This window comes from Aulonocara stuartgranti, assembly GCF_965226115.1.
Source record: "Aulonocara stuartgranti genome assembly, chromosome: 14".
Taxonomy (NCBI): domain Eukaryota; kingdom Metazoa; phylum Chordata; class Actinopteri; order Cichliformes; family Cichlidae; genus Aulonocara; species Aulonocara stuartgranti.
Window position 1 is genome coordinate 6,598,735 of NC_138950.1, and position 271,216 is coordinate 6,869,950.

The window sequence follows — 271,216 nt, forward strand, 5'->3', positions numbered from 1 at the left end:
AACACCTTTGTTCTCTTGTGTTTAATTAGAAGCCAAAAAACAAACAACGGAAAAACGTCTCGAGGAGTTGGGGGGAGGACGCAAACAAATCAAAATCAGGTGGACTTCTTTTTATTCTTACTTTCTCGATAGGGTTTGCACTGACTTTTTACACCTGAGCGGAAGATAAAAAACATTTTAAAAAGTCAAACCGATAACAAATGAGTTGCATCTAAAGTGAAGAAAAATAATAACCCGATTACTGTAAAGCAAGAGAAAAATTCAAAATAGTTTCCAAGTGTCCTCGGGTATCGAAAACTAATCCGGAGCGCAAAACCTTATTTCGCGTTTCAACAGAAAGCGAGAAATGCCACAGGTGCAGCCTTCCCAAAGGTGGAAACCACGCCCACGATGCGCTATTGAGACAAGTTTATTTAAACGTTTGACAGGAAACATCACAAATTATTTAAGACTAATTGTTCACTGACAAAATCATCAGGGTACATGAGCACAGTGTACAAAGCTCTTTTTCTCCCCCCAATTATGTATTGCATCTCTGCAGGCGTTAAAAACTGTTTATTTTTTCAGCCTGGTTACTTAAGACAAGAAAACACAAATCAAAGATTAAGAAAGAAAAACAAAACAAAAAACACACACACTCTCTCTCTTACACTCCTACACAGGTGGAAAACAGCTGTTTTACATTTCTCATGTATTCCAAACCATGCAAATGTTCACAGAGGTGAAGGGCATCTATCACCTTTTATGGAATAAAAGCACTTTTAATGGAAGTGATGACAACAATTAGCAAATTAATTACTTGTGCTTATAAAAGCATGTTTTATAAATCTTCATCAAATCAAGTCCAAATCCTGAGAAATTTGCGTCATAAGGCAGAGGGGGTATATATTCAATGGAAAAACCTCAGATCGACACTCTTGGCCTCTGCAGCTGAGATCAACCACTATTTAATTAGAGGCGCTCTCCTTTGTCAAAATAGTACACATACGCATTCAAAATCACCAAAGCAAATTTGAGTGCCTTTATCAATATTGGCATTTTGGTTAGTTTATTCTAAAGCACATTTTAGAAATATATATATAGATATAGTTGCTTGAAGTGTTAGTGAGTTTGTGTCCTCTCATTTGTTCTCATTGAAATGAAGATAAAAATAAAACCTGTATTATACAATTGTGCTGGTATGAGTTTTTGGTATTGCAGCCCAATTATGAACAGCTGAACTATTTCTGGGCCAATACCTGATTAATAATAATATACAATTTACATACTGTGTGAAGCCTGCACTCAGAAGGGTAGTGTTCATACCTAAAAGGACCATCATTTTTGGAGTACTGTATTGAATTTGAGAGAATACTGCAGGAAAGAAATGGTATCTGTGAATACAAGGGCTAATGGTCAAACAATTAACAATGCTGCTAAATGGAAGTGAGAGGCTCAAGGCAAAAAAACAAGGATGCAAGTCATTTTTTTAGGACTTAAAGAATAACAGGAGAGGCAAGTCAGCGAAGGTCACTCTCCTCATCCTGTATGGTTTTCTTGATACGGAGAAGCATGGTGGTGAGCCACTGGTCCAACCGAGAAATGGTGTCAAATTCCTTCACCTGAGAAAGTAAGTATTAACACTTTTAATCCAGTTGCTATTAAACAATACTAAAATGAAGTATTTTTTTTCCAACTGCATAAATGTACCTATTGAGGCTTCAACAGTTTGGATTAAGAAAGCAATCTTTCAGATACAGACATCTGAAAAGTTTTCACAGCGTTTCACTTGTTCCACAATTCATCTAGTTTCAGCCCTACTGCAAATGGATTCAATTCATTTTTCACCTCCAATTCTATACAAAACAGCCCATAATAACAAAGAGGGGGAGGGGGGGGGGGGGGGGGGGGGGGAAGAGAAGCTAAGTAGAGCTACTACTCCTCAGAAAAGAACAAAACAGCCCATCTGGAATTTGTCAAAATCCACTGAAGGATTCTCAGATCTCAAGAAATTAAGCAAAGAATGTGAATACTTATGAACATGTTCTATTTTTGTTTTGCTTTTATTTTTAATGCATTTAAAAGAATTTTAATGAAACTTTTTCCCCACTTTGTCATTTTGGGAGATTTGTGTGTAGAATTGAGGTAAAAATTAATTTAATACATTTTGAAAAAAAATAAAAAGGCTTAAAAAAGGTAAGCTCTGTAAATATATTTCAGATGTCTGTACAAGAAAGAAGAAACTGACACAGCAACTATTTACTGTCAGAGGACTGTTCTAATAACACTTGATTTGATCACTATGTAGTGATATTGTAAGGTACTGATGCAAATCGATATTTCAGTCATGGGACACATACAGAAAAATCTGACCTACTATTCTCATTTCCATCGCTATAATATTACTGCTGGACTCCAGTAGATTTTTTGGGGGAAATGGCTTCAATGAATGCACAAACCACTCATTATGCAATCCAATTTCAACAATTTGGATCACAAAATCATGAACAGAAAAGCCTACACAATCTGTTGTCCACCATCTCAAGGTGGCATGTCTTTCAACCTGGAAACGGAAGCTACAGTCTGCAAACTCTTTCACTGAACTGGTGTCAAGGTAGAATTACAAAAAACAAGAAATAAAAGACAGAAGTAAATTCTACATTTTTGCTACTTCCTCTATTCTGCTAAAAAAAGCAACTGTTTACTCACTGCATCAGTATAGGCATCCACATTCTGCTCTTCCCAGGCATCTAGAAGTTTCTAATTTAGGAAAAAGGAAAAACAAACAAACAGACCAAAAAAAAAAAAAAAAAAGAATCAACCCACTTGAAAACACTTTTCAAGCACAGACACAGCTTACTTTACTTGCTCAACCCAGATGACTAAAAACAAGATTAAACTGAATTTAACCAAATAGGTTTCAATTAAATTTCAAGGTTATGGTCCAGTTATGTTTTCAACATTAGCATGTATATTAAACCCAGGTCAATCGCATGTGATTAACATGAGTTTAATAGAGAGAAAGAGAACAGGAAAACAAAAACAAGCACAATAGTGGAAATAGATGGAAAACAGTCTCTTATGTTAAATGGCACTCCAAGTCTTCATGATTACTGGATGTGTCTGGATGAGCGATTTAGTCCCAAAATTACATCAAAGCCTACCTTCAACAGCTTGCACTCTCTCGAGTCTGAAAAGGCGGGAAACATTTCTTCATACTTCTGCACAGCAAGCTGGGAAAAGGCAGGGAGATTATTAAAATCAAAGGCTTGCATTACAGTGTCTGCATATTATCAGCAGATAAGAGCTGTATGTAATGGCTTACTTTTGCATTAAGATGGTCTACGCAAAAGTGACAAAGCGCAGCTTTGAAAAAGTGATCCTTGGCACTGTATTTCAAGGCCGTACTGTCCATTGCATGGGTTCCAACCTAAAAATAAACAAATAAATCAAAAAGCACAATTTATCTTTACTCTCCAACTGAAGCTCCCGGAGGGATAAAACCTTGAAATAAAAGCTGCTGGGTGGCATTAACTCACCTGTTCGTAGATCTCAATAGCTTTTTGGTACTGCTCCAGCTGAGCTGCATAGGTTGCTACTTTCAGAAGGCACTTGTTTGCTGAACTTTAAAAGGAAAAATCCAGCAATATGTCAGACCACACATTAACTGAAATCGAGGGTCCTAAATTTAAAAGTAACGCTACAGCTGTAAAACAAGACATAATATTAATGTATCAGAAATTTTAGATAGCACCTCATGTGCTCATTTGCAGTTCCATACTTTAATTCTTTGACTCCATTAGAATAGCTTTACATGATTCATAGTTCATTCTTAATTATCTTATACTGGGCACTAGTCCTTTTTTTAAATCGTCTACAATGAGCAGTTTTAGACCAACTTCCTTTTGATGGATTGCCACTCCTGAACAGACAGTTTGACGAACGGGTGGGTGGATGGAGCTGTGTGTCAAATATGACCAGATTAAAAATGCTCTTGTTGTTTGCTCTTGTTGACGTCACACAGAGCCAAATATTAGAAAAAAACTAAAGTCTGAAACAGAGTATTTAGAGCAGTCTGATGCATGAGCTACTTGCTATATGAAAGTAATAGCGAATTTTAGTACAGATGCACATGAGCAGCCAGCATAGTGTCTTTACACATTTACATTCTTTACTTCCCCAAAGGCAAAAGATAACCGTGCTTATTTAAAATAGTTACCTGGTGGATTCTTCACCTCTGTAGTAATCTGCTGCCTGTTCATAATGAGCAATGGCCTGGAAAAGAAATTAGACAAACATATACATGAATTGTAAACAGAGCTTATTATACTGCTGTTTGACAATTAATAAAAAGTAAACATAATAAGGATTTAAATAAAAAGCAAGAAGAAACAGTTTTTGACCCAACCTTGTCAACGTCCACAAGCTCCGTTTCATATATTTCAGCAATGCTGATATGGTGTTTGGCTGCAATGGTGAAACGCCCCTAAAATATGATTTATTTTTTTTTTTTTTGGAAAAAGTAAAAAAAAAAAAAAAAAAGACAGTGAGAGAAAGCGAGAAATATGAGCTACCCTTTATGTTTTGCATCTGATTTCCTTAAAGATGCTCTTTAGAAATTAAACTGAAAAGAAACTCACCATATCCGTGTAAATCTCAATAGCTCGGTTTAGGCAGTTAATTGCCTCTGTTGAGAAATATATTCAAACAATTATTTTCAGAAAAAGTTTACAATTATTCAGTAAACCAATGTTAGCAAAAAAAAAACCCCAAAAATACATACTACATAATAAAATACAACAAAATTCAACAAATTAGAAGCTATATAAAGGTTCAAGGTGAGTAAATATAGAAGCACCCCACTGTAAAATGAAATTTTTTATTTGGACTCTTCTCCAGTGTATTTGTTCACATTCCCAATTAATAACTATAATATACAGGTTCATTACAAGGCCGATATACTTTAGTTTGTGGCCTTTACTAGGATCAATCAGGATGCCCTTAGTGGTCTTTGTTGAGTACCACAGAAAACATTTAGGGTTTTTTTTTTTGTCAGATCCTTATCCATCACCCAATACTATCAGGAAGTTGTCTGATTCTGCCAAAATTCATTCTACCCAATGACAACAATCCCACACAGGAACAAGATGGGCTATGAAATGTGTACTATGATGCAGGACCGAAACGATTCATCGGGTAATTCGAATAACTTGATTGAAAAAAAGAAAAAAAAAATCCTTAGTACAAATTCAACAATTTCAACGCCTCATTTAATGTACAGCTCTATTCGTCACCATGTAAACGTGAACACGAGTGTCTCACCCACATTTGCGACTAAAAACAGACCTGCAATACAAATGTATTTAGGGGCAGAGTGAATATGAAATTGAACACTAAACCTACGCAGTCCCCAGTTTTATGAAAAAAAGACTGACAACACAACAGCAGCACTGATGCTAGCACAGTTTAACGTGGAGCCGGACTCTGTTCACACACTGCGGAAAAAAAAAAAAGAGGCAGCATCATTACAGAGATGATGAGCGCTCAGGTGGAGTCAAAGAAAATGTGTTTCTAGTATCCAAAACAGAAGCACTGTTCCAGTAATCGACATTAAAACCTTTACTGGAAAATGCCTGGAAAGAGTCCTTAATGAGAGCACCTGATTAATAAACTGTGACATGAAGAAAAGCAAACTTTGTAGCTGCTCCATCCACTGCCGTTTGTTTTACATGGTGAAAAATCTGCAGTAACAGGGAGAGTCTAAACAGGGGAATGGGGTGTACTAGACCATATTTATTTCATGGCTTTTGTAACATTTTTCAGACTTAAAGTGAAATAATATACAATACTGTGTTAATGAAACTGCATTAATAGTTAAAAATAAACTTTTTTCATTAAACTCTTAGCCACTGCCCTGTGGGTTGTTAGATAGGACACTGAATTATTATTATTAATATTGATTAATGTCTGCACTTTCATAACGCCTTGTTTTCAGCAGTACAAAACTTTGCATCAAAGCACAAGGAAAACTTTAGAATGCAGATATTTAAGTCTCATTAAAAAGGCTTACAGACAAACTCACTACACTACTCACAACTATGAAGTATCGTACGTCAAGTTTTAATGCCACATGATGGCACTCTTTTAATATCTCTAAATCATAACAGATAAAATGAAATAATGAGATTACAATTAACTTTAAAAAAACAAAAAAAAAACAAGAAAATTTGTTTACTCCAATTCTTTTCCGCTTTTCTTTTATTGATGCAGAGCTTATGTGCAGCTGTCATGTGATAAATAAACAGCAGCTAGATGGGTGCTCATTAAATACTTAAATCAAATTAGGATTTATCAAAATTATCATTCTCCTGACATGATTACTAACTTATCTGCAGCCAGTCCTGCAGGTTTGTCAGGTGAAGCAGCTTAAGCTCAATGAGTAATATCATAATAATCAGACACCTCAGTTTATAAAAAGACACGTGGAGCAGAAGGAAAGAAACCTCAACAGCACTGAAGTACTCAAAGAGTACCTGAAACAGGGTCAACGCATGCTCTCATTAATCAGGAATTTGACTGTTTATAGCATTTGTATGAAGTTAAAGATTTAATAAAGTAAATAAAAGATTTAATAACATTTTTAAACCACTTTCACTTTTATTGCTGAAAGCTTTTATATGAAAAGATGTAAAACTTACAAGTGTACTTAATCGATATTATATACCCCAAAGTGATGTAACGTTTACCTTGTGGATCTGCTTTTTTGAAGGCATTTCCAGCATCTATGAAGTTGGTTGCTGCATCATGTTTGCTCTGCATCTGCAGGTGAAGGTGAGCAGCTTGGGAGAATGCATTTCCTGCAGCTATTAAGAAGATAAATTGTTGCATTTTAAAATCACTGAAAAAAAGAAAGAGGCATTCAATACATTTGTTGTGTTGAAATGCGACAATCATCTTACCACACCAATTCTTGGCCATTTTGTACATGTTAGCTGCCCTCACCAACATGTCACAGGCTTCTTCCAGCTTTGAGGAGCCACTGTGTGACAAAACATGTTTTTTCTCTTAATAAGACACCCATCCATTGCAGATTATCACAGGATGATATGAACACTTTACTCAGTAAAATCCCTTTGGAAAGATGTATAATAAGCAGATTTTTTTTCTGTTTAGTATACTTACATGCAAAATTTTAGCACCATAATAAGAACATTTTAAAAGCAATGGGATAAAACTTTATTAATTTTATTATTATTTTTTCCATTTTTTTCCTCATTACTTCACATGTGCAGAAGACTGCCTTCTGAAATTTTCAGGGCTGACAAACATATTTAAGCTCCGTTTCAAAACAGCGACCAAATCAATTTTGAAATCCACTCTCACACCCAAGTCTCACAATCTAAAGCCAAAATCTAATTTTTGCCCATAAGGATCATGGGATATGTTATAATTTAAATAGTACAATTGCACCAACTGAATGCCTATGACATAGAAGAAGAGGAGCAAGGATTGGCATGCGAAATATTTGATCTACCTTTTTTTTTCTTTTTTTTTTTATAAGTCACTGGTCGAAACAAGTTATAGCGGTCCTTTTCCCAGCCGGCACTCACTGATTTTTCATTCAGTGTGCAATCCTTTAAACTTTAAGTTACTATTTAATAGTGAGTAAAGGTTTGTAAAACCGTATACAAGTACAAATATAAAAGTGTTGACTTTGCTTGTGATTTCAGTCCCATTATCCACACACAACTATCTTGACAATTAAATTTTCGCCACAAACCTCTCGCGGATTGTACAGCCTCATACATAACACGTAGCCTTTAACCTTGCACGTGAGCTCCTGCTACAATAATTAAAAAAAAAAAATCCAACCTGAAAAATTAACCTGCATTTAGGTTGTTATATGCAAAGCCGGTTGTCCAGGTTAGTGAGAGCTAGTCTTACAGGAACATTCGCTACATCACAAGTGCGCTTTCTTCTTTTGCTGTAAACAAATGTGAATGACACGTGATTTGGACAGAGTGACCTTCCGAAAATTGCCCAACAGACGGCGCTATAGGGGAAGCGCTGCCTTTACAATTAAGTGAAATTATCTTGAATTGTTAAACAATTCAGCTTTGGATTCAACTGAAGCTATTTCTAGCATGAAAGCTGCCTTAAAGCAGAGTCTAAAATAAGCAACTACCGACTATTTCGAGCTATCTTTCACACTAAACGCTTTCCAGATATACGACGAGCCGAGATAAGCTAGATATGCTAAACGACAGCCTTGAAAATAACCGCTTAACACTAACAACTTATAAAAGCAACCGACAATTATTTAAAATCGTTTTGTCCTGGCTTTTAACCCTTGTGGTCAGCTTCCAACCTTCCGCATAGCTGTCTCCTCTAGCCGAACGTTAACGTTAGCTAGCTGACAGACTCACCCAAACAACGCTCCAAAAAATGACTGAGACGATTTCATTTTCTTTTCAGCCTCGGCCATCAAAGCATTTGCTTCCTTTTCTTTTCCGCTGTTATCCATTTTCAGGCAATCGGTCTGTTTCTGAGAGAGAACGAATAAATGTAAAAGTCAACAAACTCGCTAACCACTGCTAGTGGCTGCAGGCTTGCCTTGTCACATCACCAGCCGCAAAGTAACCGTCACCTCTGTCACGTGACACCGGAGAACCGACGCACTACTGTTTCTGCTGCTGGTGCATTCAAGTACTCTTTTGCTATCCAGTATACTAGTCATATCTGGTAACCGTTAAAAGTTAAAACAAAAAAGTTACATTTTAATCTTCGTATGGTTTTAGTGTAGTTATTGACTTTGTTTCAGTGAACTGAGCTGTCCTTTTTCTAACTTTGCTAATAAGTCATTCTAATTTTGTATTTAAACTTTTACGTGTCTTTGTGATTCGAGTCTATTTTTGTAGGGAGTTGTAGTTTTTGTGTCCGATATGGAACTCTTTGTACTTGATGTGTTTCTTTTTACAGTCATTATTGCTTCTGGTTTTTGTTTGTTTGTTTGTTTGTTTTTACCAATAGTGGTTCTGGAATATCTGTTTATTGTCTGGTATGAGCTGGTATGAAAATCTAGAACTGGGTTATCCCATAGTCTATCCAGCTAACCAGCTAACAACTACTTCTAGTATTTCTAATCACCAGTAATGTAAAGGAGAACACATCACAGCTGTACAGAGACTGCTGTAAAGTTAAGTGGTGTCATAACAGTAAATTTCTATTCATAAAACACAACCCTTAAAATGTATTAAATAGCCTCCTTCATTTTCTCTTTTGACTATAACTCAAACACAGTATGAATACAAAATATGCATATGTAATCACAAATAGTTACATCCACAAGCTATAATATCCAGCACAATGGTTCTTGGTTTTTGATCAGCCTAAGAATAAATCGATGGATGGATAGTCAGTTCATTAGAACTGCATGTAACGTTACATGTTAATGGGTATTAACACAGTAAAGTGTTAAAGTGATATCACGTGGTACTTCTCATAGTTTGCATATACCACTGATTTCTTAAATATGTTTTTAAAAATTTTAACAAAGAACAATCAAACAGTTCAACATACACAAAGCAACACCACCCTCTTCCCCCCACAAACACACATCCACACCCACACACCTGACAGTTTTACTACACAGCAAGACAATCAAGGCTTATTTAGAAAAATAAACAAATACATGAATAAAAAGAAACATAATTATAATGGTGTTAATGAGTAATTAAGTAAAACAAGGAAAAATAAAAACAGTTAACTGTTCCCCACAAATTCAAGTGCACTGCATGCATGTCTTTTCAGTGTAATCAGTCAGCAACTGCCATCAAGTTGTAACAGAGTTGAGGTTATTTTCCAAGTCTAGGGGCATACAATCTGAAAAGAAGTGACCACACACTCAGGAATAACTCTTCATTTCCTTTTATTTTCCTTCATTATTTTAAATTCAGGGAATTTAAAATAGAAAGTAGCTCGTCCACAGAAGGACTGGTAGCTCCCCTTACGATAAGGGTTCAGATCGCGCGAACAGGTGTGAAATGTGTGTGTTTAGTTAGTTTGTTGTTTGCTTGTTTTAATCAATTTTAAATCATTCTTTTTATTTGTTTTTGTTTCTAATGTCTCTGTAAAGCACTTTGAATCACCTTGTTGTTGAATTGTGCTATACAAATAAATTTGCCTTGCCTTGCCTTGCCTTCATTTCCATGCAAAATGGATGTTAAAAATAGTGATAGTTGTGATTTTATTTGTAGCAGCTTCTGACAAATCCTCCTGACATAATTACTCATGTGATTTGTGTCTTTTTGTGTTTTTGAAATTATTTTTGGCTCTGTTTAGCAGTGCTCAAACAATATTATTGATATGGACCATATAGAAACGTTTGCACATTATAATGCTGAACAGCATACTTCAGGGTCACCACATTGTCCAGGTGAGCAAACCTGATTATGTTTGTAACATTCAGCAGGTGTTGGCAGAACACTAAACATTTTTTGGAAAGTTAACATGGTCCAATATGGCCTATCGCTTTTCAGTATAACTGCAGTATCCTATATGTATATATGGATATTGATTATCAGACAAATAATTCATATCAGATTTGCTGTGTAAACTGGTACACTATTTCTGCTTGCTTTGTGAGCTGTACTAGGCTACTTTGACTGATAAACACTTTATAGCATAATCCGTGACTAAGGGTGTAATCCCCCTGTAGCAAAAATGTAATTTTAATGTATTTTATTTGAAATTATAATCCAATTATACTTACCCACAAATACCTAAATGGAGGAACATTAGAATAAGGGAGTTACAAGACTAAGTTTTATAGGACACAAATAATTAGTAGTTAAAAGTAGTGCATAACTTCAGTTACTTTATATTAAAGGATGCACAGATTAGTAATTTTTAGTAGTGCACTGCAACTGTATCAGGGATGTGCCTTATCAGGCCCAGACGTTTCCAGGTATGTGCTATTTACTTCGTTTTTAAACATCAAGGGTTAGCTTTTCGCGCGATATCAGCTGCAAATCTCCAGTCCTTTTTCCTAAATTTCAGACTTCAGCTTTACAAACAAAAACAGCCCCACAAATTTACTGAGAAATGTGTTTAATTGTACGAAAAAACTTTGCCAAGCACGTCGAAAGAAAAGTTCTGCCACGGTATACGCAGGAGGATAAGATTTCAATCAGGCAAACCGGAAGTCTCCTGTTTCCTGCCTTGTAGTTGGGTCCTGTACAGCAGCCCGTGCGAGGCTGTCCTGGAGACCCCGCGCTGCCTGCACCTCTATCGTCTCGGGTGAGTTTGTTACAATGTAGCAATTTCTCTATTAATCCAAAAAACTGTTACAAAGCTGCAATATTCGCGAACTGCACGCGAGCCACGAACTGCACAGCTACCGCAATCGAAGCGCCACGCTGCCGCACGAACCGGCGAACATGCTCATTTTCCACCGAATTCCCAAGCATACCCCCCTCATCCAAGAGTATTCCAACATTAACTCATATTTTGCTTACAAGGAGAGATAGCTAGCTACGCAATTGCGTTTACGCTTCAAATCAGACAATACTGCCTTGTCTTTGTCAAATCGAGGCATCGTTGTGCACTAGGGGTGTTAAAATTGTGTCACTCGCTGGTTTGTTTTGAATGTCAAAGCCTCAAGCTAGCTGTACGTCTCAATATTGTTGATAGCTTGTTGGCTTAGCTGGTTAGCTAGCTAGGCTAACGAAAGTCAACCCAGATGCGTTAAAATGACTGAAAATAGAGGCAAAACAGTGGTTTAAAATTAAACGTTTTGTTAAATTAGTGTTTTAAGTCAGCAGTGTGGCTACGAAATACTCCGTGTTGTGAGTAATAAGCGAAATATACATGCAAAGCTCTTTGAAAACACTAGCTAGCATGTAGCAAGCCTCTTGCAGTGACTCCATTCATATCCTGCGTACTAGCTGCGCTCTAACCGAGCAATGGCTACGATCTGCTGCTGCTTCAGAGCGGCAACTGGGTGTACGGTCGCTTTATAGGTCTCGGTAAACTCGTGGAAGCTGATTTGAGATGGTGTTTTCGTGTTGTTGGAAACGAAAGGCACAGCTGGTGTTTTGAGTTGTGGTAAATTCAGCGGGAGGCGAGAGCCCGTTCTCGAAATCTTTGCAGGCGGAGCGAAAACCGCGCGTTTTCAGTTTGTTGTCTATTGCCATCCGCTGTTTTTTCGGATTTTAACAAATATGAGTTCTGCTTGGTCTCTCGATGGGTTCGTTACCACATGGGGATTTCTGTTGTTGATAAGTGTAGGTGTTAAAAGACGTTGAATTTTTTGAAAATCAGTTTCTGTATTTAACTGTAAACTTTATTATTATTTTATAATTTAAGGACCTCATATTTTATTTATCACGTCATGCTTGCTTTATCCTAACAAGACACCGAAATATCTGACAGTGATAGGTGATGTAATGATTTAATGAGTCACACAGGGGAAAATCAAGGACTTTGAAATTAATGTGATGGACTTCATAAATGTTTATTAATATTGTTATTAACTAACTATGTAGCCCATACTACCTAAGAGTAATTAGAGTGAGTTTATGTTATTCGGAAACTATAAGAAAAACATTAACATTGAAATTTGTGTTGATAATGTATATCTAGAATGGGTTAATACCATAAAATTTCTTGGTGTGATCATTGATCATAAGGCCTGTTGGAAATCACATATCACTTATGTGAGGGGAAAGTTAGCACGGGGCATTGCTGTCTTGGGGAAAGTAAAACAATTTCTGGATAGGAAAACATTGTATATGTTATATTGTGCTTTACAATTACCATACATGAGTTATTGTGTAGAGGTTTGGGGCAATACATATAAAAGTAATATTCAGACTATAATCATAATGCAGAAAAGGGCTATTAGACTAATAAATCAGGAGGGGTATAGGGCTCACACAAACGCACTCTTCATTAAGACGCAAACTATAAAATTCCAGGATCTGGTGAAGTTTAAAACAGTGCAAATAATATATAAGGCAAGGAAAGGGATGCTCCCAATCGAAATAAGTAAATGGTTCTTAGAAAGAGAAGGGAGGTACAATTTTAGAGGGAAGTGGAATTTAAAATTACAAAGAGTAAGAACAACATTGAAAAGGATGTCTATTTCAATAGCGGGAGTTAAATTCTGGAATGAATTAAAAGAAGAAATAAAGGTCAGTAGTGATATAAACCAGTTTAAAATAAAACTCAAAAAAGAAATTTTAAATAAGTATAAGAATGAAGAAAATGCAATTAACCCAAGACAGCAGTTAAACTGATGTTTATTTTCTTCTGCAAATTAGCAAATCTAAATATAGTTTTAGTTGAACATGAGAAAATATATTTTTGTGATGTTATGTTCTAAGTTGAAGGCATTGTATACGTTTTTTGTTGTTCAAATTTAGATGATGATGATGTAAACCTGAGGGGGTAGGGCTAAATAAGTATATACTTCTGCCTACTTTTCAAACAACTACATGGAAAGATTTTATGAAATGTTGGTGAATGTATATGTTTGAAATAAAAATGAACTGAACTGAGTGTTTAAATATAACTTAGTCTTTTTGGATGCCAAATGACCATGATGGTTAGTCCAGCTTACTGGATAGCTTTGGAAGCAAGAAAAATGTTTAGATTTTTAATGCTTGTGATTTTTCAATAAAATGCATTTCTAGACCTGGTAGAGTTATGACATTTTTACATTACAGCTTAATCCATACCCTAAACTATGTTGGAATTGAAAGTATTTCTGTATCTTGACAAATTTTTAGTCATAAAGAGTAAAATAATACATTAGTTCAGTTTAAAAACAGAATTAGAAGGTTTTGTGCTTTTAGAGAGATACTGTAAGCTAGTATAGGCTGTTCTTCATCAGTGTTGCACATCGATAGGTAATTAAATGTTAAATGTTTAGTTGTACTCTAATAAATTAAAAGGAACGTATCTTATTGTGAAATTGTTTTACTGGTGTGGCTCACTAGAGATCAAATTCAGTTGTATGTGGCTCATTAACTGAATATAGTTTGAACCCCCTCTTTGTCTAAACTAACGATCTGAGAACATAATATTAAGATCTGTGGTTTCTTTTTGTAGTTCTTCTAAGGAGTGAGCAGCTAACTCAAATCTATGTTCAATTACAATTATGACTTCCAACAGTTATGAAAACAAGATAAATGAGGTAACAGAAATATTTTTGCTTTCTTTTTTTCTTTAGTTTCTTTTTGCAGCAGTACGCTAATTTTGCCTTTCGTTTTTTAATCCAGTGTACTTGTTTTCTTTACAGTGGTGTTTATTTGCCTCTCACTAAAAACCCCAAGTCACGCCCCCAGATGCTGTGACAGTTTAAATTTGGTTAACAAGCAAAACAAATTAATCTGTTTGGAAACCGACTGATAACCAGGAGTCCAACGGGGAGCAACAAATATATTATTTCATTATTTTTTTAAGTTAATTAGGAACAAAGTAATAGTGATTATGATATTTGCACCAATAGAATAATTTTGACGTTTTCTCATGATGACAAGCAGTGCTGAAAATATGTTTTATTGCTACTTTGCAGTGCTTTACAAAAAAAATTAACAAAAATTTGTTACTTCAAAGGATTAGTAATATTAAATAATCATATGAAATTAATTCCTGTCATGCTGAAGAAGCATAGGACTTGAAAAACATCACTGTTCTGTAGTTCACTATCAAGTGTGGCAAGCCATAAATCAGCTTCTGTGTAAACATTAGGGCTGCCACAAACGATTATTTTGATAGTCGACTAGTCACCGATTATTTTTGCGATTAGTCGACTAATCAGATCATCATCCATTGGACGTACAGCGTACAGCTTATTGCACCAGCAGCATCTGGTCTTATATAACTATCATTAGCTTACAGCTTGAAGTGTTTGTGCTAACTAAAAATAAAGACAAGATGGTAGTTTATTAATTTTTAATGAAATTTGCAGATTGTTTCGGTGAAGTTTAATAAACTCCTTGCTTTCTAAAATATAACAGGACACCGGAGTATATTCTCCAGCGTCTCACACTTCTGATAATCAGCTGTCTGCTTGACAGTTTTAGCTGTGCAAAAACTATAACTTTAATCTCAGCCAAACCGATTTACTCAGGAACAAATAAAATACTAAAGAAAGCCAAACAATAACATTTTTAAGTTATCTAAGTGACTTATATATATGTTTAACCTGACTAGCAAAAGACGGCGGTGGGTTTGAAAACGATTTGCCGGGAGTCCGGTGTTCTCACGGCTCTAGTTAGCCTTGCCCCCGCCTAGCTGACGAGCTAATGAGTAACAGACGTCTCCGAAAACATCGGAGCGCTTTTGAAAATATGTGGTGTCTTGATAAACTGAGCAGATATTTGAGGTTTACACAGCTACATTCTCGCCTGAAAATATGTTAAACGTTTATTTTGTGACCCAGAAAGAATAATAAGAGTAAAGTTAAAACTAACTAGCTGCCGCCATTGTTGACAACTGCGCTGGGCTGCGCTATGAATTCTGGGACACAGCTTCTTCTTCTTCGGGGTTTAACGGCAGCTGGCATCCTTGTACATGCAGTGCTGCCATCTTCTGTTTCAGTCCGTTATTTCAGAATCAGAATCAGAATACTTTATTGATCCCTGGGGGAAATTATTTTTTGTTACAGTGCTCCATTTTAAACCAACATTAAGACAAGACAGACAATACGCTAACTAAGAATAGTACAATATATACATATATATACATACATACATACATAAGTCACTTATAAATAAATATTTGGAAAAGAAACGTGTAGTTGTAGCAGCAAACAGTGTGTTAAGTGGATGCGTTGTACAGGGAGATGGCCACAGGCAGGAATGATTTCCTGTGTCGTTCAGTGGTGCTTTTCGGTAATCTCAGTCTCTCACTGAACGAGCTCCTGTGACTGACCAACATGTCATGGAGTGGGTGGGAGGTGTTATCCAACATTGTCTTTATCTTGGACAGCATCCGCCTCTCCGACACCACCTTGAGGGAGTCCAGCTCCATCCCCACAACATTGCTGGCCTTACGAATCAGTTTATTAAGTCTGTTGGCATCTGCGACCCTCAGCCTGCTCCCCCAGCATGCAACAGCATAGAGGATCGCACTGGCCACTCTTACACTCTTAAATCCTACTACTCATTCCTGCGTCCTTTGTGATCTTACAAAGCTTCAAACGATGCGTCGACTATTAAATTAGTCGTCGACGATTTTAATGGTCGACATAATCGTGACTAGTCGACTAATCGTGGCAGCCCTAGTAAACATGGAGACAAAAATGGCTGGGTTCGAGTCCACTCTGGACATTTCTTGTGTATCATTCCCCTCACTCTCACTGTTCTTTTGCATTGCTCCCTACTGCCCTATCAAAATAATAATAATAATTAAAGCGTGCACTGACAATGAAATAAATCAAGTTGTCATAAAAACAATTTCTCATCTTTAACAGTTGTCATGGATGATGAAGACGGCAGGTGCCTTCTAGATGTAATTTGGTAAGTTAATGATGACTCGATGAAAATCGGCTAAATCTCATCACAAACTGGTCAGCCATTTCTTCCCTTGTACTGTGAAGATTCACTTTGTTTTCTCTTGCAGTGACCCAGAAGCTCTCAATGACTTTCTTCATGGATCTGAGACCCATGTGAGTATGAGTGGGGGAGGGTTTTTTTTTTTTTTTAAAAAAGAAAAGAAAGAAAGATGTCTCCTTTTTTTTTTAAGTTTATGAATTCTATTTACAAAAAGTGAGTTTGTAATTGATGTGATGAGGAGTCATAATTATGCATATTTTTGTTAGTGCTGGCATCAGTTAGTGAAGTGTGACTCTGTACTTAAGTCACTTTAGATTACACGTTAATGCACTCTGAAACCTGCTTCCCTCACTGCTTTCATGTAATTTTCTTATTGCTGTATCTGCTTAATGGTTTTCTTTGCTTTTGATTTGCACTATTTGTAGTTCCAGCCTCCCTTCCCTTTTTATTTGGCATATTCACAAAATGAGAAACGATAATACTAACGCTTCCCAACTCTGTATTACACCTATCATTTTGCATTTTTGTCACTTATCCTTTTACTGGTTCTTTTACAATCTGGGTTTCCTGGACTGTATTCTGTCCTTTCCTTGCCCTTCCCCTGGCTGATGGTTTGTATATTTATCTGTCCTGGTGACTTTTGCCTGCTGGTTTGGGTGCCTTTGGTTTCCATCTTTCCTATCCTTTGTGGGTGTGTCTGTAGTTGGACACTGACGACCTTTTGGATGGTTCAAGTGACCCCTCCAGCTCATTCTTCTCTGCCACTGGGGTGAGTAAAATCCCCCAATGCTCTTCCTTCTGTTTTCTATTTATATATGTCGCATGCTTCACCTATTACTCCTCTCCCATCTACTAACAAATCTACACTTGACAGGCTTTGTTTTGCTGCATTCTGACAAGATATTTTTGTGGGGTTTTTATATTTGCATTACTTTGTTCATTTCCACCCCTTACCATCATATCTAGTGATAAAAATTTACGTGTTACCTGATTTCACTTATTTCCTCTTCGTTTTCCTCCGTTCCTTGAAGGGCCACGTTCCAGAGGTCCAGCCTACAGCCCAGCTGTCGGCCAATGAGTCAACAGGCCTTCCTAGAGTCAGTGTTGACTTGGACTTCTTGGAGGATGATGACATCTTGGGAGGGTCCCCAGGTGGAGAAGGTGGGAGCAATGGCATTGGGACAAATCATGAGCCATGTGACATCTTGCAGCAAAGTTTGGCTGAAGCCAACATCACAGAGCAAAGCTTACAGGAGGCAGAAGCTGAGCTGGACCTGGGCTCCTTTGGAATTCCAGGCCTTACACAGGTGGTTCAGACACTGCCTGATGCCAGCCTTGCTGGGGCTGGAAACAGTGCTGTTGGTGTAGGCATTGGTGTTGGGGGAGCAGCAACAATTTTTCCCGGGTCAGCCACGAGCACCACTGCTACTCCCCCCAACGCCACAACTGACATGCTAGGGTCAGTCCTTGCTCAACAGGGCCTTCAACTCCAATCCCAGGTCATGAACAAGGCAATCAGTGTTCAGCCATTTATGCAGCAAGTGGGCCTAGGAAATGTGACGCTTCAACCCATTTCAAGTCTTCAGGCTCTTTCTAATGGGAGTCAATCTGGACATTTGGGTATTGGACAGATTCAGGTTGTGGGTCAGCCTACCGTCATGACTATCAATCAGTCTGGCCAGCCAATCCTGGCTAAAGCCATGAGTGGTTACCAGTTGCACCAGTCTGGGCCAGAGGTATCAGGTGCTGGTCCTCAGCCAGGGCTTGGAGGCTCAGGAGGTGGACTTCTGATCCAAAGTAATAAAGCTACTCTCGGATCCCCAGCTTTAAATGGACCGGCTGTTTGTGTCAGCAGCACAAACAGCAGCAGTGGTGGTACAATGACTGCTCCTGCTGGGCTTGTGGGTTTTGGCAACACCCTTTTAAGTTCAGGAATAGGATCCCAGACACAACCTCAAGGCCAAATCATGCAGAACGTGATCATCCAGCGCACACCACCACCTATTCAGCCTAAACCCCCTCAGGGGGGAGCCATCCAACCGAAACTCTTCAAACAACAACAGCAGCAGCCACAGCCAGCACCCCAAGTCTTGCAAAATGATGCCCACAAGGCCCTAGGGCTGCAGCAACTTCCAGTTTCTGCTGCTCAGAATGTAGCCTTCCTGACAGGAAAGCCAGGCTCCAATGTTGTCCTGAGTACTCAAGCCACAACTCAAGGCGCTCAGTTTCAGCAAACCCTCTTCAAGCCACAAGCAGCACAACCATCTGGCAAGCCCCTGAGTGTACACTTGTTAAACCAATCTAGCAGCATTGTTATTCCTTCTCAGACAGTTCTGCAAGGTCAGAACCACCAGTTTCTCTTGCCACAGCTGCAAGCAGGTGGGCAGATCCTGACCCAGCACCCCGGGGGCCACATCATCACAAGCCAGGGTCCTGGTGGACAAATCATTGCAAACCAGATTTTAACTGCAAACCAGAATATCAACTTGGGTCAGGTGTTGACGTCGCAGAGCCATCCTGGGGCAGCCCACATCCTCTCTGCACCCATTCAGCTCCAGCCTGGCCAGATGGGCACGCCTACCCTCTTTCAGATGCCTGTCACATTGGCTCAGAGCCAAAATCAGACACAGACCCAGACTGTCTCAGGTCATGCCCAGACAGTCATACAGGGCATGCCAATTCAGAACCCCCTGACCATGCTGAGCCAGGTGGAAGGACTGAGCCCCGCTGTCAGCCTTCAGCCAGCCTTGCAGCCTCAGCCAGGTGGAGTCCCTAGCAGCACAGTAGCAGCAACTATGGCTCAAGGACAGCCTGGAGAGTGTGTAACTGTGCTGGGAAGCTCCACAGACCAGGCTACTCATCCCACTCAGCAGCTTGTACCACAGCCATCTATCCTTGCCATGCAGCCGGCTTCTACTGTGTCCACGGTTACCACTGCATCTTCCTCCTCTCCGTCCATGTCAGTTTCCACCTCTTCCTCTGTCACAGCAGTGGGGCTGGTCCCCCCTCAGGCTCAGCAAAGTCCAGGGAGGTTACTGTTCACCAACCAGGGCCCCAGCATGATCCTGAGCCAAGAGTCTCTGCAAATGTTTCTTCAACAGGTCAGTGTTCAAACTTAAAACTTTTGCTTACCTTGTGTTCAGTTAACATTGTCTAAAAAGATGAATAACATGCATGGAGTGATATCTTGGTTTGACCTCTTTGGTTTACTATTTTACTCCCCCTTCCCTCCAATCCCCTTCCTCCTTCCTTCCCTCCCTCATCCTGAAATGGTAAATGTACTCCAATCAGGAGCAGCACCACCAAACAGAGAATGAGTCAACCCCCTCTGTGGGCGTACCTGCATCTGTAATCGTCAGCAGCAACAGCATCACTACTCCGGCCCCTGCTGTCCATGACAGCCAATTAACTGACTCTTGGGTGGGCCAGAGCCACAGCCCTTCCCCTATGGTAAAGCAGGTAGAAATGCCCCTTTATGTTGAGCCCCACCCCCTTGTTGCTGCTGCTGCCTCCACAACAATGTTAGGATATCTTATCTTTTCTCCTTACTATTCTGTACCTCTCTTCTGCATTGGTCATTGCTTCTATGGCGCTCACCCTTGCTCTGCATTTCCAAAGAACAAATATGATTGTTGGCTTGCGGCTTCTGTGTGTTTCTTACGTTGCTTAATTACATGCAAAGGCATGATCATTCCAGTTGTCCATACCTATTGCGTGCTAACTACTCTGAATTTAGGACTGGCAAACAATATTCAAAGGAATATCTTTTTCTTTTTTTTAATTCATTTGATATTCTTAATCAGTTCTAACATCCTTGACTCAAAGCTGAAATGGGCAAAAGTTATGGTATAATTGGACTATATATTTTAGCATGCTGAAATATACGAGATCTAATCTTTTTTGGCCTTTTCTGGATTTCTGCCTACAGCAGCAAGGCTAGAATAATCTCTTCACTAACACTGCTTAGTCACAGTAAATGAACTCATCTTCATCTGCTGCATTACTGATTAAGGACTGATGAATTGATTCACTCCACACTATCTTCCACCTCTCACCCCTCTGTCCCCTAGTGTGAACAGGGTAATGAGCCCCCCCAAAACCAAAATGACATGTTCACCTATCCCTCGTCCCTCAAGTCTGCAGATCACCTCCTAATTTACCACCACAGACCCACAGATCTTGATTTCTTGCTTTTGTCTACAGTTTTTCTTTTTGGCTCGCTAAATAATCATTGCCCTCTTCTTATGTGTAAATGCTAGAAATAAAATCTGTGAGCTTCTACTACTTTTACTTTAAAATCTATTAGTTTTTAATTCTAACACTTTGCTTTTGTGTTTGTTTGGTCGTTATTTACTTGTGTTTGTGTACGTCGGGATTGGGTGATAAATCTGTATTATTATCTATTAGTTTATTTGATTGTTTCTTTTTTTCATTTTAAAGTGTGTGAGTGTATTATGATATTTGCAATTAGGATTTTTAACCTAGGTGTAAGTATTAAACTCAGTATTATGATGCATACATATAGTACATCATAATAAATATTGATGTCAAAAACGTGAAAAGCCATATCGCCCAACCCTACTTTGTGTCAAATCTCAGATTGTGTGCTGGACACTTATTCGCTATAGACTTTTTGTATGTGATTTTTCTTCTTTTTTTATGTGCTTAATATCCTGATTTCATTCTTCCTTAAACTGTTTGCTCCCTTGAATCAGATAAGCATACTGTATTTTGATTCCACTTCTTCAGGTACCCTCCAGTGGACATCAGCAGCCTCTGAAGATCCATAGAATGTCTCCTTGTCCACCTGCCACAGCACCACCAGTGGCAGAAAGTCCCCAGCCTTCCCAGTCTCCTCTTACTCTGAGCCAGCAGATCCAGTCACCACACCACCAACAGCAGTCACGCCCTCCCTCTCAGCCTCAGCCACAGTCGCAAACTCCTTCTCGCTCATGCACACCCTCATCTCACCCTCCACTCTTTATTGTCCATAACCAAATTGCAGAGTCCCCCAAACCAGCTCTACAGGGCCAGCCACAGCAAACGCCACCCCAACAGACACACATTCAAGTTCAACTTCAGCCTCAGCCGGCCTCTCAGTCTGCCCCTTACCAACAAGACATGCCTCCTATGTCACAGTCACCGAAGCCTCCACCTGCACAACATCAGTTCACTGCAGCTCCTGTCAGCGCTTGTGCCACCACTGTGGTTAAAACTCATGTTCCCATCCAGGGCCTGACATCAGATCAGCAACATAATCTGCAGTTAGTAGGAGCACAAATTCAGACTCTTTCAGCCATCTCTCAACCCTCACCTAAGCAGAAACAGCTGCTGGAAAGGCTTCACCAGGTATCATTACAATGTTACACATTTCTTCTTACTGAAAACTTGTAACGTAATTAGCATACAATTAGGGATCTTGACTGTAAAATCACTGTGTGTATTTTTGACTTATTCTTTTTTCTGAGGTTCAGCAGCATGCTAAGTTGCTTTCACTAGTACAGTTTGTATTGTCGTGGAAAAATAATATATGCGATTTCTGTATATATACTTAGTTGTTATTTTCCTTTTGTTCAGTTTAGTTCCATTTATGATTTTTTTTTCTGTTATCAGTTGGGTTAAATACATTGTGAACATTACCAATAAACCTACCAGTACAATATCAGCATAACTAAATTAGGAGCCTAAGCATGCTCCAAAATATTTTGAATGTAGGTACAAATATATCTGTCCTGATGGTATTTCCAGGTCCAGCAGAACATCATGCTACAAGCTAAGCAGCCTACTCAGCCTCAGCCTCAAATCACCACTCAGTTTAGTTCCCAGCAAGATGTGCCTCTTGATAAAGTGGTGATTGCATCATCATCAGCCAGCACTGGTACACCTGCTCAGCTACCCTCAATGCTGCAGCCGACATCAGTGCTTGTCAAAACTCCTACAGGTTAGACATTAATTATTGTCAGTGATGCAAAACAGACGTTGAAGTGTTTCCTTTTGTAATTATCTTTATTCTTTATTGCTAGCATCAAGTGACTTACAGGTATTCTCAGGAGCCCAAGGGCAAGCTGGAGCAATGGTGAATCAGACTGTCACTCCTGCCAGCCTTACCCAGCCTGCACAGGTATGTAATATAACCCAATTCCCAGTAAGAACATATGTGTGGTATTTGCCTGGCGTTATTTTGTGCTACTCTAACACCTTTGTCAGTGAATATAAAATTTAACAGGGATAGTATTTTCCCAATACATTCCTTTTGTATGTTTTGTCACTTTCTGCTTTTAAATTTCCCTCTTGTTTTCCTTTCTCAGGTTCAGCCAAAGCCAGGAGTGATAAGCTCTGTTGGAGGGGTGACTCTGGGGAAAGGTGGCATGCAGATACAGGTGTTGGGAGCTAGTCTGACTCAAATGCCTGCTCCACAGCCCCCAGCTTCAATACAAGCTCAGGTAAATGAGCGTTGCTACATGTTTGTACTGCCTCTGGTATTTAAGTTTTAGTATGAAGGGTTTTAACCCTTACACTTTATATTTGTTTGTTCCTGTTACAGACAACAACAATAATGAAAATGCCTTTCAGCGCAGAGCCCAGTAAAGAAGCCAGGTATGTTCCATGGTAATTTTCCAGGGCTTCTTTTAATTGATTCTTAAAAGCCATATTTGTGAACAGTATTAATTTTACACACTTCACTGCAGGATGCTAGAACAGCTAAGGAAACATCAGGGTTCAGTGCTTCACCCAAACTACAGTGCCCCTTTCTGCTCATTTGAGGACACACTGCACAGACTCCTGCCTTACCATCTCTACCAGGGAACTGCCAACTCTTCTCAAGATTATCAAAGAGGTAACAAATTGCCTCTTTTGTAAAGCTACCAATAGGGATGGGTATCGTTTAGGTTTTATCCGATACCAGTACCAAACCGGTACTTTTGAAACAGTGCCGGTGCTTAAACGGTGCTCAAACCGGTGCTTAAAGAATGGAGAACACAAAATTGGTCCAAAAACCTCTCATGTTCAGCTGTTTGTAAAAAGATAATAATGTTAGCCTTTTCTGCAGGTATGGGGCATATATGGTATCACTCTTGGCTGGAAGCAGTGCTTAAACAATGGAAAAAACACAAACCTTGTCCAAAAACCTCTCATGTTTAGCTGTTTTCCACTTTTTCTTTGGTCATTTTAGCCTTTTTGGCCAGGGTGACGGGAGTATCTGCCATCAAAAAAGAAGACAGCCGCATGTAACTACTACGGTGTTTGCTAGTTCACCTTACATGCATTAATGTAATAACGTGGTTAGCCTACTCAACGTAAATTACACACGAACAACATTAAGCTACTCACGCAGAGAAGAACGGCTGCTGCTGCCATCATCATCCGTCATCATTTCTGCTACACTGGCAGGGCTAGGGGCCAGGACTCTCCTCTTTGGGTTTTTGGGGGATGTTGCTAACTCCGGGTCCGATAACAGGCAACCCACCCGCAGTAGATGTGTGAGGTCTCGCAGCAAGCTATCAAATACGGTGCATTTCTCGGCTTTAAAAAAAAAACGCTATGCGTTGCCAGGTGTTTCATCGGATTTGAGGTGTTACCTCCTTTGACAGTATCACAGTATCAGCTTAAAGCACTTGTTGCAGGCTGCTGAGTTTGCATCTTTTGCTGTGAAGTACAGCCAGACTTTTGACCGCTTCGCCTTGGGCATTTTTAATCTGTAGCTCTGCTCTAAAAGAACTTACGTACCTGGACCCGCCTACTATCCTCAGAAACGTAAAATGATTGGCTAGAATCCAAAGTGTATGACATCTCAGAAAAAAAAGCACCGAAATGTGCGCTGCTTTTCGGTCTGGTTACTACCGTTTATGTCAGAACCGCTGCCATCGTGGCACCGGATATCGGTACCCATCCCTAGCTACCAATGTATTGCTTGATTTATAGTTGAGAATTTTCAACAATTTGGTTCTCTTTTACACAGTGGATGATGAATTTGAGAAGGTCTCCAGCCAGCTGCTGAAAAGAACTCAGGCCATGCTGGATAAATATCGTTACCTGCTCTTTGCAGAGTCAAAAGTAAGTTTATAAATCAGCATGTTCACTGCAAGCATTCTTAGTGCGTTTTTGTCCTGAATTGATTTTAAAAGTGATGCTGTTTGGCATATGAACATGAGCAGAGACTGGGCCCCTCGGCAGAGATGGTGATGATCGACCGGATGTTCATTCAAGAGGAGAAGGTTGCATTAAACCAGGACAAGATTTTGGCAAAGGAGAGGCCAGGTATTTTACCACTGTCTGTGGTTATTAAATTATTAATAAATAATTAAAAAAATTATTAATAAAATTTTGTAGGTATTCAAAAATAAAGAAGGTGTGTTTTAATTATACATTTGTTTATTTACTTGCAGAAGAGTTTGTGGCAAATGTGCGAATGTTGGAGAGTGTTTCATCCCAGCAGAAATTATCATCTGCTGAACCCACCCCAGTGAGCGGAGGGGTATCTGCTGCTGTCCCTGCTCCAGCGCCTGCTGTTGCTGTTGCTGCTGCTCCTGCTCCTGCTGCCATCCCATCCCCTGTTCCAATCATTGCCCCAAACCCTCCGCCTGCACCCACACCAGTTTCTGCTCCTGCTTCTTCTCCTGTCTCAGTTCCTTCTGCGGCCCCTTCTCTTTCCCCTTTCCCTCCTACCAAGCTCGTGATAAAGCAGGGTGGAGGCAGTGCATCTGTGTCCTGGTCCAGTAGCTGTCCTCCTCCTCCAGCTCCACCAGTCAAGCCAGTGGCTGAACCCACTAGCCAGATCTCTACAGTTCGTACTCCAGCATCGTCATCCTCATTTTCATCCTCGACATCAAACTCTCAAGCGGCTGATGATGATGATGCTCTTCCACAGCGAACGAGCAAACCGCCTATCAAGACCTATGAGGCTCGCAGGAGAATTGGTTTGAAGCTAAAGATCAAGCAGGATCAAACGGGGTTCAGTAAGGTGGTCCACAACACTGCCTTAGACCCAGTGCACACACCTCAACCTCAGCTGAGCAGCCAGTCTATGTCCCAGACTCAGCCGCAGTCTGAAGCTGCTGTATCACAAGCGAAGGTTCACCCTTTATCAACCCCTTCGGCCACGGTTATCAGAACTCAGTCCCCTGTATGCACTACTTCGTCTGGCTTGTCAGTCACAATATCAACCTCTCAGTGTAACCCATCACTGAGAGGAAGTGTTCCCCCCATTTCAGCCTCATCTTCCTCCACCTCTTCATCCCATACTTGGTCTTCATCCACCTCCTCATCTTCCATTCAAATGAATGGGACTTTGGATCACCACGACACAGGTGGGGTCAAACACAACCCTGCCTCTACTGCCACTTCCTCACAGACAACTTGCCGTCTTCCCCTTCGAAAAACTTACCGGGAAAACATTAGTCCTCGGGTCAGACCTGGTGTCCCAGGTGGAGGAGATGAAAATTTGTCCTACCCCAGAACCACACCATCACCCCCCAGACACGAGGCCTCAAATCCTCCCTCAGAGCGGACAGTGATAGCAAGTGTGAAAGTAGAGAAGAGAGACAGGGAGGCTTTACTCACTCACACAGATTCAAGCCACGAAACTGGCCGTTTGGGGAGTGCAGTGCAGGGGCTGGACGAAATGGATGTGTTTAGTCGTGGTATCAAAACCACGCAACACCATCATCTCCCACAGCTTCTAGACAGAGAAGGGGCAAAGGAGAAAGGGGAAGAGCACACAGACCAAGAGACAGATGTAAGTAAATATAAGAGGTTGAGTGGAAAAAATCGACATAAGGCAGGAGGAACATTCAGAATGGACCAGCATGCCCCTGGGCCCCCGTCGCCAGAGTCTTCCTTCACACGAGACTCTTTGCTTCCTGCCAAACGCTGCAAGTCAGACTCTCCTGACATGGATAACGCCAGCTTCTCCAGCGGCAGCCCTCCAGATGACTCACTGAATGAGCATCTGCAGTGCGCCATTGACAGCATCCTTAATCTGCAGCAGGAACCCTCTACCCGCGGACACCATATTAAAGGGGGCAACAGCAGACCCCACCAACACCAAAGTCAGCGCCCTGGGGGCTCAGCGCCCTCATCACACAGACCTTCAGTCCCATCCTCTTCCTCTGCTTCTTCATCCTCTTCCTTGGCCCAGCACCCTCAGGTTGGTGGCCGCGGCCACAACGGCAGCCTGGTGCCCCAGACTCAAAGTAGATAACAGCCCCTCAGCCTCGGACTCACAAGGGGAACTATGAAACAGTTTAACGAGGCAGGGGAAAGGGGCACTGTGAAAACAGTATCACTGTAGTACTCTGCCAGGCTGTGTTGGCTTTGTTTGTTTATTTGAATTGTCCAAACATTTCTTTGTCATTTACAGTCTAAAGTTGCCCCATGATGGAAATACAAACATAGTCAAAAATGGTGAATTGCAGACTTGAACATGCTCGACAGATGTGCTCCCTCAGCCAAATTCGAGTAACAAGATGAAATTGTCAGTGACTATTGTTCTCTAATTCTGTCTTTATTTTTCACTTTGGTCTTTTTTTCCCCCTCATTCACTTGTTCATACATTCCTTTCATGTGGTCTGAGCACCAGTCTCTGTCCACAGCGGTTCATCTTCTGGTTTAATCAGTGTCGTAATGAGCATCAGGCATCTTATTCAAACAGTTTAAAAGGTAACAGCTTTTCACTAAGAGAGCTGCAGAAGAAAGGCCAAAGAGGTTACAGCAGTGTAGTACTGTAAACAGTCATAATACATCCAGTGTGCTGCCGGACCTACCATATTTGATTCTCTTATCACAAAGATAGTGTTGCTCCAGAGATGCAAACAACAAATGCTAAAATGAAGCAGTCCAACTCTTTATCAAGACCACGCTTCTTTATGTAGTGTATTAACCCTAAATATCAGTTGCTTTGGTCTTAAGGTAAACTCCTCTTGAATTGAAAAAAGTGAGTACCATCAACCTCTGTGTGTCTCCATTTTAAACAGATATCATGTCTTTTTTTCTTTTCTTTTTTTAAGTAAATGTTGAGGGGAAAAAATTGAACGTTTGTAAAATTGGTTTGAAATTGACTGCTCAGATGCTGTTGTACTGTCAGGATGTAAATGAACTTGTAAGAAATGCATTTTTTTCTGCTTCTATTGTCAGATGATTTTCCAGTTTCTTGTTTTTAGACTGCACCTCCACTCACCCCCCTGTTGCCTGTGATGCCAGGTTAGGACTTTATGCATTTCAGTCAGCAGGGGTCAGGCAAGGTTTCTGTGTTTTCTGTCTTTTGGATCTTCCTGTCACTGTATGCCTGCCTCACTTGAGTTTTTGTTTTTCTTTTTGTTTGTTTGTTTGTTTTTATTTCCCCCCCTTTGTATAAGCCTGGTGGACAATTCAAACACAAACACAGCACAAGCATTGAAATTGAAAAAAAGGAACAATAATAATGTACAAAAAAGACCGTGAGAGAATTTGAAGTATAGTATTACAGATTAATTTTGTATTGTATTTATTGTGTATAATGACACTTTTTAAAAAGAAAATGTACATTTAGTAAAACTGTAAATTAAACCTTGCTTCTTTTATGAAATATTGCAGCGTCCTGTCCTCTGCTCTTTTATTCCTCAACTCTGTTCCACCACTCGAGGCTGCATTCCTTTCGTTTACTAACGCTGACCGAGGAGGACTGTATGATAGTCAGGAGGAGGAGATGGTGGTAATGGTTTCAGCACTGGGGTGTGTTCTCTATCAGACAGTCAGCAGGTGGTGCATAGAAGTGAAATCATAGAGCTGGTTTGTATGCGTCATTGCTTGGAGAATCCGCAGAATTTGGAAAGAATAAGTCATTTTTACATGGGGGGTGGGGGACTAGCATGTCTAAATCTAAGGCATGTGATTATACTGAAATACAACTATTGTAAAACAAGGAGTTTCCAAGGTATAGTCAAAAGATTGCAGAGTGAAGTTGTATATATTTAAAATGTGCATAAGGACTGTGGGAGATTTTGTCTTTTTTTTTTTTTTTTTTGTCTTTTTTTTTTTTAAAAAGCAACTCCACCCAAATTATTTATTCGCAACCCCCTCCTCCAGTCCACGCCCTCTAGCCACGACTTAGTTCATCCTTGCCCTGAGTAGAGTGTTAGTGCTGCCCACATATTGCCAGGCATCCCTGGAAGAGGAGGTGTATTAAACTTAGAGAAGCAAGCAAGGAGAGAGAGAAAAAAAAAATCCTCGGTGTGGTGCGCCTGTGTGTCTGAGTGTTTGCCTTGGGAGATTGGGAACCCTTTCCAGATGATCTGAAGCTCATCTGAAATACATTAAACCCAGGAGAAGAACGATCCTCTAATTCAGCTGCGTTGACGCTCCACTGAGGGTTCCTATTTGCTGTTAGAGGTACACCCATACATGTAGCTGCAGCTCCCCAAGAGACTGTTTTCATCTCCTTAAGCCAAAATATTTTCCAGGCTCCAGAGGGCAAGATTGGAGAGCTGGAGGGAACTCCCTGAAGAAGCCTGCATAATAACTTGGTAAATACTCCTTTTAAACTTTAAATGTGGCAGTAATGATTGGCTTGCATTTTAACTGAAAATATGTAGCTGTAATTGTAAAGTAGAGGGAAAACTAAGCTTTGATTTGGTATATAATGAGTGCAACAATTTATAAAGTAGCTAAATAACTTTCTGTATAGGCTTCTGATATTTTTCACTCCCCTGATACTTGCTGCTCTTGCACATTTCAATGTTACTTTCCATGTTCCAGGTCCAAAATTTTGTTGCAATTCCGGTGTGCAAACCCACGAGGCATTTTCCTTCATCCTTAAACATTATAAACGGATCCCAAAGCCTAAACCAGCTTTTTGATTTTCACAGTGAGACCATAAATCCACGTTTACTCGTACAGCTTGGCCGCAGCAGAACTTTTGTATATAATGGCTACATTTAATGCCTCTCCATTAGATCTCCAGGGTTCGCCATTTTGACAAGAGGGCTTTCCACACTGGTCTTATGACATGTCAGGACTGTGATTACTGTTTTCCTCGGGGGGAGATTTTTTAATATCCTAGTTTAAATTGGATTTGCAAGAGAAGCTCTTCACAGATGAGCTAACATCTGTTGACATGTGTCTTGCCTATCTTCCTTAATGTCAGTCTCTTTCTATAATGAGTTATGCCTTTGACTCTTAATCCAGGGTTTCTGTTTATATAGACTGCTGTAAAAAGATAATTACTCAAGGGTTACATTTGTTTTTCCATGAGAACACTATCTCCTGAGATGTCTCCTTGTATGAGCAGTCTGTGCACGAATTACATGTTCCACTTAGGGGAACTGCAGCGGATAAAAGAATGTCTTACTCATTTCACTGTAAAGGCATGAGCTGTGCCTGAGCAAATCCTGATGCAGGGCTGGGTTTGCAAGTTTTCCAACATGAACACCAACTTTTTCCAGGCATCCACTGAAAATGCTTGGCAGACTGAGGGTGGGCTGAAGTTTGCTTTAGATTCCACATTGTTTCTCTAGAATGTGGCAGACTTTGATCAAGCACACACAGGTTTCTTTTGGGATGTGGAGTTATCTCTTTTTTTCTGTTTGATTAAACCTCTACCTGCCTCATTTTCTCTCTGCGTTTCAGGATCTAAAGGTTTCAGTGTGTTGACTCAAAGGAGAAACTCCCAACTTTAAACTAAACACCAGCCCTATCGTTTCTCTAAGTGTGTGCAGAGAAGGGCTCAAGGACAAGTGAGCAGCATTCGTATAAATACAGGAAACACCTGAAGGTTTTTCCAAGGCTTGGCCACAGGAAATATAACTCCAAGCAACTGATATAACTCTGACACTGATTTTTGCAAGAAGCTCTCTATCCTCTTGTCAATCAATATGTCACGCTGGGGGAGAAAGAATGTGAAGAAGGCGCCCGAGGTGATCCACACTGTGACAGAGGGACTGAAGTCCCTGTACCGCGAGAAACTGCTGCCTCTGGAGCAGTACTATGGATTCCATGACTTCCATTCTCCTAGTTTGGAGGATGCAGATTTTGACAATAAGCCTATGGTGCTAGTTGTTGGACAGTACTCCACTGGAAAAACAACATTCATCAAGTAAGACACTACAATGCTATGGTATACGTTTGCCCATTCTTATATCTCCTGAGTATTTCTACTTTATTTAAGTGACAGCAAATATAAACAAACAAACAAAACAAAACAAACTACAAGCTTTTTGTCTGATTTACAGGTATCTGCTGGAGCAGGATATTCCTGGGAGCAGGATAGGTCCTGAACCCACCACTGACTGCTTCACTGCCATCATGCATGGGGACGTGGAGTCAGTCATCCCAGGGAATGCCCTTATTGTAGACCCTAACAAGCCTTTCCGCAAACTCAATCCATTTGGAAACACCTTTCTCAACAGGTGAGAATCTGGCTTTTATTCACAGTGCGTTGTGATTTTTTTCCCCACTAAGCGAGACAGTTACATTTTAGCATGAAATAGGCAGAACATGTGAGAGAACTCATGGAGGGAAAACAGAGAAGGAGATATTAAGATTACAGAGAGTGTTTTAGCTCTGGAATTTCAAGTGCTTGTGCCAAATTTCAGAGGAGGAGGCACTTGCCTTATTTGTGGAAAAATGGTGAAACAGAGCGATATCACCCAAGAGGGTGATGAAAGTTCATGTACTCAGGCAGGAACTGCAATGTATTAAAGTTGAAAACTGAGGTTAGTGGGGTCTACAGCCTCTTAGGGTAAAGAGAAACACAGAAGTCACAGACTGTGGAGGGACTGGAGAAACTGTAGGACAAACGTGACGTTTATTCCTGTCATGTTTACTGCCCAAGCTGATGTTTTTCCACTGTTGTTAGCCAAGGAAGAAGTTACGTCTTACAGTGAAGTGAGGTACTAGAGGCATAGCCACGCAGGCCAGAAGTGACAGGAACTTAGAGTGCTTCTGTTAATGGGCTCCATCATGACATTCTGGTGCAAGTTTTCCAAGCATGCGTTCCTGTCTCCCTCAGCAGGGTATGTTTGAGAATGTATTTGCGTCTCTCCTTTTGCGTTGACTTCCTGTTCTAGGAACCAGTGGGCTCGTTAAGCCCATAAGCTGCAGGAAGCAGTGGTGTTGTTCTAAGCCCCACATCGTTAGCAGGCCTTATTGTTTGATTCTGGCAGTAATGGTCATTTTCCTTCAGGAAGCCCAGAGCAAAAGAGGCCTGCTTGCACACAATGGCCTTCAGTGGGAGGGACAGGGTGTGTGGACAGAGTGGCTTTCAATCTGCTCCTGAGATCGCTCTGGCTTTTTTTGATAAGAATTGACTATTTCCACATAATTTAGACTCTTAAACAATCTTATGTCATTCTTTGTTTGCTGATGAATATGCTAGATTCCAGTGTGCCCAAATGCCTAACCAGGTTCTGGAGAGCATCAGCATTATTGACACACCAGGGATCCTGTCTGGTGCCAAACAGAGAGTGAGCCGAGGTGAGGGAAAAGGCAAAGGTGAGGAGAGGGCATGGGGGGCCTGCAGAGACACACGTCCTTGAACATCAGCTCACAAACTCATCTCCTTGGCACGCCTGGCTAACTCATGGGACCAGTATGCTCTGTTGCAATGACATTTGGCAGCAGAGATAAAAAAAACAAAAAAACATCTCTGCAGTACACAGCAGCCATAAAATCATAATAAGGAACAGAAACAGTGCAGTCAATTCTGCGAGCACATCTGGAAGAATGTACTGTTGAGCATTAACTATCACAATCACCTCACACCATTTTGTTTTTTTCTAATTTAATATTCACTCATGCTCCAAGCAAACCATTATTCCAATCAATCTGCATGAGCAACTAACAAGTTTAAAGTGTCAGTATACCCAAATTATGAAAACATATTTCCTTGCTTACCGCTGGTGGTATTTAGCCATGTAAACAGTTTTGGTTTGATCACTAGAATTTTTTAAAATATTCATCTGCAAGATTTGCTTCTATATCCTAAGAGGATGGAAGTAAATAAGATGTTAAAAGAGAAGTCTCAGTTTCTCACTCAACAACAAATGGACTGGATTATTCAGAGATACTGAGATGCTCTTTTAAAAGTAGGCTACTACTTTTTTTTTTTTATCAGTTCTTGTGCTGTGTGTACCACAGTTCAGTTATCAAAAATTTAGAGATGCTTTCTTAAAACCAAAAAAGATAAAAACCAAAACTATCTATGTGGCCATCCCACAAAAAGTATGTGGAATGTGTTTTCTTTGGGGGGATTTTGATGAACTTATGATTTAGTAGAATCATGTTGATACAGATCAACCAGTGCCTGAAAAAATATTAACTAATTTATTAGACTTTCACTTTCATACATTAAGTCAAAGAATTCTTTTTCATTATGTCTTGCACAAAAATGAAGCCTCTGTGACCAGAAATTCAGTCTTTGGGATTTTACAGATTATAATCTTTAGGGTTTGTGTCTGTGTCGACCTTCTTCCCTCTCCTGACCCTTGTTTGTTCAATGCATACTCCACATTTAGGTCTACGGATGAATCAGTGATTGCATCTTTTTTGTTTAAACAGGGTATGACTTCCCAGCTGTACTGCGCTGGTTTGCAGAACGTGTGGACCGCATCGTCCTGCTGTTTGATGCTCACAAGCTAGAGATATCCGATGAGTTCTCTGAGGCCATCGGTGCCCTGAAAGGCAACGAAGACAAACTGCGTGTGGTGCTAAACAAAGCAGACATGGTGGGCACCCAGCAGCTGATGCGAGTGTATGGTGCCCTGATGTGGTCCCTGGGGAAGGTATTTGGCACTCCAGAGGTTCTACGTGTCTATATCGGCTCCTTCTGGGCAGAGCCATTGCTGGTAAACGACAACCGTAAGTTGTTTGAGCTGGAGGAGGAGGATCTCTTTGCTGATATTCAAAACCTTCCTCGAAATGCAGCCATACGCAAACTCAATGATCTGGTCAAGAGAGCCCGTCTGGTTAGGGTGAGCGAGTTGCATATTTGTTCACGTCTCAGCATGTTTTCATTAAATGATTATTCAGAAAGTCATATTGGTGCACTCTGTGTGTTTTATTTCTCTAAATCCTAGGTCCACGCCCACATCATCAGCCACCTGAAGCAGGAGATGCGTTCTGTCTTCAGGAAGGATAATAAAAAGAAGAATCTGATCTATCAGCTACCAGTTATTTTCTCCAAGATCCAGCTTCAGCACAACATTTCTGCTGGAGACTTTCCAGACTGTGCTAAGATGCAGGTTTGTTTGAAACACTGGCTTTGTTTACAAGCAACTTCTGTTAACTTGTGGTTACAACAGGAAAGTTTATTCTAATGTAACTATTAATCTAAGGACTAACACATTATTCTCATTTTTAAAGGAACAACTGATGGTTCATGATTTCACCAAGTTCAAATCCTTGAAGCCTAATCTGATGGCATCCTTGGATGAGTTGCTCTCCAGTGACATTGCCAAACTGATGCCCCTCCTGAGGCAAGAGGAGCTGGAAGCAGGTGATCAACCAGGTGTGCAGGGTGGTGCCTTCTTGGGGACCCGTGCTGGACCTTTCTCAGAAGGTGACCCCTTTGTTGAGGAAAATGGAGAGGGTTGTGAGGAGGAGGAAGATTGGGTGGTGACCAAAGACAAGCCCAAATATGATGAAATCTTCTACAACCTTGCTCCCAACGAGGGGAAACTAAGCGGCACCAAGGCAAAGGACTGGATGGTGAGCTCCCGCCTGCCCAACTCTGTTCTGGGTCGCATCTGGAAGCTCTCAGATGTCGATCGTGATGGCATGTTGGATGATGAAGAATTTGCCCTGGCCAGCCACCTAATTGAGGTCAAGCTGGAGGGTCATGGTCTTCCCCCTGAGCTTCCCAACCGTCTGATCCCACCCTCCAAACGTAGGCAGAAAGGCTCTGATGCATAGACCATCTACTGGCTGTCACACCTATGCTACTGTTGTATTTGCTCTTATTTTCCTGCAGACCCAAATCTAAACGTTGCATGTTAGGTATGCAACGTTTCCTCTGAGAATGATTATAATCTTGCACAATGAACATGCTGTATTTAAATATAAGTTGACAAACAAGGGCTTTCAGAAAAGGATTGTGTATAAGTCAAAGGATCTGTTTGCTTCTTCCCTTTGACTCCTCAAAGTTGGCTTTTTTATGATGAATATATATTTGCTGAGCAGAAATGAAAGGCTGAGTCTAAGTGAGCAAAAATCTGCATGTACTTTTAAAAACTCCAGAGCAATTTTATTCTTAAAAAAAAAACACCTTTTTTGACATTTTAACATTCCTTCAGTGTCTAGATATTAGAGATTATTTGTAGGAATATGCCTTTTTTCACATGTGATCAGTCCAGTGAAGCATCATTTAGAAATTTATTTTCAACTTATTTTGTTGTGTTTTCAGCATTTTCTTCTCCATGTAACAGAACAATCATGTACAAATCTAAAAATCTGAATGCATTTCACTCTGATGCTTTACATGTCACATTTTTGTGCTGAATTTATACATTATTTTGTAAATTGTCGCTGTTTACGTTGTATGTGCAGGATCAGGATCTGCGTTGCATAAAAGAACATTACATTCTCAACTAGACTGAATGAATGCCATGTTACTGACTACTGTACACAGCTCTGCCAACTGTTCTTATGTTAACAACCATTGTAACCAAATAAAACTACCTGACTGTGTCTAGTGTCTTTGGTTATTCTTTCATACAAGCAAAAACTTTTGTACAACTTGAAAAGGTTTTTAAACTTAGTTATCAAAATGCCTACAATCTGAAAATAAATAACCTAAAATGGAAGTAATAGCTATGGGGGTTTGATTTGACTCTTTTTCAACAACATTTTGTGTTTTATCAAGCTCACTTGGTCTCTCAGTGACAGACCACATAAACAGTGACTCACAGTCTCCTCTGCCAAGTCCCCATACCACCATTTTCCGAGGCTCTTTCCCTTGTCGTTCCCACCATCTGAAGCCTTTTTTCTGCCCCTCGTTCTCTTGCACATACACATGCAGTCTATTTGTACCCCTTCATCCCAGTTTAGTTCTATGTTCGCATTCACATTAGCCTCCCAGCACACAGTGTTTGGTTTTGGTGTAAACTATGTGGTATGAGCGTGAATGTGTCCTGTGTAGAGCTGCGTATTTCACATAAGAGTTTCAGGCTTTCCTAAAGAAGGAGTGGCCTCCCCGCCTTCTTTTTCCACTCCTCCATGGAAAGAAACACAAATGAGAAACAGAGGCAATGCAGCCCTTTCCTCGCAGCTCTCCAGCTTACAGTGACTCACATGTGAAGAATGTGGTGGGCTGGACTGGGAGTTATTAATATCTCCTTTCCTAGGGTCTGCTAACTTTCCTCAGGATCTAAACATTGTACCTTTATGAAAGAACTTAAAATTCCCCTTTTGGACTGTTCCCGAGTGAGCCCTGCTGTTTACCACACCCTCTTCTATGTATCTGAGAGAAAAAGTGTGAGGTGATGTGTGTGGAAAAAACAGCTAAATCATCATAAAGACATGCAGTTTCTTGACTAAAAATGCTCTCCTTGTATATTATTAAGTCACAGCTATCAACACCTTCTTAGAGAGTAAAAATAAATAAATCCCAATAGCAGTTTGAACAGTGCTTGTCTGTTATGTAAATAGTTATTCTGGGTCATAAACCATCTCAAATATTTGGTATTCAAATCAAGCTACCACTGCAACCCTGCAAGCAGCCTAAATTACAGTTGATGACCCCAGCGACGACAAAGATCCCCAACAATGAAGCTTACTCAACAAAACTGGGGTCTCCTTATACGTCACTGATTGTTTATGTGGGGAATTCCTCACTAGGAAACCTGTGGTGGAAGAAAAACTGAGGCCGTCAGCTCTGGAGATGGGGTGACACCTGGTGGATACAGGATTCTTGGCAATCTTATGCTGAAATTGTTCACTGGAGTTCCCAGCTGTAGATGGCAGACTGGAGGCATGCAGCTGTGCACATTGAAGGACATGTTCAGACACGGGAGAAAAAGTGAATCCCTAGTGTGTAGGAAGCCCTACTTGAATTTTAACATTGTTTACAATTTTGGCTTGCAATGTTTATTAAGACAATAACCAAGACAAAACAAATAATTTCCTGCCTTCTGTTTAGGAGTTATGCTCTTGCTGTGTCTCTTACTGGGGGCATGCTATGTATTGCATCTATGCTAAACATCCATATCAAACCAAACACTCACATGATTTTAGCCTCCTTTAGAAGTTCAAACATCTTGCCAGGACGTGGAATATTTAGTTCAGTTCACATTTGTTTGTTTTTTCGCAGTTAAATTACTAACTGGGACTTTCGTTGTGATGTTTGCATCTTCCCCCTGTTTACACAGGTTTTCTCCAAGTACTCTGGCAAATACAGCAACCAGCAGCTGTGAACGTGTCAGTTAATGCATGTCAATATAAAACTGTTAACTTGGATTTGTCTCTTAATATTTCTGCTTTTTGTAGCTATCCTACATTGAGACACAAACAAGTTTAATAATTTCAAGTTCATTTATTTATTTTTATGCAAAAAGGTGAGCAAACAAAATTGAAAACAGCTGTATAAGGTTAGTTTAGCACAAATTACTTTTAATTTTTCCTGCCTATACACGGGACATTAAACTGAGTATGTTAGTGATTCAATCATTAACATGTCAAAAATATTGATGTAGAAATATACAACTTTTTGTAAGAGAAAATCCAACCTTTTGTATTTCTGTATTCTGTATTAAGGAAAAACATTTAGTATGAAAGGTAAAGTTACACTAGCACATATAAGATATAGCATATAAGAAGATAGCACAACCACTTAGAGCTCAAGAACTCATTACAGCTTCTTATCAAATGTCAGAAAAACGGAAATGTAATAACGGTGCATTCCATGGAAAATTTGAAATATTTTCCCAACTATACAGAAAAAAAACTAGCATTTTTCTGCAGTGCTTAGAAACTAAAATGATTTTTGATGTCTTTGATCTGCTTCATCATGTCACCAATTTGCTGTCCTTGTTCTTTGAGGACATCCTGAACAACCTTCTTCTGGGGAGCGTTGAGGGAAACTGTTGCCCTAGTTCCGGGCATATCCTTGCCCACTTGTGTCTTCTGGTACTCCATCTTCATGTTCACCTGTCTGATGCAGTTTTCCAGGTGTTTCAGTTGATCATTGATGGTCTGCAGCTCCTTCTTCATTTCCTTTTCACTGTTTGACAGTATGGGTAGCTGGCTTTGCAGGCTACACAACACTTTCTTAACCCTGTTCATAATGGTTTCTTGGCGATACTTTGCATCTTCGTATTTATCAGCCAACCTTTCTGCTGCTTCTCTCAAACTCTTCCTCTCCTCCCTGCACAGAGACAAATCCTCCAGCTGCTTGTTCTTCTGGCCTGTCAGGAGTTTCACCCTCCTCTGCATCTCTTCACGAGCCATGTCCTGCTTGAGAATGTACTCCTCGCGGAACACCTGTGTGGCTCTGCTGAGGAGCTCCAGACACTCTGGAGGTGGTGGTGATGTGTCCTTGTCTCCAGCTTTAAGTACAAGAGGATTGGTGGAGCTCCGTGCCAGGATGTTGCGAATGTGCTGCTCAAAGGAGTCTTCGGCCAGCCCACGCAGAGGGGAGCTGGCAGAGCCCAGACCTGGGTGGGAGCAAAGCAGGGGAGGGGAAGGAGGGCGAATGGAGCTCAGAAGGGGTAACAGAATGCACTCGTAAGTGCTGGTGATGCAGATCATGGTGGCGCCCAAGGCAAGGTCAGACACAATCAAAAAACCACGAATTGGAGCCGACTGACTGGTCAGGAGCGGTCTGGTGCAAAGAATGTGCTCTACAATGCAGCGCTTCTCAGCAGCCAGCTCCTGGAGACTGTCCTTATCCTCCTCATCTGATTTAAGGAACCTCTGCAGCTTGTTGACCCAGATTAGCCCCACGCTGTGCACTCCTGCTTCATGGGTGCAATGATACCGGTGCTGACAGAGAGGGTCTCTGTGCAGTTTGATTGGACAGGTGAAATCAAACTCTTGCGGCTCCTCGTCCTCTCCCGTTGCCACTTTAAGTATGAGCTCTAGCTCAACACACTCAAACACATAAAGAGCTGGCACTGTCTCTGTGCCTCGGATCCACTTTTCCACTGCCCCCGTGTCATCCTCTTCTTCAGACTCCAGCACGACACAGTGATACAGTGTGCCAGTTTCTGTGGCGATGACCAAGATACTCGGAACACATGGCAGGCACAGAATGGCACAAGCATCATAGCCATAGTTATCCTCTGCTGCTGGATACATGGGGAGAGGTCCAACGGGTTTACTCAGACTTATACCGTTTACCTGGCTCGTGTAGTTCACATAGGTCTCCCCATTTTCGTAAAGAATATAGAGAGGGTAGACCAGCTGGTCTTTGGAGACCTGTCCTGCCAGCTGCCGAGGAGGGGATGAAATCGGCCCAAAGTCAAACGCCACTGCTATCTCTCCCAGAGAAGCTGCGTACGAATGCACCGGAGGGTCGAGGCTGCTCTCGTCCTCTGACTGCGACACTGGCAGGATTTTGGCCGGTGTCTGCGGAGACTTCAAGCTGTAAAATCTGATCGTGTTGTCTGAAGTGAGCAGCACCATATGTGGCTCGTCAGTCTCGCTAGGGTACCAAGCAGCCTGTCGCAGACTGACCGACGGTGAGCTGGTGAAGAAGCGCTCCGCCACCGGGATGGTCTTGCAGTTGATTTTGCTGCGTCCGCCTTCAAACTCGGACCTCTTGCCCCACCGCAGAGGAAGCTCCAGGACCGAGACGCCTCGTTGACCGACCAGCGCGACATGGTGCTGTGTCGGGCTCACCAGCACCTGGCACACTTCAAAGAGCGGCGGGTTGATGCACAGCAAGGTCTGATACTTCCCGCTACCGGAGCTCTCCTCTGAGTTTAAGTGCCGCAGGTTGGTTGTGTAAAACACGCGGTCTGAATCGTCCCACACGAACAAATCCGCTCCCAAACAAAACGTGAGGTTCTTAGCGATCCCTCTTTCACTCGAGGTGCACTCCAAATCCAACTTCTCGCGTATTATTTTGAATATCGTGTGATTCGGTAAGTCATTGAGCCACCGTTCTGAATTGAGTGCCGCCATCTTGATCAACTGTCTGATTTCTGAAGGAAGCAGTAACGTGTTTTGGTTTTTTTTCACGACAGTCATTTAACGTGTTACGGTGGCCGGTGTCGTATATTTTGCAGAATCACCATGGCGCTGAAAGAGACCGCTGGGCTGTATGAGACACTTAAAGCGGAGTGGAACAAGAAAAATCCAAACCTAAACAAATGTGGAGACCTTCTGAGCAAGCTTAAGGTAAAGTCGCACATTTGCTTGTCCAGGGTTGATTGTAGGAAGGAAGTCTTTCTATTTGTAAACGTTAGCACTGTTAGCAAACAGATTGCTAACTTACGCTAGCCCAGCTAACGCTGTACGTTAACGTCAGTAACTGGATAAACACCGATAATTAAATTAATTTTGGTTGAATAGTGTAGAGTTTTCACTTGCTAACTACAAACCAATGTTTGGAGAGGGATCGAACAATATCATCATTTTAGGATAATGATGAAACAAATGATTAACTTAGTCAATGAAAGCTAACGTCACTGTACCTTTCGTTAGCTCAGTTTTCTGTTTGGCAAGTTTAAGCCGAGTTGAAAGAGGTATCACTAAAAAGAAGAACCTTTTTTTCTTTGCTTTTTTTTTTAAAGTGACTCGTGATAAGGACATCAGCAAAGATGTTTTTCGTATTCAAAAATTGTTCGTATATACAACCAGTTTTGCAAGGCAAAGTCAGTCAAATCTGTTATATTTCTATTAAGAAGCAACCATTATGAAAGTTATATTAGCCTATATATAAAATACACCTATTCAATTCAATCAATTCCACGTTTGGTACAGCCACTTGGAGATAAAGAGCTCATTGCAGCTTCTTGTTAAATGACAAAAAATACAAATGTAATAACCAAGTGCATTCCAAGGGGAATCTGAAACGTCCCCCCTAACTATACACAACTAGCATTCTCTTCAATGCTTAAAAACAAAAAGGGTTCTTGATATCTTTGGTTTGGTTCATCATGTCACCAGTTTGCTGTCCTTGTTTACTAAGGACATCCTATTGGACAACTGCCTTCTGGTGGGTATAAATGATAATGTTGGGGAAATTTCACATTCACAAAACAAGGTGGACCATCTCCAAGTCAAGCTTTATTCATTTTTTAAATTAGGAACTATTACTATTACAACACGGCACTATAGTTAAGATCTTGAAAAGGGAAAAAAACTGTTACAATAAAATATAACTTTGATAAATTAGATTGTTAATGCTTGTTACAGCTTTTTCCTCTGTATCTTGTGTTCTTCCTTGTTTCTTCCTTTTTTCTTGTGATATAACCCTGGCATTGAGATGCTCTGTATATGTAATTGTTATTTTTTTAAAACAGAGTTTGACTGAGAAACGAAGGAAAAAAGTTTCAACAGGAGTCTGACATCAAAATAAATGTTTTATAAGGTTGTCTAGGTTGTTAGAACTCAATGAAAACCAACTTTGGGGTTTGTTCTGTTACAAATGATGTGTTGTAATTTAGATTTACATTGTTACATTTATCTTTTCTTTTTAAACAGATTTCATTGTTGGATCTGAACTTTTTACCTACCAGTGGATCCTCTCTCACCAAGCAGCAGCTCATTTTAGCTCGTGAGTACCTGCAAATCAAGCTGCCACAAGTTAACACAACAGCTTTTTAAGTTACTTGCAAAATAATTTCTAAGTACAATTTATGTTTGTATTTTAGGTGATGTACTTGAAATAGGAGCCTTATGGAGCATCCTCAAGAAGGACATCCCATCCTTTGAGCGATACATGGCCCAGCTAAAATGTTACTACTTTGATTACAAGTAAATGCCACTTTCTCTTAGAGAATTTGTTGCCCAAGATTGAGGTCTTTTTGTAACTGAAGTAATTATTTACATCTTTTTCTTTTTTAGGGAAGAGCTGCCTGAAGCTGCTTACATGCATCAGTTACTTGGACTGAACCTGCTCTTCCTGCTTTCGCAGAATCGCGTGTCTGAGTTTCACACAGAACTCGAAAGATTGAGTGCTAGAGATATTCAGACCAACGTGTACATCAGACACCCAGTGTCTCTAGAGCAGGTGCTATAGCTTACTTATGGACAATGCCTGATTTTGATTTGGATGATTTTTATTGTGTAATATCAGGTGTTAAAGAAAAAAAAAATTTGTGTGTCCAATTGGAAATTTGTACCCGTAAATTGCTCAAAATTAGTGATATATATATGCATGCATGCTAGCATTAGTGTTAACTTGAAATTATAGAAGCTACATTTGTAAAATAGTTTTGATCCTACAATAGATGTTGCATCAGAGGGTTATGTTTGACTGCTATTTGCAGTAATTCCTTTATATGCTTCACTAAGATTTAATAGATTGCTTTTGGCCTGAGGTAGATTGATGTGTGCTCTGATATTTTATACCCATTATGTATTTAAAGGTATATATATTAATTTACACAAACTAAATATTTATTTGGACAAATGCTTGGCTTATTGGAGTTTTACTTATACACAATAATTTAAGTCCTGTTATAGTAACTTTGATGTAAATGCAATCTTAATATTTTATTCTCTCTCTGCTAATTTCAGTACTTGATGGAGGGAAGCTACAACAAAGTATTCCTAGCCAAAGGCAACATCCCTGCTGAGAGCTACACCTTTTTTATAGATATTCTTCTGGACACAATTCGGTAAGGACCATAATGATTTCTATGCCTTTTACACATTCTGCATTCATTGTGAATTTTAAAATATTTATCAGTAGCCTACAACCACATAACAACAGTTAGGTGTGCAAAAGCTATTTTAATCCATTTTACATAGTTGCAGTGAATAGTGTAAAGACAACTCAACACAACAAACACAATGATTTATTTTACTCTCATAGTTGTACCAATACTTTAACCTGAGCAAATGTGAAATAGATGGCAGTTTAAACACCTTTTTAAACAATATCTTTCCTGTCTTTGTCTAATTTTTAATGTTTTCTTGATTTGTACTGTGAACTCTGGGGGGAAAAACAACTTCATTTCACTGTGTTGTGCCATAATAATGTAGAAATGTATAAAACGTCATTAAAAATACAACTCTGTCCTTTGAAGATGACTTTAACTAAAGCTGACCTTTTCAATTGCAGCGACGAGATTGCAGGTTGCATAGAGAAGGCGTATGAGCAGATCCAGTTCAGTGAAGCTACCCGTGTGCTTTTCTTCAGTTCTCCCAAAAAGATGACAGATTATGCCAAGAAGGTAAGTCTGTTTTCATTTGGGAATCAAGCCTGTAGTCAAATCCAGATATTATGAGGAGGAGACATTAGATTCCTGCTGTGATAACATGATTTAAAGAAATTAAGTTCCTGCTTAACTCTGTTGCTTCTGCTTATGCAAATGCTTATTAAGATTTATTAGGTAAACACTGGCTGTCAGGTGGCCTTGGTGCCTGAAATATTTATGTAAAGTCTAAGTTGGTTCTTAATCAACGTGTTATGTTGTAGATGTCATTATGATTGGATATAGGAAGGGGAGTTGTCAGAAACTGGCTTGTTAATATACAGGAAAATGTCCCTCCAGATGTTAGATAAAATTTGTGCATAGGCAGAACCTGAAAAATAAGTAATATTCATAACATCAGATGGAAAAGATACATTTTACTGTTTGTTTTCAGATGTTCCTTAACAAGTTGTCTATAATTAAAATAAAAATCCTTCCTAGATTATTGCATGTAATAAGTCAAATAACTACATAAGCAATCTGTAACTGTTGATTTTCATTTTATTTTTTATTTGTTTAAATGAATACATTTTCCCCCATTTCAGAGAGGATGGAATTTGAGTGCAGATGGCTATTACTCTTTCACCAATCAGCAACAGCGGACAGAAGAGGTGAACATCCCTTCTACTGAGCTGGCACAACAGGTCATCGAATACGCACGACAGCTGGAAATGATTGTGTAATCCGCCCCCAGGAACACACTCAACCATGTACAGATGCACTCAGACAAACACGCCACTGGTCCAGTATACATCCAGTCAGCTCAAACACAGTTTCACTAAGGGATATGACTTCCTTTATTGCCAGAGTGGTTTATTTGTTTCCTATGCCTCACAAATCAACTGGCATCCATTATTCCTGTTTTCCCAAATCTACCTGGAAGTCTGACAGATTGGTTTTTATTTTAATACAAAACCCCCCACTGAAAATATCACCTTTGGTCTAATTAGCAGTTGCTATATAAATATCTATATTGCAGACATGTGAGAGTCTGAGTGTTTAAAGCCGGTTCTTTTATTCAAAATACCATCTGTCCAACGTTAAACTTTAGTTTTCTTTAGTCATTCCCAGATATTTCTTTTAAACACTGGGTCTCTTCTTTTTCAACTGTAAGAAAATTTAAAGTCATCACCCTAATTTTGGTATTCAGTGTCAAACAACTGTCAATAAACTCACCATTTTTTTCCCCTGAACTTCAAATTCTTTTTGTATCAAAGTTTTCTCTCCTGGGTAGAACAAAAATAAATGTATTGCCCTTGCCTTGTATCTAAAATTGCCACTGAAGTTTGTGTTTGACTCTTCCTCACTAGACATTTTGTAAACACATTGATCTACAATAAATGATTCATAAAACAAACTTTTTGCATGTTAGTGTTGTGTTCTTTATACATTTCTAACTTTCCCCAGAATTAAGCCACTGATAGCAGCTCAATAGTAATGCCTTCTTTCATTGGTCAGTGTCTTTTCTAGTCTCTTTCAATGTTGAGTAAGCTGGATGCAGCTGGTGCATTTGGAAGTGGAATCAAAAATAGAATTACTGATTATTAACCAATGGTACAAAGGAAAATATAAGGAAGGGTAAAATGCTTGAACTTTCATCTTAAGGGTAAGATTGGGTCCTAGTTACGATCACATAGTTATTCAGATTTTATTAATGATAGCCAGATTCCTTATGTTGAACGTATACTATACCATACCATACCACATGTCTCCTGTGCACTTCTTTTTCTTTGGGTGCTAAGCATGTTTTGGTTATTCTGACATGCCAGAGGTGGTGTTGGATATCTGACTTCAGAGCACCCAGCAACTGGTGATGATGCAATTGAAATAAATATCCATTCAGTTATTCATTATCCCTTTCTGCAATTATGAAAAAAGATTTAAAACAGACTATTTTTCTTTTATTTGTGGTATGTTGTTTTAGTTTCATTGTACAACTCCTTTAATCCACGATTGTTGGGTTTTTTTTGGTTGCTTGTTTTTAAGAGATGTGAATTGCACTTGGAGCTGATGCAGCTTGTGGGATTTGTGTTACTGGGTCACAGTCTTGTGAATCTTTTCATTGCTTCAGAGGGGCAAACTAAATGGTAAATGGCCTGTATTTGTATAGCGCTTTACACAACCAGTCATCCACCCATACATTCACACGCTGGTGATGGCAAGCTACATTGTAGCCACAGCCACTCTGGGGCGCACTGACAGAGGCGAGGCTGCCGGACACTGGCACCACCGGGCCCTCTGACCACCACCAGTAGGCAACGGGTGAAATGTCTTGCCCAAGGACACAACGACCGAGACTGTCCAAGCCGGGACTCAAACCGGCAACCTTCTGATAACAAGGCAAACTCCCAACTCTTGAGCCACAATCGCTCAGGAATTGAGTCCATCAATCTGTGTATTGTTTCACTGCCATTGCTGGGTTTCATTTGATTTATACTTATTTTCCTGATTGTATTAATTTGTAGGCCATTTAAGCAAATTAAGGTGTTATGTGGCCAGGTAGAGGTTTGTAAGAGCATTGTGAATAAGATATGTAAGTTTTGAATCATTAGTAATATTTTGTGTATTCAAATAACCTTAAAATGACAGATTAACCAAAAAACAAAACAAAAATAAACTGGTTTCACGGTGGAAGTTTAGTTTTTTGAGTACTTGGATGTGTAATGACGCTGCCATGTTTTGTCATTGCCTTACACTTACCGGCCACTTTTTAAGTTACACCGGTTTGAATGATTCGACATTTGTATTAACAATCAATCTGTTCAATCCTTTAGGCATGGTTAAGATGACTTGCTGAAGTTCAAAATGAGCATCAGTATGGGGAGGAAAGGTGATTTAACTCACCTTTAATTAACTTGAGTGGTTAGGTATGGTTCTTGCTGTTGGTGAGTGTCTTAGAAACTGCTGATCTACTGGGAAATTCTCACATCCATCTCCTGGTCACAGGAAAATGGCAAGACTCCTTCAAACTGTGAAGAAAGGAAACATTTTTTTAAGGAAGGAAACAGTAACTAAAATAACCAGTTGCAACCAAGGTATGCGAAACAGCAAATGGGCTACAGCAGTAGAAGACCACACAGGGTACCACTTTGGTCAGCTAAGAACGAAACGGTTCTAATTCCACAAGTCGCCAATAGGATAATCCAAGAGTCAAAAAATATTTTGTGGTCTGATGAGTCTCAATTTCTGCTGCAACATTTGGGGTCAGAATTTAGCATAAAGGACATGAAGTGTGGATTCATCCTGCATTGAATCAGTAGCTTAGACTGCTTCTAGTGGTTTAATAGCGTGGGTGATATCTTCTTGACACACCTTGGCCCCTTTAGTACCAACTGAACATCTTTCAAACACTATAGTCGGTCTTAATATTGTTGCTGTCCACCTCTTTGTTACTAAAGTGTGCCCATCTTAGCTGCTTTCACGAGCTTAAAATATATCACATTGGTTTGCTGACCATATCAATGTCAGGTTCACTGTGTTGAAATGAACTCCACAGTCACCTGACCTCAATCCAACAGAGAATCTTTGAGAAGTGGTGGAAAAGGGAGATCTACATGATGCATATTGCATCTGATAAAACTGCAATGCTATTCCATGAATGAATTAAAGTGAAATTGTGGTGTGCCTCCAAACACATAGAGATCATGACATGGTGCTGGACGTAGTTTGGAAAAATGCAGTATGTGATATAGCATATAGTTAGGGCTGGATCAGGTGACCCTGAATCCTCCCTTAGTTATGCTGCAATAGACGTAGGCTGCCAGGGGATTCCCATGATGCATTGAGTTTTTCCTTTCCAGTCACCTTTCTCACTCACTATGTGTTAATAGACCTCTCTGCATTGAATTGTACCTGCTATTAATCTCTGTCTCTCTTCCACAGCATGTATTTATCCTGTTTTCCTTCTCTCAGCCCAACCGGTTGCAGCAGATGGCCCCGCCCCTCCCTGAGCCTGGTTCTGCCGGAAGTTTCTTCCTGTTAAAATGGAGTTTTTCCTCCCCACTGTCGCCATAGTGCTCGCTCATAGGAGGTCATATGATTGTTGGTTTTTTCTCTGTATCTATTATTGTAGGATCTACTTTACAATATAAAGCGCCTTGAGGCGACTGTTGTTGTGATTTGGCGCTGTATAAATTAAATTGAATTGAATTGATCCACCCCCCCCAAAATTATAATATCTTAAATACCTGTCTCTGCACTGTTAATACCTGACATTTTGGCGAATAACGAGCTCATATTGTTGTTGTTGTTAGTAGTAGGTTATTGTTACTAAAATTAGTAAATTATGTCAAGGTTTAACATTAAATATGTTTTGGGTTAGCCTTCATGAAATATTTTTTCTAAACTAACTTAAAAGTGATGAAGACACATAAAACATAGATTCGTTTGTGATTGCGTCTGAGCCGTTTATTAAGGGACTGTCCGTGGTGCTGAAAACTAACCTTGGGTATTTAAACAAAACATCTTCTACAGAACTACAAGAGCGAGACAGACCACTATCACCAAGAGAGTTGGCTTAAAGGGATTAGTTTGGTTACTCTAATAGTGTAAGTCCTTTATCTTGTAAAGTGCCGTGAGATTATGTTTTTTGCATTTAAAAGAATTGTACATGTTAAAGTTGTGAGAACCTGTGTGTTTAAATCAGGTTATTTTTCTGATGTAACATAACTGAGCTTCAGGGATGAATGAAAAAGTAATCTCTTTCTCAACTTAAGAAAAAATTTCTTTTCACGCTTGATTTCCAAGAATCTCCATTGTCTGGTATGTTGTTGTTAATTCACACTTACTTTTTTTCTTTTAAATTAAAATGCTAAATGGATTAGAGGGACTGAACGGACAGTAGAAAGTTAATTTATAATAAGTGAATTTGATGGACATGGAATAGGCTCACGCTATAATTTTCATTAAAGAGACATTAAAAACACGTGGCAGCAATGCCTATCATTGCCGCTTTACATTACAGTTCTCATTGTGGTATTTCTGCTTTAACTCAAAGCAGTCCAAGGACATTGTGAAGAATTGCAGGAATTTTAACGGAAAGAGACAAAACATAGCTGGGCTACTTTTCTCAAACGTCGTGAGAAAGCAGTCTTTATGAATAGCTACAGTGCAGCATAATTTTTACAAGTGCATTTGGTGTATTTATGGCCTTAGAGTTGAAAACTAAAATGATTAGTGGCCAGAGTGTCATCTATTCACATGGGGTAAATTGTACATTAAAAAATATGGATATTATGTAACTTATAGGAACATCCATAGTGATATATATTTTTTTCCAAGTTCAAACAGTAGGCTGGTATATTTATGGCAGAAGAAAGTAATAAATTACCACAAAATAAAAGGTTGTCACAGTGCCATTGATACACAGTGTTATGTGCCAGTAGCAAACTTTTTTTCCCTGTAGTAAACAGTGACATATATATATATATGTATATATATATATACACTGGCTTATACTAAAATAGTAAATATGCATTCTAATTTTATTTTACCTGCATTTATTTCTCTTAGAAAACACTAGCGGTAAATATACGGCCTATATGAATAGCCGCAGTGAGGTAGTATACAGTATATTCGTTGTTTAAAAAGTAACAAAAATGGTCATAAAGTAAAAAGTCACCAGAGTGTATTGAAACACAGCGTTTAACCCCAAATGCCTTCACATTGGGGATGTACCATTTCATTACGCTAAGGTGAATTGCTGTCCATGGTGCTGAAACCTTTGTGGATTCGCCCAAACTATGGACCTTGTAGTGGACTAAATAGTATTTTTGCCCTGCTTTTGGTTGCATATAAACTGTATATATAAACAGTTAAAATGTAATTAATACAGACGCATATTACTGTGCCGGGCTTATACTTTAAAGGAACTATGCAGTCGGATTTTATTTTACCTGCATTTCATAGAATTTCATAGAATTTAGTTTTCTCCACAGTTATCACGGATCAACCAGAGGTCATTGATGGTTTTACCGAGCTTTTCATTCACCACCCACGTCACTGCATGTATCAGCAACTCGGTATCATTATCAGCCATTTAAAATCACATGGTGAAAAACCCTATAGGCTAGCTAAAGCCGCGATGCTGTCAATGATTAGTGTGGATGTGCTGGCACAGGGCAGGTAGAGTGAGAAAAGGAATAAGAGAGGGAGTGATTTGGAGCGAGAGAGAGAGAGAGAGAGAGAATGAGGGAGGGAGGGAGAGAGAGAAAGAGAGAGAGGGAGGATGCTGCCAGCGGAAAATGGCTGCTGCAACCTCAAGCCTATCCTGATACACCGAAACGACATCAAGGTGGAGAGAGAGAGCGAGAGCAAGAGAGAGAAAGATTAGGAAAATGAGAGCAGATGGAGAGAGAATGTGAGCGAGCCTGAGTGTTTCCTGAAAGGAGGATAAAAAGAGAGAGAGAGGGAGAGAGAGAGAGAGAGAGAGAGGAGACCCTGGGGTGGGCTGCTGCAAGCGGCGGGCAACACCGAGCCATGGAGGGCGAGTAAGTCCTTACATTTTCATTTTTAACATTGCACATATATATTCAATCGTCCGCCAAAAAAAAAAAAAAAAAAAAAACCGGATAGGAAAGAACGCCACCACCCTCAGTGTTACACCAGTATCATGCACTGTTATCACATTCGGTGCTCTACAGTTTAGCAGGCTGCCGAGAATAAAAACACCATTACGTAGTTTTGAATCAACAGCATACACCCCATTTCCGATATATCCACGCCAAATTGTGATAAATGTCAAGCCACCTACATGTGGACCTGTGCTTTTTGGATGACTGGCACACGGCATGCACGCACAAAATTAACGAAATAACAACAATTATTGTACTGAGCAAACATCGGGTGCTATGCAGCAATTCAAAAACGAAATGCGTGGTTAGTGATTGGTAAAAACAAGCACGAAATCAGTCAGTGTGTAAAATGTATGGAGGGGGGAGGCGAAATATGGCGAGTTTGGGGCCAGCATCGCGTCATTCAAGACATGGCTACAGTAAAACGAGGGAGGGATGGAGGCGTTGTGATTTTTATCAACGTGTCTCGGGGTTTCATTATGATTTTTTAAAGCCAAACTTTATGAATGAAATGTGATTTTTCTCTCTCCCTCGCTCTCCCTCATTCTCACCCCTCCTCTCCTTCTTCCCTTTTCTAATCGGGCCCCCTCCCCCCATCTCTCGTTTCCTCTCCATCCTCTCACCCACTCGTTCGTTTTTTCCTTCTTCTTCTTCTTCTTCTTCTTCTTCTTCTTCTTCTTCTTCTTCTTCTCCTCCATTCTTCCCTTTTCACACGCGATTGCATTGTATTTGGGCCTAAAACGTTTTTTGCGGCGAAATGTATAACGCGCAGTGCAGTGTCAAATCCAGTCTCGCTCCATCCCATTCATAAAAAAATATAACATAATATCGGGGTGTGTTAATGAGTGCGTGCAGCAGGGGCGGAATGGAGACAGGGAGCGTCTTAAGAAAAATAATTGCAACAATTAAAATTCAGTGTGCTTTGAAAAATGACAAAAAGATGCAGCTGTGCATGCATTACAAACACATGTCGAACTGCAGTGCTGAATTATTCAGCCGATTTGGCGAGAGCAGCTTCTTCTTCTTCTTCTTTTTGTAAGAATGCCGGGCCTCTGATGGCGATGGGTGCGTTCATTGATACGTCTATCTTGGAAACACTCATTCTTCCTCCCTCCTCCCATTTGGCCATTTCTCTCCTCCTCAACCTTGGCGTTCTTTCTATCAATTTGCTCCATAGCCCCTTAATTTTGAGCCCATATAGCTCACACTATAGCTTAACATTCTAGCTTTCAAACACTAGCAGCAGAAATGCTTAGGAAATGCTAACACCAAGCCAGACTGATACTTAAAATTAGATTTACCGGTCACATGAGTAATTGCCTTAGCTATGAGTTACTGTATGATATACCTTTGAGTGGTCATGTTGCATAGCCACGACTCATAGTCCAACTAAGCTGTCAGTTTTGTGGTTTTTGTGTGAATTTCTTTATGGAAACATGTGTGCTGGCATCAATCCTGACCCTGAAATCCTCACACTGTACTGAATTTTTGTGTTCTGAAAGTTGATCTGGCTTTACCTGTTTTCACTTGAATGACTGTGCATATCAGTTGCTGCAGGTATTTGTGCACATGTGTGTGCCAGTGTGTGTTTATTATTATAGTGCATACCAATAAGTTTATTCTGTTCATCTGGACTTAGAGCTTTTTAGTCTCAGGGTGAAGAGAAAAAGTCACTTGGATGAGTGACAAAGTCTTTCTCCCACTGAAAAGGCTACAGCCAGATGAAGAGAATAGACATTTTGGGATTTCCTAACCTGGATGATTGAGCATGCATCAAGACATTAGGATACACTGGTTAATCAGCCATGGCCTCGGCTCACTCTTGGTTTCCCTGACAGTGTGCGTGTTCGTGCGGTGGTGATGACACGTGATGACTCCAGTGGCGGTTGGGTGCCCCTTGGAGGTGGTGGCCTCAGTCATGTGGTCATATGTAAGGGGCGGAGTCATGATGGCAGGGGACGGAGGGAGTACATCATACGTGGAGAACGGCTGCGAGATCGAGCAGTGAGTGTGTGCGTGTGTTATGCCTGTCTTTGGTGACACGTTGCTTGTCAACACCATCCAAAGACTGTAGATATATGCTGTCTTAAAACTTAAGGAAGGACTAGATCTTAATTGGTTAACTAACTTCTTAAATTGTCTGGAATGATGTTTCTGTCTAGCCGGTGCTGGAGTGTGCAGTGCAAAAAGGGTTAGTGTACAACAAGGTGAACCCCATCTTCCATCACTGGCGAGTAGAGGATCGAAAGTTTGGCCTTACATTCCAGAGCCCTGCCGATGCCATCTCCTTTGAGAAAGGGCTTCAGACTGTCATAGACAAGCTCGACAGAGGTAGACATGAGCTGCGTATAAAATATGATTCATAGAAAATATGCAGGAAAACCTAAGTCATCTCTTTTTACGTTTACAAGGCTCTGACTCGCCCTCATCCTCCACGCCAGAAGAGGCCGACACTGAGGATGACGGACAAGCTGTGAGTAACCGAACAGGTCATTGTTTGACCACATATTGAATAAAATGGGTTTGTGTATTCTGTCACCTGACCCAAATGCAGTCATTGTTGATTTTTGATTTGCGGGGTGGCATGCAACCTCTATCAGTCTCATACAGGAAGTGAGTCGTCATCCAACAGCAGAAAGGAGATGCTTCCCAAACCCATCACCATAGTGACAAGCGAGTCATCGTCTACTTGCTTCGTGCGGTCGGAAGAGTTTAGTTTTGGATCCAGCCATGCTGTAACCACGCAAACACCTGCTCAGGTAGCACACCACCTCCTGCTCTAGCTGTAGTTTACTGACTAGACCATACCACTGCACTGAGAATAATGTGCACATCTTGATATGTGCATTTGTAACTGATTTTTCAGTTATTTGCACTTATTTGCAGTTATTTCTCGTCAATAAACACTTTAAAAGCTGAGTAATGATTTCTGCAGACAACCTAGAAAGAGGTTTGTGAGCTGTTTTAGATCCCCCCCCCCCCAAAAAAAAAAACCCATCAACTGTTTTGGTTGATTTTCCCCCCCTCTGTCCCCACTGTTAAGTCCATGCAAGTTTATTTGTTCTACATTGAGAATGCATAAAGTGAGATTTTAACAGGTGTGGCCTTTTCTATTTCTTGTGTATGGATGTGGGATATCTGAGAAATGAAAACCTTCTAGAACCACTGCCATAGTACACAATGTTCCTGACTCACTCTGTAATCCTACACCCTCTCCACAGATCCACACCAGGTCGGGCCAGCACCAACTCTCACAAATGACGGCTGTGTTGAATCCCCCGGCGCCCCCGCCCCCACCTCCTGCTCCACCTACTCCTCCTGTAGGTCCCCCAGCCTCATCTCCCCTGTCCCCCCTCTCACCCACTATTTCATTGCTGGAGGAGGGAGACCTGCACAGTGTGGACCCTTGCAAAGACCTGTGGGGTTCTCGAGGTTATGAGGATTACAGACGGGCAGGGGCCACAAGGACTATGGTTGGGGGGCTGACTGGCGGTGTGGTTGTTGGTGGTGGAGGAAGCCTGCAGGACAAGTCAGAGCTGTGCGTGGTTCGCTTTGAGAAGGAGCTGGCGGGAGTGGGTTCGGCGGGCTGTGATGTGACTGTGAGCCTGGACAGTAAAGCCTCCCAGCGTTTATCCTCATCGTCACCCATCTGTATGTCCATGCCCAATGCTGTATCCGGCGTGTCCTCAGGTGCCGGTTCACCCCAGGAGACGGGTAAAGGCTCGCCGTCGCCCTGCTGCATCCACACATCGCTGGCCACTCCCCGGTCGCGGACTCGTAAGAGAGGAGGAGGGGCCAGTAGTAGTGGTGACCCAGGAGCAATCTCTCCCGATGATGACAGCCCGTGCCCTCAGGCTTCATCGTCATGCTCGTCTCGCTGTGTGTACTGCCGCTCTGTTTTCAGTGCTTCAGAGAATGGGCGGGGCCGATGCAGAGATGCCCCAGACCCGGCCCTGCACTGCCTGCGCCAGTGGACCTGTGTGTGGTGCGCAGAGAGTCTGCTCTACCACTGCATGTCGGACTCTGAGGGAGAGTTCTGGGAGCCTTGTTCATGTGATGACTCAATGGGGGGCCACCCGCATCCCCTCTGCTGTGCCCGCTGGTTGGCCCTCCTGGCCCTGTCTCTCTTTGTGCCCTGCATGTGCTGCTACCTGCCTTTGCGCGCCTGCCTGCGATGTGGGGAGAGGTGTGGCTGCTGTGGGGGAAAGCACAAGGCAGTCCGATGAAACCAGGCTTTTGGGAGGGAGGGGTTTCCTGGACCGAGGGGGTTTGGGTATTGAGAGAAGAGAGCATCCGTTAGGACGCAGAAGGTTGGCCCTAAATAGGAACAGTGCTCTCAGTAGACCCAGACCTCTGGCCCGCCAAAGCCCCACAGCCTTCCGCTGCATTCGGCTCTTTCTCTTTTCAACCTGGGGCCTTCCTCACTGGTCCATGCCTGCTGTAGGTGCATTGCACTCAGACCAGGCTCTGTGGGAGTTATAGTGGATTTATTGAGGAGTGGCTGATCTAGAGTTAGCTGTCAGTGACTTTATCACAGAAAGAAGGTGGCAGAGGCAACAGTGAAGTGTACACTGTTTCAAATGTCCGTTTTTTTTTTAATTTAGAAAGGAAAAAAAACTCAAAAAACAAAAGATGTTTATATATATGATTGTTATAATTTTAATTGGTATATTTTATTAAATGTAAAACATATTGACAGAATCCCCAAATGGCACACACATTCACGTACTCACAAACATGAGATCTTGGGGAAGTTATTTGTTCCATGTTGGCCTGTTTATCAGTCAGATGAACAGATGTCACCCTTTACCTCTAATTTTACCTCAGATGTTACTAAAAACAAGGAAAGAAAAAAAGGAGAGATGTTTGGTGTGAATGAGCACATGGTGCATGCAGTCTTCAAGAGAGTACAAGCATCTGAGACCACTAGTGTTGTCCTTTGATTATACCGCATTATACCACAATGGGAGAAAGGTTATCAAATGCAAAGAGACAATTATTGTTAAGGGAAGTTGCAATGATGACCACCAAGACTTAAAAGTCATAACATGATTCATAATGATCCTTTGTAACCAAACACATGGTTACTTTTTTGTTTCCAAAAAGAAAAAAGGAGAATATGTGTCTAGCATTCAGCACCCTCACATTTGCACATACATGTATTTTTCCCATATTCCCAAGTATTTTCAATATATATCATAGAAATCCTCATATCCCACCACTGTACTTGTTGAATCAGTCAAGGTGCTTACAACTGAGGCCTCTGAGCGAGTCTATTCTACCTAATGTACACAGTGACTGCACTGTCCCCAAAGAAAAACAAAACAGGACCCCATGGTAACCAATCTGTTGATGTGTCTCGGCCTCTGTGTGAGACACCACCAAAAATTTAAGTGCAATGAACAATGTTTCAAAATTTATTTTTGTACTGGTTAGTCATGTTAGTATACACTAAGCAGTAATGGAAAAGTGTTGAAACTGAATACTGTAGTGTGTTGCTGTGCTCGACATCAAGCATAACAGAAAAACAGGAACACAAAGTTGTCTTTGAGCAGCAGCACGTAGCTCGCAGGTGCGACATTCGAACGCGTCTGCTGCAGACTGTTGACGCTGTGATTAGAAAAAGACACATTAACTTGAAAACACTGAACGAAACAGGCGATGCGGTTTTTATATTGCTTTAAGTGGAAGGTCAAAAAAGCTGCTATTTTTACGCTATTCTATTCAAACGTTCCCACTGCCTGTTGTCAACTGGAGTGGTTGCGTGATTTAGAAACAAAGCTCCAAGTTTCTGTTCCACCCAGGGTGCGGAAGATTTTGTAAATTTAAAGCTGGCATTAAAGATGAATTTGCCCTGAGACATTTTTAAAAATGTTGCTGGTGATGTACCTTGCATTTCTATGTTTTATTTTGCTGATTGGCAGGATACATTTCTACTTCCAGTTAATAACCAGTTAAAGGTGCATTAATAGTTCATTTAGACCAAGAAATGGACAAAAAAAATCCTTTCATTTTTGTAGGAATTCCTTAGAATACAGGTACAGGGATATTTGTTTACAGTATGTCTTTTTGTTTCACCTTACAAATTGCCACATTGCATAAAAGCACACCAGTTCCACTATAGAAAGGTGCGTCACTTCCAAAATTAAATACAACAAGAAAATTTGGGCTTTTTCTGTTAAGTGAAAAAACTTAAATAAGGCCATAATGGTTATATAATATGTATTAAATGCAATAAGCTTTAAGTCATTAAAAAAAATCATCACAAAGTAAAAAAAGTTGATTGTTGTTGATTTTGCAGCTTTAAAAAAAACAAAAGTCAACAAATTTAAATAACACATGGAATGTACTGAGAATCCCAGAAAGGTAATACAAGTGTAAGTGATGGATATACCTTTTTTTGTATAAGGAAACCAGTGCTGACCGAGTTTCGTTGTCTCAAATGCAGCATCACCTGGGTGGACTTTAAATTATGGCAGAATGAACCTTTCAGAAGCTTCACCATGTTATTTACATTTTAAGTTTAGCCAAGAATTTTTATCCAAAGTGACTTAAAGTGAGTGAAGAGACAGTAGGGTTCAGAGTCAGGACATGCAACTGCTGATGAACACAAGCCTCGATCTCTTGGTTATGGGACATTGTCTTTACTACTAGGCCAGCCTGCCAACATTGTTGGTCCTCTTAATTTTTTAATTTTTTTAAAGACGCCCTGTCACAATGGCAGGAAATCCAAACCCAGTCACAAGACTGCCATCCCCTGATTCAAAACCTTTGTCTTTCTCTCTCACACACACACACTCACACACACTCTCTCCACAAATCTGATAGATCCTCACACACAGACACACGTGTTCACTCGATGGTGCAGAACTAGTAAAGCCATTGCACACAGTTTGCTGCTTCTGGTTCAGAAATGGTGTTAGAGTACAGTACTGACAGTCATGCGATCACAATTGCAGGCCCCATTCTTACATCTTAATAAATGTGCCTTTTGATTTGAGTAATCAATAACTTATGATTTCTAAGTAACTCTGTATTAAGTACTATTTCCTTTTTTGATTATTAATTTCTGCCAATGTGCATATTTTCAAATGTACGTATTTATTAGTTTCAAAGTAATTAATGAGATATTACCTGTTTATTTATTTATTGAGATATTTATTCTGATTCTTTATTTTTTTGAGACAGGTTTTTATCTTCTGTGCTGTCTTACTTCTGACTTTGTGCCAATGTGCTGCTTTGAGGTGTTACATATCGTGGGTTTGTATCATTATTAAACCCTCACTCTATATTTTAAAAGCGTTTTCTTCTTTCTCATGTGTGCATGTATAAAACTCACTGTGCCGTTTCCCAAACACTGGTTCAAATTGCTTTATAACTGTTCCATAGAGCTGTGGAAGGAATCTTTTTTTTTTTTTAAAGAAAAAAGCCTATAAATGTATTCTTTTGTTAAACACACATTTATTTCTTGCCTTTGATTATTACTCAAATATTTATATTATATTTTGTAAAAAAAAAAAAAAATTAAGGAGACTAGTTTTCTAAATCTGCATCTCTCCTACAGGAACAGGACTTTACAGTAAGCTACAACAGAATATAACAAGTGACCACTAGAGGGCAGGAACATTGCCTTAAAAAAAGATCCACAAGTATTAAAAAGGGAGGAAGAAGACACAAATTTTCCATTAAAATAAAAACAAAACAACACCCCCCACAACCACCACCAAAACTGTGATTAGCTGTTATCCTTTGGATGCTGGGGTCCATTACTTTGCAGAATACATGTGCTGCCTTTTATGTTTGAGGATCTCAGTGGAGGTGAGGGTCAGGTCTTGATTGCACACATCACAGTGATAAACTCTGGTAAGGCTTGATGAAGAGCTTGCTTTTCCACCCTCTGGCTCTGAAATAAAATACAAAATAAAAACACACACAGTTGGCAAACGCACGCACACTTCGTATCAAATTCTTTAGCTCTTCTAAAATAAAGTATGTGGCCTAACGCTTAATGTGTTAAACCAATCAGAGTACAAAAGAAATTCCTGACCTTCCTCAGGCTTCTGCTGTTCTCCAGCCGGCCTGCAGGAAGCTTCATGATGCATTCTTTCCAGTGGAGTTAGAGGCATGTACAGGTCACAGTTGGGACAGCTCCAGAAAGTACGTAAGCACTCACTGTAGAGGTCTTTTGAATCCTGCGAATCATAATTTAGAAATACTAAAATAATGCGTAGATTTAATAAGACAAGCTGCGCGGTTTCATTCCAAAATGATCTGTTTTCATGCATGAACAAAATACTCGAGACATTAAACCTAGAACTGACCATCTATTGTTTTAATTTTTAATTGTATTTTTTCATTATAACTTGGTTGAGGAAATGGCACGTTATAATCCATATACAGCCAAACTGCAGGTCTTTAACTATTTTTTGTCTGATGTCTCTGTTGATGCAGTTAGGTTAAAATCCTGGTTCTGACGTACACTCTGCATCTATATGAATAACATTGAGAGGGACAGTCTAGTATATAACAGTAATTTTGAGGGTCATTGTCTAAAAAGTTATGGATTCCACGTACAAGGTAAAAGTATTTCAAAAAAATGCATTTTGTCACTTGTATTACTTTGGAAGAGATTAAATTTCTGGCATAGCTTTTGATTTTGGAGGTTGATAAGTGAAACAATATATAAAGAACTCTCAAATAACTTTTTAAAAACCCCAGACAAACTTACAGTCATGAAAAAGAAATTTCCAATGTCTTTCATTTCTGTGGTTTCAAATATCAGGACATATTAAAAAAAAAAAAATCACCTGGTCCTAACTATATTCTTTCTCATGAGAGGTTTAAGCATAGCCCCTTAAGGTCCTGCCAGCATTTCAAGTGGGCTGAGGTCTGAACTTTGGCAGGGCTATTCCAGCACCTTGATTCTTTTCTTATTCAGCCAGTCTGCTGTAGATGATCAGTTAGCCAAGCTTTAGCTGTCAGATAGATGGCGTCACATCTGACTCCAGTATACTTTGTTATACACAGGAAGACTCCAGACCAGCAAACATCCAAACCTACTTTAACACAGGTGGTCACACTTGCAGATGTTCAATTAATCAAGTGCATTTGATTAACAACTGGCTGCTACTTTCCATCTTAATTCACATGAAAGCAATTTGGGTAATTATTACTTTTATTATATTTATATATATATGTTTCATTTTCTTAATTTTGGGATGTTTTTAGGATGTTTTAGAGACCAGATGATTTTTTAAATTATGTTCTGATATGTAAAACTCTAGAATTGTCCTTCTTTCAACTTCCATTGCTATATAGGGAATGTAATATGTAAATACAGCCCTAAGAGCTGAAACAATAATTTCTTTGAAACTTTAACTCAATGCATTTCTGAATTGCTGCTGTTTTTAGACAAACTCACAGCCAGACAGTTGTAGGTGAAAAAGTTGGTGACACGTAGGCCTCCTTTAATGGGGTCTGGCTTGGCCTCGGCTCCTGGAAACAGCGGGTTTAAATCTCCAGCTTTAGTGTTCGACGACACAGACTCAGACTGAGGACCAATGTACAGGTTCTGGGTCTGGAAAGCTGAGAGTCGCCGAAGGCTATAAGTGACCTGTCAGGGAAAGTAAAAAATACACAAAAAAACATTTTGACTATTAACGTATTGGTCTTATGTACATTGTTTACATTTTATCAGCTGTTTAGTGATGTGTTAAATTGTTTCTGGAACAAATGGGCGATTCTTCTAACTTTATCGTTCTGCTTCTCTGTGTTCTAGGATCATCAAGTGATGGCCATTATACAGTAACAACCAAGCTGGCACATCAGTACCTCAGTGTAGAGCAGAAAGCGGACCAGGCTTTCACTCAGCTTTTGCACAACTCTGCGGGACACCCCCTGCCCGACTGCTGCTCCCCCTGTTGAGTTCTGTCCCAGCTGGGCCTGCAGCAGGCGCTCCCACTCAGCCCTGAGAGTAAGCGCTGTGGACAGCACCTTCAGAGCCTCCTCTGGCTCCTTCAGCTCCAACTCCAGCCAGCCGTCCACCACTAGTCGAGCACAGTCAGCGTTAGTGTCCACTGAGTTTGCTACCAGCAGCAGCGCCTGGTGAACAAATTAGAAATGATTAATACATCATATATGAACTGGCAAAAACTGGAAGTAATGGAAGAGACGATGAAATAAAACCATAACCTGACACAGAATCCCCCAAAAAGTTTTCTTTCCCACAGCCATTATTCATCCGTATATTCTGATGTTCCTCTCTTTATTAAACCTGCACACTGACAACATTGTGCCACAGTTCTTGCTACTTAATATGTTACTAAGTGAAAAAAATAAACTAAACTGGAAGAAAGGAATACACCGTCCAGTTTAATTTACTGTCCCATGTGTGGTGCGTACCCAAATAGCACATCGTAATACAAAGAGAATTCCATGTAATCCAGGTTAGTTTAATTTAAAGCATGCAACTTGGTGCAACACTGGAGCGAGTGCATTAATGGATTTCAAGAAAATATTACTATGTTAAGTATTTGTCCTACTCTGAATCGGTAATAGCATCGAACTGGATTCGTTTTGTTTACATTCACAATATCAGGTGTCTTTAAGATAATACAGAGCATTATTATCCAACATGTTTTTTTGTTTAAATGTAGTGGTTTGTGGAGGAAATAGGGATATCCCACATCAGGTACTAACTTGTAGCGCTGGAACCCGCACACAGTTTGACAAATAGGGTTTGTTGGTCTCCAACAGAGTGACGAAGGCTAACAGCTGGTGTTTGGTGCTGTCTCTCCTATCAGGCCCTGCAGGCAGGAAACACAGATGACATGTGAGATATTCAATAGAAGATCAAAGGTAAACTCAGTGATCAGAGGGCGGAAAAAGAGAGATTTTGTTTAACTGGAAACAAATGAAAGCACTGCTGACCCTTTATTGCCTTGAGCAGGTTACGGTTTCTCTTTGTCATATAAAGTTGGACTTTATATGACAGGAAATGTGGTTTCATATAATAAATCAGATTAGTGAAGATGTTGTTTTTGCTAGTTTTAAAGTAACCTTGAAAAAGAAATGCTCCTCCTTGGTATCTGATTGAGAATTTAGGCTGTGAAATGTAAAATTGTTTAGGAAAATCTGTGAAATGCTGTGTTTAAATATCTTAAAATATAATTCTGACCAGATTAACCCACCAATGTAAAAGCATTATCTAATTACAAGCCAAATTTGTACAAATATCAAAAATACTTTTATTTACAATCCAATCTAATTTGTCAGAGAAAAATTCAAAATATCAGAATCAACCAAGCATCTAAGCGTGAACTGATGGTCAAAGAGAATCAAACAAATACAAATACAGTGACTCTTTTTATGAGGGACAGATTAAGATTTTTACAAATTAGACATCACATAGAGGTGATAACTCTTTGGATAAGACGTAGTCTGTTGTTCCGAGGATCTTTATAAAAGCTTATAAATCAATGCCAAGGTTTAGATGTTTTCCTAAATGATACAGTGGATTAACAGAATGAAAGAAGAAGGCATAATACGCATAAAGGAAAATTAGAAAAAGAGGGACTTTCATACTGTAGCTGAAAACATGGGGAAAATTAAATACATAACAATGAAAAAGTATATTAACTCTGTCTTGGAGAGAGTTTCGATGAAAGAACGCGATGAGATTCTTCACCTGCACAAAGCAGTTTTTGAAATTTCTCGAGGAAATTGTTGCTGGAGGGGTTTTATTCCCCCATTTTTTTGGTGTTGTACACTACTACAGCAATACTGGTGTAAGGTGTAAGACGAGCATGGAATAAATATCCAATGTAAAAGTGCCCCTTTCTGTTAAGGTTTGAGACTAGATATATTAGAAGAATGAAATAAAAATAAATATTTGTTCAGTATTTTCTGATAGCCAGTAAGAAAGCTCTTATAAGAAAAAGGTTAGCATCAGTCTCAACAGAGAAAGGAAGGTGAAAGTTTGTACACTGTTGGGAACTTTGGACAAGAGGTATCATCAGATCAACTGTGTAACGGCTTTTATTTTACATCTTCTGTACAAAAAATAAAATAAAAAATAAGAATGTGAAGGTAGGTTGTACCCATTTCTCCAGTGTCACCCTCAGGCACCTGTAACACTTCTGGGTCACTGGCAAACACACTGGTTGGGTGAATCACCACTCCTTGCTTATTCCTTGTGTGAAACACCTACACAACATAAGATCACAAAATGGAAGTTTCATTTTTCTCCTTATTTAATTTTTTTCAGTCACCATAGAAATAATCAGATTACTGTATATTCATACGTTATAAAAGGAAATTCAGTGTAGAAGGAAGCCTGACCTGGTCAGAGTCTTTGCGGGTGGAGTTGTGTTCATCGGGCAGTGCCAGCTGAGGGTACAGGCCTCTGCAAAGCAGGAGCTTGAGCAAAGCCTGCTGGTGTGAGGACAAGTCCTGACTGACAGCCTCCTGCAGCTCTGACACATTATGCCGTAACTTGAACTTCACCTCCTATTGCAAACCAAACAGCACCATGGGAAAAAAAAAAATTAATAATAACAAAACTGACTTCAGCTTTTCACCAGAGCCTGCTATACTTGCTGCTTTATTTGAAAGTTGAACTTACTAGTTTGAAAAACAGGAATAGATCATATTTTTTAATAAAAACTAGGCAAAACAAAACTTGGGATGGGATGTGATAAAATTAAGAACAAGTTTATAGTGATATTTTTTTCTGTTACATCTTCTAAGATACCTGTATGTCCAAGTTCTGTCCAGACCCCTCCTTGTTCCTCTTAGACCTTCCTGTTTCCTCTGTGTCTGATCCTGAAGAGTCTCCTTCCTGACCCTCCTCCAGCCTCAGGACTTTACGTTTGCTTCCCTCCTGCTGTTCATGATCTCTCTTCAGCTGATGCAGCTTTCTCCTCTCAGTTAGCCTCTCCCTGCGTTGCACACGGTCACCACCAGAGGGAGTGCTATCTTCTGATTCCAGCAGGCTGTGGCTCCTCAGCAAGTCCTAATAATGAGAGGGATTTCAATACTCGTTGTCAATCGCTAAAAAGCCTGAAAATGTTTTATGAATGTATGAAATGCTTTGTGAGGAGCCTGCCTTGAACTGTCTGCGTAGGTTCACCATCTCATACAGCCGCTGCTCCTCCAAGCCTCTCCTTCTGCACCATTTTCTTGATCCACCACCTCTCTCCCCTTTTACCTGTTTTCGAAATCAGTTTTGCGTCCAGTGAAGACCATTTTATGACCTAACTGCTCCAGTGTTGATTCTCATAATATTAAACATCCAACACAACATGATGCTTGTTTTACTGACCTCCACCCAGGCATTGAAAGTGTTGAGGAGGGTAAAGGGGTCTCCTTGGTTGCTATGCAGGGGCTGCCGGGCAGTGGCACAATCTGGATTGTGCTGTGAACTACGGAGGAAAGGTGACTGAACGCTGAGGGCTGCTGCCACCGTCAGCACGGGCTCCACCAAGTTAAACAAACAGCCCAGCACCAGCATCTTCCCTAAACAGACACAAACATGCTTAACCTGAATCCAGCTGATGGATGATCACAAGACCACCACTGTGTCACTGTCAATCCATGTGAAACTTTGTATAATTACTTTTTAATGAAAGAAAAGCCTTAAATTATGTATATTACGTATTTTAACGTTTTAAAAACGTTCTTGTTATTTCTTCCACTTTATTTCACTCTCTTGCAAGCATCCTAAAAGTGACTTAGGAAAAAACAAAAACAAACAAACAAACTCCAACATGGTTCTGCTGTATGAAATCTTACCTATGACCACATCAACGGGAAGCTGTGCCAGCAAACTACCAATAGACGTCAGTTCACCACGACTGTCTAGCGCCCCCTGTTCCTTTAGATAAAAAACAGCATTCTGGATACTTGCAGCCGGGGGTGGATCAATAAAAACAAAGGAGAGTGGATCTCCAAGAGACATGCTCTTCATCTGCAAGAACAGAAATGAATAGATGAAGTTAAAACTTATGCAGAAGAGTTTAAAAAAAATCTATTACTATTCTACTAACCTGCTATTCACAGAATCTTATTACCTGAAGAATGAGGGAGTCCAGAGCAACTCTGTGGATTTCAGGCACAGGATAAGGTGCGAAAGCATTGTAGTCAGACTCTGAGTAGAGCCGGTAGCAAACGCCCGGACCCGTACGACCAGCTCGACCTTTTCTCTGCTCAGAGCTGGCTCGGCTGATCCAGAACTCTTGTAGGCGTTGCATCTTGGCTTTAGGGTCAAAACTCATTTCTTTCACCTTTCCTATAAAGCAAGTTAAAAAAAACAACAACAATTTTTATAGTTGCCATTCTACTTTTAAGTAGTGCATTATTTTGCTGTCGTTAACACTATAGCATTCTCTATTTTAAAAGCTAAACAAGAAAATGTAGCTTTGCACATTCAACTTCTCTGAAGCCTTTTACAGTGGGGCAAAAAAGTATTTAGTCAGCCACCGATTGTGCAAGTTCCCCCACTTAAAATGATGACAGAGGTCAGTAATTTGCACCAGAGGTACACTTCAACTGTGAGAGACAGAATGTGAAAGAAAAATCCATGAATTCACATGGTAGGATTTGTAAAGAATTTATTCGTAAATCAGGGTGGAAAATAAGTATTTGGTCAATAACAAAAATACAACTCAATACTTTGTAACATAACCTTTGTTGGCAATAACAGAGGTCAAACGTTTACTATAGGTCTTTACCAGGTTTGCACACACAGTAGCTGGTATTTTGGCCCATTCCTCCATGCAGATCTTCTCGAGAGCAGTGATGTTTTGGGGCTGTCGCCGAGCAACACGGACTTTCAACTCCCACCACAGATTTTCTATGGGGTTGAGGTCTGGAGACTGGCTAGGCCACTCCAGGACTTTCAAATGCTTCTTACGGAGCCACTCCTTTGTTGCCCGGGCGGTGTGTTTTGGATCATTGTCATGTTGGAAGACCCAGCCTCGTTTCATCTTCAAAGTTCTCACTGATGGAAGGAGGTTTTGGCTCAAAATCTCACGATACATGGCCCCATTCATTCTGTCCTTAACACGGATCAGTCGTCCTGTCCCCTTGGCAGAAAAACAGCCCCATAGCATGATGTTTCCACCCCCATGCTTCACAGTAGGTATGGTGTTCTTGGGATGCAACTCAGTATTCTTCTTCCTCCAAACACGACGAGTTGAGTTTATACCAAAAAGTTCTACTTTGGTTTCATCTGACCACATGACATTCTCCCAATCCTCTGCTGTATCATCCATGTGCTCTCTGGCAAACTTCAGACGGGCCTGGACATGCACTGGCTTCAGCAGCGGAACACGTCTGGCACTGCGGGATTGGATTCCCTGCCGTTGTAGTGTGTTACTGATGGTGACCTTTGTTACTTTGGTCCCAGCTCTCTGCAGGTCATTCACCAGGTCCCCCGTGTGGTTCTGGGATCTTTGCTCACCGTTCTCATGATCATTTTGACCCCACGGGATGAGATCTTGCGTGGAGCCCCAGATCGAGGGAGATTATCAGTGGTCTTGTATGTCTTCCATTTTCTGATGATTGCTCCCACAGTTGATTTTTTCACATCAAGCTGCTTGCCTATTGTAGATTCACTCTTCCCAGTCTGGTGCAGGTCTACAATACTTTTCCTGGTGTCCTTCGAAAGCTCTTTGGTCTTGGCCATGGTGGAGTTTGGAGTCTGACTGTTTGAGGCTGTGGACAGGTGTCTTTTATACAGATGATGAGTTCAAACAGGTGCCATTCATACAGGTAACGAGTGGGGGACAGAAAAGCTTCTTACAGAAGACGTTACAGGTCTGTGAGAGCCAGAGATTTTCCTTGTTTGAGGTGACCAAATACTTATTTTCCACCCTGATTTACGAATAAATTCTTTACAAATCCTACCATGTGGATTCATGGATTTTTTTTTCACATTCTGTCTCTCACAGTTGAAGTGTACCTCTGGTGCAAATTACTGACCTCTGTCATCATTTTAAGTGGGGGAACTTGCACAATCGGTGGCTGACCAAATACTTTTTTGCCCCACTGTACGTCCTCATTTAATTACGTTTTGTCATTTAAAACAAAGCTTTGCTGCAAAATTTAAATTTCAAGGATGGACCATCAAACTCTAGGGGGTGAGAATAAATGTACCACTCGTTCCATACCTGAATCAACAACAAAGCGCACTCCATCTATTGTGACTGATGTCTCTGCAATATTGGTAGAGATGATGCACTTTCTCACCCCAGGAGGAGCAATATCAAACACCTGAAGAGTAACACAGTAACAGAGGCACAATTAGAATTAGAAAATCGTAACTCTAAATAACAGCTTAAAAGCTGACTGTACCTTATCCTGCTGAGCAATTGAGAGGGTGCTGTGCAGTGTTAAGATTATCCAGCGACGTGTGTGTGTGGCATAAATCTGACAGGCCTCCTGGATGGTGGAGATCTCTGCCACACCGCTAAGAAAGAGCAGCAGGTCACCACGCTCCTCTGGGGGGTAACGCTGATCGATGCCCTGCAGGATGCGCAGATACGGTCTAGGATCCAGTTTCTCAGACTTTGAGGACTGCTCCTCAGGAGGAATGGGCTGGTAAATAACCTAAGTACCATGCCAGAGGGGAAAAACAGGACATTAAACAAAAACAACTCTCAGACATGTCTGCTACTTTGATACAAAATTTTACCATTTAAATTTGTAAATAGAAACCAACACCTAGACTACCAAAATTTGCATTGTGCACTTAAAACAAATACAGCAAGTACAATCATTTTTTAAAAAGTGGCTTTCTTAAAACTTCAATCATTTGACTCGTTGTTTGCATTTTATCCTAAATTAAAAATATATATATAAAGAATGAAAATGTTTTGGGACAGTATCTTTCCAGTGCATGTTTTTTGCCTACTAGATGCAAGAGGCAAAGTTTTAAAAATCACATCATCTTGAGTAAAATGCATATTTACACCTGTGTTTAGGGTTTGCCTCTGGTTACCTGAATAGGAAACAGCCTGCCTGGGACCTGCAGTACAGGAGCACCGCTGAAATAGTTAGAGAACAGTTTGATGTTGATGGTGGCTGACATGAGGATGAGACGTAGGTCTGGGCGGTCAGCCAGCAGAGAACGCAGGACCCCGAGAAGAAAGTCACAATGGAGGTGTCTCTCATGGACCTCGTCAACAATCACAACCTGGTACCGAGCCAGCGTACTGTCCTGCTGGATCTGTCGAAGCAGCAGCCCCTCTGTAAGGAACAGCAGCTTGGTTGCTGCGGTTCGACTTGTCTCAAAGCGGATCTGGTACCCCACCTGAAAAAGACCAATAACATTTGTGAGCTCCAAGAAACTGAAAAATATCATATATTTAATGCAGTTATAATGAAGTCAGTGTTTTAAGCAAATTTCTATAATATATTTCACTAAATTAAATATGGATTTTATTCTACTTGCTGTAGTTATCCTCATCTAGACGGAAAATAATACAGTTGGGTGAATAAGTATTTGATCCTCATCTGAATTAGTCAGTTTGCTCACTTATAAAGAAGCAAACAGCCTCTAACTTTTATGGTAGTTTCATTTTAATAGAGCAAGACAGAATATCAACCAATAATCAGGAACAAAAAACAGTCCATAAAAATTTTAAATTCATTTGCATGTTACCGAGTGAAATAACGATTTGATTCCCTACAAAGCCGGCAGAATTCTGGCTTCCACAGATTGGCTGTGTATCCATGTAACAAACAATTTACAATCAATAAATCAATTACAGATACTTCTGCTTTCTGAGTTATGTATATAAAGCATACCTGTCCACAGAATCAGTTTCTTTCATTTCAACCTCTATCAAAGGATGTCAGGGAATCAGTTTTGAGATGCCAAGCAGCAGCCAAGAAACTTAAAGAATTTAGAGATTTATGTAAAGACAAGAGGGCCAAAATCCCCCCTGAGATGTGTGCAAACCTGGTGACCAACTACAATGTCTTACCATCATGCGTGCCCACAAAGGTCAGGGTACTAAGTCATGTTTTACTTGGGGATCAAACACTTATTTCACTCAGTGGCATACAAATCAATTTATAACTTTTATCTAAAATGGTGGAGTTTTTTTTTTTAGTCTGTTTTTAAGATTTTTGGTTAATATTATGTGTATCTCCATTAAAATAAAACTAGCGGTAGTATAAAAATGAGAGACCATTCATTTCTTTGGACGTAGGCAAACTTACAAACTCAGCAAGGGATCAAATAACTATTTACTCCACCATATGTTAAAATTGTATTTATTCTGCTCAAATATTGATTATATTCTTTTTCTATTTCCTTTTTCCCCTCCTTTTAGTTAACCGATGAGCAAAATTCCAGCTGATATTTTTTCGGTCAACAGATGGACCCGAATTATAAAGTAAGTTTTTAGAGTTTCCTAAAGTTTCCATAAAGTCATTTTACTTTGTACTTTTAACTGTTTTGGATGAAAGGTTGGGATTGAATTCAACAAATGTAACAATCTGTCCTGACAAACCTTTGATCCATACTGATTGAGGCTCTCAAAGCTGACTCTCTTTGCGAGGGATATACAGGCAATGCGCCGAGGCTGGGTGCAGGCGATGTTATTGAAGCCAGCAGAGAGAAGGTACTGAGGGACTTGGGTTGATTTTCCACAGCCCGTGTCCCCTGCCACTACAACCACTGGGTGAAGTCGCACCAGCTCCACTATCCGATCCCGGTACTGGAAGATGGGCAGGTTCTTCTGCTCCCGGCGAAGTTTGGCAATTTTTCCAAAACTCTGTTTCTGGCTAAAATCCAGGAAATGCAGGAGCGCTAGGCGGCAGTCGGAGACCTGTTGAGCCCCTGGTCCGGAGGACCTCTGTCTGCTTCTATGCTCTGATTTTCCCATGCGCTCCTCGATGTCCCTGGTGCACACAGATACGTTAATCCGGTAGCGAGCATCGTACTCTTTGGGAAGGCCAAGATCCACCTTGCCCCTGTCCCTCCCTTTGTCTTTGTCCTCCTTTCTGATTTCCGCGCCTGACATGTCTCTCTTCGTTTTAAACCTCTGGAAGCGCTCAAAGAAAGCCCAGAACTCTTTATGTTCAGAGCTGCCAACCTGGATGTAGTCATGCTCCCGGAAAAAGATTTCGTCCAGCTGGGCTCGGCATTGCGAGCTGCCCCAGTCCCAACTCCTCTTCTCTGAAGCCATAGCGTTACTAGCAAAAAACAGCGTTACTTACCTCCACCAGAATTAAGCAGGAGGCGGGTTAACCCCCCATATAATACACAACTTCCACATGTATTCGCCTTTCCAGGCTCGTAGCAGCCTTATGTTACATCTATACTAGATAAACTAGAGAGCGCATTTCAAACCCTAAAGGTTTACATTTGCCTGAATGACACGAATCTTTAATACTGCTTTAAAATGCTAAATACAGACAACTGTATATTAAAAAATAAAAGCCGGTGGGAAAACTGGAAAGTCTAAATAGGGGACAATAATACGGGTGGACAACTTCCGTTCCATCCTTTAAAATCTTCCGATCTTCCGGTGAAAGCCAGCGTTTAAAAAAGAAATGGTGATTTGAAGAGATGTCACGCCCTAAACCTGCTCCTCACATGATTAATTTGAATTTGCCTTTGTCCATGGTAGAATGATCGTAAAGTATATCTTTAATTACTAAAAAAAAAGAAAAAAAAAAGGGGGGGACAAGAATTGGGTGGACAATTATTTGAGATTTCCGCAAATCCACAAAGGGTCAAATATATACTTACACCCCCACTATTAGTTGTAAACATGTTCCTTTGCAAGTTGCACCTCAACCAGATCATTTTGGTACCCATCAACAAACTTCTAGTATCATTCTGGCACCCTTATGCTACAAAATTTGGTGTTCTTATGTTTGAAAGCTTCACCTTTACTCCACCTCTTGTCAATGCGGCTTAATAATTCAGTCTTTGAATTAGGAGCTTCTTTCTTGGTTGGAACCCTCTCAGTCCATGGCAAAGTAAAACTCGCTCCACTGTGAACAGTGACACTGATGTTCTTTAAATTTCCAGTTCATGCCAGGCTTTAGTCTTGGTGGTTCCTGAACATCTTAAACATTTTTCTCTTTCCTGAGGGCGACAGTTGAGGTCCTCCTTCAGACCTTGGTAAACTGGTGATGTAACCAAACAACATGTACTTGCATACAGTTGTTTTAACCAATGATACTGAAAACTTTCATCCACTCTCGTTTGAAGATTAGAATGGAATAGAGCTTTATTGTCATTGTACATGTACAATAAAAGTATGGGTGCTCCACACCAACTGTGCCAGAGGGAAAAAAAAAAAAGAAAAGAAAAAAAAAAAAATCGGGCATGTATGTTGAGGGTCAAGCTCGATGCAATACATAAGCATCCTGAAACAAAGAGTAGGTGAATGACTGTGCAGGAGATAAGAAATATTTTTATTTAAAAATATCTGCAATAAAACACACATTTACAAATATTTGGAAACAATTTAACTTTGCAGCTAGTACTAATATTGTGGAGAATTGAAGCGTGGTGACATGTTACAGCAGAAGAGAAAATTTAAACTAAACCTGTGTTTGACCATTTTGTGTTTAGAAAAGGGAAATGAGTTTTTTTTCCAGAGATTTCAGCTGAACTTGTGAACTGATCCATAGGAGGTAAGCTGCAATGAGCTTGCTGCCTCAGAGCTTTTAATTCAGAAGTCAGGGAGGAAAAATATAAAAAAACAAAAAACAAAACAAACAAAAACAGTGTTGGGAATTTCTTAAGATATAGAGTTACATGTATGAAATAGGTAACAATCACACTGGAATCTACTGTGCAGGAAATAACATTATTCTCCATTAAAACATGATAAAAATACACAAAAATAAAACATTTATTTACATTCAAAAATATTTCATCAAGCCCCAAATCACAGTGCACCTAAATTGTGTTGTAACTGCTCTTAAAGCATGTTCCTCACTGCAGCTACTATTGAGAGTAAAAGCCACTTCATGGATAATCAGAGTGTTTTGTTTTTTGTTTTTTGTTTTTTAAACTGTGGCACTCCTCCTCAGTCCTCATTTATGTCCATGCCTTTGGCCTTATTTGACAATACAAACTAAACTCCTGTCTTTTCTTTGATCCAGCCACGGAATTTGGTAACTGTTGTATAGATGCCTGGTTTGTTTCTGCGAGCACAGCCATCACCCCAACTGACCACTCCAGCCAGGAACATACGATTGCCGGAAGGACAGGACAAAGGACCCCCAGAGTCTCCCTAAAGCAGAAAAATGCACAGGAACACAGGTAGACATGTTAGCATAGAGGCAATACATGGGGATGGTGTGGGGATATTATGAATATCCAATTATCCTCTTGACTTCTGCAGCGGGCCAAAAATGAAAATCAAAACAAACACATTAATTCTACTTTCTAAGGTGAAATTCCTCTGCTTACCCCATTGTATGAATGCATGTCACATTCTATTCATATACTATTCATCAATATATCCAAGACGACCTAAAACTGTACATGTTCTCTCATGACATTTACAGATTTAGTTCAATCAATTAATTCCTCCATCTACATCATGCCACTGTCTGCAGCACAAGCAGGGTTTTTTGTGTTTTTCCCCAAAAAAACAAGAAAGAAGAAAAAAAGAATATCAAAGTACCTGACAAGCATCAACTCCTCCACTTAGAACACCAGCACAAAACATCCGAGATGTGATCTGGCCCCCCATCAAATCGTCACACACAGCTTGGTTTATGATTCTGACTGAAGCCTTTTGGAGCACCACTGCAGCAGATCCTGAAACAAACACACACACACACACACAAAGAGGAAGTCACATCACTGGGCATCTTTAAAAAGTTGAAAATGCTTGTATTACAAGTGGTGTTTATATAAAGACATATAGTAGTTTACATTGGCTGATTTACAAGGTGTGTACAAACCCAAAGAATAATTACTAAAACTAAATCTAAAACACAGAAAAACAAGAGAAATTATTTCATTTTATGCTGATTTAATGTGTAATGTTGAGCTCAAGTTCAGGCTTTTATATTTTTAGTTTTGGTGGCTACAAATATTTGTTAAAGTGACAAATCATTTACTCACCTCCTTCTCGTGTGGCACCCCACCCAGTGATCCACACATCCTGGCCAGGTGGAAACTCATGTTGCGCAGCTGGCAAGCAGATGGGTTTTATGTAGTCACTGTAGGTGACAGGACTGTCCAGCTCCATCAGGGCGATGTCACTGTCAAAGGTGTAGTGGTTGTAGTTAGGGTGAGGTATGACCTGCTTCAGATTCCTCTTTTGAACTGGACTTTCTAACATTTTCTGTGTATGAACGCCGAGGTAAATTTCCCAAGAGCCAGGCTGGGAGAGTCTGAGGAAGTAAGCAACAAAACAGATGAAGGATTTTATTCACGGTCTCAATTATTAATGAACTTATAATAATTAGCATATTATGTGGCACTATATATAATTCCCATTATATGGCATTTTTAAAATATACTTTAAGTCTGATTTCTCAGTGCTTGTTGAATATAATAAGATGCAAGTCTGGCTGTGATAACTGCTTGCAAAATGGCAAGGGCCGAATTATTTTTCACCACATTCAAGGATTTTGTTGCAATTTAAAAAACGTTCAATTTACATCTTTCAAGTGAAACTATTAAATTCATGATTTGCTTATTTTAGCTTTATTATTTAAATAATTTAAGCAGTACCTGAGGCTTTTCTTAGTTTTATTAAAGTGTATAACAGAGTTGTTGTTATACTGACTGCGTACCATACTCTACTCTATGTAAAGATATTTAAAGTCTTGAAAAAAGGATAAATTAACTGAAGTCACACAGAATTTGTAAACAACTTTGATTTTTCTAAAGTAGACTTAAAAATAATGTACTGAGGACAAATATTAAATCTGTTATACGCCAATGGTACTCATTTTCATTCATCTGGATTATAAGATCTTCTAAATATGTAAAATAGGAACAACAAGCAGAGACAAATAGCTCTCATTTTACACAGAGAGAATATAAGATCGTATTTTTCACAAAAATCAATGTACTGTGTCAAAGAGAGACAAAGAATAGGATAAGAAGTTACTTTAAAGAGTTTTCATCTTGCACACAATGGGCAGCAGTGACCAGCCATTTCGGACTGATGAGGGATGCGCCACAGACGTGACCGTATTTTTTGGCATGGAGGCTGACCTGCCAAGGAAACTCCCCTTGTTCTGCATTCTGACCACCTACAATACGTTGGGCCCTCCCACGTGTCCCACAGTCTGCAAAGTAAACAACAAATCAGTCAAAGGGCTGGTGCGCTGCAGCTTATTGTGAACTGGGTGGAGCTCCACACCTGTTTGGATAAGACAACCTAAACTGCACAGGTGAAGGATGAATGATTAATTTAAATGTGATTTTTTTGTGACATACTGCAGTTCTCCTCATCAGATCCATCACCACAGTCCGGCGTCCCGTCGCATTCTGGATTCACTTTACTGATGCATTTATTGTCTTTACATTTGTATGTAAAATCTGTGCAGCCTACAGTTAAACCTAAGGAGAGAAGAAAAGGAGAAAAATCAATCCAAAGCTAATTCAATCCATCTCTAGCCATTTCTCTCTCGCTCTCTCCCACCATCTATCTATATGTATAGCAAAGTTGGGCTTATCTGTTGTACCTCCTGTGGCTTTTGTACAGTCTTGTTCATCTGTTCCATCCCCACAGTCGTCCGTTCCATCACATTTCAGCTTCTCAGAAACACATTTGCCATTCTTACATGTTATTTGCCCAGATTCACACCCACCTAATACAAAAAGTAACAGGCATGTTTAAGCATTTCCAGTGCTGATATGAAACATATTCCATCAATGTTAGAAGGCCTTACAATCCATCTCATCTGTGTTGTCTCCACAGTCATTCACGCCATCACATTTCCAGAACATGGGCTTACAGAATCCATTTCTACAAGTAATATCAGTTGAATTGCAGCCTGAGAAGGGGGGATAATGAACATTAAACATTAAAATGATTCTCAGGATGTGACAAATCCTCTCATAAGAATAAAGAGAGCAATTAAAAAAAAATGTGTAGTCTTAGCATCACGACTAAATGGTACTTACTGCATTGCACCTCATCACTCATGTCTCCACAATCATTCCAACCATCACATCTTAGTGCCGGCTTAATGCAGTTGTTATTTGTGCACTGGAACTTGTCTGGACAAGCTGTGAATGGCATGGTTAACATGAGAAACACTGTCCTAATGTCAAGGAATACTCATTATTTGAAAAACTAAATTGCTTACGATTTTGGATGTCAATGGCCTCATATTGTGCCAAAAAGCCCTGGTCCACACGAGACTCATCAGAATAAAACACCACAGTCATTTTGTTGGTGCTGCTGGTTTCTGTCACTGACCCATCAGGTTTTTCTCCACACCATCTGAAAAAAATGAAATGTACAAGCAATGACACACCTGCTTTGTTCTGGCATTCCCGTTTTTTTAAAGCACAACAAGGACTCACTTCTTTCCGTTGACCTCCACATAGTCTTTGTCACAGTTTGTGTTTTTCTTTCCCAGCTGGGACAAGAGTAACCTTTTGAATACGAGCTTCACTACCTTTCCAGTAGGGACCTTAATGACAATAAAAAAAGATTAAAACTACATCCCACAATGGGATGTGATCTTCAGGGGTGGTACAGAGCAGAAATATGCATGAAACATGTCATATTGTTGAGTAGTACGCCATTTAAGGGACTGACCACTCACCTCTATTAACCACTCACATGTAGTTTTAGGAGGGTAGTAATTTGGGTAGTTGGGAGAAGTAAAGTTGCCTTTTGAACCTATCAGCCTCTCACCACATGCTATAGCTGTTCAAAAAAAAGAAAAAAGAAAAGAAAAAGATGCATCAGCACAAATGTCAAACACTTAAGTTGTTCCTTAAAAAACTGCAGGTAAACTTTAACTCCTACCTCTATTTCCTGTTTGAACTTGTGAGACTTGTGCTCTAAAACCTGGGAAGGACTGGTCATGAGTGGCCATTGTCACCAACATTACATTGCCAGAGGACAGAAAGCTCAAACGTTTACTAGGTAAATATTTGCCACACAACCTGTAGAAAGCAAAGAGAAAACAATAACGCTCTGAACACACTGCTAACAGACTGATACACAAGGAAGATTTGGTCCTTTAAAAAGCACATATTTCACTCTTTCGTGACATGGATTCATCCCCTGCCTTCCTTCACGTGTGGTTAAATTACTTTTCACTATCGTTCAATGTTATGTATAAAACGCTTAAAAATCAGCTTCTTGGCAGAATTTCTTTTCACATAATAAGAAAATGTAACAGTGCATTACCTCTGAAAGTGACTCATTTTTCAGCAGAGGTTATATTTAGCTTCTCTACAGAAAAATGTTTACAGAAAAGTGTTTTGCTATTGCACTTATCTCATCAGGGCAGAAAAACCACTACCCACACACTCGTAAGTCCTTCCTGCGGAAAGCTTTCTGTTTTCTGATTACATGTAGTCTTGGTTATAACTAACAGTTACATTTACAGCTTCAGTCAAAGTGCTCAACAAATTCTGAACAAATTATTTGCAAGTGCTATTAATCTAAAATGAGGTTTAACCAACATAACCGCACCATTATGTACAGTTCGACGAGAGTTTCTTAATAAGTAACTCCTCCAAACTTAAAAGCAAAATATGCACCACTTAATATTGTACCATAAAAACTAAACATGTTTTCAGCAAACAGGGAACTGAGTGAAAAGTGTCTGCTGCTACAGATTGTGATAAAGGGGTTGCTTGATCTCACAACAGTGAACAGTAACCATATACTGTGTTCACTGCACATATGGAGAACAGGAAGGGCAGTTAGGAGATTTAATACCTAAGAAAAACAGCACATCAGTAATTTGTGAGTATTTTGTGTTTGAGACTGGAGACGTGCACCAGAAACAGGTACTGCAAAACCTGTTGCACTAAAGTTGTAACATCTAGCAGAAACGCAACCAACTTATACCGGCACTTGAAAAATCACCACAGGCTTTTGCATGAAGAGTGCATGACAAAAAAAGTCTGGCGAAGAGTCAAGTGAAAGTGGTGCTCAGGCTCATGGTCACAAACAGCCTGCAATTACTGCATCTTTTGCCAGTTTAACTCCGTTAGACAAGAGCAGCAAAAGACATTGGGAGATGACTAATGCCATAAAACACTACTTTCGAACTGGTTTCTGATGAGTGATGGACTCCGCCAGAGCCGACCTTTGTCACCGATTCTGTTCAGAATTTTATGGACAGAATTTCTAGGTGTAGCCAAGTGGCTTTTACTCGGGTGGTCTCAGAATCTCTGCTTTTCGCAGATGAGGTTTCTGTTGGCTTCATCTTTATTTCATTAAGTTTAATTTTGTTACCGTTACTTTTCAATTTTACTTAAAAAGATGATTATGTCATTTTCTATCATCTTTATAAATATTACTGTACATTTTGAATTTTTTCCTGAAGCTTAATTTGAAGAAACTCATGAATCGAATTGGAAACGAAATATCGGCCAGAAAAATAACAATTAGATAATTTCCTAAAATTTTTAAGCTGCACTCCAGAGTTTACTAGCAGATTGTTAGCAGTCAAAAAGTACCAAATTTACACTTTAGTAAAAGAAATGTCAATGCAAAAGCATCAGCAGGTACATGCTTTCATATTTTACTGTAATCCTTCAGTGAGATCAGTAGTATTTCACTGTTTTACAGAAAAAAAATGAGCTCAATGAAGCGCAATAAAAATAAAAACATGTAAAAAATTGGTGTGATGATCACGATGATAAATATTAACATAATAATAATAATAAAAATTATAATAATAATACCAGATGTAGCAATGTTTTTTTATCTGAAGGAATCTTGAAACTGATGTTTTAAAGGGCTAACTCACTCTTGCATAACCAGACTCTCGATGGGCACCAGGGAATCGTAGATTTTGATAAAATCATTCTCGCAGCTCTCTTCCAGTTCAAATGTTTCAAATACCAGCTTGACTACATAGCCGTGATCAGCTCTCAGCTGCCACTGGATGAAGGTGTTAGGAGGATACGGACTGTTGGGAAAACCCGGTGACTCGATCTGTCCTACATAATCAACCTTGGCATGCTCTGCAAACTGCAGATTATCTGAAAGAGAAACATTAAGATTTAGAATTTAAGCTTGTGAATCACTGTCACACATTTTAAGACAGATATATTAATATTACTAAAAGTATGCAAATGAAATGTAGTTTCGTTAGTGGTCATGACCATTCTGCAGTAAGCTTTTTCCATTTTTTGATGTAAGTGAAACTGAATAAAAAAAATGGTTATTTATTAAAAAAAAACAAAAAACATTTGGTATGGAAAAAAGAAGTAAACAAGCGCCCTTTTGGTTTCTACTCAACTCCATGGCAGAAAAATGTTCTACTCTAAAAAGAGACTAACAATAGTGAAGAAAGGTGTCGTCCCTGGTAACATGTTCTATAGTGTAAGGTATATGTGGTTTACTATTTTCGGTCTATGTAGAGGATTTGTTAGTAGCACTTCTACTGAAATGTTAAAAACAAAAAAACAAAACTTGAACACTTACCCTTAAAGGATCTTAAAAACATGCGATCATCCAGAGCTGTAAAGTTGAAAAAAAAAAAAAAGAGAAGTAAAAAGACACAAGGTTAGGACTGACTGAAAAACAATCACAACCAGATAGAACGTGACAACTGACAATATAACAAACAAAAGTGTATGTTTGATATAGAATGACAAGCAGTTGCTTTCACTGTACCTGAAGTGACCACATTTTCAAAAGTCAATTCACTGATAGACATGCGCATTTTTTTCACTAGCTTATCTACTGAAGTCATTTCGTTGTCGACTGCTCTTTCTTGCCCCACGGGGATGTTGAACTCAGACAGGTAGTAGGCAATGACGCTGCCCTCACTAAGAGCAATGACAGCAGGGTTAGAAACAACAAACACATGACCATTACACACACATATACATACATACATGGCAAGTGTGAAGGATTTATTCCTTCACACTTCATGAGCTTACCTGAAGGCCTGAACTGTAGACTCGCGGTAGTATTTTGACAATAGAGGACTTTTGGAATAGACGACTTTAAGCTGAAAAGAGATTGAAGCAAAATCATAAAAAATGAAATGAAATGAAAAATGAAAATAGTGTTGACACACAGAAGTTGGTGGCATTCTTACCTGTGAAATCACCTGCTTTGCTAAAGCCTTAAACTCTGGAGTGTTGGAGTTCTCATAGTCGTTGATAAATGCCTGGTTGGTGATCCGCATGGACCCGCTGTACATCCTCTTGACCCGCTGGTGTTTACGGACTATAGGATAACAAAAGACTCAATGTGAACCACGGCACAAGAAACATGCTTAGTATTCACTACTGCTTCTTCTCCTATGCCAAGTGTTACTGCTGTTACTTCTTGTGGCTTTCAAATGTTTCTTTCTCTCATTGAGATTTAACTATCCCTTCAGTAAACCCTCGATTCTAGCTCTTTTAAATCACGAGCTTTAAAACTGTCTAAACTTGTGTAGGTTTCCATGTGCAAACATACAAGCAGAATAAAAAGTTATTTTTGAACTTTTGAAAACCACGTATGCTTATATATTTTTACACATTTATAGAAATAAACTTGGGACTGCATTTGTTTCTTGAAGCTTGTCAGATTTCGGTGAAATTTGATGCAACAGATTGAAACTGTTAGAGAATTACAGATGGGTAGAGATGACTCATGCATGCCACAAATATAGGAATGATTTAGTTACTTAATCTTTAGCAATAAGCTTTCAACCTTGTGTTTTTTACTGTAAATTTAATTTTGTTTTTATGACATTTTTTCATTGTTTATCTGTAGCAGAGTGTGTACCATTTGTTCAACGCTGCAGGTTTTGAACAAAATGTACGTGCAGTACATTTGCCTATTAAACAGAGATGTACTTACAGTGGAAATGCCAGACTAGTATTCCAGCCATAAGAGCTACAAGAGCGGCCAAGATCACCACGCCAATCACAACCCCAATTTTCCCTGGGTGCTTTTTCTTCTCAAGCCTTTTGATGTCCGATGCTTGTAAGTGGAAATCATTATCCCAGTCTTTCTCCTTGATGAAAGACAGACAGTTGAACAGATGAGAGAAAGATCAACATGTAAAACTCAGGTGCATTAATATCAGCCAGCTCTAAATATTAATCAAAATTACAAAGGTTTAGACTTGTGCAGATAAAGGTGCAAAGGAGAGCAAAGCAAAGCATCTCACGCCCTCATGAAAATATGATCATAAAGATAAGCAACAGCAGCAGACAGCAAGCCAACACTTGCGTATTTAAGGAATGTCCCTGCTATTGGTGACCTACATGACTGTTCTCAGATACAAGAAGTGTGACACATTGAAGCTTGAAATGTTATAATAGTTTTCTTTTGAAATAATTTTCCAACTGAAAGAGACATTAAAAAAATCTGTGAGCAAAAAATTGGCTCGTGAGCAACAGAAAAGAGAGATTCACTGTCTTGTGCTGTTAATGAATGAAACGAGAACTTCATGCCATGACTCATGCTCTGCTGTTACCTTTCAGAGGTGAGACTGGGGGGGAGGGAGTACAAAGGTTTCAGCATGTAAAATCCTGTCAAACCTGCTTGGCGGCAACTACTCACAAACAACATGTTTCTGTAAGTGCTTTGTGTAGCGTAACATTAATAAAAGAAATAAAAGACTACGACATGCTTTAGCCTTTTTTTTGCTTTATAAACCACTGGAAAGGCTTTCTTTCTGCCCGTTTAAACTTGAAGCTCATTATATAATTAAATAATATATTATTTTCCATTGATGAGGTCATGACTCAAGCATATAAATGTGCTGCTTTGGCAGAATAGTTATTTGTAAAGAGCAAGCTTTATATTTGTCACAATTAATCATAATGTTAAATGCTAACTGAAGAGTTTATGCAATCTATATCCACTTCATTGTTCTCATGTGCGGATTCACTGATCAAGTTGCAACGTAAAGGGTCTAGGTTAATAAAAGGAAGAATATATCTCATAGAGCCCCATCTACCTACTACTACTGTGGTTGCCTTTGCAACAAAGATATAGTACTAAGATCCATTCATATATGTAAAAACAGTGTATTTAAACTCTTCGTGAAGCTCAAAATGTAAGTCTTAGTGTTAGGTTAAACTGTTAGAGAAAATTTCTTTAAATGGCCCAACATCTAAAATGTCAGGTTTTAACAGAAAATTGCTAATTATACTTGAAGAACACATACAATCAGCCCCAGCCTCTCTATCAACAACCACGACATGCACGGTACAGCAGAGCAACGTAGAAGTCAAATACCATTCACACCTGCTCCACTGTGCAAAATCTTGACACTATAAGGGACTAGAGCTGGGCGATATAAGATTTTTTCATATCACGATATGTTTTTTTCATTTCAGGTGATAACGATATCTATCACGATATAAGCCAAATAACTATATTTGTAAGATTTAAATGTGCCGTTGCTCACAAGTAAAATGTGAAATAATCAGCAGCTTGTTTTTATTTAAATATTTATTTCCCATAATAAGTTCAACAGGGTAGATGTACTTAAGGAACATGAGACTTTTTCAGATAAATAAAGGCAAATATTGCAAAATACACAAAAGGCAGCCGCTAAAGCGTTTAAGTTTCAAAATAGAACAAACGAAACAGACGACTAAATTGTCAATTCCACTTAGAAACAAAATATTAATTCTAAAAATAAATCTTAGTTTGTTTTACAGAAGAACAGACAAAACTGACTAACTTTTGTCAATATCAAATAAACTGAGAACTAAAAGGAAATTCTCAATCTCTCCTTGTTGTATAGCTTAGCTTTTCAAACAGTTTAGTCTGACAAAAGCCGAATGACGAATTAGCGCTTCCAGTCAGAGACTGAGGCTACGTCCACACGTACACGGGTATTTTTGAAAACGGAGATTTTCTGTTTTCGTTTTAAAAAATAATCCCGTCCACACATAAAGGCAGAAATGAAGGAAAACGCTGCTATGAACATGCCAAAGCAGCAGGTGGCGCTAGATTCCTAACCGTGCAGAAATGTTGGCCAATCAGAAGTCTAGAAGCCTTGGTGGGAAAAAGTAAACAAAGCTGGGGCATAGAAGCAGAACCGAGTCGTATGTGTGGAGGGACAGTAACTGTGTGTATATGTAAGCATTTAAACACTGCAGAGAGTAGAATTAACAGTATTGTAGAAATTCATTTCACCGAAACAATAACGTGGCGCACAGTGTGACGTCAAAAAATGCGCACACCTTTGACACTGCGTTTTCTCAGTTTTTCTAGTCCACATGTAAATGCAAAAACGGAGTTTTCAAAAATATCCACCCTGGCCGGAGTTTTTAAAAATCTTCGTTTTCAGTGACCAAAAACGCGTGTGGACGAAAGGTGCAAACGCATAGAAAAATCTGCATTTTCAAAAATACCGGGTACCTGTGGACGTAGCGCACGCACCAGTTTATTGTATTTCCAGACTTGCTTTCGGCACAATTTACTACAAAATTTACTACTACCACTCTTTTTGTCAGACTTGAAATAGCCGAAATACCTTCACACTACGGAACTTCTATGGCTCTTCCGTTTGACAATCTCTTCGGCATTGGAACCATCATCTGTTTTCTCTTCGGTCACGCTCGGTTGATTTTTCTAGTCGGCACACTCATTTCCTCCATTACCCGGGCGGTACGGTGGCTGGCTGCTTCCCAAACAAATACACATGTGCGGCTTGGCACTTGTGCTGTACGTAACAAGTCACGTGACGTGACGCTGCGGCTGTGATTGGTTCGGCTCTGCGCTACTTAATTTGGATTGGCTGTTTTTTTGTTTTTGTTTTGTTTTTTTAATCAGAATCAGAATACTTTATTGATCCCTGGGGGAAATTATTTTTTGTTACAGTGCTCCATTTTAAACCAACATTAAGACAAGACAGACAATACGCTAACTAAGAATAGTACAATATATACATATATATACATACATACATACATAAGTCACTTATAAATAAATATTTGGAAAAGAAACATGTGTAGTTGTAAGAGGACAAGAGCGGCGAGGTCTATCGCGATAGGTAAATTTTTCTATCGAGAAAAAGTTATATCGCGATACATATCGTTATCGTTCTATCGCCCAGCTCTATAAGGGACTAATCACACAATAACACGTTTTATTTATCGACACAATGTTACGACGTAGAGTATTCTTGGATAGATAATAATCTACAAAGGAGAATGACTAGAGTGAACAAGTTGAAACAAGGTGGAGGAATTCAGACAGCAACCTTGGGAGGGCCAGCTGCTCTGGGAACTGTGAAGGTTCCTGGATGTTTTTATGTCCAAACCCCTCAAAAATATATGCCGAAGTTACTTGATGAAAAGAAGGTTATCTAGAGTTTTGAGTACTTTTTGTCGACAGGTTCTGAAACAATAATTTCTGGCATTTTGCAGATTGGAAGATTCCATAGCTCATTTTGTTGAGTGTAATTAATGAGCTTTGGGAATGCAACCACATAAGCAGAATTATTAGAGTTTTCCATACATCCACCCATCCGCTTCCACTTATTTAATTCCTGGGTTGCAGGGGGGCTGGACCCTATCCCAGCAGCTGCCATAAGGCGAGAGGTGGGGTACGCCCTGAGAGACAGACACTGTCACATTCACCCCTACGGGCTATTTAGAATCACTAATTAACCTAATCCCGCAAAGTGCCATTCTTTGGATCACGGGAAGAAGCCGGAGTACCTGGAACAAACCCACACAGACCCAGTGAGAACATGCAAACTTCACACAGAAAGTCCCTGACCAGACGAACTCAGGATCTTCTTGCTGTTAGGGAGCAGTGCAAACCACCACCAGCTTTTATTAATTTCCTTGTAAAGGTTTGTTTTTGGCCATTATGATACGATATTATGATATACTGATTACATTTGTAAGATTTTAGAAGTATAGCACATGCATGTTACTATATTAGAATACAATTTACACAAATACTGAGTAACTTGTTATTGAGTCTCAATAAACAGATGCACAAATAACTGTGTGGCTATGTGGCACTGATTGTCTCAGTGTGTGCATTAATCGATGTCTAGATGCTCATTAAATACTCTTTAGCTATTAATTACTAATTTTGGTGATTTAAAAAGGTGAAAAGCTGAATAGGGAGTGTGGGTTGCTCAATCAACTGCTCTCGTCTGTACATGAAACTGAAAACTGTTTCTGAGTATTGAAGTTCTTTTCCACTCACTAACTTGTTTGTCTGTAGGCAAACCAGTTTTTGCTGAGTGAGTCAGTCAAGATAGCACAGCTTAATACACTGACATCAAGTAAGTGTGTGTGTGTGTGTGTGTGTGTGTGTGTAACACAAACACAAGTAGCCTTATACTTTAAGTCCGAAAAATTTGCTGAGTGGAGATGTTTCTACCCACACGTCTTTCACTGTATTTCTACGGCAATTTGGTTGACTTCGTCTATGCATGAGTATCAGGAAATAAGTAAAAACAATGTGAAGCCCCATCACTGAACAAAAAGAAGCAAGTGACTTACCGACGCTGGGGTGTATCGCGGCCCACTGCTTAAGTGATCCATCTTGGGGTCACTAATCAAATGGAAAACGACTTCAAACGTCTGAATTTCTCCTCCTCCTCTTCGCCCTACCACTCCTTCTAAAAGCCAATTTCCGAGGTGAACCTGCAGGCCTTGTTTTTTTTTCTTTTTCTTTGTTTTTAAATGTGTTAATTCGACAAATAAAAACAAAAAAACAAAAGAAAAATGTGTTTTTGTCCTTAAAAAAAAGGCTCCTCTCAGTCGAGGGGTTCGCAAATGTCTCCCTGACGAGAACGCGTCCCCTACCTTCGTGACAACAGGTGACTACCAGACCAAACAACCTAGGGAAAAAAACTTTTTCCGGCAGCTTCAGGTTTCTGTCTCCACCCCACACACCTGTAACGACTTCCTGTTTACTTGACACGGGCGAAACATATGAAATAAAATAATGGGAAATCTATTAGATTAGATATAGATAGCGCGAGAACTGTCTTTTCTTTAATGGTGGCTGTTTTAGGTTTCACTGTAAAGGAGAGGATACACCTGTTTACGAGGTGGGGCTAGAGTTCAGGTATTCATTCAGGTGAACTGCGCTTCCAGTTCTTGGAAAAACGCTTTATTGTGATCTTATATTTGGGATTTCTACAAATATCAGCATAATTAAAGTAGGACAATGATTTAATTGTGTGATTTTTATAATTATGTTAAAGCTTCACTTATAGTTAGTATCAGTCATGTGATTGCGTGGGCTTATTCGTGAAACAGTGATGAATCACTTCTGAATCACCTGCGTTTTTTTTTTCTTATAGTGAAACGGTTTTGTTATGCCGCCAAACAGAAACAAGTCCGCGAGACGTATTTCATTCAACCAGAGTATCAAACCGCAGAACATGGCGGATTGATATAAGCTGATGAATCCGTCTGAAACAGAAAATGAATGAGAACTCTTTGAACTAGTTGAAGTACGGAAGAGGATTAGGGCCACGGGGGGGGGGAAGTGGACACGTCTTTTTTTTCTTCTTTTCTTGAATTCTGAAGATTTTTTTTCCAGTGGCCCTAACGCTCTTCCGTATTGAAGTGATTATTTTAGTGCAATGAAAAATAAATTTATATTTTCTGGTTTTCATTAAACTAAACATGATTACATTTTGGACAGCCGATCAAACAGAAATTAGTGTTATTATTATTTCTACCTTGAGTTTTTATGTGTAGATTACTTTGACAGTCCAATTAAAGCACTTCTTAAGTATTAACTTTTGCTCCCACTACAAAAAAAAGCTATTTATGAAAAAAAAAAACAACACACCCATATGTAAGTTGTGAGTTTATTGATGTGTATCCCCCTTGTAACCATAAATCTGTTTCCACTGGTGTCAATCAAAATGTTTTAAATCACTAATATGCATAATATATTAGTTCCCAGTCCCCTCCACAATCAAGCAGGCTATTACAAGATTGAAGCCGTTTGGGTGCATAGTGAGACAGTCACATACAGAGATACTGTCACAGGAAGAGAAAGAAAAATAGAAAACAAGAAAAAAACTCAAATATATATATATATTTTTTTCATATAAGAACAATGCACACCACATGGAATCCTCTGGAAAAAAGCCATGATTGCAACATCAACTATACAGGCATACAAAGACAATACTAAGATAAAGAGAGAGAGAAAAGAGGATCCTAGGATTCAGTTTACTTGTTTGTGTCGATCTCTAAGCTGTAAAATTACACAAGTTTGCTTTTTTAAAATCTTTCTTCCAGAAACCAGTTCTCCAAGCTTCAACTTTCTGTGTGTCTCTGTCTGCCTGCACAGCCCTCCAGCTCCAAACTGTTTTCAGGTGGCTTTGATGTATGGCCGGCCCAAGCATGTCCCAGTGCCAAAATCCTAAAATCAACACTGCAAAATTTGTTACACATCCCAATAAAAAAAGCAAAATTTTATTACCAGCCAAAATTCATACTTTTTTTTTTTTCCACAAAAAGGTAGACTGAGTCATTTCCTAGATTTCTTGTTCCATACTACGCATATTGTTTTATTTGTGCCTCTGGACTAGCACTGCTATAAGTTTCCATACTATTCTTTACTTTATGACCAGCAAAGCTAGCTAGAATATGAATGCACATCATTCCTAAATTTGTATTCAGAGTAGCCTCACTTATACTGTGTTTTTACTTCAACACTTAAGAACCCCCTTTAAAAACAAAGCATTGTCTGTTTGTGGTATGTCTTTGCACACCTCAGTCTATGTGACACTACACTGAAATTAAAACCTAAAGGGCGTCTGTGAAATACATAGCATGGAAATGGCTTCCATAATACATTCAACTATGTAACACATATCAGTAAGTCTTTTTATTTACTGAACTTCCCTAATGATAAAATATTTGTGTGGGCAGAAGGTAATACATCATCACATTCACTTAGTAAGGGGTTTGGAGCAGGGTTTGTGAGATGTATTTGAGCTGGGGGCCTGTGCACACCTTTCCTGAAGCTTTCTTATTGTGTGCCTGCAAACATTCACGACGACAAAGCTAAGAACCCTAAGCCAACTCATAACATCTCCCCTGGGGGAAAAAAGGTGGAATAAAAACATCTATTCTTATATATATTTCAGTTGTATATGTATACAGCATTTTGTTATCATAACAAAGAACAGAAAGTAAATAATTCATGATTTCACTTTTTTCTCAGTTGTTGTTTCACTAAACGTTTTAATTGGTACAAAGAACCTTCATATACAAGCAATCTATCGAGAGGAAAAAGAACAAAACGTCAATTAGTTTTGAGAATACCATCAGAAACTGCATGAATGACACTTTGCATGATGGGGAAACAAAAGCATAGTGTCTAGTAAGCGGGTTTATTGATGGCTGCTCAAAAATAATAAAATTTAATATGATTCGCCTTTCAAAAAAAAAAAAAAAAAAAAAAAAAAAGAAATGTCCGGAAAAAAAAAAGTTATACATCTTGATCTGAGATAGCTGTATGATAATTACAGATAAATCTGCAGAATCACATTTTCCATTATGCAAACTGGCAAATACATCACCTTTTAAAAAGAAACATGATCAAAAAGAGCACTATAGTACAATAGTAGCAGTAGTAGAAGTAGTAGCATTACTTAAGGATTGTTTTGAACAAACCAGTAAATGGAGTTTGGATGTATGCAAATGATTTTAACAATAGCATCATGTTGGTCAGTAGTATGCTCCCCTCGGTTGCCATCCTCTTATCACACTCTACAGCACCCCATGTAGGCTCTGGTTAGATTTGCATCTGCTCTAGGTATTTGTAGGTGGGGTTTTCATAGCCGTGGTTCTGCATCTTGTTCAGGTGTCGTTCCTCTGGTGTCAGCATGGGGTCAACCTGCAAGATAGAGAGATAGATAGACAGATGCACTTTTTAAAAAATAAGACCACTACAAAGGCCTACATATGACAACTCTTCCTGCTGTGGCATACATAAATGCTGCAGGGGGACAATAATCTAATTTGCATTTCCATATCCAGCTCTATTCTGATAATTTAATAGCTAGCTGATACTTGGAATAAGAAGAGCCACAGTTCATTAGAGAGCTCTGCTGTGTGGTTATGCGCCCTCCAAATAACAGGTGGCTTACCTCCACAATGCCATGACTGATTGTGCCATATTGCCTTTTCCTCAAAAGCACCAGGCTGGTCACAATCACAGTTGCTATGGCCACTGCGATCACCAGCAAGCCAATCAGTGCACTGCTACCGAAGCTGAAGTCTTCTCCCAGAGGGCGGTAGGACTCCTAACAGGAAGAATGAGTCAGGGAAAGACAGGGAGAGCAGTCAGGAGACAACAAATGCAAACACAGCAGACCACTGAAGCAATGAAAAGAAACAGCGAAGTTGTTTTTCTGCAATAATGAAGACACTGCATGTACGTACTAGCTACCTCATCCTACCTCGTTCTATTTAGCCATTCTGAACACAAGATTCCCCTGGACCTTTTTATGTTTAGGGTACAGAGGAATCTTGTAGTAGCTGCTACTTCTGTGATATGCATATAATGAGTGGAAACATGAATATGAACGTATCATTTGAAAGTAGATCTGCTATGCTGTGCAGTTTGCCTCCAAAGCTGCACAGATTCCCAAGGCACTACTGCCTTTGCTTACTCTCTGTCCCTTTAAAGAGAACTGTTGGCAGTGATCGTTTTTTGGGGAAGTTTTGTAGGTGGTTCACTGCTAAATCAATAAAATCAGATCAATTGCAACTGTGACATGAGGTGTAATTTGTTATCACGATCAATAGTCATAATGTAATTCATGTAAGAATTTCCCTTTAAAACCCGAGACAGTAAATTATTAACAAGAGTGAACTGAAATGAGATTTCAGCCATCCTTCAAAGTTGCTTTAAAATTAGAAAATAAATTAAGTGGAAAAGAGCAGACTCTTTAAGCTACGTTACGAAACCATAGAGACAAATCAGTTTTTTTGTTCTTTGGGACACGATTGACTCGTGAATAGTGTGTGCACATGCATGCCAGGTATCTTTGTGGAGGATTGTGTAGTATCTTGGCTAGTTCGATATATGCACACAATCGCAGTCACCTCCGCTCATCTTCACAATCTAACCTGACACATATGACACAAACTAATCATATGTGGACAGCCACTGGGGTAAGGGGGGGGAGGGGATTTCACCGCTCGGTCTCACACATAAGCTGAGCACGCCCAGTTTGTGTGGATTCACATCCATCATATGAACTGAGATTTTCAATGTGTACATTCAAATACAGTCACATAACAAGCATGCACCCATGCAGAAATAACCAAAACAAGTTAGCCTCAACAAAATATGGTGATAAAAGTGAGGGGTTCAGGGGTCTGTTTCAGTGCAGTTGTTGTTTTTAAAAAAATAAATTCTGTTCTTTTTATTTACACAACCATCAGCTGCAGAACTGGTGTCTTTGCACACTCCCACACTCCCTCCTTCTTTCATCTTCTCCCACTACTGATAACTACAGTTCCCCAGAGAGCCCTTTGGAGGGTGCTGCTGTACTCACCAGCTCATCATCATGCATAACGCTGACTCTCTCTGCACTGTAAACCACTTCTTTAACATCCAGTGACTCATCAATCACCTGTCAACACAGACAGGGGAGCCCAGGTTACACTCACCACAACGTGTGTGTGAGATCGTGCATGTACGACAGAGAGAAATAGGAAGAGAGAGGCGGGGGAGAGTGAGAGGGTGTGAATGTGCAACGCAGTAAACTGTTAAGGATTATCTGTGTTTGGGTGATGATACATTTGGAGCTGTCTTGTTCAAACTGGAAGGAGAGAGGGAAGGGGGTTGCAAGCATCAACAACAGACTTTCTTCTAGGAACACAGTTAACAAGTCTTTCTAAGCAGACTGTCAGCCTCTCATTACTGAGAGCCCCGGTCTGAAGAATAAGCACGATGAGTGGAGTGGGTGTGTTCAGGAGGCAGAAACTAAATCTGCTGTTTGTAGAGACAGAGCACTCCAGAGTCTGTTTGTCACAGAACATAACCACGACGAACATTTTAGCTGTCACCACCATTTTTACATTTTTTTCCAGTTTGCTTCGCTTTCAAAAAAACAAAAAAAACAAAAACCCACTAGCATTTCCAAAAAAATACATGCATGCACTCAAAAAACTTGCACAACTCACATTAACACAGACACGTAAAAGTACACGCAGCTTTACAGTTGATGTTGGATTAGCATGCGAAACAGCAAACATAACACTCGCGCACACAGCTGCCAAGCATAATTTGAAATCCATGAAGAAGACTGCTGCGCTTGGCAAAGGAAAGTAACATGCAATGACTGCTGAACAAAGTGTGGAGTTGATCTGAATGAGGGTCGGTTGGCAGAAGCCAAACGCCGACACGCAAATAGCTCAGTGTTAGTTAGCTGTAACTATGACAACATAGTTACTGGAATAATCTGTCTCGTTAAATGCTGAACTTAAGAGCTATGTGAAAGCACAGTGTACTCATTAATCTGTCTCATCAGCACAACTGTATCAAATTGGGGTTGCTGGAATGATATCTAACTGTTCGTGTCCTGTGTTTTGCTTTAACAATGCTTCTCTCAAGTCAGAAAGAAAAATATGTTTTGAGGCACGAACACAATCACAAACTGACAATAGAGCTCTTACCACATTCTCGCTGACCTTTGGTTTGCTGTTGATGATTCTCTCCTCAGCACCAATTAAACCATCTAAGCCAGACATGGCAGACCCTGGAGGAGGTAAAGGAGCACAGTCAATAACAGTAAGTTAGCACAAGCAAACAACCAAACTGGGATGGCGGTATCGGTGGTGGATAGCTGCACATAGATATCCAGCTACTGTCCTTGCACCCGTTGCATCAGTCTCCTTAGTTCACTGGTAACAACAAAGACCTTTCTTCCCTTCAGCACAGAGCGAGCACTGTGAGCATGACACTGACCTTCTACAAAGGCCCCCTCGAAGTGGTGCTTTGCATTTATCTGCAATTTCTCTGTAAACATGCAGTGAGTCACTGAACGAGACCCCACTAAACGACTGTGAATATCCTGGTATTTTGTATCCCTCACATAACCGTATCACTGTAGTTCAACTCATACAAATTTTCAAAAATATATGCCACACTTACAGTTTCATACCAGGGACAAACACATCAGAAAAGGTAACGAGAGTAACATTCAGTATCAGCTTATTGCCTTCGGCGGGTGCTCCAATCTAGTCAGTACCAAACAATTAAGAATAATAAAACTGTCTTCTGATTCAGTGTGGGACAAGTATGCACGTTTGCAAGCCTCGTTGAGCAGTGGTGCCAATCACTCTGGCAGGGCAGGTTATCAGATTGTACTGCAGGCTGCGCATAATCTTATATCCAGCTATAACAGTCACAGCAGCATGGGAACAATGGGACCACTCATGTATATAGATTCGATAAGTCCTGAAGCAGTTTTCCTATTTTGCTAAAAAAAAAAAAAGAATTTAAGTCATTTATCAACAGATTAAACAGAGTATTTCAGGCTGTGGGTCAGCAGAGGAAACACTGAGCCTCAAACAGGGACACTAAATCTACCAACTTCTATCAGGAAGTAGGAAACTGAGGAGGAAAATGAGTTTGTGGGAGGTGAAATAATTACGGTATTTTGACAAATGCACTGAGAACAGGATGACAACGAACACACAACAGTGTCTCTGACGCGGGGCTCATTGTGACCTAGCTCTACCTGATTTCAAAGCCACTGAATGTGTTATTTACCATGAAGTGATAATCCTAGTATGACAAAAAGCACAAAACATAGCTGGGGGCCAACAGAAAAAAAAAGTAGAAAACAACCAGACGGCTTCTGATAAAACAGAAACAGTAAGAATACCGAAAGGAAGAGGAGAAGGAGCAGAGTGAAACAAAATAGTAGATGGGAATGGCTTGGGGAGATGAGTGGGGGCAGAAAAACAAGATGCAACAGAGGCACCAACCTTTCTTGAAGGCACGTGGGGAGTCTGATAGATCGCCTTGGCATTTGAAATGAGCAACAGAAAAAAAGAAGGTCAGAAAAGGGAAAGGAGAGAAGAGAAAAGAACTCAGGTAAGAAGAGAAAAGGCAGGATTATCAAGCTGTGTTAATTGATTAGGAAGAGTTCAGCAGGGAAGAATCCAAAAATAAATGATAAAGATAACTAAACTCCAGAAAGGGAGCCATTTTAGAATTGGCTAGCTCTGTCTCTGGGCTGTTGGTTTGGATACTAAATGCTGCTTGGGGCTTTACTAGTAATTTGCCTTCCTTCTCGCTGGAAGCGTTCCATCCATCATTTTTTCTCTCCTTGAGGATTCAATCTTTTGATTGGCGCAGATGTAAAAAAGAATAGAACCATAACTGCTTGTTTCTTTCCCTCTTGCTTTTGGCTCAAGCTTAGTAGCAGACCCTGAGGCTTTGTGACTTTAAAAAAAAAAAATCTTAGCAGTTCTGTGTTGAAGGCTAAGCCAGTGGGAAATATGCAGGCGCAGATAAGTCTCAACCGTGGACTACAGTGCACATTTGCTTGGCTCAAAACACAATGTAAACCTATTCTCTTTCACTGTGCAACATGCTTCGTCACCACTGCCCTTCAGAAAGACTTATGCGTAAGGCCTATTGTTCTCCTCACAGCCACAGCGTTGTTCACGATCTTGCTCGTGACTGTGTCTGCTCACCCTCTGGATCTGGACGGGACCCCAAGGATGTGACCTGGATGGGCCGGTAGGGTTTGCCCTCAGACAAAGGAACTTCCACGCTCTCCTCTGATGAGACGGTGACATCTGGCTGTGATTCTGAGATGGATGACAGGAACTGGTCCATGTCAGCTTTCTGCTCTTGGAGTAGCTCATCTGCAGAAAAGGGCAAATGACAGAGTATAAACCTGGGGCATGCCGACACCTGTAAACTGGGGACATGGCAGCAGCAGCGGTTTCTAAAATAAGCTTCATTGATTACTGTTAGCATATTTTTCCCCAGCAGTCAGAACTGCTGCAAGAAACGTCTGTTCCCATTTCTGCTAACTACCAATTATTATTTTTCTGAGAGCTATTTTCCGTGTAAATCTGCACAACTCCCAACAGAACACTGCACGGCGAAAGCTGTGACCCAGTTCTGTCACTGCACCCACTCCACTTTAACGTGTGCTGCATCACTATATTATGGTTCCTTTAACGGAGCAAAGGAAACAAAAGAAAAAATATTTTAATGAGTGGACACTGTCTGCTTTAAATTGCACCACTACGTCCCAACAGGTCTAATTGGAAAAATGAGGGGTTGTGAGCAGAGGCGCCTTAAAAACACAGTAATAGCTGTATGTACAGCTGCATAGCTGTATTCAATTTTCCACAACTCAGCCTTTTCTCTGTTTTTAATAATTGGAGTGCTAAAACCTTCCATCTGGTTTCTTTTAGTGTTTGTATTTCCTTCTGCACAAAGAAACTAATGGCAAAGGATACAAATGAGTCCCAAATGAGCCAGAGAAAATGTGACGTACTGACTTCTTTCTGGCACATTTCCATTGCTGTTTTTAATCTGATTTCATCAAGTTGCCCAGGGATCTTTCATTGAACAGGACTCACCAATTTCATCCTGAATCTCTTCGGCCACATATGGCACTTTGTAGAGCAGTGACAGACTCTGGTTCATCCTCTCCTCGATCACTCGCAGGTGAGTCATCACCTGAATTAAAAAAAATAAACAGGGTATCACGTGACAAAAGAAATTAGCACATGATTCTATTTAGTTTAATTAAAACCAATCCACCAATTGGAGACAAGCGCTTTGATAATTCAAATTCAGCATCAGTTCCCAAAGACCCCCAAAAGAGTTTCCCCATTTAAGACACATAATTGAATTCAATTTATAATTTTATAGGAAACCTAAAAATCCTTAATAATGATCAAGAAGGATTATGTTTCTGGATCATGAAACATTAGTTTAAATGGCCAATTTTATGGTATTTAACACATTTCAATTACTGTAACATTAAACCAGTGAATATACACCAGTGAAAAAAACAAACAAAACAAACAAACAAAAAAAAACCCAAACATGATTATCCCAGAAAATCCCTCTTTGTTGCCACTGGTTACCTTTTGTCACCTAATAATATCTCAGATCACAGCATTGACTTTTCATGTTTGGAAATTTGCACAGAGAAGCTGTTCACAGTGACACGAGGTCACTGTGTGTGAAACGATTAAAATTAATCTTCAGATATTGGTGTCAGCAGGAAAAGGAGGTCGAATCTAACTGAAATCTGAAGGAAAATAATGACAAAAAAGAAAAGGGAAAAGTTGGAAACTGACTTAAAATTTTCCCCAAATGTAATGAATCACTATACAGTACAAACTTGAGGGCAGACAGCTCTCTGTTCTCCAACTAGCATATTTATGTACTAAACTAAAGAGAGCTTTTCATGACCACACATTTAAACAGAGCCGCCTCAGAGAAGAATTGCGCTTTCAGGAAGTGTGCATATTCCCTGAGATGAATCCAGACTCGCTCACAGCCAGCTGACTTCCAAACATAAAACAAGTTGCTGCGTGTAATATTCAAATTAGTCTTGAAGCTCCGAGCCGCTCTGACAGGATCTGCAGCCTGTCGGCCCCAATGATCGCCACCATATCACAGTGTTGCAAAAATAAAAGCAACTCGTTTGATGGAAAAGATTTTTTAAAAAATGTGGCATGTCCAAAAACATTTCCAGTCACTACCACTATTTCTATAAACAACATGTTTGAAGAGGAGAAATATTTCAGTATTCTTGCTGCCAAAATGGTTGGCAGGAAATAAAAAGCCCCTACAGACAAAGCTGACCAGCTTTTGGCAGGTAACCGGTGTTTATTTCCAACTATGATGATTGACTGCTTTAATCTCCCAGCACATGGCTGCAGTGCACCAGCGCCAGCAACAGATGGCAATGATGCACCTTTCCCTATTAAAGGTGCTCTGCAGCCCGCTGGCACCTTCCTGTCTGTGTCTAAGAAGCATTTCTGATTAAGGAAACTACATTGTCCCCATGTTGGAAAAAGCAATTTTGATGCATCAAGCAACCTTACTAAAGTCAGACAGGTGAGGGTAAAACTGAAAATAAGTCTAGGAAGACAGAGGCTCTAGGCTTGGCAAAAAAAAAAAAAAAATACATAAATTGTCAGGGCACAACAGCATAGATTGTTTTTTCTTCACCATTTCCCAGATCCAACTATTTATCTTAAAAGAAAGTCTCTTCCGTTCCTCTGTTCTCTGTGTTTTTCATCCATCTGCTGCATGATCAGTCATGGTGGAGGATAAATGGTGTCGAAGGGCACTGACACACACACACAAACACACACAGAGACGAGTACATCTAATAGAGGAGCTTCTAGCCAAATCCCCGTGCAGCCGCTCAGAGTCCAGCATTACACAAGACCTGCGCAATGTTAATCTTCGGCTGAGGCTTAAGTGAATGAAGCACTCGCCCTCCCTCCATCAGGCAAGTCTACTCACTCCTCCTGGGCTTCAGCTAAGAGCAACAGACACTCTTTCTACCTCCTACACACTTACAAACAGGGCAGAAATGAGCAGGAGACATCATTATCCCTGCCTTGTCTGAGCAGGAATAGGAGTATATGATCTTAGATTGGCTCGGCATGAGGTTTCAGATTTATTGAGACGGTGTCCAATACATTACATCTTCATTGTCAAAACCAGCTGCAGGGACCAATTAAGAAAATTGAACTGTACAAATGCAAAATATTACGCATTGATAAATGATTAGCTGTTTTAATCTAATTAATTCTAACAAAAAAAGATAAACATTTCCTGAATCACACGTTCATAATGTGGGGATTTTATGTCATTACCTCTGGGCCCTGACAATTCTTAACCTAAATCAAATGAGGTATTAGTGATAATTATCAGGAACAAACCCACTGACCTGTGACTTCATCTGAGCAGCCTTCTCAGGATCAACAGCCAGAACATGCTGGTAGTGGCGGATGGTGTGCTGGCGGTCCTTGTTTTCAGCACGGACGTACCTTCTCAGGGCTTGCAGGATGCGGTGGGGCTGCGGAAAAATGGGGCAGGGTGATCAGTTGGGTCAAATAGTACAATATGGCCTTGGAAACATTTCTGTATAACACTGGCTGTTGCATGATTGAATATTCCTGTTTCGTGAGAGTATAATTGACATGCATTGTAATGCATTTCCCTTTTCATTTTTAATTATCAACCAAAAAGTGATATTCATTGTTTTCATTCAGCCAAATGTTTCATTCATAGGATTCAAATTTAATCAGATTTAAGTTTATTTAAGAAACCAATCCTCAAAATGACAAGCCCTTTTGTTGTTATGTGCCTCTCATTAAAAAGTCTGTGAAGGTTCTCAGTCATCCAGGTCATCGTAGTCTAAGGAGCTAGTCCAAACGCTTTTCTTTCCAAGCTCCTTAGACTCTCATTAAAAATGACCCATTTAGCTTTATGTTAGACATAAAATAAGTGAAAATTATTTTTCTCTTGCTCGTCATATATCCGAGGAGAAGAACAATGAGAATGCTGGCTTGAAATGCAAAATGATTAACTTCACATAAAACATAACATAAAATCTTCTGCAGCACTTACAGAAATAGCATCAGACTACAGATGACGCAATTAACAGTTTTGGAGGTGTAACGAAAGCTGTGCTCTTAAATCTGGCAACGTCATTAAACTTGAAATGAGAACAAATGAAGGCATTAAATCAATTCCCTTTTTGCTGATAAACCCAACATTAGTGGTATTGGAAAGGTGACCAGCACCTTCTAACAGAGTGCCAAACTGTGTGCTGGCAAAAAGCATCAAAAGTCTATTAGATAAAAGGAATTAAAAATAACTTGACACAAGGATTATAGCTGTAGGGTGAAATGTGATTGACTTTGTGCTTTGGGGGATTTGGGGATATGTGTTTTTATGGGTGCAGTAATCCATTCTCTTCATGATAGACTGCAAGTTGTCAGAGGCTCTTTTTAGCAGGATATGAGATTAGCTGCAATTGGTGGTAAATGTGGCCTGACAGAAATATATGCGTAGATTTATTTTCAAATTGACTACGGAAAGGAAAAAGAAACATCCAGATGGAGAAAGGTAAGGATGACAAAGTTGCTCTGAGAAGCAGGTGTGTGCCATTTACCCTGGGGGGGTCAGCCTGCAGGGCAGCCAGGTAGTTCTCCAAGGCCAGACGGCGTCGGTCATTCAGCATGGCCTCTACCCGGGCGAGGTGAGTCTCCACCAGCTGTTGCTTCTCGCTGGCTGCTTCCTCCTCCAGGGACTCCACCATAGCTTGGAAGTGCTGTAAACCAGTTCAAAATCTTACATATGCACACTAAACTGCATAGCACTCTTTCAGTTTCTACTAACAGAAAAACACAAGTCTCAATTTCATTCATGTCGCCTTCCAGGCTTGTTAAGGGACTTGGGGACTCATTTAGAAGGTTTCCCGTTCAAACAATGTCCTCATTTAGCCTTAGAGTGATAAAGATGGAACAGCCAGGGAAACGGGATCTTTAATGGTACAGGGAGTGAGGGACCCAAGCCATCATCCCTCATTCAAACAAAGGGACAAACCGAGGGGAGGGGCGACTCCCATGGGAAAGGATCAGTGTCTTACCTGGATCAATGTCTGCCGTTCAGCCTTGGGCAGGTTCTTAGCCTGGCGATCAGCTTCTTCCCACTCTTTTCTTACCTGGAGAGAGAAGTGCATAGAGAGGGAAGGAAGTGAAATGGAGATAAAAGGCAGTCCTACGATGACTCAGAAAACTGCTATTTTGTTGGGAAAACAATACCAGGTAGGTAAGAAACTGATAAAGTACGACTTTGTTTCTTGTTGTTATCTCAAATTCAAATGATTTATGTGACTTCTAACTTATTTTTTTTAAAAACAACATAGATAATACACTTGCTCCTTTTCCTCCTACAAATATCTATTTGACTGCCAATGATGCAACAAAAAAGCTACCAGCTTTACTGAAATAAATCTCTTCAAAGCATCTGCGATCATGTACAATGTGGTCACACAGTGCAGCTGAGTGGAAAGATCCTTAGATATTGCCTCTCAGGAATCAGCGTCCTGATTCTTGCTGGTAAACTCACCCTCTCCATGCGGTTACGGTGTCTGATCTCCAGCTGCTCCTTGGCTCTCTGGAAACGACTGTGCTCCTTGTCGTCGGCGGGGGTTTCAAAGTAGATGTCGACATCATCGGTGGGCTGAGGAGTCGGGGGCATGGCTGCAAAGTCAGACACAGATGGCGAGAGGTCAGGGCAGCAAACTGACAACCGGACAGACTGACACACATAGAGAGACGGGCTAGCAGACCAGCCGATCCTGGCAGAAACAGGTAGGCAGCAAGACAGACACACAGGCAGACAACTGGGCACAGAGAGAAAGAGCTGAAAGGCGAAAGGAGATTGACGCCGGACCTAAATCCTCACAGATGCACTCCTCTCATTGGCATTCTTCCACCCTCAGTAAGTCTGATAAATTTAAGAGAATCTGACAGTCTTTCCATTTCAGTTCTTTTCATCTTCCAATCGGCTTTCTGCTGACAGGTCGCATCTCCGACACTAATAGAAATATCTCCGTATTTGACAACTGGGTCACAGGGGGTGAAGCCAGAGGGCTCTGTTCTATACAGTCACGCACCGCTCCCTCCTCATATCCCTGCAACTTGCAAAAACAGTCCTGCTTCAGGCTGGCAAATAGAAAGACACCTCAAGCACTTTGGCCCCGTCATCTTAAAAAAGAGGAATGGGTTAAAAATAAGGACCTTTATTTTCTAATTCCTAAATTTAGCAGCTTCAGTCCTTAAAAATGAAGAAAAAATTCAGTTGGTTACAACTGTGAACTATGTCTAACCTGATGGGAAGTAAATCACTGCAGGTGCAAAAAAAGGGGCTACTGACTGACATATGCTGGTGGTTTCTAACAAAAATAGTTGCAGTGCTCTGTGATCAGAAGAGACAGGTTGCTGATAGACAGACAGAAACAAACTCATGCCGGGAGCAAACATTGACCGTCAAAGAAGAAGAAAGAGGAACACTACTGAGGGGAAAGTATGAGTGTTTTTTTTTTTAATTGAAATTTAGTTTAAATTTTAAATGCGTTTTACAGTTTTCTCTTTTACTGCTACAGAGAACTCCGATTTGACAGTCAGGCAGAAGACTGGAAAAAAATAACATTTCCAGTATTTAATCTTTTATTCAAATAATTTTATATTCAAATGAAACCTAATGAAAATGTGATTTCTTTCTACTAGATAATACTAATATGGAAAATGTCTGCAGTTCAAAATTAGTAGAGCGTTTCACTAAAGTAATGAACCTGCTATATCTTGTCTTTACAAATAAACTATTTCATAAAAAAAGTAAATGAAAAATGTCATTATGTGTAGTGATGCAAGGATGAAATCTGACGGATTAAGAAGTAGCAAATAAATGGTAATTTGAAGAATTGGTTTACATCATCATTTAAATATCAAACAAAATCTGACTCACATTTAAACAGATTTCAACTAATTTAACTGATGATAAAAAAAATACCTTCTTTGCACCAAGAAGATTCTGTCACTTTTGATATGATTTTTTAAACTGAAATAATTAATAAAAATAATTGTTTGGAAAAATAAAGCAAAAGAAAACAGCTTAGAGTATATTCAGGAGGACGTGGCTGTGAAATAACGTGGAAAGAACGACTGCAGAACAGGTGTTCTGTTTACTACATCTATAATTTCCTTGAAGGCTTTCAGTGGGAAGTTTGCAGCAAAGACACAAACAGATAAAGAGAGCGGAGGGTTTGTTAAAGCGGCCTCTGTCACGTGAGACTTACTCAGACGTTTGCACACGGCCATGCAGTACTCCTCTGAGTCGAAATTGTTGCGGTTGCCGGCACAGCCACCGTAAATGAAGCGCACACACTTCCTCTGGCTCATGTCGAAGTGCCAGCGGGGCATGGAGGCACGACAGGGGCCGGTCTCAGCCTCCAGGGTGCACACCGCTGCCAGAGTACAGCTTGTTAGATCAACCAGCCATTTTGGGCAGCAGTCTCAATTACAAACACTCAGAAAACTACAGAAACTAGATAATAACATGTTCATAACCTCCTTTCTGTTCAGCCTGAGCTGGACTTATCTAAGAATGAGAAAGGGTGATATGTCCCTTCAGTCTGATACAAGAAGAACAGTTCATCACAGTATCTGGTGTGAGCTCAGCTTATCTAATTACAGACCGGTGGGGATTTAGGTATAACTGGATCTAGCTGAAAGGTTGAAAAGGTTTGATTATATTTAAGATGTAGGTAGTGGCAAGTGCATATAAAGGGAGAGTTAGAGGGAGGGGGTTGAGTGGATGATATGACAGCATCTAACAGCACATTACAAACCTTTCACTTCTTGTAGAATCTTGTCCTCATCCTGGTTGTCAGACATTTTGCTTTCTTTCTTCTCATCCTCATCCTCCTTGTCAGCCTCCTCGTCCTCATAGACATAGTGGTACTCCTCCTCGTCCTCCACCTCCTCATCTTCATCCTCATCTACCAATTCCTCCTTCTGTGTGGGCTGCTCGTCAGCTGGTGTCTCGCTGATGAGGGAAAGAGTCGGTTAAGTGAAGAGGTGTAAGCCATTGAAAGGAGTGATTTATCAAGAGAGACAGAGCAGCTGCCATGGATCAATGTCACAAAACTTTAATTCATCCAGATGGCCAGTTACATCCGCCCTTCCCAACGCAGCGCTTATTTTGCTTGCAATATTTCATGAACACATCCAGATGCAGTCTGCCCTCCACCTTCGCAATTGCTCACCTGTCCTCGACAGCCTCCTCTTCATCCAGGTCCATCTCGTCAATCTCCTCATCCTCTACCTCTTCATCTTCGTCATCCTCCTGGGAGGGGAGGGAAGGTTGGGTGGACTCTGTGCGAGAGGCGGGGCAGCACACGTATTCTGTGCCTTGGAACTTATCAATGCCACAGGGCAGCAGCATGCCATAGCTGTGCAGCACCATGGAGCTCTTGCCGCAGGCCTGGGGGGTGAAAGAAAAGGGCACGTGGCACGGGGTCGGTCACTCTCCAATTTACCAGCTTTAACTTTGACAAAGTGATATTTGTTGAACTTTTATTAATCGAGACAATTTTAAAAGACCTCAGCATCAACGAAAGCCTGGCCTGATAAAGGAGTATGTGAGTTATGGAAGAAGCAATCATCTTAAGAGCCTCAGGACACAACCACCAGGACTTCCAGTGTAGAATGCCAAGGACAAGACTTCCTGTTTCTTTCACTGATCTTTGATAACAAGGTTATTTGCTATTCCAAGTGACTGTTTACAAAGGTGCAACCAAGCCCATTCAATCAAGATTAGTCAATATTGGTGAATCTCAACAATAAGTAAGAGACTAGGCAACAATGGCATTCATAGGAGAGCTCCAATGTAAACATCACTGCTGACTAAGAAGAACAAAAAGGCTGCTCTCACATTTGCTAAATATGTCTGAAGAATCTGAAATATACAAGTGTAGCAAATATGCAAACGAGAAAGCAATTCAGAAAAGGGGAAATACTTTTTCCCAGCACTGTAAGAACATTTATATGTAAGCTGAATTTCATTGTTTATTCTAACTTCAAGAATAGTGCTGCGCAGAGGAGGTTTCTCCACCAGCAGGATAGAGCTCATTCTTCAGCCACATACTGACTGGAATGATAAAAAGTCATGTAGTCCTTCAACTGCCAAGCTATTTTTCAACAATGCTGATGCAAGCACTGAGTGCAAGCTCGCTCTAATTGATGGCGGCTGAGAAACTCCACTGAATTTGCTGCCCTGCTTAAGAACATCCCAGTGGCAGGTGGTGAGGGAGAGATTGTTTTTGAAGCATTTTTCTTACTCACTTATTCCCTCTGCCAAGATTTATCCGTGCTTAGGTGTAACATATTTGTTATCGACTACAGGTTGTTTTGGATGCCCCACAAACTAAGGCTGAAGATGATACTCAGTCTTTGGCCTATTTTTTTTTGGACTGTAGGACTGAGGGAGCATGAGGCAGGGAGTGACATGATTGGCTCTGTGAGCCGTGGTCATACTGGCCCCAAAGGGGTGGCTCTGGAGCCGCCCTGTGGGATTAGCTGCATTACAGCCACAACACTAATCTGATTAACAGCTGAAATGTGAGGACTCCCCATCCGTCTATGATCAGAGGACCTCAGAGACTCTCAGAGACAGGTGGAAAGACATTAGAGTGGAAATACGGGCAAGTAATATAAGAACGATCCGTATGACAGGAAGAAGAGACTTGTTTAATCTGCGAGTTAAAGCTAACAACGTCTTCCCACAGGATACACAGCCTCCCACCATTTCCTGTGAGGTGATTCCTTCCTTACCTCTTTGGCCACACTGTGCCATTGCTGGTGGCTGACGCACATGTCCATACGCTCCTTGTGAAAGAACTTGCACTTTTCAGGAACCAGAAGGACGTCACTCACAAACTCGCCCACTGTAACAGCAAAACAGAAAATGGACCAATATGCCTGTTATTCACACCACCAATCTGTCCAAAAAAAGCCTAATCACTGCCTAACAGCACTGCCAGGGTTTATAAAAATATCTCATAGTCGGACTAAAAAGGAATAGATGAAGAGCAAAAAAGGGGGCCAAGATTCAATAATTCATAGCTGCCTGGTCCTAGATACTTCATTCCAGCGGTATAACAGAGAGGGCATTTGGCACTTTAACACTTGTAGCTGCCTCAGAACCTGAGAGGGATTCATCTCCCTTCTATAGCTGCATCTGTTACCCATCTGCAGTCAAAATGGCAGTGGAGAAAATCAGGTTTCACACTGTGACTCTTTTAAGGTAGTCCAGGCTCTTCCTGCAAGAAAATGACATCATTTGCTTGATGAATTCAATTCAGCGATGTTTTATTCATAGAGCGAGCTGACAGAAAGAGGATCTGGAAGAAATAAATGGCTTGAAAGGTTTCTTGTGAGTTCCTATGAATAGATTTAAGATGAAAAAAGAAAAACATGCACGTCTGAGAAAATGGTGCAGGGGTCATAAGAAAGATTAAAAAGGACAGTGACTGCTCACATGCTGGCAGTGTGACAAGTTGCTCAGGTAGAGCCATGGCCACCAGAAACAGATGGAAAGCCAGGCAGCCAGGCAGGGAAAGAAAAAGAGGGCCCAATGAATAGAAGGTTTAGAGCGCGGGCTGAAAGCACACAAATCAGGGTCTAGAGGTTTCACGATGAGGGCTGGGAGCTGTCCTATAACTGCTCATTTAGTGGTTCGCCCTAAACTCGGCCTCAGGCAGGGCTGCTGGAGCACAGGCGAGGCGAGGCAGGCGGGTAGAGGGCGAAAAAGCAGTGTTTTGGAAAATGAGAGGGTAGGATAGGAAGAGAAGAGAGCCTGAAATAGTAGAGGACTCAGCAGCTGCTTCTCACCACCCCCCCTTCAGACCCCCGTCTGCTTTATACCCACCAATGGTTAAGGTTAGCCACATTAAGCAGATTTATCCAGGTTCTCTACTTAGACACATCAATTGCATCTAAGTAATTGTGCAATTGCTGGTTGGCACAAAATTATTCAACAGAATACTGAATGCATCTGATTTAACATTTTATCTGTCTTCTGGCTTTCAATGAAGATATGATTCATGGCTTTGTTTGACACTTCTGTCACTGTGAACATTTTACACCCTTTATTCTCATTACTTGTTCTTGCACTACTTCTATTTCACCACATTTTATAGCTCAATTTCTGTCCCATATATCTGCAATTCTATATATTGTTAACGGGTAAAAATTAGCTCTGTCATGACTCCACAGGGCATTACAGTAGAATAATAGAACAGCCAAGCCCAATAATATAACAAAATTATTATAAAATAAACACTTGAAGTGGCCATTCTGCATGATTACTCCCTTCATTTTTATGGATTTGCTGCTGATATTTCTGTCCTCCACTTTTAAGCAAGTAGAGCTCTAACAATGACATTTGCTCACTTTGTAGGAGAACAACTTTTATTTTATTTCATTGCTGCTAATGATTTAAATTGCCTTCCGCTTTACTAACTCTGGCCTCCTTTCCAGAGAAACTGAGAAGCTCAAGGACGAATATGACTCCCTGTAACCCTCAGCTCCATATATTCTCCACCGGATGCTAAGCGATTCATTTACTTATGCTTTCATTTCGTCCACTCACTCTCAGAGGCTTCTCTGGTTGTGAGGTGGAGTGGGTTTCAAGCAGATGCCGTATGCAGTCACACTGCAGTGGGTGATGGATGATGGTGTTCGGTGAGCAGCTGTGCCTTGCTCACTGCAAGAAACCCAGCACCGTGTGTTTTCTGTGCATTATCAGTTTGTGTAGTTGCAAGTGTGAGCATACTCTTCTATTTCGGTGACCTCCTCTCCACATACTCTATTCATCCACTTTTCCTTTAACCTGCCATCTATCAGATGCCCTTGCTAACACTGTCAAATTCCTGGTCTGGCTGCACCGAATGCATATAAGGCATGTACTGAAGATCCTCTCACTGCTGCAAGGTGCTAAATCATAGCGCATAGCTTTTGTGTTTCAAGGACTCTCAAGGTGAAACCTGCTGTCATTAATTTCAGTGATAATTTCTACACCCTAAATTCAAATATAAATATGGATGGAAAAAATGAGTGTTTCCTGGACAAAAATAGTTTGAAATACATAATTTTAAAATAAATTAGAGGAATATTATTAATACATGCATGCACCTGTTGCTTTGTCTGATTTTAAGCCATATAGCTCGTTTAATGTGAAGTTATTTTTGATTTCTTGGCTAACCTGTCATTTACATTTGGATTGTGCTTTTTTGGGGAGGGAACCAGACATTTCTAAAATCAGGAAGTAGCTGGAGTTCGATGACACATAATGGAAAGAACACTTCATTTAACTACTGGTTTTAGACCCTAGAAAATGTTTTGTGATGGCCTGAAGACTTATTTCTGACTCTGCAAAACATTTTTCAAGCCATAATGGAATACTAACAGATAGCGCACCAAGCTTTTTTTGTACACATTTTCAGTGTATTCACAATAGCACAACTCAGCATCTGTTACGACAACTGAACTTGTCACTGTGTATCCTGCCCTTTGTTCCACCAATAGACTTAGTCAACAGGAAAAGCAAAGAATGTGCCATGTGCATAAATGTTATGCAATTATGTACATTTCCCACCCACCTAAACATCGCTTTAAAATGCCTCCTGAAAAGTCTACAAAGTATCTTAAAAAGGCTTTAATATGCCTCAAATAAATGATGCCATATTGGAGACAGCTACCAGGGGCAGCAGAATTTAAGCCCCTAGTTCTATAAAACCAAAATGCAAATGTAAAGTTGTCTCAATAAAGCAGTGTTTGCAAATACAAAGAGTGCACCTATATTTTTCTCCAATAACATGCAGTCTGCAGTCAATTTAATCACTATGTAACAGACACGCCAACAAACACCAGAGTCACACATGTGCAATAACCGTTTTTACCATTCTAGACATAATAATAAAAAAGTCTCTAAAATAATCCTGACTCGTCTGACAAAGACATCATGCTGCAGGGATTAAAGCGCCATGGAACAAAAATCGCATTCATTTGCAGAGCCATTGTTTGAGGACAGGAAACATGGAGGGATTGTGGCTCTGAGCCTTTGCATGGAGAGAGATGGACTACAGCACAACCCATCTCTCTCCTTTTACACTGAGCTTCTTCCTTAGCACTTGCATTATTCATATAAACCTATTAATTTGACATGGGTGCAGGTCTAGCCCTTTTAATCAAATCCTTCCAGCTAAAGCCCAGCTCCCTTTGGAGCATTTCATTTCTTTTTGAATCTAGTATAATTAAAGTACACTGACAAACAAAAGGCGGAACCTCTGATGTCCATTTCTCTGAAACATTATGCAGACATTGCAAACAATGAATAATTTAAAAGCACTTGTTACTGCATTTGATATGATAGAGAGGCCTGACAAGTAATGGACTGCAGAGAGGAGCTACGGTGAAGTGGCAGAAGCATGGCATGTCATGAAGCGTATGATCAGAGCCCTCCAACTAATCCCCCTAAAATGCTCCATTACATAATTAAGCAGTAACCCTCTGAACAGCCTTCTTCTCACCAACACCTTATGTTTATCTCTCCTTCTCCATCTGTCCTCTGCTTTCTCAGTTGAGGCTCCTCATTTGGAGCTTAGCAGAGCAGCAGAGAGGGCTCTGTAAATTGATAGGGCATGAGTGTCACCCCTTTAACAATGATGACGAAAAATGTGCAAGAGTGAATCCTTAATTATTCTAGAAGAGGTAATGAAATTGGCCTAATCAAATGGAAGTCGTTTCACTGCTGTTGAACTATGCTTAAAGAGTTCAGGTGCAACAGTCAGCTGTAGTGAAAGTACAGTCCTATTAAGTATTGTAGCCTCTGGATGTCAGATGAGAGGAAGCCATAGTGAAATTTTGGAAAATGATTCCGCCTCTAAATCTCTCATCTGTATTCACGTCTCAGCCACCAAGTAGCCGCTCTGGATGTGTGTTTGCTGTCCCATGGAGTACCCCAAAACCACCTCTCTGCATTTGCCAAAAATGCTCTTGAATGGTAGCCTATTTCACAGTCCAGTGCAAGTGCTAATGGCTTTTTCATCCTGGAAAGCGGCACAACTCAATCAGCAAGAGGCCTTTGGACAGAGGAAGAATGTCGGAAAGTGTTAGCAGCATGAAGGAAGATGTTTTTTCTTCCTGACATGGCTGGACAAATACAGGGAGGAGTTTCAAGACTCCATTTCTATCTTATTGCAATCCTCAGCGGTAGCAGGAGTGTACTGTGTTTTTGTAAGTCAGGGGCCACAGAGGCATGTGGCCTGCATAGTCTGGGGCTATATCTGACATTTAATAAACCAGAATATAGCCATGTTTCCACTGCTGATTACAGAGATTCTGCAGGAGACAGAGGAGAGAGAGCATTGTCTATGACAGTGCAGGCGAATGGCGAAATGGGGAGTAATAAAGTAGGCCTCCTCACAGACCCCTCTCTTGCTGACCCTGTGTGTCTGTGTGAGTTTATGGCCACTGTCTGAGGAAGGGGGGATAAGATTGCAGTTTATTGCTCAACAAGCCTCCTCAGCAATAAAAGGCTCATGGCCCTAAGCCATCCATTCTGAAACACATTAGCTCCCATCCAGCCTGGATCTGCTCAATCTGCAGCTCAAGGCCAGAATTAGTCAACTGAATCAGAATCCAATATTGCTCTATGTCACCTCTGCCTGTGGCTAAGATGTATCATACTCTAATCTTTCTCCACCCTGATGGATAATACAGACAAAGGGGGAAAATGAAGAACATCTAGATTTGAAGGGTTATTTACCACCTAAGTGATTTCTCCCGACCCTTGAACCACTCATAAGTGCACAAGCTTACCTAAGCATTTGTAAGGCACTACAACATGGGCGTGCCCTTTGCACACTTTCTTCTCTTTCTTGCACCAGTTCTCAATGCGAATGGGCTGGTTGGCTTCCACCACATTTGTAATCTGGAGTTCTGGATACATCTGCAGGAAGAAGAAGACCCAAATTAATATTAAGCACTGAGAGAACGTACATTTGTGTACGTGTGTGTCCGTGTGTAGATGTGTGTGAAAGAGAGAGAGAAGGTGAGATAAGTGGAGCTTCAGTAGGATCCTTTAATCCACACTTTATACTCTCTAGATGCCATCTGTTCATCCGTGAAAGAGCATATGATTTACACTTTCCCCAAATGCCAACAAAATGTCATTGGTAAATGCAACTGAAGGTTTTGAGATAGGCTGCTTGAAAATGTACAGCCCTGCTTTTTTTTTCTTCCCTTGGATGGCTGCATAATAAACCATGACACCATTTCCAGAAGCCTCCTGGGTTAGCAGGTATAGTAGGAGTACTGAGTAAATAAGAGTGAGGATATCCATGTTGTGTAAAACTTCGTTTTAGAGGCAGCTTGAGAAAATGACAGTCACAAGATCTGGGAATTTAAAAGCCACCCACCATAGTGTAAATAACACCTTATAGCCTCTCTAGTGACAAATCACAGAAAAATGAAAATTGGCTTTTCCCCTCACCACAGTAGCTAATTTCCCTCAGTACACATCAATTTAGTCTTCAATGCCACCCACCTAACCTAAAATGTCCTCAACAAATAATTTATACTTAATAATCTAAAGTTGTGCAAAAGTTTGTTATTTCATTGTGAACCTACTGTGAAGCAAACCCAGCTGTTTTGAACAGACACCATTTTCATTTGCCACGAGCAGGTTATCTTAGTTTAGCAAGAAGGCTGAAAAAAGAAAATAGCCTGGCTCTGTCCAAAAATCTGCCTGAAAGCAGCTCTAAAGTTCACTTATTAAACCGGATATCTTGTTTTTTTTTCCAATTCACTGCTTTTTTATTTTTGTACAGACATGAGATCGGTTTGATCCTCTCATCTAACTCCCCACCAGACAGAAAACAGGCGTGTATCCAAAAATGTCAAAGTATTCTTCTCAGTTAACTCTCAGTAAATGACATTTAATATATTTCCTGACAGCAGCACCAATAAGCTGCTAAATGGAACAAGAAAAATGAATAAAAGCACACAGTAGACTGCAGGTTTAGCCATCACACATGTGCCACCCGAAAACTCTTAAAATCAACCAGACATGATGAAATTATTATTTTATTATTTAGGTATAAAAAGTATAAAGAAAATGTGACAAAATATATGTTCAAAAATACATGAATTTAAGAAAATTTCCTTGTTTCTATGGCACAAATGGGGGATAAATGGCAACGTAATGTCATGCTCAGTTATCACAAAAGTCATCATCACAGTTGTTTTGGTCAGTGTTGAGACCAGGATTGTTTAACACAACTACTCAAAGACTTTACTTAACAGGCAAAGCTTAATTTGTTAAAACTTCTCTGAACTTTAATTATAATTCAAATTAAACAACTAAATAACTGCTAGAAATAAATAAAGAAACCAAATATGCCACGGTCTGGCACATTCATTGAGAGGTAAATGGAAAGGAAAGCAAAACAATTACTGCAAAACAGAACGCAGCAAAATAATTGCTTTATCTCGATTATCTAGCTTTAATAATCATTCAAAGCCGAAAGTGGTTCTGAAATTAAATTTGATTAATTGCAGTCATACAAAAACAACTATCCAAAAAAATAAAAATAAAATAAAAATCCTTGCAATTGTTACTTCAAACACGTTTCTTGCACTTTCACACAGTTGCATCCCTAGCCATCTAATTTAATGAACTGACAACTCATGAAGCTACTGAGCGTTCTAAGTAGTAAATGAGTTTCATCAAGTCTGTGAGACTGACAGGATAAAGACGTGTCTGTGTCACAATGTCTTACCTCCTGGCAGTACTGCAGTATACCTTCTTTGGTTCTTACACAGCTCTTAGTCCCAGATGGGTCTGGTTCCCAGCGGCCGGTTTGAATGTTGATGTGCATGTTGAGCTTTCCACAGAACATCGCCACCTGTGGCTCGGCCACGGCAAACCCTGTGCCTGCGTTTGCTGCCAGTGCCTGCAGAAGGACAAGAGCAAAGAGAGAAATAAGGGTTAAAACACTCAGTCATCATAAAGCCCATAAAAGCTGGGGAATAAGCTGGTTGACAGACTTGAGAAGCTGTCTGCCCCACTCCCATCTCTCATAAACACCATTCTGCATTATGGAGTCTGATCGGATAAACCAGATTCGGATTATGTGCTGTAATACAGAACTTATAAGACATGAAGTATTGCATGTCTTGGCTGCTGCCAACTCTCTGCTGCAGTGCTGAGAGAGCAGAGGGATTCAGACAGGAGACAAATTAATTGCACCTGGGGAATATTTGGCAGGGTGGATGGTTAAACAAGTGGAGGTTTGATTGGATTTGTGCACAACATTTTTAGCTCTGATGTGCACTGAGTAACTAAGAGGCTTCACACAGAGAGCAGGAGATCAGACGGGGAAAAAAACTGCAGTCCGTCACGCCTCACAAACCAGGACATTCCTAGTTGAAGGCAGAGCTTTGATTGTCTAGACCTCCCGGGACCAAAGTCTTTCTACAAAGTAGAGATCATTTATTCTTCAGAGTAAACAATCCACACACTCTGCATCATCAGGTCAGCTGTGCAGACATATTAGAACAAGATAAGCAGGTTTTTCAAGATATTCTGGAAATATATCCATAATATTTCTTTCTTCTAACGCCATTCCCCATCTTTGTTTACTTGCACACCCTTTGATCTTAACTGTTAGCTTCTGCTATCTTTGTATACTCTTCTCTGTTATGATTTCCTAAACAATATACTGTAGTTCCTTTTTAAGCAAGCAGGAAGCACAAACACCCAGATGCATGTCCTTCATTTGATAACTAAACAGCTCTTATGATATCAAATGGACACATTCAAAGCTACTGTGCAGTCATCTGTTGCACAATTGGCTTTCATGTGGCTCGGTGTGTGTTTAGCATGGGTCGTGTCATCGGCTCCTCATTGAAACAATAAGTCACATCCTGCTAATGTTCACGTGATGCTAGTGGTGCTACTGCACAGGTATCTCATATTAATCAGTGAAGCGATGTAGGTCTGCATGCCAAACTGTCCCAAAGCAGACACTAGGGAGTCTCCAGACAGGGAGTGGAACAGAACTGATGCCCACTTGATTGTCATAATATCATCAGACTGAGTAAACACGCTTCAGCCCCAGAGGGAGATCAAGGCAATGAGTGGCGACACATTTCTGACCATTTGCTGGGTTCTCAACACAGAGAAGATGTGGGCAGAGGTGTCGCCGCTGTAGCACTGAGCCAAGGACAAAACAGCTGAAGAGCAACGCTTGAGTAACAGCGTGTTAGACAAAGCTCTCTGTTTAATTCTGTGCAGGCTCCCAGGCTGACAATGGATGCAGAACAGAGTAGAGTGAGGACAAAACAAGTGCTGTGTAATCAGCAGTTGGCTGTGCTGCGTGATGAGCTGCAGAGTTAACCAGAGCTCAGTCTGCTTGCACACAGACAAACACACATCAACTGAATAAAGCTCCAGCCCAACACATACCTACATAAGTATACACGTGCACATTTAGCAACAAGCACATCCTCAAAACATGTCCGTCCACACAGACTACCTGATTATGCCTTTACCCTGCTCCAATTCTCCCTCTCTGAACTAAAATAGGCAATCAAACAAGGAATAAAATGGCAGCAAATCTCAAACGGTTAAAAACTGAACACTAAGATTTAGGTTATTATTACAGTTATTGAACTGTAGCTAGATAGAGGCTTACAAAAACAAATACAGTACTGTATACTATATACATTTTCTTTTCTTTGAATTTACTTCCACTTTGTTTACTTATACACACATATAATAATGTTTTACCTGCTGGCCTAACAAATTCTTCTATTTGAAAAATTTTGTAGACTTTGCATGGTGAACTATGTATATTTTTACGCTGTTAAATCCAACAAACTGTTAATTGTTGAAAAGACAGCAACTAGCGAGGATTGACCTGAACAAAAAATTTAAGCCTGTTTGCTCTCCACCTGCTTTCTCAGGTATTCTCAGAGTGCCTCAGGAGCAGAGAGGTGTAGAGGGGATAGTGACAGCCTGACTACAACTACAAGGTTGCCGTTGAAAAACAAGTGGTGGGTGTGTCTCGACACCCCTTTGACTCCCGCTTTATATTTAATTCTTCAAAGACAACAATAGCACTGTAGGAAGAGTGGAGGCAGTTAATACCACTGTGGTAAATCTGCAGTCACATGCCAGTTTAGGAGCCAGACCTGCACAAAGAGCAGTGCAATGGAGGGCGTCTGAGAGCGCGAGAAGTGACACACAGAAAACTAGCTCCTTTGTGGTTCCTGTCTTTTCCGTGTCACCTTTAGAAAACACACGGCGAAATGCACACTGCTACAGGAGACGTAGATTCCTTTGTTCTTGATTCAACATGTCGCACATTTTGGTCCAACTTTGAAACAGACAATTTTTGTTTGGTTGCGACTCAGCCTTGGACAGTCGCTCATCTGAATGTCATTTCCAGAGCAGTCAAGCACACAACTGGAGTGTCATTGTTCCAGTTCTTTATGTCATTCAAGAACGATGTGCTCTGTCAACCCACGAGGGCCAGCGAAATGGAGGTTATATGCAATAATATTTAATTATGTTCTTCAATCTCGATGTGATTCAACATGAAATAGAAGATCAGGCCACTATTTCATTTTTTAATTTTTACAGTACAGCAGCCCTTTGACTGTCAATTATTTTTGCTGATATTTATGATCAGGGTGTAAAAAAATCCTCATGTAATGTTATTGCTAATTCAGCTCACTAGACCTGAAGGCTTTATACAAACAGAAAAAACTGATTAGATTGCCTGGAGACATGAAATAATAGATTAATAAGTGGGATTAAAAAAAGATGAGCCTTCAGCATATTTTGAAGAGCAAACGGGAGCGTTGGATTGCACTGAAAATCATGCTGTCTTTTGAGATTTTGTTGGCATACAGAAATATGCTTCGATACAAAATATTTTCTTTGTCATGCGTTACCACCATTGTGTGTGTGTGTGTGTGTGTGTGTGTGTGTGTGTGTGTGTGTGTGTGTGTGTATCTCTATGCTGCTAAAATACAAAAACAATCTGAATGTAATTTTAACTGCTGAGGCACACACCTCACGGACAAATAAGCCACCGCGCCTAAAAAGTCATCGAGCCCTCTCATCTCTCATTACTGACTCACCGTGAGATGTTATATCGTGTAAGTGTGAACACCTGCTCCTGTGCGTAAGCTCAGCAAGAGGGGAGACAAAAGACGGCGAGAGGGAGTGGAAGCTGGAAAAAGGGAGAGGCGGTGAGACAGAGGAAAGCTCAGGCAAATTGGGTAAACAGCAGCAGGAAACATGCGCCGATTGGCTTATATCCCAGCTTCAAATATTATTCTCAAGTCAATGCAGACTGTAATGCAATAAAGAAGGTGGCGTGAACGCAGGAGAGACAGGCGCTTGTCAAAAGCTGTGTGGGTTGAGGATCATTCAGCTCGTTTTCACTCTTTACTCCAAACACACACCAGTGTGTGTGCCACCGCTTTCCCAGTCCGCCTCCTACACACAAACATGTTTTATTGGTCTGCTCTGAGAGCAGAGCCAAGTTCCACATAAAACAAGCTAAGACATGGCAGGGCATGTTGTGCTGTAACGCATGAAACACTGAATGAACACACAAACAATGCTCCTTTTTATTCCCGTAACAGATAAATATACCACAGATATTAGAGCCTGGCCCTCTAAGAACCAAGCTACACAAACAGAGTGTTTGTCGTTTGAAGGGTAAAACATGAGCGAGTTAAAGCATCTATATCTAGTCTACATTAAACCACTGTTTGCTATACATTGTGTACACATTTGACTTATTTATTGCTGTATTGTTACATAAATATAAAGAAACAGAGAAACACTTCTAATTCTCTTTTTACTTCAAAATAATATATTTACAAGATAAATGCTGAACCTAAGTGCAGTGAAATCTCTGTAAAAGATGAATCAACATAAATTTGCAAGGGACAAGATTTTGGGACCAGAAGCATGCTCTCTACGGGGACTGTGGAGAAGAAAATAAGGATGATCGGGTGTTTTCTGATAATGATGCATGATGTAGCATTTTAAAATGTATCTGAATTCATAAGCACTTACTTGTGGCATATGGGAAAAGACATAAAGACATCCACTGTCTTTGCTGAAAGCCCTGAAAAACTGTCCTCCAGAGGATAAGTCATTAGAAGATAATTGATGGTGATTTTCTTTGCTCTGTGTCATTTCCCTTCTCTTTTTACCAACATTTCCTGTTTCGCCCCACTATTTCTATCATGTAATGACAAGAAATGCTGAAAATAATCGACATGACATGAAATGAAATAACAACAAGTCACAGAAACGGTCTAAATGGATTAACGCTTTACATTTACTGAGATGGATTATTTAAGTTCAGGCCATTATCAAGTCTGTGGAAGACATTTTCCCACTGTTTGATATGAAAGGGAGAAAATGATTTTCCATGCAAGCTCTGAAAAGGACTAAATAAAGCCCGATACCGGTAACAATGCAGATTGTGTGCAGAAATAAGAGAATAAGGAAGGTGTAGCTAAGACAGCTGGCACAAAAACATCCCCCCAAAAAAGAAAAGAGAAAGAAACATTCCTTAATGAGGCTTCAGTAAGCCCCTGCAGGACCAGTGCGGGTCAATTATTACATGACCTACCACACAGCATCTGGGCAAAATCCAGAAGAAGCTAATCCAATCTGTGTGTATGTGTATGTGTGTGGTTGTGTGGTCTCAGGTTGACCTGTCAGGCCAGTATGCATGAAAAGCGTGTGAGCTTGGGACACACACTGAGAGAACAGTGGGAAAGGGGAGATGAATACATAAGAGTCATAATCTTCAAAACAGCAGGGTTCGCACCTCAGAGGTGATCCACCAAAGCAGTCACAGAGGTGCAAACTCTGAACGTGCCAAAACAAACTGTACACAAATTTCCTCCGTGACCAGACAGTCGAATAAACGGTGGAGCCTGGCTTCTCTCATAAACAGTTTCTGGTAATCTGCCCATGTTGTGCATAAAAACAGCTACACTGCAGTCAGCTCCAGTGTCAACTGTTCTATAAACTTTTCAGGCCTCACTGAGCGGTGGCAACCGGTCTAATTTTGGCAGAGGTATGGTGAAGCCATTCTCACAGTCTGGCCCCCTTTTAAAAGCAGCTCCAGTACGAGGCACCAGTCAGGATTTCTCATGTTCACAGAATGCTTAGCGTCCATGTGACTCTGCAGAGAAATGCCTGGCATCGTTAATCCACATAATCCTTCCCTCTGGTGACTTAATACTTAAACAAGATATGCAGTAGTGAGAAAGCTGCACTCACATGTACAGGAGGAAAACCTACATGGACAATATACAGGAACATAATAAATGTAATATTGATTTGAGATGTCTTATTGCTTGCAGTAAAATGTGTGACTGAGCAGCCATTGTTTCATTGTGCTAATGTGTGTGGGGGAGCAATTAAAGCACGTTTCTGTATTAGTTTCTATAACAGCCGTTAGTATGGCTTGTTTATTGTTTCTTTAGTTTGTTGCTTCTGTAACTGCATTTTCTTTGAAAGGCAAACATAATTCATTTCCCTTTAAACAATATGCAGTGGTTTGAGTCACTGATCAATAAATACTTTGCTCGGTGTCCAGATTTAGACATGAAAACACCCCCATGAACACGACTAATGAAAAGAAAACATTTTCAGAGAATTTCACTCGTACAGACGGATCTGTGGATAATGTTAGCTCGAAGAAAAGAGGAAGGAGACAGACTTTGGCATTTTTATCTCGTTTAAGTATCGACGGAGCAACTTATGCTGCACAGATCGAAATTTCAGCGGTGACATAAACGCAGATATTTTTCCAAACAAAGCGCTTCATTCGATTCACTTTGGGTGCCGCTGTGGACCGAGACAAGAATCAATGTAACGGACACAGACGTGTTCATGCCGACAGTGATTTGAAGTATGGAGGAGCATTCAGCCTGCTTACGTTTTGCCTATTTAGATTATGAGCTTAATGTGTGCAAAGAAAAGGGGGGTTAAGCTGTTTACCTGAGCCCACTGTGTTGGAGTAAGGTGACTATCACAATAAAAAAGAAATAATGACATGTGTTATAGGAATTACTGTTGGCAGCTTAGAGGAAACTGAATACATGAGGAGTAAGTCTGAGATTAGGAAAACATTATTAAAATGGATATGACAACTTAACAGGAAGTGGGTGACAGTTCAGGGATTAAAAACAAATGACAAAACTTTGATTTATTATCTGGAATTTACTGATTATTTATACCGAAAAGCTGGCAACTATTTCCCCTCGGTCTTATGGTCATGTTTTGCCAAAAGTTTAATTCAATAAGAAACACAGGAAATAGTTTTTTATGAGAAGTGTAAACCACGGAATCAAAATCAATATATATATATATAAGCTAACTTCTTTCAGTAAGAACGTAACATTTATATTACACACACACACACACACACACACACACACACACACACACACACACAGCTGTGATTCCTGCCAGTCGTGAAGCCCATGGGAAGGCTGGGCGTGAGCCACTGGCACCATCACTACACAAACAACAGATAACAGACGAGAGGTGGGGGAGAGACTTTCAGCAGCACTGTGACAGTGACATTTTCCTACTGACCAAACACCTCTGCCACCTCCCACCCTCAAAGGGTAGACAGTAAAAGCTGAATAACAAAAGGAAAAAGGTGTCATGTTTGTAGAATTGGAATCCAAAGGGCAAACCCTCACTGCAATGCAAATTGGCTCCTCTGTCTGAGCAAAATGGCCTTTTGTCTTCACCATCTAAAGTGTCCTGAGACTACCCTAGAAGGAAATGCCCTATGAGTCACTGCCCCAAACCAACAGTGCAAAAAATGCATTTGCATTTCAGGGAACAGTTGATTCCAGTTAATGACATTCTCCCCTCTAAAGTCAAAACCTAAACATGTGAAAGTTGCACTTCTGCTTCCTCCTCCTTACACAGAAACATTACTCACTGTGATCTTCCTCTATGAGTGTCCTTTTGTCCAACTACAAAGTCTGCATGTGTTTGAGCGAGTGAAAAAAAAAAGTTCTTCTTCAACATTGAAAAAGTCAAAAAATACTTTGAAAACAAAAAAACTAAAGTACAATTGTTTTCAATGAAAGTTTTTTTGCTCTTGAGTGTGTCTTTCGGTGTTTGTTAGAGTTTAAGGTGACAGGGAGATGCTTCACAGAGGACCGAACATAATGCTTCGAATCACTAGCGGTCACCTCTGTATGGTTCATTAACCTCCCATCATTCACAGCCAGACTGAACCGGACGTGAGAGAAAAGTCTCTTCCTTCTCCTTCAAACTGTCACATGGGAGCGGAAAAATACTCTTACCACACCCTTGAATTATCCATGACACACCAACCCCAACCCCAGCCTCAGATAAGACAGTCAGCTTATTAGTAATTCTCTATGCTCCACCTGTGCTTGATTGAACATGCCATTGATAATGAGACTGTGTGGGACTGCTTCAAAGTGTGAAAGAGTAAAAATACAGTCGTGTAACCATATGGATTTCATTTCTCGAGCCAGGAAAATGATTCAAATTTGACAATGAGTTGATCAATTAAGGAGAGTTCAAAGGATGATTGATCTCAGTGAGATGTAATAAGGAAATTTTTACCTTTCTGACTCAAGATGTATCATCAATCCAATTTTCTAACAGCTTGTCCAACTATGACTGAGCCTTTCCGCCCGGATATGTTCAGCACAAGGTTAAGACAGAGACAGACTCACATCTACAGTCAGTTTAAAATCACTACTTAACCCAGTATTTTTTTTAAAACTGTGAGACAGGAGTAAAAGTAGGTTGAAGAAATGTGGTTCATGTGCGTTGAGATTTAAAAAAAAAAAAAAAAAAAAAAAAGAGGGGGAAAAAAAGGCCTAGAAGACAGTTTTGTGCTTGCTGACCTTTATCTTGCTGAAATTCGAATTGGATCCTTTATAAAAAAAAAAAAAGAAAGAAGAAAAACAAACAAAAAAAAACAACTTGGTTATTCCCACAAAAAGCCACCGAATACCATAACATTCATGTCTTTGGACTGTGGGAGGAAAGTGGAACACAGGAAAAAACCCACAACAACATGCAAACTCTACACAAAAACCCCAGGTGATCAGCACGTTCAAACTCAGAACCTTCTGGTAGTTGTTAGGTTGTTAACAAAATCAGTTGTTAGGTTCTGATTTTGAGCAGTCTGACTGGCTGCTAGCTTTGCATCTGGGATGTGTATGTTTTCATGTTTGAGTGTGCATGTGTGGATCTTCTGAGAACTCTGGTTTAGTCCCACAGACCAAAGACATCCATGCTAGGTTTACTGGAGGTTCTAAATTGGCCTTTAGCTCTGCAATGGACTGAGGACCAAAGTGTACCCTTCTCTTTGACCAACATGAGTGATTTTGTTCAGAGTGCGATACTCTCCAAAACATGAAATATTAGCAAAAATAGGGGGTTACTACACATTTGTTACATTAATAAACAGAAAATAAATATGGGTGTGAAAACCACATTGATATAGTAGAGCCGTTTTCCTTCTGCAACACTGCTCTACTATATCAACGTTATTTTTAGTCTATTGGTAGGTGGCTCCTCCTCCTTGAATCGCTACCTTATCGTGGTGGAGGGGTTTGTGTGTCCCAGGGATCCCAGGGGCTATGTTGTCTGGGGGCTTTTGCCCCCTGGTAGGGTCTCCCATGGCAAACTGGTCCTGGGTGAGGGACCAGACAAAGAGCGATTCAGAAGACCCCCATGAAAAGAATATCGAGGGAACAGTTTACCCTGCCCGGGATAGGGTTACCGGGGCCCCGCCCTGGAGCCAGGCCCGGGGAGGGTGCCCGAGGGCGAGCGTCTGGTGGCCGGGCCTTAGTCCATGGGGCCCGGCCGGGCACAGCCCGAAGAGGAGACATGGGCCCATCCTCCCGCAGGCCCACCACCCGCAGGAGGCGCCATAGGGGTCGGGTGCATTGTGAGCCGGGTGGCGGCCAGGAGCGGAGGCCCTGGCGGACCGACCCCCGGCTGCCAAGACTGGCAATAGGGACATGGAATGTCACCTCTCTGGTGGGGAAGGAGCCTGAGTTGGTGCGTGAGGTTGAGAGGTACCGGCTAGATATAGTTGGGCTCACCTCTACGCATTGTCTGGGCTCTGGAACCAGTCTCCTGGAGAGGGGCTGGACTCTGTCTCAGTCTGGAGTTGCCCCTGGTGAGAGGCGGCGGGCTGGGGTGGGTATTCTTATATCCCCTCGGCTTGCTGCCGGTACGTTGGGGTTTTTCCCGGTGGACGAGAGGGTTTGTTCCCTGCGCCTTAGGGTCGGGGAACGGGTCCTGACTGTCATCTGCGCTTATGCGCCGAGTGGCAGTTCGGAGTACCCAGCCTTCTTAGAGTCCCTGGGGGGGGTGCTGGAAGGTGCTCCACCTGGAGACTCTGTTGTCCTGCTGGGAGACTTCAATGCTCACGTGGGTAACGACAGCGAGACCTGGAGGGGCGTGATTGGGAGGAACGGCCTCCCTGATCTGAACCCGAGCGGTGCTTTGTTATTGGACTTCTGTGCTAATCACAGTTTGGCCATAACGAACACCCTGTTCGAACATAAGAGTGTCCATAAGTGCACGTGGCACCAGGATGCTCTAGGCCGTAGGTCGATGATCGATTTTGTAATCGTATCACCAGACCTGCGACCATATGTTCTGGACACTCGGGTAAAGAGAGGGGCTGAGCTGTCAACTGATCACCACCTGGTGGTGAGTTGGATCAGGTGGCGGGGGAGGACGCTGGACAGACCTGGTGCACCTAAACGCGTAGTGAGGGTGTGCTGGGAACGTCTAGCAGAGGCCCCAGTCCGCGAGATCTTCAACGCACACCTCCGGCAGAGCTTCAACAGCATTCCGAGGGAGACTGGGGACATTGAGTCCGAATGGACCATGTTCAGCGTCTCCATTGCCGAAGCTGCTGCATTGAGCTGCGGCCGCAAGGTGGTTGGTGCCTGCCGTGGTGGTAATCCCCGAACCAAATGGTGGACACCAGAGGTGAAGGGAGCCACCAGGCTGAAGAAGGAGGCCTATCGGGCTTGGTTAGCCTGTGGGACTCCGGAGGCAGCCGACAGGTATCGACAGGCCAAGCGGAATGCGGCTCGGGCAGTGGCTGAAGCAAAAACTCGGGTGTGGGAGGAGTTCGGAGAGGCCATGGAAAAAGACTTTCGGACTGCCTCGAAGAGATTCTGGCAAACCGTCAGGCGTCTCAGGAGGGGAAAGCGGTGCTCTACCTGCACTGTGTATAGTGCTGGCGGAGCGCTGTTGACGTCGACTGAGAAAATTGTCGGGCGGTGGAAGGAATACTTCGAGGACCTCCTTAATCCCACTGACACGTCTTCCGGGGAGGAAGCAGAGTCTGGGGATGAGGGGTGTGACCCACCGATTTCCGGGGGCGAGGTCACTGAGGCAGTTAAACAACTCCTTGGTGGCAGAGCCCCTGGTGTCGATGAGGTCCGCCCCGAGTTCCTGAAGGCTCTGGACGTTGTAGGGCTGTCTTGGTTGACACGTCTCTGCAATGTTGCGTGGAGATCAGGGGCAGTACCTGTGGACTGGCAGACCGGGGTGGTGGTCCCCATCTTCAAGAAGGGGGACCGGAGGGTGTGTTCCAACTACAGGGGGATCACACTCCTCAGCCTCCCCGGGAAAGTCTATGCCAGGGTGCTGGAGAGGAGGGTTCGTCCGCTAGTCGAACCTCGGATACAGGAGGAACAATGCGGTTTTCGTCCTGGTCGCGGAACACTGGACCAGCTCTTTGTCCTCTCGAGGATACTTGAGGGTGCATGGGAGTTTGCCCAACCAGTCTACATGTGTTTTGTGGACCTGGAGAAGGCATTCGACCGTGTCCCTCGGGGCGTCCTGTGGGAGGTGTTGCGCGAGTATGGGGTGTCTGGCCCATTGCTACGGGCCATTCAATCCCTATACAACCGTTGCAAGAGCTTGGTTCGCATTGCCGGCAATAAGTCGGACTCGTTCCCGGTGGGTGATGGGCTCCGCCAGGGCTGCCCTTTGTCTCCGGTTCTGTTCATAATTTTTATGGACAGGATTTCTAGGCGCAGCCAAGTGGCGGAGGGCTTTCGCTTTGGTGGCCTCAGAATCTCATCTCTGATTTTTGCGGATGATGTGGTTCTGTTGGCTTCATCGGGTGAGGGCCTCCAGCTCGCACTGGAGCGGTTCGCAGCCGAGTGTAACGCAGCGGGAATGAGGATCAGCACCTCCAAATCTGAGGCCATGGTTCTCAGCCGGAAAAGGGTGGAGTGCCCACTCCGGGTCGGGGATGAGTTCCTGCCCCAAGTGGAGGAGTTCAAGTATCTCGGGGTCTTGTTCGCGAGTGATGGGAGAAGGGAGCTGGAGATCGACAGACGGATTGGGGCTGCGGCTGCAGTAATGCGGACGCTGCACCGGTCAGTCGTGGTGAAGAGGGAGCTGAGTGTAAAAGCGAAGCTCTCAATTTACCGGTCGATCTACGTCCCTACCCTCACCTATGGCCACGAGCTGTGGGTAGTGACCGAAAGAACGAGATCGCGGATACAAGCGGCGGAAATGAGCTTCCTCCGAAGGGTGGCTGGCCTCTCCCTTAGAGATAGGGTGAGAAGTTCGGCCATCCGGGAGGGGCTTAGAGTAGAGCAGCTGCTGCTCCACATCGAAAGGAGCCAGCTGAGGTGGTTCGGGCATCTGGCAAGGATGCCCCCTGGGCGCCTCCTGGGCGAGGTGTTCCAGGCATGTCCCACCGGGAGGAGGCCCCGGGGCAGACCCAGGACACGCTGGAGAGATTATATCTCTCGGCTGGCCTGGGAACGCCTTGGTATTCCCCCGGACAAGCTGGAGGAGGTGGCTGGGGAGAGGGAGGTCTGGACCTCTTTGCTTAGGCTGCTACCCCCGCGACCCGACCTCGGATAAGCGGATGAAGATGGATGGATGGATGGATGGTAGGTGGCTACCAGGCATCATGATCATAATATATCCTGTCATAATATTCACGTTTTCTGGATATAAATTTTTTTATTGGGAAATTAAAATAATATGTTGCTACAAATGTGTCATTTTAATGGCTCATTGGTGAGTGTTTTCTTGGAAACATGATGACATCATATTTTATACTGATAAGAACTTTGAGGGGTCTAAGATGTACTCAACTTCCAAGATTTTGTGGACTATAGCAAAACACTTTAAAGTTATTTTTTAACTGCAAAGTAGTGTTCACTGGTGTTAATCTTCCACATGTTCTATGTTAAAACAAAGTTAACAGTTCCTGAAACGAGCCAGATTTTAGCTGAAACTCGGATCTCTTGCTCTGTAAGGCTGATATGCTTGATTAACGGAGATAAACATCAATGAGACTCTTTTGTAATTAAACTCTAGCTAAAGCACGCGCACTTCGCTGGTTACAGGCTAACAGTTGTGGTGATTGAGCTGCGCGGGTCTGCCTGTATGCCAGGGGGAGATAACATGGCCTCTCTCCAGCTTACAGCAAACGGACGTGAATAACGACTTGTTCAAATGTCTCGTCACTATGGAAACGATCTACAAAAGCATCCCAGCTATTCACACAGACGAACATTGGGTCTGCAAGAGGAAAGAGAGAAGAAAAGAAGGAGAAAGAGAAAGAGGGGAGAAAATGATGGGGTGAAAGATTGAAGAAGTGGAGCAGGGGAGAGCGAGGAGAAGAAAGCAGGGAGACAGATCATTAGAAGCGACAGAACGACAGGACAGAGACAAAAGAGGGTGGTTCAGAAGAAAAAAAAAGAGAAAAAAAAATGGATAAAGAGGGAATGAGGCCACAGTTACAAGAGACTGGCATATGAGCCAGTGTGGCAGAGAGGGAGAAGAGCTGCGAAGGCTGAGTGAGTGGCACTGGGGATAACACAACAATAACAGCTGCTCTGCCCCGTTTGGTGCATTCAGCAACACTCTGTCCTTGTGTGCAAACATGAAAATGACCCTCAGCTCTATAGGATTTTGCACATTTTCCCTGGCGTTCACACATATACAGAGCAGACGTACAGTAAACAAAGCTATATCTGTGCTCGGGACTCTCCTGAACAAAACAAAAAAAAAAGTGCACTCATTGCCATGGCAGTGTGCGTCAGTCTGTTCAGCAATGCCACATCAACTGCTGCTGGTTCCTTCTAAAATACTTACCAGACAGTGAGTCACGGCTTGACTTATGGGAGGAATCCTGATCAGGGGAGGTAAATACTAAACAGTGCTAGAGTTTCAGGACAACTGCATGCCACATACACTGTGACTTCAAGAGGTAAAAAAAAACAAACATATGAAGTGATTGATCTTAGCTGAGTTATTAGTTATTATTAGTAATGGTCAAGTGGCAACATCGGGGGCTTAAAAAAAGCCAGGGTGGAAGTGCAAAAAACTCCAAGCCTTAAAAACAATTGGTGATGTCATAGTAACCACATCAATCTTCTACATTTAGTATAAGGTAGCGCTAGAGGGACAAAGATCAATTTGTCAAGACAAATGAATCCCAAACTATCCTGACTCGAATAAAAGCAGTTTATAAATTAGAGATGTCACAGTATGTTGCCCATGATAGCACTGTTACAAGATACAGTGATGCTGCAACAACAGATAAATTACTAAACACTCATATCAACACCATCTGGGTAACTGAAGAAGAATAAATCTCCCAAAACAGGCAAAAGGTAGGAATTTAGTTTTTTTTTTTTTTTTGTGTTTTCAATGTTTTTATTATAGTTCTAGCATGAGAGGTCATGATGTTGAGATACTGCAAGTCAAACTGTGAGGAGAGCCCATTTAGAGCACAAGTAGGTGTAAATACAAATGGATTTGATAATTCAAATACTTCAAAATGAAGCGATGCAACAGCTGTATAGGATTGTGTCAGGTGCTGAATATACTGCACTGCTATTTATCATATAAAAAGAAATTTCTAGGTAAAACTGCAGCATCAGTGGGAAAGTCAGTGTTTATCCAAGTTTACAGTGTGGTTATACTATTTCTGCAATATGTGAAACGATTTAGAGGTGAAGGATTATGGGAAATAAGGTTGCAAAACAGGGCTGAGTTTGACTACATTCACATACATTAGCAAACATCCACCCACCTTTTGCTTATCCAATTCAGGATCGTGGGGGGACTGGGGGTGTATTTTAAATTAAATGGCTGTTGCAAATACAAATAAGGAAGAATAACTAGCTCATTAACTTTACTAAAAACATCATTACCACCACCTGTCAAACCTCCAAGCTGCCCACAAATGTGGTGATTTAACTGGAAAAAGATATTTGGATGCACATAAAGATCTGACTTTTACCAGATGTTCATTCCAGTTGAGAATGTTTTTAAATCTTTCCATGCTGATGTACGATTCCCTGACAGGAATGAAACTAAATTAGTCTGGACGAACATGTGTGAAAATGGAGGACCTGCAAGTCAGAGTATTTGTCTGTTGGCTTTTTGTGGTGAAAAGCCGATGACTGCAAAATCGCTTCAGCCATCAAAGTGAGAGCAAATTCAAATTCACATTGTGTCTGAATGCAGTCTGCTTTAAACTTTTCACAGAGTTAAAAAGATCCCAGGCGGGCTGACTTTCACAAAAGCATCACCACATTGCTTCACCCAGACTCTGTATGCTTAGCAGCCAATTTTAAGATTTAGCTGGTACTCTGACCATTTTTGCAGCTTCCTAATATATACAGTCACTCAATATCATTTCCAAATGTAGCACTGTCAAGCAGCTGGGACCCTATTAGTAGGCCTTCATAGTCACTTCACATTTTCAGTCAAAGCCTGAAAATGCATCTCTTCAAGATGAACTTCATGGCAGCCTCTCACTGCTCAATCATACAAATGCCATCTCTCTTTTTCCCCTCCTTTGCTTGCTATAAACTGCTCTAACAAAAAAAGAAGGCTGACATCTACTTCACTCATGTTTGTTTTCCTCTCCTCTCTTAAAGGATCACCGTATTGTCACAAGAATATTGCCTGCGTGCTGTCACTCTCATCTCTGTACTCCTAACTGTATGCTCCTTGTTATCATTACCTTGTAATTATGCTACGTCTCATTTTAAGAGGTTGTGGACACAAGAGCCGACTAAAAGGCTAAAAGTGGAGAGATACTAGGCCAAGAGGAAAGAAAAAAAAAAACACTGTTAATTAGAGCAAAGTACTTTTTTCCTTCCAGTCTTTTCACTGGGGAGAAGGTGCGTCTGGGCTATTTATATGCAGCTCCAGTTGGTGGGCCAGTGGGGTCTTGTCTTGCAGGCTCGCCCTGACCAATGGAGCTCATTCAGAGAAAAAAAAATAAACACTCACAAACTTGATGAGAGTCTGTTGTTTTGTCAAGAGAAACGATCCTCATTAGGACTGCATTTCATTCGATGAAGTGTTACAACAGTGAGCTCAGAGTGGGATTACAACGGTGAAATAGATTTAAAGGTTCATTCGCTTGATAAAGAATTCTACCAGAAAGCTGATTAAAACAGGTAAAAACCTGCTTCTGTGACATTTACATTGCAAATAAGGTATTCAAAGTGATTCCAGTCTGCAATGGCATGTTTACAGGACAAGCAGGTAACGTGGGTTTATATAGTGAGTTACCTGATGTTATTGTAGGTAGTGTAAGAGCCGTGTGATATTTACATCATCATTTCATCAATAAATATAGGGAGTAGGCAGCATGGTGGCATAGTGGTTAGCCTCACAGCAAGAAGGTCCTGGGTTTGAATGCACCAACTGGTTGGGTGAAGGATTGTGGGAAATAAGGTTGCAAAACAGTCAGGGTTTTCCCCGTTTCTGTGTCCATTTTCCTCAGGTCTATGGCAGCTGGGGTAAGCTCCACCCTCCTGTAACCCTTAAGTGGATATGGGGAGGTGGATGGATGGAAATATAAGCAGCGTTAAACTCTGTGGTGTTATCCTGCCAGCTATCTAAAGCTAATCATGTGGTTCAAGAAGACATGATGTGTGTTGCCTCCTGCACGCTCTTTCCAGGGAGCCCTCTCAACTAAATCAAAGTAATTGCAGTAGTGAAAATCTATTTGCAGCGATCTATCTTCTGCTCTGTGCTACAGGTGAGAAAGGACAACTTCAGACAAAGTGCTGACTTCATTCTCCTGATATTGTCTGTGTTCATGTGGGAAAATGGCTAAAGAAACAGATCTAAGACTTTGAGTGCCTCTGAGATTAGAAAATACTGCCAAGGGTTTGTAGAAGTTCTCACAGCTGTGATGATTTTATCCTATCACTGCATTCATTTGGGAATCCGTGGTGAAAGGCCTTCTGAATGCAGAATGAATTTTTGTGGGTTTTTTTAATTTTTATCGCCAACGCCCACAGTGTTAGTACCCCCAGCTGTGCTGGCAAACTGAAATCGATAACAGGGCTGCATTGTGCATTGCTGCAAATCAACCTGTTTCTTTACTGTACACATGAACATGATCGATACATTCATGGAAATGCTGAGTCTGACTCTCTACACCATACATGAGTTGATAACTAATAACTAATACAAAGGTAGAATTTGCCTTTAGACAGTATGGTTAGATGGTCCAAGTGTATCAGAGACAAAAACACGAGTCCATGCAAAGTGTGCATCATGTATCCATAACCTGAGTCCAACAGGTTAACCAAAGGGACAAAAAAAAAGAAAAAAAAAAGGCCACGGATACGATTAACGTGTCCACTCTGTGACATCACAGGAAAAAGGTTTTCACTCCTCTCCATTTAAATCTTCACGCAGGCTTCCCCTGTAATACATTTTCTCACATGAATGCTGTCAGTGCTGTGTGGTCACACCATCTTTCTCTCAGCTGTTATCTGTGGCACGTCAGACACACTGAGCTGCTGTTCAGATGCCCGTTTGTTCAGTTACTGATGGCTGACATGAGGATGCCTGCTGCATCCTGTGTTTTATTATTCTTTCATTGTGAGGGCAGGAGCTGCTGCTGAAGCGAGGCGAGCAGAGCAGAGCAGGAGGGAAATGAAGAGCCATTTCCACCACAGCCCCTCTTGACATAGATTTCAGACGGCATTCATCTCCCTGGAATATTTCTCCAACCCGTTCACCTCTCCAGCCCTATCAAACATTGCCTGAGGACCATCCACAACCATCATAATATTGCATTTGGTCTTCCCTCCTACCTGGTTAGATTAGCTACATACAGAGCAGATTGGTTTTTCTCTGGTGGATGAGCGGGAGGCAGCGAGCACAGTGAATGGAGCAGTAGATGGAGGAAGGAAGCAAATTTCTTTTGATTCTGCTTGGGGAGTAGAATTTGCAGTGCATGCTGCAAATTTGGGAAGAAACACGTCAAGTGATTGCAAGGGGCTGACTAAAGCTTCCTTGTTAGTCCAATCACTGTCAAGAGAAGTCGGGGAGGGAATACAGCAACAAAGAGGTGCTGAAGGCCAGAGGCAGGGCTGAAGAATGCTACTATTAGAGAATAAAACAGAGTCTGCCATCTATCGCAAAACCATTTCAATAATTATCCATCATGAAAAATTGATCTGCGTCTCTCCTGGGCTGGCTCGTAAAGCACAGCAATGAGCTGTCACAATAGCTTTAAAATGGGAAATAAAGAGACTATAAATTGGTGATTGCTACTTAAGAGTCACAATTCTTACTTTGAGTTTTTTTTAAATAGGTAATTGAATTTAAGAATTTATCATTTTGTGAAAAACAGCAAAACATGCTGAAAATTCAGAGTCTAAGATCCTTGATGTTTTGTGCACAGAAGGTTGGCATATGGATTAAAATAAGTTAGAGAAATTACTGGAAATAAGTCTGGTGCTGCAACGATCAAGTGATAATTACACCGAGGGCTTTACCCACAGCTTGTTGCTTAGCTGCGAGCTAAACAGGTGCATGATTGCATAAGTAATGTACCGGAGTTTAAACCATTTCTTCCAGGAAGAAGATAATTGCTTTTCATTTTTGCACTAATGACTCAAGGACTGTGATGATTGAGGTCCATTTTCAGGTGAATTTATTGCAGCATCTTCACAGCTGCGCGGTATGCTGAGCATGCGTGTCTCTTCTGCAGAGCTCCTGTCACCACAATCACCCATTCTTCTCTTCTGCCCACTAAAAGCTCTCAGCATGAGCAATCCCTTCAATCCTTCATCCCCCTCCTTTCATCTCTTTTCACTTTGAGTGCTCTGGACAACTCTCTGCTAGCCTATCTCCTCTTCCCTCAGCCATCTCTATACATTTACCCCTCGGCCTGTTTTTCCCGCTCTGTCCGTATGTCTCACTCCCTCTTTGAGGCATGTGAGCTGGCGACCCTCTCAGCCCTCTCTATCCCAGCTTACGATCCACGTGTCCTGGAGCGGATTACATTCTTGACATCACTATGCCAGATGTTTATGACTAAAATAGACATAACATCTAACCTCACCACTAAGTCAAAAGAATGCATATATACACTTGGCTTGACAGGAGGCTCCTCTGTTGTAATAATAACAACATTAATAATACGATTTATACTAAAAAAAAAATGTTTCTTTCCTCACAACTGCTTCCTTCTTGTTACTTACTGCTAAATTTACCATTTTCTCATGTTTTCCCTTCCCTTCAGATTCTTCCTCCCCTGTATATTCTTCTCCCAGCTCTTTCTCGCGAACCAGTGGAGATCAAATAGCCGACACGCTGTCCGGTGTAACATACACATTAGCATGATTAAACTGGCCATCGGCTGCGCATTTATTAAAAGCCCCTGTGTGGGAAGTGCTTTTTAGTCAGTGAGTTGAGTAAACATGGATGGGCTGTGTGTTTGCAAGTGTCATGTGTGTGGTTAGCCTAGTGGCACCAAGGCGGACAAGTTAATGAGTTAATGCAGGCTTTTTGTGAGGGATTTGAAGTCATGTTATGAAGCGATAGCTCAGTTAAAAGTGATAACCAGGCACGGAAAAGCAGGTGGTGGGGAGGACTCCAGAAGTGGCTTCACGGGAGATTTGGAGCTTAGGCAACTGTTAGACGTGGCTCAGCTTGTTTTGAACTATGTGCCTGTGTTTTCTACAGGCCACTTTATGTGGATGCAGACTCTTCCCCTACTTTGTACTGCACTCTCAGCAGTTTAAAAGGGGAGGATTAGACACAGGAGTGTGCCTCCTTCTCGTCTGCTAGAGCATAGTCACCTAATCTCTCATGCTGAGGAGAGGGGATTTTGGAAAAATGACCTGTGCTCCTTCACTTTCTTTAGCTTCTCTTCTTTTCATGTCCTCCAAGTTGAGTGAAAACACAACTGGATCTTTCCTTCCTACCTTGCATCCTTCCTTCCTTTCGTCACTCCCACTCTTGCCTTTTCATTTTTCTGCTGGATGACTTCATGCTCATCAGCATGCAGCACCACACCGCTGCTCCTCAGAACCAGGGAGGCTGGCAGACAGGCAGGCAGACTTGTCAATAAAGGAACCAGTAACAGGGTACCTCAGCAAGGCCTCCAGCCCTGTCACTGATGTCTTTCTCAGCTGCCTGAACTCCCTCAATTAATGAGCATGTAATTGTTGAGCAAGCAGAAGAGAAACTGGGGAAGTGAGGAGGAAAAAGCAGCTATGAGGTGAGAGGTGCAATTGACGAGTAGTATATTGAGAGGAGAGCCGGGTGAAGGAAGCTCAAGGACGGACTGTTCTAGTGAACAAAGTAAGACATAAAATAGCCAATTTGTCCAAAATGTGCGGTGCAGTAGAGAAGAGAGCAGAGGAAGAACATAGTGTAGTGTCTAAATCAGAGGGCTGGCGGGGGGAACGGTGCTCAGCATGAGCCGACCTTGACAGCAAGCAGCTTCAAGGGCAACATGGAAATATCACATTCGCTCGCTATAATGCAGCCATGAGTTGCGGTGAGGCCATCCTGGGGCGGGAGTGCAGCCAGAAAACTGCTGGAGAAAGGAGGAGATCAAGGGCATGTAGCAATGTTTCCAAAATGTGTGACAACAGGAAATGATAGCAGCTTACAGATTCACGGTGTATGAGGAGACGGTTGTTGACCTGTCCAGTGATACCAGGGATTTGACTCTGATGCCACAGCCAGTTTTAACATTGTGGGGTTCAGTATTAAGAAACCAAATGAAAAATGCAAACGTCAAGTAGCCTGCCCCGTTTTACTCTGACATCCAGTAAATAGCAAATGGTAGCATTTTGACTACAGGAGCTCCCCCACAGGAGAAGAGACCTTTCCAGCTGACAAACCTGGTTATAAATAAAGTCTAAATGATTAACCACCCCAAAACATCCATGCTTTCTAAAGGATCAGAAAAGTTCAGGGAGAGGTCGGCTATGCTAAAATGTCACTGATTAGTCAAGCGCAGTGGTGCTGAAAGCGGTTGTGTTGCTGGTCAACAACAATGAAACAGCCCAAGAGGTTTTACAACCAACAAAATTCCAGCACTTTCCCTGAAGACACCCAGAAGGTATTTGAAGACTGACCAGCTTAATGTTTGTGACTTTTAGCACTGCTGTTCAAATGCAAATCCCAGATCTGAGTTAATTGGACTCCTCTCTATCACTTTGTCACAAAAGTTAGAGAACAAAATACAACTTTTCAAATGAAGTCATTTTATCATACAAAATATCAAATGTTCATTTTCCCAAATGTGGAGCACTGACAGACCAGCAGTCTGAATCTTACTCACAGGAACATTATCATCAATGAACTGCGAGACAGCCTTCATCATTCTCATATTACAAATTTACATGTACCATAAGCCCTGAGGATTTCATGTTAAAATGGATTTTCAAGAGAAAGAAAATATTAAAAGTCCTACATTTTATATTAAATTCATTTTTCGTCACTTACTGAAGTTGTATTCTTTTTCTCTCTAACTCTGATTGCTATTTGGAGGCATGCTATGGATGGCGACTGAGTTTGACTTTGGCCGCGGCATGCAGTGTCGCTCTCCCATGACCACCCAATCTGACTTTAAATGAATCTGTGCTCTGATTGCAGAGCTCCCTGCCTCTCCTACTCCCCTGCAGATCCTGAGCAGTGGAGCAGAGACACAGCCCACACGTCTGTATTAGCCTGCGCAGCTCCAGGCAATGCAAGGGAGGCCATCTTTACCAGGGGAACATGATGGATGTAATATAGATATGCTTATCTGTCATTAAGCTCTGCTCTGCCCTCCCTCGGCCTCTCAGCAGGGGGAGAGCAAAGGGATTTCAATCAGACTAGTGAAGATTATAACTCTAGTGAGACGTGCTGAGGCCAAAAGCTAATCAGTCATGTCCCTATAGAGAAGGCACATACTTCACAGCAGGAGCATCCATCTCCAAGCCTGTCTACTACTCGCTTTTTGTCAACTGTCTGACCTTGCTTTGCCACCTCCTGTTCCTTTCCCTGCAGTGTACGGCCCGTCAAACCCTGCTGCGGTATCCTGCTACTTGTCTGGGTGAGATCCCAAATCTAAATCAGGACAATGACAAATAGTATGAGGCTGACAAATCCCTTTGCCCTCACATGACTGGGCCGCAGAGCCTGCCTGTCAGCTCCAAGCACCTCAATAATAGCGCACTGATTCTAAATATGAAACATAAGGATGGGATGTGATGAACACTGAGGGGAGTGGTTGGAGGGAAGGTGGGGAATGGAGAAGGTGGAGTTTGCTGAAGGCAGCTAGCAGCTCACAAGGCTCTATAATTAGCTGCAGAAGATCAAATGACTTTTAATGGGTTTGTCTGAAAACAGCAGACTATTTCAGATTTCTGCTCGGAGCCATATTCATATCTCATCAAACTAATGGAATTCTCTAGAGTGCTTGATTGGGATTTATCTCAGATCAAAATGGCTGATTGAGGTGTGCAGCAGAAGCATTCATTAACTGCAGTTTTGTAATGAAAAAGAAAAAAAGTCCCATTTCAGGCCAGAAATGCATAAAATTGAAATGGCTCTAACAAAAAAAAATTTAATTTACACATAATGTCAAACAAAAGTCCTCCAACTTGTGATCTGACAGCACTTCTAAATTCACGGCTTGATGCGCAGTCATTGTTGCTTCAAGAGTCATTTCGCAGTGGGCTGATAGTAACTCTTGTAACAGATAATGGAAACCTATACTGGTCATTGGTTGGAGAATTAAAAAGACAAATACTACCAGGATGATAAGAGGGTCAAAGCTTGGCTAATATCAGATCTGGCTGGATGAGAGTTGGGTACCGAATGCTAAGTATACTTCCTAAAAATCAAGCCCAGAGCATGCAGCAATACCCAGTAACACACACTGTGAGCAGCAATGAATAGGCTCAGGGGACTTTTCAGTGCAGGAACAATTTGCTGATTAATTGAGTAACTTACCAACAGAATATGAACTGCAAATTTTAGTTTAAAAAGGCCAGCTTCACCAACATGAGGATCTGCTGCTTTTCTGTGTTTAATTATAAATAAACTAGAATACTGCTTGACAGAACAGGCATCTTATTAGGGCAGGGGTCAGCAACCTTTAACACCCAAAGAACCACTTGGACCAGGTTTCCACGCAAAAGAAAACACTGGGAGCCGCAAATACTTTTTGACATCTAAAATGAAGATAACACTGTATATATTGTTTTTTACCTTTATGCTTTGTGTGAACAACTAAGGTGTGTTGCTTATGAAATCCATGAAGTGCTACAGAGAAAATTACATTTTATTTATGTAATTAACACATTTTGAACTCCTAAAGAACAAAAGGAAAGACATCCAGCTGAACTAAAATGATCCAAACAAAAACTGTTGTGGCGGGGCGTGGTCGGCAGCGCGGCTGCAGGGGAGATGGACGCACCTGAGCGGCACCCGCAATCACGCCTCGCCGCCTTAACGTCTGTGCTATCTATGCTGTTGTGTTGGTATGTGTCGGGCTGTGAGCTGCAAAGCTACAGCCGGCTGTATGCGTACAGCAACCGTGTGTGAAAAGTGGTCAGTAAAGAGATGCTGAAAAGCATGTTCATGCAAACATCGTCGGGTCTGCCGTGATATGTTTACAACGACACTTCTGTTCCTGAACCTCTGCGCACAGCGTCTGCAAATCGGGGCTGTACGAAGTCACTTTCATCTTTACGCAGGACTGTAAGCTGTCATCTGTGAGGCGTGAGCGGTGTTTGTTTTTAACATAGACGGTGGAGAATAGCTACTGACATAATGTGGATCTGAAGATCCGTAACTGGCCTACCTGGGGTTGAAAGTCTCGATAAAGGCACGGCGTTTCGCCGGGTATACCGGCTTCCGCGAGTGTGACGCTTATTTTGAGCGATGAAAAAAAAAAAAATATATAATTACATTTTTATATTTCAATATTACAATAATCTTCCAATTTAGAACTACAAGTTAAAAAATAACTAACATAAATAAAATACACTTCAGATTTATTTTCCCAAACCACGCGGAGCCGCACTATAAGGACTAAAGAGCCGCAGGTTGCCGACCTCTGTATTGGGGCATTGTGAAAGAAATATGATTTGTAAAGACAAGTTCAGTTCCTTCAAAATGAAAATTGAAAAACACTGAAAAATAATCCCCATTCACAAGTCTGTCCTTTTGCCTACCTGACCCTGTAAAATAAACATATATTCCTAAAAATATTTAAATGTAAATATCCTGAAATACCCCCTTAGTTCCAAACTACACTACATTCCCATGTTTTAGCCTGTCCTTAATCTATACAACAACAAAAAAAAATCTATCATTTATTCCCATTGTCAGGGCAGGGAGGGGATCGGCAGCCTGTAGCTCTCCACCATGCATGAAGAACTATTACTGAATTAATTGCAGTGCATGAATATAGGAGCAGAACACATAATTATGGGGGCGCAAAACTCAAAGGAAAAATGTTTTTCTGTATTCGATCAAAAGAAAAAATACATCTCATGCTTCAATGCCAGGTTTTCCCTTTTCACCTTCTCTCTTTTATGGGTACAATCTTCCCTTGTTATGTCTTAGTCCCCAGGGGAGCATCCTACAGGGCTGCTGTTTGTCCTTGGCCACGTTCTCCTTGACAAAGTGCTGTATCAGACTGGTTGCTAACAGGGCCGTCACAAAGCTCGAGTACCAGCGATGGCGACGGCGGCAGCAGAAGCACCCGAAGCAGGCCTCTCTCTGGGGGTATATAGTTACACTGCAATGCTTCTATCTCTTACTGTTCTGACATTTTCATCTCTTTACACACACAGAGGAGGGGAGGGGGCAAAAAAAGGATAAAAGAAAAGGATGAAGTCTGTGCTGTCCTTGGTTTCAATTTGGATGATAGCATTTCTACTACAGGCACAGAAGCAAAGTGGGAAGAGATATGTAGGAAGCCCAGTAAGCAGGAAGACGGACAGGGAGGGAGCTGGAACTAGCATGCTCTGTTTTCCCTGGCAGCGGGTGGAGCATTTGTGCAGTGCTCTCAGCAAAACAGAGCACTGTGGCAGCAAAATAGCTTGCCAGTCATTCAGCCTGCTTATCAAGACAAGACTACCACCTTTCCCCCATTAACCAATCAAAAAAAGGCACTCTGTGCTTATACCTGTGCATGCAGTTTAAGTTAAGAGAAAAACCTTATCAAATGGGACCCAAGCCATCCCAAAACAACAACAGAGCAGTCACTGTGTCTGTGATCATCCCCATCATGCCCCAAAGCACGTTCAATGCGACACCAAGACACAACACACCAAAAGATATGACCTCCCAGCATGCTGCAAGCACACACCGTGGAAAATAATGACAGACACAAATATAGCCACACACAAAAAAAGAAAAACAGACCAGCCCACAAGCTCTCTCACACACAAATAAAGAAACGAAAAATGGCATCCAAGAAAAGACATCAATTATGATTGAAGTTTGGAAAACTAGGTCTGATTTCACTCCTCTTGTTTGCCAAGAGACGAAACTCAGTTGAAGATGGGTTCAAACAGATTGAGGGGGGGAGGGGGGAAGGGGGGGGGGCAAAACCCCCCCAAAAAAAACAAAACACACACCCCTTGAGTAATTTTTGCTTTTACATGTTGTGATGCAAATGAACATGCAAACAGCAGGAAACAATGCCTGGCACACAGTTAAACTGGCTCTTTGATTCTTTGCTGCCTGCCTCTATCTTATCCCACTGTGTGCAAGTAAAAAAAGAAAAGAAAAGAGGAAAAAAAAACCCCAGACAAATCAGTGCAGAGGCCTCGCTCGCGCCTGCACATGACTCATTGATCTGCACACCTGAATAAGACCAGGAGCGAGGGGAGGGGACAGTAGACAAAGTCCTCCTCTCATATGGACAACCAGGGACTAAGGGTGAGACAGGTGGGGCCATAAGCACAGACACGAGTGCACTGTAACTCATAGATAGCACACCAGATATTTTATTCATGGGAAGAAAATTTCAAGCAGCAAGAGTGACTCACTGAGCTGCGGGGACACACAAACACACACAAACCCACGTTCAAACCGAGTAGGGGGTTGACAGGGTTTATCCAGCCCACACTGACTGACTTCTCTTTGTCAAACAGAAACTACATTAAAAAATAAAGTCCGAAATGGCAGGGCTCCTTTAAAACGGATTAAAAGGCATGTGTTTGTCTGCTGAACTCGCCACAGTGTATAGTTACTTTCAGTGCTATCACAGGAACAGAGCTGCTCACAGCACAATAAAGTGAGGCCTTTGGACTTCAGGCTATGCATTCCTGAGCACTGTGGCATACAAACTGACATCTTGGCATCTGTGCTGAGCCAGGCTATTGTTGAGAATACACAGACACAGGTGTAGTGCCGTTCACCTTGACTGCATATACATGGGGTAGATTGTTATGGCTGTGCAGATTGTCCTACATATGGCAGAGGGCCTGATGCAACTTAAGTGATGTGCAGCCATGGGTGTCTTGATTTGAACCCACTGACTCTGAGCCAAGTCCCCATCGCCCAGGATCTCTCACCGAGAAAAACTGACTAAATATGTGATGAGCAGAGCTGCAAGAGGACTCGGGTGCACAAACACACACCCACACGCAGACACATTTCCAGTTGCAAAAAAGAAAAAAAGACAACTCTGCTCACTTTGGATAATTAGGGCGCGCGCAGAGCCTCGGAGACAAAGCCTGGCATCGTGAGAACAAGGCTCGCCTGATGAGGCCTCTCTATTTAAATCCTCGGGATGAGCCGCGAGTGTGTCTGTCGATGGAATCGCTCCAGGAGACATGCACAAACTTGGAGGAAGAATCAGCCAAGAATCAGGCAGTGAAAAGAAAGACGGAGAGACAGACGGAGACAGAAAAGTCTAGATGAACCGAGTGGCAGGAAGGTATCTTTGAGGAAATGAAAGGTTAGAGATTAAGGGCTTAGATTCAATCAGACATACCTTCCTACTGTTAGCCATAGAGCAGACTTCAGTGTTGAGCGAACGCCACTGATATTACACACAGGTGACTCACTGTTTTCTGTGCCACTTTGAAGTCAGTTTGCCTCTGCAGGGTGTGGAAATGAGGGTCTCACTGTGTGGGCGAGTGAAATCAGTGAGCGTATGAGTGTGTGTTGGGACAGGGTTTCTGGGATTAGTACCGTTCCCTTTGCAGATCTATAAGCACCCAGTGTTTCTTGTCACTAAGAGGATTCTTGGGATACGGGGCTGTCCCAACAATTGAAAGCAAGGTTTTAGGTGCTAATCTACAAATTCAAGGGCGGGTGAGGCTGATGCTCTGCTGATGGAGCACATGTCACCGCCTTCACCTTGACTGACATGGCTGAACGTGGAGGTCAAAAAGGCAATCTTTACAGCTTACAGAGCAAAGAAAAGCACCAGCCTATGGAAGGCTTTAACTGTGCTCCACCACCCACTATGTTATATTGACAGATCATTATCAAATGCAAATGCTCCCAGATAAAACATTGCCAGCAGTCTTTGTCCTTATTTCTGCTGGGCATCGAGATCCCCTCTGTATGGTAAGGACACCCTGGGTTGTCTCAGGCTATTCAAGGACACACAAAAGGCCTTCATAGGAAATCATTCAAGCCTGCTAACCGACAGCTCCATAGCTCCCGCCCCAACAATCACAACCAAGTGGGGGCAGTCATTCACATGCAATTGTTCACTATCAGCCCATATCCAGAGCAAATACACTTGAAAGCACACTTTAATATCAGCTTGCTTATAAGCACGCACACAGGCTTTGGCTTATGAGAAAACATTGTTGAAAGAGGAAAAAATCTTCTCTCGATTACCTCTGCTCGTCCATTCCTCTAAGGCTATTCTGACTAATGCATGTTTGTAAACAGAGTTTTGCCAAAGTCACTCTACTAGCATGAGTTAGCACTGCTGTCTCTTCCATACAAGTTCTGTCTTGCCTTGAGCTTAGAAACATGATGATGTATCTGATGCTACAGGCCAGCTTGAAGGAAAACACTAACATTTTTTAATGACAGGCACAAAAATGTGATGTGGTGTTGCATAACACTACATTTTACACTGTGTGCGTTGTGATAATCACTGTTTGCTAAGTAAGTAGAGAATAAAATGTACTGAATGTAATAGCTGTTCCTGATATTCTGTATTCTATTAATCCAGTGGGAGCTATATTGGCGAATGCCTGTGTGTGATGTAATTCTCTGGGTAAACCTGCTTCTCATTTCCAAATTATCTCCAGAAAAGATGCAGCTGTTCACTCATGATTCTCCACAAGTGAGTGACATTTAAATAAAAACCCAGATTCTTGTTTTTTGGATCTGAAATGAAACTGTCAAAAAACAAAACAAAACACACACACACACAAAAAAACAAACCTCACTGCAGTAAACCCTGCAATACAGAGATGGCCAGATGAGAAAGCTAACCTACAGCTGAAGAAACAAAAGCTCACAATCTGCCACTCTCACAGGTATTCAACAAAACTAAACTGTTTGCACAGCTGAAGTCAGCAGGCTACTCCCGAAACACGAAAAAGGCGGAATTACAAAATGAGAGAGCAGTTTGGCAATCACAGCAGAAACAAAATGAGGAACAACGGAAGGTGAATACTGGATAAAAGGGGAAAACCATGTCTGACAAATGGTCAGTGTGATTCTTAGAAGCTTGACAATCACAACTGAAAAGAAATGAGGAACAATGGAAGGTGAGTATTGGATGAGAGGGGCAACAACCATGTCTGAGCAACAGTGAGTGATTCTTAGAAGCTCTCAGTGGCTTCAGCTACCTTAGCTGTGCGTCCACAACCTCATTAGCATTGCCCAATCTCCACACACCAGTGACTCCACTAGCAAACAAAAGCAGCAGTGAAAAGGAGGAAGATGGCTGCTTGGTTCAAACTACTGATATTTATATTGAAAGGGAAAAACAGCTTGACTTCATTATTGTGTCTGTTCAGATACACGTCAGTGTTCAATTCAATTCTTAAAAAAAAGCTAACCTTTGTGAATATGTATTTTACCTTAATAAATTGAGCTGTGAGCTGATGTTGATCCTGAATAGTCAGATCATAAATTGAATAAATACATTGTAAAATATTTATCCCTTGGGGTTTGTCATCTTATTTCTTCAGCTCTAAGGCATTTTTATTTCTGTTTTACCTAACAGCAGCATAGTTTGGTTCAATATCAAATCTTTTTCTTTGTGAAGAAAGTGTATTTGCAAAGAAGGCAGGTGCAAAAACAAATATGAATATCCATATTCTGTCCATGCAGTGTTTTACTGCAATAATCCAACAAAGAAAAAAGGCCCGTCCTCCAGGACACCCATCGATTAAACCACAGGAATCCTCAGCATGTGCATTACAGTCAAGATGCAGAGCAGCTTCCATAAATTTCTGAATTTAATCTGGGTGACTGATCAGGAAATTCATTGATTTCATCCATTAATCATCTCAGGAGAGTCTGTCCTGTATCGATCAGCACGTCCGTGTGGTTAGTAAGGCTGACTGAGGAGGCAATCATTGCAGAGGGGAGAGGTCTTTGTAGAGTGTGCAGCAGCATAGATTTTGTTGGGGACATAATAACCATTATTTCCCCACACACAATGCCAGCCAATACCGCCTCAAAATGGCCGAGGTTTTTTTGGGGGGGTCGCAAATACAGGAGAGAGAAACATTCCCTGCTAAATACAAGTGCCAGGAAAAGATAACTCGTTAAAATGTTTTGTCATGGCTGCTTCCACAGTAAGCAGCAATACTTATGCTTAACCTCTGAGGGGGAGGAGGGTGGTGGGGCTGTTTGCTGTGAAAATGGGTGCATTGTTATCCACTGACACACACGTCTGACACTGCAGGCATCACAGTTTTGGTGAGCCAGCAGGAAAATAGGACATCACGTAGATAAGTGTGCAAGTGTGAGAGCGTGAGTGCTTGAACAAGGAGACCAACAATTGGACCATTTGTGTCAAACATATCAACTACTGAGAGGTAATTCAGTGCTTCTAAATATATTATCCACTCTATAGAGCAGGAACTCAAGTCTGCTATAAAAGGTGGACATCCTGTTGACACAGGAAAAGCTACAATTAAAATAGACTGCATAGGTAAAAGGATACCCCTTTCTGTAATATCGTCTATACATTCATGACGTACAGCAGGCTGCATGACTGTGTGTGATCCAGTGCAGAGGTTCTATGTTTCCCTAAATGCCTGACTAAGCACCAATTGTCTTTCGTTTGATCTCTGCACCAAATCCTGCTATAGTTCTCGTTATAGGACATTTGAGCCCCACGCTGGTCAACTCGCCAATAAACTGCAATCAGTGCATCAGAATGAAGTAAAGGAAGTAAACTGAGTAATATTTAAGTAGTTTTAATATGTATGAACACAAGGCGAAGCATTTGCAACTATAAAAAAAGCAGGTAACAAAAATTTCATAAACCCTTTCCTCCCTGCTGAATTCATTCCGCTACCTGTGGGAATCCGAGTGTGGAAGAGAAAAAGTCTTATCAGTATATTTCACATCAACCAAGGTAACATAGTGTATTCATTAGAAGATCGGCAAAGCTTAGCCGTAAGTACCTCATGTGAGGACAGGGCAAAATAATCAGCTTTTGCTTGAGGCTACCACATTGGTCTTTGGATCTTAGACTAACCTGGTAGGCCTACACAGTAAATCAGGAAACATTTCTTCTCACATACCTCAATGTAGCCGGCCAACGTTGGAACCACAATGCCCAAAATAAGGACAGATATCGCTGGGACCGAACCCATCTTCCAGGATCTCGGATAATGCTACTGTAAATAACTTATATCCTGTGAGCTATTTCTGTAAGGTGACCTCCGAGAGAATAAAGACCAAATCAAGTCCAGGGAACAATCTGATGATCAGACCCCGACGAGCGAGACGAGTCCTGCTTCGCTTGTTTTGTTACCCGAGCTCGACAGAAAACGTTGGAGGGGGGGGGGCTGACTGTCGCTCTCCTCTGGAAATGTGGATTGTGTGTCTGTGGCGCGGCTGATCTGCCCCTGCTGCCTCCTCCCTCCCCTGGTTCCTCTGATCCAGAGCAGTGCGCACTGCGCCATCAGGCGGCTAGCGCGCAAACACCATCCACCCAAAAATATAAAGCACATTAGAATTAACAGCTGACGCAAAATATTGGGACACTTATTGGAGGAATAATGTCATTTACTAAATGAAATATACCTAACTATATTTATCTGCAGTAAGCTGTGGGCTATAAGACTTCTTCACTTAAAGACGAACTTTTTTTTCAGACAGTGAGCTTTTGTGCCAACGTTTCCGGAAACGAGGAATATGGGCGAGTTTCTTTTTCATGTGTCACTTAAAGTCAGTACCGCTGCATTTTTATAATAATAAATGTATACATAAAATTTATGAACACAACATGAAAGGTAGCAGCATTACTGGTCACAACCACTTGGCTTGTACTTTATTCGTCTTAAAAGCTTGAGCAGAATCCCGAAGCATAATTTTAACCCATCTGAATCTTCAGGTTTGCATTACTATTACTGCACCACATATGTGGAGTACAGTTGGCTTTAAAATGTTTACATAATAATAATAATAATTTGACATAATCTCTACACACATTCTTTTACACACATTTACTGACATACTGATGCCAATGATTTAATATTTTTAACAGATTAGTGGAATAAGCTTTTACATACTTAACTAAAAGAAAACAATGCAACAATACTACACATATATACGGTGTATATAATGCATATATAATTTGCAAACCTTTGAAACAGATAAAATGAATAACTCTTAGGACCTAAGACCTCCCACACATTTTGATGAATATAAGTGTATAAATAAATTGGGGGCAAACCAACAATTACCTTATAGATAAGAATATCCCAGTGGTTGAATCCACCCAACCCATGCATACAATGTTCAGCGGTGAATAAGAGTTTTAAAACTTGTAACGAACCTCAGTGCGCTTGATAGACGGAAACTAGCATATGTAGGTCTTCCCTGGACACATGCATATAAGTAACATCACTGTAATCAAGTCCAATAATAAACGTGGAAACTACAACGCTCTGTCTTGCCTCAAATGAGAAAAAGGACTTTCTTCTAAAGTAAAACCCAAGTTTCAGTTTATATTTCTTGACCAGCTGCTTAATGTGAGGTGTAAACAATAGTGAGTCATCAATTGTAATTTCAAAGTACTTGTACTGAGATACTAACTCAATCTCAGAACCTTGAACTGTAGTAATACATGAAAGGTTCAGTTTTCTAGTTAGATTTCTAATTTAAGAACATCACTTTAGTTTGTTTAGCTTTCTTTTTTAGCTTTTTAAATCAGAAAAGTTATGCTGTAATGTTGTGAATGGGACTGAAGCTGAAAGAGAGCATGGCTAGGAGTACATCATCATATGGCAAACAAATAAACAGTCTTGTACATGTGGAGGTCTGGATGCCAGGTCTATGGAGACATTCAACCTGAAAGCTCTGAAGAAGCTTTCAGGATTCTTTTGGGCATCTCTGTCTTTCCTCAACGGTCCATTTGGCAAAACTTACTCATTTAGGCTGTTAGCTAAACAGAACATGTTCAGGAAAAAGCACTTTTCACTAAAACGATACCCGTTGATACTTGTCTTGTTCATAGTATTTGTATACAAACATAGTGAATAGACTTTGACTATTTTACAAGATTGCAAATGATGTGAGCAGCATGCCTCAGTTTTGAACATAACATCACAGAAGAAAATTAGATTTTCTTTGTTTACATAAGGTAATTATAAACACACAGTCGCACACACATGCAGCTTGGGTGTTTTGTGACTTGAGTTTGTTTTACTAGAGTGTCAGTTCTATTTCTCTCTGATGGTTTATTGAAAAAAGCCTCATGTAAATTTGATTTTTGCTCCAGGCAGCATGCACGGATCGGTTATTAATTTTTATAACATCAGTTGTTAGATGTGTCAGAGCAATTCTAATTTGCATATGTTTAGATTAATTTTGGTATGTGTCAGTTTGATCCCCAGATACCTGAGTAAAAATACATCCAGAAAAAAAGAGAGATAATTAATTTCCTGTTTCGGCTTGCCAGTTAATATAGTCCAATGAGAATGCAACAAATGACATGTTTACTTTGTTGTTGTTGTTTTAAAATTATTTATTTAATAAAAAATTGCTTTGGCTGTATAAAATAAGTTCACTTGAATGTAATGCTACCTGTTAATTAATTAGTTATCTGAAGGCATTCAAAATCCAACGTGAACTGTGGAGTTACATTTCAGAGGTTTAAGGAATTGTCTCAGTATGAAGTAACCAAACTCACAACGAAGTGTCAGTTTCCCCCAGTTAAGTATTTAGTACTCATTCATTACATGAAATCAGCAGGATCTAGTGGGTTTGTGTTGTGGACTTGATGTCAAATATAATCAGACCCATGAAGTCAATCTAGCAGTCATTATAACTTCCTGGGTAGACATTACAAGTAAGATTTAGATCATGGATGTCAAACTCATTTCATACTGTGGGTCACATACACTTTGATTTTAAGTGGCCTGAACCAGTGAATATATATATATATATAAATAACAGATGTGAAAAAACAGGAAGTTTTCTGTGATTTCCCTGTTTATATATTACTCATTTACTTTGGGATAGTATGAATGGCAATGAGGGAAGTGTTTATCAGAAGCCAAAGCTGTAAAACTTATGAAAATACAGTTAAAAGTTAAACATTTATGCCTTGCTTCACATTTCCTAAAGCCAACCTAGTGGACTAAATTGGATTCTGTTCTGGCCACCGGGCTTTATGTTTGACACCCTTGATTTAGATGATTTCTCATTCTTGTTGGCAGATTCTCTTAAGCATACTAGGAAGCATCACCAGGTTTATTCACAGATACTCAGTGTTTCAGTCTGGGTTTCAGCCAAACCACTTGAGGACAGTGAGAAACTCATCTTGAAGTTTCTTGCTTCAGATCAGTTCTAGCCAGTCTCCCTGTTGCTGTACTTTTTCGAATAGGTACGAGATGGTTTTCCTCAATAAAAGTCATTTGAATGCTCTTCAAAACACACAAAGCAGGGTTTCACATATCTTTTACAGTCTATTCTGTGCAGCGGCTCCACCATAAAAGGCAAAGTCGTAATATTTTTCTGCAGTGAGGTTATTCCACTGACAATCTTGCTCATATACTTACTCCAGGCTGTTATCTGAATGAGGAGCTCAAGTCTTTCCTAAATTGCTGCATTTCACAATTATGGATGGCCTTCTGTTCAAACACTCAAAGTTCTCTTAATGGTTTTGTAAAACAAACAAACAAAAAATAACAGGAAATGACAAATGGTGGGTGATTGAGCATAGACTGAAGTGCAAGAATCAATGATTGTTTATATTGCACTTGATTGAAGTGATGGCAAATCTACTTTTATAGCAATCAAACAAAGCAACCACTGTGGTGGCCTAATTTCTTGAAGGTTACAAACGTTACTGGATCGCAAACCCAGTAGTATCATACTAGAATAAATAATTTTAATACTGCATTAAAAGCGAGATAAACATGAAAAACCTCTACCAGGAGTATTTGGCTCTCTCTAGTGGAGATCTAAGGGCACTAGCATTACAACTATAAGAGCAATATACATATTCAATCCCTGTAATATTCTGGATACTTATAATTGAGCTATTTATATATATTAGAGCTATTTCTTTTATTATTATTTAACTTTGTACTATATTGTATTATTAAACTTCATTTAATCTGTTACTGTTCTTATTGTTTTGCAGCAACTGTAATCACATAACTTACGTAGGAATAAATAAAGTATTCTGATTCTGCAACATCATTGCAAGAAAAACAGGCATTTCATTGTTCCGGTAATCAGCTTCAAAAGACACTCAGACATTAGTAATAGAATTGTGTGAAACTAAGAATTAGCAAATAGAAAAGATACGCTGTTGCAGGTGGACATCGGACCTTTTCAGGCCAAAACAGTAACAACCGGAAGTACCGGAAATAAATCTGTATTACAGCTAAATTGACTTGATGATCGTTACTTTCTACGCGTCCACGACAGGGAATCGACCAGTAGTGCTTCCAGTGGTATTTAAGTCACAACTCCACTCTTTAATAGACATAAAAAATATTTAGATGTACAAATAAAGAGATTTATTTGTATATTCCACATATGGATGTGGTAAAAATGTTACCACAACTTTGAAAGGTTGCGAATCGCCTCTGTAGATGTGATTAAATATAATTGGATGACCACAGGGTATAATTTTTTGATTGGCTATAAATGAACTGCTAAAACTGAAATGTTATAACTAGAACGAAAGGAAGTTACAACTATAACATCAGTGTTTATTTTAAAATAATTTATATGTCCTCTGAATACAAAAAACATTTTGTTAAAATAACGTCTTAAACTAACACACCCGCCTGTTCTTAAGTAACTAACTGCCAATCAGAAACCACGAGCTTGCGAGTTACCAGGCAGATTATGTTAATATATGCAATGCGGCCATCTCTGCAGCTACCATTCTGAGGTAAGAACAACTTGTACGTTTTCCAGAAAATTAAAGAAAACCCGGGACTGATTAACGACCCGTTCTGTAGCTCGATCGCTTCGTAGTCTCTCCGTTACTGTACATTAAATGTGCGGATTGTTTAAGCGTAGCTAAATCGGTACAAAATGTATTTTTTTCTGTAGGTCTCTTCAGATGTAGCCGTTGTTGTTAGTCCCACCCAAAATGGAGCCTGTTCTTCCTTGTTCACAGTAGACTTGAAGGGCTGGACTCAACTAGAAATGGGGGACGGGTGGGTCTACCCAAATAATTCAGGCCCTTAGCGCTTCAAAACCAATGTTCCTAAAAAATGTAAAATGTGGTCCATGTCATTCAGCTTGACAAGTTATGTTTGTCTCAAAGTGCGGCCTTACATTGGGACTATATGAGCGTAATGCTAATGTAGCAGTGCAGTATATGCCCGGGTTTCTACAGCACTGGTTTTTGTGGTATGGTCCGGTTGGGACTGAGAACCTGCGGGGTTAAAATAGGGGGGAATTGAATCTAATATTGATTATACCAAGTAGATTTCTGAATGACTTTACCGAGACATGATTTTTCACCGTGGTTTTTGTGCCGATGTGCGGTTGTATTTAGACACAGTTTTCCGGGCGGCCTTGCCGGCAAACCGCCTTTTCCCTCGTACCCCCGCTGAGAGTCTTGTGTGTCCTTTCTGTGCACGAAGAAACATGCTGCCTTTATTTTGGCTTGCATGCTCTGTCACCCGAGCGAAACGCTGTCTGGCGAGCCAAAATTTCAGCTTCAAACGGCCTATGGGCTCGTATCTTTTTCCATGTAGCCCAAAAGTGGCTACTGCAGTACTCCATTGTTGCAGCTTCACAGCTACTAATACAACAAGTATAATATGACATCGATGAAGGTGTGACAGACACCCATTCATAAATATACTTAACAATATTAACATTTCTGTAGAAAAAAAAAAACTGCAAAAAATGTAATTCTGAATGCTAGTCTATGATTTTAGACGTCAAACTACCAATGACATGAGCGTCTCCCCTTCTGTATTAGCTATTCTATTTATCGTTATGTTTTGTTATTTTAATTAAAATAACACAAATCCTCTTATCTCTGTGGATTGCAGACACCGTGGCTGTCTAAGGAGGGAAGTTATCGTTGTGGTGAAAGGCCTGGCACCTTGCTGCCATGGAGACCAAGCAGGAACCCTCAGCAGTGTGGAGTCAGACTGTTAACAGTGACTCAAGCAACGGCACACAGGTCCACCGTCTTATTTGATTTGTCTGAACAGCTACAGCAGAGTCATACAAACTGAAAAGATGCAAGATGTGTAATAATAATAATTTAAGCATGTTAACAATTGATCTTTTGCACACACCCACTTTCTGTCAGCTGGCACAGGTGGCTGCTAAATCGTCAATTCACCATTTACTTTTATGGAAAAGAGTGACCCATCTAAATAAATGTTTCCTGCTCATCAAATCGGATGTAATATTGCTGCAGATGGTTCAAAGCTTTTGTGTTATGTATACACATGTTGCAGGTGCATTTTGAAGGTGGCACTGTGGCCCAAATAGTGTACAGTGGGGATCAGGCAGACAGAGGACAGCAGCAGGTGGTTTATACAGCAGATGGAAACTCCTATACCTCGGTAGAGTCTGCAGAGCACACACTGGTCTACATACACCCTGCAGATGGCACTCAGGTAAGATGGGATCTTATTCAGAGGAGAGATATTTTTATCTGACATTTTAGGCATGAACATGCCATGTGTAAGTAGGGCGATATGCCCTGTTAGGCAGGCAGTGTTTGGTGTTTAATACAAACAGGACACAATGTGTTAACTAGGCTCCTGTTTTATGAAAGCCATTCTTCATGACTTATATAGGACAGTTTGCAAAAAATAATAATTATACTTATACTTTGGCCATATTCGATATAGCCAAAGTTTCAAGTAATGTTGTTGTCGTCCAAATATTCTCTATGAGCCAAAAGTTCAGGTATCAGGTATTTTTTTTCATGTCTTGGCTCTGGTGTCAATTTGGACAGATATTCCTAATATGGATAAAACAGACAAACAAGCCAACTGTTTAAAGTTAAAGAAGGTTGAAATAAAAGGAGGGGAACTGGAACTAAAACAGATGGTTTCAGGCAGTGGATGGATGGCGGCCTGTTCACTTAGGTCATGTGCTGACAACATTATTCACTGCAAAGTACCACATACTCACCTCATTGTTCTTTCAGACCGTATTTGCTGATCAGCCACAAGTGGCTTACATTCAGCAGGACGGTACAACTCAACAGGTGAGTTTATCAGCTATTGTCAAATTACCTGCTCTCTTTTGCACCACATTGTTTTTAGAGAACCCTTAACCAATTAAATGTCGTTTATAGGTCACAGTGCTACTGCCTGGCGGGCAGAACATGAATGCAGCCAATCTGCATGTTCTCAGTAATGTAGCAGATGCGCCACAAGCTATCCTGGAGCCGGTTTCCCAGGTGAGGATGCATTGTTTGTGTGGAGCTGTTTAGCTTTTCAAACAAGTAAATAGCCTTTGTCTGCTTTTGTTTTTAACATCCATTCAGGTACAAAGTAGGGAAACACAAGCACAAACTGTTTCATGAATGATGAGCTTCATCTTTCTAATTGACAAATTCAAGCAGAAACATTATTTTGTAATTCCATTACCAGTTATTGCTGTAACCAGATGCATGCAGTCTTTCTTTTTCTACTGACATACTGCACTGCATAAATAATGACATATGATGGATTAGCAACAAAAATCATCCTGAGAAATCTCACTAGCTAACATTTTCATTTCAGCATCAGTCCCTCAAAAAGAATATAGAAAAATGTTTCCTGACTTTAAAATGACTACGTGATCAAAGAATGTTGTTACATTGTTTGGAATCCCCCCTCCACCCCTCCCACAGGAGCAGTTGTCTGTGTCCAATTCTCTCACCTCCATGGGTGACATCGCAGACCCTCCTTCTAGTCCTCTTGGGGCCACAGACTCAACAGACGATTCTGATGAAGATGAGGATGAAGACTCTGAGATGGACGACTGGGAACTGCATCAGCCTCAATCATTTAACCCTCACAACCTCTGTAAGTTAAGTGTTGTCAATAAAAGTCCAATGTTATGGTTATGCTTCCTCATACGGGTTGCCAAAATGCCTTTTTAGATTTTAGTGAAAGTGAGTTTCCTTAAAATGTTTTCAGTTAGATTTTTTTATACCTATTGGTGGTGACTTTGCTCTTTTATTGTGTTCTGTCAGGGTGCGAGGAGTGTAATATTGCAAACCCCTCAGTTTGTCTGAAGCACGGTCCTCTCCACCCCATCCCCAACCGGCCGGTGATGTCCAAAGCAAGAGCCAGTCTTCCTCTGGTCCTGTACATTGACCGCTTCCTGGGCGGAGTGTTTTCTAAGAGACGCATCCCAAAGCGCACACAATTTGGTCCTGTGGAGGGGCCACTGGTTCCACAGAGCGAGTTGCAGGACCACTACATTCACTTGAAAGTAAGTAATTGCTGCACAGCACTGATATTTACAATATTTATTTAATTGTATTTTCTTGCACTGTTCTATGGAAGAAAAAGATGTAAGTGAGAATTCTGGGAAAATACAGGATACCACAAAGTTTTTATGTCTATATAAACAGCTCCTAAGCAGAGATTTAAACTGGATTGGTGATCTGTCTTTCTTTTTTTTACTAAGGTGTGTCTGCTGGATGCAGAGAAGGATGGAGAGAAGTCTAATGACATGTGGTTGGACCTTTCTGATGAGGACAGTTGCAACTGGATGATGTTTGTGAGACCTGCTCAGAATCACCTAGAGCAGAACTTGGTGGCCTACCAGTACGGCTCAGAGATATTTTACACAACTATCAAGAATATCCAACCCAAGCAAGAGCTAAAGGTCAGTGTTGTTCAGAGCAGAATGCATTCATTTGAGTTTGATTTAACTGCTTTAAGAGGCCGCAAACCAGAACTAATAGAGTGTGAAAAACATGAAGGATATCTAAAGAAACCACTGGAGTCTGTCTTTTTAATGAGATTTTCCATTGCAGGTCTGGTATGCAGCATCATATGCAGAGTTTGTAAATCAAAAAATTCATGATGTTACAGAAGAAGAGAGAAAAGGTTTGTCTCAGCACTCCGTCCTTACTGTTCTTAATATTAACACCATGCCTCTGTCCTGCTTATTTTAATCTGAAGTATTAAACTATCAGAAAGGTGATGTGTTATTGTTTTTGTCGTGGTTCCTTCTGTTTCTCACTTTCTCCTGTTTCTACAGTGCTTCGGGAGCAAGAGAAGAACTGGCCTTGTTATGAGTGTAACCGTCGCTTTGTGAGCTCTGAACAACTGCAGCAACATCTCAATATGCACGATGACAAATTAAACTCTGTTACCAGGTAAAACTTTTTTTTTATCACCTTATCTCAAATTGTTCTTTTTATTTTTAATGCATTCAGCCCCGATCACGTCTTCACTGTTGTTCAAATCGCACAGGTCTAGAGGCCGGGGCCGAGGAAGAGGCAGGAAGAGGTTCGGGACAGGAAGACGACCTGGACGCCCACCTAAATTTATACGTTTGGATCCACCAGTAGATACTGGTGGAGAGAAGACAACAGTAAGTGGCGCATTAATACATGCTGTGTTGATTAATGGAGTAGGTCAAGATTTAACACTGATTCGAGATAATTTAGACAAAGTGATTCTTTGGAAAGTTACAGATTAAGATATTATGAAGCAATCATTTGAAATCCTAATGCATAAAATAGTTGTTTGATGAGAAAAGTCGTTTGTACTTTTGTCTTAGAGCAAAGTAAAAGAACTAAAATGTTAACTCATCAAATCATAACATTAGTCAAAAAATGCTAAATAGGGAAATGATGAGTAGGAAGACTAAATGACAATATCCCCTTTATCTTTTTATTAGGAAATGCTCGAATTGACAGAGAAACCAGTGGAAGACCATGCAGAGGGAGCTCAGAATGGGCTCAAGGTGGTGGAGATAGAGTCAGAAGGGGAGGTCGGGACAGAGACAGAGAGTCAGCTTATACCTCCTGCTGGGGAACCCGTTCCAGAGTCTGTAGCGCCGCCCCCCAGTACAGACCTGCCTATTCCATTAAAGGAGGATCCGGCACAGAGTGTCCAATCAGATGCTCATCTCACATCGCAAGACATGCGTCGTGCCAAGAGAATACGGGTAAAACTGGAGATTCTGTCTGCTTAAAGGCAACATTTACCTTTTCATTTAGCTAATGTGGTGCCATAGTGCCCATGCTTGCTTTACAACAGTGTGTCTCTCTTCCTCAATGCCTGCTTCCCTCACAGATGGATGTGCAGGTAGGTGGAACCTGGAGGATGACTGAAAAACACAAGGTTCAGGGATTCCTTTTGTCATTTTCCATAGTTTAATGTTTTTCTCAGGAGATACCCTCCTCTGACACACTCCACTGCATCTGTCAGCCTCTTTGTGTGTCTTAGCTGATTTCAGAAAACATTGCTGAGGTATCTGCTAGTAGATCTGTCTCTCTCTTTTGCAGAATGCAGCGCTGCAGCACCTTTTTATCAGGAAGAGTTTCCGTCCTTTTAAATGCACAAACTGTGGGAAGGCCTTCCGGGACAAAGACAAGCTGGAACAGCACCTGCGAGTCCATGGTCGGGAAGCCTACACCTTTTCCTGCCACATTTGCAGCAAGAGCTTCACGACTGATTCGGCCCTGGATGATCATCTCCTGGTACACACAGAGAATCGCTCCTATTCTTGTCTCCTGTGCCCAGAAACTTTTGAAAGGCTGGACCTCCTCAAAGACCATGTAGGCGTCCATGCTGTGGATGGCTTCTTTGCTTGTCCTACGTGCAAGAAGACATTTAGTGATTTCATCCAGGTTAGTGAAACAGTGATTTTTAAATGAGCTAACAGCTAGCCTTCAGGGCTAACAGAATTTGTTGGACATGACCTTAGCTAACATGTGACATTTTAGCTGACCAACAGTTGTACAGCTCTGACCTTGTACCTGAAATATTTTTCTGTTCTTGTTTAAAAAAAGTCTTTTGTCATACAAGGTAAGATGGAAAAAAAAAATTAGACTCCACCTGCTTTTAACTTTGGCTACAGTTCCTACGACTTGCTCCTGCTAGAATTTTATTTTGAAGACAAGGTAGAGAAAGAAGGTTATTTTCACTAAATATTCGCTCCCACGGTGTGTGCATGTGTGTGAATGCTAGATTTAAAAAGATAAAAGTGCTGTATGGATGTTTGACTGAATAGAGATTGACAGACCACGTGACTTTCGTGCATTGCATGCCGGGAACTCGTGGCAAAACAATCAAAGTACCGCATCAAATGCAAGCATTTGCAGCACCGCAAAACGTTCTTTCTCCGGTTCCAATAAATTCTTGCTTTTTCTTTGCCCCCCAAAAAGTCATGTACAAAACGAAGGAGAACAATGCCGGTCCGTACAAAGACGGCAAGTGTTTTGAGTGCTCAAATTATGTAGAAAGGTGCTATATAAGTTTCATTCCAGTTACCTGAGCCCATTTTAGGCGTGAAATCTGTGGTTTTGTCTGTGCTTTCACACTCAGACCTCATCACTGGTGATTTTCTTCGACAGGAAGGTCGGGTCGGTTTGACAGAGAATTTCATTATTGTTCCTTTACTTGAGTTTGAGGTCCTGAGTGAAATTACAAGGTGTCAGAATGAGACCTTCAGGTATTGATACAAGTGTAGAGCATCCAGAGCAGGTTGTTGCTGCAGAAAGAGAAAACCTTTAAGGGGGCAGTCAAATTTAAATCAGGTACAGCTTTTGGTTTCATGGGCATAGTCACTAAACATGTTGATCGGACCTACTTTCATGTCTATGGTTTGCATAGAATAAACAAAAAAAAGGTTTATGAATTAAGCCATATTAGTCTATAAAGCTATTTGAAATAGCCTCATGTTTTTTTGTTTTTTAATTCTCCTTACAAGCAGCTCTAAACAGGTGGATTTAAAGCTGAATGTTTTCTTCAATTAGTAGGTCAAGGTTAAAGATGGCCCATTTCCAAGAACATTGATGTTTTTGTGACTAAAACGTTTAATGCTGTTATGAGGTTTCAGATGTCTTTACAGACATAACAACACTCAGTTCCAGACCACAAACTATGCCTTTCTTTAGGTAAAGAAGCACATCCGCTGCTTCCATTCAGAGAAGAACTTCCAGTGCCCAGACTGTGACAAGGCCTTCTGTCGACCTGACAAGCTGCGTTTGCACATGTTGCGCCACTCTGACCGCAAGGACTTCCTGTGCTCAACATGTGGCAAACAGTTCAAGGTAAGATTAAAAGGAACAGCATTGAGAGATAACACTTGATAAGGTTAGTTTATAGTTATGTGTTCTAATCTGACATTTTTTTTTGTCATAATAAGAGAAAAGATAAGCTGCGGGAGCACATGCAGCGGATGCACAATCCTGACAGAGAGGCCAAGAAGGCTGACCGGATCCACCGCTCCAAAACCCTCAAACTAAAGGTCCCCACCACTGACTTTGAGAGCTTCATGTTCAAATGCAGAGTGTGCATGATGGGATTCAGACGCAGAGGAATGCTGGTGAGCTACAACTCACGGAGAGATTTTAACCTGATATTGAATTCCAGTGGTCGTGACTCTTATTCTTCTGGTTACAGGTTAATCATTTGTCCAAGCGTCATCCAGAGATGCGTATTGATGACGTGCCTGAGCTAACGCTGCCAATTATCAAGCCCAACAGGGACTACTTCTGCCAGTACTGTGACAAGGTTTGTTAATCCCCCCCTTTCTGTCCACAGGGAGCTTGGGGATGGACTGATTTGTTTATTTTAAAGTATAGCCTGTTGTCCATCTATGCATTTATCAAATCGTGGTTGTGGAGGGGCTGGATCCTGTCTGGGTTGTCAGAGGGCAGGTCACATCAGTTTGTTTCTGATGGCAAGTAATCAGCTTTCAGTCTCATATAAATTGAGTTTTTAAACCAAAAACAACAAATTATTGGATAATTCTTCTTTCACTACCAGCAGAGGTGTTTTATGTTCTTAGTTTTCCAATATATCATCGGTTACATGTCTAAATATGTTTGTTTGGCGCTTAATAGGCGTTGCCATGGGAAACAACAACTAAAATAACTTCATGCGTCCACCTCTGTGTCATTTTTAATCACTCTTAACTGGAGCTAACGCCAATAACTACACCTCATTATTGCCTTTGTTTTATCTATGAGTACATGCCAGGTGTACCAAGTCCCACTTGGTCAAGCGCCAGATATTAATTGGTGCCAGTTTGTTTGTATTTAGTGTCAAAGGGACCTAAATCTATCAAATGAACTGATCTCTGCAGGTGTACAAGAGTGCCAGTAAGAGAAAAGCTCACATACTGAAAAACCATCCAGGGGCAGAATTGCCTCCCAGCATCCGTAAGTTACGCCCAGCTGCTCCTGGTGAGCCAGACCCTATGTTGAGCACACACACACAGCTGACAGGTACCATTGCTACTGCACCAGTCTGCTGTCCACACTGCTCCAAACAGTACAGCAGCAAGGCAAGTGAAGTTTTATCAAAGAAGAAATTTGTTACCATAGAGATTGTTTGTAGAAATCACAATAAGGTGTGCTTTTTTTTTTTCTCTTAGACTAAGATGGTTCAACATATCAGGAAAAAGCATCCAGAGTTTGCTCAGCTAGCCAACACCATCCCGACTACAGCAGTGATCAGTAGCACTCCTGCAGTCATCAGTACAGATGGTACCACAGCGGAGGCTGTAGTGGTAAGAAAAGAAAAAACAAAAACATAAGGAGGATATTGCCTTAACATGGATAAATGAAAAGTTTGCCTATAGGAAATTTCATAATATTCAATGTATGGATTTTCTTTTCTTCACAGACCACAGATCTGTTGACCCAGGCTATGACAGAACTTTCTCAAACACTAACCACAGACTATAGAACAGCTCAGGGGGATTACCAGAGGATCCAGTACATTCCTGTCTCCCAGGCAGGAGGTACTTTGTCCCAGCCACAGCACATTCAACTTCAGGTGGTCCAGGTAGCGCCGGTAAGCATGAAAGTCTAATCTACATTATTTAAAAAGTTCATAGATGCTTAGGAAGCTGATAATCTCGATAGGATGCTGCCTAAAAGAATGCAGGTGTTCCATAAACTGCCAACATGCTGGTGTAAACTCATGTCTAGTTCCAGAAATGAAGCTTATATATGGTTACCTGATCAAAAGAAGAATTTTCTCTCATTATCTAATTAAGTTGACCTTGTTAATTTAAGGGTTCAAACTAGCAATTTTGAAGCTTTTGTTACTTTCTTTGTGGTTTTTGAGTTTGTAATTAGAGCTGCAAAACTACCAGCTACTGTGAAAATTCTGGAAAATTGCTGCTTTTAGTTGTAGTTTTTGCTTCTAAAGAACCTTTCAGTCTTTGTGTGTGAAACTATGCAAGCAAAATAGTTACAGTGTTTGCTATGTATCAGTTATGTATAAGTAATATTATCTGTTTTCCAGGCTTCTTCCCCACATTCCCAGCACCCGACAGTAGATGTGAACCAGCTACACGACCCTCATGGTTACAGTCAGCACCCAATCCAGGTGCAACACATTCAGGTTACTGAGCCCTCAAGCTCTGGACAAGGTGCCACCCAGGTGAACCCACACTGACTCTGGGGATAATTTTAAGCTAGAGTAATTAGTTATTGTATTTGAGGACTCATTTAAAACAGTCGTTTTGAAACTTAAGTGTATTTGGGTAACAAGGTTTCTTTCTGCATATTAGCGAAACCCTGTAAGCACCATAATGTTAATCGCGAATCTCTTTTTCTGATTTTCAGGTTACTGGTCAGCCCCTCAGCCCCACCTCCCAGCAGACTAGTCAGGAGTTGAGCCCTGCCCAACTGACTCCTGTCACTTTAGCCCAGAGCCACACCCTCCAGACAAGCAGCCCCCAGCAGCAGGGGACGGTGCAGCACGCTTACATTCCGGGAAACTGGAACTACCGAGGCTACTGTAAGTACCATAACCAGTCACGTGCCGTATGTTTTGATGCTTCTGTGCTCTGTGATTACCAGTCAAAATCATATATTCCTGTTCTTCCAGCGTCTGAAATCCAGATGATGACACTACCTCATGCACAGTATGTGATAGCTGAGGCTAGCACTCCTGTATCTGGAGTCAGCAGCAACCAGGTGAAAACGGTGAGTGAATTTGATATTTGTTAGATGAAAATGACAGTTGAATTTGGCTTTGTACTACACAATGAGCATATGTTTTTATATTCAGTGCTCCATACTTGAAAGTGTTGCTTAACAGTAGATGATGCTTCATAATTTACAGTTAAAAGCTGGATTACGTAAATATGCGGTAAAAATAGGAGGCGGAAACTTGAAACCTGCTTTTTCCTAGTCAAAGGAAAAAGAAAAAAGATTTATTGTATAACTTGAAATGTTATCATCCCAACAGACACACTACGTGATCTCTGAGGGTCAGACTGAGCTTGAGACGAAACAGACCCTTCCTCAGAGCACAACCCAGACACACACCGAACCACTGGAGCAGCAGCCGACGAATCAGCAAGCTACCACACAGTACATCATCACCACAACCACAAATGGTAGTGGCACCAGTGAAGTTCACATCACTAAGCCCTGAACTGTGCAGTGATGTTACTTTGCAAAGCCAGTGCAGACTCACGGACTAATCCTGCATGTTGTCCACAGCAGCTTGTACGCACATGAATAAACAAATACCTTGTCATGTGATCCTGCCACTGTCACGTGTGTATATACATAGATGAAATGCATCAACACAGTTTTATGTGTCTGTAAAGTGTTAAATGTTGTGTTGCAAGCTGCCAGAACTTTATGAGAAAAATAAAGTCAGTCGACAGTAAAAAATGTGATGCTTTTATTTTGGACAGATTATAAAAAAAAAACAAAACCCTAACCTAAATACATGTTTTAAAAAAAGATACTGGGATTGAAACTGCTAATACTTGAGTTATTGAAGTGATGGGAAGCTTCTACAGATTTGATATCCCATTTTGCATATCTGTAATTTTGCACACATTCCTTAAAGTATTTGTAAGAAAAAATAAATAAATAAAAAAAGAGAATATGGAATAAATATTCCAAAATGTCAGAAATGGGTCATGGTCCTAACACATTTGTTACATGTTATCTGTTATCCTAGAATATTGTTGCTCATGTCTGGTATGATTTTACTCTGTTGAACTCTGTTACTTTTTGCTATGTGGTTGTTTTTATTTTTACAGTCTGGACTGACTTGATAATCAGAAATTTCCAGTGAGTCATTTCACATTATTTGTCTTTGTTACCATACCTCTGTTTAGTAAAGTAAATACAAACTGTTCCATTCTTTGAAGATACTCTATTGACTTTAGATGCCAGTTGTAATTGTCGTAACTGACACACAGTTCATACCTAAATGATGTTTGGTTTTATAATGCAACGTTCTTGGAGATACAGTTGCTGTTAGACTTTAAATAATCTGGAAATAACCTGGAAACCTTGAACAAGACTGCAGACATGTATTATAACTATGAGGAGCTTTACTCCATCACTCCTGACTCTGAAATCCCAGAGAACCACCTTTATTTGTAGTGTCTTTCTTATTGAAAAATGATCCAATGAAGACTTTTTACACCACATATTAGAACACAGTTAAATATACACTCAGCAGACACGTTACTAGGCACAATTTTTGGATCCCTTTTGACTCAGATCTGCCTTAATTCTTTATGGGATAAATTTAACAAGGTGGTAGAAACATTCCTCAGAGATTTTGAGCCACATTGACACGATAGCATCACACAGTACAGTGAACCCACTTTCATTTCAAGAAACTAGATTGTGACAATTAGAGTTTTGTGACTTATACTGGTGAAAGCAGCCACCAGGAGATGGTTACATTGTAATATTGTTCAATGTAATATTGTTCAATATTACATTCAGTAAAACAATACATTACAATATAGCAATTAGTACTTGCATTTGTTTTTGCAAATGCAGAGATCAGTCTGCAAAAGACAGCAGCAAAACAGAGAGTAGGAAAGGCTTTATGTGTTTGTTTTACACTTAAAAGACACTTGAATATAAAATTATTTATTTAACATAACATAACCAAGACACAATGATCACTAATAAATAGATGTCACGTGGCATGGAAGATAGACGGAAGACTTATCTTGGCCAGCTTTTATTTCCAGTAAGTCAAAGGTGACCTGAATTAACTGACGATCATCCCATGCCAGCCAATCAAGGATTGTAACACCCTCCGTAAAAATCAAGGGTCCACCTTGAAATGGGGGAAAAAAAATCTGAAAGAAAAGCATTAACAGAAGGCAACATTAAAATGGCTACCACACATCCTGGCCCTCAAACGAGCCAACCCCCCCCCTTACCAAATCCAATTTTCCTTCCCGCACACTGTCAAAAAAATAAAAATAAAATAAAAAATCTGTAAAAACAGAAGAAAAAGCCTGATCACCTTCTCTACAAAAACAAAGTGAGTTTATGTTGTGGTTGTTTAGTTTTTCAAGGTGTGTGTGTTACTTTAATTATAAACTGCTTATGTTGCAACAGAATGCTGTTATGTGTATGCAACTCTACATGTATTATAATCCTTTGTATTTGTATTCTTTTTTTTTTTTTTAGCTTAAATGTAAACAATAGCAACAAAAAACAACAACTTTAAAATGTCCTTTTGTTTCTCTTTTTTTCCCTCAGAATAAATTCTGACTAGTCTCAATGGTTGAGATGGAGGAGCAAAACGGCAACATGTTAACCCCGACTGCTGAAGTTCCTGTATGAACTGAACAACTCTGAAAATCCAAGGAAAAGCTGCGTGTATTTTATTTAAAGCTCAGATGGAACTTGATGGACAGATGCAGGCTGCATTCAGGACTTTATCACACTGGCATATGAAGAGTGGTACCAAGAGAAAGTGTGCACACACAACATGTCACTTTATGCTTGCTCTTCTCCTAGCCTCTGGTGTCACTTTGCAGCCACTTGTCTTATTATGTCTTATTTGTTGCGATTTAGGGACTGTGCGCATAAGCAGAGGTTTTTGCTTGGGAAGTAACCGTGTTTGTTTTCAGAGGCTTCTCTAACATTTAGTGCTCATGAAATATGTCAAACCTTTTCCTCTACTTGAAGTTAAACAGCTTGGACAGAGAATAGGAGACATCTCCCACTCTGTGTTCTTTAACTGAAACCATAAAACAAGTGGAGTGAGTGAAGGAGCAGGGCTGAATGAGCTGGAGGAAGAGCTGCAGCTGGAGGAGGAGATCAAACTGATGTATGAACAAGACTCTCTGCTGAAAAAGGTGATATAATCAAAACAGATTTTTTGATGTTATAAAAAGGCATTAATCAAATGCATGGTCTAAAAGTAATGTCTTCAGTAGACATCTTATACACTCTACACTTAGATCCACTTGCCACTCAGTATTACGGTTATGGGCTGGGCCAAGGCTTAAATTATTTCCTGGTAGTATCCAAGGCCTCAGGTGTGGCCAACTTGCCGTACTTCTTAGGCACCTTTTTCATTGCACCTTTCTGCAACTCTGATAGTTGTCTAACTTCCCTCCGTGCTACCTTGATCTTGGCCTCTAGTCTCCTTCTCCATGGAGGGTACTGCTCCTTGTGGCTATCAGTGATGGGAATAACGGCGTTACAAGTAACTCAGTCACTCAAAGGGAATAAAACTTTCATCTTTACGTCATGGGGAGGTCCAAAGAAGGCACTCTTTTATTTATCTTTCTGTGTGACAGCCAAAAAAAAGCCCTCTTAGCAACAACAGACGAAACTATAGAAAAGGTTCCTAATTGCACAATTAGCACAAATAACACATCTAAACATATAAATTAATCAACAAAACATGAATTACTATTTATTTCTTATTTCTTAATATTTCAACTACTAATTGTTTCAACCTTAAATATCTAATAAAATGAACTGAAATGCGAGAGTTGCCTATGACGGCAGCAACATACTTACTTTAAGACATCAAAAATCAGACATCATATTAATATCATATATTAATACAAAATTAATTTTGTATTAATATCAGAATTATTTTTGATAGCAATGGTTAGATATGTACAAGGAAATAAGTTGAAAAAAAAACATCCATTTTGGGAAGACCTTAATCTTTTTAAACTACTGGGAGCTGTGACACGAGTCAGTAGATTCAGTATTTTTTACTTTTTCCTCCCTCTCTGTTTTCCTGGTTACTAATAAAGATGAATAGAAAGATTATTTTAAAAAGTTTTATTTCGTTTTTTTTTAAGAATAAAAATCTGTTCACTTTATATTTTTAAACTGACATGTATTATAGAATACTAATAATTAAAATGATTCATTTAGACTCATTTTTAGACAGATACAGAATGCTCCATAAAAGCAGCCTTGTCAAATGAATTATTTAATGCTATTGATGAGATGGGATGGTTTTGCTTTTGTTTTAAATTCTGCAAACTGACTATTAGGTTTTTAGGTGTTAAAATAAGAGATTCATTAAGAAAATAACACCATAATATACTAAAATAATAATAATATCCTAACCCTTCATCTTAATCATAACAAATGTGATAATCTCATTCTATTACTTTGAAAGGATTTGTATACATGCATGTACAGGCACTTAAAATCAACTTAAAACGATCGACATCAGTTGACAGCTAATTTCAGGAGACTGGTGATTGCTTGGTTGCTAATTTTAATTATTATTTGAGATAATCTGTGACAGAAAAAAGCAAAAACTGTCAGTGTTCTTTCTATTTTTTAAGGCTCAGGCCCTTGCCATACTATCATTACTTGTTAGTTGATTTTGTTTGATCTTTTTCATTTTTTCTTAAAAATCTCTAATCGTGAAACCATTGGTGCCTTATTTTGGTGCCTCTTCAGGTTGAATTGATCTTGTTTGAAGTTTATTCCTGTCACAGCTGCTAGATGGCAGCATGACCTAAGAGAGCAGAAACACACTTAAACTCATATTCATTGATTATCACAACTTAAACAGACAGTGCTTACTAATCTGATTTATACATGGGGATTACTTATTGAAAATGTGCTCTGTTTCATTTGTAAAGCTCAATCTTGCAAAAATAACTTGGATTGTTTGTTGCACAGATTGGAACTGGTCATTGAGTTTGTGATTCATACAGAAAGTCGTGACATTTGGAGGGCTTGTTGCCTGCTCCTGGAGTAAATAGGTGGAACTGGGCTTGTCCTTTGTACAATGGTGATCGGTATGTTAAGCACATTCCAGATGGATGGAATGCAAGGAAAGGAAAATGCCACTACCCAACTAAAACAATTCTTCCAGTTAAACCAGTTTATCATACTTGTTCACGTGTTAATCACTTTCTCAACACAAGTACATCTACACAACCTGCTGTTATTTTTAGCCAGAATGACTGTGTCTGTGTTGCTCCTATGCCTTGTTTAACAGTCAGCTACCTCAAAAAGCAAGGGGTTTCAGGAAAGGCAGACGGGGTAAGCTGGGTGTGGGCCTGTAAATGGATGGAGCGGGTAAAGGAAGTCGGGAAGGGAGAACGTGAAGAAAGGAGCCGAAACCTGCAGAGGTAGGAAGATCACTATCTTTCAGCTACTAGCCTTTGATTTGAGTTCTTCAGTACACTGATTGTGTGGTGCTAAAGGAAGGATATGTCAGTGTAGTAATTGCTTTACAGCAAGTTTTAAAGCCAAAGTCTTCTGTGGTGGTCATGTCTTAGAACTTACCATTACACACAAGGCAAAACATCTGAAGTAATTATAAATTAGTATACTGCTATTTTAAGCGTTAGCCTCTCTGACACAACTGGAAATACAGCTGGTCTGTTATTGTGAATTTGGAGGATTTCAAGGATACCATTATTTGTAATGTTCCATCACTATTTGTGCTGTTTTAAAAACAAGATTTTGTAAATTCCAGTCATTATGCGGCAAGCGATGATCAAACTTTAATGTTTATTAAAGGGAATTTTTGTCTGCGTAAAATTTGTGCTGGCCTGAAAGAACTTTCCCTTGTCCTTCCCATTTAGCAACCATTTAATAGTGTTTTTAATTATTAGGTAACCTTGATCTCACACTGTCTTGGTTTTGTTTGCTTTACCTACAGTTCAGCTCAAACACAAGTTGTTGCTCAGTCCCAGCACACACCGTGGTCCCAGATTGTGGGCACGTTGGGAGCCTGGTATGGCTTTACTCCAGTTTTTGTAGTTTGGTCAGTCTGCCAAGTGGAGGCACTGCCGCACCCTTCTGTACTGATAGTGGATGTGTGCTGGAGGCTACTCTTTGTGTGCCTTCTGTTGATTTCTCTGGGAGGTTGCATCCATGCCCTGAAGTGCTGCCTGCAGCCAGGACAGAGCCAGGTGGGCACAGCCTCATGGACTTGTTTGTGTTTTTATTTTTGTGATATTTATTCACTGACTTTTTCTCAATTCCAGGGAGAGCCTCCAGGGACTGAACAGGAGATTGTGACTGAAATCAGGAATGACCAGTGTTTACGGTGAGGCTTTATTATTGTCACACTTATATCGTCTTCAGTTGGTATGAATGTTTTTTTTTTTTTTTTTGGCAACAGTTTTCTAATAAATTACCCAAAAATTGTGTTGCATGTAGTGTACAATTTTTTGCTCTTTTCTTCAGGATGTACCAGGCAAGAAACCCAGGTGTGAATATTAATCTGATTCTTGCCCTGGCTGACAGCCTGCTGCTGTGTGTGCTGCAGGAACCTCTGCCAGACCCCAATGTGCCCCACATTCAGGCTCTTCTCTCCAGACTGGAGGTAAAACAAAACCAACTTAAGGAAAAAAAATGCACCTCACCCCACCCCACCCTGATGACTCTCTCTCTCTCTCTCTCTCTCTCTCTCACACACACACACACACACACACACACACACTTGCCTCGAGCCATACTTTTCATCTCCTGTGTTTTCAGTTGCGTTATGCATTTAGAGCAGTGTAAAGTCTTTGTTCGTAATATAGATCAGACCCTCTACTCAGGAATACATAGATATTCTAACCGCAGGCAACACATGCCATCACTGAGCTCCTGTCAGTCCTGCTCTGAATTAAGTAGAGTGGAATGAGAAAAGAATTTAATGTTCTGTCTCTTTCTGCCTCCCCTGTCTATCGTTCTTGACAAAACAAACCCATAATACTAAAAATCAGCCTGTGAATCCTCTCTGTTTCATGTTAGTCAGTGTCTCACACACTGGAGGTGACTGATGTGGGATCAGAGGTGGGACTGGATGAGGTGGACCAAAGCTCTGTAGTGACAGAGAAACTGAAACTCCTCCACACCTACCTGCAGCAGAGGTGAGCTGCTAGTGTACCAACCATCTGCTTCCATGGAGCCATAGTTTAGTTGCATTTATGAGACACTCTTTTTCTGTCTGACAGGAGAGTGTCCCTGCGCACTCTTGTCCAGGTGCAGGGGGACTTTGAGGCCAGTGTGAAGAACATGCTGCAGGGCTTAGACGACCTCTGGGCTCAGCTGGAGGAGCTGCATACTGGGGTCACACTCTTCAAACAGGAGACCCAAGGCCACAGAGATCTGGCCTCTGCTCAGAGAGACACACAGGTAAAGACATGTGGAAACCAGTTAGCAAACTGTAGTATAGTTTACTTTTTTATTTTCACTTTGAAGTTTTTATTTTAACAGCTGTTGTTAACATTGTTGTTTCCCTTGCCTTTGAGTGTTGTTCATGATATTGTGTGTTTGCCGTAGAATTTGTTGTCGATCTTGGGTGACTACAGGAACAAACTTCAGTCTTGTCAGGTTCATTTGAAGGGCAGCACACAACTACTGCAGGTAAACTCCTCAAGAAAGACAAAAAGAATATGTTATTTCTGTTATTGTTGTATTCACTCAGAAATCTAATGCCCTGTTCCACAGGAGTTAACCTGGAGTCACACCCACATGAGCAACAGCGTGAACAGCAGCAGTGAGTCAGTTTGGCCAGAGCTCTTGCTTCAGTCTAATATTGAGCAGGTACACTAAACTTGAGACAAACAGCTTTAACAAGGTTTAAAAACGCACCAGGAATAAAAACATGTCTCTTCGTTCAGTTTGACAAGGTGCAGGAGAATTTCACCTCTCTGGAACAACAGATCTCTACCTTCCAGGCCCACCTGGAGGGACTCGGAAAACAAAATCAGGAAAAACATGCCGGGCCCCTCACTCATGCTGGCGGGCCACATTTATACTCGGTACCGCCACAGACTTCTTATCATGCCCACAGTAAAGTGTCTGTGGAACACCGTAACTCCACCTCTTCCTCCACGTCTGCTTCCTCGGTGGATACAGGTACAGCCACAAAAACAGACAATACTTTCTCACTGCGCAAGAGGTCGGCGCTACATTTCTCTTCCACAATCGGACGACGTCTGCGCATATCTGGAAGGATGAAATGATTTGTTAAAAACGTATTTAAACGCAGATGATGTGGTAGTGAGCTAGGGAAGGAATATTCAAATGTTGATCATTTGCTGGTTGCCTAAAATTTTATTATTTATTGCTCTTTGTCATTGCATTGCTTTGACTTGTATGTGTACTTTAACTTAGCTGCTTTATCTTTTCTACCTCTTGGATTTAAGAGCAGGCAAGAACAGATTTTCACTGTAAAGCACATTTCAAACACTAGGGGGCACACTTTCATCAGTTACTTCGAGAATAAACAGGTACGATGTGGACATGTACACTGATCTCAGGTTGACTGAGCCCAGTGTGAACCATTTCCCTGCTGTCAACAAAATAAAAGTATTGGGTGCATTTGTTCAAACAAACTTAAGTCAGTCAAAAATAGTTTTGAAAATTTGAATTTGGGCCAATATTTCAGGTGTTTTCTGTTATTTTAATTCACTGGATAAGGTCACCAGCTGTTCTCTTTGTGCTTGAAATGTGATTTTGAAAGTTGTATTGAAGTCTTATCCTGTACATCTCTTTGAATTTAAGAAGTATATTTTTATTGAAGGTTTCCGGTTAAAAAAAACAACCTATGGGAGAGGAGGCCAATATGGCAAGTATTTTTGTTACTAAAAACTGAGCGGCCCTCTAGACCATTTTTAAAAGATCTTTGATCCAAATTCAGTCACTCTGCAACGCTACACCAAAGGCGATGGTTTTCTCAGCCAGATTCCTAACGTTTCAGGCTGAAACGTGCAGGCCTTGTGATAGAAACCTGTTCATTCATGGCCGCAGTTAAGCGCCTGTTGCATGGACTCTGTACAGCATGTGTGACATAGATGTCATTTTGACCATGGACTTTCCTACCATCTGCCAGATCATGCATCTGTCTGATTTTCTCACACTGTGATTGGGAGTGGTGGGGCCGACCCCTGGGGGATTTGGGATGAAAGGAATGTGAACTGAACACTGCAGGATTTGAGCTGTCACAACACCAAGATACAAACACAGTGTGTGTGTGAACTTCGTTGTAGAGAGATGTAAAGCCTGTGGAAGGAGAGATGCGTGTCTGGTTGTTTGGACTTCAAAGACACAAGAGTTTGAATTTAAAAAATAAATCTTTATGACATGCCTCATGAGTTTGTATGTAACATTTTCCACTAATCAGTAATGGAAACACAGAACATAACTGTCTTGGATGCTTGGTTACAATAACAATGACCACATCTGCTTTGAGGTCCAACAGTCAAAAGATGTTTTATTAGGTGATTTAATAAATAAATTAAAAGGGTGAGAAACAGAGCTTCAATACAAAATAGTGGGGCACATCCTGGCTGTGTCCAGATAAACTCATACCTCACATTGCTGCCGTGTGATGCCAAGGCCATCAGAGGGATGGCATCTGGGAGAGCAGATGGCATCAGATATCTGCTTGCTGAAAATGCAATAGTGAGCGAATGAAATTACCACAGGCTTTGTTTAGTTACACTAAAAAGTTGATGGCTGGCTTCCTCAGAGGCTACTCTGGTCCTGTAGCAGAGGCTATTTCAAAGCCAGCTCAAGTATGTGTTGTTTCAGAAAATATGGTTCATGGCAGAGGTCAATCCCTCGCCTTATCCTGACAATTACTCAAGATCAGGTTTCACTGGCGTACACATAGCACGCATTTGTGCTGATCCCCCCGCTGATGACACCATGCCGTAGTATAAGCAACTGCTATCTGATATCAACAAACTCAAGACCTTGTCAAGAAACTTTCTTAAGATCACAGTTAATTAAACTGTTTAAAATCCACATTAAGTTTCCATTAAGATTTAAAATGGTTGTGTGTGTGCGGGTGTGTCTGGTTGGGGTCTTGTTAAGCTTTTATAATAACGGCAGTGACATCCTTGGTAATTTATGTAGACCTACATCTGAAGAGTGCAGCCGTGACATCACTCTGTAACATATCATACATAACGTGTGTGCAAACAAGCAGTTCTTAAGTCATTTTTTTTTGAACACATGAATGCATCAATCATCTTAGTATGTGATTAGATTAAATTTTAATTTTTAATCTGACTTGACATCATAAACATTTTTAAATCCGGTATATCATTTCATTCTTTTTAGATAGGTTCTATGTTAGAAACTGGACAGAAACAGTTGCTTTCAGGTTTTAGGACTCAATAATGAATAAAAGTATCCCTGATACGGCCATAAGAAGTAGGCCTGAAGTGATCGTGGCCTTGTTTTAGAGAGTGTACAGGCTGTGGAGCTGCACCATGGCAGAGTATAAATAAGAAATAAGGATTATTTTAACTGTGACTCTATCAAAGCTACTTTAATAATGTCCAAGAATAAAAATATGAAGCTGGAAATCAGAATTATAGTCCATATATTCTGTGTATTTTGATTTCTCTAATTTGACACATCTGTGACATCAGCAAATTAAATATTTTATATATACAAGATACTAGGCAATTTCAAAAAGATGTGTTTCCTTTTCAAGTACTGTTTAGTTATGGCAACTATGAACAAACAATAATCTTGGCAAATAACTCTTAGGTATGTTACAGTCAATAAAATGAATCATTGGTGGTTTGAGGCGTATTTTTCTTTCTTATTTTGACTAAAAAATGAGCTTCTAAATTGAATTTCAGAGTTTGTTCTAAAACACAAAAGCTGTTGCATGGCTCTTATTAGGGCTGAACACAGATAACAGGAGGGCCGTGCCACTTTTAATCAGAGTTTGTTGGAAATAGAATGGACAGCTGCACATTGTGACAAAACATCAAAACGAGAGCCACAGATGTACGCAATTAGCAACATGGTAGACATTTGGGGAGCAAAGGTCCATAAACTCACAACTTATTATGGCTGATCTAACATGGCTGGAGGGAAGCCTAAACTCAACAGCATTAATGGGCTCTTAGTTTGGGTTGAAACATTCCACCATCCGGAGTTTAATGTCAAAGAAAGCTTAACTCCTAAAATCGTGCCAGTATAATGCCAGCCTGTTCTCATACTACATACCATCCAGTTCAGTGGACTTGTAGCCTATATATGTGCATGAAGGGGTGTATATGTGCGTGCTGAGTGAGAGGGCGGCACCAATAGCCGGGAGGGAGGGAACAAACGTCACGCTCAACATGTTTCCAATCATTAGGAAATGCACAGCTTCCTGTTTGTGTAAATATTTTCTTATTTTGTTTTCCCAAGCGAGCAGGGTAGAATAATGAAGGCTGACCTCTCTGGCCTCTTGTTTTTTTTAAAATGTAGCTCACCTGCAGTGCTGACACGGATGACACCACTGGCTGCAGGGAGCGGAGAGTCAGAAAGGGAAGGGACTTTACGGGGGCAGTGCACACCACCAGCTTTTGATACCAGTTAGTAACAGATGTGAGGCCTTTCAATAACGTTTTCATTATTTCACATTAAATTGCATGTACTTATACCACTTGAGCATCATCTGAATAAGTATGACTGTAAGGTTTTAGTTGCGTAAAAAATTTAAAACAAAAAAGGTTTTCTGCATTTGAAAGAAAAGATCTGACCAAGGGTTATTTGTGAGGTAAAAATCTCACAAAGTTATAGGATTATTCCAGATGTTGCTGTCTGCAGCATTAAATATTACATAATAAATCTTTTTATTTTTTTTAATGACACTGAAAAAACTTCCAGCATGCACTACATCACCTGTCTTTAATCATTTTGTTTTATCTCTGTTGCCAAAGAAACTGATGGTTTGATTTCTCAACAATCCTCCCCAAGAAATAACATTTCTTTGGAAAGGTTATGAGGCCAGATGATGCAGTTCTGATGTCCAGATTTTCTTTTCTTTTGCTTTTTTGTCAGTTATCACGAGCTCCTATGTTTAACGAATAACTCTATATTATAATGTAGACAGTATTTTGTTCTTTAACTTTGATTTTTACAAGATAAGTTAAGTCCTATTTTCTGGATTTTCTGGATTTTCTTTTTTTTATAAGACTTCCTTTCTCAGTGTCTTATTTGATGGGCGTCTTTTAGATGGTACAGCTAAAAGACGTCCATGGTGTGCCATAACTGACAGGAATATTAGAAGCTGGGTTTATTTAAAACAAACGCAACACAACAACTCCTTTCCTCTCAAAGTTTGAACCTGTCTCTTTTTTCATCCGTACGAGGCACCAATGTGTGAGGCAGCTCTCCGAGGAAAGGCTAAACAAACAGGCTGGCCCAGGCACAAAGAGGCCGCCACTCAGAGACATGTGGCAGCAAAACCCTCTCAATCCATGTCCCCACCCCCCGAAAGTTGCAACGCTGAACCCCTCACACTCCCACCAGAGCCACACAAACTCCTCCACATACCCTGCGCATGGAGCCAGGAGGAGAAAAGTTGGAGGAAGGGAGGGGTGGTGGTGGTGGGGAAATTCTGATTCCTATTCACCGAATGTCACCACCTTACAAAAGGGGACCGCATGACACTGCCACTAAATCAGAGTTAATGGACTCCTTTCTCAGTCCTGTGAACATGACAGGGGGCGTGTGTGTGAGAGTAAGGGGGTGTGGAAGAGGGACAGAGGCTGTGAGGGTGCCTGTTTGCCCCATTGAAGGGGCACATGGGCCAATGAGCCTTGTGTGATATAGTGAAGGTAGTGGAAGTGTGTTTTCCTGGGGCATTAGCAGCTTGTCCAATAGGAAGCTTCGTGTCTCATTCAACACTTCTTTGTTTTAAGCAGTTTATAAGTCAGACAACATGTCGACTCGGTGCTTTCAGTAAATCATTAAAAAGACAAATGTTAATCGTATGGTTTGTTTGACTTTTCGGTACTACTCTTTCGCCACAGCCGATTAGTGTGTAAGACACAAAACAACATAACATCAATCACGGGGCACTTTAACACTAAGCACCTACCTACACAAACCATGTTGGTGTAAAGGCAATCAATCAAACTAAAGTGAAGGTACGGGGCAGGACCGTCCACAGGGCTTGTGGGGCGATTGTCAATTTGCATGTGAACACTTATTTCACAATGAGGAGCCAGACTGGGGGACAGCAATTTTGGAGCCGTTTGTTATCTTCCCTATGGGGCAGTACCTAATACAAGTAGCCCCTCCTGCCCCATACCAGGCTCAAAGTGCACGCCTCAGAGGTCAGGACGAAGATGAGTGAAGATGGCATTGGTGTCACTTGGTAGGCATTCATAACTGCCGAACCCCCCGCCTTTCACTACACAGAGGAGAGGCAGAGAGACAGAAGCGGGGAGACGTGGAGCCCCAGGTACCGACCTCATTAGCGGATAAAAGCAACCTTTCTGTGTGACCCCTGACCCCGGGAGTTGCCATGGAGCCTTCCAGTCGATGCATAGATGAAGCATGCTGGTATTGCCCCCAGCAGGGTAGGGTGAATATTGACTGCTGTGAGAATTATGAAGGTCCCACCCCCCGCCTCTCTCATGCTCAAATCCACATTCGATCGCTTCACGATCGTCTGAACTCACTTTTTGGAGTGCATGAGCCGTTCTCTCTTGTTTCCTGCTTTGTTTAAATCGTCTTAATACCACTCAAAAAGTTAAGCTCATTACATGCTTGAGTTCACCTTTGATGTGTAGGAAGGAAAGTTATTATAGTTTACATAAGGACAAAATGAAAAGCTTGCATGTAACTTTTGCCCTCCTTGTTTCTACTCATCACATTGGACACGGAGAACTTTTAGATGAAATTTAAACTAAAGGTGATTGCTGTGATGACTCACAAAATCTTGAGCTGTTTCTCTGATTAAATTTGCCTCTCAACTTTATTTTAAAGAGCACTATAAAATTAAAAGGTATCATTTGTATTATTATTGCATTAAAGCTGCTTCATGCATAAAACTAAGAGAGACTTCATTGGTGTAGTCATACCTTGGATGATATAACCTGTAGGAGAAAGTGTAACGGTACAGGGTGTGTGCTCATGCGTGTGTTATGTGTAAGTATGTGCATGCGTGCATGTGTAGTTGTTGAATAATGATGGGGAGGGGGTTATATCTTGGTCATGCTGACTGAGTTTTATAAGCTGTGGCTAACCCCACTCCCCACAGCTGACTGAATATTAAATAAACAGAGCCAAGTGGCTGAATTCAGCTCAGGCTGGAGAAGCACTATTTCACCAGCGCTGGGCCTCCCCCATGGGGCCCCCACATCAGCCTGTCTTATTCTTGGCAGCTGCAGTGGAGAGAGGCAGCCTATGGGGTGGGTGGATGCGGAGTATTTGGCTTAGTGTACAAGGGGGAGGTGAATGGAAGAAAAAGTTGGAGGGAGTGAAGAAAGAGGGAGGCTGGTGGCTGGTGTTTGTTTCTGTGCAGCTGTGGGGATGAAAATCACAACAGCGGCAAGACGAGAACTGTGAGTTGCGCCGTCACTGGCAGCTCAAATTTAAAGTGTGAATGTAAGGTGGTGTTTCAGTGTCAGCAGGTCAAACATGATCAAACATGCCAGAAACACTGCAGGCCTATATTTAATCCGGTGCTCATGTGTGATGTGTCTGAGTTGATGGCATGTGTCAGAACATAAATAGACAACAATATCATCCAGAGGCCTTTCCTCCCATTCCCATTATTTTTCAAAATACATTTTAAAAGAAAAATCTGCTGTTCTTTAAGAGCCCAACACAGTAAAGCGCAGGCATAAATGATGATGACAGTGCACAGAAACTACAGGAAGCTAAAAAAGAGGTGGGCATGGCTGTGCGTCGGCCCTGTGCAAAGTCTGTATGCAGATCTTAAGAGAGCGTCGTCTCCATGTTATAGCAGGGTAAAAAATATGTGGAACAGCTGGACTGTGGGCTGGACTTGCTTGTGTTTGTGCTCTTCTTAATCCTTTAGTTTAGCCCATGCCACAGAGAAGACCGAAGTCATAACAGAGAAGAAAATAACTTCTTTTTAATGAAGTGAAGCAAACAAAGTGTTAAAAGAAACTGTCCACCACAGCTACTGTTAGTGCTTCTCATCCCACTTTGCTTATTTTTTGGCACTTGACCCTTTTCTTGGTGAAATCCCCAATCACTGTTATTATTAAGCACACCTGATTTTGTTGCCATGAGGTTTAAATGGCTGATAGCTAGTCTGTTCCCACTGAGGAGCCTTTAAAATCACATCCGAATAAAACCATTAATGATGCCTAAATCCCACTATGGTACTTCAGTTTCAGACTTGTGTTAAATGCTTGCTTTGTCTTGCAGGCAGCTTACAGTGACACCAAAACACATGTATTTTCCCACTGTGGGTGTATAGCATAGAAATAGTGTGCAGTTTTTTAAAATGTATTTGACACTTCTCATCTTTAATTGTAATAAATTGGCAGTTGGATTACTTTTCACCACTGCCATTACTCACACCCTGCTCTTTTAGCACACGTTACTGTACTTTGTCCTTTGGGAAACAAAAAACCGACCATCCCAGACTGTGACTTCACCCATTCTAGACACCGAATAAAATGCATTTGATATCAAGCTCCTATTTGATTTATAAAGAGCCTCCACATGAATGCTATCAAGTCACAGCAAGCATCTGGGCAGGTCATGGGAGTCATTTTCTGGATGGAGTGAATCCGCAGGGCTACAGCCTCCCACACCCTGCTCTATAAACACAGCTGTCAGTCTTGTGTCTCCTGTCATTGCCAGCTCCTGTGTTTTATTCTCTCCTCTTTCACATAATTTGAGCTGCACAGCTGAGCAGGCCGAGAGGTCCCAGTCAGCATCCTTCACTGTTGTTGCTGGATGTGGGAGAGTTTTGCTTACTTGCTGACTGAACCGATTAAGCAGCAAAGAAATATATTAGAGATGCACCCCTGTGTTTACAGAGCAGGATTCACCAGGAATGTACACTACAGCAAAACACTGGCCATCTTTAATGGCTCACGCTAAAAAGCAGCCTCGCACAGAGTGAGTTCAGCTAATTGAAGCCAGTGCCTGTGTTTTTTTGATGAATTGTTGTCCTCTTCATATCCCTCCCTAAGCGTCCACCCACACTGTGCTTTAGACCTCCCACAGAACACTACAAACATACATTCAGATGTATTTGTGGACGCACACACGCGCGTACGCACATACTCAGCAGGGCAGGTAAGAGCTGTAGTTACAGAAATGTTGTTTCATCTTGACCTCAGGAAAGCAAAGGCCTGGGTACAGCTGAGTGGTTTTCAAAGGGTGAATGAAAAATGAAAAAGGGAGCAGGAAGACTGAGAGTGAAGGGAGACAAAGGGAGAAAGTGTGTGTGTGTGTGTGTGTGTGTGTGTGCATAGTGGAGGAAGACGGAGAACGAAAGGAAACACTGAGAAGTAGAAAGATAATGCCTGCTAAAAACTCTCTGTGGACTCCCGTCTGCTTCTCTCTCCTGCAGAACGGTGCAGGTCGGCATTCCCCCTCGCTCTCCTTGTGTGGTCCACAGTTCCAAGTCATTCCCAAACAATCGGCATTAATCCAGAGTATGAGGAGCCGGGAGCACAGTGCTGCCAGACTGCCGGAGCGCACTCACCCTGGCCTGTACTGACACATGCTACACTACACCTCTTCGAACACCAAGACACACACACACTGATAGACTCATGCAGCCTTTGATCAGACATGCTACAGTAGTAAGTTGCATTAAAATGGTATAGTGGGCTTTCTTAGCATAAATACCATCCCAGAGCAACATCACAAACTGCAAAACATGCGAGATTTATTTAATAAAAAGTTACAAATTAGCACTTTGGCAGAGCTGTTTTTTTAAAGAATAATTTATTTTCGTTTTCTCTTACTGTGGTTTTGGTTATATGTGTGGTTGTATATATTGGTTATACAGATTTCCCCATCTTGGATCTAGGTGGTGAGTTCAACATGAGCTACTTTTATAGTAAAATTTAATTCCTTTTAGGGCTCAAACTGTAGGGAAGAAATTTCATAAACAGAGTAGTATGTTCACTTATTTCTTTTTTTTTTTGAAAATATTTTTATTGAAAAAAGAAAACAGTACTTGCAGTTACCGAAATACAATCAACCTTTCTTAATTTTCTAAGTAAATTAACATATATATATATATATATGAAAAAAAAAACAACAAAAAAAACAAAAAAACAAAACACAACGCCCCCCCCCCAGTCCCACACAGATCAACACAACCATCAAACATATTAGAGGAATATAACAGTAACAAAAGTAGATTTAAACAGGCAATACCTCTAGACTAGCAAAATAAGAGATAAAGGGTTGCCACTTGTGAAAAAATTTGGCTGTGCAACCCCTCAACGTATATTTAATTTTTTCAAGTTTTAAAAAAAACATGACATCTTTAAGCCACCGGGAAATAGTAGGATACTTAGCAGACTTCCAATGCAACAATATTAGACGTCTCGCTAATAGGGATGTGAAGGCTATAATATCCCTTTGTGTGGAATCAAGTGTAAGTGAGCGAGCAGGAATCCCAAACACAGCAATCAGAGGACAAGGATGAAGAGTTACCCCAAGAACAGTTGACATAATAGCAAAATACCTTGTCCAGAAACCTTGTAGCTCAGGGCACAGAAAAAACATGTGGCTAAGGTGACAAGGAGAACCATGGCATTTATCACATTTATTTTCCACTTCTGGATACAATTCAGAAAGTCTAGACTTAGAGAAATGCACCCTGTGTATGACCTTAAATTGAATAAGTCCAAGACGAGCACAGGAGGTGGAAGATCGTACTCTCGCTATAGCCTGTTCCCAAGACTCCTCATGTATTCGAAATCCCAGTTCTTCTTCCCATGTACGCTTAAGCTTAACATTAGAGTGGTTACTAAAAGACAGAATAGCATCATAGAGTTTCGAAATGGTTCCTCTGTGATGAGGAACAAATGATAACGTAGTTTCCCACTGCTGTTCTGGAGGTAAAGAGGGGAAATTTGGGAAACACTTAGCAACAAAATTTCGAATTTGAAAATAGCGAAACAAATGGGTAACAGGGAGATTGTAACGAGAAGACAAGTTGGGAAAACTATCGAAAACACCATCCACATATAAATGTTTGAACTGTTTTATACCCTTGTCACACCACACTGAAAATGTCGAGTCCAAAAGTGAAGGGGGAAACAAATGGTTTTCGCTTAGAGGACCCGAGGAAGACGGCATTACAAAATTAAAGTGACGTCTAAACTGAAACCAGATTTTGAGTGTGTTAAGAACCACCTGATTATCAGTGTACAGAGAGGGTCTCACGGGTAAAGAGGAATAGAGCAAAGCCGGTAAAGAAGAGCCCTTACATGATGATAGCTCCAATTTACACCACGAGGAACCAGAAGATTTTAGCCAGTAGCAAAGTTTATGGACGTGAGCGGCCCAGTAATAGACTAAAAAATTAGGTAATGCAAGTCCTCCACTAAATCTGCATCGCTGCAGCAAAGTTTTAGAGACCCTAGGTGGCTTCCCTCCCCAAATGAAAGAACCAATAATCTTGTCCATGTTCACTTATTTCTAACCTATATGGTTGCTTGGCTGTTCCTGTGCTCTGCTCAGAATTAATGCATTATTAGCTGCTTATTAAACTATTTAGTTCCGAGCTGAGCCGACAACGGTGCGCTCACTCAGGCACATGGCGTTCAGAAAGCCCCTTAAAGATGTATTTGTTCTTCTATACGAGCTACAATAATTGCTATAGTTTTGCAGTGTGTGTGTTTAAATGTCTTCCTTCTTAAGGGTCATCTTTTTTATGTTTCCACAGGTCTAGTTTGCATCAGGCCAAAAATTTAATATTGGCTGCACATGTCTAAATCCATGAAAGCTTCATGTTGACCAAAACTCTCAACCATCCTCCTCACTCACCTGCAGGCCCAGAGATGTGGGATCTGCCAACATTGTGTGCTGCAGCCTGGAATGTACACTGCTGGCAATGCTAAGAGCAAATTGCTGTAATCATCCATTACTCTAATTTAGTAATTTACCTGACTTTACACATCCATCATTTTCATAAAATACTAGGCACATGGATGATGAGGCCCAGCCCCCAGTACAGGGCCCAGAAAACATTTTAGTCTCACTAGGGGACCAAACTGGACACCCCCTTTAGCCTCTTACAGCCTAATCACCATATATGACCAGCCATTAGTCAGCCAGTTCAGACTGACCCTGACACCATGTCTGCCATCCAAACTCCACCCCATCTTGTTTTTTTAATCCCACATGCAGAAGGTGGATGTGCTGCTAGGAGGCTGGCTGGATGGAGCTGTGCTGAGGAACCAGGTCACTAACTCCCTTACGACCATTACTGTAATTAAAGTTGGCATTGTTAATTGTTTTTTGCTGGTCCTAATGAGTTTGGGGTGGCAAGGGGGGTGCGGATGTCGCAATGCAATTAGGGAAACTGAAGGAGGGGGGAGGAGGTGAGGGAGTTTTGTGAGAGATGGGGAGTGATTGGGGAAGCCGGGGTGGGGAGAAGGAAGCGGGCGTTGGAGTACGGGATTGAATTGTCAGTCCAGGTTATGATTAGGAGGCACAGATGCGGCCATGTGAGAAATGAATTTCATGGCTGTTGATTCTGCGATTTCTCCTGGAATGTGGGGGTTTGCTGCTGAGAGGGAGAGCCTCTCAGACAGAGGACTAACACTCTTCATGTTCTGACACAACAAGACAGAGGCATGGAAAATGAGAGAGGAAACGGATGTGCACAGCAACTAATGATGTTGAAGTTGTGCTTTGATCTCCCTTTTAAATATCATCTGTTAGAAGTGGTGTAAAATGAAATTTTTTTTATTATGATGCCAAAATGGGCGTCAGAAATCTTTACGTATATACTAATTGTCTTAAAGCACCTTTGAATTATCAGCATTCTCAGTTATTATGAAATCCAATTATTAGTAGTGTTGTGCATCCAAATGCACTTCTGTATACAGCTTTTATGCTTTGCTTTCATTTTAGTGCAGAGCGATGATTACCTGAAGAAGCTGACACAGTTTGATCCATCAGTCAAGGGAAAGGCAATCACGGGAGGAGAGGTTACACTACAAGCCTGACCAGTTAAGTGACAGTTAATCAGGATGCCACAGATAATTACTCCCTTGTGTTTTTGCAGGGATGTGTTGGATCAAAGGTGAGAAGCTGAAGAAAATGTGGCAAACTTCTTTCTGTTTTGACTTCTAATGTGAGCACACTGTTCCCATTTCTATTTGGAGGGTCAGTATGTGTGAAACGAAGGGATAGCAGGGTGGATGTATGGGAATAGGCTGCCAGGCATAATTTACTCTGGCCAGCACCAGTCTGGATACCAGCCTTTAGCCAGCTGCCAACCTGCCATTTCTCAATAAGCTTCCCAACCCGCGTAATTCCCCGACCTTGCTACCTCTCCCAGGCCAGGGTTTGACGTCTTTTACATTTCAGGATTTCTGGGGCTAGACAACTCACAGAGATGTTGGCCAGTGAAATTTATTATAATAAAAACATCATGGTTGAGATTTGTTTGCCCTAGAAGTGAGAAATGGTTGTTATTCAGCTTAGAAGAGCACAAAACATCATAAATAGTAAAATGGGAGATGGGGTTCATCATGGTTCAGTGAGAGCAATTAAGACATTTACAGTTATTCCTAATTATACTGGATTTCCCGCTACAGCTCACTAGTGTTGGAATAAATGACGCTTGTAATTATTTGTCTTGACCAGAGGAACCAGAGCGTAGAGGTGGGAATTAAGAGTGAAGGGTGAGAGTACTTTGTTACTGACATGATTTTCCTTGTCTCAGCCTATTTTTCACTGAGCAATGTGCTCCCTAACAGAAAGGGTTTTACAGCCCTGATAATTAGAAGCTATCATGATGAAATAAAAGCTGAACTATAAGCCTTAAGGTGGGCTTTCAGTTTCAGTTTATAGTATAAAGTTTGCTTTTTGAAATGTTAATATACTATCATATTTGGGGTTTCATCTGAATTTGCTGCAGCTGTTTATAAATGTGAGAAGAAGAGAAGAAGAATTTTGAAATGTTAAAATGTTGACTTCTGGTTATTGGTGGTAGAGTCAGCCTGGGGGTAGTGAGCCTGAGCAGTGGGTTCCTGAGGAATGAGGTAGTACACTTACTGTAACAGGGTGTCACAGCGAGAAAAAGTGTTGTGTCTGTCCGCTGGGGCCATCGCATCATGGAAAACTGAGCACAGAGCTCAGCCTGTGCAGAGCTGGACAGGCAGGTTTTCAGCAGCCTTGTCGGAAATGACTCAGGAAACTCCCAAAAGCATTTGCAGCGCCATCGGTCCTGTCTACAGTCCCACAGTGTGGGAGAATACACAGGTGCAGATTTCACGTGTGTACATGTGTGTTTGTTTGAGCGTGCAGCTGTGCATAGGGCTCTGTTTGTACGTGTCCTGCTGGGTTTGTTAATGAAGGAATGTAATTGGATTTTTTGGGTCGGTGCCGTGGCGTTCAGTAGAGGGCGGTGCCGGTCTGAACCCCCTGAAGAGTGAATAGATGAGGGAGACAAACCTGTAGGTTGGATTACCACTGTGCCCTTTTCTCCCTTGCTCTGTCTTCCCAAGGTAGGGGATTATGGTCTGTATGAGCAGAAAGGCTGGCGAGGGAGCATTTCATGAGTTTAGCTTGTTAAGAAAAAGGGCAGATCATGTGAGGCTACACAAATTGTGCTCTGAATGTGAATGCTAAAGGTATAATCTTGCATAGGTCAGCTAGTGCTATTCAAATTATATCCACAGAGTTCGTGAACTTGCACCAAGTTATTCTGCAAGTTCTGTGCACGCCAAATCACACTTTTATGATAACAAACTTATGAAACACTTGTGTGACTTGAGTCCATTACAGATGAAAATCAACCATAGCTGGCTGTTCATTTGCTGAACTCTTTACTGCCTTGTACTCTTCCTGTTCAGTGAACTGACTGAATTAAAAAAATGGAGGCTGAGCCTGTGAGACATGCCATGACAATGGTAAAAAAGAAGAGGGAGGATCTGCAGATTGTTTTTCTCCAACTAAAGCAGTAAAACAGAGGGAGACATGGAGCGAGGATGAATACAGGTTCGCCCTCACTCTCACTCATTCCCACCCTCCCTTGTTCCCTTTGCCTCGACTGGGCTATTGTTCATGGTCCCCAACCTCCTTGTCTTCCGGCTGGGACTGGAGTAGTTCCCGATGGCCGCAAACTGGATTAGGAGCACCCATGGCTCTGGTCATTCTCTGTGGATTTGGGAGGGTTACTGCAGCTTGGCTGGGCTATGGTACTTTAATTACCCTGCCACCAGGGGGCCTCAGAGCAGCCCAGCGGGTATCAAGCAGGGCCTACAGGAAAAGCTTCTGTCTTTACATGGGAATAATCCCCAAGAGCCTCTGATCAGGTCACTTTTTTCTAAACACTAACAGCCATTTTTAACCTTGACTTCTAGGCTTCTGAATGCACTACACTTTAAAAACACCTAAAAGCATTTGTGTTTGTTTAGTATTGTCCACCTTTAAAATTTCAAAACTACTTAAAATCACTCTAAATGTCATAAACTTAAGTTTGCTTTGCATCACTGAACCACAGCAAAGCAGATTTAATAATAATAATTAATCCATCCATCCATCCATCCAACTTTGTTTGATTGTTGATTGTTAGAGCCTATCATATCTGTAACAGAGTGAGACACTGTGCACAGGTCATTCAATTTGATCTAAAAAGCTATCTCACTAACACTGCAATCAATTTATGTGGGCCAGATAGCATTCAAGTGTTTTTGTATTTGAGAATCAATGAAAATATATCAATCGGTGTATAGATTGAAGACATGTGTAGACTTGTATGTATATACACAGCAGCGGTTTATTGTTTTCTAAGTAACAAGATGAGGGCACTGCTCCCTGTTTGAAAAAGGAGCCTTTCTTTGTGAACGTTGAGATTTTTTTTCATGTGTCTGTGGCGTCCATATCAGACCTGCTGCACCTGCCAATGGCCCACAGACTTCCTATGAACAATCAATAAAGCCAACAATGACGTCAGTACCATGAGACTACAGCTGTAAACTGATTTTACACATTTCACTCTATGTATTATTTTATGTGATACTGCTAAGAGACTCGAAATGCAACTTTGGGCCAAATGGCTGAGAATGGAATGAGAAAATATAGACTTTAAATGCCAACATCTGGACCTGGCTTAATGTCAGTGTTTGCTGTGCGTGTGTATGTGTATATTTGTGAGTCTCTGTGGCTGTGATATAGCAGATACAGTGAGTGTGTATTTACTTCTGAAAGAGCAAGGTCTGACGAGAAGGAGGCAGAGCACAGGCACAGACAAAGGTAGGCCTGTGTAGCCTGTCCACCGAGGACCTGTGGAAAATTCCCTGTCAGTGCTGTGCCAAGACGCCTGGCTCTGCGAGGCGGGACTCCAGAGGAATGTGAGAGGCAGACATGACCAGGAGAGCCAGCACTTAACCACAGCCAGGGAGGGTAGAACAGGGTTACCCTAAAGTGGTGGTTTAAATTAAGTAAACTAATTTCTCTTTATAATTTAAAAGAAAGTTACAGACTTTATTTTGTGACATTCATCCATCTCTGATAAGAAAAAATGTAAATGTTACTCAAACAGAGAGCTGCTGATTTACATCTAAATATACAAAACGTAAACTCCATGAACACATGTCATTTTGGCTTAGCAACCAAATGCAGTGCAGCTCAGCAGTAACATGTTTGGTGTTCTTGCATGTTTCTGGAAAAGTACTGCAAGTCTGCCCTCCTGGAATATACAGTACAGTATAATGTGGAACACAATGCACAGGTATGACCTGTGGGGATGAAAATATAATATATTTTGCGCTCTATAAAATAAAAAGGAATAGAAAGAACAAAACAAAAACTATATCTAGTCATAAAGGCCTGACAATAATTTACTATTCAAGAGAGGAATTAAAGATTTTTTTAATGTATGCGGACACAGAGGCATTGGTCAGGTGTGTGGTAGGCGTGAGGGCTGAGAGATGAGCTCAGACAGGAGTCTCCATGGACTATGATGTTTACCGACAACACTGTAATCTGCAGTGAGAGCAAAGTGCAGGTGGAACACAGTCTGGAGAGGTGGAGGTATCCTCTATTGAGAAGATGTCTGAAAGTTAGTAGAAGCAAGACAGAATACAAGAATGATACTCTAAACCTGGGCTGGGCTGCCCCATGTGCATTTCATTTTCACATCTTTAAAAACACTCATGATTCCCAAATGACTCACAAACAAGTATAATTTGGATGACCGTCCGTTTAAAAAAACAGCACAGTGAGTCAGCTCTCGTGTACATATCTAAATAGTAGTTGCACGTGTTCACTTTTCACAGGGTTGGTGCTTTGATCTCTGGCCCTCTGCTTGAAGGTAAGCCTGCGCTATCCTTGCCGGCTCAGTTACTATTGGTGTGTGAATGGTGTGAATGAGAAACATGGTAAAGTACTTTTGAAAGGTGATACGTAAGTGAAAGCCTACTAGATGTGATCAAAAGGATCTGGGCACAGGTCCTTAAAACCAAAATTGATTTAAATTTGACCAAAGTCACATTTAAGGGCATCATGACCAGTTTCCAGCAGCTGCTATTTTTATATTCCTCTGAGTAAGTCCTATTCTGATCACTCACACTGTATACTCCCCAATCTGACCACAGACCACAGCTATGCTAAGAGACAACATTTCCTTTCAAACTGACCTGAATTCCACATCGTGGTGATGAGTGCTAGGTCTCCAGGTATGATCAAGTTTTCAGTTGAAGAGTCATCTCCTAACCTGCAAGTGCATGTGCAGGAGCCTGCAATCTTCACTCCCCACCCACACCACTCACCAGATTTGGTTTCCTGCAACCTTTGTTTCTGGTCATCTCTTCTATGGAAACTCCTTTTGCCTACTCATTAAAACAACTCAAATCCACCAATCGCTTCTACTTCTCTTTCAGTGCAGCCTAATTTTAGGGAGCTGTCCTCAGGCTCTTCACCTGGCTGTCTGGCTCAAGGTGTCAGTCTGGGCCAGGTGTCCGCTTGTACCCATCACCTCTTTGGTGAGGCATTTCTGACCTCAAGGAAGTTGTCAAAATATCCTGCCCCACCTGCACTGGAGGCCTTCAACTCCTCCAGCCTCTAAACCTGCTGATTGGTAGAAGGTACAATCTGGTAATCGTGAACTTCCAGGAACGGAACTGAATAAATGTTCATTTTCACTAATGAGCATGAGTTATTGCCATGGATGGACATTAATAATGAATAATGAACAATTATCGAGTCAGCAGGGTAGAGCAGTGATTAGAAAGCCTGTCTCTCAAGCAGAAAGCTTGAATTCAATCATGGCTGACAGCTAGACCCCTTGGGGTGCTGTTCTGTTACTGATTTGGTGCTATGATTGCTCCTTAATGAGTGAGAGGCACAAAAAAATCTGAATTAAAATGGTTGTTATTCATTGTTTGTATGTGACCTGGGAATTATGGCAGAGACTAGTTTGTATCGAATAGTGATGTAGTGTACGATATTCATTGTGTTGATGGGGTGCAGAGAGGAAATTGTCAGGTCTGTGGCTCCAGTGGGGCTACTGAGCCTGCTTCAATCAGGCCTAGGAATTGCCAGGACCCTTGCATATGGTCCTGCTTAGGGCAGTCCCCAGCCTCTCCACAATAACGTAACAGTCGCTTGCTTTTGCTCAGCTTTCTAACACGTCAAAGCTACAGAAGGGAGCAAAGGCAAACTGCTGGGTGTACTTCTGTGCCGTGCTACCAAAGCATGCGTGAAAACAGTCAGGGTTGGGAGGAAACACATGCTCAAATACATAAATAAACACACATATGGAGACTCACATACACAATGGAGAGAGAAAAAGGTCAGCTCAGCCTTGCCCCCACCCTTGTAGACATTCCTGGAGCACCTGCACTCACTTAATATTTTGGCAGGAGTGGAAAAAAAAAGCTCTTCTGCTCAGCGCCTGTCATGTTTGTTCACTGAAGGAAACAAGTTTGGTTTTAATTAGAATCCCTGCCAAGAGCTGAGGTAATTGCCACTCTGTATATCTTGCCTCCTTTTTAAAATTTCTTTTCTTTTTTTTGTTGGTTCATATACTTTAAAACAGTGGTATCCATAAAAACACAACAGCATTTATCTAAGCATGTTTTAAATGCAGTCAGAAGGTGCATCCATGCTTGATATTGAAACAAAAAGTTAGCAAATGTAGAGTACATGCAAACCTGGTTTGATGTTTTTTTATACAGAACATTGTGTATGTGGGTATAATAAGTCGGACAAAAACTGCCAAATCCCGCCTCCCTATATGTCTATTTCTGCCTCGCTGACAGTTTTTGGCCTCAAACACAGTTTTGTCCCCAAGGGGTCCGGGGTTCCGCTCTTACTTAGCCCTCCCCACCTCCATCCATCCATCTCCCCTTGTTCCCACCTGTAACCCAGCTGTGGCTCTGTGGAGCTCATGAAAATTCCCACCAAATTATTCTAACAAAACACCAACATCTGCTGCTGAGAGACACCCCTTCATTAAACACACATGCAAACACAGTCATTTACATACAGAAAGTCAAGTCTTGGTGTATGGTAGTCACAAGCACCATCAGTACACTGCAGGGACACAAATCTTTGACAGCATATACTGTATAAAATATAAATGAACTTTGTGAGAGTTAACAAAAGCAAACACAGACATATTTAACAATAGATTCTATGCGTGTACCAGACAAGTCTAATTTCAGGTATAACATTTCTCCAGTAATATCTATCAAGTGAAGCAAACAAACATTGTTTGCCCACCTCACTTCACTGAATCCCATTCATCTGTTTGTAATGTACCCTGGAAGCTGTGTCTGCATTTGGTCTGCACACTTTATGATATGGTGCACAAAGTAATTTGCAACTTTCGCCCATACTAATTATTTTAGATGGCACGATACCACTTTTTTATATTCGATGCCGATACTGACATAAATTTGGATATCTGCCGATACTGTTATGAATCCGATATAGTCTACTTTATAATCAATGAAACTGTTTTTTTTAATGTCTTGCTTCATTTTGTACAAGTTCATACCAATTTTTCACTTTTTTACAAAACTGAAATATCACTACTTCCATGTCTAATTGTCTGTAATGGAGGCGGAGTAACTGGATCCGCACTCCGTGACCAGGAAATGCTCATGACGCAGGGGGAACAAATTTTGTCGGGGATACCTACCTTGGCACAAAACCTGGTTTGGCAGCACGTAGCGAGGCTCCAGACACTTTCAGTGTGAACTCCAGACCACACACAACAGCCGCTCTATCAGGTGAGGCACACTGCTCCGACATGCTAAGGCCACTACCTGGGTTACGCCATGTCGTAGGTTTTGTGAGGTATTTTTGGATATTTAATGGATCGGATTACTTTTTTTTTCCTCCTCGATATCCGATCCAGTAATTTAGGTGAGGATCAGACTGATATCGATAATGTATATCGGATTGCTCCATCCCTACTAATTATTAACTGCAGAATGAATAAATGACATCAAAGACAGCAAAAAATTGAAGAATTTAACTGAAGAAACCTTTAACCAATTGCACCTACACGGCAACATCATTGATAATTTACTCAGATTTATTATGAATCATTGACTGAACAACACAAAACATTTTTACAAAACATTTTTGTAAAATAATAATAATAATAATGATAATAATGATGATGATAATAGCATCTTTGAGAAAAACCCTGGCAATACTAGAAATCATAGTTTTGCGATGTTCAGTCACTGAACCTCGTTAATGTTTTGTTAAATTTTCTTGGTTTTTTTTTTGTTTGCTTCCATTTTTGTAGGGGGACTGAATAAACAAATCTTGCATGGATAGAGAGATGCACAAAACCAGACACCACTTGGTGATGTGATCAGTCGTGAAGCCAGTGAGTTCTTGGATCAAACCTCTTTCAAAAAACTATTGCATGGCCACTCACCTGTTAAAGTCACCTTATGTTAGGCGTTGCAAATATATTCAAAGATCACTTCGAAATGAAGTGCGGGGAATTGTCCTTTGCTCAGCGGTCACAGGATCATCATCTTCATACATTTCATTTACCATTTCTGGTAAATATGTAGTCTTTTATCACACCCTATGCAGCCAGTCAAAATGTAAAGATTGAGTGGATGTGCTTGAGACAGGAAGACACTTTTGATTTGTCTGCCTGCCAATACGTGAATGAAATTTGGGGATGTGTTTTCTCTCGGGTTATTCGCGACGGGGCCTCAGATGACTTGCGCACATGCTGGGGCTTTCAGAGGGGCTTTTATTTTGATTTGCACCAGCAGGGGATGGAATGGAGCCTGCTTGGTCTCGCTCCATCCAAGCCCCTGCGGATCCATTAGAGCTGCGCTCCAGTCCAGAGATGAGACGCCGTGGTGCTGATTTACTATTCAGAGGTTATTCATCGCCTGTGGATAAAAAGACAATTGAATTATGCTGTTGGAACAGAAAGACTAGGCCAGAACAGTTCACAGCATACGATCTCTGTGAACTGAGATCAAATGACAAGAGAGCAGGCAGATAGAAAGAGACGTCTGATTTGTCTGATTGCTCCAGGCGACTTCCTGTTTCTCTGATCAGGAAGTGCTGTTTTCAGTCAAGGCTGCTAATACTCCCAGAGATGTCAACAGAAAGCTCAAGGTCAGTGATCAGATCTGAACTTAGACAACATAATCGTGCTCAGGTGTTTCAAGTTCAAGCAAAAAACCCAAAACCCCCCAAAAAACCCAGACATTTGCTGTCTATAAAATTAACGATAAAATAAATTTATTGAATATTTGTTGTTCATTTGGTACACAAAAGCTCAAAACCTGAAAGGCTTTACATTATTTTGCAGCTTTTCTGTCAGAATAGCGAGGCCTAGAAGCTAGAAGGCATCTAGGAGGCATCCTACTCAGGTACCAGAACCACCATAACTGGCTCCTTTCAGTACAGAGGAGACTTGACACTAGAGCTGGTATGAAAGATGGAATTTAGCATCTGAATCTAATCTAATCCAATTAGCACCATCACTAACAACAACTGATGCTTGCTTCCATTGATGCATGTTTTAACATTGACCATGAACACCACAGCATGCTGAGCATCATCATTTCAGCAAAGAGCATCACTGTAAACTTTGTCACAGTACTGTAAAGTAGCTTGTTTAGCCAGCACTGCACTGTCTGCTAATTTCGTGCAACATCTGAATAACACAAATCCAGTAATCTTCCATGTTTTACAAAACCATAATTCAGCAAAACATCATTTATTTAAAAATTGTAAAATGAATTGGGACATTATATGATTATTTATTATTATAAGATTTATGTTTAGCAAATGTCATCTGCTGAACAGTACTTACCTTTGAAAACAATTTCCCATCTTCCTCTCCTTTCCTGTCTTTTTTAAAATATCTTTCTCCATCTCACTGTTTTACATTTAACTAGCAGACAAACTGCACAGAAACAATTTGTCTGCTAGCTTAATGTAAAAAATTCTACATATGTACATATTTGTCATATTTGTTGAGCAGTTTGAAAATTTGAAATGACCTGTCACCATTTTTTTAACTCCATTTATGTTCACTCCTCGTCTGTATCACTAGCTAAATGCTAACTACCGTGACTGAAATTTGTACATCTGCACTAGGAATACCTCAAAGGGATGGGGAAAAAAGTGTGAGCTGTGAATGTAATTATTTTCTTATTACAAGTATCTCTATGCTGTCATCTGCAGAATGTGAGAAATTAGCTAATTCACTCAGTAACATGCATTAATCTGCCCACTCACTGACTAAATGTTTAGAATACTGAAAATTGCTGACTTTTGCTAAAAACAGTGGAATTGGGGTGCAAAGCCTAAAGAAACTACCAGGAGAGTATTATTGTTAATGAATATAAACAAACAGTATTCTGTTATTACACGACCTGTTAGACCAACTGAGCACCAACTGATCATTTTTGAGTATTTAATTATATTGTTTCCAGACAGACTCTGACCTTAACTGTAGACTAAAAGCTGGAGATTTGGGATTGGCTAAGTGGGCTCTGAATTACCAAATAAATATGCTTTTGTTTTATTTCAGAAATAACATTGCATACTTTGTTTTTTCTCAAGCGTTTATTTATTTTTTCTGCTACATGTGGCACTGTAGCTATTAGAGAGGAGTGTTTAGACCTGGCAGCTTCTTCATTTCCAAAGACTGTGTGCACACAAGCTTCTTGTTTAAAGGAGATCATGTCATATTTGACAAATGTCCAACATATACAGTTGTTGCTGCTGTAATGAAGCAAGGATGCGGTCAGGTCTGAAAAGTCAAAACACTGGTCACACACCCAGCAGTAAAATTGTTTCTTGGATGTTCAGCTTCCTTCCCCTCAGTGACATCATGCTGTCACTGCTGAACTTCCAACTGTACAGCAGTAGACATTCTTTAACCTTAGTGAGAGTTTAGACAGTTGTTCAATGAGACGATCACCTGCAAGTGATATAAAATAAAAGAGACACTCAATAAAAAAAAAGAAAATTGCAGGTTTGTGCTTTCTATTAGATCACTTTTAATCACTCCTGCAGAAATGTCTATGCCAGATGAACTGAGGTGTTGGCAGGACATCCCGGTTTTTGAAGGGATGTTTTACTCATTTCCCATCACCTGTTTGGACTCACTGATATTAAATTGAAAATACACATTGAAATCCTGGGAAACACTCAGACTGCAAAAATCTAAAAACATAAACAAATGGAAAAAACGTTGAACAGCACTAAGCTGTGTAACTACAAGTTAAGTCCGCTGGGTGGCCTTTGCTCAGGGGGTGGCCCATCCTGGCATGCTATGAGTGTTGATTGTATACAGTGTGAGTAGCAATTGTAACACCCCCTGCCCTGTTCGCCAAAGGGGAACATAGCTCCCCGTGCACCTCACCTCCTGGGACACAGAAGGTGAGCTGGACATGAGCCTAAATAAACCCAACGGCTGATCCAGCTGGGGTTGTGTCAGGATCGCCTGGGCGGTGGGGACAGGCCTGTCTTTGTCCAACAGGAGCTGCGTGTGGTTCAGTATCTTAAGAGAGTCGTAATCACATTGGCGATCAGGGTGTTAACAGGCCTCCACAGCTGTCAGAAAGCAATGCACCCTGGGAATGCATGACGAAGGAACCGCTGGCCCTCGATGCGTGGGTTGCAGTATGTGTTAATCTCTGTACACACACAGCATGCATATGTCAATTCATTTCAACAAGGGTAAAATGGGCGGACGCCTCATTTCTTGTCCAAACACACCAACAGCTATGGCAGCACATCAACAGCTTCACCCTGTGTAATTTAAATGCCTTTTGAGATCTAACTGGGACACTCTGTCAAGGCATTCCTCCTTTGAACGAATTCTGAACCACAGAAAATGACTGGATTCAAAAATAAACAACAATGTCAAACAACGATATAATTTAACAACCAAAAAAAAAAAAAAAAAAGGGCATACCACAAAACATTGTCAGCTTTAAATCAGCCCAGAAACATTCCCTCTTCCCTGAAGAGGCATTTGAAGGCTGTTTGATGGGTAAAGGGTGGCCCAAAAATAGCCAGGTACTGAGACAAGGAGATCTATAGGGCACTGCAGGGAACTCTGCTCATAACCCATGCTCAATACCTTCTGTCTAGGGTCTGATCTGATTCATGGGCAGGGGTCAGTCCTTCAGAGTATATATCAGGTTCTCGGTTTGTTGCTTTTAGCAGCTGTTATTGCATTTAGAAGACTGAGCTCCCTCCACTGAATCACAGGAATAAACAGAGGAGGGGGACTTTGCCCTCATGGGCCCCAGCGTGGAGACGAACAGGAGACTGGATTGTCACAGTGACGCTAACATACTACAGCCCGGCCCAGGCAGAGATACGTTAACACGAGCCCATGCCAAGCTGTTTCTAGGCTGGCAGTCAGTGCACCACAGGCTAGGTGGTCCACCCTTATTTACCCCTTTTAGCTGCACGCACAAGCTTGTTTAAACAAAGTGGGTGCCTTTGCTCGGCTTGTGGACGTCATCAGACCAGGGAGTGTTGGTGTGGCCTTTCCCTGGAGCACCCTGGACTGTGTACTCCGGAGAGAGAGAGGAGATGTTGCCAGCTGCAAAAGCTAGACCACAGCAGCCCTTGTCCCAGTTGTTTGACCAGATAACTGGATGCCAAAAAAGATGGTGAAACTGCATCAAAATCTTGGCTCTCTGGCAGCTCTGATTAGCATTTGGATCCTGAAGTCAAACTCTCTTGCCAACAATTCAACATTCTTCCACTCCACAGTGCTGCCAGCTCCTTCTGTGATCACTTTAGACTCACTCCATCACCTGCTGCCTACTCCATGCAGGTGAACACAGTACTAGAAAGAACAGTTAATGTGAGAAATAGCTTACAAAAAGGGAGATCATGAAGACTTTTGATTATATTCACACAGGCTGTGGGAAATTTAAAAAAACTAAACTAAACCAAAGTATGTTTATAACAGGTACAGTCATACAGTTCTTCCCTATTTGTATAGCTTTGTACTCGTTCAGCAGCGGTACCGTTTTCACATCCTCTGACTGTTTGCATTTGTATATTTGTGATTTGACAATGGACATGAAAGTTGTGAAAATGCTGAAAGTGATGCATGTTTAAAAAACAATGAAGTTATGATTATGTTTTCTATGTTTCAGTAGGTTTGAAAACTAAATTTCTTGCCTATATATTTTTGACTGTCTGGACAAAATGTTTAACTAAAATAAAAGAAATCCTTAATTATGTTGATTAAAAGGAATGTTCTTTGATAAAGCCTCTCAAAGGCACACTTGTATGTTTAATGGATTTGGTAAGTTGAAAAAGTAAATAGAGCCACAGACACAAAAGATTTTTATTAACTTTAAAAACAGACATAATACAGGAATTAAGGCATTTCACCCCATATATTCATTAATAAACTGTTTCTTTTTCACGTCCCTAAGTTTCGCTCCCTCTCTTTACTTAATTGCAGTTTGTTTCTTTTGTTCCTTATTGTTTCCTGCATTTCCTCATCTTGTCCTCATCCCCTATTGTGTCGATGCTTTTAGTGTCTTCCTCGTCTTCTTTCACCTGGTGTTTTAATTTGGTTGTTTCCTATCCTTGTGTGTCTCCTGTGTCTTGACTCTCTTTGTTTAGATTCTGTACAACCTCAAAGTCCCCTCCATGGATAATAGAAAGCAACGCGTTCTTTTCATTAGGCACGTCTCCTTCATTCTAAACACATACATTCTGTAATTGTAGCCAAGGAGCACAGCTTGAACCTCGTTTCTGCAGTGCTTCAACACAACTCTGTATTATCCAAATATTACTCTACAGACTTCATACATTGACTGTTGTTTGTTCATAAATTGTGGACTATGGACCAGTGCAATAAGTGAGTTCCTCTTTTCCTGCCTGCCCAGCAGATGTGCAGTTTTATTGGGAAAATATCTTGCTCCAAATATTCCAGCTCTTATCCTGACCTCCACAGAAATTGTGATTTTTCATTTCACAGCAACTTTCCAGACAGTGAAATTTTGGATGGAGCTTCTCTGATATTTTTTTAGTTACCATCTCTTGATTAATGGGCATCTAGTAGCTTCACTTTCATTTGGTTAGAGAAGCTAGTGATTGTGTGTTGTTACTGTGAAGTTTAATGCATTCAGAGAGTTCAGAATTGTTTTCAACTGACAATTTCTAATAAAAAAAAGTTAGTCTCATTAGGAAATGAGAATACCTGAGTTTTAATTCAATGAAAAAAACTTTTGCGGTTTTGCAAAAAGGTAAAATTGCCCAAACATTTTTTTAATTTTCAGTGATTTTTTTTTTTAAAGTCCATGTTTCGGACAGTGGCACAATTTCTGTCATAGTTTGTCTGTCCTTGCTGAAGCTCTCTGCCTCATTCGTCTGTTGTGCCAGTATGTGTGTTCATGTGTGTGTGTGTGTGTGTGTGTGTGTGTGTGTGTGTGTGTGTGTGTGTGTGTGTCTGGTAGTGATGGTTTTTGTGCAGTAGCAGGTCTCATTGGAGATTTCCCGCCTCCTGGTGCCGCACACTTGCAGGTAATCACGCACCTGTCTGTGATGACCTTGTGAAGAGCCAATACTAAGGAGTGGTCTGTGCTGGATTGTTGAATGACTACAAAACCTGTGGTGCAGAGGTGTGGAGAGCAAATTGTAAATATGGAATGAGGTGCAGTGGAGAGCATCCTTCTGGAGAAGGATCAGTGAGATCGGGATCTAAAGACGAATGTAGAATCGAGTTTTGGGATTGCTGCTGTTGCACATTTTCACTGTAAATAAATTCCCTGTATTCAAGGAGTCCTGCTTCACCGCATGGCAACGTTTTCAACTTTAATTCAGGGTGTTTAACAAACATTCTGGATTTTTTATATATTCTTTATTGCATGTATAAGCACTAGTGGTCTGGTTCCATGCCATAAAAGTGCCTTCACCATGTTTAACAGATAGTGTGGTATATTCCAGACCACAAGCTTCTCACCTTCTCCCTGCTTGTCTCTTTTAATCATTCTGGTAGAAGCGGATCTTCATTTAACCTGTCTGCAGATTTTGCTTCTTTTTTTCAGAACTTTGCAGGCTCTTTTAGATGTTTTCTGGCAAAGTCTAATCTGGTCTAGTTGTTCTTAAGTGTAACCAGTTGTAAAGCCTCTGTATTTCCATTCATGAAGGCCTCTCTGGACTGCAGACCTTGACAATCATACACGTATATCTCCTTGAGAGCGTTCTTGACTTGGCTGGATTTTTGAAGGGGTTTTTCCTAACAAAGGAAAGAATTCCACAATCGTCTACTTTCTTTGTCCAGATCATTCCTCCTTTTAAAGAATGTACCAGACTGTTTATACGGCCACTCCTAAAGTTTTTGCTATCTCTGATTAATTTTGCTTTTTTGTTCAAATTATGTCTTCCTTCATTTGTATCAGCATCTCATATCTCATATTGATAGCTTTAGTTATCAAATAGTTCAAGTTCAACACTTTGAATCAATTTCAGATCTACTTAATTTTGTAATGGAATATCAGGGCAACATACCTCACCTGGTCAATTGCCTGAAAACGGTCGGCTGTAATTCCCAAAGAGTCAAAACAATACTTTTGTTAAGCCATTTGAATTAAAGCTAAAAGTCTGCACTTCACTCAGTCTTGATTTAAAATCCATTAGGGAAGTGTACAGAGGCAAAAGTTTGAGAAATGTGCAAAAACCTTTAGACCGAACTGTACGTTGTCCATCTTTCTCATACTGTTGTATCAGCAGGGAAATCGTCTGATCAGCAGTGCCGCATAACATATCATAATGCCACACATACAATTTTATATGTACTCTGGATTATGAACAGATGGTGTCAATCTGAATAAATAGCGCTTTACTAGTCCCTAAGGACCCCAAAGCGCTTTACATATCCAGTCATCCACCCATCCACACACACATTCACACACTGGTGATGGCAAGCTACATTGTAGCCACAGCCACCCTGGGGCGCACTGACAGAGGCGAGGCTGCCGGACACTGGCGCCACCGGGCCCTCTGACCACCACCAGTAGGCAACGGGAGAAGTGTCTTGCCCAAGGACACAACGACCGAGACTGTCCAAGCTGGGGCTCAAACCGGCAACCTTCCGATTACAAGGCGAACTCCCAACTCTTGAGCCACGATCGCCCCAGATAATTCACTGGGCTGATGTGCGGAGTTTCTAGAGTCTGGCATGGCCTTCCTGGACAGAGAACTGTACTCTCAAGTCAAGCTGAAGCCATTTACTGTGGAATTTTACCTACAGACCATCTCCTAATGGCCCACTGCTGTCATTGATACAGGCCACATCCATATCAGTCAAGAGCAGTAGGGGGACTCATTAGTACTTGCCATGAAGGCCACTTGGCTGCCCACGTTATCATTAATCAAATTCACCATGTCCCTTACTGGCAACCAATAGAGTGTAACAAGCAGTGCTATCTGATTGCTTTGATGAAGCATCTGCATGTTTTCTATCACCCTTTTGGCCCCCCAAGTGGCCTCGGGTGGGCTAATGTTATGGGCCCAGCTAGGTCAGTTGGGACTGAGTTTGAAAAAGGTGGCTATCTCGTATGTCCTCCCCTCCTCCATGCCATTCTTCTGTGTCCCCCCCAACCCACCCTGCAGCTTCTCCAGCACATGAAAGCTAACAGAGGGCATGCTGCTCTGATCCCAGCCACTGACATGATTTTTTGATCAATGGCTGGTGCCTCTGAAGGGCCTTTTCCAACACTGCTGCTCTTTCCAGCCTCCTCACCCTTAATAGTAAACCCCACCCCTCCTCATTCCTCTCACTCTAAAGCTTGGGCAACTCCAAATGTCAGTGATGTTAGTTTAGCCATTGTACACGGCTGGCCGCATCTGAAAGGGTGACTTGTCCCCAGGCCAGCCCCTTACAATGGCCTCCTTTCTCACTCTGACTTGTTCTCAGCATTTTCCCCCCTCCATGAAGAGAGGACTCTCTCTCTGGCTTTCTTAGCTCTTTGGCTCTGCTGAAGATCCTGGTGCCAGAGCTAAACCGGAGGAGAGGGAGCAGGAGATCAAGTGAGAAGGCCAGAAAGAGAGAGAGAGAGAGAGAGAGAGGGTGTGAAGAAAGGATGGAGGTTGGAGGGTCAGTGGGGATGTGGACCGTGACAGGGCAGTAAGCTGTTTTATAACCAGAATTGTTACAGTGCACTCTGCCAGTAATTACCAGCACAGAGGAACTGCGGTAAATCTGTCTTTCACAGACTGGCTAAGCTTGTTAGTGTGCTTAATCGGACAGGGAAGGAGTTTGTTGTAGTGCTGAAAGCTTTGGCGACTGAGAAAATGTGCGTCCGCTTCCTTAATAAAGAGTGACGACAAGAGATGGGGTGTGGAGGTCGTTGACAGAGAAAGCCATACATATATGTTGAATTTGCGGATCAGCATGGGTTGAAATTCCGCATCTGTGAAAGATAGAGCGGTACGTAAAGACTGACAGAGAACTGAGGAGCAGGCGAGGAAAAAAGTTCAGAGCCCTTATTTGGGCCCCTTATTTTTTAGGAGGCAAAATTGAGCCCAGATGATTGGTCAGTGGAGACGAGGGAAGTTTTTTGGGAAAGGTCCATGGTGTGTCTGGAGACAGCTGAGAGTCCTTAAAGGCAAATCCAGTCTGTCAAATTTTTTTCAATTCATGATATGAGTCTAATATTTAAATATTAAAGCTGTCGGGATCTGCCATGCCACAGTTTACTTCCATGTCTCTTTGAGTGTTTAGGAAACTGTGAGTAAAATCCCACACTATCTTCACACAGTTCACTTCATGTCAGTGGGACCGTGTAGTTTTATGCTCTAAAACATCGTAATGTATTAAGTATACAGACAGTAGCTGCAAAATACACACACATATATATATATATATATATATATATATATATATATATATATATATATATATATTAGATGATCGCTTGAGGTTTTACTTGTTGTTCATCTTTGTATCTGTTTCCTAGCTACTTTGTAAGCAATCAAAGAGCTTTTCAAATTCATTGCCTTAAGGCACCTTCAGGGCAGCTTGGTCTCAAAGCTTAACTTTCACGATCCAAGTTTGACTCTTGGATCGTGTCTTCAGCTCACAACCACCACCTCAATGCTTTCAAACTGAACTGAGCCTACTGACACCACTTTTATTACCGTTTAGTGACATAATTATTGTCGTTAAATAGTCTTCCTCATCTCCCTCGAGGGAACGGATCTATTTTTTCATATTAAAGGAGGAAAAAATAATTGCAATATCTTCTTGAGCAGCTGCTTGCTGCGGCTCTGCCAGATGTTCCAAGAGGAGACACACACACACACGCAAAGATAGCTTACAACTTTCTCTCAATTAGCTTTTTGTTGACACTGAACATCTGGAGCAGAAAAGGAGATGGCGTGGACAAGACGAAGCTTAACAAGCAACAAGACAAACACTGTCACTGGCATTATTTTTAAGGAATGAGGTAATTACTTTGGCCTATATCATGATCGTCATTTATGAGTTTTTAATATTTTCAGTCAGTGAGTCTTTTCACTCTCAGCAAAAGAAAAGTTGAATGACTTTGTCCTTATATTAACATTTTCCGGTCTGTCATATTTAGAAACCACTTACTATCTTTTTTATTAAGCCAAGTTGGTTTTATACCAATGGAAATGAAATGAAAGCCCAAATATGTCACGAAATAAGCCAAACCAAAATCCACTGGTTGGCTTTTTAAAAGTCAACCTTGTGCGCTGCCATCTACTGACGGATTCATGAAGTGCTTGGAGTTTTGCAGTCTCGGGGTCAGGTATTTCCACATCTGGAAGGCACATGGCTTCTAAAGCAGATGTATGAGGGGTGAGGGGGTCACCCGGGCCCTTTAATGCAGATTAAAGAAGAAAAGTGATGAACAGCAGAGATGAACAAACGTCTGTAGTGGCTCCAGGGCTGGACAGACTCTGAACAGCATCACTCAGGTGTGGCTCTGAAAATGCTACAGCCGACTGAAAGAAAGAAAGAGAAAAATCGGTCATATGAAATTACAATATATGAAGATATTCATGATGTGTGGTAAAATCAGTGCAGATTTAGTTCTAAGTAAAGGCAAATAGACTTTTGGCTTCTGTTGAGCCTTTGTTCCTTCTGCTTCTCTGCTTCTCGCTTTGCTCAGACATGTTTCTTTCTCCCTCCCCTAAATTCCCTCCTTTCAGAGAGAGGTCACAGGCCAAGGACTGTGACCTACCCTGGGGGTGGGCAAGGGTCCTCCCCCTCCCTTTTCCTTTAGAGATACGCTGTGTCTCCCCATCTCTTTATTTTGTATACACCTGAGTCCCTTATGCTCTCTTGGATCAACTGACAGTGCAGAAAAAGCCGCTGTATCCAGTTTCCAGCCAGACTTTAGATTTTTTTTCTTTCTTTTTTTCTTTTTGGCAAGTTGTGTTGATTTATTGTGTATACAGAAAAAGACAGAAGATGATTCAGAACCAGTCAGTTCATAAGTCAAAGGTGTGTGTACTTTTTTAACACTAAAATGAAAAGAATATACATACACAAGATTGTTCTTAAGAAAGATGATGCCACAATAACCTCTTATGACAGTGTAGTTGAGATCTCAACAGTAACATGGTATGACTGTTTCAATATTGACCACTCTCCCTCCTCTGGTACCCCCTACATCTCTTTGACACTGCGTCTACATTTGTGTTAGCTTAGACCTGCAGGAGAAATATGTTCCACTACACTCCATCTGTCCCCTATGCACTTGGTCCAAAGTAAAGTGTTGCTGGAGCTCTTTCTGCTTTTCAAACACTTTTAAAAAACATGCCCCGGCTACACTCCTAGCTCCTCTTTTTTGACAAACCAGACGAGCAATATTTCTGGAATAAAGCTGGCCCCGACCCAAGCTTGCGTCCTTGCACCGTCTGGATGATCAGTGTTCAAGTACTAGTGTGTTTCTGCGTACGTGCTGGAAGCATGTTTTTCTGGTTAAAATGCGAATGTGATCTTAAATGTCCCAGTTTTACATTTTTTCTCCATTTATTATTTTTCTTTGCATTTTTCCACCGTGTTTGCTCAAACTGCACCGATTTATCATTTTTGTGTCTTCTGTAATTTTCATCATTGCCCTCGAAAGCATATTTTTGTCAGATCCACTTATCATTTTTCTCCACTTTATGCACAGATAAATAAAGCTGAAGACTAATCCAGATATTTCTACAGAAACAGACATGACCGGAGGAGCTTTTGAGTCGTCATAAACTGTTGAACTTGGGTTTGCGAAGTTTTATAAGTGGGATATGAGATTCTGCTCCTCAGCTGGTGGCATTCCTTTCCTCCTCAAATGCAATTATCTTTTCCCATTTGTCTGTTTTTGTTTTCCTTGTGCTTCCCTTTTATACTCATTTCCTGTTTTGAGCTCCACCAGACTTTTAGCCCCCTCTGCTCCCCCTCCCGTAAGCATGAGAGCATATCTGCTATTTACAGCCCGCAGGGGATACCTGTCATTCTCACTGCCTCATTGTGATAGCCATGGTGACACCCAAATTCCATGAACTGCATGTCTTGACCTCCAACCACTCCACCATAAAGCTCTGACCCCTCACCTCCACACCTGGGGATGCAGGTCACAAAACTTATTGCTGCTGATTAGAGGGAGGAGGAGGAGATGCAGGAGGAGACAGAAAAACAGACAGATATAAATCCTTTGTCTGACAATTTTTCAAACTCTCAGTAAAAGTAAATTAAGAATCCTTCCTGAAGTCAAGTGACTCCTTTGAATATAAAGAAGAGTTCTTAAATGTTGTTGACTGTGTGGTATAACAAACTGGTAACAATCTCTTTTTTTCAACCTGTTTTAGGTATGTAGGTGTTTTTACAAGCTTTCAGGCTTTAGGTTATAGAGACAACCTGCAGAAGTAGACACATAAGAAGGTGATAAGAGACTCTTGCGAACTCTTGACCTCCTTTCAAGGGCAAAGTTACAGATTTACAGACTGAAACTGAATTTAATCTCTTAGCAAAATAATAAAATGTGAGGACATAATTTAACAACTTCCAGTTACCAGTGGAAAATCACACAGCAGCAGGGATTCATTCTCTTTTCATGATCCGATTTCTGTAGTTTCTAAAAATATTTAATACGTCTGACTACTTGTAAAACAAGCCGAGTCCACTCTCAGGCACCGTGAAAAAGAGAAGAGACCTGCGCTCGTGTGCTAACATTTAAAGCCGGTTGAATTAACCCTCCAGCCTTTCAGGCTGCATTAGTACATAATTACGTGGTTTCACGTTTTCCCCAACTCATACTTACCCATGTAATGGTTTACTTCTGCAAATATTCTAGTCCGCTATATGCAGTGAAGGGGCTACTCGTGAATGGGATGTAATCTGAGAAAAATCCTGGGAGACATGCATAAGTCGTTTAGAGAAATGATCTGAGAGAATAATATGTCACAGACAGGAAAGGAAGGGTGATATTAAACTTACTTGGGTGTTGACTTTTTGAACAACTTGTTATAAAATCCACTGTCAGATTTACTTTTACGCTTTTTTTTTTTCACATTTCACTTCACCCACCTTTAAAAAGCTTTCCACAGTTATCTATCTCTTAATCCCCCCACAAAGCTTTCTGACGTCTTAAAGAGATTCAGGTCTTTACTTTATATGTGGGAGAACAATCTGAGATAGTAACTTTGCAAAACCAAGTTTTACAAGTGAGAGTCACACCCTTAAAAGCACCACTGAATTCTGCTTTTTTGGCACTTTTGTCAGTGAAATTTTATTAATTAATCGGCTGTTAAACTCTGATTACTTTTGATGTCGTCAGCTTTGTTTATGGTGATATTGTCTCTATTAGGCTACGTATGATGACGTAAATAAAATGAAATATACAAAACAAGACAAGATGACATCACCATACATGAATTTAATACTGAAAATCTGCACTAATGCAAAGTAAAGGCAAAGCATGCTGACTGATAATCTAGTAAAAACGAGTAGACACAAAAAACTTGACATAATATAACAATGAGTTTCATGTTGCCATAAAGAGGAACCAAAGCTCTCTTCCTTGTCCTTTAACTGCGTGTTAACCCATCTGTTACGTTTATAAACTTTACAGTCCTGACCAGGAGTGTTTTACAAGCTCTTTTCCCTCTGGAACAACCGGTCAGTCTCGTGGTCTCGTGGTCTAGATCTAATGAGGCAGACATTATTGTTGGCTGGGAGACTCGAGCGTCAGTCTAAACCTTTGTGCCAAGATGCCATTCGGAATCCTCTGCTGCTGCTTTCCATTCGACTGCCAGTCTGGCTGCTGAACACCCCTGTGACGCCCACCTGTCCATCACTGTTTGTTTTCCTGTCTTCTGGGCTGTCCACTCTTGGGCTAAACCACACAACCATCTGCCCTCTCCCTGGCTCCCGTCCTCTGAGACACGGATCATGAAAATGTTATTCCAGTGTAACCTCAGTAGAGCTACTGGAACCCCGATGCTCTGGCACACTCCTGTATTGTCTCAGAGAAGTGTGGAGAGAAAGTATGAAGGGAACTTTACTGTAACAGAGCTTGCCTCCCCAGGATCCTGAAGCCTTCAGGGCGAGCAGGACGTCAGGTCAAAGGCCACCAATTCATCTGTTACAGAAACGCTGAGAACACATGGTCAGACACCAACACCTCCTGTTTCTTTGTCCATGTGTACTTGTTTTACTCCTTACTACAGTAGCACAGTCTTTCTATTTCTTCACCCGCATGTTTGATTTCTATTCCTCTTTTTTATCTAAGTATTTATAGACTGCATAAAATCCTCAGTTAATATCAGTCTTGTTTGCCTTTATAAATGCAAATGCAAATTTTTTTTGCTTATTACCACATTGTCAATGTAGAAGTTCCTGTGCTTTTTCATATTTATGATAACCAGCATGCTCTTAATTCAAGCAGGCCATGAAATCAAGCACAGCCACAATCAGATCAATCAGATCAGTTGATCTCAATGCCCACATCAGCTGATGGCTCAGCTGATACACATCCATGCGTTCAGTTGGAAAGTCTCTGCTGTTTAAGTTGTTTTAGCTCATATATAGATTCTGCACAAGTGATTGGAATTTTCAGGCTGTACAGTGTACATGTATCACTGGATGAAAAATGATGATCCAGCAGTATTCCTACAAATTTATAAACCTGTCATGTATCCATAACATTTATGGAGAAAATATGGGGAGATCTGATCTGTCGCAGATATTTATATGGGTCTTATCTGAATATGAATATCATGAAATATTTTGTAGAATGCAAGACAGATATATTCCAAAGATTTCAGATCTGGCAGAATGTCATCAAAGATTTTTCCAGGAAACTGGGTATATAGCGAAAGAAAATTTGATTACATTATTCTGACTTATCTCTAAAACTGACCGAAATACTCTTCTGAAATTATCAAGAGTCAGGCATCGATCCTTCCTTGAAGTGATTTCTTGTTTCACAGAAATGCTAACTTAACTCAGTTTATACCTGTAAACTCAATTCAACCCTTAAATCTTACCCGAAAAGGGAATAAATCTATATAATCCCCAAAAGATCAATTTTTATGCAATTTTTAATCATATAGGAGCAAATGGAATATCCACGACTCAGTGCATGTATTTCTTTGGACATTTTATTAGCCACTAAATATTGAAATACAACTAACCATTCTTATGCTGAAGAAAATATTTGAAAAATATTAATTATTTGTGGCAAGTTGTCTAAAAAATAAAAGTAATCAGTAAATATAATCGGTAAAATCTTTCTCTCTCTCAGGTGTAGCTGTGGGCTGGTTCCTGCTAGTTCACCTTCGGGCAGAGCTTCCCCACACTGGGTGTCCTTCCACATGTGTTCTGAATCATCTTGTCAAGCTTCTGGTATTCAAAGGCTGGATGGTGTTGTAGAAATCCGCCAGACTGTTAACGCCTGTATGGTGATAATCAGGCCCCTCCTTGATAACCTTTAGTTCTAGTGTTTTGCCTTCACTAACCCCGTTTCTCTGCTTGCCTCCTAGTTGCCCATTCTAAGCCTGCTCTTGTTTATTTGCACTCCTAAAGAGGACTTCAGCTCTCACCGCCAGCCAGCTACTCACCTGCCTGCCCACCACCAGTCACCTTGGATAACAGCCTTCCCATTTGTAACACTTCCTGTGGTTCAGTTGTGGGAACTGACAAGTAAGACTGTTCAGTCACATAACTCTAATCGCAAAATGAGTCTGAATTTACCTCGACTACTTCTGTCTTTGTCTCTTCTCTTTAACAGTGATACTGGTTGCGTTCTTGTTGCTAAATCTTTCCCCGAAGCTCCAAAGCTCTCTGTTCAATAAACACTGTAAAATTGCTGTTAGTGTGCTGAGTCTGTCTTAATCCATACTTGATGACGACAAGGTGCATCCAGTGTGTTTTCAGGGTCAGCAGTGAGCTGTTGGATTAAGCGCCTTGAGGCAACCGTTGTTGTGATTCAGCACTACATAAATAAAACTGAATTGACCTGAACTGAGTCACATTTTAACCTTAATCACTGTTATTTTTCTAAATCTTAAAAAAATGATTTTTGGTACTTTAACCTAAACAAACAGCTACTGAAAGTGAAAGAAAACATGTAAAAAATTAAACTAACCAGTGAGAGAAAAAAGTACACATTACCAGTCTTGTGAAAAACCACAACCACTCCATCTGCCTACTTACACATGCTTTAAGACAAACATCAGATGATTATTGCAATCCTTAATTACTGCTTTGTTGTTTATTACTGGTAAATATGTGAAGGTTAATGAACTATTTATTAGTGAAGATGATCAAGTATTACAAGAGGACCAAGTCTTTCTAATAACGCTAATCGGACAAAATAACTTTAAGACTCTCAGAGTGATTCGACTCTATAACAACAGCACTCACAGTAAAATTCAGTTCACTTCTATGAAGAACTTTTTGAACCATAAACCTCTCCATCACATCCCTTTCAAACTACCCATTTTTGCAGTGTCTGTGCTCTTCTCTCTTCTCTTGTCTTTGTTTGAAAACAGCTTTCAATTTCCTGGGTAGCTGCCTTCAAAGGGAACGGGAGGGGGTGAGAGGCCGAGCGGGATACCAGAGGCACAGTGACAGCTGGGAGGCAGGAGACTCTGAGACGAGATCAGAGGGTTTGAGTTTCTGACCGCCACAGACACGCTGTCATTCTTTGAGCTCCTGCCCCTGCTGCTTTCAGACACACACACGCATGTGACACATGCACAAGCAACCACAGGCGAAAAAGTTACCAAAACACTCGCATTTAAACACATGCAAATGCAGAAATAGTACGTTGAGAATTGTAAAAAAAACAAACAAACAAGGTGCATACCTATGCACTCCATAGCAAATATGCAGCATCAAAAAATGTGAGCAAAGACAGTTGTTTGTTGAAAGCTCACACATAGCAAACTTTCCCAGGAGCACCTGCCCTGACTCGACACCCTTCATCCCGCAGCCAGAGATCTTCTCAGGCTGCGGCACAAGTTGCAACATCAAGCTTTTATTCCCAGGTGATGATGTAAGCGCTGAGGGAAGAGCGAAAATAATCGTATTCAATTTGCATAATGTGTTGACTTTGGAACCGATACCTTTCTGCTGGAAGGAACACAGAACCTTTTCATTGGCAGCACTCTCACTCAGCACATTTTAGTGATTAATGCACTCAAACAGACTTGAAACATCTGTCCCACTTTCTCATCTAACTGTCTTTAGCTCCTGCATTTGGCTTGCCCGCTCGATATGGGTTTCAGCACGTCTGCTGTGTCGTGGCTTGGTTGGTTTTTCTTCAAAGCCGGCCAGGTAATGGCTTTTGTGATGCTGCCACCATCTCACAGCTATAAAGAGCTTTTGAAGGTTGTGGCGCCGCATTACAACAGTATCTCCACTGTATAATCAGACCTTTAAAGTGGCCCGGGGAGCTCACTGAGAAGAGAAACAAATTACATCCTGATAGCAGTGGGTAAAGTGATGCCAGCCTGTTTTGTTGCTGCCTGACATGTGGCCTGGCAACCCCGACCAACCCCTAGAGTAAAGTGACATCAGCAACCACAAAGCACCCATTTGCACACGAGCAGGGAGCGGGAATAAACAGAGGATCTGTTTGAAGAGGTTCACTGATGCTTTCCTAAGTCTCACCTCAAAAACCAGAGTGTTGACTGCTCTCATATTCCCAGTGCATCTCGCACTCAGAAGGAAAAATATGCATGCGTAGTGGAGGCGAGCCTGACACTGAGTATGAAAGGAAGAGTGGAAGAAAATGAGACAGTTGGGACTTGAGCTAGAAAGGGAGAAGACGAAAGAGAGGTGGGTGAGAGAGGGAGAGGCAGAGTGAGGGAGAAAGAGAAGGGGGGAATGGTCTTTGTTAATCCTTCCACATCTGGCTTCTATTAGGATGTGGGGGCCGCTAAAATAATGTTTTTCACCCTACAAGCCTTTCTGTGCTATAAATTACCCACCAGCCACTGTGCCTTCCTGACTGAAACTCCTTCAGTGGGCCAGTTTGCGTTTCTCAGGCAGTCCGCTCGACTCCTCCCCCTCCTCCTTCTTGCTGTAGTCTTCTCTGCTTTCTCCATTTCAAAACTCCCTCTTAACACTCCCGCAGTAAAATCAGGCCTTTCTTCCTGTCAGCCTTCCACACTTCCACACTGTCCTGGTCTTTATATTATTGTTGATGTCAGGTATTTAGATATTTCTATCCAGCAGGGCAGTGTTTTGCTCTCTCTGTGACCTTGTGAGCTATCCCAACCCAGTCCTTTAATTGTGCTGAAAAACCACATGGTTCTTTCTCCTCTTCTTGCGTATGACAGGTTGGAGCACTGCATATAGATTACAGCGTCCAAAGGTGTAAATTGTGAACCATTTTAGTTTAAAGATTCCTAGCCAGAGACATTTCACGTTTTGTCTAAGCTAGGTGATTACATTTTTTTCTCAAATGCATGTTTGTTCAGCATGTTGATGGTTCGGTCTTCCAACATAAATCTAGGAATCAGCACCGTATTCTGATTCTTTCTGTAGCTTATGAGGTCTGTAAGTAAGCTTTATTTGAGGAAACAGAGTACTGTGTATAACCACTTGGCTTATGGTGATATTTTTAAGTGTTATTTATGGTTAGAGATGCTCTTAAGGCAATGGAAACCAACCTCCCCAAACATCTGACCACACCTGCATATTAACTTTTCAAAACTGACAGTGCGATATTCAAAACCACTCCAAGCCCCCCCCCTTTTTTTTTCTTAACTATTTCTGTCACTTTAAATGTTTGAAATCCAGTAAACACCAATAATATCTTCCTGGAAAGACCAGACCTGAAAACAAATGTGCTTATGCCCGTTTTTAAGACAGTGTCACATATATGGAAGCGAACCCATGTTTGTATTTCTGCATCCAGAAAACCTGCCACAAAGAAGAGAGCGTAAATATTGAATTTTAATGTGGGATTTGCCTTTGGTAGCATTTTATCAATCTTGGGGACGTCACTGTGATTTAAGAACTAAATTTGAGGATGTAATGTCCCTGAATTGTAGGAATTCGTGATTTCTTTTTCTTTGCCATGGTTTGCATTGTCAACTAAATGTCATAATGCACAGTCTTGAGTTCACTGACCGAAATAATCCTATCTCAGCTTTTTCAGCACGACTGACAAATCAAAGGCACATATCAGCCAGAATAGCTTATAGCTGATACCGTGAAATGTTCTCTGAATTCTCCCTTGCAAGTACTGAGAGTCACTAATCACTTTATTAGGCACTTAATTTGTAATTGTTCATGGCATGGATTCAACAAAGTGCTGGAGACATTCGCCAGAGATTTTAGCTCTAACAAGTATTAATATGATGCCAACACTTGGTTGATTTGTAGGCTGCAAATACATAATGTAAATCTCAAGGTGCTCTATTGGTTTAGATCTGGTCACTGTGCAAGCCATTTGAGTATAAGATTTGAGATTTCGATGTCATGTTTTTAGCAACAAGTCTGAGCTGATCTGAGCTTTGTGACACTGTATTGTCCTACCTGAAGCAGCCATTAGAAGATGGGTACTCTGTGCTCATAAAGGGGGACATGGTCAGCTTTGATCCTCCGCCAGACCGTGGCATTTAAACAATGCTAAGGGTACTAATGGGCTCAAAGTGTGCCAAGAGGATATCACCACCAACATAGACCGTTGATATAAAAATGGGATGAATCCATGCTTTCATGTTGTCCACACCAAAACATTACAATCTGAATGTTGCAACAGAGCTTGAGACTTATCAGACAAGATTTGTCCAATCTTCTTGCGTGCACTTTTGGTGAGCTTTTGGAAATTGCACCCTCAATTTCCTGTTGTTAGCTGACAGGAGAAGCAGCCGATACAGTCTTCTTCTGCTGTCACCCATCTGTTTTAAAGTTCAGTGTTTTGTGTGTTCGGAGATGCTCTTATTGTAGGTATAGTTGACCTTCTAACAGCTTGAAACAGTCTGAGAATTCTCTTCAGACCTATGGGATCATCAAGGTATTTTCATCCAGTGAATTGATGCCTTTCAAATCCACTTAAATCACCTTTCTTCCCCATTCTGATGCTTGGTTTGAACAAGTTTTCAAACTCGACTTCTTTGTTTCTCTTGGTCAGTATTATGAATCTACAGCACCCTTCAGTCTCTCAGCAATGAGACAGCCAGTTCTGATCTGTTAGGAGCGAAGCGCATCACTACCAGGGGTTAACCAGAGTTCAATGTGCAGAAGCGCATAAAATTAGCAGCGGGCCTGCACGTACGGAGTCGGAGACATGAGGTCTAAGGGCTGGGGAGAGGGCCAAGGCAGGGCCGTGTGGAGGAGGGAGAAAGGTTGCTGGAAGAGGTGAAGGGCGGCGGGTCAGTGCCTCTTCACCAGTAACACCAATTAGATAAATAAGAACTGACAGCAGAGAATAAAGGGGAGAGGACTGACTAATGTGCAAATTCAAAAAGCACAAGTGAACTGAGCGAACCTGATTTTTATAGCCATTAGACACCTGTTTCAGGAGGGCAGCTGGCTGAGGCTTCATCAGGTGGACCCCTATACCCAGGCACATCTGCTCTGAAACCAGAACCCAGCAGGCTCTGGCGGCCTTCCTCTTAATGAGCCCGATCACTGTTGAGATGCTTTTAGAGATCAAACCGAGTAAAGTAAACCACAGCCATTGTGCACTGCTGGTTACTGTTTGCTTTATGTACTTGATTGATAAAAGATCCTGTTATCTATCTGGTTTTTGGTTCACTGAAGAGTCATCACAAAAGAGCAACAATCCCCGCCTCACTCTCTAAAATCGCTGCTTCACATGTATTCTGTGAGCATCAGGAAGAGCCATTCAGGAACAGAGAAATGGAGGTATTGTATATCTGTTCAGCATGATTTATATGTTTCAATTCAGCAACTTTTGGCAGAAACAGCTCAACTTCTTACTGTTTGAAGTCATTCTGAGAAGCAGCAGCATCAAATGGAATATATGGCCAGATTTCAGCACAAGGTAATTCTAGCTGGTCACGGGCTATCACCGAGATGGAGTGAATGTCATCCCTGTGCGGGCATCCACTGTACCAACAGGCTCTTTGTTACATACACACATGCCCTCTGTCTCTTCATTCTCTCTCTCTCTGTTACAGTATCACATAATTACCTCGTGCACTTCTGCCAATTCCTCAGATGTTCAAAGGGAGTCACGTCTTTAGTCTGCTTAGATGGGCTGGCCAGAGGATAGACTGTCTGGATCCAGGCCGTCTGGTTCAGTCTTTGTGTCTGTTTTCACAAATAAAATGTAACACTGGCCTTAAAACCAGCTCAGGATCTTAAGGACTGTGATTTATTATGTGACTTGCATATCTGTTTATCTCATTTTGGAAAACTGCAGTTGCTTTGCCTATCGGCTTGCTTGACGCCTGCGTATCCTCAGGCTGTCAGAGTTTATCTCAGCTCAGAGCCAGAATGTCTAGATAAGAGATGAGCAATGAGATAGATAGTTTGAAAAGATGAGGGCAACAAACTCCAGCATGTCAATACCTCAATTTGTCCTATGAAAGCGAAGAAAAGAAAGGACTCGCACAAATGCACTGTATGTCACTCATGCTTAGGATACTTCAACTAACGTCATTTTTCTGTCATGACCCAGTGAAGTATTTGTGTGGACATGGGGTGTGTGAGAGAGTATGAACAGGGAAGGCTTTTCCTCCATGCAGGAGTCTAAAATATCAAAGCCAGAAGGCCGTGGGGAGGATGAAGAGGGTGGATACAGCAGGAGGGTTTTGAGGTGGCGGGGGTTGTCTTTTGTTCTGACCCCTCCACCAGGATCCCTTGAAAAGATCACCGAACAGGCCGATTTGTCTCGGCTCTGAGCTCTCCCCTCTGATTGGTTATGGTGGGCAAGCAGATGTTGGAGCTGCGGCAGGGGGTTCGGATGATTCCAGCTCCTCACTCTCACACCGCAGGACAGTCATACAGCACCAGCAGCTCTCAAACGCAACCTGCTGAAGCAGGGGCCCACAGGCTCACTACACACCACTCGCTTGGGTGACTCTCAAAGACAGACACACACCTACCACTGTTCACTTCTTCTTCCATGCATCAAAGATGAACATTAATGCTTCACCCTGAACTATGTTTGCTTCTGAAATTTATTATGGGCGTTAACTGACCGTGTATGAATCCACTTCAAGGTGCTCTGACAAACTAAATATGTTGTCATGGGGTCATAGCTTAACTGCTCTTTGAGAGTAGATTACAACTGCATGTGGAGCTTCTGAAGTCTCTTAGTTAATTTTCAGAACTGTTAAGGAACCATCACACTATGAAATTTAACAATCCGCACTAAAGCTATACAGCTAGATTGAACTGGATGCATCTTACTGTTCCTACAGAATTGCAGGCTACAACACGAAGCAGCAGTTACTGCACTATCTGTTTCATGCTAAAAGCTCCTCCATGTGGTCATAATAACAGCTGAAAGGCACATCACACAAATCAGCTTCTGCTGCTACAGCTGAAGTAAACTTTGATTTTTCGTTACATTATTAAACATTTAGTTTTGCATTTATAGTCACATAGAATCCAAAATTTTTATTTTCAAGTACATCCTTCCCAGGAGTGGATGTCCTATCAAATTCTCCCCAAGATCAGACTGTGCAGTGCTCTGAGAAATTACAAATTACTCAAGGTCTGATTCTCATACTCTACAGGGCTCAGTTAGCATGTTAAGTATTAAAGTTCATGATAACATTCTTCCTCTTCTTCTTCTTTCATCTGCTCCTTTTAGGGGTTGCCACAGCAGATCCTGTCCATACCCTATCCATAACATCCTCTCCTCTCCCATCATCCCTCTATGTGTTCTTTTTTTATTACATCCATGAATAATCTTTGTGGTTTTCCTATTTTCCTCCCGCCTGGCAGCTCCACAGTCAACATCCTTTGTCTAATGTATCGACTATCCGTCCTCTGCAGATGTCTAAACAATCTCAGACAGTGACGATATAAAAAAGACTGGACAAGTCTTGAGAAAGCCTCTTCTCTCTAAAAAGAACATGGCAGCACAACGTGTTTGCAGAGATGAGCAATGAGCAAATCACAAGACTTCTGGAACAATGACCTTTGGAGAGATGAGACCAAAGCGTAGATATTTTTTCGTTAATGCACAGCAGCAAATTTTTGGTTAGGTTACCTAACAGCTAAAGATTTGCAGAAACAGGGTCATGCCGTAGGACAGTGATGCCAAGCAGAAGTTAATTTAACTCTATGATAATGATTCATCAGATGCTGCTGAAATCAGTAGCACTTATTAGCAATGTTAGCACCAGCAGTCTTCTTTCACTGGATGTTAATGTCCACATAGATGTTATGCATCGGTCCACTGGCATGATTACATGCCAGTTTACTCTGATACACCTTTGATTCAGCTGTTGACCGGTTAGTGGGTTGTCATCTGCCTGATTTTCCACCCCCTTATTTTAAACTTACCTTTACACAGAAAGAAGGGTTTTGCCATCTGCATCATGGCGGGTGGCAGAACTTGTTTTTTTTAAGCTGAGGGTGGAGTCTAAAATATACCAACACCACTACGACTGGATAGGCATACCATTTGTGAATCATGCAGTGATTGAGCTTTGAAGTCCTGTTATATGTTCCACGATCTACTTGCTGCTTCTTCACTGTTTGGCCAATGAAGTGGGCTGGGCCTTGAATATTCATTATAAATCTCAATGTTAAAGATACATGAAGCTTTGTGAGCTGCCACAATTATAGAAGCTAATTGGTTGCCATATAAATTGTTCATTCTGCTTTAAAACTCTTGAAGTTTTTGTCTATTTCAAAATGTAGTTTTAGCACTAATCATATGACCTCCTATGAGCAAGCGCTTTGACAACAGTGAGAAGGAAAAAAACCCTTTTAACAGGAAGAAAGAGAGGGGGATTATTTTTTAATGGTAATTCATGTTTTAATAATCATTATCAGCTGTGTTCACATACTACTTGATTTTCTTTTCTTCTTCTTTTTTCCCCTCGCTAATAGAGCTAACTGCTAAAGATTAAACGAAAAGGATGCCTTAAGGCTAAAACTCTGACCGAGCCTGGCTTTGAGTGAACTAATTAGAGTGATTAGTGTAGAGATTACTTGTCTGTGTGTCATTTAAGCGATCCTGTTTCCCATCCTAGCAGTTCTGCAGCTCTTTATCCCTATCTTTGGCTTTTCTGCTACAGCAGATAAGAGTCCAGCATGTACATAGTGGTGATGCAGAGTCAAACTCAGCGTAAGGCTGAGCAGGCAATATCTTCTGCAATTTGGAGGGGGGGGGATAGTAATTGGTCTGCTTTGCATCAACAGACTGATGCTTGCTGAAGGCTTTGGGTCCCCTACAAACCCTTCATGGCAGAGTTAAAGAAGCAGATATGCTATCTGGAAAAATCAGCAGGCTGCTCGCTTTATACAGTTCCCATACTTGTCCCTCTTCTGCTTGGCTAAAGATGCAGAATAATTGCCCACTTACTTTGTCTTTTGCTTTCCCCTTTCTCTTCCTGACAATTTTTTTTCACACAAAAACACACAAACAAAGAATCATCATGAGGTAAAAACAAAGATGAAAATACTGGCAAATCAAAAAAGGGATAAGTGACCTGGAACTAGTTTAGAATAAAAAATAAACATCTGTAGGTTAAGTCAGGCTAAGTCTCTGCATGATATCTTTTATTTCTAATTTTTATTTTATAATAAAAGTATATATAGATTTAGTTTCTGGCTTTATGCTGTTTAAATGTGCAGTTAGAGGGTTAGCTGGGGTTCATAAAAGTCTGCATCTAAATGTGCGCCTAGTTTATACATCCAACAAATCAGAACATTTGGAAAGCCGGGGTGTTTGGTGATAATCATCCAAGATTTATGGGTCCATGGACTGTGTTGCTTTTTCTTACGTAGAAACAAAGCAGATGGAAGGCTATCACAATGGTTTTTATTGACAATATGGCCCAGCAAATGGAAAACCTTTCAGCCCAAGCCTTGACAGCTGGCATTGTATTCAGTATGAAGAGCAGAAGTGAAGTTTGGCAGAACATCTTTCACAGCTACAGGAGGAGTTTTATAACTATAATATATATACAAAAACATCTTCAAGGCCTCTGGTGCTTTTTGCTGATGTGTTTAAAGCTGATTTAAGATTCATCCATTGTTATTTTTCTCTACATGGCATATTTGCTGCTCAAATGTCTGTGTGTTTCCTCCATGTTGCTTTGCATGTTTTTGATTTTCCTGCAGCTTCAAATGATGCAGCTAATTCTCAGTGATCTAAAACAGGAAGGCGAACTCAGGAAGGAATTTCTGATTGATTGGAATAATGAACAGTTCAGTTTGTCAGAGTTAAAGCCAGAAGGTCAAAGGGCAATGCTTCCCGAAGAACAGACAGGAGTTGTCTTATCCGCTGAAAATCAGCCTGCTGTGGCTCTGATGTGTGTGCGAGTTTATTCTCTTTGAAGTGCACCGCTCCCGTAGGTGTAGCATGGCGTGACTCAAGAAGAAGAGGGTGAGGAGACCTATGAGGGGAGATGTTCTGGTTGTGGTTATCGGTGTGCTATGCTGGCATCCAGGCAGCACAGCATGTTGGAGAGATAACAAGCCTTTAGGGGGGAGAGTGGGGGGAGAAAGGGAGTCAGACCATCCAACTTTTAATACTATTTGACCAGGCCTCCATCCAGCTTGTGGACAATTGAAGTCTGAGCCAGTAATGCACATCTGTGCCTTGTTTTATTGCTGTTCCAATTTTGTCATGGTATGCGCAGAGGGCAACAAACAAAGCACAGTTTCACCTTGTTCCCATATCACTGACTGAAATTTTCCCCCTCCCTCCAGTCGCCTTCCTCCTCCCCCATATGGAAACCCATTTGGACACACGTAGCCATGCATTGGGGTGAATGCAAAGTTACAGATCTTATATTGAAGCAGCATTCCACTGGAGCCCCCATGGGGTACATGACGGGGTTTTACTTAAAAGAAAAAAGGCAGGCAGGGGGAGACTTCAAGTCTGAAGAGGATATTAGAAAAATACATTGAAAAAAGTCCCCTCTGGCAATTTTTTTTTCACTTTCAGGAACAATTTGTACCTTTCCCTCAGAGGGAAAAGTGTGTTCACATGAGAGGGGGCGGGAAGAAGGGATGGATACTGTTTTTCTTTTTCTCTTTTTTTGAGTAGGTCTGAAATGCAGAAGATGTAATGAAAACCAACTGGCAGGCCGTCACTATCTATCTGTCCTGGTCAAGGAGTGCATTGACTTGGAGAGGAAAAACAGGCCCTCTCTAATCCAGTCAGGCCTGCACGTCTCTTTTTCTTCATTAGATTCCTTATTTTCCTTCTATTTTATTTTCAACATAGAAAACGGTGCTCATGTCTTTATTTTTGCAAAGCAAGAGAATGTCCTAGAAGAAGAAGAAGGCGACAGCTTCAGCTGAAATGAGCTAATTTGTAACTCGCTGAGGTTATACATTTTTATGTCAGCATCAACTAAACTTGATTCATTGTTTTTCCAAACATAAAGAGCAACACTATGATCATCTTCCCCTTTATTTTTCATCAACATGAGCACACATCATCCAGAAAGATGTCAGCTGTGCTTTGAAATATTAAATCTTGGCTATCTGGAAGGTAAACACATCAGACTACACTGGCTGACTCCTGAGTTATGTTGCATCCACCTGGCTGCACAGTGAAAGCCGTCTTTGGATTGATGCTGAATGGTGACCTGCAGCAGGGGGTTCAGTCTGCAAGGCGATAAGAGAGCTCTTTCACAGGATGGTGCTTTCTAATCCACCCTGCACAAACCCAACCACCAAGCCCAATATTAGCTTTTCTGCAGCTGGCCAGTGCTGGTAATGAATATGAGCATGTTTGTCTGATTGTGTGTGTCTTGTTCCTGAGCTCCGGAAGGAATGTGGCTATGGATCACGTTCTGATGCAGTGCTGAGATTTTAAAAAATTATACTTTATACATATAAATATATTGGATATATTTATATATACAAAGTTGTGTTATCTGCTTTGTACCATGACTCATGAAAGTTGATTAGTTAAACATTTTTTTATTATTTTAAATAGGAAAAAGTCATAAATATGAGTCACTATAGTTTTGAGAGCCCAAGACTTTACACTTATTCTTTTGACGATTAATCCCAAACCTACAGGTATAAAGTTCATACTGATGTAATTTAGAAAACCACACCATTGAGAGAAGCTGGAAAATCCACAATTTTGGCACTTTTACTTTACTCTTACTTTATTAAAATGATGAATGATGACACTTTCTTAGTGAAGTTATCACTGACTCAAGTTGCAAAGTTGCAAAACTCTCCAAAGATATTAAGTGAGCTTCTTCCATGATTTTCAACGAGGACTCTTATTTTAAATGCAGTGATTACCTGATCAATGACTAGAGAGAATGAATTGTCATCTAAAAAAAGTCCTATCAAAACTACAAAAGCACTCATAAAGTGAGTGCCCCCCCAGGTATGCTATTTCACTTTTCTAAAAGAAGGCAATGACTTCCAACAGCCCCTTCCACCTTTACACCAACTTTCATGTGTTAGTTGGACTCTTGCTGATAAAAAGACGAGCTAAAATAGCGTTAAAACATTAACTTTCACTGACATTTAAAAGCATAGTGACACTATGTGATGCTAAAATCTGTTTGAGTCAAGCTGAATTGGATTAAACACTTCAGACAAGGCCCTTCTGTGGTGCCCATTTTAGCCGTGGAACATTTACGACTGCCAATCTGTAGTTAAATGTTTGTTAACACACCTTCCACTGTTTTCCTAATCATCAGTCATTAGTGACGTCTAACAGCCTCCCCTCATTAACTGTCCCAGGCTGACGGGTAGAGAGACCCTTTCATTCCCTCCATATTTATTATGGCCCATTTTAATGAGCACTTTGGACCATCACCTCCACGCTGTGATTCATAGCATTTCTAGCAGAGATCAGAGGGCCTGGCCTGTTTTGTGCCTGTGAAGCTGGCAGCCTTTCCTGAACACTGAGCCAGCTTGGACACTGAGGGGACACAGCTGGGCCCAACATGGCAAGAGGTGTGAACTCCCCGGGCTTAATGAGCTGATGGCTGGACGGGGCCTCGGAGGTTGGCCCTTATATGCACAGAAGAGATAAACTCCATCAATATGTGATTCCACCATTCCTCACAATCAAAATGGCAATTCTGAATCAAGCTGGAAACTAATCTGTGTGCATTCACTACAGTGCAGTAGACATGCAGTGGATTTAGTTTACCCTCAAAATGAAAACTGGCCTGCCTTTGCCTCTTGTTGAAAGAGGTAAAAAAAAAAAAGAAAGGAAAAAAAGTCTTTAAAGGTTGATCCACCACAGCTAATATCCTCTGCAGCCAAAGAATTTCATTAAGAAAAAATCTAAAATCTCATTATCTCATAAATTTCCCTGACAGCCACATGCTGATAAACAGGCCATTCAGTGGCAAGCAAGTCCTTTATTAAAGCAAATATGTGTGTGCAAGCTCACCATGAGCAGTAAAGAAAATAAACACGACGAGGAGTTTGTGTAAGGCACCAAGTTTTAAAAACTATTAAATATAAAAAACAATTCCTTCAGATACAGTTCGAAAAGGGCAAAATTAGACGAAAAATAGTTGCTTAGGTGTGTTTTTTTCATTTAACCAGTCACACCTATTTACAAGTATGAGCTGCTAAGAGCATTAAGACATAGTTTCACATAGGTAAGATTTTTTTAACCCATTTTTAAATACACCGCAATACCCTTTAAAATGTAGTTAACATTGCTATATAATAAAACAAAAAAAATTGGCATGAGCAAAACAAGAAATAACGAGGGTAATGTGGCTGAACACAACACCGAACAAAACAAAACATCCAGCATTCATCACTCTAAAAGACTACTCAATTCAATAATCCAAGAAGGTTAAAAAGAGAGCATCTGTGATGGTGTGGTGGTGCACTAGTGCACAAGAGTAACTTCATTAAAGCATCATTAAAGCCATATAACGCTTTCGAGCTACAAGTAGCATATTTTTCAGAGAAAAGTAACAGCCAGCAACTCCCCTGGCTGCACCATGGCATTTAAATTACTTACAAAAGCTCCTCATTGTTTTATCTACTTTTCACATATATTCATCATCATCATCATGAAATAAACAAAAGAAAAGAATCAAAGAATAACGTAAAAATGAGTCCTCTATGAGCTTGGTTGTAGCATTTATATAGTTTTTTTTTTTTTTAAACATTGTTAATCTTAGACATAGTCAAAGTCTTTTCATCTGAGACCTTACAAAACCTGACTTCAATCCACAGGAGAGTTTTGTTTTGTTTGTTTTTTTAAGTCAGAATACATTTCGTTTATTTTAGTTTATTTATTTATATAGCAACTTTTATTTACAACAGTGGTGTTAACTAAAGTGCTGTACAAACATACAAATTACACAATGAAATAACACACAATAAAATAGCAATATCAATTAACATCAATGCCAAATAGCAAATAACAAATAAGCAAATAACTCTCATGCAGTATTAAAAGCCAGTGAGTAGAGATGTGTTTTAAGATAAGATTTAAAAAGATTGAGGGTAGGAGCCTGTCTAATGTGGAGAGGCAAATAATTCCACAATTTCTGCACCACAACTGCAAACACACCTCTAAGAACCAGCCTCGACCTTGGTGCGGCCAAGAGCAAAAGATCACCGATCTAAGAGCTCTAGGGGGCATATAAGGCCGCAGTAGGCCTGACAGATACCCTGGGGCCTGTCCATTCAGCGCTTTATAGGTCACCAATAAAATTTTATAATTGATTCTAAAATGTACAGGGAGCCAATGAAGCGAGGCAAGCACCGTGGAGACATGTTCTCTTCATTCGATAATGTTAAATCAGAACAATAGTCAGCTGGGTGGAGGAGCTCAAGGCTGTTGATTTAACTACACGCAGTAACGTCAGCTGAAGCTTATTGTCACAGCCTTGCTGGAGAATATGATTCTCTGAGAGGTCAGGGTCATCTTGGCTGTGCTACTCTGTTGCCCTGACCCTGCAAGTATATCCAATCACAAGCACCTGGGATGAGTTAGTCATTATAAAACCATTTGAAAAAGTTGGTGTGATACTGCACCTGTAGCAGCAGTTGGTGGTCTGCTGAGTTCTTCTCCTCCTGATCCCAAACTGCCTAGCACTAATTGTGAAGTAAACTTGAGCTGCCTGACTGTTCCTAATCGTGTCCCTGAGAGCTTCAACCTGCCCTTTCTCTCTTTTAACCAATTTGTCCCGGATGCCTCATCTTGTCTTCTTTGTCATAATATTTGATCTGTTTAAACATCCGCATACACCTTTTCTTCGGGTGACTATGCGATTGCTTCTTGATTGCAATCACATAGCAAAGACCTAGAAAAAGAAGCACGCTCATGGTGCTGGAAGATGGAGGTGCACGCAGTTTCACACCACCCCCCAATGGCATTATTCAGTGTGTCATTTACATCATCAGCCTGCAACTCAGCAGTGGCTTCAGTCCTTTAAGGCAAGGAGGCAAAATGAGGAAGGATGTCCAGCGGTCTCATGCTGCGCTCAGACATTAATCGTGGGAACACACACGCCATGAAGTATATGCCTCTTTAGAGAGAGGTTTTTAATACCTTTTAAAAGGCTGTAAACTGCCTTTCATTGCCCTGATCAAGAGACCACATGCACAGCTGCAAACTTGCTCGGCCATAACACAATGACTGTCACCATCTAGAGTGCAGACAAACCAAATGTGGTGGAGAAAATATAAATTCATTTAACTTTATGGTTGATGGACTTTTGTTCAGCATGCCTAACTCGAAGCTGGAGCCTTTTCAGACAGCTCTATCTGGCTCCCAGTTGTACTGTCTTTCCAGCGGTCCCCCGGGAACTGCAATTTATGGAGCAGGGAAGAGGGAAGAGAAGCCTGCAGCATGGAGCACATTGTTCACGGATCTAGCTTGTTTAACTGGCATGAGGGAGAGAGAAAGAAGGAGGTGGGCAAGCGTTGTAAAAAAATACAGATATCATTATGAAGACATCAGTGTCTTTACTCCACATCTGCCTGAGATTTCCCCACAGCCCATTCTGTTTTGTTTAAACGTCACAAAAACTCCTGTGTCACTGATTAGATAGGGGTCATCACTGCAATGTGGTTGGAGAGACAGAACATGCATCTATACAGTTACATATATACACAAACACACTAAACAGATCTACAGTAAATCTGAAAACGGGCAGCTATGTACACATACTTTCTTTGTTTACGCTCGGTACGTTTTCCTGAGGCTCCACAGTGATTATCTGGTGATATTCTGCAGTGATTGTGCGCCTGGCCCCTGCTGTGGGCTGTGAAGCTCCACTTCTGCGAATGCAAACACATGGCAGATGGTATCTTCCTGGTTGGTGATGTTTGACCAGTGTGATGCACAAAATTTTTTTAATACTTCTCCTTAGATGAGGGCGCTGTTTTTATCAGAAGAGGCAAGCAAAGAAAAAAAAACAAAACAATGAGGGCAGCGGACGCTCTATCACACCCTGACATCCTGTTCTCAGCCTCCATTCTGTTTGTAAAACGCCAGGCTCTTTATCTCTGCTCATATCCTGAAAACAAACAAGCATGAAGGCATAGTAAAATATCCTCTAGAGAATACCACTCAAGGCTTCCAGTGATACCCAAGTGCTCTGTTTGTGGTTTATTTTAGCACCGGTGGGAATGCCGGTCCACTCCAAAGGCCACGATGAGGTAAGTTTAAATATCCAAATATTTTGGGCATGTGCTCCACTTAAAGTTGACAAATGTGCTCCACACTCAGGAATTCATGTTGACAGCTTGATGGATGGTTTCCTTCTTAACAATGCCACTTGGTAGATACTTGCATATTTGCACAGTGACATCTACAATATGCAGCTTACAGACAGGTGACAAGTTAAAGAGAAAAAAAAGACCAACATGTTCCTTCAGAGCAGCTTAAATGTAGTTTGGTATTGATTCTTCAAGTCTTCAAGTAGTACACTGAAGGGATGAAGCAAAATTGTTCCAAAAGGTATTATTGTTTTAATGAGATGTAACAAAATCTCCCTTAGCAGGGCAAGTGGTTTGAAATGTGGAGGCTGCAAAGCACATCATAGCAAACAATTCACACATTTCATGCTTATCAGACAATTCAGTGACCACTCAGGTCATGTGGATAGGTCCATGAAAATATGAAAATTTGCTTTATTCATTATATGATATAGAAATATTCATTTCCACCTGTTTATGTATGTAGTATGTGGGACAAAGGTGCAGATTTATTTTTATTTTTTTGATGATGATCAAGCCTCTAATGGAAAGCCTTGAACTACTAAACATTTATTTGGGGGCATTTAGCCTTTATTTTGGACAATAGAGTAGAGCAGACATGCAGGAAATGGCCTGTGGTAAAACTGAACTGAGGTCCTTGTAAAGCCTTTCTGCACACTGGCACCCAGTAATCCTTAAGAAGGCATGTTGTCAGTTATTAATCTTTAAGAACACACAAAGGAAACTTTCTGAACACTTGAATTCAAAATATCTTATCAAATATTTTATGTAATATTAGATTTAAAATTAAGCAACTGCTATACTAGATAATTATCCTGGCCAGGTCACCTCCTTTCAAAAGGTGTCCTGGCAAGGATGGCAGTAATTTAACATCACACATTGTCAGGTGAACACATAAAACTATATTAAAAACAAGTCCAAGTCCATTCTTCTATGATAGTTTTATATTACACACACATAAACTTGTCCCTTTGTCTATGCTCCATATCAAGAAAATCATGAAAATAAGCCTAGTAGCATTTGCAGAGAGACAACAAGACAGAGGAACCAATAAAATACAAGGTTACCTGCACCAAGGTGGCAGGCCCTCTGCTGAGGTATTACTTAAGACAACAGTCTTGTAATCTAGGATTGTGAGTGACAGAAAAGCCTCACATTATATAACTGACAGGTATGTGGAACAAAATAAAAACTTGTATAAGAACAAAAAGACCTCATTGTCACTGTTGTCCTAAAGAACAAAAACAACATTTCTTTTTATCTAATTAACAATTTTTGTCTAAATTGTTTGATTCTTGGTTATTTCTCCAAAGAAATAACCTCAGATCATAACAGTTTATTGAACCCTTGCACCAGATGCACTCCTCACATAACAAAGCAATAGAGTTCTCATAGAAAAGTCAGCAAAGAAGTCACTTGGCAGAGAAAAAGCATGCTGAATGTGGAATTCAGGCTGAGAGTGTGTGCCTGATGGTTATATGACCAGGCGGGGTGTGAGTGAAAGAGAGTGTGGTGACCTGTAACAGCTCCATGACTCCAGTCTGGGGCTTTAAAATCCACACGCCAGGATCCCGGATTGAACCCACTGCAGACCCCACTACAGTAAAGACGAGGCAGCCCCAATGGGAAACTGATCGTTTATTTAACTGCTCTTATATGCAATAACTAGTGACAGGAAGTCCTTTAAACAGCAGCAGTTACTATTTATGTAGTCCCTTTTTGAAGTAAACACACTTGCTGCCCCTCCTCCTTGCTGTAGACACCCTGCCGTTGAGGAATGCACCCATTCACAAGCTGGTGGCCATCTTGGAAGCTTGCCTCTCACTTCCTGTTTCCATGGCTACACTAGAGCGCTATGATAAGCACTTGCAGGCTCAGGTCCTAATCCTCTTCATCTAGCTCATTTTCTACATCACTTCATGGCATTTGGAATGAGCTGGAAAAGCCAGTTACCCGCAACAAGCATTGCATTTTTACACGGACAGAAGCAAGAGAAGAAAATGCGGTTACCCTCTCTCTCTCTCTTTTTTTTTTTTGCTCTGATCTCAGCTTCTCTGATCTCAGTGCAGATCAAGATAACCAGTGACTACGTATGAGAGTTAAATGTGTCTGGATCTGGATCAGTCGTATTCTGATCCGCTCCTCCAGAACTGCATCATAAATCACAAGGTCACCATGAGCCTGTGGGACTGGAGGAAACTTTAACGTTAAACTGGGATGATATTTCACTTCAGCCTCTTCCTGCTGCACTATTCCCCAAATGCCCACTACCAAGTCAAGAATGCTTTATCATGACAACGGCACATCAGTGCTGATTTGAAAGCTGCGGATGAGACTGGAACATCCGTCTTTGGCTGACAGAGCTCAGTAGACGTGAGCGTAGGCATGGATGGAAGGAGGGATGCTTTAATGACTTTACATGGGTAGACACTGGATATCTTTTGCAGATGCTAATCATTTCACAGTGTGAGACGCTCATAAAACAATGTAAATAAATAAGTGCGAGTGGAACTATTTAGTCTCAAAAACTCTTTTTTTTCTACGGATAACCAAGAAACTTGATGTCAACCCTATATCTTCTTTATTTGCTGAAGATAAAACTGAAGCAAAAAGACTCGCAAACATGCAGCAACCAAAGGAAACTGCAGCAAAGGCCCGGCAGAGCATCTCAGGGACGAAACACAGCATTTGGTGATGTTCATGGGTTCCAGACTTCAGGCAGCTATTAACTGCAAAGGGTTTACTTTGAAGCCTTAACAACAATTACTCAATTACTTTTGAGCCTCTGAAAATGGGGACTTTGTAAACACTTTGTAGACAGCTCATTCAAAATGTTCTGTTACTGTCATATCATATTTAAGTATAAAAATAACCTTTGTGTTTCTGCCATTTGTGTTTGGCAGTAGTCGTATTTATGTGGATGAATATATTTGATGGATTGTGGACAACTTAGACAAAACAGGGACAGCGTTACAACCTGGAGTCAGACATTTTTACGTCCCGTGTGCTTCTCACAGAGCCATGATATCAGACGGGAGAAAGCCGTAAAGGATGTGCAGGGTCAGCGCAGTGTCAGGGGGGACTCTGGGTTTCTCTACTTGGTAAAGCCCAGAGAGATGTGTGAATAAGTGAGATGTTACAGACTGATGAAATTCCCAGAGAGCCCACGATGGATAATGTGATCCCACCACAGTGATGCAGAAAACAGATGGAGAGGGCTGCTTTCAAATTTCTCTTTCACCCTTGTCTTTTACACATCCACGAACACACACACACAACTGTAGCTCATACCCAAACCTTCTGAGAGACGCAGTGTACACATATATACGCTCATCGCACACACCTGTCAAAGACATGAGATATATGGCTCTCTGAGGGGAAATCCATTGAGTCTATCTTGTAAAATATTGTGATTTTTCTCACTCTCGTATATATTTCTTCACCCGGACAGTTTTCCCTGTCTCATAAAAAGTCTAAAATAAATGTCCTTGTGCTCGCTGCTTAGGACAAACATTTCTGTCTTCTACTTAGAGCAACACAGGACTTTTCATAGGGTTGCACTCTAAATTCACAACATCTGTTTTCAAGTAAATTATGTAAATTGTGGTGTCAGATCTGAGGCCTAGCAATTAGGCTTTGGTATTTTGTCCCACTGACCAACCAATAAACCCTGACTGGCTCAAACAGGGGATGTTTCTTCTGTTATCTGAAAGTGCCTTTTAATAGCACTGGGCGACAGGCGTCCCTCAGGCCCCTGCTGATAGAGTCAACACAACACACTGCTGCTTTGCAGGTCATAAACACTCTGTTGACAGTGCTTGGAAGCTTATTATCCTCACAGCAAAGGACAACATGCTGAATGTACCAACTCCAAACAGTCCCAGCCTGGACTTTAGAGCTCAAAGCCTTTGTAAGACAGTCACGTGCCATTTCCCTACCTTTTCAACCTCGGTCAGGCTCGGGAAACTTGATTGCATAAAGTGTAAACTACAGTGGCTGTATGCTCATTAAAAAGTAATCGGAAATTGGCTAAATGTGTTGTAATCTATTGGTATTTGGAATAAACGCTGATGTGAGCCAGGAAACAAGCCGCATATCAGTTAAATGTGGGCCAGAGGTCAGAGCTGCTTTGTGTGCTTAATGTTTCTGCTGCTTCTGCGCTCAGTGAGCAGCTATCTGGAGCTGCTGTGGCTCAACAGCGTGGAGCTGGCAGCTCCGTACAGACAAGTGAGTGTATCCCCCAGGGGGCCAGAGACAGCCGAACCCTCAGTGCATGAGAAGTGTCTGTGCTGTCAGCTTTGGTTCCCAGCGTGGCCTCTCCTCCTTGGTTGCCCCACCCGCCCCCATCGAGGCCCTCCATGGCCCTTTGTGTGTGGACCGTGCTCCCTGTGGACTAGCCGCTCTCTGGCCTTTCACATGCGACTGTGTCCAATCACCCCGTTCCCCCCCCCTCAACATCAGGAGTCTCTGTCTCCATCTCCAACCAGTGGCTGACCCTGAGAGAGAGAGGCTGTCATTAGTGAGCTGAATACCTGCCTGAAGGAAAATTAATCATTTGTGGAAAAAAGATGAGGAAAAAAGAAAAGAAAAGCGGATAGCTCTAGCTAATAACATTGACTTCATAAAGGTTTATAAGGTTCAACAGATTATGGTTATTATTGGTTAATAAATTGTGTATAACTACTTCAAATCGCTATATAAGCAAATAAAGAAACAAGCTTTTGGCTGTAATAAACCCTAATGTGCTTTTGTGATAAACCCTTCTTCTGCCAATTGCATTTATTTAACGTTTAAAAGTGATCCAGCTAAAAAAGGTTCTGATGGTCTGAGGAGAGGAGTAGCAGTCTGTAGTCATCAGGATCTGGTTACGTTTAAGCCACTTTCATACATGTACTGCACCCCTGAAATCTTCTAGACATTGCCTGAAGGAGCTGCACATGAGATCACTTGGACCAGATATTACACAGACTTGTGAACGGAGCAGATAATTGTGCTGAGACTTTACAGCGAGCACATGTGTGCTGATGTGCATCATATCCTACATCCTGAATGCTCTATGTGGGCAAAACACCTTGCCTATCTACCAGCATTTCCAATAAGTGAGAATGTATCAGACACAGATAATGTCTTGTTGTATGCTACGTCTGTGAAAGGGCAGATTTAGGCAATTTCTGGAGAAATTTGTCATGATTTTAAAGGTAATTTGTGAAAATGACTTATGCTGGGCAAAAATAATTCCTTAACCAAAATAAGGACCTTGTAATGCCAAAATAAGCAATTTAAAGTCTGTTGGAATGTTTTTTAAATAAAGGTTAGGACTGTCCAACTCTTCTGAGCGAAAACAGAGGTGTGGCCTCTGTCCTTCATCAGACATCTTCACCACCTCCTCCATGTTGTTTTCCCTCGCTCGCTGTGTCAGAGATTTGCTGGTTTGTTGGCTTTGGCCGTGGCCATCTAAAGCCCCGACTGGGTTGACCCAGCCTTGGGTGGACTGGCTCACACCTTCCATTAGAGTCAGCTGTCAGATGGTGAGCTGCACCTGCTGTCTAAAGCAGGGTGGGCCCGCCGTCGCTGCCTCCACCGCCCAGCCAACGCTGGAACACATAATTACTACCTCAAAGATGATTATGCTGTTTACTCATGCCCATACGCACAGCAGATGACTGTTTCACACTCACAGCTCGCTCTCCCCTGCCTCGCTGAGAAGGCGTCTCACCTAGTGATGAGGAAATTGTAGCAGCCAACCAACATTCAGACCATCCAACCAACAGGCCTGATGCCAAAGAATAACCCACAGCTATTAGCTGTTCAAACACCCTCCCTCCCTAATAACTTTGACTCAAGTCAATAGTTCCAGTGAGAGCTGGTTTAGTCTACAAGGAGCAGAGAAATCTGATGAAAGTAGTCCCTGAGACTGAAACACAAGATTAAGACAGACAGACAGAAATTAAATGAGCATTAAGCAGAAGCATGTTAAATATGTGTGGTTATAGCTTTACACTGTAGCTGTTCATTTTACTTTGACATACCAAACAAATACTTCTTACCTATAAATGTGTCTCCTCACCATCTAACACAGACGCAGACTCCTCTTTGTGCATAATTCAAACTGAATATTGGAGTTTCTGGAATTGTAAGTAGCATTACATGTGTAGTAGGTTTTCTTGTAGTAATTACCAAGCTGCAGGAGATCAGAGTTTATTGTGGACTATTGAATCCTCTCCCTGCTTTTCACTTTATTAAAAAAGGGCCCAACTTTTAGCCAACTTAGACCAGGCCAGTATTTCAAAATATCTGTGCTGTCATTTTGTAATTTTCGAGATTCATAAGTGACATAAAATCCATCAGTTTTTTTGAGAAGCATTGATTGTTTACAGTAAAAAGGTGATATCAGTGTGCATCATTAAGGTGGTATTAAATAGTGGGAGAATGTTGTGGTAACGTCCTGATAACGCTGTCCACGCGTGTGCGCAGACGAGGAAGGAGGAAGTTATTTTCTCGTTAGACTGTAAAACTTGTTAATGCACAGTCTATACAGGGCAACACCCCCCAAGCCCTCTGCTATTTCTCTCCCTCCCCTTTTCCAGGAGTCGTATTGAGCGTCGGGGCTGGGACATTCCTGGTTTGACGACCAGCTTCGCCGCTGCCATGATTTGCGGAGCAATTCGACACTGACTTCAAAGATGCGTGTGTGGAAGAGGCAGCGGTAGAGACGGAGACCGAGCACTGCAGAAAGTTACAATAAGACAGACATACAGAGGCAGAGAGAGAGCGCCAAGTCGGGACTTTTACTGAGAGAAACGGACTCCAGAGAAAACTCTCCACCACCGACGTAACGCGAGTTTCGACCAGGGGGGACTTGGCGCACCTTGGCCCCGACGCCTGCGCTGCTTTTACGGGTTTGAACTCTCTCTCTCCCCTTTTCAACCTCTCCGACTGCTTTCATGTTCCTCAAGCCGTCTCGCACTTTGAGCCCGTTTCTAATGGAGGGCCCGGTACGGATTTGCCAACAGAAGAATGCGTTTTGCTGCTAATTCACCGGACGTCTCGCAGCTTTTGCTCTCCTGCAACAGAGGTAAGACGGCACGGAGGGGAGGCAGAGAGGGGAGTCCCAGGCTGGCTGCCTGACCGGCTGGCTGGCTGGGAGAAGACCTGGGGTAGGATTCAATGTGGAAAGCTCGAGTTTTCAGGGAAAAACAAAAGAGATGCTAGGATAAAATAGGCAGAGAGCTCCACGGTGCCGATTTGATCCATGTTGTCTCGTTTTCTTAACTTTGAATTGTGGCGGAGAGACCAGCGGCGCGGAGTGGCACTGTGGCGAGCGGAGCGTGTGTACGTTTCCATGAATTAAGGGCCCGCACTATAAACCAAGTCTGCTATGACTTTAAATAATTATTGCCCATAATTGTACTGGCGGCACTGAGTATTGAGTCTGCATTGCTTTGCGTGAAGTATAAGAATATGATGTTATGGTCCTAAAAGAGCTTGAAATAATCTCTTTTAAATTCTAATGCTGAAATCAATTCATAAGACTCCTTTAAGCAATTCTTTTGCCTACAGCCATGGTTTGTATTTTGCTTGAACACGCACAGAAGCACTCAGATTAACGTTGCTATTCAGCAGTTCTCTTTATCCTTTATGTATCCCCTGATTTGAAGCAAAAGAAAATCCAAAATATTTGTTTGGTAAACAGTTCTGGCAGCTCCTTGAAGGCAGCTACGCTCGAGTTAACATCCCACAGTTGAAATCAGATGGCCTGCAGGCTCCATTTCTTCTTTGAAAGATGAAAGAACATTTTTAGAAAAAAGGCAAACATGTCACTCCTCTGACACATTGGATTCACCTTGGTAAAAGCTGAAAATGGACTGTCAACAAGTCATACTTTTATTATAGAGAAGATCCACAGAAAAACTGCTCGAGCTGCCACATTTACCACTGTGCAGAAACATGGTGGCTTGGACTAATATTTGAAGTAGTGTGTTTTTTTTCCTACAAAAACAGAGAGCCTTTATTGTTTCAGATGAATCCCCAGAGGGTGTCATAAACGTTGGTTTGGTAAATCCATGTTACCATTGCTCAGACACTTGGCAAGTGCACAAATCACTGTGCAAAGCATGCAAAAGCGACTTTACCTGCCTGGCAGACAGAAGGTGTCATTATTTACTCAACCAGGGGCATGCTTTTGACAAAGAGTAAAAACATTAGAGACAAAGAGAAATCTTTGAGTATACTGAAGAAAAAATATGCAGGTGTGCAAATATATGGTCATGAAACAGCCTTCACGTTGCTCAATTCTCCTCGGTTTCATGTTCCTTCTCACTCTTCTAATCTTACAAATAAAAAAAACAAAACAAAAAAGTAGAAATAAAGACGGCGCTGCTTTGAGCTCAAGACTAGTTGTACAAGTGTGGGCATGAACTAATTTTATTCAGGCTATGCACTTCAGGAACTTAAAGATTTATGTTTTCACAGTCCTATGCTGATGTAACCCAGTTTTCTAAATCATTGTATTTATAAAACTTTCAGCTAAATGTGCATATGAAAATGTAGTATGCACCATAAATATTGTAAGTGATAATATGAGATTAAGACTGTTGCTCTGGGTGGAAACGTGGAAAGCGGCAGAGTAAAAGTGACGGTAACGTGGTGGCTGCTGATGCCAGATTCCTCAACTTCCTCTGTCTGCTGTTCATCCTTATCATCAGAGCTTCACAGCGACTATTGTTACATAGGGGTGACTCTCAGAAAGCTGAACACTTAAAAGTTATCAAGAACAAAGTCTTGAATCCCTCTCGAATGCATGACATCGAGTCAGTGGGACACACATGGCTGCACTCAGATAAAACACTTTCAAGTTCAAACAGTTGCTCACGCATTGTTACGTTGGTGGGGGACAAGAAGACACTTCCGATGGCTTTCAAATCCTTTCAGTGCTTCCCAATATTGGGTGAGCTTTTGACAAGGGCAGAGCGAGATTTGCTCTTTGTGTTCAGGGCGTTGATTTTGAAGGAGAAATCCTTCCTCAGGTTTGAGTCTGTTCCAAGAAATTTTTCTTTTTATAAATAAACAAAAAACTAAGGTGTAACTTTTTCTGCAGCCGCTTTCCCTCATTGTAACCTAATTGGCTCTATGATCCTTGCATTGCTTTCTACTCAGTCAGTCCTCTTGGACCGACTACTCCTTTATTCAGAAAGCTCAATTGCCAAACGTATCTTTGTTTTATGGCAGCAGAAATATGTGTTTACAGTCTTTATTTGCTCTGTTATTTTTTTTTTAAATACCGTCTATATGAGGCTCTCTTTTGTGTCCAAACTATATTGCTGTATGGTATAGTACAAGTTCCTGATTTTAAACTTTCCAGAATGACTTTAATGTATTTAGTACAATTGACTGTGTTTATCTATAGTAGCTTTGTATTGGGAATGTGACTGAATTGGAGGACAGAGCCTCAGACCCTTTTTGTGTGTGTGTGTGTGTGTGTGTTTGTTTTCCCTGCATGTATTTAGGGAAATTAATAAACCATTAGTGGCTCGGCGCTTATCAGACAGACCTGAACAAAGCACAACGATGCCATTAAGCGAGTTGGAATAATGTTTGAGCCATTAGGGTGCTCGTTAATGATAAACACATGTTGCTGTAGGAGAACTATGTTAAGTGGGCAATTTGGACATAACCACGTGTAATGATACCAGCTCCGGCACTTATAATGGCTCTCTTGATTTTTCTGATGCAGTACTATATTCTCACAACCACTTGCACACCAGCAATGACAAATGACTGCTGAATGTGGTTTTGTTAATGATTAAACCAAAAAGTAAAGTCATATATACAGTGAAATCTTGCAGTTCCTGAGATTATAAAACATTTTTTAATACTCATATGATTAATTAATAAGTTGACTGACAATTAAAGTCATTAAAGAAAATGTAAAAAAAAAAAATCTAATATCCTGAGATGCTTTTTTTTCCTCTTACTTCAGACTCTGGGAAAGTCCAGTGGCCCTTCTCATCATTTTCTCACCATTTTTAAAGTAATTCTGCTGTTAAAACTAATTGTGAATAAGCAGTTTAGTTGTAGATTTGTAGATGAAGGTTTGTCTGAGGTGAGTGTGGAGGAAGAGGGAGACTCGAGTATATTTTGGCCATCTCCCACATTCTCCCCTTTTCTAAGCCGAACAGATTTGAGGCCTGTCAGTAAACCTCAGTTCTGGCTCTAAAGTGAATGGAAGTGAGTTTAAAACCTAAATCACAATGTGGCTTGCTTGTTTATTTGGTTTCGCGCTCTGATCTGTCGTATTATTGCACCATTGGATTCAACCTTTGGCTGAGAAGAATGTTATGAGAGTCATAAAGCAGGAGAAAATTTAGTTTTTGGAGCGGTGACGTTAGTTTTCATCTCCTTCACAATATTTTGACTGCTGGAATTAAGACTCATTCATTTTCTAAATCTCTGATTACTAATCCATTTCAGCTTCTTAGTAATAATAATGTAGAATTTATGAAACTGTTTTATGGTTGACGTTAAAACGTACAAGTAACTATTCCCAAACCAAAACCTGGCTTGTTTTAAACTCTTGACATATAGCCCTCCTTTTACTCTCATTGCTCAGGGATTGAGTCATACTGCAGCATTTTTACCATTTTCTATTGCTGCCCTTTACTCTGAGAGCTTCAGCTCCCATTCGTCAAGGGTAGAGTCAGACCTCAGGCCCCATTAGATGGACAGAGGGGAGTTGTGGGCAGCATGCCAAAGAGCCCCCATGTTCAAGGAGCCATGGGGGGTGCTGATTGACAACACCCAGCAGCCATGGGCAGGGGGTCGCTGGGAAAGATGGGCAGGTCAGAGTAAGAGTTTGAGCTCTTGTGACTGCTGGGTTGGTGAGAGCGCCCTGCAGCTGCGGTGCTAACAAAAAAGGCTTTACTTTCCAACTTCAGTTTCCCTCTGTAAATATATTCTGTGGGCTGGCTGTGAGCGGAACTGGGTTGGAATTGAGGTAGCTGTAAGGTGTCGCTTGTGTTTATGTGAAGCAGACATAAGTAGCGCTTCTTATCTCCTATGAGCTCACACTGTCATTATTTTAACTATGCTACACACATTTCTCTCTGCGGGACCCCCACCTCCCCCACACCTCCCTATTTCTTCTATTCCCCCGACTCTGACAGATGATCCAAACACAGCAGCACAGACTCGCCGTACTACGCAAACTTGTTTCTCCTGTAGGTTACAGATGAGCTGCGTGCTTCCTCTGGTACGACTCTTCCGAAATGTCAAAGGTGAGCTGACTGTAACTCAACGTATACACCAGCTCTCAACAGATCACCATATTGAGTTTCTAAAAATTCAGAACCTTGAAGGACCTGAAACTGGATAACGACTTTCAGGAGATTTGAGAAATAAAATGAGAAACATCAGGGCATAATTGTTAAGACAAACAAACAGTTTTTGGAGCAGCAGAAACAGATGTTCCAGCCAGCCACTGAAATGCAGCGGAATGAGGAGATAGGCAGGGTGAAGAGGTCTGCTTGTTCTCTGAAAAATGTTTGCATACTGTTAATGTAATGGAAATACAGGCCTTAGCTAAATATATATGTGTCCATGCTTTCAATATGATAAGGGAATGTAAGCCAATACCACACACGTAGCGCTTTAAAGCACAAACGCAGCGTCCAGGCGGCTGCGTAGATTCTGAGAATACCCCAAGGGCAGGTTGTGCGACACAGTGGGATGCACTTTTTACCACAGGAAAATATAGTTGGGTTAACTTTGATCCATAGCTTGGGGATGTGGGGGTTATATGGATAGAACAAAAGATGAAAATGGACTAGAATACTTTAATGATCTCGAGCCATGGTTTGAAGTACGTCGCTTTCTCTAGATGCCTTTATTTATGGGCTCATAATCATCTGAGGGAGTGCCTCTTGGCTTGTGCAGCTACAGTACATGTGTCTTTAGCATGATGCAGAGCACCACATGCACGACAGAGAACAAAATTTTCCCCGGGAAGGCCTAACGTGGCATTTGCGCGTGCAGATACCCGATGAAAGCCATCGTCCTGTGTTGTTAATCAGCCCCAGAGAAGATTTCAGGGAGTGAACTTATGAACTGGACTCCTCCTGCAGAGTATTTCAGAATATTTTTTTTCCCCTTTTCTTTCTGCATCCTCAGCGTCTTCCTGTTTGCAAGATTAATTTCTTTTCCCCTTCCTGTTAGCGACCCCACTAAATACGCCTGCATTAGTCCGTCACCTCGTCGCAGGCTCCAAGAGTTAGCCTTTTCTGCTTGAATCTGCGGAGCGACCGCAGCTTTCTATTTCAAATGTTGAACCAATAAGTCACATCTGACATGGGTTTTCTGCAAACCAGAATGTGTGTGCTGCTGAAAAGCCAGCACAAAGATCAGCAAGACTATATTAAGGCAAAACTAGCGGCTGGCACTCCCCTGCAGCTGACAAACAGGCTTCTTGTTTGAAGGGCTGTTTTCCTCCCAGATCAGAGTGTGAGGCAGTGTGGGTACTGCTGCTGCCTGCCTCTGGGCTTGTGGTTGTGGGTGCCATTTTGGGCCTTCCCTACTCTGAGATGTGAGCCTTTAGGGAACATTGGAACCCCCTATTTATAAAAGATATTCAAAGTGAGTGGAGGAATGTAAGTCAGAGGGATAAAACATAGGGTTGGTCCAGCCTTTTACATTGTTCGGAGAATATTTTAAGATGGGAGCAGACATTCTGCATCCTGCGGAGTATAGTTCTGCCTTGAGATGGATAGATAAAACTCTGTTTTGACTGACTTTAACAAAGTAAAGTAAATCACTGTCACCGTTTCGCGGCGCTTTCACACAGTAGCAAACACACGAACCCAGACAAGAAAAAACAGAGTTGCCGTAAGCCACAGTTTTTCTATTTCCGCTGTGTTTTGGTGTTGTCATTGAGGTTGCGTTTCTGTTGGCGCCGCTGCAGCACTACATCATCTCCCAAAAGCTTTTCTCACCTCCAGTGCTGCAGCAGTGAGCAGCGGGGACCCTAAACATTTCGGAGAGCTTTTTACAGTTTGACCAGGAGCCAGAAGTGGAAACTCGGATGATGTGAGTGTTGATGTATCGCCACCGAGTTTGTTTTGCGATCATTTGATGGCTGCGCAGCAAAAGAGGAGCGTTACAAGGAGAGACGGATAAACATTTAGACAAACTAAATAAAGCATTTACACACTCTGTTTGGGACTGTATATTTATCTTTGGGTCTTCGAGCTTGTACGTGTAAGGGGGGGTTGGGTTGGTTTGTTTGGGTTTTTGCAAGAGATTTGTGGAATCTGTGAAGAAGACTAATTATATTTTAACCTTTTTGCATGTCTTTGTTTTTGTTGTGCCGGTGGCTGGGGAGTTTTTAGCAGATGAGGCTTTCCTCACCCCGTCCACACACACACACACACACACTCCTCTCCAGCATGAATATGTTGCCATTACTCTGTTATACTTACAAAGTGCATTTATCATTATGAAAAAATGAAAATGTCTGTGTGCACTTTCTTTCTCACGCCTCTCGAGTGACAAATGAAGAAGAGCTGCTGAGGCAGCCCAGTTCAGTTTTATTTCTGGCCGGTTTTAAATCCTGACTTTGTGAAACTGAGTTTCTTGTTAGTATCTATTTGGACACCTTGTCATTTTGTTTTCGCTGCACATGTTTGAAATTACATTATTTAATGTATGTTTCAGTCTGAAAGTGCTTTTGGTTGGCAGCCAGGGACCTATCAGGAGGAGACTGAACAGGAATTGTTTGTCTGCGTCTTTGCTGCTTGTTGCTGTAGAGACACGGGCAGTGATGGAATCCAGGAGAGCTGGGGAGGGACGGGAGACTGCGCTTAGTGGAGAAAGGGTGGGGGCAGCTGGATCGCTGTATGCCCATGGTTTATAGCCCACACAACAGCATTTAAAACACAGATAGCATCTTGACTCCCACAGCAGAGCTGGACATTTTCAAGTCTTTTGGCAAACTTGATCATTTTTCTCCTCCCCTGCATCAGCATGTTTTCCCATCATCTCTCTAATCAGGACTGATAGTGGGGAATGTAAATCTGTGGCCTCCTGCCCCCGGTGCCACGGCTGCACAAGCTCCCAGCTCCCCTCGCACTTGCCATGATGAATCAACGTCTTGGCACATGCTGGTGATCAGTGTTATAACGCACCCTGCGGGCAAGAAGGCCTTCTTCTGCATTCCTTCTTTCCATCAGAATTACCTTTTCGTCTGAGCAGACGTTCCCCTGTGGGCTGAAAGGCCTGTGAAATCAGTTGGAAGGGCCCAGAGAGCTTAGACAATGGGGTAGGGTTGTTAGTTACATGCGCTTTGCAAAAGGTCTCGAGGTGGCCTTGTATGGTGGCGATACCCAGGGATCTGTTTCCAATGTCCGAGGCTGCTATTGAGTTTCGCCCCTGTGGTTAATCCTGCTGTTCAGGACCTTGGGAAACAACCATACCTCCCTACTTTCCTGTCCCTCCCCCGCACAGATTCCCAGGAAAAACAAGACATTGCAGAACAATCGCCAATTAAGATGGGTCTTACATACTGTACCATTCAGTCTCTATCCCTTCTGTCTCAATCTTTTTACCCCCTCCCTCTTTCTATCCACTCTCAGCTCTCTGTTTGTTTCCTTGGCCAACAAGCCTGAGGGTAGAATTAGCACTGTCTCCCAGGTCCCGGCCCTGGCACTTTGGGAGGGTCGGACTCTGGTGAACGGAGGCGTTGTTGGGAGGAGGTGGGGGAATGGGGTGTGTGTCCTTGGTAAACAGGGCTTTGTGGGATGTGACTGTCTGATCCCCAGGGGCCTCTCCTTTCATTGCTCTTCTGTCCCGTACAACAGCACTGTAGTCAGGACCTTGGCGTCAAGATGCTCTGGGACCCGCTTGGCCTCGTCATCACCCTGCGCCTCCCGGACTGATGGTTGTCTGTCAGCTGCACACAGACATGAGAGAAACAAGTGTCTCAAAAGTAGCCTGTCCTTGAAGATGTCTGCTGTAGAAAACTCTGTTTAAATCTTTTATTGAGACACCTTCATTAACTTTCTCAGGCTCAGACAAATGCAGTCGATTTGTCTCATGGATAGACTAAAACCTCCTTCTCATTGTAAAACAAAAAGGACCCTCCCTTTCTTTCCCTAATTCCCTCAGTTCATTCCAAATCATGTCTGTCTTTTTCTCCCTTACTTTAGCTCACCCCCTTCTGTCTAAGACAGTCCCACTTTTAATAAGATCTCAGTCTTCAATCAGACAGAGTAAGGCCATACCAGAGGCCCAGTGTTTCCACTCATTAGTTTTTCTCGGTGGCCCCGGGCTGCCTCGGTGGACTCACCCAGACCAATACAAGAAGCCCATAATGGTCCCTTAGAGTCTGTTCTATGAGTCGGGTCTTCCAAAGTTTCTGGGCTGAGCTGAATGTAGCTCGGCTGAATCATCAGTCAGTTTTGGCAGTTTTGGATGTCTTTATCTGTACGCTTCTATCTCCGAGCCAAATAAAGGAGGAGAAAGAAGTTTGGGCTTGGCCACTTTTCACCTCCTATTGAATGTTTCACCTTTTTAAATCCTACACATCTCCTTTTACTTCTCTTCCAGGGAGCCTTTCTTTTTATTTTTCTGTTATAGCTTTTTTACCCCATTGCCTCTCATCATTCAGAATTTATCTCCCATCTCTTGTGTGTATGTGTGTGTGTGTGTGTGTGTGTGTGTGTCTTTCTCTGTCTTTTTCTGTGTGTCTGTCATGCTCTCTCTTTGTGGAACTGAGGAATGTGTGTGCTGCAGATCCTCTGTCAGTGAGATGTGGGGCGAGTGCAGACAGGTTTGGGGTATAGCATGTGAATCCGCTTCGGCACACAGGTCAGATTAGACCATCATACCAGAAAAGACTTGCCCTTTCTCTTACACCCCACTGATCATTTACCCTTGACATCTTTATCTCTAAGCTTCAATTGGTTCTGGTCACCTGTAACAGTTTGCTCTTTCTTAAACTAAACCTTTTGATTTAATGAATTTGTGCTCTTCTACTATTCATTATTAGTCATTTATGATAAAAACATGATATAAAATTAGTGCATTAATGTTGGAGGGCTGCATCATGGTGTCTGTGTTTCTCTGTGAAGCAGAGAAGCCAGGCCCCTGTCTCAGTCAGCAGCACCAGTTGTGACCTGTTCTTCCTCTGCCCTCCAGGTCTTTGATGCTTCGCTGCATTGCTTTTGTCCCTGTTTACCCAATATGACAGGGATATGGGCCAGTCCCACATGGGGGCAGATGGGGCTTTAAGTAGTTCCTGCAGAGAGGGGGCCAAAAAAGAGGTGCAGGTGCTAATCGCCCTAGAACTCAAATCCCTTTCTTTTCCCTGAGGGCAGCCTGTCAGTGTGTTTATTTTCTCCTGTGTCATCACCAGGGATCCTGCTTGTCCTGTGAGGGGGTAGATGGTTTTATTCCTCTGTTTGAATGTCTCCCTTGATAGAAAAATAAAGGTGGTGCCTCTCAATCATATATCTGTACTGTGGAGTTGTCCGGAAGGGAGTATGACAGATGAAGTAAAAAAACAACACAGAAAACAGAGTTACAAAGTCTCAGGAGATTGATGTTTTTCTTGCAGTTGCACCGTTAAGCCAAGTGTCAGTCAAAGATTTGCCAAACACACATGGGTCAACCCCCCACACCCAAAAAAATAGGAACGTTTCCACTTGAACTCGCTGACACATCCACCTAATTTTTTATTTTAATAAACTCTTTTTCGGTGTATCATCTTTCAACGGTGCACAGTTGATTTTTATGCAGGATGTCACTTCGATTTATAGCTGCTCGATCCTGCCTTGAGAAGGGCCATGCATCCACACCGTGAGTGCAAAAACAGACAGTATCATAAGATCAGATTTTCGGGAAGGAGAGAAAGAAAACGGGAATACCACATATTTTCCTTTTAGGTGGTAAAATGTGGAGGAGTGAGATCAACACTCCACCATTAACACTGGAAAAGAAAAAAAGAGTCTCAGGCTGATCCGGCTCCAGTTGACAGGGACTTCCCCTTTGTAAAAGGACCACTCCAACTTTTGTCTGGGTGTCTGGAAATAGGAAATTGGACTTGCCTTTCCATGCAGCCAGTGTTGCCAGCATTAGGACTAGTCTCTGATGAAAGATAAGAGATATCCTCACAGTGTCTGTCTCCACTGAGGAGGCTTCATGGTGGCGGATGTCAGGGGAAAGCCAAAAAGATAAGAAACAGGAATGATGCCCTTGTGTTTCCTCGTTGTGCCAGATCAATAGGGCAGATAGGCAGCTGTGTGTGTGTTTACACAAGGGCATCCATTCAGAACTTTAGTGCCCAACTGGCCCTCCTGATGGGAGGACTGAACAGGTTAAAATAAGAGAGCGAAGGAAAGGTAGCCAGAGGGAAAAAAGCTCCGGTTTCTCACCGTACTGTGTGCCAGTGTGCCCATGCTTGGTTGTTCATTGTTTTAGCACTGTTGTTATTATTGTAATTATATATCATTATTCCGGCAGAGAGAGAAAGATAGTTTCCACTGATGACATGGGGGTAGTGTGCAGGGCCTGTTGCAACTTGTGGGCTGGAGAAACGCCAGCCTGCAAAGATGTAAGTTTGATCTGTGTGAAGTAGCATGGACACAGTTAATATGGAGCCTAAAATGCAAAGAATACACCATATGCATCATGGCATGTTCCTGAAACTCGGCAGTTGTAAACTAGCTTACAGGCTAGAGGGTTCACAAAGAATTCATTTTTAAATATTAATTCTTAAGCACTTTATTCTTGTTTTGCTTTAAATATTTAGTTGTGTGTGTGTCAGTGTGTGTAATTGAAACGGAGACAGCTGGAGGTAACCTCTGGGAGCTGTCCCAGAGCCACCAGACACCCGCTGGTTCATCCTCTCGCTCTTTTGCTACTCCTCCATAACCTTTGACCTCTGGGTGATCAGGGGCGTGAGCCTAGAGCTGGAAGAGTTTATTATTTCCTGCCTCTTCTATCCTTCTCCTCTCAGTATGCCCTCTGAGAGAATGAGAGAGAGCAAGATGAAGAGAGTGGGTATGAATACATCAAGTGAAGGCAGCAAAAGCCCCAGCATTCAGAATGACCTTAAAAAATGCACAGTGTTAACTAATTAGCAATGCATATACATAGCGTTGGCACAATAAATCATTTGACTTGCCATTTGTGGCTTTTATAAGAATTTATGAACCTTTCACCACCATAAAGCTAGAAAGCATCTTCTGATTATATCGAGCCCCACTATAGATTGCATATAAAATATAGACAGAGGTGCAGGGGTGTCACCTATTGGTCTTAAATGCTGCATTTTGAAGCTTCAAAAGGACCACTTTACCTGCTTGGTTGTATAATACAACTTGTCGATGTCACAAACTTGATGGAGAGGTCCAGTTCAGTGGGTCGATTTAGTGGAAGTTTGGCCTGGCTGCTAGAGTACCTTGTGTTGTTCTGTCCATTAAAGTAGCCACTCTCTTGATGTCTTTAAATGAGCAAATTATATGTAAAAAAGCAAAACATTCACACCCCCTTGTGTAGTTGTCTCGAAAGGCCACACTATCCATGACAGTAACCAAATTCAGAGACTGCTGTTTCGACTGAACCCTTCATAGAAAATGTTTTTACCCCAGTTAATCATATTTATATACTATACACCAAATACAGTAGATGAAAATTTAAAGAAGGTCTGAGGAGGGCGTGAAGTGAGAGTGGGATGGACTCCAGCGCTATTTACTCGTGGGTTAGACCACACCTATCATCAGACTTGACCTTCACTTTCATCCCAACTACACTGCTCTTCATGGCAATAACTTTCAGAGTTGCTATTGGGTGTTTAACATGACAAGGTAAAATTGTATTAGTTAATCTTCTTACAAAGAAAGCTTCATTGGTTTTAGTTTGGTACAATAGGCCTGTCTCATTGTGGGAGGCTCTGAACCTTTACAGTATAAGCTTGAGACATTAATTACAGTTTGCACATTACTAATTGTGCTCCTAATACACACAGCATTACTGTAATTACATGTAAGCACTTCACATCCCTGTGTTTATTTTTTGGCAAAGTAATTAGCAGATTAATTGACGACAGAAATAAATATTCATTGTAGCCCCACGCCAACAGGTCTTTTTCAAGCCCTACTGCACCCTCGAGAGGAGGCTAACCAAATTGACCTGCTTGATTGTCGGGCGGACGAAACAATGTTTTAGTTAGAGAATGAGGGTTAGAAACCTGTTGAGCCTCGCCGCTCCCACCCAGGCATCATGCTTTTAATTTGACCCACCCTTCAGCCTCGGTTGGCCCTTCCGCTAATGTCTGCGAGCCACGAAGCACCAGTGTGAATATCACAGCTGGACAACCATTGTCCCTCCAGCCTCAGGCTCAAACCCTGGTTAGCAACCAGGAACCTGGGATCAAAGCTTGCCCGGATTACTCTTAGAAAAAGGAGGAGGCGTTGCATTCGGAGGGGGGTCTGGTTGAAAAGGATAGAGGAATGCTCCTAATTACGTGCCCTCCACTTCTTTTCTGTCTCTCTCTTTGGCTCTTCTCTTGTCTTACCGTGTGTGTCTGGCCTGCACTTCAGGCTACATTGAACCTATGAGGAAGCAACACAGTGTGACAAGAGAGTGATATTAAGAGTGAGGCGACGGTCTCTCCACAGATACTCCATTATCAGGAGATCTCAGCGGTCTTGTGGGAAGAGAAGGAAGCAGAGAGGCTGGACATTCCAGCCTCCACACAGACACTGAAGTGGGTGAGAAGAGGGGTCAGAAGAGAGGGTGGGAGGTGTAGATCAAGGAGTGTGTAAAGAGGATGTGTCGTGAAGATTAGAGGGATTGTCGTTCAGGATTCAACGGGAACTTAATTGATTTTTTTCCCCCACCTCTGGTTTCCTCTTCCTTGCTTTGCTGTTTGTTTACATGTCGTCTCTTGCGCTCGCGTACATGACGCCATGTTTCTCTGCAGAGCTGCGGCCTGATATGTTTTTCTACTCATCTGTGTGTTGCAGGTTTGCTGAACAGACGTGGACGTACTTACTGGACAACACGGCCTCTGGCAGGGGTCAAAGTGCACCATGGACAGTGGCCTAAGGGTCCTCCTGTCCACTGTGCTGTGTCTCAGCCAGTCTTTGCTGATCACCTGCTCATGTAAGTTGTTGTACAGCTCTATTTACTTTTATTAGCAAAGAATAACTTTTTTTAAATGGAAGAAGATCAGCTTCAAAGCTGACAAACACAGTGGATGCTGTCCACAAATGAGGACACACAGATAGTTAATAATAAAGGCAAATATTTTCAGTGTCAGGTGGATGATTTAGAGGCGTGTTCCTGATTCAGCTCCTGATTGGCCATAAATTAACTTGTGCGACTCAAAGTAAATATTTTGGACCTTTTAATTACACATTTTGGTCTTCCCTAGCAAAAAACAAATTAATACTGGAAATTATTGGTGTAAAAGCAGTTCTATTGAAAAAAGGGAAATTGTTGACAGGCTGTTGGATTATACTCTTTCTAAATTATCGCAAGCATCTTTCTGCCTTTTACTTTAAGAAATGTATTGGCAAATACTGCACAGTAATTTGTCAGTCAGTCTCTATTGTGTAAGTTTATTAAAACAGCTTTAACAACAATGCGACAGTTATAATTTGATTTATAATTTGAGCAAGCCTGCCGTTTATTAATTCACATGTCTGAACCTGTTTTTCTCTGCTCTCGTCTTCTCATCAGCTCAATATCCATCTTTCCACTCTGAGCCCGCCTCCTTGGTTCAGAGTCAAGGCTCTGTTGTCCATCTGCAGTGCTCTGTAAGTCCTCCATCAGCGGTGGTCTCCTGGCGCTTCCGAGGCCTTCCCCTGGACCGGGACACTCTGCCTGGTGTGGAGCTTGGCAGTGGCTCCCTCACAATCTCCTCCCTTATGCCCAGTCATGCTGGTGTCTATCAGTGTGTGGCACGCTTAGACCACGGGCCCGCCATCGCCAGCCGCTACGCGCGTGTTGCCATAGCAGGTACGGATGCAGAGAATTAGAGTCCTGTGCATGCTCCCGCTCACTTCAAAGCGCAGTGATGAAGAAAGAGAGGAAATGGCCTTGAGAAAAGGAAGGCTATTTCGTGATTGCTGAACACTTAGAAAGAATGCCTATCCTCAGCTGCCTGCTGCTGAGTGGCGGAGGGGAAGGAAGCAGTAGGAGCTTTTACTCGGGCATCGTTCCAGATGCCTCTTGACCGGTATCCTTAATGAGCTTTGGGCTTTCCTGTGTGCAGCATGTTCCTGCTGGGATGCTTCTTGCTCTTGGACAGTATGCTAAGAGGCTGACCTTGCTTTGGAACTGTATCAGGCATGAGTCGAATCACTCACTGCAACAATAAACAAGCCAAGTGGTCCAACACAAACAGCTCAGCTCAAGTAGTGCTGATCATCTTTGTCACTGACTGTGCAGATGCTCAGAAGATATTAAATGTCTGATATTCTGGACTCAAGGAAAGTTGAACTAAGGCAATTGTGTTTATTTCTATCCATGCAGAAATATCAAAATACGAAGATGGGCAACGGCGGTCATTATCAGTGCAGGAAGGGAGCACTGCTCTTATAGAGTGTCCTCTACCACGTAGCATTCCTCCAGCTATTCCTAGACTGAGGATACAGGGGGGCTGGGTGGAAGCTTCAAAAGGTATGTTTGAAACTCAGATAAATGTGTAGTTTTTCTAACTGTATATGCTGTTCTCTGAAAAAGTCAAAAAGTGTTCAATTGTAAAAATACCACTTATGTCAGTTTTCTTTATTTATTCATGAGCTCTAAATAGACTGTAGAATATTTAAAAAGTGCAACACTGCACTACGCTAAATTATAAAGTATTTTTGAGCTTTATGAAAATTTTTCATTACATGTAAATTTTCCATGTGATTTTGTGATATAAGTGCAAGGCAGAGTTTTAGATTTAATGGAATCTGGTCAAATGAATTTTCCTTGATTGGTACATATTCCTTCTATAGTATTCTTGTTTTAATAAATAAACATTTGATTTTCTATATTTCATTTTTATTGCTTTGTTTTTATTGATTTTAAAAATAATTTGTTCCAGTGTAGAGACTCTGATAAGAAGTGAAGACTACTTTGAGGGAGTTAAGTAAAGTTTGGTGAAGCCATCTGTGAATATGATTTCCTCAAAACAGACACTTCCATTTGGTCATTCATTTTGAAAATTTATGAAGGAATCCATGCATTTGTCCCCTTTTGTTCATCTGCTTGTGGTGTGATGCATGCTGGCTGTATACTGTGGAGGCCTTCCTATTACTTTAATCCTTTCCTTCTCTTTTCAGATGACTATTTAATACTTCCATCTGGCAACCTCCAGATTATCTCTGTTTCAGCCCAGCACCAGGGCATGTATAAATGTGGTGCAGTGAACCCTGTTACCAAGGAGACCGTCATACAGTCTCATGGCACTAAGCTGTCCGTCAAATGTAAGTTAGATGATGTTAAATCAAGGAGAAGCGTTTATATGTCTGCTCTGTTATGTCAGACCAACGAACGTCTTTGTCTTTTTTTTGGTTTGTTTAGATTCAGACCCCTCCTCCTCAGTGCAGATCGTTTATCCCAAAACCCCAAAGACTGTTTCGATTGAGAAGTCGCAGCCGCTGACCTTGGAGTGTGTTGTGTCTGGTAGTCCTGCACCTGCAGCTAAGTGGTTTAAGAATGGCAAGGTCATACCGGGGCCTTCTCACCAACGACAGCACAACAATCTGGCCTTTGTTGGGGCGATGAGAAGCGATGAAGGCAGTTACACCTGCGCTGTTGAGACGGAGCAGGGGACTCTCGTCAGCGCTAACTATACTGTGAAGGTTCTCGGTAAGAAAAACACAATGAGAGAGGAGTGTGAGTGGTGACTGTTTGATGCAGATGTTTAACATTTCACGCTCACCTTCACAGAGCCTGTTTCCATCATCGAGGGACCGGGGAACCAGCTCGCCTCTCTCGGCTCCTCTGCTCGTTTTATCTGTGTAGCCCAAGGAAATCCATCTCCAAACATCACCTGGCTGTTCAACGCAGAGCCCATCACCCCTTCACATCGCTTTCAGATCTCTGGATCCTCACTTGTTGTTTCAGATGTGACACGACAGGATGAGGGAGTTTATCAGTGTCTGCTGGACAATGGCTTTAGCTCAGCGCAGTCCTTTGGAATGCTCACAACTCAAGGAGGTATGTATGATCAGTTATCTCTATCAAACAACAAAAGCTGTACCGGATTGCCTTGTTGATTCCTAGGTTGGGAACAACTAAAGGTTGTTTTCTTCTCTTAGGTTTAATTCATCCCAAAACCAAACATATTTATTTTTCATTCAGCCTTTAGTGACATTCGTGCCGCTAGATTGTTTCGGTGTCTGGTTTTGGAGATTTCTTCAGTAATTGGGTTATGATTTCACTGCTGATATTTTTTTCTTTTATCACTTTGCGCACCACAAGACAAGTGCCATCTGGTCCCATTATGTTCAAGAGAGTGCAGAGATCTGACAGCCAGTATATCCAAAACTTACTTAGACTTTTCCCTGCATTTGCATCACAAATGGAGGAGTCTTAGATTGAAGATGTTCCACACACCGAAAGTTAGAAGTTCCAAGAAATACACTGCATTGCAAATGTTACAAAAAATTTAGGGTATTGTTAGAAAGGGTTAAGGCATCTTACCAGATGGGATCTCTGTGGGGCCTGTGCATACAGTATCTGCAGGGAGCCCTCGCTTTGTGAGTGTGAATGTACGTGTTTCTCTAAGGACTGGCAGGGGAGGCTTGGCCAAGGCCGCCCTCCTCCTGAGCCTTGAACTGAGCTTGAGCGTGAGAGTGAGCTTTGTGCGCACCGTCGGGGATAAGCCCCCGGACGCTGGAATGTAAGGAGTAGCCGTGGAGGGTTATGACGAGGACCAGACCACCCAGCTGTCAACATCATACACAACTGCCTTTTATTTATTAATACATCACAACCATCCCCCTCCTCCTCCTCCTCCTCCTCCTGCAGTCTCCCCCAAGCTTTCCTTCTACTCCAAGGCCCCATTCCTGAGCTCTCCTTGCTATCTTCAGAATGATTAATGCGGCTACATGCAGAACATAGGGAGTACAAGTCACCATCAGGTGGGTTCACTGCAAAACGTTTGCTTCCCTCCACAAACTGCAGAAATGAATATTTTTTGCTGCAGACCACTTTTATACACAAAACAAGCTGATAATTCAGTTTGTTATCAGGTACCAGGCACCGGAGCTTATCAAATGCTATTACATTCAAATTAAACAGTATTATTGATTTATGTAGCCTGTGATAGTAATTCATCAAAGAAAGAAATTTGGTTTGACAGCACCCTGTATTTACCTGCTGATGTGCGTTATTCTATCATGCTGTGGTCTGGGTTTCTTTGACCTTTTATGAATTAACATGCAAACTAATCACAAAGTTATCCACTAAAGTCATTATTTGTTGGTTATCAGTGACAGAAGATCATTAAGTGCAAGACTTGGCCTTTTTACTGCCTGAAACTTGTGAAACAAGAGGAGTCAAAACACTTTACTCTTTACTGGATCCGTCTTCACAGGAAGGAGGTATCCACAGGTCCTCCAGCAGGCTCTTTCCAGGCTCCTGTCTCTGTCCTTAATCCTTCATGATTTACCACCACATTCACTCCCAGGTGCTCTCCTCTAATGCCATGACCTTTTTCTGGGAAGAACCTGGCAATGTATCTTTTTCTTGGTTTACTAGCACTTGTAATGTACCACTCCTTCCCATCAGAATAGTGAGGTCGCTGTGTCCTTAATCGCCTCCTCCTCTCTCATTGTGTCAGAGTAGGAGCCCTGGCTGTGGTTGAGCTATGAGTCAGAGCTGTGGAGAGGTGAGAGTGTTGCAGGGCTGAACGAACAGGAACGTGTGGAGGGCTGGATGTAGCGCTGAGGTCTGATTCTCTCCGGTATTTTAATGGTTGGTGTGTGGAATGTGTGGCAGCTGGCCACAGTCCCAGGATCAGGTCTAGTGTTACCAGCTCTAGGCCTGTTTGTTTTACAAAGTGAACCGGTCCCACATACACCAAAAACAGCCTGAAACTGGACCCAGGACCCTGCAGTGTGTGTGTGTGCCTCTGCGGTGTTTACCTCCTTACTCACTTGTTTTGTTTTTTAATATTCAGCTGTGACTCTGTTTGACCTCTGAGATGTGGCTCAAAGTTGAGCAGTCCCAGGTTTTGTGGCTTCTAAATGTCTGTGAAAAAAACCCAACAGTTCACCTGAACTTTGCCAAGCTAATGTCAGCCATAATAAGACTCCCAGCTCGCATGATTTGCCCAGGTGGACCACTCTGGCTCTGACAAGGATTTAATAAAAAAAGCAAAGTGTGATTTGATGTAGCACTGTACACATATTTGTTCCAAATGTAAAACTTTCCAGCAAGTTGCCCTTTGTGCACAGGCGGGGCCACTGTGTTAGTCAGCTTTTCTTGGTGCTTTCTCCTCCTCCATGCTGTACAAAACTGAACAAAGATCCACAATTGTATTGGAAAAAGTGAACATACACAACACAAAAATGAGATCAACAAATATAGTACTGTTAACGGTTATTTATGGCATTTGTTTGCCTAATGCCATGAAAAGCATGACTTTCCAAAATCTTATTTTCTGCCAAAAGTATGAGCAAAGATAGGCGTTTCCATCTACAGTCATTTGTATTTAATGGTATGACTCAGGAAAGTTGCACTAAGACCCCCTACACAGAACAAAGCAGGCATCACTGACGGTAGACTTGACGTTGATTAAGTCTGCACTGAAAAGATGAGTCACCTGTGGAGGTGGGTTGAAAAGCAGCTTGCAGATTGCATGTGTAAAAGGGTATCAGCTGAGACTTGAGCTGATGTGGCCTGGTGATCATAAGTTAACAAAGTCTGTTGTGAATCTGACTGATCTTTGATGCGACTGTATCACATCTCACTTTAATCATCTCTGATCTTCCTCACTGACAGATTCACAGTCGGGTTCCACTGTTGGTGCGCTGCCTGAAGCTTCACCGTCACTCCACCCGATACAGGGTGACGAGGGCCACGAGCGTCTCCTCACAGAAAACGAAGGAGATCCGATTAACCTGCCGGCTGATAGGAGCGGCAACCGTCCTACCCCAGAGGCACCCATCATCATCAGCCCACCTCAGACTCACAAGCCTGATGTGTATGATCTGGAGTGGAAGGCGGGGCGCGATGGAGGCAATCCCATCAACGCCTATTTTGTTAAATACCGTAAGGTAGGGAAAAATCTTTTTCTTTAGTTTTTCTGAAATATTTTGCTCATATTTTACCCTGAAAATATGAATATGAATAAAAGGCTGTTCACTTTCCTTCTAAAATATTTGCTTCAGAAATCGTCTCACTCTGACTATAAAACTGCTAGTTAAACTTTGTTGGCAGGAATCGGTTTTGCTGGAGTTGGAAAATGTGACTGTGGAGCACCTGTGTAAATCACAGCCTTTGTTAGTGATGCTGCTCAGGCTTCTAAACTAAACTGAGACTAAATACGAAGGATTATTAACTATCACTGTCATTTTTAGTCATGCTGTTGTATGTGTCTGTGTGTCAGGTTGATGAAATGGGAACGGTGGTGGGAAGCTGGCACACGGTCCGTGTGCCTGGCAGTGAGAAGACCCTGCGGCTGTCAGAGCTGGAGTCCTTAAGTCTCTATGAGGTGCTGATGGTGGCTCGAAATTCAGCAGGCGAGGGTCAGCCGGCCATGCTCACCTTCCGCACGGGCAAAGGTCAGCCCAGTCACTGGCTTATAATGAAGAAAACTCTCAAACACTATTTAATCAGTATCTGCTAATATTCCTGGGAATTGCTAAATGCTGTAAGAAAAAAACTTTACTCTCATTTCCACCAAAGCTACAAAGATTGAACAATAAATTAAGGGCCATGCTGAGTTAAGGAGGGTCTGGTTGTTTTTGGACATTTTGCACTAACATTGAGCAGACGCTAGAGAATACATTTGTCGGAGAAGAAACAGAAGCATGTTCTCCGCTGATAGCAGTCTCCGGAGGACAGAAAAATGAGCAAAGCACAATGAATTTTTCGTTTAGGGTTGCAAGAAGATTTACTGTAGTTTTTGCGCAATTATATTAATTTGAGGGATTTAGCTTGATATTTGTGATTTGTGTAAGGCCAAACAAAGTGCCTTCAACTTTTGGCTTTTGGCACAGAATGAAGAAAAAATGATAAAATCTTATGCAGATCAATGAAGACAGTTATTGAAATTTTATTATTATATGCAGCCATTTACTCAGTGTAATCGTAGATTATTACCTTACCTGTTCAGGTATTCCAGCAGGTCGTCCAGTCACCATTGTGAACACAATCATAATGACCGGTGTCAGTCATCGTAGACAAGCGTGAACATGCTTTTTGTCTGTTTAGAGACAAATAAAAGAAGAATGACCGCAAGTATTCCAACACAATAACAATTGTGCTTTACCACAGCAGGGTTACAAAATATTCCCTGGTCAGAAATATGCAAAGCCAGGGATACTGCCAAAAATCACAGATATGATTATATCTTCGGGGTGGTTCATTTACAAAATAGTCCAGGACCATCAAAATGCCAACCTCTGGGCTCCTGCGTCCAGCCAAACTCTACCAGAACAAGAAGAAGAGTAACGTGCATTTTTATGTGTCTTCTGTTTACCTCTTCCTGCTTTTAGGAATCCAATTCTGGTAGAGAAATACTAAATCCATAAACTTTTATGCTTCCACGAAGTCTATAAAAATATACAGTCCTTTACAACCATTACAAGTCACCAAATAGATACAAAGAACTCAAATACCCACAAACAATTTCAAAGGCCTGCCGTAAACTAAGAAATTTGCAGGTTTTATACACCCATTTTGTTTAAAACACGTCCTAGTGTGCAATTTAAAACACAGATCTTTATGCAGCCGTAAGCAGATTTTTACAAAACTGATGTTTGAAGTGTGTCCTCTGGTGGCAGTGCTGATGTTTTTCTTACCTCCAGCTTTTCTTCTTCCTCTCTCAGAGAAGAGCACCTCCCCCAACAAGAATCCCTCCAAGCCTCCCGTCATCTCCGTGCCACCCAAAGCTCCAGAGGACAAAACCCCCAACACGCACTTTGGAGTTGTCATACATGACAGAGGTTGGTGCCGACACAATCGCAGACTGTCTGAAAGGCCCTGCGTTGTTGCTGCAGCTGCTGGACTCTGTGCAGACAATGATTGTGGGATGTTTCTGGGGAAAATTATGGGGCTTTCTGTCATGTAGCTAGTTACTGTGGAGTTCATGACCAGACTGTGTTAAACAGATCGCAGAGCTTAATGTTTAGATGTGGTCTGCTTTGTTTCTTTGTGCCTCAGAGTACAAACAGTCAGATGATAGTTGACACCCCGTAATGACTCTTTGGGAGAGAGATGCTGTGAGATTACACACAGCTTTAGGGTCAGAAATGAGTGTGTGTATCTGTGTGCGTGCATTTGACTTACTCGCGTCACAAGCAGGCCCTACTTTGCTGAGACTCACATTAATCTTTTCACTAACCCTCTTTTCTTTCTGTCTTACTCGCTCCTGCCTTCTCTAACTCTGTGACTAAGGGGCCAGGCAGTAAGTATACATCCCTCTGTGGCTTCCCTGTGATGTGCGTGCTTTATTTTTTTTCTTTTTCCGTAATCACGTTTGCATGAATTCAGATGCAGTAATGACAGGTACGAGTTTAATTCCTATTTGCTTTTTTTCACCAGTTCCAGAGGCTCCCGATCGCCCGACCATCTCCATGGCGACTGAAAGTTCAGCATACGTCACCTGGATCCCGAGAGCCAATGGCGGCTCTCCGATCACAGCTTTCCGCGTGGAGTACAGACGCGGCCGCAGTGCCGAGTGGGTTGTGGCTGCAGATAACATCTCACCTCTGAAGCTGTCTGTGGAGGTTCGCAATCTGGAGCCTGGTGAGTTTACACATCGTTCACAACTTCTCTCTACAGTCCAGTGATGCAGAAAATGATTGATCTGCCCAGAGGAGAATTTCCTTTTTTAAGGAGATTTGAAAAATAGCACAATTCTTATAAATAACTTTATGCTGCCGTTCGGCTCGCAAAAACTTTACCCCATCACTGACAATGAAATCAACAATTGATAAACAGCAATTAGTTGTTGTTATTATTTCTTGGTCTATGTTGATTTGTAGTTGTCACTGGTCTGCAAAAATGCTGATGTGAAAATAAGAGAAAAAGTAATAGTGAGAATAAAATAAAATACCCAGGGACAATTATTAATAAGGGAAAATAAAAGTTTTATGGTCAAAGCATTGAGGGCTTCTCAAACTTTATAAACCAGATAAAACAGATCATATCATACATCAGCAAATAGTATATATATTATAAATAATATAAAGTTTCAACTATTAACAAGATTTCAGATGCTGTGCCATCAGCTGTTTTTCCCCTTTCAGTTCCAATACACCAACTAACAGCATCATATGAGTGTTGCCTGCTTAAGAAATCCAACATTAGCTTTTGCTTAGCAACACTGTACTGTAACACTGCTGCTCCTGTTGTATTTCTCACTCAGGATCCACCTATAAGTTTCGGGTGGCAGCCATGAACATGTACGGTGAGAGCCCCCACAGCATTCCCTCGAAGCCGTACCAAGTGCCGCAAACAAGCCCTCCTAAGACAGACCGTCCAGTGGTTGGGCCTCATATTTCATCCACGGATGCTATCAGCGACACACAGATCATGCTGCGCTGGACTGTGAGTAGTACATCATGGAAGTAGTAGTGGCATTCAAACAAGCGCATTTAGTAGTGAAAACAAAGATAAACTGTCAAAAATTATCAGTGAGTTTTACACAAAACTGCTGTATTTACAGTAATTGTGTCCACGCAGTATTCTAGTGCATTGACCAAAATTAGCATTTAAAAGGTTTTTCAGTCGTGTTTGATTATCTGGCTACTTTTGTTTCCTTGTGGATTTCCTTTCTGTGGATACTGTGAAACAGTGATGTCACAGCTACAGATATGAAATACTGTTGAAATGGAAGCAAGAAAGTATAAAAATGAAATACTAACGCGTTTACATTCTAGTGGCAACTGTTAGGACTCAGCACCTTTATGGCAGTGGCTCTGTTCGGTTGCTTGGGCTGGAATTTTAAAGTGAATGAGTAGAGAGCCAAAACGTTTCTTTCAGTGGTCACCGGAACTTAAGTCAGATCTGATTAAACCGTGCTTAAAAAGTCTGTTGACTTGTGCAAAATGCCATGCCATTGTGGATTTATTTACGCCTAAATACAGGGTGCCGACATGATCAGCATCTCCGGTTCAACCCACTGGAGCGCTGAACAGTTGCTGTGGAAATTCATGTTATGTTAGCCAAGAAAAACAGCGCGTGCCCTTACCTACATGTGTTCTACGATAATGAGTGGAGAATTATGCCAGCCGCAACATGGTTGATAATGTTTTCCGCTTTTACTGATGATTCCTGTTCAGGCTCCTATAAGAGCTGCATCGCTTGTAATTGTCTCCAAAGTTAAGTGCGCATTCATCAAAATGATCTGAACAACTTCCTGTCCCTGCATAACAGTGGAAAAGTTTGGCTGATGAAGTGACTTTTCCAGGTGGCTCACCTGTGTTTGAACTGATCGTGGTTCTTTTGCAGCCAATCAGACTGTACTGATAGGAGCTCTGCTCCAACAGCAAGAAAGGGAGGCCCTGTCCCTCTGGGTTTTGATTCTTCTGTCTTCAAAGCTGTTTCTGCCTTACAACAGTTTTGGTTGCAGATGGATGTAGATAGTTCCCCACATTTACTTAACCTCAGACAGCCTCATTATTTCCTCAACTTCAGACAGACAGTGCAATCACAATCTAGCTTGCAGTCTTGTACATCTGCTGATAACAGGGCCCGCTATTAGGTGCTGGAAAATTTCCTCTCTTTGTATGATAATTGCTTACCAGATTGCTGTAGTCCAACATAATCTTTTTTCCATCCCCATCCAGTATAGTCCCTCGACTAACAACAACACTCCGATCCAAGGCTTCTACATTTACTACCGGCCCACGGACAGTGACAATGACAGCGACTACAAAAGGGACGTGGTTGAAGGTAAGTGGAGCTACATGTTTTACCGCGTGTATGTTTTTCCACTGCATACCGAGTGAGTAACGGTGTAGAGTGTTTGTCGACAGCTTCCCCCAGTCCTGTTGTAGACGTAAGCTCGTGCTTTACAGATAAACTTGGAAGTGTAATGGATACTGTGTCGAGAGTGGTGTGCATTTTGGCGCGTTGATTTATAGAGAGTGCACTGCTTTCTGAAATCTGTTTTTAATAAATGGTTGCCAGCTAATAGATGTAATATGAGCCCGACCAGACGAGAGCAGCTCAGGTTGCTGGGTGGAATGCTAACAGTTGAGCTGGGTGCAGGAAGGGAGGGAGGGGCATCCATTCACTTTGCCCATCTCTCCAGCATCTGAGTATGTGACTTTCCACACTGCCAGGGACAAATGTCTGTTTGGTCTTTGTCCCCAGCGAGCAGCTTGTTATTACACCGAAGTTACAAATTCCAAAAATTCAGTCATTAAAGAGAGAAATTTTAAGATGTGGATAGCTGCGTTGCTATAACATTTAAAAATTAGTAGATTTAAACAGGAACCTCTGACCAGCTTACACTTAATGTCAGATTTTAAGAGCTGAAAAAATGGTAATACCCATCAAAGCCCAGTGTTATAGTGTTATGGTATGCTCATAAAATTACAGTTTGGCAAATAAAGTATCAAATCAGACTGAGCACAAGATTTGGACTAAAGAAGAATTTGTCTTATTTTTTGCACTAAAATGTTGCCAGTTTCAGAAGAGTGGCAGAAGAGAGAATGGCACTTGAATCAATTGTCTGGTGATTAAATTGATTTTTTTCACATTTGCATGTAGCTGAGGCCAACCAACTGGTGACCATGAGGTTTAACTTGCAGTACCCAAAAAACTGACCAATTTTGAACCCAAGGCACAGTCGCTGCAGTCAGTCTCAGACAGGCTGGCAAAGGTTTGAAGATAACTGCCGACAATTAACAACCAATCTTATTTAGACTGTGCTGAGTTGAACATTTTGGATTTCTGTTCAATGTGATTTTCTGTGTATTTAGATGGGAACAGATTTGCAGCAGACAATAACAGATTTGGAATTTTTGCTGTTTTATCACAGTTAGTAATCGTGTTAGTCACAAACAGATTGCGTGCAACTGCCAGCTTAACGCCATTCAATTGCAAACCGTTAGCAGACTGATAGCCATCTAAATGCCCTTTTATTGCTGTCTTGATGCACTGAAGTTGCTTTGAGGACGGCAACTGACTGCCTCCATCTTTGAAGCAATGATATCAAAGGCAATTACGTAGTCTGTTTATTGCACATGGTGCAATAATGTTGGTTGTGCCACTGTCTCCATTCATTGTTTTCCTTAGTGTGACTGTAATATTATCCTGGTAACGGGAAATTGCCGACAGGTTTCTGACTGATCTCTTGTCCTGTGTGACTGAGGCCACAGTTGGAAAAATAAAAAGCTGATAAAATTGGACGTAGTGACCATAACATCACCTATTGACGTGTTAAGTCCCATTTTTTAGTCTTAAGCTAAAGGTTTTGGCCTTTTATGTCTTTTGAAACTACACTTGACGAGGGAAGGATGGGTCAGATTTAGAATACACTCATGCCATCGCTGCTTGCCGATCACAAAGGAGACCTGTCCCATAGCATACCCAGCCTTATCCTTATTTTCTAGAAGAGACCTTTTCTTGCAACAGTTTCTAAGTCGCTCACTTGCCTAGAGGCATTTTTGTTACGGTGATACTGACATTAAATACTGAGATTCAGTGTATGCTTCCTCTCTAAAAACGTGTTCCCACTAAAATTACCTCGGGACATAGGTAGTACATGTGCAGCGATTTATTATACTTGTTATGAAATGAAACATGACAAGTACAGCAGCTTATTTCAGCCTCATTTGTAGGAAATGTGGCATTTCCATGTTGGAGACTGTAGCTGTCTCATCTGTGATTTCAAAGCACGTAGTAGTGTGATAGTGTGTAGTAGTGCAGCAGTGGCGTGAGTGTGGAGTGGGAATACTGGAGGCAAGCCAGGACAAACATGAAGCTGCCATATATGGAGCTTGTCTCGAATAAGGCAACTGTCTGGGTCCTGGTGAGACTGTCAGAGAAAGAGACAAGGTTTGGGTGTGAAGCAGAGAGAGAGGGAAAGAACATGACCTGAGTGAGAAGCCTGAAGCGAAGGACAATAGGAAGCGAAAAACTGGCTGTGAGTTTAAACAAGTTGTGTCAACACTGACTTGTAGAGGAAGTGATTTCTCACCTTTGTCCCCCTTTTTTCCTGCCTTCCCAGGTATAAAAAACTGGCACATGATTGGACATCTCCAACCTGAGACCTCCTACGATATCAAAATGCAGTGCTTTAATGACGGGGGAGAGAGTGAATACAGTAACGTCATGATCTGTGAGACCAGAGGTAAGGAAACACAACGCTGTAATGCAGAAGAAATGACTCACACTTTAACCAAACCTCTAGTTTATCAGAAGTCCAGGCATGTTTCTGCAAAGGCTGTAACTTTAATGACGGGTATGATCACCAAAATTACACAACATAAATGTACTGGGTTTTATGAGCTCAACAACAATGGCTTGCATTTTATGGTTTGGTGCTGTACCTTGTTATTTTCCTTAACGCAAATGGGTAAAAAGTTGTTCCTCATGTCCCCTTCTTCCTCTCTTCTGCAGCACGCCAGTCTCCAGGATCACCCAGCCAGCACCCTATTACCCCATCTGACCCCCATCCTGTGGATACCCCAAGCCCTCCTGGAGGACTGCTCTACGTGATTGTGGGCTCTGTTTTAACGGTGATGGTGTTCATCCTGGTGTCCTTTATTATCATCTGTCTGTGGAGGAATCGTCAACAGAACAACATGCACAGTGAGTTTAATATCAAAGTAGACTAGACTAAAAATCAATACCCAAACATTGCTCAGGGTATGAAAAGCAAACTTTTTCTCGTAGCATGCTCTATCTTACACTGCTGTTCACTGCAAGATGAACAGCAAGCATGCAAGAGTTAACTCATTTTTGAGAATAGCTGGCCCCAAGACAGCTTGTGAAACATATTCCAAGTGTTCATTCCAAGTGCATATACAGATCCCACAGTGCCTGCAAAAGAGTTGGCCATTGTTAGATGAGCTCTTTATCAGACCCGCTGGATCTGTAAATAGCTGAAATTTTGTAGCTTAAAGATTTCGTAGACTGGGTCACTGGTTTCCACCTTTTATGTAAGTATGAGGGTCGCATATGATTCATCGCAGTTCATCAACATCTTAGTTGATCAAACAGTTGGGCACATGATACCTGTTACAATATGATATTTGAATTATGTCACCAGTGCTGAAATGCTTGTTTGGTTGCTTGTCTGGGGGGCTGTAAACATCATCAAAACTGGCAAAGCCACGCATACAACCCCAATTCCAAGAAAGCTGGGATACTCAGTAAAATGTAAATAAAAGCAGTGATTTTCGGGTCTTGCAAACCTATATTTAATTCACAATAGAACACAGAAAACATGTTTAAACTGAGACATATTAGTATGTCATGAAAAATATGAGCTCATCGAGAATTTGACGGCAGCAACACATCTCGAAAATGTTGGGACATGGGCAACAAAAGGGAGAACATTTTGAAACTAATTGTTACTTAGCAACAGGTCAGTAATGTGATTGGGTATAAAAAGAGCATCTTAGAATAAAATAGAATAGAATAATCCTTTAATTGTCCCACAAGGGGAAATTTGGTTGTAACAGCAGCCAGAAAGACACATATACAACAAACAGTACACAGGACACAGAACAGAAACATACACAATTTTTTTTCTTACATATTTACATCAAGGACAATGGTTACTATAAACAGAGTACTGTACAGTTATTAAATTAAATAAAATTAGAAGAGGCAGATAGGCAGAGATTCACCAAGTTGCGTCTACAATTTTTAACATTGTCAGAATAATATAAAATTATGAAGACTACGTTAAATAACCTATACTAAATAATATAATCAAAAGACTCTTGATGCCTGTGACTTTCAAGCTCACAGATGGAGCTGTATTGAAAACTAGAAATCACTACGTGGGCTCAGGAACGCTTCCAGAAATCATTGTCTTTGCCATCCACCAAAAATGCCACCATCACCAAGTGGAAAACTCTACTGCGGTCAGAGCAATCAAAGATTTTTAAATCATTTTATTTTGCTGTTATTTACAGCTTTCTTGGAATTGTAGTTTTACAGTTTTTTTTGTCTATTTAAGCAATATCCAAAACTATTCCAGCTGATGCCCTAAATAATTTTTCAAGCTAAAGTTACTCCAGAGCTGAAACTGGTCTTGTTCCTATCTTGATTGTAGCCTCTCTTGCTGCAGAGTTTGATGCTCCCGGCTACCTGTACCAGTCACCAGAGTTGAACGGCCATGTGCTCGACTACACCACGCTGCCTGGCAACAGTCGCATTAATGGGGGTATCCACAGTGGCTATGGACACAGTGGCCAGATGTTACCCCAAGGATGCCATCACCTCCACCACAAACTCCCGAATGGCTTGGCACTGCTCAACGGCTCTGGGAATCTGTACACACCAGGTCCCCCGCATGGCCACAACGGCACCTTGCCGCACAGCACGCGGGACTGCGAGCACTCACACCCTCACCACCATCATAACGTGAGTGCTGAGGTCGTGGTGTCCATGTCCATGATGTTTTAAATTGTGGTATTTTACATGCACAGGTACAAATTCCATTCAGTGTGGCTTAATCTGGTGTTTGTGTCTCCCTGTCAGGGTGGAGGCATGTACACAGCTCTTCCCCAAACAGAGTCTTCTGATTGTATGAGCTGTCAAAACCTCTGCAACAACAACAGGTGAGATAGCATAATCTAACTCTTAAGCAAGGTGTTTGTATGGGTTTTTGATCTATTTTACACTTGGCAGGTGAACTGAAACGGGACTTTTCTTAATGGGCTTTGTAATACCAGTTGTATATCCTTTTTCTTATATAGTTATGTCCCTGTACAGTTTTCTTACATCTTCTCTTTTTTTCTCCAATGAAAATATGACATCCCCTTTTTAAGATTATTTACTTTCAATTGCAGTGATCAGTGTGGAAAATCAAATGAAATAACAAGCAAACAAGTGAAAAAAATCTGGAAATGGAAATTATTGGGATTTCAAATTAACGTTGTTTACTTCAAATTGGGCCTAAAAATACAGATCGGTCATATTTCTACTAAGATATCGCTGAGAAGTGCTCAAGAGCCCCTTTTGAGATCCAAACACACACACGGACACATTTGCCTTCCTTTTAGTCCTGTTTATGTATTTAAGGGTTCCCAGCATCACAGTTTACCCTGTGTGCACCCAGCCAGCAGACCTAATGAGTCCTGTGTTTATTTACCTCCGTCTGCTGGGAAAAGAGGGGGGTGAGGTCACAATCCAATCGTGTCCCGATTGAGGGAAGCTGAGTTCGGAAAAACAGGGACAACTTTGCTGCGTGCAACTCTCTGCTTTTTGGAACTTCACTGAAGAGCAAAACCACAATGTGTCACAGTTACTTAGAGGCTGTGTGGCCTGTAATCTCTGATGAAAACAGTTTTTGAAGCACGATGAGAGCGCTCCAGTTGTGTTAGAGCTGTCATTGTTTTGTGGACTAGTAATATTAATTCAGAGTTTTTCTGTGTCTGGTGGCAAACCTTCAGAGAGAAAGAATGAGCATGTAAAGCACTGCTAAGAGCTGTCAGAGAGTGAACACTCAGCAACGCACGGGCATTAATGAATGTTTCCCTTCCATCTCTGTTTGTCTCTGACCAGATGTTACAACAAGACCAATGGCACTTTCTCCAGTGGCACGCTCCCTCTAATGCATCGCGTGGCGCCGTGCCAGCAGGACGGGCTGGAGATGGTGCCTCTGGGCCAGGTTTCATCACAGTGCCGCGGCCACAACAGCCACACGCATTCTGTGGACCAGGAGGCCAACGCAGGATACCGATCAGATGAGCACAAAGAGTCCTCGCCCTCACAGCATTCCTGCTGTCTGATCAGCAACAATGAAACCTATCTAGCAGACAACACTGGTGAGACACGTTTTTCCAGAAAAAAAAGTTCTTTCCATGTATTTTGTCTTCCATTTCTGCATCTTCTCACTGCACCTATTATGCAATTAAATTCCCAAGTTATATCCAAGCTTCTCACATGATTACAGATCATTTAATTAAATTTGCTATCAGTCGAATAATGAGGCTATAGAACAAGACGTAGGCGGGGACAACCTTGTCGCCTTAACGTTATGTAGCTGTTATGATATCCCGGTCTCATTATTGCCCTTGATCATAACTCAAGAAGTGGGTGAAAGAGTGAGTCACTATTGCAAAGTGGAAGAGTTGAAGGAACCACGTCAACTCGACCACAAAGTTTTAGACCATGTAAGAGCCGCTGCAGAGTGGGGTCGCTGAGTGCTGAGGCACTTAGAGTGTAAAAGTCACCAGCAATCTGCTGACTCAATAACTGCAGAGCTCCAAAGCTTCTCTGCCCATCAGTGCAAAAACTGTGCAGCAGAAAGTTCGTGGCATTGATTTTCATGGCCAAGTGGGTGCAATGTGAAGGTGACCCAGTACTTACAGTGCTGGTAGGCTGATGTTTTCTACACATTTCCTAGTGGGAAAAAGATCCCATATGTAGCTTTTAACAAGTTGCTTTAAGAAATTAGCGCATTAATTTAAAACATTTACTTCTAGATGCTCACGGTTCAGCACTGTTGCATTGCTAGTAGATTTTTATATCACTGCCAATCCTGATGTTGTATGCAGACAAACTATGCGGTGTCACCACAAATTACACTGTGGGCCTCTCCAGAATCTCTGCTTGTCTTTTTTAATACAAATAGTAAACCAAGGCCTCTCGCTCTCTCTCACTCTCTCTCTTGCTCTGTGTGCAGCTGGGGAGGAGCCGGAGTGTGTGGACACGGAGGGGCCTGTGGTGCGCTGGGAGAGTCTTGGCCTGCCAGACTTGGACTGTGACGAAAAGCCTGGGTGGATCTCCAGCAGCAGCCTGGCGGGAGAGCTTATCCAGCCTGGCCCGCAGGAGGCCTGAACATAGCCCACACACAAGCACACTCTCCCACAGTTTGGAAGTTTAGAGAAAACAGACAGAGAGGCTGAACGAGAGCTGTGGAAGTATCAAGAGTGGAAAAAAGGAAGACCAGCGAGCGGTGGGATAGTCAGAGACACTGCATGTTATGGTGACGAGGACACTAAAGTGTTGATTGGACTGAGCTGAGATGAGCAACGTGGGGGAAAAAGAGGGACTACAAGAGACTGAGAGCGCAGTCAGACGGAGAGAAGCGAAAAGACACTATATCCCACTGGCGGGAAGTGTCTCATAAAAGATCAAAAACTCTTTAGATGACTTATTTATTTTTTTGTAGTAGTAAAATATTATTTCATATGAATGTATCTGTTTTAAAGAAAAAAGTTTGTCTTTTATATTATTTATGCCTTTTGAATGAGAAATACTTTTTATTTTTTGTTGTGTTGTGTCTCTATGTGTTCCACTCAAGTGTGGAGATTAGCAGTTGTCTGTGTAAAGTTTTGTAATAATATAAAAAAAAAAGATGTGGGAGAGTCAACAACAACCTTTTTCAATGTCTTTCCTGACCTCCTTCATGTGCAGCACCCGATGAATGATTGCCGTAGTGAATTTCCCCGCCTCGATCCAAACCCATCGATATTTCTGGCAGGCCTTTGATGTGGCTGTGTGATGGGCTGTTCCACTGCAGTGACCCCTGAATGGGGTGAACGCTCCCTGCACTGTTCAGATTAAGGCTGATGCGCTTTGCTTCACTGACTGTTTGATAAGTCATCACTTTACACAAAATCCAGTTAACTTTGAGAGCTCTGATGACCTGCTGACCGCAATCTATTAGAGAAATTGAGTAGTTACATTAAGACAGAGATGTTAAGTGTGAGCAGCCTAGATAACTTTGCAATGCATCAGTGCAAATGCTCGGCCACAAGCAGAATGTTTCTACGAACAGCAGGAAATACTATGTGCAAAGAAATCTTAAATCCTCTCGTCAGTGTGGCATCACTAGTTCTAAAAACGAAACGTCAACCACTTTACAAAGAAAACAGTTTTTAATGTCTTATTTTGCAGGGAAAATGGCCATAACAACACAGTGTTATTAAGTCTGTAACACTATTGTGTTAGTCTGCAGAAATGTCTCAAAGATGAAAGAATGAAATGAAACTCACTGCGTGGCCAGGTATCATAAAGGGCTAATTAGGAGAATGTAGCCAGTTTTCTTTAAACCGAAACTCTCAAGACATCACCTGACAGAGTTACCTGTGAGACACAGTCAACAGCTGGTCCATGTGACATCAGATTAAAAGTTCGGTGTAGTTATTTGCTAGAAGTAGCAAAGATTCTAATGCTTCTCATGCTTGAAAGTGCATTTTGTGTCACCAGTGAACTGAAGCTTTTAGTGGCTTTTGTCGAGTACCAGAATCTACTGCTGCAGTTTTACAATTTCTGTGAGGAAAAAACCAGAGTGAGAAAAACGTGACGGGCAGTGAGAAAAGCACCAAATAGAGGAAACCAGCAAATCAGTTGTGAAAAGTTGCTGTGTGATGTTCCTGCTGTGCAGATAACTCATTCATAAAACACTTGTACAATATTCTTCTCAAGTTTCAGCCTGTGTTGCCCATTTTCTAAAGGCGTAAAACCTCTATTGGTTTTAAAAATAATCTTCATGGTGTGTTGGCTGATTGAAGTTGATAGGGTTGCAGCAGGCGGATGACGGGGCTGGCTGTGCTTCACTGAGGATGACTGCGGTGCAGGCTTTCCATGCTTGGTGCCTGTCTGCCTGTGATTTTTGCCAGAGTTGGCTGCCAGTCCTCAGGCCCTGGCTCGCATGGCATTTCTCCTCCCACTGATGGTATACGGGATATTCCTGGCTCCTGGATTTGCTCGCCTACTGCTGAGGCGTGGCGCAGCATCTTCCGGCTGTTATTTTTATTTTTGATGGAGGTTGTTGTGCCATTAAGGCAGCCAGAGTCCATTAAGCTGACTTGAATTGTTTCCCAAGAAGAGTCTGTAGAAGTGTTGGCAGCCCTGAAACTCTAGTTATTTAAATTTACACTGATTTGATTGTGAGAAAGAGAAAAAAGTACCTATTGGCTCCAAACTCGGCATTACAGAAGCAGACTCAAGTTTCCTCTTAGCATTTATTTTATGTCCATACAGTGTCTATTGTTGCTGTTTGGAAAGAAAAAAGAGAACAAAACAATGGATAGGAAATGAAGCTGGAAATGAAGGAGAAATTATCCGGGGAGGGAGAGGGGATGCTGACAGAAGCAGCCTGGGATGATGAGGAAAAGATAAGGACAGGGTTGTCTCTAAATGAGCTGCTTCTCCATCTCCCACGTCTGTCAGTCGGCACTCTCTCCCAGCCCTGCCCTGCACCCTCTACCCACACAGCTACACCCCTTCATTAAGGAGCCCATGGGAACAAGAAAGCTTATTGTCCGCCCTGGAATTTTTGCCCCTTGCTGCAGAGCGGACCTGTTAACGCCAGTCTCTCTTCCCTCCGCCCACCATTCTTCCTCTCTCCCCTCTTCAGCACACCCTGAATGAATGCAATTCTTATGAATCGGGCAGTGTGCTGTTAACTCGGTTGATTCAGCCACGGGCGGTTTTATCCTTGAGATGTCACAAACCACAAGTGAAGCGTGTTGTTGTTGGATGAAGTCCAGCGGTGTTCCAACGGGCCCCTGCAAAGGATGAGCTCATGTGCAGAATGCTTTAAGACTAATAATCAAAGTCTCCCTCGAGGATATCTGGTCTTTATTTGCAGTCAGCCTTTGTAGCACACAAAAATGCTGCAACGTTTTCATTTTTGTACTTTCATGCTGTTGGAGCAGCTGGCTGATTATGAGCTGACTGCACCTGTTGGATATAATTAGGGGGAAAAATACTCTTAATCTTTATTTAACCTCCATTCCCTTAACTGCCCCGTTTTTCCTGGTAAATTTGCAATTTCTTTGATCGGACTGATCAGGATCCATAATGAATATACTGATGATACCTTGTGTTGACATGAGCTAATCTTCAGAGTCAACAGTATTAACAAGTAAGAAAAAATTCACCCTAGATGAAAAATAAATGAGGGTACCAGCGCAGGAAGATAAGTAGCGATATGTTTATTTTACAAATTAATTATTTAGGAGAAAACTTGTTTTATGTGCAAGCGTTTCTGTCATTGCTAAAAGGCTAAAACGTTTATTCAGTTTGCAGCCTGGAGCGATGTGCTTTAAAATGATGAAGTGTGTCAGTCTGCTCTGCCGCCGTCTCTCAGTCTGTTGATAGCAACAACACACAGAGGTTATCTAACGATCGTTCTGTACTTAAGGAAGGAATAACAACGCAGGATGGTGGTTATTGGAGTTCAACTGAAGATTTCACGAACAGTATATGTCACTGAAGAAAAGAACAAGTAAAATGAGTCATGTCCAGTGCACAAAAAAATCCAGATGGCTTTAATAATCAAGAAAATGCAAGAGTGGAGAAACACTGAAATGAAAACCACAACCTCAGGTCTACATGGTGTCACGCGTTGTAAGTTTATATGGCTACAAAGATTGCAGGAGGCAACAGTGCGGTCTTTCACTGATCAAAGTGTTTGAGTGTCCTTCAGCCCAAACTGGTGTTTTCCCTGTATTGGAAGATGGAGTAAGTCGGTTAGTCTGGATTATATACACAGCAAAGTTTCTTTATTAAAAATACACAAAGATATTTATCTCGATTCACCAGGACGTCATTTATAAACAGGAATAATAAAGATGATGTTTATAAAGGGAACGCATTTTGAGGTACATTTTGTTCAAAATATGAATCAAACTTCTACAAACCATAACAAGTTTCAAACTTCACACCTTCAACGTAGATTTCTGGAAAAGCACTTGCAATCTTTAAGGCCAAGCTTTCTCAGGTTTTCTCATATATGACAAAGTAAAAGTATATATTTGGAAATTGTTGTAGTTGTGTAGAATTGCTGTAGGGTCCCTTTAACTGTGAAATTGTCTTCACCTGTATTTAAGAGCAAAACTCCTCTCTAACAACGTAAACTCTGAGACAAATTACATCAAAACTATTTGCGTTATTAAATGTTAGGGAACTTATTTGAGGGGGGATTTGCATGAACCGCTTCTTTAGAGCAGATATATGTGAAGACATACACAACAAAATCAGCTGTCCTCTACATCCAGTCCAGTGAAGTAAAACGTTATCCTGGCCCCTTCCTCTGTATCGTACAAAGCCTGGCAGGTGTAGGTCCCGGCTGCTTCACTCTGAAGCTCCTCTATGACTAAAGCGGAGGTGTTCACGGGCACGTGCATGCGACCCAAGTCGCTGGACTGAGACTGAACCTTCGGGCCTTGCCCGTAGTTATAAGCCAAAGCTATATTATTATCGCTTCCTGGTTTGGTGAAGCCCCAGATGAAGATGGTCGGCATAATGGAGCCACAGTCCAAGGTGACCGAGCCTCCCACAGTTGCGTTGGTATGGGAACGGATGTATTCCACCTCCTCGGGGTCAAATATCTCCAGACCTGCAACACAAGACAGGCAGAGTCAGTTACCTGCCTGTGACTGTGTGCAAAGAAAAGCTCTTTTTTTCTCAAGTAGACCAAAGCAACATTATTGACAGATTTATGCATTAATTGGTGTCCTTGGAAAACTTTTTTAAGACCTCACAGTTTGTTGCAAAGGAATCGTGTCAGCATAAACAACACATAATTAAACACTTACAGCTTAACGCCTCTGGCCACTTGATAGATCACATTTTATGATATCTCCGCCTGAGCTTAGCAATTTGACAAAATAATGATACCGGTGTGTGATAAAGAGAAATTCTCCTTGCCTCAACTCGCCTCCACCTGAACATTTTAAGGTTAAAGTACAATGAGCCTTTACCGTGTAGCGGAAGAGCCATCCAGCAGAGGAGAATGCAGAGATAAGGAATCATCCTCAGTCTCTCTGCGGTGCCACAAAGTTTCATCTGGAAATCTCAAGCCAGGGGGCTATTTAAAGCCTATCACAGTGCTGATAGTGTGTCCCTCTCCACTCTACACTGCTGTACACACTGAGAGTGACTGAGCGAGGCAGGGGGACTGACAGGGAGATTTCTTTCAAACTACACTGGATTCCCTTTAAATTATTCATCAATGCTTCCACCTCCCCAGTGTTGCTCCATTTTGCCTGTCTCTCCAGCTCTCCACTCATGACTGGGCTAATGGCTGGACCTGAGAGTAAAAGGTGTAGGATGTCACGGTGATGCCATCTCTTCATATATTATTAAATAAACCGGTGCAGATAGCCTTTTCAGAAATTCCATCACTTCCAGCGTGAAATGGAAACGAGGGTCTAGCAAGGTCAGAAAATCGCTAGCTCCTATCACAACGAGTTATTATTTACCCTATGAGAAGCACGCAACCTGAATAAATCCCTACACATTCACACAATCTTCCTAATGCATTGTGTCATCCAGTCTTTGACTCATGGAAGCAGTATACCCTTAAAAATGCATGTCTTTGCATTATTCATGTATGGATATTAGTCCAAAAATCCTTAGACTGCTTGTTCAAGTTGGACATTCATTCACTTATCTTTGTTGTTACAAAAATAGTCTGTGTTTGGACTAGATTTGGGGGGAGACAAACGTGAATATCATTAGCAGAGCCACCCAGCAGCTTCCAGTAAAAGCAAACTGTGTTTCTCAGAGCATCTGGCTAATGTTTGGGCCTGCAAGCTGCAGCAGTAGAGGCTGAAGCTGCACTCCATAAAACTGCTCTAACTGTGCACAGCTCCAGACTAGGCTGTGGAGCAAGCTCTAATTACTAAGGGCTTCATCTTTAACTCTTTTTTAGAGGGGAAAGGGGGACTAAATTTAGAAAGTGTCTGGAAAACAAACACATATAAAACAAACACATTTTGTGAGGACTTTAACCCCTTAATTCCATGTGTATCTTATTTGATACATGCAGTTTTTTGAGATATCTCCATCACAAAAGTTTGTAATGAGTTCACTGTCTTGGAAACCTTTTAACATGGAGCTACCTTTTAGAAGGAGGTGTTAGCATATTTTCTTACATACCACTTCTATTTAAATATTATTATATCATATTAACCTCTTATAACTGGCCCAAAATCACAGGATAAAAGAGCAATTTCCAGTCACTGAAGAGGAAAGGGTGATAGGGCTGAAAGCTCTGGGAACAACTTAGTAAGTCAAACTTCTAAAAAATGGGGGTAATTTATATTGTATCTGATCATTATAAAATAGACTTCAGATAAGAAATGAACCAGCTGCACTGGCCTGTGCCAGTGCAGCTCCGGTCACACCACTACCCTGCAGCTGCTATGAGCTGTATGTCCAAGTTATGACAAAAGACAGAAGAAGCGTGAGTTGTCATTAATGAGACTAGAAAGTCCTGTTTCGCTGGCGAAAGAGCTGACCAAATTCTTTACTGGTGAAGCACATCCTTTCGAAGCACTGTAGTCCTGCATACAAGGAGCTGCCACATCTGCTGGCTGCCTGCCTGATTTGCTGCCTGGCTGCTTGCAAATTTTTTGAAAAATGGATAAGAAAAAGACCAGGCGACTGGAAAATGTGAGTCATTTTAAAAGCAAAATGTTTTTTGGAAGGTGGTTGTTGTGGGGGGTGGCCTTGGTGGGGAGTTAGTGATGAAGGCTTCTTATCTGGACCCTCTTAGCCCTGTAAAAGCTTTCAGGTGCAGTGCCCCATTGAGCAGATCCGGCCAGGCCGAGCTCTTGCAGCTTTTTTTTTTTGTTCTTGGCAGAAGATGAGAGAAGAAAATCAGACTCAGATAACTGAGACTATAGAGGGGTCTGTGTAACACTTTACTGCCACCCTAACATGTCCCACCCTCCCAGACTGTGAGATCTTGGCAATAATGCACTTTATGAGACAGCAGAGCTAGCAAAACAGGTGGGTTCCTTGAGTGTGCCCTATGATTAGATCAGTCATTACCACTGGCATTGTTGAAATCAAAGATAACCTCTCATTGTAGAGGACCACCTGTATTGGAATGTGTTACTAAAGCTAAACAGAAGATGATTCAGTCGCTGGATGAGAAAAAAGGTCTGGCCTGGCTTACAGTAAGGAGTGTGTGTTTTCACTTATTTAATGATTCCTTTATTTTCCCATTTGATAAAAAACTGCAGTGCAACCACTGTGTTTATTTTTTCAGAGCGTTACCCAGTTTTTATTAATGTGAACTTCCTCCTATTTGTGTCTTCCGTTGTGTCTTCCTTTCCTCATTGTCCTCAGACTTGAGTCTCACGCTGGCTGCAGCTGGCAGGTTTCCTCTTCCCCGCTTTTTCTTCTCTTGACGGTTGGGTCATGGACCACACATTGAGGAGGTGGAGCGAGACTGTTGTATTACTCTAGTAGACAGGCTAACATATATTAGCCACCCTACCATATATGTCTTCTCTATCATCATCTATCTGCCAGGCAAGCAGAGTGAAGAGGTAAGCCAAGTTTTGCAGAGGTTTGCGCTCGTAAAACACAGAAGCCCATCCCTCATGACCTCTATTTCCCTCCTGGCTGGCTTCTCATTTGTCTAGTCTTAGACTTCACCATTTCTCTGCAGAGGGCTCCCTGTTGGGCCTTCACCTGAATCACTGAGCAGAGCACAGCACAGCTGACTGGCCTTGGAACAAGGGCAGCAGGAAGGGTCCTCTCCACAACTGAGCCCCAAGAGTGCACAAACACAAAATGTCATCTTAAATCTGCAGTTCTGCAGTTATCCATTTGTTTCCATGCTGCTATCCAAGTTAAACTTGGTAAGTAGCAAAACAGATCACTAAGATTCAAATACACAAGAATACGGAAATGATCAAATATTACAACCAATTAAAATGAGTACAAGGTAGAGAATAAACCACATCCATAAAACAGCTGTTCACTGTAGTTAAAAAAAAAGCTTAATTGCTTCCTTGCTGAGAGGTCGATGAGAAGATTGATACCTCTGTGTACAGCTGTTTCCAGGAGCTGATTAGTTAATCACCAAGTCTTGAAGTGCAAATTTAGGGAGCTACCATATAATTAAGGGCTGCACAAAAACAAACAAACAAACAAAACTGTTCTAGTGAGTCTTTGCAATGTGTCTTTTAGGAGCTTGCGTTCACTTTCATACTTTTTTGAAGTCTTAGTAAGAGCTTATTTCTAGACCCCAGCGTTATTTGTCACCATTAGAGAAGTTTGTTTTGAATACTGGAGCAGAACAGTTGAAACCGAAGAAGAATGGTCTTGTTTTGATTACAGTTTCAAGTGAATGAGGATGTCTACAGATGTACACTTTCCTTGTGGGATGCATAAAATATTGAATGTCACAAGCTCGCTAATACATTGCTCCTTGACAGCACCGTGGCTTTATGTTAAGTTACCAGTCTGTAGCTCTCGACCCAAGTAAATAGTCTTCCAAACACAAAAATGCATGTAAATGTTTAACCAGCATTTTAAAGCTGCACAAATTAAAATAACAAGGCTCAGAGGTGCGTAAGTACATTTGACTTTGAACCAAGTGAGATATTTTGCTTGTCTGAAATGATTCATCTTTTAATCAGTCCCATAACTGCTGGGTGGATAGATAAAGCTGAATGAGTAACCCAGAAACTTCTTTTTATTTTTGAAACATGCAAAGACTGATGTCATGGCGAGACATTGTTAGACAGATTGAAGGTTAGCTGTAAATAACACAAATGTTAACTGATGAAAACAAAGACACTAAATCTGACTTTAGCCAAGACTAACAAATTCAAAAGAAAATTTTCAGTCATTTTTATGTTAAGGCCTGTATTTTATGGTGGACTCTTCCGAAGCATACCTGGATGGCCCTAACACTTGCTGGAGCAGAAGAGACTGGCTCCATGTAGTCTGGAAATGAATTTGAACAATCTGAAGCTACAAACTAATGCACGGCACTCAGGCATAATGCATAATCCTTTTTCTCAGTTCTGGGATTGTGTTGTCAAGCATTACTCACTGTACACTTCTACATTTGCACACACACAATTCCAGAAATGATGTCAACTAACACTAGAGCAATACTTTACCTTGTGGTAGAGCCACATTTGCCCATTTTGTTAATGTGTGCCAGTAACTTTGTAAGACTATCAGTAATGCCTCCCAAGTATAGAACAAAGTAAGCATCAATGATAACAGATATGACATTGAGGGGTGCTCCTAAATGTAGAAGTTGTAGAGTAAGCGGAAACTGCAGGCAGGCTAAAACAACAAATATGATGCACTAAATAGCTGAACATCACTGATGTGGGCTGGCATTCAGATCAACTGCCATCTATTGATTTTGTAGCCTGCGATTAATTCTTTTAAACAAATGTTATTTGGGTGGCCTTCAAGTAGACTGAAGTATTAAGATTGCAAAACAACATAACTTGTGTAAACGATTGACTTGAAACAAGTGTTGTTCTCTTGAGACTAGTGGAAAGATCTGCTTATTCTGCCTCATTTCAAAATGTTTACACACACACTGAGTCCTGTAACATGAGGACCAACTCTGGATCGAACACAAGTAGTTTCATTCCACTGACAGAAGAAACCAGACTCAGCCAAATGCTAAAAACTGTCTGGCTGAGGCCATTTTTTACAGTGTGCTGGTCTGAGTGGTGCTTGAAAGGTGCTAAGTTGGGTATGAAAATCGCAGAACTACAGAGATCCATGTCTTTGGTCCATGTCAGGGAACGTGCAAAGTCCTCGACTAGTTGACCTGGAAAGAACCAGATGGGGATTGGGATTTAGGGACCATAGAGGCCTTCTGCAAACAACATGTGGAAAGGCTTTGGTGGCTAATGTAGCGTGGAGTATTTATGTACTGAGCAAAGACTTGACCACTGTCCATCAGGATACAAGGAGCAGATATGCCACATTCATCCATGACCTCAGCAACCATTTCCACAAGACCCCCTCATCCAGACCAGCTTCCCTCCACCACCCCTTCTCCTGCCTTTCTCCCCACGGGACACTCATGCTGCTCCTGGTTCAACTGTTTATTGTACAGTAGCTCAAACCCACAATCCTCTCTGAGCAGGTGGTCTGCCATAGGCCTCTTTGTTTTCCAGAGTCTCCCATGGCAGCTGAGGCCATAGAATAGAAGACACGTGCAATAATCTAGATCTATGGGATTTAAAAAAATGTTTGGTTTAATTGATTTAGTTTGAATGTCATCATAGATGAGATGAGTGAGGCCGACACAGTGCTTTGCTCAGTGAGTATTCTTTTTTTGTGGTTTGACAAAGCTACTTTATTTTGTAATGCCTATAGAGTAATACTGGAGGCAGTAGTGAAGCAGCAAGGTCAGTTTAAATGCTGCCACAACAAATATTAAATGCATTTATTGTAAAATAGACAACAAAATTATTTAATCACGGATAATGTTATATGTTACTAATATTTTTAAACACAGTCTTCAAGAATAACCTGCCAGAGATGAAATTTAAGACATTTGGAAGGTCGATTTTTAAAAAAAGGATCAAAATAAGAGAAACAAAATAATTTTCACAAGATGCTAAACTATCAGATGACTTAGTGATTTAAATGATTACCTTCCCCTTTTTTTATTTTCTTTACCTTTTCCCATATTTAACATATTTGTGCTAAACTGGAACTGGCATGACTACAAATGATTATTTGTAAACTCTAATGATTTAATGCACATTTGATGAAAAATACTGAGATTTGTTGGAAGATGACATTTTAAAAAATGTGCTTATTTGCCTTATCATAAAGAGTTCAGTAAGGAGCGTGAAACCTCTGAATTACCGATACCAGGAAACCATTAATTTCTGCATAAAGTCAAGAAATAAGCCAGCACATAGCATCTTATAGTACAGGGTAGTGCAGAGGATACTTATCCCATCTCCAGCAATAATGTTAAAGGCTTCACTATCTGCTAAAGGAATACAGTCCTATTTATAATAACTATCACATATATTTTACCCAGTGATGGTTTAACTAGAAGTATAAACCATTTGGACATTTTCACTGTTTATAAAGAAGCTGAATCAATCTGAAAGTTGGTAAGAACACGGTTCTAAACCCACAAACTGTCGCATGCTTTCCAAAATAATTTGCAGTAATTATAAGATGCAATGAGATGTTCCGTGGCTTTGGGCAGAACTTCCTTTTTCTTCAGAGACAGATGACATACATCACTGTTATTCCCTTGTTCAAACTGATTATACTGCAGCATTTGGGGATCTGTTTGTATCATTATCCAATTTTTCAACAGATGCACAACAGTAAATTATCAGTTTCTTTCAGCAGAATGTGAAACAGCAATATGGCATGTTAATGTGTCCACTGAGCCAAAAATTAACTTAAAACTGCTTTGAACATAACAGTGAAATTGCTATTTTGTTTGCAGTGGGGTAATGAAGTTGTCAAAAGTTGTTTAACTCCATGGTTTTTCAGCAAAAATATACCCTGTGTAATTTACGAGCACGCCACTAATTTGGGCAAATAGGGGTGTGAACGTGCATGATGGTGGTTGGCACGATGCTAGCTTATTCAACACTGGCAGAACTCACAGCTGGAAAGGAAGTCTGATAGTTCCTCCGTGTTGGTCAGGCTCCCATATGAGGTCAATTAGTATTCACACTGAATTATTTTCTTCTACTTATTTGAGATGTAAATGTATCCACGCATGCACCTAAAACTAACTTTGTTCATCACACTTAAAAGTAGAAAATGTATTGTTTTCCTAAATTTCACTAGTAGTTTTACTCAAGCTCAGCACACAATTTTTATTTTTATTTTTACATGGACATGTTAAAGTCCACCAACAAAAAGGCTTCTTGTCCTATTCTTGTACCTTCAGTTGTTTTACAAACTTCATAAATGGATATTTGCTCATTTTTAAGTGGGGCCTGCCGTTTATATGGAAGCAGTCGCTAAAGGCTTTTAGGTGGGCAGTGGCCATGCGGGATTTGCCTGTACCTTTTACCCCTGTCTCTCTCTCCTTATTTGGATCAGTAATTTTAAGTATGAGGTGTCCAAGTTTGACATCCACACTGAAGGACAGACCAAGTACAGAACAGCTTTCAGACATAACCACATCTTGTTTGTTTGTCAAGTATGTCCTAGAAGAACAGAAGGAAGTCAGAGCAAACGTCTGATATGAAGCCGTGCTCTGTTTTTCCACAAGCTGTTTTTCCACAGCTTTAAACCACAGACAGTGTCACCAGTGTACAAAGCTTTCATTCATGCACAGATTGGCAACAAAAACAAACATCAACAAAGGTTTAAAAAATCCACAGAGCAGCCTTTTCCAGTTTGAGAGAGTGATGCATATCTCCTAAAAGTTGTGTCTCGCTCATGTAGGTTTCTCCACTAACTGCATGCTTTTTGTAAGGTAAAGACATTAAAGCATTACGCTTTTTTTCAAAAACAAACTTGAACCCTGGAGTGCCTTTGCCATCTGGAAGCATTAGAGTGCTTGTCTTAAAGATAAAAATGATATGAATTGCTGCTGGCAACTCAAATGTCCAGTCTGGGATCAATTACATAGACAGGATCCAGGGAAAAACGAGGGAGCACAGATTCTATATCATGGCTGGGCCCAGCATAGGCATGTAACCCACATACACCCACATGCAAACACACACATGCTTAAAAAAACTGCTGTGTGACCCGCAGCTTGTGCGCACAGTTCCCTGTGCCTGGTTATGGATTGGCTGAGACCGCATGCTGCCACATTCCCGCCCCACTCGCACACTGCATTTAACAAGCGACTTGCAGTTCCAGATGAGGCCACTCTAGGCCAGCTGCTCTGTCATGTGGGCCGGGGCAAAGATTTCTTCAAGGATCAATAGAATAAACTTGTCTCTTTCACTGCCCTGTGTAGTTTCATACTGTGGATCAAACTCAAACAAACAACAAATTATTCAATTTTAAGCATTATTTTCCAACTTTATGTTCACTGCCCAGATTTCTCTAACATGTATCCAAAATTCAGCACCACAAACACATCTGCCCAGCAGTCTCAGCGAAATGCATTGTGGGATTTTTAACACAGTGGAAGGGAGGAGGGTTGTAATGGAATGAATATGAACAGCACAAAGTAAAAACAGGCCAACCAGGAGGGGAGAATGGGAGAAAGACAAAAGGATTTAATAGGATCCAGACTGGTTTGAGTTTGCACTGTTTCAAAGGAACACGCTGCCATGTGTACATATACACATGCCGTGATTCTTTAAGGCCTGAGCAGACAGGACCAGGCGTTCACAGCTTTACAGAAGGTCACGGCAACACGTCCAGTCCCCATAACCCTTTTTAGGGTCAAGCTTCAATTCACACAGAGTGAAGGGCCTCACCTCATGTGGCCCCTTTAAACTTCATAGGCACAGCCTGCTCTGTGTCTCCCAATAAATGGTAAATGGCCTGTATTTGTATAGCGCTTTACACAACCTGTCATCCACCCATCCACACACTGGTGATGGCAAGCTACATTGTAGCCACAGCCACCCTGGGGCGCACTGACAGAGGCGAGGCTGCCGGACACTGGCGCCACCGGGCCCTCTGACCACCACCAGTAGGCAACTTCACCTACCGGTAGGTGAAGTTGCCCAAGGACACAACGACCGAGACTGTCCAAGCCGGGGCTCGAACCGGCAACCTTCCGATTACAAGGCGAACTCCCAATCGAGACCCTCACAAATTTACCCTCACAAATTTAAATACACTCAACTGCAACTACAGTCAATTTTTACACATTATTGTACAGTGATGGATTTGTAGGTCTCTTCTGGATACAATCTTCATTCAGATTATTTGGAATTGATTCAATATATTGTATTTATTACTTTAAATACATAAAAAGACAATTCCTAATTATTTCCCGCAATGATTTTTTTTCCTGTCCCATCACACTGAAAGGATGGATCCTTCTATAATTGTATTCCAAGTTTTAATAACAAGTATTTGTTTCTTTAATACTTTTAATTCTACCTATTCTACATAGATTATTCATAAATAAAGAGGTAATTAATGTTTGGGAATGAATGCTTACAATTAAATACATAAATAATGCTCTAACTGAAGATCAGATCATTTTGTGCACTTTGCATTACAGATGTAATTCCACATGCAGTGAAAAACAAAAATATACATATTTAAATAGCCTTTTAAAAAAAATGCCTGGAACCTAACTTCTTATTATGTTTTCTTTCTTTACTTTATCTTTTCAATGAACCATACAATACTTGTGTAGGCTGAATGGTGTCACTGCAGGAAGAGAATGGTGAATGAAATGGTGATTAAAATTCATCAGAGTAACTTTACTGCCATCTACTGTTGGATCTTTGTCCCCCACAGTGAAAGTTAGTCTGCAAATTTTGTCTGCTTTCATGTTGAAACCTGAGCCGTGAAGCATCGCTCTGGTCACCAGTGTGAAAACTTAGAAAAGGGCCTATTTTTACAATCTGTTAGAAATTTTGTTACTCGCAGCTTGTTGCAAAAACACATATTTTGCCCCCAATTTCTTTAGCTCAAGCTCTGAAAAATGCCAGGCAAAAAATAGTAATTTTGAACCAACAAGGTGGTTTTTAGCTCAAAAATGGACATATCTTGGTCAAAATAAGAGAAAGAGAATAGAAATGGTAGGACTAAAAACCATTTACAGCACATAAACAGTATATGAAAGTTATGCCCTTAAGAACTACGGGGGGAGAAAAGATCTGACACAGGTCCTGAGAGGTGCATCTGGCACTTCAGCTGATTCAACTACTGTTCACTAAAGCCTCATTAGAAATCATTTCAGTACAGTACAAGGGTGAGAGTCAACCATTTTTAAGGAAAGGAAACAGAGAGAAAAGGCTGAGGTAAGACAAATTACAGAAGAAAATCAGTGGCAATGGGTCATAAAGAGGGATGGAAGCAACTTTTAAATTTTCAGTTTATTAGTCAGTGTGTTCAGAGAACATCAGGAGAAAAGTATAACACTCAATATCTACAGCCACCTGTGAAACAAGCTGGAGCCTCTGTAATGGTTTAGGGCTGCATTTCAGTCAGTGGTGTTGGGGATCTTGTCAAAACTTGAAATGATGCAGAAATGTGGATGCAGAAAATTACTGTTCAATTTTAATTCACCATCTGATAACATCTGGAAAGCATATAACTGACAGCGGTTTTTAACAATGACAAACACGCAGTCATGGACTGGCCTCCCCAGAGCTCAGACCTCAACATTAGTGAAGCTTTGTGGGATCTTCTTTACAGAGAACAGGACAAAAGTCAGCCAACATCCAAAGAATTTATATATTAATGATATCTGTGACATATCAAAAAGGTTACATTTTATTTTATTTGCAGATGACACAAATTTTTATTGCTCTGGAGAGAATTTGAAAGATTTGGTTGATATTATGATTTCTGAGATGTTAAGATTAAAAAAATGGTTTGATGTAAAAAAAATTATCTTTGAATCTGACAAAAACGAAATTCATGATATTTGGCAATCGTGTACAGGAGGAAGAAGGTGTGTGTATGGTTGTGTGTGTGTGACAAATAAAATTTGAATTTGAGAATTGATTGAAAGAGTTACTGAATTTCGCTTTTTGGGTGTAATAGTAGATGAAAATTTGACGTGAAAATCACATATTGAGTATATTAGAAAGAAGATGGTTAAAAACATTTATATTTTGGGAAATGTAAGAGATTTATTAGACTACAAAACAATGCGCATTTTATATTTTTCATTGTTTTTCTCATACTTTAGTTACTGTGGTGAAGTTTGAGGGAATACATATGAGAATACTATAAAACCTCTAAACTTATTACAGAAGAAAGTGATACGAATGATTCATAATGTTAAATATAGAGAACATACAAATAAATTATTTATAAAATCAAAATTATTAAAATTGGGAGATTTAGTGAAACTACGGACATTATTAATTATGTTTAAGGCTAAAAATAATATTTTGCCTTTTAAGTTACAAAGAGTATTTTTAATGTGTTCGGGGGGAGAAGACAGCAGAAGGAAATTTTATTTGAAGCATCAGCTAGCTAGGACTACACAAAGATTAATGGGTCCAACAGTTAGAGGTATACGACTGTGGGACTCTCTTCATTATAATCTAAAGAATTGTATAAATTTACATTGTTTTAAAAAGTGTTACATGTCTAAAACGATAACTCAATATGAAGAATGTGAATGAAATTGGAGTTAATTGAAAAAGGATCCATTATTTTTTTTGCCTCATTTATTTTATTTATTCATCTTTTCTCCTTGTTACTATGTGGAGTGGTATATTCTGATTGTAAATTTGTTGTTTGGTTTGAGTTGAGAGTGTTAATATTAGTTTGTTCCTTGATTTTTGGTGCCCACTTGCAATATAAGTTGGATTGTAGATAGGGGGCAGGGTTTAATAAGAATATTTTCTTCTTCCTGCTCCTTTTCACACATGGTTGCAGTGCTTTACTGATAGAAAGTGTGGTTGGTTTGTCTGAAAGAACTAACTGTGGAAACTGTTGTACCAAGTGTGTGAAATAAATAAAAAAATGAAAGAAGAGCTTTGGAATGTCCTTCAAGGGGAATGATATCGGAAGATTACTCAAAGAAATGAGAATAAAGCTGGTATAAAGAGAGTTCAGTTGACGAATAAAGGTGGTCAAACCAAACATTGATGCTCAAGATTGTTAGAATTGTATAAACTCTTTTTTTTAAAAAAAATCTTATATACTTTTTTCCCATTTGTGTTTGCACTTATTTCAGTAAATCACTGCACCTGTTTCCCATTCTGGCACTGCTGCCACTGAGCATTTCCAGCTCATCATTTCCAGCTCAGCCTATATGCAAAGAAACATGGGTATATGGCACTCTTAAGTTGTTCAATGAGCTTCAGGAGCCCCTTCAGAAACATATTCTCCTTCAGTTTTTTAGGTGACTCTAAACAATCTAGGTATGAGCTGTTCACAGCTGAACATTAGAAAGTCTTGTCTTTTTTTGAGAGTAAGATATCAAATAACCAAAAGGTTATGTGTTTGCAATTTAGTTTTGCTTATACTTTCTCATTTATAGTACCTGTGTTTGTTTAAAACCCCCTTATTCAATCTAGTCCCAAGAAGGAGACATTTGTCCGTCAGTATGCTTAACAAACATTACTTACTAAACATCACCTTGGTCCTTCCTGGGCTTAATCCAAAAGCTGCAGAAAAGTACCCACATGAGTATTTAGGTGTACCAACAACCTTGATCATAATACAAACAAGATTTTGGAGATTAGAGGTCTTTGACAAAAACTCAAATGCCCATTTCCCCCTGGTAATAAACCACAATCCCTTGCACTCACAAGGGAGTCAATTATATACATCCGATCCCTAGAGAATAGATGAATAAAAACATTTCCAAAACAGAAAGCTCAACACGTCCCAGTTTCCAGCATAGGACCTATAACTGCTTAATTTAGCTCTCTCTATATATATCGTTTCTCCTTTTCCTGTCATTTCTGTCTTCTGGCTGCCCTCCACCAAAAAACTGCAGGATTTTTTTTAGAACAGAATAGAGTTTATTTATTTTGAACATGTAAATATAAATTTAAAGTAAAAGAGAGATGAAAACATGATTGTTGCTGACTTTGCCCATCTGGGAATCCACCTGTTTGAGATACCAGTGCTGTGCATCAGTTGCTGCGCCAGCCGCCATGGCAACCACTTACAGCCCCAATTACATTTACACTCCAGCCAAAATACACACACACCACTGTCAGACTGTTAGAGAGAGTGAACACAAAAACAAATCTGTGTATGGCTGCTGACTATTATTCAAGCTGTTTCCCAGTGTCAGCCACTGATGCAAAACTCCGCTGTGGGCTTCACTGCATTTTCAAATAGAACCTTATCTGTTAGAAATATTTAAAATGAAGATCAATGTATGGCAGGAGGCAAATGCCAAAACAGCTGCAGTTTTTTCATCCATGCATCCCAAAATTTTATGCTACACAACCCTCCTGACACAACTGTCCCCATTTATCCAGGTTTAGGACTGGAACTAGGAGTGCACTGGCTTGTTGTTCCCCGTGGTGAGGGTTACCCCTCTCCCTCAGATACACTAATAAGGGCTCATTTGAATCATTGTTTGACCTATCATGCATGTCTTTGGGCTCTTGGAGGAAACAGGAACACCTGGAGGAAATCCATGCGAACACAGGGAGAAAAGCATCAAACCCCAAATCTTTCACTGTGAGGTCTCAGCACTAACCACAGCACCACAGTTTCACTTTCAGCCATGTTTTTGAGAAATTTGTTTTGAGAAGGGTAGTGTGTTTTTTTTCTGGCAGGTTTATTAAAAGTGATGAGTTATGCATGCACAACACAGGAAACAGCAAAATTCATTAAGATGTGTGTATACATTTCAACATACGTACTTTGTGCAAGAACATTTATTGCATAAACAATAGTTCCATTTATGTGAATTTGTTACAAAAGACAACCTGTATGATATTTTTGGTGAAGAGCCCACGGATCAAATAGAAGTTCATTCTGTTGAATACCTGGTGTTCACAGATGTGCTCTGTTTTACCTCTGAAAGCATCAGCACAGACCGTAGGTGAGGGACACGACTCCTTACATTGCTACACACAATGGCAGGGGCAGCGTTTTGTCACCACAGAAACCATTAGTTTCTTGGCAACATTTCGATCCTCTCTAGCTGAGTTTAAAATCAAATCTGATGACGGCATTTCAGCACTTGAGTGAAATAAGAATGTTGGCGAGCAAAGTGCTGGTAATGGCTTTGGCAGCATATAAAAAGATATACTGTATGTGTGAAGGGGAAAAATGATATTGCACAGAAAACTTTGGCTTTTTAGGTCTCAAATAATAATAATGGAAAAGAAAAAGAAATGCAGCGCTTTCTAGCAGCTGCTCATTTGTGTTTCGCAACTAGACCTTTAGGCTCGAGACCTGTCATCTGTAATGGTCTCGGATGATAAGCGTTAAAAGGATAGCATGCATCATCACCATCATAAATGTCAACCTATTAAAGTAAAGCAACATTCCTGGCGTGCAGCAGCAGTCGAGCCACTAGTTGTTTACCCATATTAGTAATTCACCCACTCAGACTGACCTCTGCACCTCCCAAACTGATGCCATTTTTAATTAGTCATTATTAAGCAACTGCTCAGCCTAAGGAAATGCAGAGGGATCTTCTCGACTGCTATATGCTTTAAGCAGCTCTATGTAAAGATCCTCGTTTTGTCATCATTATCACTGTTATTTTTGTTTCAAGATCCTTTATTTGTAATATAATGTTATGGAAGGTTCCCCCTTAAATACATCTCCCTGCTTATTTTTCTCTGTAGCGCCATCACATTCCCTAAGGGTAAACCAATTTACATTCTTGTTTTGCTCTTCAGATCCATGCCAGTTTCCATGACAACATAGTTTCACTTTTTCATCCTCTCTGTCTTACTCCCTCAGTCTCTCTCTCTCTCTCTCTCATTTCCCACTGCTCCTTTCTTATGTTCTCTTGACCTTCCTCCAATGTTTTTTTTTCTTTCTCTCTAAATACCAGCACCCAAATTCCTCCTCTCCTCTCGCTTGCTCACCTAATTGAGCTCATTCCTCTGCTTGCCATATACAAGCAGAGAATAATGGACTCAGATAAAACATGTCTCATGGGGGGAGGGGGATGAATTCAGAGCATCTTTTTTACATTTTCATCATAATATACAAACGCAGCAAGCTCTG

At 41.2% G+C, this 271,216-nt stretch overlaps 13 protein-coding genes across 31 annotated transcripts; 7 read left to right on the forward strand and 6 right to left on the reverse strand.

Moving 5' to 3' along the window:
• Positions 1-393: 393 nt before the first annotated feature.
• On the reverse strand, positions 394-8,647 carry napab (N-ethylmaleimide-sensitive factor attachment protein, alpha b). 2 transcript variants are annotated; one of them, XM_082502507.1, is made up of 11 exons: positions 8,406-8,644; positions 6,939-7,018; positions 6,726-6,842; positions 4,620-4,666; positions 4,388-4,465; positions 4,199-4,254; positions 3,519-3,603; positions 3,305-3,409; positions 3,144-3,212; positions 2,689-2,739; positions 394-1,601 (listed from the first exon to the last, which is right to left on the reverse strand). In XM_082502507.1, the coding sequence occupies exons 1-11, from the start codon at positions 8,501-8,503 to the stop codon at positions 1,500-1,502; spliced, it is 888 nt and encodes a 295-aa protein (XP_082358633.1). In that variant the 5' UTR covers positions 8,504-8,644; the 3' UTR covers positions 394-1,499. The 2 variants fall into 2 exon arrangements, with proteins under 2 accessions (XP_082358633.1, XP_082358632.1); XM_082502506.1 differs by having other exon boundaries at positions 6,726-7,018; positions 8,406-8,647.
• Positions 8,648-11,184: 2,537 nt separating this feature from the next.
• bicra (BRD4 interacting chromatin remodeling complex associated protein) lies at positions 11,185-28,104 on the forward strand. Of its 5 annotated transcripts, none has more exons than XM_082502501.1 (15): positions 11,185-11,277; positions 16,460-16,505; positions 16,609-16,654; positions 17,245-17,310; positions 17,573-19,642; positions 19,833-19,991; positions 21,291-21,890; positions 22,290-22,482; positions 22,565-22,662; positions 22,850-22,984; positions 23,086-23,138; positions 23,231-23,379; positions 24,502-24,596; positions 24,695-24,800; positions 24,929-28,104. In XM_082502501.1, the coding sequence occupies exons 2-15, from the start codon at positions 16,465-16,467 to the stop codon at positions 26,740-26,742; spliced, it is 5,625 nt and encodes a 1,874-aa protein (XP_082358627.1). In that variant the 5' UTR covers positions 11,185-11,277; positions 16,460-16,464; the 3' UTR covers positions 26,743-28,104. The 5 variants fall into 5 exon arrangements, with proteins under 5 accessions (XP_082358627.1, XP_082358629.1, XP_082358628.1 ...); XM_082502504.1 differs by having other exon boundaries at positions 11,216-11,277; positions 19,833-20,000; XM_082502505.1 differs by having other exon boundaries at positions 11,216-11,277; positions 19,833-20,000; positions 24,698-24,800.
• Positions 28,105-28,619: 515 nt separating this feature from the next.
• Positions 28,620-35,198, forward strand: ehd2b (EH-domain containing 2b). Of its 2 annotated transcripts, XM_082502646.1 has the most exons (8): positions 28,620-28,907; positions 28,979-29,041; positions 30,144-30,609; positions 30,746-30,922; positions 31,891-32,006; positions 33,072-33,484; positions 33,590-33,754; positions 33,876-35,198. In XM_082502646.1, exons 3-8 carry the CDS (start codon positions 30,389-30,391, stop codon positions 34,422-34,424), a joined length of 1,641 nt encoding a protein of 546 aa, XP_082358772.1. In that variant the 5' UTR covers positions 28,620-28,907; positions 28,979-29,041; positions 30,144-30,388; the 3' UTR covers positions 34,425-35,198. The 2 variants fall into 2 exon arrangements, with proteins under 2 accessions (XP_082358772.1, XP_082358773.1); XM_082502647.1 differs by having other exon boundaries at positions 28,622-29,041; positions 31,891-31,988.
• A 1,834-nt stretch (positions 35,199-37,032) lies between these two features.
• nup88 (nucleoporin 88) lies at positions 37,033-39,791 on the reverse strand. Its single transcript, XM_082502753.1, has one exon. It carries the CDS (start codon positions 39,696-39,698, stop codon positions 37,473-37,475), a length of 2,226 nt encoding a protein of 741 aa, XP_082358879.1. The 5' UTR covers positions 39,699-39,791; the 3' UTR covers positions 37,033-37,472.
• psmd8 (proteasome 26S subunit, non-ATPase 8) lies at positions 39,508-44,231 on the forward strand. The gene is made up of 8 exons (XM_082502754.1): positions 39,508-39,592; positions 39,737-39,848; positions 41,157-41,229; positions 41,327-41,429; positions 41,520-41,685; positions 42,195-42,295; positions 42,742-42,853; positions 43,420-44,231. Exons 2-8 carry the CDS (start codon positions 39,744-39,746, stop codon positions 43,555-43,557), a joined length of 798 nt encoding a protein of 265 aa, XP_082358880.1. The 5' UTR covers positions 39,508-39,592; positions 39,737-39,743; the 3' UTR covers positions 43,558-44,231.
• A 4,777-nt stretch (positions 44,232-49,008) lies between these two features.
• Positions 49,009-56,733, forward strand: spred3 (sprouty related EVH1 domain containing 3). Its single transcript, XM_082501909.1, has 6 exons — positions 49,009-49,362; positions 51,285-51,450; positions 51,609-51,777; positions 51,858-51,919; positions 52,047-52,205; positions 52,668-56,733. The coding sequence occupies exons 1-6, from the start codon at positions 49,352-49,354 to the stop codon at positions 53,670-53,672; spliced, it is 1,572 nt and encodes a 523-aa protein (XP_082358035.1). The 5' UTR covers positions 49,009-49,351; the 3' UTR covers positions 53,673-56,733.
• Positions 56,734-56,887: 154 nt separating this feature from the next.
• On the reverse strand, positions 56,888-69,150 carry dhx34 (DEAH (Asp-Glu-Ala-His) box polypeptide 34). Its single transcript, XM_082501897.1, has 16 exons — positions 67,965-69,150; positions 66,446-66,757; positions 65,800-66,054; positions 65,616-65,718; positions 63,516-63,733; positions 63,238-63,412; positions 62,768-62,961; positions 62,552-62,653; positions 62,198-62,458; positions 61,786-61,953; positions 61,545-61,650; positions 60,145-60,251; positions 59,278-59,547; positions 58,868-59,059; positions 57,494-57,638; positions 56,888-57,349 (listed from the first exon to the last, which is right to left on the reverse strand). Exons 1-16 carry the CDS (start codon positions 68,640-68,642, stop codon positions 57,213-57,215), a joined length of 3,423 nt encoding a protein of 1,140 aa, XP_082358023.1. The 5' UTR covers positions 68,643-69,150; the 3' UTR covers positions 56,888-57,212.
• A 713-nt stretch (positions 69,151-69,863) lies between these two features.
• st14a (ST14 transmembrane serine protease matriptase a) lies at positions 69,864-83,572 on the reverse strand. Of its 2 annotated transcripts, none has more exons than XM_082501899.1 (19): positions 83,072-83,572; positions 78,444-78,600; positions 77,692-77,822; positions 77,531-77,601; positions 77,262-77,416; positions 77,070-77,105; positions 76,390-76,624; positions 74,427-74,566; positions 74,221-74,324; positions 73,976-74,085; positions 73,756-73,892; positions 73,571-73,675; positions 73,336-73,440; positions 73,129-73,254; positions 72,881-73,003; positions 72,549-72,729; positions 71,552-71,823; positions 71,106-71,242; positions 69,864-70,709 (listed from the first exon to the last, which is right to left on the reverse strand). In XM_082501899.1, the coding sequence occupies exons 1-19, from the start codon at positions 83,111-83,113 to the stop codon at positions 70,551-70,553; spliced, it is 2,526 nt and encodes an 841-aa protein (XP_082358025.1). In that variant the 5' UTR covers positions 83,114-83,572; the 3' UTR covers positions 69,864-70,550. The 2 variants fall into 2 exon arrangements, with proteins under 2 accessions (XP_082358025.1, XP_082358026.1); XM_082501900.1 differs by lacking the exon at positions 83,072-83,572 and adding an exon at positions 81,082-81,345.
• An 810-nt stretch (positions 83,573-84,382) lies between these two features.
• On the reverse strand, positions 84,383-138,609 carry aplp2 (amyloid beta (A4) precursor-like protein 2). Of its 6 annotated transcripts, none has more exons than XM_082501902.1 (18): positions 138,272-138,609; positions 107,974-108,147; positions 106,013-106,142; positions 100,964-101,076; positions 99,397-99,614; positions 98,980-99,176; positions 98,428-98,595; positions 96,696-96,829; positions 96,214-96,288; positions 95,737-95,895; positions 94,507-94,635; positions 92,168-92,267; positions 91,265-91,438; positions 90,551-90,586; positions 89,249-89,316; positions 88,111-88,188; positions 86,695-86,850; positions 84,383-86,441 (listed from the first exon to the last, which is right to left on the reverse strand). In XM_082501902.1, the coding sequence occupies exons 1-18, from the start codon at positions 138,341-138,343 to the stop codon at positions 86,340-86,342; spliced, it is 2,283 nt and encodes a 760-aa protein (XP_082358028.1). In that variant the 5' UTR covers positions 138,344-138,609; the 3' UTR covers positions 84,383-86,339. The 6 variants fall into 6 exon arrangements, with proteins under 6 accessions (XP_082358028.1, XP_082358027.1, XP_082358031.1 ...); XM_082501901.1 differs by having other exon boundaries at positions 89,234-89,316; positions 138,272-138,608; XM_082501905.1 differs by lacking the exon at positions 88,111-88,188 and having other exon boundaries at positions 89,234-89,316.
• A 230-nt stretch (positions 138,610-138,839) lies between these two features.
• Positions 138,840-154,487, forward strand: prdm10 (PR domain containing 10). Of its 5 annotated transcripts, none has more exons than XM_082502652.1 (23): positions 138,840-138,891; positions 144,227-144,360; positions 144,644-144,805; positions 145,345-145,404; positions 145,495-145,599; positions 146,035-146,209; positions 146,380-146,621; positions 146,820-147,020; positions 147,172-147,244; positions 147,399-147,516; positions 147,614-147,734; positions 148,044-148,313; positions 148,654-148,998; positions 150,268-150,423; positions 150,519-150,698; positions 150,776-150,886; positions 151,461-151,661; positions 151,752-151,886; positions 152,003-152,173; positions 152,630-152,767; positions 152,953-153,127; positions 153,218-153,315; positions 153,581-154,487. In XM_082502652.1, exons 2-23 carry the CDS (start codon positions 144,289-144,291, stop codon positions 153,767-153,769), a joined length of 3,498 nt encoding a protein of 1,165 aa, XP_082358778.1. In that variant the 5' UTR covers positions 138,840-138,891; positions 144,227-144,288; the 3' UTR covers positions 153,770-154,487. The 5 variants fall into 5 exon arrangements, with proteins under 5 accessions (XP_082358778.1, XP_082358777.1, XP_082358774.1 ...); XM_082502651.1 differs by lacking the exon at positions 138,840-138,891 and adding an exon at positions 142,584-142,660; XM_082502648.1 differs by lacking the exon at positions 138,840-138,891 and adding an exon at positions 142,838-143,106.
• Positions 154,488-158,551: 4,064 nt separating this feature from the next.
• Positions 158,552-162,726, forward strand: LOC309687378 (uncharacterized protein). Its single transcript, XM_082502300.1, has 9 exons — positions 158,552-158,729; positions 159,266-159,518; positions 159,594-159,655; positions 159,796-159,934; positions 160,351-160,469; positions 160,554-160,734; positions 160,882-160,965; positions 161,050-161,145; positions 161,223-162,726. The coding sequence occupies exons 1-9, from the start codon at positions 158,581-158,583 to the stop codon at positions 161,565-161,567; spliced, it is 1,428 nt and encodes a 475-aa protein (XP_082358426.1). The 5' UTR covers positions 158,552-158,580; the 3' UTR covers positions 161,568-162,726.
• Positions 162,727-219,854: 57,128 nt separating this feature from the next.
• On the forward strand, positions 219,855-252,059 carry cdon (cell adhesion associated, oncogene regulated). Of its 3 annotated transcripts, none has more exons than XM_082502978.1 (19): positions 219,855-220,403; positions 233,344-233,482; positions 234,062-234,340; positions 234,857-235,003; positions 235,654-235,797; positions 235,895-236,182; positions 236,264-236,533; positions 239,324-239,598; positions 239,931-240,105; positions 241,375-241,491; positions 242,090-242,293; positions 242,916-243,097; positions 244,339-244,444; positions 246,729-246,851; positions 247,121-247,312; positions 248,787-249,097; positions 249,215-249,294; positions 250,241-250,503; positions 251,364-252,059. In XM_082502978.1, exons 2-19 carry the CDS (start codon positions 233,410-233,412, stop codon positions 251,516-251,518), a joined length of 3,384 nt encoding a protein of 1,127 aa, XP_082359104.1. In that variant the 5' UTR covers positions 219,855-220,403; positions 233,344-233,409; the 3' UTR covers positions 251,519-252,059. The 3 variants fall into 3 exon arrangements, with proteins under 3 accessions (XP_082359104.1, XP_082359106.1, XP_082359105.1); XM_082502980.1 differs by having other exon boundaries at positions 219,857-220,403; positions 248,802-249,097; XM_082502979.1 differs by lacking the exon at positions 219,855-220,403 and adding an exon at positions 226,355-226,405.
• LOC309687791 (uncharacterized protein) lies at positions 251,567-256,575 on the reverse strand. Its single transcript, XM_082502981.1, has 2 exons — positions 256,396-256,575; positions 251,567-256,031 (listed from the first exon to the last, which is right to left on the reverse strand). Exons 1-2 carry the CDS (start codon positions 256,478-256,480, stop codon positions 255,670-255,672), a joined length of 447 nt encoding a protein of 148 aa, XP_082359107.1. The 5' UTR covers positions 256,481-256,575; the 3' UTR covers positions 251,567-255,669.
• Between the last annotated feature and the right edge of the window lie 14,641 nt (positions 256,576-271,216).

What these genes read in the sequence shown, in the direction of transcription:
- napab (XM_082502506.1), bottom strand. Translation starts at nt 8,503, where the DNA reads ATGGATAACAGCGGAAAAGAAAAGGAAGCAAATGCTTTGATGGCCGAG. An exon ending in TTGAGATTTACACGGATATG is followed by an intron (nt 4,466 to 4,619) that starts GTGAGTTTCTTT and finishes ATCATATTTTAG; the next exon opens with GGGCGTTTCACCATTGCAGC. An exon ending in TAGACCATCTTAATGCAAAA is followed by an intron (nt 3,213 to 3,304) that starts GTAAGCCATTAC and finishes GCCTTTTCCCAG; the next exon opens with CTTGCTGTGCAGAAGTATGA.
- bicra (XM_082502504.1), top strand. Translation starts at nt 16,465, where the DNA reads ATGGATGATGAAGACGGCAGGTGCCTTCTAGATGTAATTTG. An exon ending in TGCCTTCTAGATGTAATTTG is followed by an intron (nt 16,506 to 16,608) that starts GTAAGTTAATGA and finishes TTTCTCTTGCAG; the next exon opens with TGACCCAGAAGCTCTCAATG. An exon ending in GCTTGTCAAAACTCCTACAG is followed by an intron (nt 22,483 to 22,564) that starts GTTAGACATTAA and finishes CTTTATTGCTAG; the next exon opens with CATCAAGTGACTTACAGGTA.
- ehd2b (XM_082502646.1), top strand. Translation starts at nt 30,389, where the DNA reads ATGTCACGCTGGGGGAGAAAGAATGTGAAGAAGGCGCCCGAGGTGATC. An exon ending in GGAAACACCTTTCTCAACAG is followed by an intron (nt 30,923 to 31,890) that starts GTGAGAATCTGG and finishes TGAATATGCTAG; the next exon opens with ATTCCAGTGTGCCCAAATGC. An exon ending in AGAGAGCCCGTCTGGTTAGG is followed by an intron (nt 33,485 to 33,589) that starts GTGAGCGAGTTG and finishes TCTAAATCCTAG; the next exon opens with GTCCACGCCCACATCATCAG.
- nup88 (XM_082502753.1), bottom strand. Translation starts at nt 39,698, where the DNA reads ATGACTGTCGTGAAAAAAAACCAAAACACGTTACTGCTTCCTTCAGAA.
- psmd8 (XM_082502754.1), top strand. Translation starts at nt 39,744, where the DNA reads ATGGCGCTGAAAGAGACCGCTGGGCTGTATGAGACACTTAAAGCGGAG. An exon ending in GCAGCAGCTCATTTTAGCTC is followed by an intron (nt 41,230 to 41,326) that starts GTGAGTACCTGC and finishes TTTGTATTTTAG; the next exon opens with GTGATGTACTTGAAATAGGA. An exon ending in ACCCAGTGTCTCTAGAGCAG is followed by an intron (nt 41,686 to 42,194) that starts GTGCTATAGCTT and finishes TGCTAATTTCAG; the next exon opens with TACTTGATGGAGGGAAGCTA.
- spred3 (XM_082501909.1), top strand. An exon ending in CATAGACAAGCTCGACAGAG is followed by an intron (nt 51,778 to 51,857) that starts GTAGACATGAGC and finishes TACGTTTACAAG; the next exon opens with GCTCTGACTCGCCCTCATCC. An exon ending in CCACGCAAACACCTGCTCAG is followed by an intron (nt 52,206 to 52,667) that starts GTAGCACACCAC and finishes CCCTCTCCACAG; the next exon opens with ATCCACACCAGGTCGGGCCA.
- dhx34 (XM_082501897.1), bottom strand. Translation starts at nt 68,642, where the DNA reads ATGGCTTCAGAGAAGAGGAGTTGGGACTGGGGCAGCTCGCAATGCCGA. An exon ending in CAATTGCTCAGCAGGATAAG is followed by an intron (nt 65,719 to 65,799) that starts GTACAGTCAGCT and finishes GTTACTCTTCAG; the next exon opens with GTGTTTGATATTGCTCCTCC. An exon ending in CTTTCAATGCCTGGGTGGAG is followed by an intron (nt 62,654 to 62,767) that starts GTCAGTAAAACA and finishes TTTCGAAAACAG; the next exon opens with GTAAAAGGGGAGAGAGGTGG.
- st14a (XM_082501899.1), bottom strand. Translation starts at nt 83,113, where the DNA reads ATGGATCACTTAAGCAGTGGGCCGCGATACACCCCAGCGTCG. An exon ending in CAAAGCAGGTGATTTCACAG is followed by an intron (nt 77,602 to 77,691) that starts GTAAGAATGCCA and finishes ATCTCTTTTCAG; the next exon opens with CTTAAAGTCGTCTATTCCAA. An exon ending in ATCTGATGAGGAGAACTGCA is followed by an intron (nt 72,730 to 72,880) that starts GTATGTCACAAA and finishes TTTACTTTGCAG; the next exon opens with ACTGTGGGACACGTGGGAGG.
- aplp2 (XM_082501901.1), bottom strand. Translation starts at nt 138,343, where the DNA reads ATGGGTTCGGTCCCAGCGATATCTGTCCTTATTTTGGGCATTGTGGTT. An exon ending in GGCACAGTGTGGCCAAAGAG is followed by an intron (nt 99,615 to 100,963) that starts GTAAGGAAGGAA and finishes TTCACCCCCCAG; the next exon opens with GCCTGCGGCAAGAGCTCCAT. An exon ending in AACGGCAGACATTGATCCAG is followed by an intron (nt 95,896 to 96,213) that starts GTAAGACACTGA and finishes ACTGGTTTACAG; the next exon opens with CACTTCCAAGCTATGGTGGA.
- prdm10 (XM_082502652.1), top strand. Translation starts at nt 144,289, where the DNA reads ATGGAGACCAAGCAGGAACCCTCAGCAGTGTGGAGTCAGACTGTTAAC. An exon ending in CATTTAGTGATTTCATCCAG is followed by an intron (nt 148,999 to 150,267) that starts GTTAGTGAAACA and finishes GCCTTTCTTTAG; the next exon opens with GTAAAGAAGCACATCCGCTG. An exon ending in CTGGACAAGGTGCCACCCAG is followed by an intron (nt 152,768 to 152,952) that starts GTGAACCCACAC and finishes TCTGATTTTCAG; the next exon opens with GTTACTGGTCAGCCCCTCAG.
- LOC309687378 (XM_082502300.1), top strand. Translation starts at nt 158,581, where the DNA reads ATGCCTTGTTTAACAGTCAGCTACCTCAAAAAGCAAGGGGTTTCAGGA. An exon ending in CTGCTCAGAGAGACACACAG is followed by an intron (nt 160,735 to 160,881) that starts GTAAAGACATGT and finishes TGTTTGCCGTAG; the next exon opens with AATTTGTTGTCGATCTTGGG. An exon ending in TTCAGTCTAATATTGAGCAG is followed by an intron (nt 161,146 to 161,222) that starts GTACACTAAACT and finishes CTCTTCGTTCAG; the next exon opens with TTTGACAAGGTGCAGGAGAA.
- cdon (XM_082502978.1), top strand. Translation starts at nt 233,410, where the DNA reads ATGGACAGTGGCCTAAGGGTCCTCCTGTCCACTGTGCTGTGTCTCAGC. An exon ending in CGCGCGTGTTGCCATAGCAG is followed by an intron (nt 234,341 to 234,856) that starts GTACGGATGCAG and finishes CTATCCATGCAG; the next exon opens with AAATATCAAAATACGAAGAT. An exon ending in ATTTTGTTAAATACCGTAAG is followed by an intron (nt 239,599 to 239,930) that starts GTAGGGAAAAAT and finishes TCTGTGTGTCAG; the next exon opens with GTTGATGAAATGGGAACGGT.
- LOC309687791 (XM_082502981.1), bottom strand. Translation starts at nt 256,480, where the DNA reads ATGAAACTTTGTGGCACCGCAGAGAGACTGAGGATGATTCCTTATCTC. An exon ending in GATGGCTCTTCCGCTACACG is followed by an intron (nt 256,032 to 256,395) that starts GTAAAGGCTCAT and finishes CTTGTGTTGCAG; the next exon opens with GTCTGGAGATATTTGACCCC.